Raw genomic sequence first — 235,192 nt, forward strand, 5'->3', positions numbered from 1 at the left:
TACAGAAAGGAAAATGTATTGTTACTTTTACTTGATGGTCATTCAGTTTAGGCTTTTTTTAAAGAGTAAAAGTTTTTCAAAAAAAATTGAGACCAAAATGATTACAAAGAGTACAATTCTAAGTACTTGACTTTTTTTTGTAAATAAACGATTTTCCTTTTTATTGTTTTTTTTTTTTTTTCATCTGCACTTGTGTCACCTTCTAAAAGTTACATTCTTACAGGTCATTCACAACACTCATTCTTTTAGGAATTAACACACCTTCATGAGCCTCTTGGGACTGCTTATGTTCTTTGCTGAGCATCAAATGTTTGTGAAATTGACAATGAACAAGGGCACTCCACAGCCAGGGAGTTATCTGTTAGGTGCAGACATGATTTAAACAATGTCAAATTCTGCAATTTTTTCTTTTTTTCCATCTTGGAGAGATAAAGTCTTTCATTTAATTGGTGTTGTCCTGTGTTGGCTTTTGTATGACAGCCCAGCCTCCCTGCTAATCTCATCCCTAATTTCCTCTGCTGCTAAAACACTCAGCACCATTGAAAGGACAGTGGATATTCACCTATTATCAGAACACCTTTAGAGACAAGGATACCCCTCTGCCGTGTATTACCCGTAAACAGAGCTCTAGAAGGAAGCTCAGATCAGTTGATCACGCACGCTGATCAATATATGGTCTCGAGGAAATTGGCTGGGGTAGTTGTACTACAGAAAAAGGTTCAGCTGACAGCTGTGACTGAGGGGTTCCTAATGAGGCTGAGTGTTCGTGCAAGCTGGGTGATGTTGCACACCAACCCAATTATATACTTCAGGGAAGCCTTATTGAAAAGAAAAAAAAAAAGCTGTAATAGTTTGTGCATTACCACTTTCCAGGAGTTTCTTGTGTTCTTAAAGCTCAAGTTTTGTTCAACCAATGCTTTTCGTTTTGCCTGTAGATGTAGTTCTTCTCAAAGATGCTGTGGTTATGATATGTGGAAATTTAAAGCTAAGCTATCCTCTTTTATATTTGTTCTCATGTAATGTTTTATGCTTTCTCATTGACTGAAGTAGGATAATTATTTTTCATTATTATGAATTTATCTCTTCAGTTATGAGGGTGTGATATATGTTTTATGTTTGCTGAATGAATGAATCAGCAGTCTTATTTTAATGTTCTGTGAGAAATGCAATATGCTAATTGTGGCATTCCATAGCGCTGACAAGTATTAACTGCATTGCATAGTGATTACATACCTTCACCAGCCTTTATGTACAGTTTCAATACAGCTGATGAGAGAGTGACAGTAAATTTGCACTTTCCTCTCCTATGACTGATTTCCATATTTCATCATTTTTCCTTGTAGAATCTTAATAGTGGATTTATTTCCTTGCTGTTGGAGAAAATGATCTGTATACCAGCTGTATTTACCCTGCTATTGTTTACTTCAGCGCATCAGACTCAGAAATATGAAAAGGGTCCAGCTTCAAACAATTGAGCATATTTGCTGACTCAGTTTTATGTTACTTTGCATACAAAATATGTATTCTGACATTTCATTCACCACACCTAAGGAATAACCAGCATAGAAATATGAACAGTGACTTCAGCTTTTAGTGCTTGATATTAGAATTAAGGGGAATTCTGCATTAGTGTCACATTCCATGCTACTCGTTCTAAATAGCATATAACAGAGTGTGTGATTGGCAGAGGCTTCAGCCCACTTTCATCAGATTCCATTTTACCGCATGACTGGCCCGTATCGAATCTTTGATGGGTCCAAAACAGTGACCCACTTACTATCACCTGCCTTCTGTGATCTCTCTCTTCTGTTATGTTTTCTTCATGTTAATTTAAGCGCTTCCATCCCTCCATCTTGTTTTTTTTTTCTTCTATAACTGTATACTTGATTATTTGATAGTTTCCACTAAATGTTGTAATGTTTGCGCCAAATTACACGAGTTAATTATATGTAGCATGTGAAAATGCATTGTTGTACCTACTAGGACATAAGAATTTTAAAAGTGTTGGGAGACTACACTGTTAGACCTTGCTGTAATTTCCAGGGTAAATAACTGTAAAACAGCCAGTGTTTTGCTGTAATATCGGGGAACAGTATTTTACTGTTCCAGGTCATTTACAAGCATTTTTGTTTTGAGAAATCTTAACACAGATATTCTATGCTTCAACAGTAAACAGTGACCAAATAGTGACCACAAGCTCCAAAAAGGACAAAACACCATACAATTACAAGTTATGGGCTATTTTCCAATTCTTCTAAATCCATACTAGTTTTGTGTGACAAACAAACCAATTAAATTAACATCACACCTTGCATGAGAAGCCATTAATTTGAAAATCCTGACATTTCAGAGCTGCAGTGGAGGGGAAGACTTTCAGTATAATGGTGATTACATTTTTCATTTTTTTTTTTTAGGTGAACTATTACTTTAAGGCATGGCATAGAGACATTAGCCTACCGTATGTACATTTTTTATGAAAAAGGACTTTAGTTAAGTAAGTTGAAATCGTGTTTATGGTCAGTTTCGTATTAGGAAAAGTCATGTAGCTGCCTCTCAAAAATCTCAAATAGCACGAGGACTTAAGAGTAAAAGCATGACTTTGGGCAAAAAGAGATTTTAACAATAGAGTCGTTCTCTCTCGCGCTGTTCTCCTAATGATACCATTACGCCTCTCCAGCGCTTCTTTGGGTGTGAACGCAATGACATCTCCGCCTTTCGCGAAACCCCCTCCTCTCCTGAACAGAGTATCACATTCACACAGTAACTCCATAGATCACTCCTCATACACCATCCTGCACAAAAAAAATAAAACAAAAACAATAAAGGACTTTAAAGAAAAGACCAGACAACAAGGCGAGCAATGCTATCTTCTGACAATGCCTCATCACCACCTTTGAGAGTGAAGCAGGATGAATTTCATCTTCTACACATTCTTGGCATACTTTTATTTGGGATCGCAAATATTCCTTCTCCATACCGTGCTCGTCCAGCCTGCTCATTCTCACCCGCAGCCCTGCCACATTCTAGCGCGGATAGGACACACTGTGCGCCTGGGTGCCCTCCTGCCTCCCCGTCAGTCGGTCCGGGTGCGGGCGGCTCTCCACCGCGCCCTCAACGGTCTCGCCGAAAGCGGCAACAACTTTCTTCCGTACAACTTGAGCCTGGACGTGGTGGCTCGGGAAGCCCCGAGCGGAGACCCCGAGTCGCTCTTCAGGTGTGTGTGTCAGGATATAGTGGTCCAGGGGGTCTCGGCTGTGCTCGCCTTCCCTCAGACTCAGGAGGAAATAGTACAAATGGAATTTATGTCCTCTTTTTTGGAAATTCCTTTTATAAGCATCATTGAGCACGGAGAACCCCTCAAAACTCAGGTAACGCGTTTCATTTAAGCAGCAAAACTGCTCCTCTTAATCATTTGGTGATTTTTTGACTTTATAACGCGTATAGGTCTATACTACAACTTACATTTGTGATGCACAAACCTTATACACGACTTTAATACATCTGTTGACTGATTTCAAAAATACATTAATTGGTGTGAGTTACGGTGTGTTAAAGGCTAATTAAGGCTTGAATGCCCCCAAATAATGCTTGACCCCCACCAATATATCACAGTAAAAACACCCTGTGAGGGTGTATTTTTTTATTTTTAACTTAAAATATGTATTTCAACACTTTTTCCAAACAACGTTTCATTGGTCAGAAAGTTGTCAGAATGCGCTAATTGTAGGCTCGCAAAAATAAATCGCGTTTGTGTGAGGAGGTAACCATAGCAACAGTTCACTGCTCGAGCACTTTCCATTAAGATTACTATTGGACAGTGCAGTGTCAAAAAATAAGTAGGCTACTGGCATTATAACTTTATTGAAAATGTACACCAAATAAAAATATTAGAAAAACCCGTTGGTGTTATATTTATAACGTTTTTAAAGTAGTTGTCCAATGTAGCCTAGTTGTTAACAACATACTGGACAATTTCATAAATAAAAAATTCTTCAAGGACACCCAAGTTTTTCCTCTTTTTTATCACTTTATTTTATATTTTCTTAGGTTTGTCAGTAGGGGACAATCTTAAATAGTCAAGCCTGTTACCATGATTTTGTGCAGTAAACAACAGATAATAAAAAGATTTAAATCATTATAAAAAGCACCTTTAAGTGTCATGACCTTGAACAAAAGGCCAGTAATGGCTAAATGACTTTTATAATTCATGACCTTGTTACTGTTATGTTTTTAAAGGCATAGCTTAATCTCAACATACACTACATTAAAATGTTTAAATGAGGCACAGTGTAGATTATCGACTAAGTGCAATGCAAAATAATAATAAAAAAAGTTAAAATATTAATTATAAAAATCTAGATTATATCCGTAGAGTAATTAGATAGCCAACACACAAGACACATTTCCAAATATTCCAAGGTGCTTGAAAACAGTTTATATAAGAGCAACTAATTAACCACCATGCCCTCAATTTATGTATTACCCGAAATGGCTTACACGATTCAGAGTTTGTTTTTTATCTCACTCTCTTTGATGTCAATTGGGGATTCGTTTTTGTCGAGATTTTGGCTTTACTCTGAGATGGCAGCTTGATGTGGTCTATAGCTGATCTTTCCCCTCAGGTCACAACAGATCTCTTCAGCTTGTGTGTTAGGTTTGTGTTTGGACTGTTATGATGCACCTGCTCCGTAAGAGAAAATGTTTCTCTGACAGGTGTGTTCTCTCAAGCAGAAATATATGCCACATTGCATTACACTCAGTCAGGTATGTCATACGCCGAGACGGGTTTCAGAGACATCAGTGTCAAATGAGATGTTCTGGTAAAATGCTGAAGTTAATGATATGGCCTAGAATACATTAGGTGGTTATAATGACATTGGCATGAAGCAGCTGCACTGTAGGAATAACTGTTTGCATATAATTGTATTTCTCTCCTTTGTTTATTGTCATGTTTGATTCTGAATTCTTGCCATACATAATGACATATTATGATGTTCGTTTGAGTATATTGAATATTTTGCACCTGTCAGAGGGAAGTTTCATGTGCCGGTGTATTTGGCATGCACCACTGGCTGAAAAGTGCTTACATCACAAGGTACTTTAAGAAATTAAAAGAGGAGAAAAATACTGTAAATCTTACAGGCAGCTGGGGAAACGCATACATTTGTCTTGTTTAATATCCATCCATTAAAATCACTTTGGGGGCTTCTTAACTACCCTACAAATATTTCAGTGGTCCAATGAAAATCTGCACACCAAATCTTTCCTTTCAAATAGAAAGACTTTGATCTCACCATGGCCACTGTCTGAGATTAAAGCAGTACCTCCAGATGTTGTTGCTGCGTGAACATGGTGCGGTCCACTGCTGAATGACTATTACACGCTTGAGTCATGATGCTGACATCGGACAGCCGTCACAGATAGATCAGACAATGACAGATTTCACTGTGTAGGCTGTAAACCTCCGTCTATGTCCTTCTGCAATCTGCCAATCAGTGTAAAAGCTCACAACGCTCTGCTCTAGTGTGTGACATCGCTCAGGCAAAAATAAAGGCAGAGTGATAATAGGGCTTGTGAACTGGCTGCTGCTGTAATGCTTATGGGACGCTCTAGAGCTCCGAGCCGCTTGGATCCAGCTTCGCTTGATCTGCTAATCTTGCTGGTTGAGGAGAAACGTGTGTTCTTCAGCAGGCTGGCTTTTGCCTTGTGTTTTGTTCATCAATTGTTAGAGCTCCACGCGGAGATGCTCACAGGGCCGTGATGCGGTGCAAGTTTTTTTCCTCTCATTGTTTTATTCTTCACAGTTTGCTTTGTGAAGGATGTTGCGGTTCTAGTACAACAACTTTAAAGCTTTAACTCTCGCGTTCTCGTGTTAGAGGTCCAAAAAACCCCAGGGTCTTTTTTTAATTGACCCCAAACAGAAACAATGTTACTATAGTGGATGGCAATGGCTTTCTGAGTGCATGCCTACTTTGTAATAATACAACACAGGGGGAAAGCTTCAGTAATCTCAGCCCACTGGGTTTCAATTAGATTATACAAGTACTGTATATTAAAAGAATTTGCTGGAAAAATAAGTTAATCAGTAGTAGATTCAGCATTGCATTCCAAAGGTTTACCGTAATAAATTAGCCTGACTTCGTCATACTCATATTCTAGGCAGAATGTGAGTCTGATACTGCTCCATTGCACTTTAATTATGGGGCGTGTCTTAACCGAACCAGTAAAAAAAACAACAACTCTGCATTCAATTGGATAGACCTACAACCAATCAGAGCAACGCAGTAAGTGACGTATGTTGAACTTGTACTTAAACTTTTGCCGAATCCCGTTGGAAGGACGGCAAACATATCTTTCCCATCGACAAATGCCTTGATTGCGGTTCTTTGTTCGTCTTTTAAAATTAATGCGCTGTCGATTTCTTTTATTACAGACGTGATAACGGAATCTAAACATCTTACTTCTCCAGCAGTCATCGTTGGTGAAAACCAATTCAACCCAAGCGCTCTTTGATGACGTGAGTGGTTACGTAACCGCAGATAGCCTGTCCATCATCGATTAAAGCCCGCCCTAGCAATTTGATTGGCTCAGCCTTCTGGGAGCCGAGTATAATTACTCCATAATGGATCGAGTCCAGACCGAACTTCCCGTCCAAAAAATGTTGTGGCCGTGGTTCGGGCTGGCACCCAGGCTAGTAATAAATGGCCATCCTCTAAAAATGTGGTGTGACCACCAAGTAAAAAGTACTAACATGTTTTCCTATACACCTGGCATACATTTTAGTGAATACATCTTCATTATTACTTTCAAAAATGTTTTAAAACATATTTTTCATATTATAATTTTTAACAAATGTCATTACATTTTTTTTTTTTATAAATATCATTAAATATTTGGAAAGTCACACCACATGACATTCTACAACTAGAAATAACCCTGGCTTGTCATAAAAAGGTTAAATGATCTCTTAAGAGATTGACCTTGCCACGCAATCATGAGGGTCTGAAGCTGGGCTTGCAGACGGTCAACTACAGCAACCACTAGTCAGCTCTGTCGGAAGCCATTGAGTACTCAAGCGCTCAATAACCATACAACGCACTTGTTTTTCTTAATGCAAACCAGTGACATTGGCCTGTCAAGTCAAGTCATCTTCATTTATATAGCGCTTTTCAAAATACATATTGTTTCAAAGCAGCTTCACAGTGATAATAGGAAAATTAATGGATACAGTAATCTAGCCTTGAGGTCATGAACGCATAAACTAACTGTTCTGCATTTGTCATTGAGAACATATGTCGTAGTTTAGATATATTTTTAAGATGGTAAAATGCGGTTTTACAGATGCTAGAAATGTGGCTTTCAGATGAAAGATTTGGAAAGAGCACACCCAGGTTCCTAACTGATGATGAAGACTTGACAGAACATCCATCAAGTGTTAGATAGTATTATGTGCGGAGGTTTTGGGTCCAATAATTAGAATTCCTGTTTTAGTAGTAGAAAATTACTAGTCATCCATTTTTTTTTATTTCAGCTATGCATTCCGTTAATTTTGTGAATTGGTAAGTTTTGTCAGGAAGTGAAGAAATATATAGCTGAGTATCATCAGCGAAACAATGAAAACTAATGCCATGCTTCCTAATGATATCTCCCATGGGTAGCATGTACAGAGTGAAAAGCAACGGTCCTAGTACTGAGCCTTGCAGTACTCCACACTGAACTGTCAATTAATAAACACTTGCTGACACAAACTTTTTTTTTGTATATGTATATGTATATGTATATATATAAAACGGTAACATAAACCACAAGTACTTGAGCACTTCGGGTATTGTTTTGACAAGTAACTGAGAAATAGTCGGGCAAACCCAAGGGGTCCTCACTGTTACTTGTCTTTTATCAGTCTCACCAGAACAAGAGTCATTCTCACTCAAGCACAACTTTTATTGCCCCTCCTTTTCCGACATGCCCCCTAGCAAAACCATGCCTAAAGCCCGGGATACACCAAGCCGACGGTCAGCTGTCAGGCAATGTCAGACCATTTTTGAGTATCGGGCGGCTTAGCTTTCAGTGTGCTCCACACTTTAGGCTCTAGTCGGACGCCATTTTAGGCCAAAGTATACTTCACTTTTACACGTACGCGAGGGTCAGCGTACAGTACAGTGCGCATGATGCGAATTCTGTCATCAGAATAGTACACGCATACTGAACGCACACCGCCGGATTTTTGTAACCACACGTACTTTGTACACGCAGGTTGCACATGCGCATTTAATTGTTTTTGCAGTAATTACTTTATGCACAAGGTGGCCATCATGCCCTGGGGGTGTTGATTTACAAGGTAGTTGAAGAAAAACTGCATAAACAGAACAGACTGGTACGCGTACAAGCTTCAGCAACAATGGAGGTCTACACAGATGAGAGATTGTGCCAAGAGGTTAGACGGTACCCTCATTTGTACAACTCTAGCATGAAAGAATACAAAGATGTTTATATGGGTTGTAACTAGGGATGTAACAATATATCGTAATACAAAATGCAACAATATGTATCATGGACAACGTTAATGACAATATTTATTGTGTATAGTTCACCCAAAATTGAAATTACTGTGTAAGAAAAAATTCCAGTTTACAGAGTTTTAGTTCAGTTCTACACTGAACTACTATATAATGTTTAATATAATGTATAATAATGCAATGGGGGAATATTTTTGGGTCTTGATAATGCCAATGTCTTATGTTACCAGTAAAAAGTAGCCTACATTATTTTTAATATATCTAGTCAACAACACAGTGCAAGCATATTCATATTTTTCTGTATTTTCAGCTTCAGAATCATGAATATTTTTATTCTGGTATCAACATTGTCCTGTGCATTGGGTTAGCAGCACCCAAGTCCAAGCCTATTCATTTCCTCCCCCAATTTAATACCAAATTTGGCATTTTAATCAGTTAATTTTTTGTTAAACTTTTACCATATGTCTTGAAGTATTGCAATAATATCGTATCGTGAGTTGTGATATGTATCGAATCGTGACATGAGGGTATCGTTATATCCGTAGTTTTAATTCATAGAGTTATTGCAATTTTCTGTAATACACATGCGTTGAATGCCTGTGTTATGCGTATGAGTCAAGTGAAGTATACTTTGCAAGGCTGTGCGTTTTAATGTTTTTTAATACACTAGTGCATACGAAGTATACTTTCTGCTTTTTCGCCTGATACTCAGAGATCACTCTGATTGGCTGTTCAATTTAGTGAATCAGCGCACAAAAACCGATGAAGGCAAACAAATAATGGAGTAAAAACACTCACAATTGTCATTTCATCTCATTTGAACAGTAGATTGTTTAAATAATAACCAAGGGCTGTTAATGCCAGTGACAATTTAGCAAACATAATTGAAATGTTTGTTTAGATATATTTGTGAGGACCTCCATACTGTAGACATAATGGTTTTTATACTGTACAAACTGTATATTCTATCGCCTTACACTAACCCTATCCCTAAACCTACCCATCACACAAATCTTTCTGCATTTCTACATGTTCAAAAAAAACACGTTTTGTTATGTTTATTGATCAATTTTCCTTGTGAGGACCAGCAAAAAGTTATTTATTATTATTTATTTTACAGATATTTGTTCTCTGTCCCATCTGGACTAACATCCCAGCTCTGCTTGCATGAACTCGATTAAAACAACAAATGTTCTTTCTTGTCTCTAATTTGCAGTAGAAATGTAAAAGAATTACCAGAGGGGATGCTATAAAATGAAAAAGAAACCCAGTGCGTGTCATAGGTGGCTGCTAACAATGAAGCGCATGACAAGAATAATTAATATAAACAGTCTGTAAATCAGAAAATCCACAGGAAAATGCAGGAAATACATCCACTTAACCAAGACGAGACTGGACAAAGAACTGAACAAAACTGGGAGTATACAGTATATACACACAAATGACTGGACAACAGATGAACAGAATCATTAATCAATGGAAGACACTGTGGCACACACTAGGAAACTAGGCCTGTATCTCAGTGTGCAAACTATACATCCTAAATAGTATGTGACATTAGTAATTTTCAGTACTATTTAGGATGGATAGTATGCACAGTGGGATGCAGGGTCGGTCACACAGGCAAACAGGAACAGGGAAAACAGAACCAAAACACAATGAAACTCAACCAGAACAGATCATACATGTTACTGTGCGCAGATCCAAAACTCTTTAAAGGTGCCCTTGATTCAAAAATTGAATTTACCTTGGCATAGTTAAATAACAAGAGTTCAGTACATGGAAAAGACATACAGTGAGTCTCAAACACCATTGTTTCCTCCTTCTTATATAAATCTCATTTGTTTAAATGACCTCTGAAGAACAGGCGAATCTCAACATAACACAGACTGTTACGTAACAGTCGGGGTGTACGCCCCCAATATTTGCATAATGCCAGCCCATGATGTTCCCAACATTATAAAAGGCATTAGACAAGGGCAACCAGTTAACGTCTGGAGCTGCACACAGCCGAATCATCAGACTAGGTAAGCAAGAACAACAGCGAAAAATGGCAGATGGAGCAATAATAACCGACATAATCCATGATAGCATGATATTTTTACTGATATTTGTAAATTGTCTTTCTAAATGTTTTGTTAGCATGTTGCTAATGTACTGTTAAATGAGGTTAAAGTTACCATCGTTTCTTACTGTATTCACGGAGACAAGAGAGCCGTCGCTATTTTCATTTTTTAAACACTTGCAGTCTGTATAATTCATAAACACAACTTCATTCTTTATAAATCTCTCCAACAGTGTAGCAATAGCCGTTAGCCACGGAGGACAGCCTCAAATTCACTCAGAATAAAACTTTAACATCAAAATAAATACTTTACTCACGTAATTCGAAGCATGCATGACGAACAGCTAGTAAAGATCCATTTGAGGGTTATATTAGCTGTGTAAACTTTGTAAATGCGCTGTAATCAGGCTGTAATATAGTCGACAGCTCGTGTGGCAGGAAGCTCGCGTCTTAAAGGGGCGGCGCCGAGTGTAAATCAGTGCATTGTTAATGATGCCCCAAAATAGGCAGTTAAAAAAAAATAATAAAAAAAAAAATCTATGGGGTATTTTGAGCTGAAACTTCACAGACACATTCAGGGGACACCTTAGACTTATATTACATCTTGTGAAAGAACGTTCTTGGGCACCTTTAAAAAAAGATGTAGAGTCTATATCTTTACAGCTGTAGCACTGTCATGATGTGGAAGTATTCTATAAATATTTACATGAGAGCTTCCACTGACTGCTGCAGAGCTAATAAAATTGTCGCTCTATTTTATAACAGTTTATCACAACACCATAAAATTTATCACAATCCTATAAGAGAATTGTTAAACTGGCAGTTGCTAAATGGGCAGTACTCAAGTGTGTTTGATTAGAAACTGTCTCTGCACATCAGAAAAGATTATTCAGCCAAAGCCGTCTAGAAATTTTACCCCTCAATGTGTGTATGAAAGGTCCCACGTTTAGTTTGCTTAACACAAAATGTGATATTTTAAAGGTCACCCTTGGGCAGAACTCAATACTATTACTTGCTCCATGAATTTATAGATCATAAAATCCAGGTCTCTTCTGAAACAGCACAAAATTGAACTAGAAATTGCAAGGGATTCTAAGTCATTTAATAAGAAAAAGGTATACAGTTCAAGAAGTTTTGGTTGCTGAACAGGTAAAGAAACTTAACTTGACAGAATCAGCTTCTTTTGAAGACACAAATTGCCAGTAAGCGCAAGCGTTTCGTTTTGTGTTTTGCTGATGGTTGGTTAAACCTTCAAAGTTCAGCAATTTATACAATCTAGTGGTCATTTATTATTATAAAATAGGTTTTATGTTAACACCAGAATTGCAAGGTGAACATTAAGTAAGTACATATTGTTAGCTAGTGTTGGATACAATGGTGTCTTTTCCCAGGAGCTTAAAGATGCAGGCTCCTGCTGTTCTCTCATCTTGTTGAAACAATTCACAATTGTTTGATGTGAAAGATCCATAAAAATCACTATGTCTTTTTAACTGCATTTCCTAAACTTCCCCATTCCAAGCTAACCTCCATGGATAGCATGGTAACTTGGTGGATAAAAATGAGGGCTGTTAATACAAATCAATCCCAGACAGAGGTGAATCCCATGAGCTACCTACAGTAACTACTGTAATTACTGAGATCACAATCTTTCCATTATTGTGACCTTGAACAAAGCACTTATCTTCATCCTGGTCCAGAGGGACTGACCCTGTGATCGCTGTACTCTGGAGCCTTTTAGATAAAAGTAATGTTGCTTATCATTATGTTACGATAATGGGTAATGTTTTTCTCTAATTCTAGAGGGGGAAAAAGTCCCAAGCATTTATCTGCCATTAGTTTTTAAAATAGCAACAATTGCACTTTGATATTAATCAGAGATGATCTGTAGAATGTTCATTTTTTTCTTTTTACTGTTTATTTTAACCCCACTCCCACTTAGATTAAATATGAATAATCAAATATTTTATGAAATATAAAATCACCATCAGCTCTCATTCTGTTCAGCATGTCACTGTGGTATTTTTATATTTCATTGTATTTTTATTTATATTTTTAAGCTTATATGTTATTTGACCATGATATTTCACACAAAAGTAAAAAAAAAGAAAAAAAAAAAAAAGAAATGTTTTCAATAATATTCCTTTCTACCAACACCAAAACAAAAACACAAGTGATTCAATAGAATTAATTTATATATAATTTTATTAATATCCTGTAGTCTCAGTTCATTCTGAATTATAGTTGAATGCTAGATTTGCAAATATTTATTTAACATGACAGTACACAACTACACATTATTTTAAAAACCCCAGTGAATATGCATCATAAATAAAACATTTCTGAACAGTTTCATCCAAAATAATTCCTTTCTGTTTTTTCCTCCCTTATCTCAAGACTGTTTCTTCTTATGTGTGTTATATAAAACATAATGATAATGCTTGTGAAAAAGGAAAAGGGCAATGATTTGATGTCATTTTACATGTTACTCATTCTGATTCAACACAAGTATAATTTTACTCACAAGCATTTGGATTTTCATTTAACTTTTCGGCTTTAATCTAAACTGTTTATATGCTGGCTTTAGAGATTTTTTTCATAATGTTTTCATAATGTTAAATCATCAAACCTTAACACTTCTCAGTTATAACTGAATTACCTTTTTTAATTGACTCCAATTTCAATATATGTTGCAATAGAGTCAGGAGTCATTTGTAACACAGAGATCAGCATAATGCAAAAATCGATATGAATGTAATCAAAATTCCAGGAGCCAGTTATTGGGCAGGATGATATGGTGTGTTGAAGAGAGCGTGCTCCTTTACTTGCTGTTAACGGGGAGATATACACACTCTACGACCTTAGCACTCAGTGTAAAGTGAACAAACCTTACCTGTATCTCAGCACTGCAGTCAGAGAACCAGCAGGAACTGATTCACTACCTGAATCCTTCAGAGATCATCTCCTGTCAAAGATGTTCATACACTTTCAAGTATTTTTACGTCCAGCCTCCTTCATCCACCGCTTTACTTAAACCTTGACAAGAAATTGATCAAGGAGGACTAAAATACCTGGAGAGAGCTATCCGTTACCATTCTTATTCAGGCATGGGAGTACATGACCTACATGCCATGTGACTGATCACAATGGAGCTGCAGGAAAATGGCGTGATGGCTGGATGATGGCACCATGAGAACACAGTCTAAAGTTCTTCACTAGTGGTGTATTAGAACTCTTGCTCCGGGCTAATGTGTGAGCTGTGATGTGAAAGGAAAAACAGGGAAAATCAAAGTCTATTTCATGATTTTAAAAGCCTTGAAAATTGGACACTGGTGAAACATGTAATTTAATGAATTTTTGATTTATGTGGTTTTATATCATTACAATACATGGCTGCTGATGCAGAAACATAGAACAGCAGATGAAATAGAACTTGGAATGAATTACATGAGTCATAAGGACCAGGGGTTTTCAAACTTTCAAACTTTTAAAAAATGCACTAGGGTTTCCAGTTATTGTTTGTAAACACAACAATCAAACTGGGCCCCTCCTCATGGGCAGAACACTGCCAGAAGCGTACGCCCTCTCCCCTGATATGATATCAGTTGCACATGCAGCCCAACCGACTCAAGAAACTACTTGTGGGAAGATTTTTGAAAATTTTGCAGTAGCCCCTCACTGCAGAATACACAAGATCCAGTGGGCGGAGAAGGTAGGGTAGGTTAAGGGATATGTAAAGTGGGAGGAGTTGGATCCAGATCCAGGGGGTGGAGATGGGTAGGTTTAGATCCAGGGGCAGAGACGGGTAGGTTTAGGGATATGTACAGTGGGAGGAGTTAGGTCTAGATCCATCCCTGCCCCCTTTATCTCGTGTTCTGCAATGGGGACCATCTCAAATTTTGGGCCCTATCATACACACGGCGTTTTTTGCTAGTTTCAGCCCGACATAGTCAGGCATTTTCATGTCTAGCGCCCACATTGTTTAAATAGCAAATGCACTCATGCCCATCTGTTCACCCATGGGTGTGCTGGTCTAAAAACGAGTGCATTGTTGGTGTGTTGCTATTTTGAGGCAACTGAAAACGACGGCACCATTGACCAACAAAATACGCAGTATTATTATTATTTTTTTGTTATTCAAAGGGCGCGTTAGTAATATGCACTTATAGGTGGGTGCTTAACACGCATACAATCTACTGGTTACACACACAGGGATGTAGCACACAAACATACCAAATATTAAAATTAAAGGGATTACAATGTAAAAGATTATTATTGTGTACATAAAGATAAAAATGCCTACATGTCATGTTGAACAGTCATTGCATGTATCAGAATTATCTATTTGCAGTAATGTGTCATGCGCTTAGTGCACCTGCGTCATGCGCTTCAGACCATGCGAGAGAGAAAAGAAAAAAAAAAAAAACGAACCGGAACTTGTTTTTGGGTTTTGGCCCATAAAAATACGTAATCCCTGCAGCACTATATATATATATATATATATATATATATATATATATATATATATATATATATATATATATATATATATATATATATATATATATATATATATCTGTGTGTGTAAAACCCATTTACACTATGAGAGGAAAATAAGCCTCATATTATTAGGTCAACATGTTTACAAAGTTGCCTTTTATATTGTCACTGTACTAGGACAAATCAACATATTAAATATTAAATGAATTTTTGATGTATTCATCTATTAATGTTAGATGTATAAGCTTATAGACACCATAGAAAAAAATGGTCCAATTAAAATGTACAAACACCAAAAAACCAATTGGCCGTTGGATTTAGAATTTTATGAAAAATAACTGTCATGTTCACACTGCCCCAACAGACACAAACAAACGCTGATTGAACATGTTCATTCGGGTGAAAACAAACCCTGACCAACGCCAACAGAAGCTGACAGGGGTAACACACTGATCCGACAAACGTGTTTGTTTGCGTTTGTCTGTGCGGTGTGAGTTGGCTTTTACTGTTAAACTGATGTAGACAGAATGAATTGAATAAAATAATCACATTTAATGTCATGATTTCCAAACAGTCCCTCTGAAAGAAATTTGAAGCAGTGATAATAACAAATTAATTTATTTTATGTTAACTTTGACAGCCATAATATACATTTTGTAAAATCATACTTTATCAGTCAGATCATAGTATAAACATTTCTGGATTGACCAAATTAGATGGTGCTTTCATTGTCTTTTCTTGACAGCCACTGGTCACTACACCCATTGTTGTAGTATGGACATTAAATATATGCTTTTCAATATAAGAAAAAAAAGAAAAAAAAAACATTGTTTGGAATGATGAGTAAATGGAGATAGACTTCCATTAACGACCATTCATTAATCATCATTAAATACAAGCACAGATTTAACATTAGCAAACTGAGACAGGCATCTGTAACGGTCCCAGATTTACAAGACTGGCCTTCGAATTACATCCTGTGCCCTTGACATCCCCGCACTGTTGCGGTTGTGTAATTCCCCTCTACCTGATGCTCTGTCTACTGTCTGGATCTGTGGCGACTGCTTGCTGTGTCAGAGCGAGGCAGACTTGATGAGCAGTGACTTGATAAGTAAAAAAATTGAAGGAGTCCCAGAAAAGGAGGCTGTAGAGGCATAGAGAGATAAGTTATAATAGTGCACAGGTGTGAGACAGTGATAGGCAGCACTGCCTCCTGGGTACAAGACTTCTCTGGGAGATTTTCACCCCTGACGCTTGAAAGTGACAGTGTGGCCTCTGTGGGAATGTTCTGGCCTGTACTAATGTTATACTGGCACTGTGGGAGAACCCAAAGGGCCAGTTTTACCATGATTTCCTTTAACTCCCCTAACACATGTGCAAATTAGCATGAATCTTTGTCAGAACATATGCTTGTTAAATGTTTGGCTTAACTGTCAAAAGAACCATTTCCTGTTGGCTAAACAAAAGCAGATGACTGAGAAATTCAGATTTCATTTTGCACATTTAACTGTCAACAACTCAGATTTAGGAAAAATCTTCCCTTAAAGGAATATGCTGGGTTCAATTCAAGTTAACATTGGCATAAAATGAAAATTATCTTTTGTAAATGCATGCTACTGTATGTATCCTATTGTGAACGATTCATGTATGTTTTTCTTTTTGACCTCGTAATGTTTAATCAAAACTCTATCTTCCAGTGAAACAACAGAGTTGGCATATGCTAACCAATCGTTCAGTCTGCTTAAAGTCACCCTTTTCTCTTGCAATCATTCTTGTGTGCAACATTTTGCAACACCCACATCTCAAAATCCAATCAACAGCTGTTATATCCACTAGACTTGTCTAGACTTTGTCAAATATTAAAATCAGAACCCACAATTATTGAATGCAAGATCAACCAAGCCTGCAGGAAGGAGAGAGAAGTTATCACTGGGCCAAAGACCCACAACCTCAAGAGCACACACCACACGTGCACCAACTAACAAATTTAAAAAGGTGTAGTGATTAATGAAAATAACTCTACCCATGCAGTGCAGGAAACCTCACACCACATGCAGTAAAGGAAAGACCCAGATGACCCCAGAGGAAAGTATTCCTTGAATATAGAAAAATGTGTTAAAAACTCCCATTTTCTTCATAAATATAGACCCTTAGCGGCTGGTACAAAAATGACTCAAATAGCAAAATCAGTAATAACAAAAAAAAAAAAAAAGAAATAACAAAACAAACATCTATATATGACTATCAGCTTAAAACTTATGAAAAAAAATAAAATAAATCATAAGCAAAACATCAGGGCCTAGACATCAGAGGTCCATATGCATAGAACTCCACAAAGGAAGATCTGTCAAACAGAAAAACAAAAACATAAATACAAAGGAACTTTATCAATCTTTAACAAACTAAATAAATAAACAATATAAAATCAACAAAAAATAAAAAACCTGTCACGGCGCAAATCTAACACAGAGTCGTAACCATTCAAAACACACAATCCTTTAAAGGTGCCCTAGAATTAAAAATTGAATTTACCTTGGCATAGTTAAATAACAAGAGTTCAGTACATGGAAATGACATACAGTGAGTCTCAAACACCGTTGTTTCCTTCTTATGTAAATCTCATTTGTTTTAAAGACTTCCGAAGAACAGGTGAATCTCAACATAACACCGACTGTTACGTAACAGTCGGGATCATTAATATGTATGACCCCAATATTTGCATATGCCAGCTCATGTTCAAGCATTAGACAAGGGCAGGACATCTGGATGTGCACAGCAGAATCATCAGACTAGGTAAGCAAGCAAGGACAACAGCGAAAAATCGCATGATCACATGATCCATGATCCATGATATCATGATATTTTTAGTGATATTTGTAAATTGTCTTTGTAAATGTTTCGTTAGCATGTTGCTAATGTACTGTTAAATGTGGTTAAAGTTAACATCGTTTATTACTGTATTCACAGAGACAAGACTGTCGTTATTTTCATTATTAAACACTTGCAGTCTGTATAATTCATAAACACAACTTCATTCATTACAAATCTCTCCAACAGTGTGTAATTTTAGCTTTAGCCACGGAGCACTATTAAACTCATTCAGAATCAAATGTAAACATCCAAATAAATACTATACTTGCACGATTAGACATGCTGCATGACGAACACTTTGTAAAGAACAATTTTGAGGGTTATATATTAGCTGTGTGAACTTTGTTTATGCTGTTAAAGGCAAGCGCGAGCTCTGTGGCGGGGAGCGAGCATTTAAAGGGGCCGCAGCCTAAATTGGCTCATATTTAATGATGCCCCAAAATAGGCAGTTAAAAAAAAAAAAAAAAAAAAAAAACTATGGGGTATTTTGAGCTGAAACTTCACAGACACATTCAGGGGACATCTTAGACTTATATTACATCTTTTAAAAAGATGTTCTACGGCACCTTTAAAATCACTCAATAATTACACAAATAGTATCACTATAACAAACCTAACCATCTAATACAAACACAGACCTCTGCCGTAATCCAAGAGTTGACTAGAAACGCTGCACATTAGAGTGGAATAGAAACACTGCGTGATGCAGCTCATTGCTATAGGTGAAACATGGCATCCACAACTGCATACTATTGCATACCGCCCACGCGCTCACACTCTTGCACACAGAGGTTATCTCTCTACAATATAGAATAGACCATGTAAAAAAAAAAAAAACATCCTTATACAAGCTCTTACAGCATCTAAATTTATGACACTTCAGAGTCACAACACCGGAAGGAGACGAAAAAGATCAAGCGTCAGGGAGTTAGGCAGCCTGCCAACCTTTGCGCTATTTATAGTATAAATAAATACATATGCCCCACCCCATACACCATCCTTATTATCCACTCGGTCACACATAGAAGCTTGTGAACAGTTTTGAAGTGGCTGTGTGCAAGTTTTCATTCACAAGACGAGTGAGAGTCATGCTTGCGGTGATTATTTTATTGAGTGATAGGCAGTGGGTTCAATCAGTGACATTTTTAGATTTTCTATACGGTGTTTCATGTAGAAAAGGCGAAAATTGTATTACACCGCCCAGTTTTTTCCCTAAACGATGATGTAAGTTCCTGTTGCAATTCTCGATTCAGCATTAATGGCCTATTTTTCACAATCGCGACAGAAAATCAAAATACTGCCTTAACGTCACTAGCAGAAAGACAGTGCGATATAAACAAACCAGACTAGAACTGAACATGGCGTGACGGCAGCTTCACATTCTCTATATCTACCTCCTCAATGGCATTCAAGTCTTTCAATTCAGTAGAAAAATCGTTCCTCTTCATAACATAAGGTTCACATCCAACATTTGTTGTGATTTTCTGTTTATACCTTTCTAAATCAGCACAGTAAGGACTTTTCTCCATCTCTTCCATTCTAATTTTCACTGCTTGCCCTCCACCTGCATTTCACGTGTCACCAGAAAGACGTGATTGCAAACAACCTATTGAATCTATATTTATGAATTATTTTAATTTATACAACAGTTCTTTCTGGTTCTTGAATCTGATTGGCTAAGAGCAGTGAGATAGTCTAGTGATAACAGCACTCCTACCTTTTCACTGTTTGTATCACTCCGCTTGAACAAATCCACCGTATTTTTTACAACTATTATACTATTAAACTACTAAATTGTTGTTCCATGAACTAAAAGTTGAGAATGTAGTTGATTAGACCTGAATGTAACTCATATTTAATCATAGTACCTATTTTAAACTTTGTTTAGATGTTTTAGATGCGAGCTCCAGGCCGTCAACGGCCATCCGTGCTCGTGTACCTGCAACAGCTTCATCTCAGCCAGTAACTTTAGGGATTTGCTGTTGTCTCATAAATTGGTTAAACATGAGATATAATCAATTTGGGTACATAAAATGGGCAATCTTTGATCTTATTAATCTATTACTTGTTCCTGAGCAAATCGAATTGGGCTATGTTAAATTTAATAATTAAATATTAAGGCTATATTTAAGTTACATCCTGTAGAGCACTGCTTTTGTAAATTTGACTAAATTGTAAAATTGTGTTTATTTCCTATTATCATTTATAATGGCTATTGTTGGTAATTTAAATATCATTGTTCAATAAATATTAATTTATATAAATAATATGTTGTATTTGGTATTGAGAAAGGGTCCATTAGTGCATAATATGGACTGAGTGAAATTTAAAATTTACGAGTGAATGAGTCAGTCGCCAGAGACTTTTAAATTGAAAGGGACTTTTGTAAACAAAGGACATTGATTTAGCGCTGTTATGGAAAATTCCCTTAACTGTAAAAAGGACAAATACAAAGATCATAATATATAATATTATGGACATTGACCTGAAGAATTAATGTTATATAAGACAGGTAATGCTCACTCAAGCAATCTCTCTCTTTCTTTCTCTCAATAATACTGTACAAAATACAATGAGTTTAAGTGGAGGGACTCAAAATTCTTTCATTACTAGTTCTAAGGTGACATTTTAGAATTAGTAATGGAGCCTTGGTCAAACTGTCAACTTAAGATTTGAATCTGTGGCGGAAGGAAGTAGTTCTGCACAGAACACTTCGTTGTTATTTCTTATTTATTTACTCACTCGTGCCATCGGACTGTTGTATAAATGCAATATCACACGAGTAGCCGTGTGATATGGCTGTATATTGGCACGCTGTGATGGCCTGCGGCCTCGTACCTATGGCCAAATCACAGCCGTGCTGATATGCAGCCATACTGCACGGATACTCGTGTGATATTGCTCATATATACATTAATTTATTACTGTATTTAAATGTTCCTTGAGGTTCACAAAAAATGTTTTGAAAACATTATCTATCTAAAACTATATGAAATTGTTTACTTACTTACTTACTTAGATACAACACAGCTGACAGCTTTAAAAGTTTCTTTGCAAACTCTCCATTACACTGTGCCTCGTTTAAAAAATAATCTGCAGTCAAATTCTCTGAACAAACATATATTATCCTCTAATGTGATCCATGACAGCATTAAAATGCTTGGATCCTTCTAAAATCTGTAAAGAGAGACACAAAAGAGCTGTTTAAACTGGATGTGTCAAAGTGAATGTTCTTTCACTCTTCCATTTGTCCTGTTGTCGACAGACTCAATGGCGTGGAGTATGTCAGAAACTGAAAGCGCATACACTGTACACTGTGTGATGATTTGTCAATGTCTTGCTCTGGAGGCAAATGTGTATGCAAATGTGTTTGCCCATGTGATGTGATGTCACAGATCCTGGAGCTTATTAAATTAACGTTTTGTTTATATTGAGGAGGATGTTTTAAGCTATAAAACCTGCAGAATGTTTTAATTGTACAAAGACCTCTTATATGTTAAAAGATCAAGGCAAATTTGTTTTCTTATGTCATGACCTCTTTAAGAAAAGTGGAAATGATGTTGAAGCTAAACTAATATTCCTTTAAGATCCCTTCCATTTTGTGTTGTTGTCAGAAATATGTCACCTTGTTACCTGCTCACTGCTGACTTGACATTTCTTGGGGTTCAAATTGGTTCCACTTCTAGCATCAAAGTGGTTTGTAATGACCAGGATATATCACCTATGTGCTAAATGAGAGAAAAGTAATTTGGCTGCTTACCCACTGCTGTCTACAAGCTTGATACTTAGTCTTAATAATATCCTTAAAAGACCCAAGAGCAAGAGAAGCATTTATCCACCACGATGCTTCTTTTTGCTCAGATTAAGCACTAGAATTAGTTTCAAGCGTCTTGTCACGACAGAGTAAATGTTTATCAATTACAGCTATTTTGTCTTTAATTGAAGCAGTGATTCACAATACTTGGATGGGCTAGGAGTAACTTTAGTTTTGTAATTTTTGTAACAGAGTAACAATTATAAATATAGCTGCAAGCAGCAATTACGGGGCCAAGCACAAAAACGGCACAAGAAGCCAGCCAACATGGCCGTGAGCATCAGACCAACAGCAGCAGTGAGCAATTAGAAAAAAAAGTTATTAGCATTTTTGTCAAGTTTGTTATAACTTTTGAGCACGAGGTGGCGCTGGTCCGAAACTTCTCAGGCTGCTTCAGGGCATTGTCCTGATGACCCATACCAAATTAATGAATTTTGGTCAAACCCATCAGAAGTTATAAGCAAAAATAGCCATTTTTCATATCTCCACTCCAGTAGGTGGCGCTGCGCCGAAACACTGTATGATGCCTCAGGTCATGCTTGTGATGACACATACCAAGTTTGGTCTGAATATGATAAAGCATTGCAGAGATACAGCTTCAAGAGTCATTTTTGCATCATGCCTCAAATTCGTTGCTCTGGTATACGAAAACGGTTTGACTTATCGACTACGGTTCGATTTTGGTGAAAATCGGAGCAACGGTCTAGGAGGAGTTAGAAAAAGTAGGTTTTTAAAGAAAAACAATATGGCGGACAGGAAGTTCAGCTGACTATGGAAAGTTTGATATCTATGTTCTCAGCATGACCCAAGGAATCTACTGAAAACAGTTTCATTACAATCGGTTAATATAGTCAAAAGTTATTAGCATTTTTGTAAATTTTGTTATAACTTTTGACCACAAGGTGGCGCTGGTCCTAAACTTGGTATGCTCCTTCAGGGCATTGTGCTGATGACCCATACCGAGTTTCATAACGATACGCTAATGCGTTCGTAAAATACAGCATTTTAGCACCAAATTTAAAATGGCCGACGGCCAAAATGTCCAATATGGGAAAATTGGATATCATTCGACTCGGCATGATTCCCCGAATCCAACGAGACCAAATTCATGATTTTTGGCCAAACCCATCAGAAGTTATAAGTAAAAATAGCCATTTTTCATATCTCCGCACCACTAGGTGGCGCTGCGCCGAAACGCTGCATGTTGCCTCAGGTCATGCTTGTGATGACAGTTACCAAGTTTGGTCTGAATACGATAAAGCGTTGCGGAGATACAGCCTTATGTCTATTTTCGCAAGCACTACGTACAATTCGTTTGCGTGTTTTTCGAAAACGGTTTGAGAAATCAACTTGAATTCCATAACATTTTGTCGGCATGGTCTGAAGATGATCTGGTTCAATTTTCGTGAAAATTGGAGTAACGGCCTAGGAGGAGTTCGAAAAAGTACGTTTTTCAGAAAATTCAAAATGGCGGAAAAATTTTCATGACGGAAAATGACGTCATATGGTGCAATCGATTCGTCTTGACCCAAGGAATCAGAGGAAAAAAGAATTTTGTTTCTAGCCCTTATGGTTCAAAAGTTATTAACATAAACATAAGTGCAACTTTGGACAGCTGATGGCGCTAGAGGGATTGAGTTAGAGACTCCAAATTTGCTATGGACAAAGGTCAGACTGTCCTCTAACTGTGTGCCAAATTTCACAACTTTCCCGCAAGCGGTTCTATGGGCTGCCATAGACTTCAAGAGCGGAAGAAGAAGCGGAAGAATAATAATAAGCGTACGGAACGCCAACAATAACAATAGGTGCCTAAGCACCTTCGGTGCTTGGCCCCTAATTTACATTGTTTTAATGTTTATTAATGTACATTGTCCCCTTTCAAATAAAGATATAAAAGAAAAAATGAAAATAATAAAAGCAAGTGACCCAATAAATAAATACTTATAAATACTGTATTTGTGTGAACGGTCTTGTGAAAAACTCCAATTAATGCGACTGCCCTTTTTTAGGATCAAACCTGCATACCAATCCTTTATCTGTAATGACAAGCTAACCCTGCTTTGAATTTTTTAATTCACTTGAGTTTTCTTTTTGGTCATTTTCAGTTCCATTGTTCTTTGCCTTTTCTTATCCCCCCATTCATGTACTCTTCTTCTCCTCTGTTCATCTACTCTGTTACTCAATGATTCCCTTACTTATTCATCGACTCTTCTGCTCTCTCTATGAATGAGTTCAGCTGAGTAGGCTTTGGCAGGTTGAAGCGTGAGATGGGCTCTGCATTTTTGCCCTCCTTTAAAACTAATCCTTTGTTTTTCACTCTGACTGCAAACTATCTTTTGGCAGACGACAGCCTCATTGGTTTCCAGCAGGGCAGAGAAGCCTGCCAAAGCCTTTTCTCCCAACACAGCGCTCTGATATTAGCCAACTCTTTGTCATGTTGTGCTCCTACTGTTTGGGTCGTGACCACCATTTTCTGTTCTGATGCGTCAATGTCTGGGTCGCCTGCGTGCCTTCGGCTGTTGTCTGCCAGGGGTCTTGACAGAGGCTGTGCTAAACTGGGGCAGCTCTGACCCAGTTGCTGTAATAGACTGTCGGGATAAAGGGGCTCATGACAGATGCTTGTGACGAGCATTTCAACAAGCCAATTCTCACTGACCGATGTAACAGCATGGGTGGACTTAACACCAGGCAAAGGTATGCAGCTGCCAAGGACCCCCTTAGAAATTTTAACTATAAAATTCCACTGGTGTATCAAACACTAAAATAGTGATTTAATTTTAGCACTGTTCAAGGAATATTGTGAGTTCAATACAATAATTTAGACTCGTCCCTCATTTTCTTAAAAAAAATGTTATGGTGAGACACTTAAAGGCAGGAACACACCAAGCCGACGGTTGGCTGCCTGGCAGTTTTTCTTCGTCAGCCGACTAAGTTTTCTCAGTGTGTTTCGCACCGTCGGCTGAAGTTGGTCCTCGGTGGCTTTTTTTCGTCCGATTCGAAATGTTGAATCGGTGTCGGTCCGTCAGGCCATCTGATCATTCTGATTGGCTGTTCAGCTACTGCCACCTGCTGGTACGGAAAGGCATTTCATCTCACGCAGGCGCAGAACTGATGTGCTACTTGGCCATCGGCTGTCTAGCGTTGGTTTGGTGTGTCAGGACAACTTTTGACACATACGCTGCCGACGTGAGCCAACCCCGCAGTCTGCTTTCGTCGCCACTAGTTCGTCAGCGTCGGCTTGGTGTGTTCTGGCCTTAAGGTGCGGTTCCACAAATGCCGTGTCATGCGCAAGATGTTGCAAAGGATTTGACATGTGAGTGCAATGGTTAAAGACTCCGGCTAGCGCGTTTACATTTATGTTGCTTTTGGTTAATGAAGTTTTGATGGATGAACTTGCGGTTCAATTGGTCTCTTGAAGAGACTTTTCAGTTTTATGGATGTCGTCATCTTTAATATTACGTTGGTCACTGTCGTTATGGTTACTAGTAAGAGAATACGTGCTTGACTCTCACTGCACGTTCATACAGACAGTGTTCCAGATGTGACTGTAAGTTGCTGTGTGAACTGGACATTTCAAGACTCACACCTGTAAGTAAATGCGGTTGTCAATCCCAAAAACTGACAGTGTGAACGTGGCCTTAGTCTCAGCCCCTGATGTCACACCTATGGACCGTTGGCTGAATGTCTCATGCATATTGCACACTTAAGTGGAAACACTTCAGGATTTTTGAAGTCGTCATCTGGCTAGTTCAATTCTACAGGATGTCCAGGAGACGTGTGTGTTGCGTTCTTTAACGGACCTCCTGAAAACAAATGCCATGACGCCGGATTCTGGATTTTCAAAAGTATGTAACGTTCTCCATTGTTGCAGTATACTTACACAACATTCTTAAATGAATAATTTATTAGATGCACGCCAATGTGTTATTGTACGGATATCGACTTTACATTTCACACCCCTAAACATGATGCGGAACAAAACAAACTGTGATTAGTTGTGTTACATGCCAGTCAAACATCCTCTTGGGTGGTCCTTGGCCAATGAAATTTGTGTCCAAGAGTCCAGACCTTCTGCCGTCAGTTTAGGCTGAATCCCAAATGGCACACTTCTATGCACTTTCGGTCTTGTGGACTTGCAATGGCTGCCGCGGCCATGTGTTGTGGGATATCAAAGGCAGCAAATGATACATCTATGCTGCCTTCAAAAATCCATCAGATGAAGGTATCTCAGGAGACAAGAAGCTAACAATAGATTCATATGTGCCTTGAAGCCTTTTTTACCTTGAAATGTGTCCTCCGAAGGCAGCATTTTCAGGTTTTCGGACACAGCCATCATGTTGCCCATGTCTTATTTGGACTTTTGTGATACTTCCTATTTCTGTGACATTTTTGTATTCCCTTGTAGTTGTTCATGTTGATTAGTTTCCTGAGTTTTCCCAGGTGTGTCTTGTTAGCTTGTCACCCCTTTAAATTTATACGTATATGTTCCTGATCTGTCAGTGTTTGCTGTGGTTGTCTTGCTTGTGGTTGCCCTGTGTTCCCTGGTTTCCGTTTTTTATGTTTATTGTTTTGTTGTACATTGTTGTACATCTCTGCCTGCCATCCAGCTCCCATGTGTTAGAGAAATACAATTTTTCCTCCCATCTAATTTTTTTCCCATCACAATGTCCTTTTAGGGGCTCTGTATACTTAGAAGCCAATTTTTGGATGGTTTGAGTACAGAAATGTGAATAAATTTGTATATCATTTGAGCTGTAGAGCTGTAAATAATTTTTACAGGCATGTTTGGCTTTAAGTGTTTATGATGTTCCATTGTCATGCAAACAAAGTTGTAAAATTGAATATTACTTTACACAGATTTTGTTTATTTCTTCTGGCTATGATTTTGAAGCAGCGATTACTTTAACTTGGACTTTGTTATGGATTGGTCACATTAATTTCCATTATAAGTGCTTCACTGTAACTCACAAATTTTTGCTTTCAAGAGAAATGTCAAATTTTTTTTTTTTGTTGTTGTTGTTGTTGTGGCAATCATTACATCACAAGTTCAGCTGAAGATTGGGATTGATATTGAATCTAGAATATCCCTATAATGTAAGCCCACCCCCCCAGTCTAGATAGTAATGGAATATTGCAACGTTTTTGTGACTACAAAACTGCATGGAGGCAAAGTGTTTCGATCTTAAATGGAAGTCCTAAAATTAACTTTAGTGTAAAATCATGATAGGTGAGCATTTTAATTAAGCCTAGACCTGTCACCTCAAAGAGACTCAAACTAAATTAACAGCAAAAAATATCAGTGCAAGCTGGGGAGAGAAGGCTCTGGAAAACCCCCTATTATTTTATTTTGTGCTCAGCTCAGTCATTGCAGTATGATATGGTTCAATTTAGTGTGCTATAGTGCGTAGTGTACTTTTTAATGCGATATATGACTTCTAATTTAGAACATGGAGCCATTCAGTGATGTTTATTGAGGGTTACGCTCTTTGGTGCTATAACAGTTTTTTTTTTTTTTTTTTCTGTATTGCTTTATATCAGTAAGGTTCATGTCAATGAGTCTTTTTAGCTCTTCTCACCAGACTACAGGCTTTATTAAGCATATTTATCTGGGCTCTTCTCATTGATAATTAGGTAAACACAATAAGCCAGATTCATCAACAAAGCCATTAGATATTACACAAAGCAGAAATACATTGACTAGGCTGGGTAATCAGAAAATATTTGGCGATTATTGGCATCCTCTGATAAACATGCCAGCTTGGATGATTAACAGACGACTGATTAAACTTGATTAAAGAGATTTTGTTTTCCGGTTTCAAGCCCACAGTAAAAGGGTCGGGAGACTTGAGGCTACCATAGACATTGAAGGACCACCATGGGGATGTCCATCTTGCATACACATCAGTGGTCAACAAATATGGGTTTGTCAGTGACAGATACACTGACAATAACACGTTTAGTTTTGTAATGCATTATACAGTAGTTAATGCATGACATTTCTCATTCAAAACTAATTTTGGCTCACTTTATTTTGATGGTCCCCTTAAGACTTTCAGTTGACTATTAGTAATGCTGCACCTACATCATGTCAATAAAGGCTGGCCACACACTTGAAGTTTTTAAGGGGGTTGTGGCCTAATTTGAGGCTTGTCACAACAAAAATTTGTCCAAAAAAATTGTGTGGTGTCAATTATTTTACTACTCCCGATTGCATTAGAGCCTCCACAATCCCAAATCGTAAATATCAAACACATTATATTATATGTCGATATTTATGACTCTTGATGGGGCTGACTCTGACTTATTCTGTGGTGACAAGGACAATGTGTGTTGCGTGTTTTTTTTCTTAGACAAGATCCTTTATTTAACCAGTCTTGATATTGAATATCTGATTTTCAAAACATGGGAATTTCAATCGCATTCACTTTGGCTTTGGTCTGCCATGAATGATGTTGGTTCAGCACACTACAGAAAGCAAGTGTTCCCCACAATACAGGTGCATCTCAATAAATTAGAATGTCATGGAAAAGTTCATTCATTTCAGTAATTCAACTCAAATTGTGGAACTCGTGTATTAAACAAATTCAGTGCACACAGACTGAAGTACTTTAAGTCTTTGCTTCTTTTAATTGTGATGATTTTGGCTCACATTTAACAAAAACCCACCAATTCTCAATAAATTAGAATACTTCATAAGATCAATAAAAAGAGGAGATTTTAAACAGAAATGTCAGGCTTCTGAAAAATATGATAATTTCTATGCACTCAATACTTGTTTGGGCCTCCTTTTGCATGAATTACTGCATTAATGCGGCGTGGCATGGAGGCAATCAGCCTGTGGCACTGCTCAGGTGTAATGGAAGCCCAGTTTGCTTTGATAGTGGCCTTCTGGTCATCTGCATTGTTGGGTCTGGTGTCTCTCATCTTCCTCTTGACAATACCCCATAGATTCCCTATGGGGTTCAGGTCAGGCGAGTTTGCTGGCCAATCAAGCACAGTAACACCATGGTCACTGAACCAGCTTTTGGTACCTTTGGTAATGTGTGGGCAGGTGCCAAATCCTGCATGAAATCAGCATCTCCATACAGCTTGTCAGCAGAAAGAAGCATGACGTGCGCTAAAATTTCCAGGTTGATGGCTGTGTTGACTGTGGACCAACACCAGCAGATGACATGGCAGCCCAAGTCATCACTGACTGTGGAAACTTCACACTAGACTTCAAGCAACATAGGTTCTGTGCCTCTCCACTCTTCCTCCAGACTCTGGGACCTTGATTTCCAAATGAAATGCAAAATTTACTTTCATCTGAAAAAAGGACTTTGGATCACTGAGCAACAGTCCAGTTCCTTTTCTCCTTAGCCCAGGTAAGACGCTTCTGACGTTGTTTTTGGTTCAGAAGTGGCTTGGTACGTGGAACGTGACAGTTGTAGCCCATTTCCTGAATATGTCTGTGTGTGGTGGCTCTTGATGCACTGACTCCAGCTTCAGTCCACTCCTTTTGAAGCACTCCTAAGTTCTTAAATCAGCTTTGCCTGACATCTTCTCAAGCCTGCGGTCATTCCTTTCACTTGTACACCTTTTCCTACCACACTTTTTCCTTTCAGTCAACTTTCCATGAATATGCTTTGGCACAGCACTCTGCGAACAGCTCTTTCAGCAATGACCCTCTGTGGCTTACCCTCATTGTAGAGGGTCTTGATGATCGTCTTCTGGACAACTGTCAAGTCAGCAGATTTCCCCATGACTGCTGTTGGGATTACTGACTTAAACCCAGTATTTATACCCTGAGAATGGTAATTTAATAGAACTTAAATATTCTAATAATATGAGATACAGATTTTTTTATTTTGATGAGCAGCAAGCTGTAATCATCAAAATGAACAAAAAAGTCTGGAAATATTTTACTTTATGTCTAATAAAGAATAATAGATATAGAATAATATTATATTTAAGTTTTACTTTTTGAATTAACTTACTGGAAAAAAAAAATACTTTTTCATGATATTCTAATTTATTGAGATGCACCTGTATATCGTGTACATGAATTCTGGCACTGGTAAGGACAGTAAAGGACGCTGGCTCACTACACATTGGGACACTTATGACTCTATTTCCGGCGACGTGACAACGTCCTAATTGTACAACATCAATATTGGTATTATGAACAACAGCAGAGCTGATATCTTTCTGACATTACTTGTTATGTTATTTAAAGTGCATTATGATAAATTCTTTGCTTGTTACATGCATGCATCATTTCAGCCATGAATAAATTATAAATGTTAGCTAAATTATGTTCATTACCTGTCTAGTGATGTATGTTTATGCTGAAATATAATAAAATAATGGTTTGTATTTTTAAAATGATCTAACGCATGTTGTTATGTGTAGTGAGTTGGCTCAGTTTCGCACTTCAGAACTTCTGTTAAGGGAGCATAGTGAGCATCTATGCTCCCTGGTTTTCATGGTGCATTGTGGGACTTTTTAGGGAGTGAATTTTACAGTGCCCTGGAAGGATTCTGCAATTGAGACAGCTCTTAAAATGGCTGACTCCCTGATCAGTGCCTTGACTCCTGAACTAGGGAGCTGATTGAGACACATCCTATGTTCTAATCATGTGATCCAGCCATGTGCTCCCTGTGTCATGCGTCCTGTCATGTTATTTGTTCATTGTAGTGGGCCTAGTAAGCTGTATGGGAGTCCACTGCAGGCAAGTTGATAGAACCCAAGTGCAGATTTATTTACATTAATCCAAACATGAGCAAACATAAAACAAACAAAGCCTTGGCTTAGAGAGCTTGAGAAACATGAACTTATCAACAATGGTTATACAGACAGTACTAGACCAAGACATATGGCAAACATGAGGGCTTAAATACACAGATTTCTTAGATTCCTAGACAAGTTCAGACTGATATTCAAAACATGGGAATTTCAGTCACATCCACTTATTTAGGTACAATCAACGCAAAATTTGCCTGGTCTGCCATGAATGACGTTGGTTCAGCACTACGGAAAACACGAAGTGTCCAACCTGACATCTCTGTACTCCTCCCCCACCTGCAACTGGCAGATTTTGCCAACCGGTGATAGTAGTTCATCTCGAACAAGCCTAATGTTTTCTGTTCAAAATCAGGTTGAACAGAAATTCAGTGTTCCCTTAAATTGTATTACACACACATACACCATTCAAAAGTTTAGGGTTGGTACATTTTTATGTTTGTTTGTGCAGTTGTTTGTTTTTGAAAGAAGTCTCTTACGCTCACCAAGCCTGTGTTTATTTGATCACAGAATACAGTAAAACAGTAATATAGGCTATATATTACAAAAACAGTAATATATTTCTGTTTGATAATATTTTCAAATGTAATTTATTTTTGTAAATGAAAAGCTCATAGCCGCATTTCTCCGGTCTTCAGTGACACATGATTCTTCAGAAATCTGTCTAATATAATTTGGTGCTTCAGAAACATTTCTTATTATTTCTTATATTTCTTATCAATATTGAAAACAGTATATTTTTACAGTATCATATACAGTATATGATTTTTTTTCAAGATTCTTCAATTACCACAAAGTTCAGAACAGCAGTTATGTGAAATCGATTTTTAGTTATTTTGTGTGTGAGTGTGTGTGTGTGTGTGTGTGTGTGTGTATATATGTATATATATATATATATATATATATATATATATATATATATATATATATATATATATATATATGTATATATATATATATATTCAAATTTTTATTCAATTTGTATATCATGAAAAAAAATATATAATTCACTCTAAACAGACTCATCATCATTTTCCATTGAAAAGCCCTCAGTCAACCACAATGCTACAGATCTGTTCAATAACCTATAACAGAGTCTAATTTTAGCACTCCTATTCTACAAGTCCTCTGTAAGCTCTTTGGAAAACCACTGTATCTTGGCCAAATGTGAGAGGTCGAGGGAAACACAGATACTGCCATGTTGCAGCAGCTCTGGAGCAGTCAGGGATTACTCAAAAGCCCAACAGCAATGATAATGAAAGCACATCAGAGCCTGCAGTCCTCTGGTACCACATCTATATCCTTAGGAGTCCACATAATGATGGTGAACACAGACACGTCTCATTTAGAGTTTATTATTAACACACAGCGAGACATGAAAGCTGAAGCCAAGAAAATCCAGACCTTCCTACAAATAGTTCCTAATTTGCTCTTTAGTTCTCTTTATTAGCCTAGTGCAACTGACTTCTCACTGACCCTCCTGCTGCTTACAACCTCTGAAAAAGTCATACACCCCTGCCTGACTGTTATAGACTTTCTTCTACTCATATAAAGGTGGTCTGTGCCAACAGAACAACTTCCATGAGATCAATTTGAAAGCTAATGGATAGCTTTCTCCAGATATTATAGAACTCCTCGATATAGATGCTGAAACCTTTAGCACAGATGATAAAGTGACCTCTCAAACAGTTAGTTCTGCTACGGGAAGAAAGCATTTAGCTAAGAAGAAATAAATGTGAATGACGTCAAATCCTTTTTGAACTTGCTTTAGCTATATTAAGAAAGTATTCAATGTTTTTTTTAATCTCTGGAATAATTTTTTCTTCATTAATTTATTCTGTTGCAGAATCTCTTCTCATGTCAACAGACTGAATTATCTGACAGTGGAAACTCTTCTCTGTCTGGTTTACTTTTATCTTCTGGATTTGTTTGTGATGCACAGTGATCTCTCATTTTAGACTATTATCTAACATATAAAATGAACCTACCTTAATGCATGAAAATACTTGAAATGATTGTATGGGACACTTTATTCAATCCTCTGTTGTTTTATTAAAAAATAATTATATGTTTAATGTATACGCTATTGTTCAAAAGTTTGGGGTTAGTATGATTTTTTAAATGTTTTTTTTTTTTTTTTTTTTATGCTCACCAAGGCTGCATTTATTTGATCATTTAAAGGTAATAAAGGTGATATTGTGAATTATTACTACAATTCAAAATAACGGTTGTCTATTTTAATATATTTTCAAATGTAATTTATTCCTGTGAAGGCAAACTGAATTTTCTCCAGCCGATACTTCAGTCTTCTGGTTCACATGATCCTTCAGAAATCATACTAATATGCCGATTTGGTGCTCAAAAAAACATTTCTTCTCATTATTAATATTGAAAACAGATGTGCTGTTTAATATTTTTCTTTGATGAATAGAAAGCTGAAAAGAAATGCATTTATTTGAAATACCCTTTGAAATATTTGTTGAGAACTTTTGTAACTCTTGTTCAAATCACATCAGATTTTAATTTCTTATTGATTTAAGCGAATTTTATTGGCAGATCTATACTTTTTTAACTGTCTACAATTTACACAATAACTAAAAGAACATGGCTTGTTGATCAAAACCGATGAACTGATTCTCAGTGAAATTGGCAAACTCAGTGAAATTGGCAAACAACAGCGATCACATGCAAAATGATCCACTCAATGATCAAAATCTGTCTCACACACATGTATATTCCAAAAATATCTGGCAGAATGTTTGTAATGTCTGCTAAACTGCACTGTAAAACTCAATAAGTACAGAATAATCAAAACATTTGAGGAAACTTATTACTTCAAAACATTTTTTAAAGTTAGAAGAACTTTTTTTTCACAATTTTTGTGAAAAGTGGGGCGGGGCCGAGAGCTGTGGAAGTGGAGCAAGGTCAGTGTGGTGCACCGGTGTCTCTCATTAACAATCACGTCACCGGCATCCCTTCACTCCCACAGTTCTCTGCCTCGTCCCGCCCCACTCATCATAATGTAAATTACATACAGTTCGTTTACAAACATCATATTCAGATCTTGGTTAAATGTTAGATAGCAAATAACACATGCTATTATAACTATCAAAGAGGCTGTCATTATATACTTGCATGTATATAATCAAACAACATATAGTATAGTGGTCTTAAAAGTTTTGCAGTTCATTCATTATTATTTGAGTCAAACAAACTCATTTTATTTAATTAATCTAAAACTGTTCAGTTTTATAGTGTGGTAAATGGCCTGCCATTGTAATGAAATAGGTGCCAGGTCAGACACAATCTTACCAATCAAGTTTAGAAGCATTTGGAAGGAACATCACAACAGCTACAGCAGTGAGAGCAGCAGTAATATGTTTGTATTTATACAGTGCATTTCTTTTATTGCATTTCTTTTTTTTTAGAACTCTGTTACATGTAAACTGAAAATATGAACAATATGAAGATATGTAAGAATGTGTGGTGATGTAAGGGGAAGATATAATAAACGAGCAAGCAACTGTTAATTTTCAGTTTACACGTAACACAAACATTTCTGCAAAAATAAATGTACTATATAAATACATTCATTTTCTTTTGTGTACTACAATATTGACTTTTCAGAGTATTTTTTTTTCCTACTGTTGAAATCTGCATCTAAAAAGCCCAGTGTGATACGCAAGAGCATTCAGCTATAGAAAGAACTGGCATTCTTGTATATTATAGAAAGCAGTCATTGTCAACAAAAAGCAGGGGGAAAAAAAACATGACATTTGTATATTTCCAAGGTGAAAAACCATCTAAACATTTTGACCAGTGTGGCTCACACAATGACAAAAACACTTTTTTTTTATTTTGGTGGCCAATTTTGACACAATAACTAGGTTTTGAAGCATGAATTAAATATTTAATGTGAGTTAAAAGATTAATTCACTTTGAAATGAAAATTAGCCCAAGCTTTACTCACCCTCAAGCCATTCTAGGTGTATATGACTTTCTTCTTTCTGATGAATACAATCAGAGAAATATTAATAAATATCCTGACACATCCGAGCCTTATAATTTCAGTGAACAGGTTCACAAGTATGAGCTGAAGAAAGTGCCTCCATCCACATCTATCCATCATAAACATATTCCACACAGCTCCGGAGGGTTAATAAAGTCCTTATGAAGTGAATCGATGCATTTGTGTAAAAAAAAAAAAAATCCATATTTAACAAGTTATGAAGTAAATTATCTAGCTTCCATATTCAATGTACAAAGAAAGTATAAAACACTTGCAGTTCAAAAAGCTTATGCTATGTCATACGCCTTCCCTATTCAACTTACTGAAAAAAGTGTAACTGACGCAACGCCAGTTTATACTTTCTTCATAACTGGAAGGCAGTCTGGCAGAAGCTAGATATTTTACTTCATAACTTGTTAAATATGGATTTTTTTTTTTTTTTTTTACACAAATGTAATCGCTTTGCTTCAGAATGCTTTTATTAACCTCCCAGAGCTGCGTGGAGTACACGTTTATGATGGATGGATGCACTTCCTTCAGCTCATACTGAACCCTGTTTACTGCCATTATAAGATCAGATGCATCAGGATATTTATCAATATTTCTCAGATTGTGTTCATCAGAAAGAAGAAAGTCAAATACACCTAGGATGGCTTAAGGGTGAGTAAAGCTTGGGATAATTTTCATTTGAAAGTGAAATAATCCTTTAACTACATCTTGCACACATACAATAGAGTTCTGATGTTCCACCAAATAGTTGTGACACTTGCACCAAAAATATGCCAAAGTGATTGAGAAAAATATATATCCCACATTTTGCATGATGTAACATAATGTAATAATGTAACATTATTTGGAGCCTTTCTGCAGCATAACAAAAAGTACAAGTAAATAATTACATTTTCTCAGTTTTTTTTTTTTTTTTTTTTTTTTTAGTGCTGAAAGGACTTTCAGGTCTATTTTGTACCCAGTTCATAAAGAGTGATGAAATCCAGCATGAAATCTCATTCATTCTCATTCTCGTCAGTTGTCACTTTACGTGTGTAATAAATTCTTGACACATTTTTTGTTGATTTTGTTTAGTTGTAGCTGATAACGGCCAGACATCCTATTCTTATCAACACGGAAGCAGTATTGAATGCATGTTATTTCTACGTTGTGACGCAAGTCAAGGCCATACCAGCAAACAGCAAATGTAATATATCTGATCCTCATGGATTCTGGCAGATTCCTTCACTAATCAATGAATTTTTTATTCTCCACAAGTCAGAATCATCATTCACCTCTTTGAACTGAACTTTGATTAAGACAAACTTTACATCAGGTTTTGACATGGTTCTTTCTCATTCCACTGTGATACAGGGCTTGCATCTGTCATGATTGATTCCCCTTTTGTCTAATGAAGCGCTGGGCTGCAGGGGTTGATCTTTGGTCTCATCAATCAGAGTGTCAGTACAGTGACATGGGCTGCACACACTCTTTGTGGTGACTAGAAAACAGAATCACTGCAAAGAATGTCACCAGCGTCGTAGAAATGTCAGGGTGATACAACTGTCTGGATATCATAATAAAGAAAAAAGGCCTCATTAGTTCAAAGCAAAACAAAACAAAACAAAACAGGAAATGATATTATAAAGGGCCCCTGATGGCCCTCATCAGTGTGTGTCAAAGTCATTAAAGGTGATAAAGAGGATCTTTTCGTCGACTGAGAAACCAAAGACCGTTAGTGAGTTTTTGAAATGAGCGCATGCGTAAGAACACCCCCCCCTCCTTTTGAGGGAACGCCTCCCAAAAATCATGCATGAGTATTGGAACACGAATGTTTACCACTGGCATTCGCTGTATCAGGTAACTCATAATCTGCAGTTGTTACTCCTGTCTCTGGACAAAAACATTGCATACGGCGCCTGTGGAGTGTGGAAAGTTACTGGAGCGCAGCCGCGCTCGTCTCTCACAAGGAACGTCATGGCAGTGATTGACAAGCCAGAGGGCCAATCCACACACGTCTCTCACACGGAATGTCACGGCAGTGATTGATAAGCCAGAGGGCCAATCGTTTACGTGATTGGCTGATGTTTTTAAGGCCCTACCTCGTGCACAGATGATGTATATTAATATTATTCCTTTCAGTGCACCTAATAAATAGTCTTTTATCAGTTAGTAAAGACAGTTTCAAGTAATATTGCAAAAATGTATAAAACAAAACATCCTCTTTAGCACCTTTAAGTTACATACATTTATTGCAACACGATTAATCGAAATACAACCAAAATAAAATTATATTATACTGCATTACATAATTTATTTATTTTAGTCTAAAATATTGCAATAGTAATATTTTTCATTTTGTTTAGCGTTTTTATTTAATAATATAATACTTATAATATTCCAAATCATGCATGCCTACTTAAAATATCAGATAATGTTTATGGCAAAGAAAGATTCATTTAGGTTGTAAAATGTCATGGGGTAAAATGTCATCTCTATAGGGCATAGCTGATTGGTTCCTGCTGTATCAGTCGCCAATGAGCTCGCTGCTCAACCTTCAGATACTGGTCAGCATTTGCTGTAGCAGTTGCAATGTAATTTCAGAAACCCTCCACCTTCCCCAGCTCCACCTGTATAGATCTACTAAAGGTAATTCATGTATGCTGTATTGTACAGCTGCAGAAAGTCTTACTTGCTCACAGCAGCATGTCATGTATGTATTGGTAGTAGCAAGTCCCGTACTTGCTCTGCAGCAGCAGCAGAGTTTTTATACATGTTGGTAACTGAGCAGCATACTTTTTATACATGTTGTTAACTGAGAAAAAAACCCTTTACAGATCAAATAAGCCTCACCAAAGACGTGACTTTAGCATGCTGGGATATTCAAATTGTATGTTTTCCTGTCCAAACTGTGTCATCTCCTGCAGTGTAAAACTACTCCTCTTCTAGAGCACATTAACACACTTCAATGATAACATTTTGCTAAACTTCTGCGGTCATTAACCTTCACCTTGAATTAGCAGCATCACTGACAGAGACCGTTGTAGCGTAAGATTGTTTTTTGGGAAGCTGGCTCTAGCATTCTCTTTATCTTTCCAGGTCCTTGGATCAAATATTAGTTTGTTGTTAATTGGCTCTGATTGGCCTGTAAACCGTGGCTGCTGTTTTCACTTGTTTAATCATTAATGTCTAGAAAGTGGATTAATTAAGATTACATGAGCAGGAAAAGACGTGATCGACCAGTGTTGCGGTGAACTGTATTTTAATTCTTTATATTTGGGAAAAAGATCAAGCAATTTGTTCAGTTGTTTAAGATAAAGACCCCCTGTGGTGAAAATCAAGTTTTTAATATTATTTAGATATCTATGTGGTGTTTATAATATGCTTAAAGACAAACCATGTGCAATTCATCAGCCAACACCATTGCTGCAAGTATTTTTTCTTTAAAGGTGCCCTAGAACTTTTAAAAAAAAAAGATGTAATATAAGTCTAAGGTGTCCCCTGAATGTGTCTGTGAAGTTTCAGCTCAAAATACCCAATTTTTTTCTTTTAATTCATTTTTTTAACTGCCTATTTTGGGGCATCATTATAAATAAGCCGATTCAGGGCTACTGGCCCTTTAATTCTCGTGCTCCACGCCCCAAGAGCTCGCGCTTGCCTTGAACAGTGCATAAACAAAGTTCACACAGCTAATATAACCCTCAAATGGATCTTTACAAAGTGTTCGTCATGCATGTGGCATGCATGCGTCGGATTATGTGCGTATTGTATACTTTTATATTGTTTACATTTGAATCTGAATGAATTTGAGGCTGTGCTCCGTGGCTAACGGCTAATGCTACACTGTTGGAGAGATTTATAGAGAATAAAGTTGTGTTTATGAATTACACAGACTGCAAGTGTTTAAAAATGAAAATAGCGACGGCTCTTGTCTCCGTGAATACAGTAAGAAACGATGGTAACTTTAACCGCATTTAACAGTACATTAGCAACATGCTAATGAAACATTTAGAAAGACAATTTACAAATATCACTAAAAATATCATGCTATCATGGATCATGTCAGTTATTATCGCTCCATTCGCTATTGTTCTTGCTTGCTTACCTAGTCTGTTGATTCACCTGTGCATATCCAGACGTTACTGGCTGCCCTTGTCTAATGCCTTTCATAATGTTGGGAACATGGGCTGGCATATGCAAATATTGGGGGCGTACACCCCGACTGTTACGTAACAGTCGGTGTTATGTTGAGATTCGCCTGTTCTTCGGAGGTCTTTTATACAAATGAGATTTATATAAGAAGGAGGAAACAATGGAGTTTGAGACTCACTGTATGTCATTTCCATGTACTGAACTCTTATTATTTGACTATGCCAAGATAAATTCAATTTTTCATTCGAGGGCACCTTTAAAACTGCAGTGTACCAAAGGCAGTCTCGACTCGTTTTGAATCCTCCCGTTTCCTGCCGTCACAAACGTGTAACCAATCCCATCATTGTGTGGGGTGGGGCTTTTCTCCACTGACTTTCTATTATACTCAAAGCGTTTCTTAGGATGCTGATTTTTGGAAGGCATCTGTCTGACTCTGAGATGGTGAACGGGAACATGGTTTGTGTAACATTAGCAAAACATCATTAGCTGATTGATAACGTAGTAAAGTCAAGAGCTAATCATATCAAATACTGTTATGTGTCCGACGTTGTAAAGAGCGACACATAAAATGCATTACCATTCTGATACATTGACTTGTAGGTGACCCTGTATAATTTGCTCTTCCTCTTCTTCTGAATCAGTTTATGGTTCAAACATATATGGCTGAATTAAACCAGTATTTCCACTTGCCATCATGTAGCGTTTACTACAGTTGGCCGAGTGCATCAGGTAGTTCAAGCTGGTGTGATTGAATAAAGGTGGGGACTACTTTGCATATTCATGTTTTCCACGAAGTGATATTTTAAACAATATCTCAGTGAACACAAAAACAATTTCCAAAATGCTGACAAGACTAAGTTTTATATAACATCTGTTTAACTTATAACATGAAAGTAAGGTTAATAATATAACTTAGAGAACAAAATTTTCAGTTTTACTCAAATTAGGGTGATACAAAAATGAATACTACCCACTAAAAATCTCTGGAACAAAGCTAAATTTTAAATTTTATGTCTAATTTAACAAGAATTCAACCACAGGTGAGTCTAATTATTCATTACACAGGTGTCCAGCAGACAGTTGACTATAAAAGGGTGTTAAAACCCATTCCCATTTCATGCTGTCAGCAATGGCACCACATGGAAGATAAATGTCACAAGACATGAGAAAGAAAAATTATTTCTTTACACCAGAAAGGTGAAGGCTACAAGAAGATCAGCAAAGCTTTACTTATCAGTCAGAATACTGTAGCAAAAGTGGTACAAAAATTTAAAAACACAATAAGACACAATATGGCGTACACTCAAGGGCGTAGATTTGGTTTCAACATTGGGGGGCAGGGGGGGTTGAGCGTTGGTATGCTGCCTGTAATTTTTTTTATTTTTTTATTTAATTTTTAAAAATCTGTTTTATGTGTAGCGTTATTGTATAATTTATTTCTTATCTATCTATCTATCTATCTATCTATCTATCTATCTATCTATCTATCTATCTATCTATCTATCTATCTATCTATCTATCTATCTATCTATCTATCTATCTATCTATCTATCTATCTATCTATCTATCTATCTATCTATCTATCTATCTATCTATCTATCATAACTTTATGGAATTTATGTATAACCATTCATCAAATTCTAACATAACGGAGTGATTCTAAAAAGAAATAAATTATGTTATATATTGAAACCGCCAGTAGTTGGCAGCGATTCAACGTTTTAATGAGTGAGCTACTTAAATCTTTCATTCAGCCAATTCCTTCAAAAGTCAGATTAATTAAGGAAGAAAACAAACACTGATTTGAATACTTTTGTCATTGATAAGACGCTACTGAAAAATGAAGTAACAAAATAGATGGCTGTTTTAGTAACGTTAATTGGTTACAGTTACACTGATAGTTAGATGGAGAAATTGCAATGGATTAGCTAGCTAAAATATATGTGGAGTGTACTTACCTATTACAATGTTTTCATACCTCCTTCACCAGTACATGCTTTATTCTTTTTAAAGTCCCTCTTTGTACAGAAGTTTAATATAGTCGGCTGGGCAGCGGTTCTCTTCATTTTTGGTGCCGGTTTCATTCAAACAGTAGAGCTCCACTCGCGTTGTGTTGGTGAAAGTGCGATGCGTATTGGTTGGGCGTAACCAATCGGTTGGAGGGGGGGGTATTTTTTTGACAAATTTATTATGACAAACACATCCGATTATAAACAAAATTATAGTTACAAAATATATGAATTATACATATTTTAGTATAGATCTACTGTGATTTTCATGTTGAAATTTTGGGGGGGTTGTAACTGATGGATTTGAATATTGGGGGGGTTACCCCCCACCCCCCCACAAACTACGCCCCTGCGTACACTGCAGAGGAACGGCATGCATGGGTGCCATCCACAAAAGAAGCCTTTCTAAAGCCCAGGCACAAAAAAGCCCGCCAAGTGTTTGCCAGGGCCCCTGCTGACAAAGATGCAGAGTACTGGGACTCTATACTCTTGGAGTGATGAGACTGAGATAAATGTTTTTTAAACTGATGGCTTCAAAACTGTATGGCGTCGCAAAGGTGAGGAATACAAAGAAAAATGCATGGTGCCTACAGTGAAACATGATGGTGGCAGTGTCCTTATGTGGGGCTGCTGGTGTCGGGAGCTGCATTTCATTGATGGCATCATGAATTCACAGATGTAATGTTCTATACTGAAAGAGAAGATGCTACCATCACTCCATGCCCTTGGTCATCGTGCACTTTTCCAACATGACAATGATCCTAAACACATTTCTGAAGAAGAACAGGGTGAATGTAATTCAGTGGCTAAGTTTGTCTCCTGATCTGAACCCAATCGAACACCTATGGGGAATTCTGAAGAGACAAGTTGAGCATCACTCTCCATCCAGCATCCAGTCTCTAAAAGAAGTCATTCTTGAAGAATGGAAAAAGATAGATGTTTCAAAATGTCGCCAACTTGTTCATTCCATGTCTTGGTGCTGTCATTAAAAATCATGGAGGCCATACAAAATACTAGATGTAGTAGTTTTTGTGGTGGGGTGTACTCATTTTTGCATCACCCTAATTTGAGTAAAACTGAAAAATGTGTAATCTAAGTTATATTATTAACCTTACTTTCATGTTATAAGTTAAACATATTTTATATTAAACTTAGTCTTGTCAACATGTTGGAAATTGTTTTTGTGTTCATTGAGATATTGTTTAAAATGTTACTTTTCAAAGGGGGTGTACTCATTTACACTTAGTACTGTACTAAATTAAGCAAGCACAGAGTTACATGTTATTTTAAGGCAGAAATAAATAATTTTTACAGGAAAAAAACATTTAAATATGTAATTTTGAGTAAAAAATATGTAACTCAAAGATGAGTTTTAAAGGCTAAAATTATTGATGCAGGGGGACTTAAAATTGTGGCAACTGTTTACTAAATTAAAATGAAGGCAATAATTAATACAACATAGTCATAATTTAACTAAATTTAGGGAACAAATTCTTAATTTGTGGCTACGACATATATTTTTTCTTCCACATGTCATATTTGGAACAACATGAGGGTGAGTACTTAATGACAGACATTTTGGGTAAACTAACCCTTTAACAACACATTTTAATAAGCACTGAAATACATATATAGATTTAAATATATTTATTTATTTAGATATCTATATAACTGCTTTAACGGTATTGAATTCATCTCATTTGATTGTTTTTTTACCCCAAATATCTAAGAAGACACCATAACACTGCCTTTATCATGTCTTAAAATGCTGCCTAAATATGTAACTCAGTAAGTTAGAAAACAAGGCTTTTGTTTAAATGTTGTTTAAAATGAGTATATGGAATTAATTTAGGTTTGTTTTTCAATTGTGCTCTTTTGGTCTTGGTACTTTTTGTGGTGTAACAACTAAAAATGCTTAAAAAATGTTTCCTCTTCACTTCATGTCGTCCTGACTGAGATATCCAGAGCACTTATTATAATCCATAACAACACACAAACAAACACACACACCTCATCTATAATCCAGCAAAACTCTTTATTCTTCTCTGCTGTGTTTGCGGCTTTCTGTGGATCCAGTATTTGCGTTCAGGGCTTTAAGTCTCTATTTCTTTTTCTCGCCCTTCTGTCCTTGAACCCCTGTGTTCAGCGTCTGTGGGAATATCAAAGGATTTACACTTCAGCATAGTCATTCCGATTAAAAAAAAAGAAGAGAGAGAAAAAGGTGTGGAATCCATTAAATCTCTTTTATCTCACAGAATGTCAGTGCTGGCATTGAGGGATGAGCGCACCCAATCCGAGAAAGATAAATTTTAGAAAAGAGAGAAAGAAAAAAGTCATCATCTCAATCTGTCCATATGTCCTGCTCGCTCTGCATGAAGGGAAGGTTTTTAAAGTCAGTCTCAGCTGAGGAGTTCTTAAGAAAGGAAGAAACAACCTCAAATGACTCATCTTAATTTGTGGCGCACTGCAGCCTTTGATTGTGTGATGTGGACAGATGTGTATAAGATCTCAGTGACTCTAAATAGTTGTGTTTGGTAATGAGTGCTTTAATTCATCTTAGTTCACAGCTACATAACTTAGACTATATAAAGAGAGCCACATGTTTGGTTGCTGTGTGATTGTGATGAGAGTGAATTTGAAAGTACAGAAGGAAAATGCAACAAATGATTGCTGTCAGCAATCATTGACTTATTACACACTGTATAGTAATTCACTTTGGCAGGAAAATGTAATGTATAAGGTTAAAGTTGCTCGTATGATAATTTTTCATGGTAAGATGTATTTTATTGATGTATATTATTGTGTAATATATTTTTTATAATGTTAGTAAAGGGAGTTTTTTTTTGTGGCAAAAACAAAAAAACAGCCTCCCCTTATTGAAAAAGGTGTGGAAGCCCCTATAGAGTGCCCCAGGTATGACGCGTTTTTGTAGGCAAAACCCGGAAGCGAGTTAGCATTTTAGGACTTCCGGTTCCAAAGCCGTAAAGTCTATGGGTTTTTTGAATGTTTTTTTGCTAAATCACCTGAAATAAGGTCTGTGGTTAACAAAGCCTCTAAATACTTTCATATTTTCATCTATGACATAAAACACACCAGTTATAACCCACTTGTGATTTTTTAAACTTTTACTGTGTCTTAAAATCGGCGGTTGCTAACAAATTACTAAAAGGGACTACTTCCTTTGGCAGGGACTTTAGACGTCATCATGACAAACAGGACATTTGGACAGCATTTCTCATGAAAAAGTGGATAAGTATTCATACACAGCGCAGATCATAATCAGCGAGCATGTTTTTAAATAGAGTTGTTTTCTAAATAAAGTTTGAGGAAGCTTGGTGATGACGATGTTGATCCGCGACCATGGTGTGCTGTAGTCCGTTTATGTTAGCCTTTTATATCTGATGACTTTATTTAGGCTTCAAAATCTATAAATGTTGTGTTAACTTGTAAAGATTATCTTGATAGACAAAATGTGTAAGTGTCCTAACCCTTTGTTAAACACAGAGCTTATTTTCTGCGATTTTCCAAAAGTCTGTGGGAAAAATGAATAGGCTTTCAGTCGAGGGAACCCGTGCGCCGCTAACTTCCAGGTTGGCCTACAAAAACGCGTCATACCTGGGGCACTCTATTTGGGTGGCAGCAAAAACACACTGTTTTCATGTTTGTCTCTTTAAATGCAAATTAGCTGCTGCACCCCACCCCCTTTTAGAAGAGGGCAGGGCCGTCGGCAGAACATATAGAATGGGGGGGGCATTCGGTTTCCATAGGGGGGCACACATTTTTATAATCTGATAAACAGACGTTCGCCAAAATAATAATGTCCCGTATTTATTATTAATGAAATAGACTTCTATAATGAAATAAAGTTCTATTACCACAAAAACACAAGATACTCGATCCTAATTAAACTACACCAAAAACGAAACCCCTTTGCATTATGGCAATATAATTTGCAAACACGAGACACAAAAGCTTTTCAATTCCTCGAACAGCACAATAATAAAAATGATACATACCAAAACAGCAATAAATAGGCTAGCCTACATCTATAGCATATTTAAGTGTAACTAAGACTTTTGAGTGTACTCACCATTAAAATAGTTGAAGGCGGCAGGTCTCCGAGTGATAGTCATTAATAAATACGGCCTAATTATGTTTCGAGTTCCGTTTTGTGTAATAATGCGTTAAATATGAATTTTATGCTCAGGCGGAGGGTGAACCAACTCCAGGGTAAGGAGATGCGATTTCCATTTAAAAACACATTTAAACAGATTTCCTCGAAATAGCTTTAACTTACTTGTCACAGCACAACCTACATATCCCAACATAAACACTGCTGATAAATTATTATTTGTTAATAAAGTGTTTACGTTCACAAACCACTGTTAATTTTAACAGATTACACACACGGAATTTGGCAGAGAGTGCGCAAAAGGCGCTGTCTTTATAATCAGTAAAAAATCTCGCTCATCTTAGTTCATTGCGATCTCAAGAAGTTCTGTAACAATGAATTAAACTGACTGCATAATTACATAACAATTTACATAATTTTTTTGTTAACCAAAATCTGTTGATTTCTGGAACGCAATGACAAGTCAGAGGTGTTTAAGTTAGCACTGAACAAAAACTCGTTTTGAGCGGCGAGTGGATTTTGAGTTGTAGAAGCTGGCAAATATTCCCTCATTATAATTCGTTCTAGAAATCAACAGATTTGTTCGTGATTAGCTACAGTGCTCAACACTCCAACGTTCTAAAGTATTGTCGTTCTTCAGAGCGCAAACACAGAGGCGCACTGGATCATTTGCCAAATATGTTTCGCCAATATGCTAATATTAACTGATCCTAGACCAGTAGTTATGTGCAGTTTTTCCCTCTACAAGCAATCAGAAGCAGCAGCAGGTAGGCAGTGGTTTGAGTGAGAAAATAGTCTCAAGTCCATCGCCGAACCACACACACTCCGCCTAATTTCTATTTCATATTTCTGAAGACAATGTGTTATTTAAAGTCACCGTTGTAGAGAGAGTTTTCCTATGAGCTAAATGCTGTTGAAGACATTTCGTTCTGGAATATGTAAATAGCCAGATCCACAAATAAGGTTTTTGCTCTCAATCGGAAGTTTGCTGGATGACTATTAGGGGGGCACGTTGTGTCATCTGGGGGGGCACTGCCCCCTAATGCCCCCCCTTGGCGACGGGCCTGGAAGAGGGTGGGGCCTTTACAGCTCGTGCTAGTTTGGATACTCCTGCAACAACAACCACTGGAGTGTGGAGAACTTCACAAACTTACTAGAATTCTCAAAGATGGATTAATACCAACTGTTTGTCCAACTTCATATTCAAAACATGTAAATACCACACATTATATTTTGTGAATACAGCATGCTGTATGGTTAATGTGCCTGCAGTTACCATTTTCTCTGACTGTATTCACAGAGATCAAAGCTATGTCATTTAGTTTAATTTTTAAAAGTGCACTTCTGAATTGTACAGGTGGTGAGCATTTTTGGGTTAAAAATAACAAGCTATGGTCTTTGTGAATACAGACAATGGTAGTTTTAGCTACATTAGCACATTCAGAAAGGTGATTTGCAAACACACACATGATGTGCGATACTATAGAAAATAAAAAAAAGACTTGTGATTCAAAAACTTTGTGGTTATTGTGAGCTGGAAGAGGAGTTTTTATCCCGGACGAGCCCCCAATTGTCACGATAACTATAGTTCTGGATATGAAGTTGGATCACAAAGAGTTGGTAATGATCCATCTTTGAAAATTAACCTTTGTGCAAATCCTGTGTTTTACTGACCCTCGTTTGCAAAGCAGTCCAGTGTACAATGATTCACGCAAATATATACGTATTTAGCTAATCTCTTGGGTACATTCCCTTCACCAATGAAATGAATCCACTGCATCCTCAGTGGATCAGATTCTGAGAGTTTATTATTACAGCCAAAAACAACAGTTATAATGTTTGATTAGCTGAGGCATTTTATAACTAGCTGCTCTAGCAAGGGTTTAAACATGGCAGACGGTGCGCGGCTCACTCATGGTGGGATCTATGCTAATAGGGCAGAGATCCCCTCCAATGAGTAGGGCTTTTCCATCCATTGATGTCATTGTAGGGAGAAAACTGGAACAGCGTGTTTTGATAGGTGGATTTTTACCATTATAGGGTGGTTGGTTACACACACTGTGTACACACATTAATGTTCAAACCATGTAAAAGTGAATTTCGCAAAATAGGTCCCCTTTAAACTAGAATGCTTATATTGTGTACATAAAATACGATTTAAATAATAATTACAAACTAGATAAAAATTTAATAATAGCCAATGCCACTAAAACATATTTTCCTTTTAAAAAATGATATGGACTCTTTTTCTCCTTCTCTTCTCTTACTTCTCTTCTTCTCTTACTAAACAGAAACATTTAGCTCGAACTCTATAAAGCCGGTAATGTCTGTACTATTTGTCATTTATGTTTTACCTTGATTGCTACTATAGGTGCAGTACATCACCACAGGTTATTTTTGAATGTCATTTGATCTCATAAATAATTAATTGGTCATTTTTCACAGCATGACAGCAAATTCTGTGACAAATTACCACCATTATGTGATGAAATTTAAGTCTTGGTTCATGTATATAGAGCATTTTTCCTTCATTCTGTTTTCCAGAAAATAGACTGTCAAATGTGTGTGCTTTTTAATTAAAGTCATATCAATCAAATATGTTTAGTGGTATAAGAGGTGGTATAATATAAAAAAACACTTTTATGTCGTTTTTCATTTGTCCCATTTTCAATAGTTTTGCTGTTGTTCCTTTAGGACAAGTATATGTAACTGACCTTTGCTTTGAGGGGCTATCTTTAATAAACAGGAATATTTAAAGGGGTCATATTACAAACTCTTGTTTTTTTTTGGTGTGTTGTAGTATAGATTTTCATGCTTGACTGTTCAAAAAAATGCATTATATTTCACATATTTTACATTAATGCAGCACCTCTCTTTCCAGTCTGTCTAAAACTGTTTTGATGAAACCCCTCCTTCCGAAATGCAAACTGTGCTCTGATTGGTTAGCTGGCCCAGTGTGTTGTGATTGGCGAACCGCTTAGTGCGTGTTCCAGAAATGTCACGCTCCTTACCATAACCGTGTTTATGAGTTTCACCTGCTCAGATGTAAATATTAATGATTCCGTCAATTTTGCCATACCAATTCGAGCCAGATTCAGACCATGAGAATGTTTGTGAACAAAAGGATCGTGCAGTACCTTTGCAAGCACAGATTTTACAGGATGTTTCAGAGTGCTAAGTTCTTAAAGATTGGTGAACAGTCTTACAAAAGTCAGAGCTTACAAAAGCGAAAGCCCTGTAGCTAAACACTTCATCGTCACTGTAATGTTAGCTAGCAGACCAGAGGAGCCCCAAAAAATAAAACATACTTACAGGATGTGATCCATAAACAACTGATTGGCCCAACAAAGTGGGAACTGCTCTGTCTTTCAAGAGAAGCTTTTGTGCATAGTGTTAACACAGTGAACCCCATTTTCTGGAAGCTGTCCTTCATAAAATGCGTAGCACACATAAATAAACATTGGGGTTATAATGTTTAGGAACAGTGCTAAAAATAAATTTAGTGTAAAATTTAGTCTAATTTAAAAATAAGTGTCCTTGACATGGCAACAACATGGTACTAAATCAGGTCTTCTTCGTCTTCTCTAGTGCAGCTCATCCAGGCCTCACCACCTTTTTTTTGTTTGTTTTTTTGTGCGTATTCGTATTCCATGGGCGGGGATTATTTAAATGAATGACATTATGACTTCACAAGATCTGGAAAAAGTGCGTTGTAGTCCCAACTAGCCATTTGTTGTAGTTCTTCTCTTATCTCCCCCTTTGTAACCTTGCAGATTTTGGTAACAATTTACAATAAGGTTCATTAGTTAACATGAACTGCACTTATACAGCTTTTATTAATCATTGTTAATGTTAATTTCAGCGTTTACTAATGCATTATTAAAATCTTGTTAACACTAGTTCATGCGCTGTGAACTAATATGAACAAACAATGAACAGCTGTATATTCATTAACATAACTAAGATTAGTAAATGCAGTAACAAATGTATTGATCCTGGTTAGTTCATGTTAGTTAATACATTAACTAATGTTTAACTAATGAACCTTATTGTAAAGTGTTACCCAGATCTTTTTTTTTTTTGCTCAAACAGCAACATTACACACTAACTAAATTTGAAAAGGTGAAAAAGCATAACAGGGCCCCTTTAAGTAATATTCAAGTTTGGGGTTCACTGTGAGACATTATAAAATCTTTGCTGTATTCATGACTCTGTAATATCACCTGAGCCTCATAGTTTTTGATACGTTGATACATTGGCAATGGCTATATTGATACATGTTGAAAGGGTTTCACTGGCTTTCACTAGCTTTTTATAATTATGAATAGTTTAGTAATGACCCACCGGTGGAGTCTGCAATTAATTGTTTAAGCAAGAAAAAAAGGTGTAATTTTCATTATCATTATGGAGGCTCTGTGGGCCTGTGACGAATGTTCTCTAAATGATGGTCTCTCAGAACCGTGGAACAGACACACTAATCTCAGCGTGTTTTGATTCTGCAGCTGCAGCAGTCAGAGGGCAGATAGCATTCACCACTGATCCGCTTTTCCGACTGGAAAGGCAGACGCTAATGAACTTGCCTTTGTTTGGTGGAACGGGGTCTAGAAACGGTCGACTTCACCGACAGGTTTAGTTTTGAGTTTTGGACACTTACAGCAGTGCTTCTCAAATGCATCAGGACCGAATTTTACATCGGACATCAAGTGATCACCCAAAAAGCATACTTTAATTGTTTTTCCATACAAAGATCAGAACTGGACTACGGAGCAATGGAAGAAGATGGCCTGGTCTGATTAATCGTGTTTTCTTTTACATCACGTGGATGGCCGGGTGCATGTGAGTCATCACAGCACACTTTCAGGGGTCTAGTGGAGACCATGCCTCAACAGGTCAGGCCTGATTTGGCAGCAAAAGGGGGACTAACACAGTATTAGGAAGGAGGTCATAATGTTATGCCTGATCGGTATATACAACACAGATTATAAAAAATAAATAAAATAAATAAAAAAGATGGTAGTGGTAGGTCAGTGTTGATTCATTTTCGTTCAAATAACTGTGTAAAGTCAATTATGGAATGAGTTCAATTCAGCTATAAAGCAGCTCTGGAGAATACTATGATATCATCCAGCTCAGTTCAGTTCTCATCCAATAGTGTCAGTGCAGTCAAAGCAATAATATTGCTGAATATTTAGAAGACAAATATCAATCAAACATTGAAATATATCAATATCAATATTATCACTTTAACGTTATCATATTGTATCAAGGAACTCAAGTTTTGGCTGGAGGCAAATCACCTTAAATTTAACTAGTGCTGATTGGATCTAAATCTGCTGTGTCTGTCTGGCCAATTAGATTGTGAATTGATTATGCCCTCTGCAACAATTTTGAAATATTGATGTTCTTCTTGATACCACTCTTTCATTTAATGCTCACATTGGTAAAGTGGTAAAGACAGCTTTTTTCCACCTACATAATATCGTTCATATTTGATCTTCTCTTAGTCAGCAGGATGCTGAAACTGTTATATATGCCTTTGTCGCATCTCACCTTTTCTTAAAGGCACAGTATGTAAGTTTCGCCGCTAGTTTCGCTTTTTCAAAAAAAATAACAAAGGCGTTGCTTGATGATGCCGTGAATGAGGGTGGTATCATGGGAGTTGTTGTCTTCACCTCCACATCCGATGGAAAACAATTTGATGGAGCTCAGGCAGAAATCATGTTCATGGATGAGCTAATGTATTAAAGTTTTATTAACGTTACTGTGTTATGAAGCAGGGTGGGGCTGAGAATTGCTAATTAGAGACACCTGCTCCGGAAGAAGTAATGAGCTATGTAAGAAGTAATGATGACAGTGAAGGGTGGGAGAGAAATTTTACGTTTCTGTTTTAATTATGCATGTATGCCTCATTTGGCCCCTGCCACTCTTTTTGTTTTGTTGTTTATGTTTATTACAATTAAAACTAAATCTTCTTCCCTGAACGTTTGATCACTTAAAGGTGCAATGTGTAAAATTTGGGAGGATCTATTGACAGAAATGCAATATAATATACATAACTATGTTTTCAGTGCTGTATAAAGACCTCACATAATGAACTGTAATGTTTTTATTTGGGTACAACGGGTCTAAAGCGCGCCTTTGATTTTATTTTCCTCTAAACCACTAGATGGCACAAAAACTTGCCGCAGCACTTTCCTAAATATTCGCTTTTCAAAATGCAAATTTGTCTGATCCTTGACGAGATCGCGGGCAGCAACGCAATGGTTATTCTGAGGTAGTTTGATCTAATATTTGATGTTTTTTTTTTTTTAATGTTGTTGATTAAATTAGCAAATAAGAATCCATTAAATTAATGTTTGCTTTGCAGACAAAGGTCTTCTAAATGATTTTCAGTTTTGTTCAAGGTAATTCAAGCAACAGTTTTTCAATAATGGAAGAATATGTAAAAGTATGGTATTTGGGGTAAAAAGCGCACCTGCTGTTGGGGCTGAGGCACAATAATTAACATGATAATGAATAGCTGGCTAACTTTTCCATTCCTTGACATAGATTCACATCGCAAATATCTTATATCAAATTGGTTATCTATCTTAGAGACAATACCCATATTTATAATGAAACAATCATATTTTAAAATATATTAATCATATCATAATAAAATATAATTTATTGTTACTTCTGTAAATCAATATTAAACACTAAACACTGCTTTCAATGCTTTCAGAATCTTTACTTTTTAAAATAGATTTGTTTCTGTATTTCTGTATTTTTATTTATTTTTATATATTTTATATATATATATATATATATATATATATATATATATATATATATATATATATGACATAGGCCTATTTTATTGACAGTATATTTATTGGACAAAAATTAATTATTTTATTTATCAAAATAAACAGAAAATAGTACAAACTTTGCTAAAGTGATTCATTTGAACAAGTATTAACCTAGTCATTATTAAAACCATATTATTTTAGCTAAAGTATTTGCGTAAATACTGTGTGCCTTTTACCCCATGCTGGGAGGCCTTTTACCCCTCACCACCTCATACATTTATAAGATTTTTAAACAAAATTAACCACTTTCTGACAAAATATTACAAAATATGTTGCTCCATCAATGTCCAATACAAACATATATATTTTTCCTGCAATCATATACTTTGAGAGTAGTGAAAAGCACAATTTTTCTTAAGGTGTGCCTTAGCACCGTTGTACCCTACCTTAGAATGAGCCATTTCTATCTCATACACCCCTCCATGTCAAGTCACCATTATGACCACTTTATAGAGCATGTTTAGTCACTGTTATGCTCTCAATGTTGTTCTTCTTCTAAATCGTTCATGTTTTTAGAGATAGCTTGCATTGTCACTACGTTGAATATGCACTAAGTAGTAGTAGTCATCTGGTTTATTATAGAAGCAGAGACCATTCTTTGTTAGAAGAAGAAACCTCATTGCTTCACACCGGCTACTCTCTGCTGCCTCAGACATCATTGTCTTGTGTTGGCCAGGCGGCCACCGTAGCTTCTCCGAAAGGAAGGGGTGCGAGGGGGGATCGCTGTTAGTAGCAGTTCGCAACCTCACTGTTAGATGCCACTAAAATTTACTCATTGCACCTTTAAATTCAGAATATTTTATTTCATTCTAATGAAATAGTCACAAGTGCTGAATTGCTACTCATACGGGTCACTTTATTTGATGAATTAAAATTGTGGGGTAATGCAGCACTGTTGAAATAATATATTACATAATAGTATATAATATACACAGCAAAATCTCCAGAGGTAAATCAACCCTGCTCAAAGTACATATGGCCCCTCTCTAAATAGTGTTAAAATAACACTGAAGCAGAGTTAAAGTTAATGAGATAATTAAACAATTAATTAAGTGATGATTGTGCATTAGTGATGAACACCTGCTGTTAACAAGTAGAGGGACCATATGTACTCTGAGCAGAGTTGATTTAACTCTGGGGATTTTACTGTGTACAGTATAACAATAATATATAATATATAACAATGATTAATTTTCTGTTGATGAAGGTATCCAAATAGTTCTTCACCTGTCTAATAAAACGTATGATTTTTCAAATCATCTGTTGTTTTTCCATGGATTCGATGGAAATAAAACATAAACTGGAAATCAAGGGTACCACAGATGTTTGGATATTTTAATCCCAAAATTTTGTACAATGTGCCTTTAAGGTCTTCTAGCACAGAACTGTAAATAACTTCTAAATTTAGTTTGGTCACTATAAGTGCCATGTCTTTCAGTATTGTGGCTCTCAGATTGTAGAATGCTCTACCTTAAGACATCCGTCAAGCATTCTCCCTTATTTCTTATAAAAACACTCTTTTTCTCTGAATATAACTCTTCAGCTCTTGGTCTGTGGATTGTACTTTGTTTTGGATGTTTGTTAATGATCCGTATTCACCTAACTTTGTAAAGCAACATAGACTTTGGATAGTCGTTATTAAATAAATAAAAATTATTATTATTGTTATTATTATTATTATACTAATGTTACAATAAACAGTATTTGTAAATGTCATTCTGTTTATTGTTGATATAATATGGAATGATACAGAATAAAGAACTACTAATAATAATTTATTTGTCTATTCTTATAAATGTATTTATTATTATTATTATTTTATTATTTATTATTATTGTTATTAAGTCATAATTAATTCAGAAGCACAAATGGGTCGTTAAGAAGTACCCATGTTGTGTGTTGGCATTCTTTGCTATGATATATTTCAGAGTGCATGCAGCTGTTGGGTGCTTGAGTCCATATTTTATGAAACATAGGTGTAGCGTATGCTACAGTGCCTCAGAGGTTCAAATCTGACAGGCTGAATACAGAGAACAACCTGCAAACCCTCACCAGTTTGCAACAGATCAACTGTTTTCTCTTTGCCTTTGTCTCGTTCTCTGCTGGTCTCTCAAACTCTCTTCTTGTGCTCAGTGTCTTTCTACAGTATATGCATTTCCTAACTGTGATTTGAGTTGCCAGTGCCAGTAATCCACATCCTCTGGGATTTAGGTTCCTCTAAAATCCCACTCAGCTATGTTCCATGTAAAGTCTCACCATCCACACTATGGAATGCATATCCATTGTTCCAGAGCCAATGGTAACTCTGATCCTATGAGAGAAAAGTGGTGCTGTGCTCAATATAAAACTAATGCACTGCACAATATGCTCTGTCCTCTATTTCTAACTTCATTTACATTCTCTCTTTCAATCTCAAGCGATTTCAACTAAGAAAGAATTGCTAACTGCAGCCCTGCCCTGTGTATTTTGTCACAAATACATCTACAAAGAAATAAATTAGAATAAAAAACTCAAACACTTATCAAAATATTGCAAACATATTTATTTTCTAGTTTAGTCACTTTTGAAATAAATCATGTAACAAATGACAGAACAAATGAGACTCGAATAATTTATGATACAAATGACTGACTTTTTTTAATATCTGCTTTACTTTTACATAAATAATGTCTTCCAGAAAAAGCATAAAAGAACATGGATCAGTAAATGTTTTTTATGTGCATTTGAACTCATATAATTAATGAAACTAAGTGATGTAACAGGAAGAGATGTGATGCAACAAATTAGGAATTACATCTGTAGCACATCACCAGAAGTTCATTCCTCTTGAAAAGTAGAGCAAGAGTATGCAGGGTGTCGCCTGTGGCAAGAGAATGCATGATCTCCCAGATGATAGCAGACTGAAACCATAGATTTAGGATTCAGCATGGGACGTGGAAGTAGGAAGAAACTAGTAGGATCTGAGGTCAAGGCAAAGATAATGACTCAAGTCCAACACACCTTTAAACCAGGTAGGAGAGACTGCACGGGCTTGTTCAGTCCATGCCTAAATGTCTTTCAAGTTTAGGCAAAAGTTGCCTACATACATTTAATTACATTTATGTAGTCCTCTAGATTTCTCTCCTTGATTATCAGACGAAAGTTGTTCTTCTGTGTCCAAAGTCTATTGGATTGTATAATAGGCTGCTCAAGCCAGTTGAATCCACTCACAGCTGCATTTGTCTCCTGTAATGAGCCTATTACTGCCAGCAGAATGTCTTTCCAAACCGTAAGAACTTCATTCATCTTCGGAACACAAATTAAGACATTTTTGATGAAATCCGAGAGGTTTCTGATCTCCCTATACACAGTAATGCCATTCCAAATTTCAAGGCCCAGAAAGGTAGTAAAGACATTGTTAAAAATAGTCAACATGACTACAGTGGTTCAACCGTAATGTTATGAAGTGATGAGAATACTTTTTGTGCAAAAAACAAAACAAAAATAACGACTTTATAAGGAGATCAGAAACCTCTCAGATTTCATAAAAAAATATCTTAATTTGTGTTCGACGAAGATCGACGAAGGTCTTACGGGTTTGGAACGAAATGGGGGTGATAATTAATGACAGAAATGTCATTTTTGGGTGAACTAACCCTTTAAGAGCATGTCATATAGTTGGGAAAATTATTTGTATGGCAAGGAAAGACTGTTCATGATGAGAGTGTTTTGATTATTGTGTACATTTACATATTATGTACATGATTATTATGTTGTTTGTTTTTAGTAGTGTAATGAATCTTTAGCGATATTATAAGTATTTAATCAATTCATGGGTGAAATATATGAATATAATAAATCATAAAGCCTTATGATTAATTATGATACATATATCGACCCAAGAGGGAATTAAGCACATATATTGTGAATTAATTACAACGAATTATAATCAGTTACAGATATGATTAGCTCTAGTTTAACAGTTGTTTAGAGAAACTATCCTAGTTTGTCCAGCAAACCGTTAGTTTCCTCACAGACTATAATAAAAGACTGTTATTCTCTGGCCACGAGAATAACTTCCTTTTATAGCATCAAAGCGTAAAGCAATGTTGTCAGATCAAAACGTAAAAGTGACTTGTTTTTTCTGAATGAGTAGCAGAACAATTGAGCATGAATATAATGTATTTAATATATGAAATTGATAATACAAAGGTTATACGTCTAAATATACAAAGAGGATATACATATATATACAAAAGCGAAAGTAAAGGCAAGAAAAGAGAGGTGATCAAAGATTGGCAAATTACAAACAGTTAACCTTTGAGAGCCAGCAAGGAAACTCAGTACACAAATCTTAAAGAATTTAATACTTGCATATAGGTTTGGGTGCTGTAGTTTTAGAGTTCGGTTTGGTAATTGGTCCTTCTTCAGGAGGGTGTCCTCCGGTGGGTTTTTCAAATGAGGTTTAAACTGAAGAGTAAAATAACCAGAAAAGAAAGAAGAGAGAGAGTCCGTCTCCTAGGTGATGGCGGATGACGAAGGCTTGACAAAGCTTGCAAAGCTTGTGCCAAGAAGATGGTCATCTCGAGGAAGAATAGCGCGTGATGGAAGCGTGGTCGCCTGAGACGTCCGGGAGAGACGTGCACGAGAGGGCGATGGACAATTCAGAGACAATCAAGAGACAAAGCAAAAATGTTTGTTCTTGTCTTTTATGAACAAACAAGCCAACACGCCTCCTTGGTTGAAACAGCCAATGGTAAGAAGTGCCATCCACGGCGGGCAAACTTTTCCTTTGTCTTGTCTTGCAGCTCAATTTGCATAATTTATGAAGTATTAGATCACAGTACATTTTTCTTCGAAGTTCTATTAAAAATAGAACAATGCATTTTACAGTAATGTTACATACATTGTCGAATAAGGCATAAAGAGAGCTTTACAAAGAAACCAAACTTGTCAGGTGGCAAAAACATAAAAAGGGTGATACAGTTCATACTCTGATTTTATCGTTTAGAATGACATTAACGCAACTACAGTCATAACTACGTTTAAATGCTAGGGATACATACATGCACTTGACATACATGACGGGTACACTTTGGCACAATCATATTTTGAGAATAACTGTACATACAATCTCTAAGCATGTTTGTGTGTGTTTGTGTGTGTGGCTGGTGTGTGTATTGGGTTTTGGCTGTTCTGGAATGTAGCCACATGACAGACTCTTTTGAAGTCCCCAGAGCTGGGGACTGGGGTTCTCTGGTTAGTTTCTGATAGGGCCACAAAGATGCCAAAGTGCCCGTCTCTCTTAGACAGCCGGAGCGATTCGTGATTTACATGCACAGCTCAGCAGGCTTAAAGCATTCTAAAAATTCCAAAGTTGGTTGGCGCAACGCCAACAGGTATTACAGTAGATAGCCACTTATTTTAAGCAAAACATTAAAATGGTCCAGACTTCAAAAGGAAAACCCTGAGCCCCCATATAATATCTTTTCTGTCACATGTTCCTCTATGGAGCCAGAAATATGACAAAACTATTTGAATTTGAATTGCGTACATTTGAAATATGGACATGCGTCATTTATCGAAAGTGAATATTATGTGGCTTTTTATATAGTTTTGAATTAGATTTTTTTTGGACATTTGGTATTTAACTTGAATAATATTTACCTCTGATAATCAACTCCAATGTATTTTCAAATTACGGATTTGAATTCTTAGACTGTAAATAAGTTTTTAAAAAATACAGCTTCAAGTTTTTAAGATGAAGAAATTTAGAACACCAAATTCAATATTCTAACATGCAAGATGCAGTAATTCAGATCATACAGGAAGTGGGTCAGAGGTTAAGCTTCCGGGTTCCACAAGAAATAGTCGACAGCATTTCGGCATTTCATTAGGCATTTTGGCCATAATACTCAGCACGTGACAAATTTATCTAAGGGGTCTCTGCCATTTGTTGTAGTATAAATTTAGTATGGAAGTGATTAAGAATAAGCATCACACATAACTTCATAATAATATATTTCCTCTTCATTCTGTGATCGGAATCCACATCAGATCCAAGTCGGATGTTATTTCAAACTCTCTCTGGGGTTTTGAGCTCAAGACATGAAAATCACAAACGATCATTCAGATAAGTGTAATATAAGTAATTTCTGCTTAATATCATACAAATTGTAGACTTATTGCACAGCAAAATCTCCAGAGTTAAATCAACTCTGCCCAGAGAACATATGGTCCCTCTCTACATAGAGTTAAAATAACACTGAAGCAGAGTTAAAGTAAATGAGATAACATGCTGTTTGTGGAGTTGTTTAATCAGATCTTGAGAGATTTTATGTCTTTTATCTTCAGTTGATTTCATCTAAGGCTGTGGCTGAAGTCAGTTGTAGTTCTTGTGTTTCTCTTCAGTGATTCTGCTTGTTAACAGCAGGTGTTCATCACTAATGCTCAATCATAACTTAATTAATCACTTAACTATCTCATTAACTCTGCTTCAGTGTTACTTTAACACTAAGTAGAGAGGGACCATATGTAATCTGAGCCGAGTTGATTTAACTCTGGGGATTTTGCTACGTGGAAGGCATTTAAAAGCTAATTCACAGCAAACTCCAACAAACTCCACAAACACAATTGGATGACTGGCGTGCCATGAAAGGTTTATGCCCTGCAAAAAGCATTAAAAAGCCTGAATCACTGAACCACATTTCACATATCTTAATTTACATGATCTCTTTCTCTCATTTTAAAACCTTTCAGAGGTAAGAAGATTTTGTTTTAAATTTAAAAGTGATATGCCTATTGTCATGTTCTGTTATAGTTTCAGTTTCATGGACCATGGTTACTATGGTATTTGATTAGCTACTCACACCTGTTTCTTTTAAGTTTATTATTGCCCTCAGTTCTATAAATATTCAGGGCCGTGCACAGGGGGGTGGCCCGGTGGCTAGAGCCACTGCCCCTCTGCCCTCATCCACTCCTTTCGACAGGATTCCCATAAAAACATTGTGTTATCTCTCTGCTAAAGATCCACTAATTCCGCTAATCCCGGTATCACTCAGAGTCTGTGTCCATGCTCAGGCGAGTGTGTGGAGATGACAGTTCCTAAAGTTCGTCCCATTGACAGGTAGATGCATTAATCCACATACACAGACAGTGGTTGGGCCACAGAATTAATAATTTGGTATTTTGTTTTTGTGTTTCTGTCGGTAGCCTAATGTTTTGCTCCTGTTCCTTTAATAGTGCAAACAACTTGTACAGAACATCCATGTTCTTGGAAGAGATTTTGAATTTGTGTATAATCAAATTATTTTACTCGATCTTATATAATATACATAACACCAAATTTGCTGCTGTTGGCACACATGGTAGACAAAAAACAATGTCACAAGAAAAAAAAAAAAGGACCAAGACAAGACATAGCGAAGAGAGGCTGCTAAAGGCCATTCTTCATTACAAACATTAAAAACTCCAGCACGCCAACAGCCCTTACGAAAATTAACTATGGTTGTACTGTGAGTAAAAATAAATAAATAAATAAATAAATAAATAAATAAATAAATAAATAATTGTAGTTATTCCATAGTAACCACAAATGAACTATAATTATGCTACAAATACCACAGCTTAACTATAGCATTTTGTGATTAAATAGAAATGGTAATCAATATGCCAGAAACCATGTTTTTACTATAATAAACCATGGTTAATTTTCGTAAGGGAGGTAAAACATCATATGGAATATTCAGCAGGCAGTTTGTCACACTTTAACTCCTGTAAAAAATATTCTGCATTGTAATCAATAGGTTGATACTAGTAATCTATAACAAAACATTTATAATAATATAATATTATAACATAGCCTACTAGAATGTTCTATATGAGTTTTAAAATGATTATGCAAGTGACAGTGGGATTTCAGTCAAATACAAATTCAGGTTTTAGTTTGTCAAAGAAAGTGTTTGTTTTATTACTTATATCTTTCTTCTCAGACAGATTTGATGAATAGTTCGCCAGGTCTTCTTAGGTAAATGGAAAACCAACTGCCAGCCTGTATGGAGAGTTTCTTGAGACTCCAGTAGATTTAAATGCCTGTTTGCTGCTCAACACTGCCTTTTTGCTGCCTCTTAATGCAATTAATTTGACAGAAACTTTCCTTAATAAGCCTTTATCTGAGTGAGTTCTGCTGCGCTCTGAATCGCTCACAGATCTTTTAGCAGTTCAATAATCTGTATTCAGTGTTTGCAGAATATAAGTTGTTTTCCTGAATTTTCAAGGTTCATGCTTTTCATCTTCAGAAAGATCTTTCTTCCTCTCCATATTGCACAAGAACTGTGACTTGCTTAATAATATGGAACAACTTAAGTAGGTTTTCCATTTACGCAAGAAGAAGACCTTGCAAACTATTGAACAAAGCTGTCTGAGACTGATACAGTTATCTAAAAAGATATGAGAAATAATTTTTATTTTACTGAAATCCTACTGATATGTCATTTGAATAATAATTTGGAACACAATGTATAGATTTATGCTTTATAATATTAAATTTAATCTATTATACTTCCATTTAAGATTAAACTGAGGCAGTATCAGAGAGTGAAGGAGAGCCCACTGAGCATCAGCCAAACCAGACAGTCACAGGTGGCTGAGAGAAAAGGAATATGCCAGAAATTATGGGAATGCAAGAATAATTACAACAACTTAAATTCAATTACACAACAACGTAAATTGAATTAGCACTAATCTTAATAATGGTTACAATATGTGATTGTAAAACATTTTTTATTCATTCTCTATTTTAAGATGATATTGCCTAAGAGTCAACTAAAAAGAGTCAAAGTGAAGGTGCAGTCTTCCCCACCGCCACCCCCACCATCCCTTATGTGCCCCCTTTTTTTGGTTTGGGCCACTGCCCCTTAAAATGTCTGTGCACGGCCCTGTAAATATTATTAACAATATTGATTATGTCACAGACACGCCAGGCTCCACCTCACCACAGTACCCACGCACCCAATCACCAGCATACTAATCACCGCCACCTGCATCTCATTCACTCTGCAATCACCAGCACTACAAAGCCACCACACTCACACACACTCACTGTCCGGTCTCGTTTGCTATACCTTGTGTTGATGCTTACCTTAAGGACTCCCCTTCCTCAAACTTACCTGCTCCAGCGATCTCCTTCGTCTCCTGGTTCCTTCATGTGCTTACCCTTCTGTGTGTGTGAGTGTCTCCAACGTCTCCCTTCATCTCTTCTCAGCTCCTGGATAAACAAGCCATACAAGGACAGTATTGCTCTCTATTCATCTCTCAAGTACCTGATAACAGCCATAACCTCTCTGTGTTCTCTTATTATTCAAATAAACTCACCTGGATTGCTTTTATCTCTGCCTCCGTGTCTATATCATAACAGAAGACCAGACCCTAACAACTAACGGCATGAGTACTAACGATCCATTCCAGGAACTCGTGGACGTGCTGCGTCGAGCACTCACACCACAGCCCTCAACATCGTCATCCCTCAACACGGCTGTCTCCGCACCCACCAGCACCACTCCTTCACCTGCATTCACCGCCAGTCCCATGGCCAAACCGGCGCCCTACTCTGGATCGGCGGAGGAATGCAGCGGATTCCATCTCCAATGTGAGCTGGTCCTGGAGATGCAGCCGCACCTCTACACCACAGACACGGCTAAAATAGCGTTCATTATTTCACAACTGCAAGGGAAGGCTCTGCAATGGGCAGATTTGTTATGGACCCAGAAAGGCCCAGTCGTCCAATCCTATTCGGCGTTCGTCTCCCACTTCCGGGAAGTATTCGGGAAACCTCTGGCTGATTCCTCGACTGGTGAGAAACTTTATAATCTAAAGCAAAGAAACCTATCTGTTAACGAATATGCCTTGCAGTTTCGAACGCTAGCCGCCACCAGCGGATGGAACGAGCAAGCCCTCATCACCACGTTCCGTCAGGGGCTGGAACCCTCCGTGCGGCTGCATCTCGCTGCATACGAGGACTCCATGGGATTAGAACGCTTCATCCAACTCGCCATCCGTGTGGGGTCCCGTATGCAGTCGTGCATTCAAGAACACCAGGGCCAGTCATCCACCACCAACCTCCTCCGTCGGTCCGAACCCGTCAGCTCCCCAGAACCAGCCAACGAGCCCATGCAAATAGATCATTATCGTCTCACCCCAAACGAAAGACAAAGAAGGCTGGCCCTGAATCTCTGTCTATATTGCGGAACTATGAGGCATAATCTCTCCACATGCCCAATACGTCCTCCTCGACCCGTGGTGAGTGCAATATTTCCCTCCATTCAGAAAATGAAACCACTCACTACAACTGTAACCCTTACTGCTGCTAACATCTCTGTTCCAGTGGTGGCGCTCCTTGATTCAGGGTCAGCCGGAAACTTCATCTCAGGCACCCTCTGTAGACAACTCAACCTTAAGATCTCTCCTTCACCGACGAGCTATCAAATCCACTCCATCACGGGCAAACCCCTAAGCCGCAAACACATCCGTCACTGCGTGGGTCCTCTTCAACTCAGCATCGGAATCCTGCACACCGAACACATCCATTTGCTGGTTCTGGAGGAATCCACCGCTGACGTGGTTCTAGGGCGCCCATGGTTGGAACTTCACAACCCCAACATCTCCTGGCGCACGGGCGAAGTCCTGAAGTGGGGCGATCACTGCTTCCCAGACTGCTTCCCAGCGCTTCCTGTTCCGAAATCTCCACTCTCCAAGCCTCTTCTCGTGAATGCCACATCCATCGAGAGCCCTGTTGAGAAGCGCTCCGGGGATGTTCCCCCTGACTACGCCCCCTTCAGTGACGTTTTCTGCCCGCAACGCGCCTCCAAGCTTCCTCCACACCGGCCATGGGACTGCGCCATCGATCTGCTGCCGGGTGAACCAGTGCCCAGGGGACGCATATACCCCCTGTCCATACCGGAGGAGAAGGCCATGGAGGAATACATCAAGGAGGCACTCGAACAAGGTTACATCCGCCCGTCTACTTCCCCTGCTGCTTCAAGCTTCTTCTTCGTGGCAAAGAAGGACGGAGGCTTGAGGCCCTGCATCGATTACCGTTCACTCAACAAGATAACCATAAAGTTCCGCTATCCACTTCCCCTCGTCCCAGCGGCCCTGGAACATCTCCGCGGTGCCACTGTGTTCACGAAGTTGGACCTCCGCAGCGCGCATAACCTCATCCGGATACGTGAGGGGGACGAGTGGAAGACCGCCTTTGTCACGCCCACTGGACACTACGAATATCTCGTGATGCCGTATGGCCTGGTCAACGCCCCCTCCGTATTCCAGGATTTCATCCACGAGGTGCTCCGGGAGTTTCTCCATAAGTCCGTACTGGTTTATATAGATGACATCCTCATCTACTCCCGGAGCTTGGCCGAACATCGCCACCACGTTGCGGAGGTCCTCCAGCGCTTACGGCAGTTCCATCTCTTCCTCAAGGCTGAAAAATGCTCATTCCACCTACCCTCCGTCCAGTTCCTGGGGTACGTGATTGATCACAGTGGCATCCGGATGGACGAGGGGAAGGTCTCCGCCATACAGTCCTGGCCCACTCCTACCACTATCAAAGAACTCCAAAGATTCCTAGGCTTCTCCAATTTCTATCGCCGGTTCATCAAGAATTACAGCACTATCGTCAGTCCACTCACCAACCTACTCCGTCACCAGCCCAAGTCTCTGTCCTGGTCTCCACTAGCCACCAACGCCTTTGAGACCCTGAAGAAAGCCTTCACCACCGCTCACCTCCTCATCCACCCTAACCCGGACCTCCCGTTCATAGTAGAGGTGGACGCATCTACCACCGGAGTGGGAGCGGTCCTTTCACAGCAGCAGGGGACACCAAGTAGACTCCATCCATGCGCCTTCTTCTCCCGCAAGCTCAACCCGGCGGAGGTCAACTACGACATCGGTGACCGCGAACTCCTGGCCGTCAAGCTTGCCCTTGAGGAGTGGAGGCATTGGTTGGAGGGAGCTACTCACCCGTTTCAAGTTCTCACTGATTAAAAGAACCTTGAATATCTGAAGGCCGCTAAGAGACTCAACCCTCGCCAAGCTCGCTGGGCTATGTTCTTCACTAGATTCTAGATTCAGCTCACCACCAGCTGCAGAGAGCCCTGCGCAGACGCAAGATGGCAGCCGACCTTCGTCGCTCCGAGGCTCCTGACTACCAGCCGGGGCAGAAGGTCTGGCTGTCCACCCGGGACATCAGGATGCGTCTGCCCTGCAAGAAGCTGAGTCCCCGCTTCATTGGCCCATTCACCATCCTTCGGCAGATCAACCCCGTCACCTATCGTCTCCAACTCCCGGCACAGTATAGCAGAATTCACCCTACATTTCACGTGTCCCTACTCAAACCTTACCACCCTTCTGTTGTTCCCTCCACAGAGCCTGACGTGGCAGCCGCCGAGCCCCCCCTTCCACTTCTCCTAGAAGACGGCACAGCCTACGTGGTCCACGAGATCCTGGATTCCCGGCGCTGTGGTGGTAAACTCGAATACCTCGTGGACTGGGAGGACTATGGTCCCGAGGAACGCTCATGGATTCCCAGGAACGATATCCTTGATCCTCTTCTGTTACAGAACTTCCATACCAACCATCCAGACAGACCTGCCCCACGACCCAGGGGAAGACCACCACGACGTCGGGGTCCGCGGCCCTCAGGAGCGGGCCGTGGGAGGGGGGGTACTGTCACAGACACGCCAGGCTCCACCTCACCACAGTACCCACGCACCCAATCACCAGCATACTAATCACCGCCACCTGCATCTCATTCACTCTGCAATCACCAGCACTACAAAGCCACCACACTCACACACACTCACTGTCCGGTCTCGTTTGCTATACCTTGTGTTGATGCTTACCTTAAGGACTCCCCTTCCTCAAACTTACCTGCTCCAGCGATCTCCTTCATCTCCTTCGTCTCCTGGTTCCTTCATGTGCTTACCCTTCTGTATGTGTGAGTGTCTCCAACGTCTCCCTTCATCTCTTCTCAGCTCCTGGATAAACAAGCCATACAAGGACAGTATTGCTCTCTATTCATCTCTCAAGTACCTGATAACAGCCATAACCTCTCTGTGTTCTCTTATTATTCAAATAAACTCACCTGGATTGCTTTTATCTCTGCCTCCGTGTCTATATCATAACAGATTATTATTCTTGATTCTTTTCGCTATATTTAAACTGTTTTAAACTAGATTATTCCTTTTCTTTATTGTGGACACTTGTATTTGTCATTGACTCTTCAAGTATCTCCTATGGTTTATTTTATTTTTGTCATTTTTGACAAGTCAGTGTCCTATTCACAAGTCAGTTTCTGTTATATTCTTCTGAGTTCTGAGTGAAATCACTGGTATTGCAATAAACATTATCTGACTAACTAAAAGCAAATGATTTAAAGTCTAAATAGTCATTTAGCCCCAATAACTGTGAGAACCCACTCCGAGACTTACAGTAGCATCCATAACAAAGTATGCCCTCCAACCTTAAGAGCTTGTCCTTTATGATAATCTCTTACGCAGTCATTGGTTTATGTGTCTAGTTAGATTCTTGGATGGAAAGTCAAATTGTGTCCCTGACTAAAGAGATTTTCTCCCACTAATGCATGAGGCAAATATCCATCAGTTTAGTGAAATGCATTATTCTATTTGCCCTTCAAATTCGAACTCTCCTCCTAGATCACACTGACGGGATTGTTATGCTTTGTTTTGCCAGATAAGAAATCATTAGATAAAATGAATCATCTGTAATGCATTTAGCTCCAGTTCTCATTGTTAATGCGTTTGTCAGAGTTTATTCCACTTGTCTTAGAAGTCAGAATCATCATTTTCATTAGAGATGCATTGGTAATGTATTTAGGCAGTATTAAATTATATTAATTAAATTATTATTATTATATATATTTTTAATTACTATTTTAAATTATACTATTAATTTTATTATTTTTTTTTTAGTAATGTTTGTTTAACAAAACAATGTATTGGATAAGATCTTAGAAATGATGCTGAGTAGTGCTGTTGGATGTAATGCATTACAGTAATCACATTACTGTATCTGTAATGAGGTAATATAGGGGGCTACTCTTTATTTTTCAGTAATCTTGTTGTAATTACTGTTCTGTCATTACTGGCATCACATATAGGCCATAATTTTGTTTTCATCAAATGATCGCACTACTTTCATTTGGTTGAGTGTGGAACAGAGATGAGAAAATGTGTTTAAAGTCTTTAGCTCAAATAATTATGAAACAGATATGCACCGGAAGCTCGGCAACCATTTTTGAAATACCAGCCAAAAAATCCTCCAATGACACGTCGAGAAGAACAGAGAGAAGCATTTTGCTAAATATATGCACTATATTGCATATTTATTATACATTTAATCAACCCGTTGTTTTCATTAAATAATAATTTGGATTATTAAATGAATCTGATTAATAAATTGATTATTAAATAAACTTTAGGTTTTGGTTTTAGGCTAAATGAAAATTAAATAAATTTCTCTTTCTGTGTTTCTGTAAAACATTCTGAATTATTGTAAATTCGAGTTTCCTAGTAGGAAATTGGACGTGGCCGTTTATGACTGTGCCATAAACTTAAAACAATGGCAGAGGGGAGGACAATTGCTGTTGCTGTGACCTTTATTATTTTTTTTTGTACAACACCTACATCGCCTTGTATTATTGTTAAAGTAGGGCATATTGTAAGTAGTTTGTATTGAAGTATCGTATGTTTTATACACAGCAAAAATAGCCTGTATTTGACCAAAATGCCAGAATCTAGATAGCATTGTGAATGTTTGCGGTTGTCAACAAATGGGACGCTAAATATCATTTTGGCTTTAATAAGATTTCACCAATAAATAGACAAAAAAAAAACCTGGTGTCCTCCATGATTCCTGTTCTTTCCAACCACAAAACACTTCGAAGAAACACGAATCACACATTCAGATGTGGGAAGTATAGGAAATTTCCAATGGCACATGAAGGCAGCATTACTCTACCTTGTTGTAGTCATTTATGTCACAGGTGCAACGTGATCTCATGAGAACATGTGTGTATTTTTTAGTAAAGTGTGGTTCTACCACACATACATTTACTTACGTTTTCATACACACAAAAACGTACAATATTGACATATTTATAGCACTAAAACGTTAGCCTGACTTCGTCATACTCATATTCTAGGCAGAATGTGAGTCTGATACTGCTCCATTGCACTTGAATTATTGTCTTAACCGAACCAGTAAAAAAAAAAAAAAAAACTCTGCACTCATTTGGATAGACCTACAACCAATCAGAGCAACGCAGTAAGTGACGTATGTTGAACTTGTACTTAAACTTTTGCCGAATCCCGTTGGAAGGACGGCAAACACATCTTTCCCATCAACAAATGGTTCTTTGTTCGTCTTTTAAAATTAATGCGCTGGCGATTTCTTTTATTACAGACGTGATAGCGGAATCTAAACATCTTACTTCTCCAGCTGTAGTCATCGTTGGTGAAAACCAATTCAACCCAAGCGCTCTTTGATGACGTGGGTGGTTACGTAACCGCAGATAGCCTGTCCATCATCAATTAAAGCCCGCCCTGGCAATTTGATTGGCTCGGCCTTCTGGGAGCAGAGCATAATTACTCCACAATGGATCGAGTCCAGACCGAACTTCCCGTCCAAAATATGTTGTGGGTGGGGTTCGGGCTGGCACCCAGGCTACTAAAACATAAAAATAATTACATATTAACAGCAATAAAATGTAAATCATTTTGGTATCCAAGTGTGAATGTGTATGCATTCCCATGTATTAATATTAAAATTGTGACATTAATGTTTTAAATCTGTTGTATTCAATTGTCATATCAATACAAGTTTTTAGTTGAATTTATTGAATGCAGTTTACTCATTAATATGAAATAACATTTCTGTTCGTGACTTGTGCTGCAAAATCGTTTCAGAGGATTACATAATGTTAAACAAGACTACACTTTGAAACCATAAAATGAATAACATTTCTGTAATTGTAATATTTAGTTGCTGTGCGACACAGAATGCGTTTTCTCCTATGCAGCGACTGACAATACAACCATAAGATACACCAAAGCACAACATAAATTCACAAATCACATCAATTTTATTTGTTAGCTTTACTCCAAATCTTTAGAATCCATATGTTTGTAAGGAACAGATCCAAATTCAGCTCTTTATCCATCAATCTTCATCTTCATTCTCAGCATGACCACCACGGTCAAAACCCGCGCTCATTATGATTCAAATTTGAAAGTTGTGCCCTCGAGAACCTTTACGGCATGGTTTACGGCACTGATATCAAACGCTCATTGGTTCTCACCTACTTCGTCACAGATTCAGTGGATTAACATTTGAAATGAGTGCGCGCCTTCACGGAGAGAAGCCGGTTTCATATTTTCATGGATTAATAAGTTAAATTCTGCTCTAAAAAACTAATATCGCCAGAGAGGACTGCGACTGCAACTGCAACTTCTCATCATTTAAACTACTTTTGGTTGCACTTTTGACATTTTCGCAATAAATAAATTATTGTGATTATGCTTGTTTGTCTGTTATTTTATTTATAACAGTATAGTTTTAAGAAATTTTTATGGGTAGGTGTAGGATTAGTGGCTCAAAATATCATTTAAATGTTATATTTTTACTAAATTTGTCATTTTCCTACACATTTCTGTCCATTATGTTATATTCTTTTAACATTCTGTATAAAATGGGTATGTTGAGGTTCGGGGTGGGGTTTAGGGATCTTACATTTATCTACAAAACGATAAAAGGGAAATTATACATAAAATATCTTTATGACATGAAAGATTTGTAATTTTTTTTTTTTGTGTGTGTTAGTGCTGTTAGTTTTAGTGCAATAAATATATCAATATTGTATAGATCAGCACCTTTCTAAACATACAAAAATCTATGTTTTGTGTCTTTGAAAGTTACGTATTTATACCTACATATTAACAATGAGACCCGGCTGACATGAGTGTAATGGTCTCATTCTGTTTTGGTTTTGTTTTCAATCTGTTCCCTGCGTTCCTATGTTTGCCGTCATTAGTTCCTATGGTTCTCAATTATAGTCACACCTGTTTCTGTTCTTGTTAGTTAGCTCCCCATGTGCTTATATACCCTTAGTTTCTTCAGTTCCCATTCAGTCGGTCACGTTCGACGTACGTCGGACAGACCGACGAATAGGAATCTCGCTAGAGAGGCCAATCTACTTCGAGTGTAACTAAACGAGCCAATGCACATTGGCATGCAATCATATGCATCAGCTGCTCGCCTCGCAGTGCGGGTATATAATGAGCAGCAGGTGCGTTGCATCTTCAGCTTTTCGCTTCGGAGCCGAACGGTGTTTGTTCCTGTTCTCTGCAAGCGAGTGTCTGCTAGAAGACGAGTCAAGCTTTTTGGTTGAACTTCTCTTTTTTTCCGAGTGCGGGCGAACAGCACAGCAGCGGGGTCGACGTCCTCTCTTTTTCTGTTTCGTTTGCCATTTTTGAGCAAATAGCTGTTTGACAGCGTCAGAAGGCTGTTCTCACGGCCGGTACGGTGCGCTTTTGAGCGCTGAAAAGCCGTTTTTACGGCTGGTAAGAGTGAGCGCCTTCAAAGAGAGAGAAAGCACATGACAGGCTGCACACAATCCCTGTCTGTGTTGCGGTGGCCGTTCCCCTGCGTGCTTCAGCACTTCTAAAAGAGTAAAGTCCCTGAAAGAGCTTACACAAGTAGATTCACGTCTTTTTAAAGACGACATCCTACTTGTGTTTCTGGATGCGATCGTTCCTGTCCTCACTGACGGCCACGATCACCGTTTCGCATGTCTGGGCGCGTGCTGAAATGATGTTCGTGGGTGTTCATGTTTTCATATGAGAACATGATCACGTCGACACGCCGGTCGTGACTCTTCTTTCTCCGGGAAGCTGGAGTCCCCTCTGTTGTTGGCCAGCTGCCGCTTGTGTGTAAAAGCACAGCCGCGGCTCTGCCCGACACTCTGGGAGACCGCGGAGATCAGCGAGAGCAAACCTCTCGCTCCTCTGCGTGTCGTGTGCCGTCGAGCTGCCGGGCTGCAGCGCGGGTTGTCACGGCAACCCAGCGCTCGCTCGGCGCTCTAGATGCGCGGTTCCCTTGCGTAATCTCCATTGTAGCGCCCTCTCTGGTGCACCAGAAGAGGTCTACTTTGCTGATATGGCTTGGGTGACATGAGGTTGAGGGGTTCCTTCGGGGAACCAACCCCCTAGGGCCCCTCCCTCTCTAGCGCATTGCAAGCTGTGCAGTTTCTGGATTGGATTGCTGGTCCTTTTCATAGGGGAACCTAGCATTTCATTCAGAGCTCCAGCTGAGGGACAGACGTCGATTGCAGCATCGGAGAGTGCTGTTATGCTCTGGAAATGAGGGTGACGCTGCCCACTGTAATGGTGTGTGCTTATGCTGACTCAGATTCAGAGTTTACAGCCATGCTTTCCTGGGTCTTCCAGATGTGCATGGAAAACTTGGCAGTATGGGGGTATATTGGTGCCATAAATATGGAATGCCAAAGGTGCCAATCTGCATAAGTTTTTCCTCTCTCACTACCCTCTTGGATGGGGTGGCTGTACACAGACCACACCCACCCTGCATGTGAGGCCAAGGCACTCTTTTTGCATGAGGGTAGTTCTGTGCTGGGGTTGAGCTGCGCTTGTTGACTAACCGTGATCAAAGTCACGGCGCAGGCCCTCAGCCAGACGATGTCCACCTCCGTGGTCCAGAAGTGCCCCATGGCTTACCGTGTGAGGTGTGAGAGGTTGTCAAGCTAAATGCTTTCTCAATGCTCCCATCTTACGAGGTGGCCTTTCGGTGACACTGTCGAGGACTGAGCCCAGCGGTTCTCCTCAGTTAGTAGCGGATAGGGGAGCTTCCCATGACAAACCATTGAGTTCCTCTTGGGCCGCCCCTCAGTCTGCTCGTCGCCAAGGGTGTCGTCCCCTGCAAGAAACTCCGGCCCAGCAGACTCTGCTGTATCCATTGCGGGGAGATGACGCCTCCCGTCTCTGCAGCTGTTTAACTGGTTGGTGAGAATCACCCCTGAGACGGGCGACCCAGAGATGGGTGGGGCTGCTCTTCCACCCCTGGAGGAGGGCCAGGTGGTAAATCCTTTATTGGGTTTGTTTCTGTTCCGCCACTGACCCAAGAGGCAGCAGTACCCAAATTTTAAAGAGCAGTTCCTCCATTTCCAGGTCTGAAGAGGGTTTGGAGAGCAGTGGGAGGAGAAAAACCTCACCACTCTCATCCCCCTCTTCTGTCGCCAGCGGACAGCAGCGAGCAGCGGGCAGCCAAAGCCTCGACTGCTCCCTCTGTCCATCCGTGGAGCCAGGTAAGTGAGGCCGCTTCGGGCCACCTCACAAAGAGAGCCCCTGAGCCGCGTCCCTGTGTTCCACCTCGCTGCCCTGCTGCGGGTACACCGGTGGTCCCTTTGGTCCTGCTTGTACGGTCTCTACGAGCCGGGTTAGCGCTCCCCAGTCCGTCTCGCTGGCTCCTTCGGACCATCAGGGTCGGCTTTGCGATTCAGTTCGCCCGGCTCCCCCCCCCAAGTTCAGGGACGTCCTCTTCACTACAGTGAAAGATGCCGATGCCCCTGTCCTGCGTGCGGAGATCGCGGTCCTACTGGCGAAGGACGCGATAGAGCCGGTCCCTCCAGCCGATTTGAGGTCGGGGTTCTACAGCCCCTACTTCATTGTACCCAAGAAAAGCGGCAGGTTACGACCGATCTTGGACCTGCGAGTTTTGAATCGGAGCCTCCACAAGCTACCATTCAAAATGCTCACGCAGAAACGCATTTTCGAGTGCATCCGTCCCCGAGATTGGTTTGCAGTGATTGACCTGAAGGACGTGTACTTCCATGTTTCAATTCTTCCGCGACACAGGCCATTCCTGAGATTCGCGTTCGAAGGTCGAGCATATCAGTACAGAGTCCTACCCTTCGGGCTGGCCCTGTCTCCCCGCATCTTCACGAAAGTCGTGGAGGGAGCCCTTGTTCCCATGAGAGAACAGGGTGTTCGCATTCTCAACTATCTCGACAACTGGCTCATTCTAGCACAGTCCCGGGATCAGTTGTGCAAACACAGGGATTTGGTGCTCAGACACCTCAGCCAGTTGGGGATTCAGGTCAACTGGGAAAAGAGCAAACTCGCCCCGGTGCAGAGGATCTCTTTTCTCGGTATGGAGTTGGATTCGGTCGAGCAGATAGCACGCCTCACAGAGGAACGTGCTCGGTCAGTGTTGAACTGCCTGAATACATTCAATGGCAGGACAGCGGTCCCACTGAAGTTCTTTCAGAGGCTCCTGGGGCATATGGCGGCTGCTGCGGCTGTAACACCGCTCGGTCTGCTTCATATGAGACCGCTTCAGCACTGGCTTCACGGCCGAGTCCCGAGATGGGCGTGGCAGCGTGGCACATTCCGGGTGCCAATCACTCAGGAGTGCCGCCGAACCTTCAGTCCGTGGTCGGACCCCTTGTTTCTTCGGGCAGGAGTGCCCCTAGAACAGGTGTCCCGGCATGCTGTGGTGTTCACAGATGCTTCTGCCACCGGCTGGGGTGCCACGTAATACGGGCATGCAGTCTCAGGGGTTTGGACAGGACCCCATCTGCATTGGCACATCAATTGCCTCGAGTTGCTGGCAGTACGCCTTGCTCTGAGCCGCCTCAAAGGCCTGCTTCAGGGCAAGCATGTACTGGTCCGTATGGACAACACTGCGACCATTGCGTACATCAACCGTCAAGGTGGTCTACGCTCCCGTCGCATGTCACAACTCGCCCACCATCTCCTCCTGTGGAGTCGGAAGCATCTGAGGTCGCTTCGCGCCATTCATGTCTCCGGTGTGCTCAACCGTGTGGCCGACGAGCTATCACGAGCTGCGCTGCCAGGAGAGTGGCGACTCCACCCCCAGGTGGTTCAGCTGATCTGGAGAGAATTCGGAGAGGCTCAGGTAGACCTGTTTGCCTCACCAGAAACCTCCCACTGCCAGTTGTTTTACTCTCTGACCGAGGGGGCACTCGGGACAGATGCACTGGCTCACAGCTGGCCCCAGGGCCTGCGCAAATATGCGTTTCCCCCAGTGAGCCTACTTGCACAGACCCTGTGCAAAGTCAGGGAGGACGAGGAGCAGGTCTTGTTAGTTGCGCCTTACTGGCCCAACCGAACCTGGTTCCCAGAACTCTCACTCCTCGCGACAGCCCCTCCCTGGCCCATCCCTCTGAGGAAAGACCTTCTTTCTCAGAGACGGGGCACTATTGGCACCCGCGTCCAGACCTCTGGAAACTCCATGTCTGGTCCCTTGGACGGGATGCGGAGGTTCTAGGTGACTTACCCCCTGAGGTACTTAACACCATCACTTCGGCACGTGCACTGTCTACGAGACGTGCTTACGCCTCCAAAGTGGAACCTGTTCGTCGAGTGGTGCTCTTCTCGCCGGGAAGACCCCCGAAGATGCTCGATCAGAGTCGTGCTTTCCTTCTTGCAGTAGGGTTGGAGCGTAGGCTGTCCCCCCTCCACCCTCAAAGTCCATACTGCTGCTATATCCGCTTACCACGACCACTTAGATGGCAAATCTGTTGGTCAGCACGACCTTGTCATCAGGTTCCTTAGGGGGGCGAGACGGTTAAATCCTTCTCGTCCCCTCTCCATACCCTCTTGGGACCTCACTCTGGTGCTGAGAGCACTTCAGATTGCTCCCTTTGAGCCTTTGCTGTCAGCAGACTTAAAGATTCTGTCTATGAAGACTTTGCTGCTGGTGGCATTGGTCTCCATCAAGAGGGTAGGGGACCTGCAGTCATTTTCGGTCGACGAATCGTGCCTGGAGTTCGGGCCGGGTGATAGCCACGTGGTACTAAGACCCCGGCCTGGCTATGTGCCCAAGGTTCCTACCACTCCCTTCAGGGACCAGGTGGTGAGCCTGCAAGCGCTGCCCTCGGAGGAGGCAGACCCAGCCCTGGCTTTACTCTGTCCAGTCCGCGCTTTGCGACTGTACATAGACAGAACCTAAAGCCTCAGGACCTCAGACCAGCTCTTGTCTGTTATGGAGGCCAGCAGAAGGGAAAGGCTGTCTCCAAGCAGAGGATGGCCCACTGGATAGTGGATGCCATCGCCCTGGCTTACCAAGCTCAGGGTGTGCCCTGCCCGCTCAGGTTGCATGCTCACTCCACGAGAGGTGTCGCATCCTCCTGGGCGCTGGCTCGTGGCGCCTCGCTGACAGACATTTGTAGAGCTGCGGGCTGGGCGACACCTAACACGTTCGCTAGATACTATAGCCTTCGTGTCGAGCCGGTCTCCTCCCATGTTCTCGCCACAGGTCAGAGGCACGGAGAGGCCCCGGCTTAGTGTCGGCTTGCTGCGCTACATGCGCTTCTTTTCTCCAGAGAGTCCCTACAAGGCAGACCCTGTCGAGTCCTCCGATATCCCTTCGGCAGCCGACGTGGCGGAGCGTCTGGCGCCAGGCCTATACTCTGTTGTATCCTTGAGAACCGGGTTTAGGCTGGGTTCCATATGTGTGACCCTACGGGGATCCCATATGGTTGGTTCCACGGTTGCTCCTAAACGAAGCCCGTGTCTTTCCCTCTGGGAGAACCTACCCTTCATCGGGTTGGAGTCACCCCAGCTCTTCCATATGTAGCACAGCCCTATAGGGTTAGTCCATATGTACTTCTCCACATAACTCCTTCGGGGAAGGATGTGGCTTCCGCAGCGTTCCTTTCCCAGCGAAGGGTACGCTTTCCCAGCGTTATCCAATAGTCTCACTGAATGGGTTTTGGGGAACAGCAGTGATCGACTCTCTCTGTGTTAGCCCTGTCCCACCATCCTCAGGCAAGGGGGTTCAGGTGGCTTACAACAGAGCGCTGGAAGGGGGCAGCTCCTGTGGCGCTTTGGTAGGGATTCCTATTCGTCGGTCTGTCCGACGTACGTCGAACGTGACCGACTGAATGGGAACGTCTCGGTTACAAAGGTAACCCTCGTTCCCTGAAGGAGGGAACGGAGACGTACGTCCCGTCGCCACAGTCGCTGTACCCCGCTGATGCTGCCGCCTATCCGGTTCGGCTCCTCAGCGAAAACCTGAAGATGCAACGCACCTGCTGCTCATTATATACCCGCACTGCGAGGCGAGCAGCTGATGCATATGATTGCATGCCAATGTGCATTGGCTCGTTTAGTTACACTCGAAGTAGATTGGCCTCTCTAGCGAGATTCCTATTCGTCGGTCTGTCCGACGTACGTCTCTGTTCCCTCCTTCAGGGAACGAGGGTTACCTTTGTAACCGAGACGTTCTGTGGCGTCTTTAGTCAAGTGGTTATGTTACTTTGTTCTCCTGCATGTTCTCTCATCAGATTATTGTTAAACATCTGTTAATTTTGTATTCCTCATCCTCGTTCAAATAGCTACTAAGCATGACAGTCAGTATCCAATCTTTGTTCTTGTGTCTGCTTCTGTGTGTGGCCACAACAGATGTATCTTGCCAAGATGGGCATCAATTATTGAGTCTCATGTTCTCAAGTTTCTAAGTATAAGTAAATAAGAAAATGAACGTGAGCACAACAGAGGAGTTAGCCTATATATGCCAATACTGCAGAGCTCCACCTGTAAATCTGCAAAACTGATACTTCTGAAATTCATGTCCTATTTAGTCATGATGGAGAAATGTTCTTTTTTATACTCTTTGTATTTTTAACTTTTTCAGTACATCTGTGCCAGTGGCAGGTGGTTGGTCACAAACAATCTGTCAGGGACCAAATAACACAGTGATGCTATACCGAGGGAGTTGTGGGGGACAGATCCACAGTGTCTGCAGTAGAGAATGTAGCTGAAACTCTGCAGCAGGCTGTCTCATTCTTTTCTCAGTTACTAGTGAGTTTAGATGAGCTCAGGTGGTGAATTAACTTTTTTTATCTTGTGATTTGCTTCTTTTTACTTAACATAGTAGAGAATGACAGGTAATTATTGAGAAGAAATGAGACAATGCGGCAGAAGTATATGCGACTGGGACATAAGAACAATCTGAAAGTGTGTGTTGGCACTACTGCTGGAGGAAGTTTCAGAGTGGACAGGGGACAAATATAGGTGTTTTATGATGTCACTGCATGGAGAAGGCTGTGGTCATGAATATTAATTAGCTGATGTTGCTGATGTTGAATAATGATTGAGATGACATTGATTTGGAGTTTAGTAGGTCTACAGGCTTGGATCTTTGAAGCAAAAAGGTACAATTACATGTTTTGACTAATATCAGGTGCTAAAATCATTGTAAATTATAGCCTGTATAAGAAATGCAGTTTTAATGTGAGCCAGAAGAGTTGGATATTTTAATATCAGGCAACAAACATTGGCAGAGTGCACTAAAAATTCTGGCACCCTTGGGCGGTGGCAGGGCTTCTGGGCTAGGCACGTTATAAATCTTATCAACTTGGCTCATGCATATTAATTAGGTGATGTAACACTGACCTAATCCTACCTGATTTGCTGAAAGGTAGTTAACCAATACAATTACTGCTTTCACATTACTTTAGTCCTCTACTGATGGCTATATATATATATATATATATATATATATATATATATATATATATATATATATATATATATATATATATATATATATAGATAGATAGATAGATATAGCCATCAGTATATATATATATATATATATATATATATATATATATATATATATATATATATCAGGGGCGTTTCCTCCGAGAAAGCAAGGAAGGTAGTGCCTCCTCAAAAATATTTGGATATGATTGGTTATGATTGGATATGATTGGTCTGTGTGATAAATCCCACCTCTAGTTTTCATGCGCATTCCGTGTGTCAGTCTGGCGTCAATGGAAGACTAATGAAAAAGTAAGTAAACAGCTCAGCCACTTAGATATCACTGCTTTATGTAACGTCAAAATTAAACTTGAAAAGACCTGAAAACATGATGACTACTGGGGATTTTACTGAGCAATCAGCTTGGTGAAATTATAGATACATCTTCGTGTCTGTGACAGTGTTTATCGAGCATGACTGACGATCCGAAATAAAAAAAGAACAGCTGAAAATCAATGCACAAATAAAATATATTAAATTGTTACTGCCTTTAGTTATTATTTTTGAATAAATGTAAAAATTCTTAAAACACTAACTTGTTGAGACTTACTTGGTTTTAATAAATACATTTAAATAATGTAATAATGTTTTGTTAATTATTTGTTTAAATAATTTATAGTTGCATAAAAATCTAAAATAATTTATTTGTAATTTTTATTATATATATATAAGATTGTAATATAGAATAAGATTATAAATAAATAAGATTATAAATAAATAATATAAATATAATAGAGCTAGTGTGGGTGTGGTGTGTGGGCTGTTTTTTTGTTTTATTTTTTTAGCTGCAAAGGTTCACTAAAATCCTTGAAGTTTCAGCTTTCAGAGAAGTTTGACAAGATGATATATGCAGTCTGAGTAAACTTACCTAGTGTAGAAAATATACAAAGACAGAGTTCAGACACAGAAGACAGGAGGTGATATTTTTCCTTTCTGAAACATCAGAAAACTCTAGGTCCATCTTACTTGCACTTTGATGTGGAAGCTTGCCACATGAAATAAAAGTGTGATTTATTCCATTATCTTTTTTTCACTCTCACTGTGTGTTTTTACAGCATTGCACTGCACAAAGTCAAGTTGTCAGTCATGGCCATTTAGTACTTTTTTTTTTCAAAATGAAATTACTGACTTGCACAAACAGGAACACGATCATCTCAGTCAGTAGAGAACAGAAAGAGAAGCACACACCTTGATCAATACTTCATTCCTGACTCCAGTAACACTGTCTCACAGATGCACTCAGCTGAGCCTGAACTGAGCAGAGATCAAAGGAATTCAATCAGTGCCGGTCAGGCCCGCGGGACGCTCCAGCTCCAGACTCATCGCAGCAATCATTAGAAGTCTCTGGAGATCAGGTGCCCTCTGTCACCCTGAATCCTCACTGCACACTTTAAGTATCATGACCTATGAATGAAATCCACAGGACAGGACATCTCCACTGTCCGTTAAACATGAGAGGGACTTCACTTGTGAGCTTTGGGGGCCAAAATTTGAGCTAGAGAGATTTTAATTAAAAATATATTTTTTGTTCCTCTAAGACAGTGCAACATTTAGTTGCATTTGGTGCTTGGCGAGTGTTGATTTTGGACCCTGGGCATGTATAGCATGAAAGACACTTTTTAATACACAGAGTCAACAAACTATATGTACATAGTAAAAGTATAAGCTGCTATATGAAAATTCACATGCAAAATCTAGTAATTTAAAAAGGAATTCACGTGATTAGGAGTTTTGTGTGAGGGCGAAAATGCTTCCCACTCAGATTTTGTTTGTGTTCAAGTTGGTCACGCGAATTTGCTTTAAAAGTGACTTATGTGTGAGCGTCATACATCGCTACACTATTGATGATGGACAATGAACCTTTTTTATTCACAAAATTCTGCCAGAATTGTCATTGTCATAGTAATAACTACATTCTATGTATTACAGGTTTGGCGAGGGGGGCGTGGTTCAGCGAGGTCTGCGGCGGGAGAGAGCATCGGGAGATCTTTGGTGAGTGAGCGAGTTAAATGTAAATCACGAACACCTGTTTCTCATTTCAGTAATTGGCACGGAGACAGGTTAAAACGCCACGAGAAGCAGGAGTCGGGGAGAGAGAGGGGAACTGCTGACTGAGCCGCTGGTGCACGACAAACTGGAGTGAAGCCCATTGTGGATTGTATGCCGTGACCAGGAATGAAGCCCTTTGTGGATTGTATATGCCGTGACTGGAGTGAAGCCCTTTGTGGATTATTTTGCCACATCCCCGTGCACACACCTCACCTTAACCAAGCGGCCTGCATCCAATGCCCCGGACAAAATCAGGCTTTGATGCACCAAGGTTTGGTTACATCCTGAGTCCACCAAAGCCTGATAGGTACCCCCCTTGACACTCACAGGTATTTGGTACTCGCCAGCTTGACCGGGGGCAGCCTGCGGATCGTCCGGGACCCGGATCAACGTCCCAACCTCCATCACTGGACACCTGTCCACAAAGTGCTCCGGGTCCCCGCAACGCCAACAGGCCGGCCCAGACCTGCCCGCCGCTCTTGTGGCAGGGAGCGGGTTAAATGGTTGACGCAGAGACAGGGGAGAAGCAGGAGCGGAGTCCGGCCCAGCGGCAGGGAGTCCCGCCCCCCTGGGCGGGGCTCTTGGTCCATAATATGGGCCCTGTTCAGTTCCGGGGCGGAACACGTGGCGGGCTGGGCGGACGAGACCTGGGTAGAGGGACAGGTTTAGAGAGAGAGGGGGAATTAAAAGAAGGAGAGAGAGAAGCAGATGGTAGGGGTTCGCCGACCCCTTGTCACGCCACCATGTGGTCCTCCGCCAGTTTGATGGCTGAGTCCAGCGACGTGGGGCGGTGGCACTGGACCCACTCGGCGGTTTTCTTGGGGAGCCGAGTGATAAACTGCTCCAGTACCACGCGATCGATAACCAGGTCCACGTCGCTTCCCTCAGCCAATAGTCATTTGCGGCATGAGTCCTGGAGCTGTTGGGCCAACACGAAGGGCCGGCTGGACTCGCCCAGGTCCAGGGAGTGGAAGCATTGACGATGTTGCTCTGGGGTCCGGCCGACCCGCTGGACGATGGCCAGCCGCAGATCGTCAAAGACCAGGAGGTTCTCTACTGGCAGCTGCTGCGCCGCCACCTGCGAGTCCCCCGAGAGGAGCGGGACCAACCTCATGGACCATTGGTCCCACTTGCCTCGGCTGACCGCTCGAACAAGTCGAGGAAGGCCTCGGGGTCATCACATGGCCCCATTTTGTTCAGCGGCAGGTGGGTAGGCGCAGCCGGCTGCCCGATGGTCTCCTGGCGAACCTCCCGGTCAATCCAGTTTCGGAACCTCTCGCGGTCCTCCTGCTGGGCCTGCGCGATGGCTTGGAAGCGGTGTTCTTGGTCGGTGCGCAGGTCCAGCAGGGCCTGATGTTGCTCCTGATGCAGGACCGCGAGGGAGGCGATGACTTCCGTAAATGTCGATGGGGAGGATGAAGATTACATGGCAGCGGCCACCCAGCTTCCTTCCCGGGTTTCGGCACCAGTGTAGTACGGACAGTGTTCTTTAGTGTAGGAAGGAAGGGGACAGGGTCTGCGTTTAACTGCTGACTGAGCTTTATTTCAAAATTCAGAAACGGCAAACAAAAACTGTGCAAGGCACAACAGCAAAACAAAAGAATACACAAAGGGCTTCACTCCTGGTCACGGCATATACAATCCACAATGGGCTTCACTCCAGTTTGTCGTGCACCAGCGACTCAGTCAGCAGTTCCCCTCTCTCTCCCCGACTCCTGCTTCTCGCTGCGTTTTAACCTGTCTCCGCGCCAATTACTGAAATGAGAAACAGGTGTTCGTGATTTACATTTAACTCGCTCACTCACCAAAGATCTCCCGATGCTCTCTCCCGCCACAACAGGGTAGCTATTATGCCCCTTTTACAAGATGTAATATAAGTCTCCAGAATATGTATGTGAAGTTTCAGCTCAAATCATTTATTATAGCTTGTCAAATTTGCCCCTATTTGGGTGTGAGCAAAAACACACCATTTTTGCATGTCCCTTTAAATGCAAATGAGCTGCTGCATCCTGCCCACTTTCCCGAAGAAGGCTGAGCTTTAACAGCTCATGCTTCAGTTGCTCAACAACAACAAAGCTGGAGAATCTCACGCAGCCAAAATGACGATAGTCAATAACGATGTTCAGCCTTATATTGTTCAAACCGGAGTCGGACACTGATGGAGAGATTCAGGAAGAAGTTACAACTTTTAGAATGCAACTGGACTTTTCTGAATGGTTAGTGGATAAATGTATGGAGTTGCAGTAGAGTTGATTCAACTCATCAATGTGCCGTCATGTTAATCTTTTGTGCAAATCCAGCATTGAATTGAGTCTCGTTTGTGAAGCAGTCCGGTGTAAAATGATGGCGTGGTAACATCACTCAACTACAACAACTCTTCCTCTTCTCTAAAGCAGCCCAACATGGCCTCACCCCTTTTGTTGCGTGGGGGTAGGGTTCTCGGGGGTAGGGTTTATGTACATTTTGGGGGTTTTGATGTCACTAACCCGGGAAAAACCCTACCAGCCATTTGTTGTAGCCCTTAAAAAGTGATTTCTGTAAAAAGAAAATATCTCCCTTTGCATTGAACTTTGAGCATCATAACTTTTCAGATGTTGTGCTCAAACAGCAACATTACACACTAACTAAGGTTATAAAAGTGAAATCATAATCAACGACCCCTTTAATCATTTAAAAAAAAATCAAAACATTACATTTATTTGTTATTTGTTTGCATTTTATTGGACTGCATCTCGAAGAGTTGCATGATCTAGAGGTGACAAGGGCGTGGACAAGGAGTTTTGCAGCAGGTCTTTTGATTTTCCTGATTTTGTATTCATCTGAATGACAAGGCAATCTTTATTAAGAATTTGGTTGTTAAAGATAACTCCTGCTTCCTGGCTGTCCTGGAAGGCATTATTTGTTTGTGAGGCTAACTGAATGGAGATGTTGAGCTGAATTGTTAAGATGGCTAGGAAGACAAGAGGATTTTTTGTGTTTTCTTCAATAATTAAAGGTAACATAGCACTAGCACATTCTTACTGAGCAGTTAAGCTTAAGTTTTCTACTTGTACTTCACTCAAGAATCTTGTGTTCCAGATATTGTGTTCCAAATAATGTATTTTCATGACATACTCAATTATCTCAAGACTGAAAATATTTGATCCAAGTGTATTTGCTGATTAAACTTTTCTACCTCTGGGGGTTGCGTTATGCATTTAGAAGTCTGAATTGGCAGAGAGAAACTCATTTACATTTACATTCACATTTGTGTTACTTGCAAACACTTCTTTAAAAAAAAAAATAATAATAATAACTAAGTCTTACATAGCTTTGACTGAATGGCAAAAGGTCTGTTTCACACTGCAGTGTATTCTGGCCAAGAAAACACTTAGACAGGAAAACACAATATGACTTAGACTTAAAGAGACAAACCAAGGTTAATTTTATGCATATGTATTGACTCTATGATGAGCATTTTCTGCTCCATGAAGGAAAACTTCCGCAATATATCATCCTTGTGATAATCAATATACAAAAAACATCTTGTAGATGCTTTCACCATGTTATGAATTTTAAAACAGTTTTATGGAAGTTTAGAGATAATTTATGCTTTCACTTCCTAGGGATACGGGACAAGAAATGTTCTTCTTATGCAGAGTTGGCATTACCCGTAATGCTTCATAAATGTTGATTAGATGTCGTTATGTTGCCAGTACTTTGCATTGTGATGGCAGCCTGCAGTACTAAAATATTCCTCTTTCTCTGTCCATTACCGTAATAATCTCATATTACAAAAGGAGCACGTTTTTTGAGTATGTTCACTGAATTGCAAGCAGATTTAACTTGACGCAGCTGCAATCCAGGTACACTCTAAAGAAAAATGGTTCTAAACAGTACCAAATTAGGGTTATTTAGCTTGTAACAATAGCAGAACCTTTTTTGGTGATAAATAGAACCCTTTTTAAAAGGTTTCATAAAGAACCATGCTTTGAAAGTGCTATAGGACCTTAATGGTGTTATAAATAACCATTATGTTTAATAATAGTTTATTTTCATTAATATTAGTATATTATTATCTTTATATTATTAATATTAGTGATTAATATTTTTATATATTATTTATTTTTGTTATTTGCCTTTTCTTATAATGTCTTGTAGCCTCTAATAGGGTTTACATAAAAAAAAAACAGCATGCTGTGTCAATTATGTACTTTTATTTTTACTGGCATTTGAAATTGTAGCAAAAATGTGTGACAGTGCTCTAACAACAGTTATTAGCTGAATACATTAATAAATGACAGTTGACATTGAACGTGAATAAAAGGACAAAACACAAATTAGAAACAGAAAATAGATGTATGCCTAATGAAGTTACAGTGAAATATCTTCACAATCCTCAGTGATGTCTTAAAGGGCACCTATTATGCAAAATTCACTTTTACATGGTGTTTGACCATAAATGTGTGTTGGCAGTGTGTGAGCAAAACCACCCTAGAATGAGAAAAATCCACCCAGTGTTTTTTTTTTACAATCTCAATAATTCATAAGCACTGTCTCAGAACGCCCTGTTCTAAGATTGCTCTCACTGTGACGTAGAATTGCGCTAAGCCCCACCCACGTGGTTTGATTGACAATCTGGTTTTGGCATAGACCCCGCCGTCGGTAATCTGTCAACCATCCTCCATTGTTTCAACGACAGCCGGTAATGTCTCCTAAGAAACATAAGTGTTCTGTTGTGGGATGTAATAATGAACATAGTAGTTTTCACTTACTTCCGACATCAGAGCCACTGAAAATGCAGTGGATGGATTTTATTTACGAAGGAAAGGCGCCACTCAAAATTCCAAAATAAGTTTATGTTTGCGCGAATCATTTTTTGACTGACTGTTTTGAGAACGAGGGTCAATTCAAAGCAGGTCTTGCTTCAAAGTTAATCCTCAAGTGTGGATCGTTGCCTACTGTTCGCGATCCAACGTCACCTCCAGAAGAAGTAAGTGTATTTAATGTTTTTTGAGCAAATAGTCATTTCAGTCGATGTCAGCCAATTCAATAACAAATGCGTCTAAAGTTGTTGTCGTCAACGTAGAATGTCTGTGTATATAATGTAAACCTTGTTTGTATAGTGTGTATCTAACGTACTTAGCAAACGTTATCACAGTATTTGTGTTTGTAGTTTCAAAAAATTGCACGAACGTTATCACAGTTTGTGTGTGTGTGTGTGTGTGTGTGTTGCACATCCATAATTGCAAAGGGGACGCGATTAAAACTCTATAAGTAGCCTACATAAATGTATCAAATAACCATTCAGAGACGTCCTGCTCCATTCTCAATTGTGTTTCTTCTGCCGGAGTCTCTTCATCATCTGGGTCTGATTCCGGTTCAAACATGTACGGCTGAATGCCATACAAAACAGCGAGTCTCTCATTCTCAGCCATTCTGCATTACCGACTGTTTATTGCCATAGGTATGCAAGTTACGCCCACATCCAAAGGCAGGGCGGGGATATGCAGTTCATTTATATTTAAGGTGGTACACACCAAAACAGCTCTTTTTAAAACAGGCCCCAAAAATGACATTTTCAAATGGTTATAATAAATTAACTGTGGGGTATTTTGTGCTGAAACTTCACAAATACATTCTGGGGACACCCAAGACCAATATTACATCTTGTAAAAAGGGGCATAATAGGTGCCCTTTAAGTCCATCATCTTGGTGTAATTGATGGCGGTTTCTCTCGACAGAAGAGAAATCTGTCTCGTCAGAAGTCTGTCTCTTCTATTATGTAAAATAATTATGTTTATGAAGGCAAAAATTGACAGTATGTGAGCCTTTTCAATGTTAAAAGTTAAAGTCATGGGATAGCTTTAATGCTTGTTTTTTTATTGGGTATGTTTTTATGTATAAACCTAAGTAATAAAAAAATAAAAAATAAAAAAATCTAACATTATGGATCATGAAGTCAATAACTCTGTTATTTAGTGGAGAAGAGGAGAGAAGTATCCTTATCTAAACAGAGCTGGTCACACCTACATGTTCTGTTAAACCAAAAAGAGTAAGAGAGAGAGAGAGAGAGAGAGAGAGAGAGAGAGAGAGACAACCATGATTGTTAGGAAACCACGCAGTTACAATTGTAAAGTTAAAATTTACAGGCATTTTAAGACAAAAGACATTTACCTGTTGAGAGTGTGTTGACAGTCTGTGTAGCTTGATTGTTGAGCTCCAGAAAATCAGTAATGAGGTGGCTTTGACAGATACAGATTTGAAAAACAAAAAGGTTGGAATAAAGAAAGCTAAACCCAATGCAAAGAACCATTACAGCATGGGTTCTTCAGGACCGTACAGTTCTAAATCGAACTGTTGCTATCTGTAAAGAACCTTTAAATAACCACCTTTTTTAGAGTATAGATAAAAGTCCTTTAGTTGTTTTGCTGCCCCTCTTGAGCTGAATTGCATGTGAAATAGTTGCGTAATTTGGCTCTTGAAAGTATCTGTGTGGACATTAGTGGTTTCAAAGATTTTAATGTTGAACCTTCAGGGAACAGCTCTGGCTCTGGCTGAATATATCAATTTTTATGTGAGACAGGAGAGAGAGAGCAAATGTGCAAAAAGCAGAATGAGTTTTAATAGCCTCAGATGTGTTTTTAGTGTATAATATATCAATGATTATTATTGAGTCCAGCACTATATTCATCTTAGAAAACAAATATGTCCACCCGAGCAGCTATGAATTGAAAGTAAACATCCTGTCATCTCTTGTGTTTTTTTTTTTTTTTTATTATCCATTAAAACTCTGAATATGTTCCTGGAGCAGTCTATTGTAATTTTTGTCAATGACATCACAAACATCATCTTACTATATACATTACTGCAGCAGTTAGCTAGCCACAACAATATAACAATAGATGTCTTCAGAATAATGCAGGTGTCTGACACTGGAGAAATTGAAATTGGTGGTTGGTGATGTTATATGCATTTTGGATTCCTGTCTCCTTCAAGACTAATGACTCATAAACACCTAACCGAAAAGCATTTGCTAAACATCCATCTCAAAAGTTAAGTGCTGCAAAACATTAAGGATTTTTTTTTGCATTTTGCATGGTCATGAGTTTATGAAGGAACTTGAAAGGAACTAGCAGCTTGGACATATTTAAAAATGTTTCAATATTGTTTTTCAAGTAGTTTTTAAATATATCTCCCATGGGGCAGGGCTGTATACCTAGCACTCACTCCTGACGTGATGTGTTTAAACAAACTCAAACTGTACGGTTTATAATGTAAGGCACGTGACACATTAACATGTCCCTCTTCACATGGGTCTGTGAAGCTTCTGATAAGAAGACTGTTTAAAATGATGTTGTCAAGAAACAAATTATTAAAGTAATCTAATGGATTTAACAAAATAAATCTGAATGAATAACACACACACACACACACACACACACACACACACACACACACACACACACACACACACACACACACACACACACAAATCTTTAACAGTGAAATTGTTGTTTTACTAAAGAACAAAACAATCAGAGAGGCTAACAACCATGAGACGAGTTGAAGTGTATGCCACTTCCAGATCTTTATATTTAGATAGTGAGCAAGGATTGGTTAGTTGACCTCCCTCTCTTTTGTGTTAAGGAACTTTTCAAAAGATGGCTTGCTTATTTAATTCCAGCAGCTAAGAACAGATTTTGAGATACCTTTAGGTATTTACCAGTCCATATTTTCATCAAAAAAAATTTCTCTCCTTCTTTGAACCAACCAGATGGTGGCTGGATAGATAAGCTTTTAAATATGGACCCGTCTCTTAGGGTGAATGTGTCTATATGAGAACATTCAAAGAACCGCTTCCCCATCTCTCAATCGAATAGGAGGCAATGGGAGGAGGAACTGGGAATAGAAATATGTCAGATTCAGCTAAAATTGGTGCACTCATCTTCGGTATATATTAGACACAGGCTTTTGCAATTTAAGGTGCCTCACAGGCTCCATCTGTCTAGGAGCAAGTTAGCTAAAATGTATCCAGGGTCAGACTCGACATGCCCCAGATGTAGTCTGGAACCAGAAGACCTGAGTCACATATTCTGGGGATGCCCCGGATTAACAAAATTCTGGACAAACATTTTCAGAACATTTACATTTATATGCAACAAAGATCTTGATCCCAATCCCCTGACTTCCATCTTCGGTGTAGTGCTAGAAGAAATGCAGCTAACAATTAATCAGATAGAGCTGATAGCCTTCCCTCGCCACATTATTGACTAGACGCCTGATTCTTCTCAGTTGGAAAAAAGCAATGCTACCATCTCACAAACGCTGGGTGACAGAAGTAATGTTGTATCTTAAACTGGAGCACCTTAGATATACTATCCAAGGCTCCTCTGGAAAGTTTTATGGGGTCTTAGGCCCCGTTTACACTAGTGTGTTTTTGTTTTAAAACGCATACGTTTTGTTGCGGTTACGCCTGTCGTTTACACTATACACGGGTGTTTTCGAACCTTGAAAACTGATTTTCGAAAATGCTGCAGACCCTGTTTTAGTTTGAAAATGCCAAGTTTAGGTTTCAGTATAAATGGACCAAAGAGGTCAAAATGGAGACTTTTGAAAATGATGGCATGGTATCCTTGATGACCATGTAAACAATAACATTGAGACTGAACTGCAACTTTTGCTGGCTTTGTTGTCATTTTTAGCAGCCATTGTGCAGTTAAATTCTGCATTTTTAAAATACTGCAAACTACTTACATGTGCAAGAGTCAGCTGTTTACACTTGTACATGCATGCCCAGTGTGCATGAATGGTCATGTGATGTATTTTTGGTTGTGTAGTATAAACGGAGATCATTTGTGAAACGCTATGGAAATGCCAATGTAGATGAGGATAGTTTTCATTTTAAAATGCCATTTTAAAAGTGCCCTAGATTCAAATATTGAATTTACCTGGGCATAGTTAAATAACAAGAGTTCAGTACATGGAAATGACATACAGTGAGTCTCAAACTCCATTATTTCCTCCTTCTTATATAAATCTCATTTGTTTAAAAGACCTCCAAAAAACAGGCGAATCTCAACATAACACCGAATGTTACGTAACAGTCGGGGTATACGCCCCCAATATTTGCATATGCCAGCCCATGTCCCCAACATTATGAAAGGGATTAGACAAGGGCAGCCAGTATTGATGTCTGGATCTGTGCAGAGCTGAATCAACAGACTAGGTAAGCAAGCAAGGACAATAGCAAAAAATGGCAGATGGAGCAATAATAACTGACATGATTCATGATAACATGATATTTTTAGTGATATTTGTAAATTGTCTTTCTAAATGTTTTGTTAGCATGTTGCTAATGTACTGTTAAACGTGGTTAAAGTTACCATCGTTTCTTACTGTATTCACGGAGTCAAGAGCCGTCGCTTTTTTAATTTTTAAACACTTGCAGTTTGTATAATGCATAAACACAACTTCATTCTTTATAAATCTCTCCAACAGTGTAGCATTAGCCGTTAGCCACGGAGCATACTATCAAACTCATTCAGAATCAATGTAAACATCCAAATAAACACTGTACTTACGCGATTAGACATGCTGCATGACGAACACTTTGTAAAGATCCATTTTGAGGATTATATTAGCTGTTTGAACTTTTTTATGTTGTTAAAGGCAAGCGTGAGCTCTTGGGGCACGGAGCACCAGATTTAAAGGGCCACACAGCCTGAATCGGCTCATTTCTAATTATGCCCCAAAATAGGCAGTTAAAAAAATGAATAAAAAAAAATAGATGGGGTATTTTGAGCTGAAACTTCAAAGACACATTCAGGGGACACCTTAGACTTATATTACATCTTTTAAAAAAAAGTTCTAGGGCACCTTTAAAACTAAAACGCACAGTGTAAACGGGGCCTTATTTTAAATTTTCATTGGCTAGTATAATTATACTCTCTTATTATACAAACTCTCTCTCTCTCTTCACCCTTTTCCTTTTGTTGTAGGGATGTATCTGTGTATGTAGCATAGACTGTGAAAAAAGATGTAGGCATGTGTCAAGATGTGAAATATGTATGTAGGACTGGAATTACTGTTGTATGTGTCTCTGTGTGGTTGTGATTGTTGCATAACAAGGAAAATCAATTAAAATATTTGTATAATAGGATTGGTTCATTGAGGAGTGGCGAATGATTGACAAGATGAATGACCAATGAAAAAAAAATTAGTGGAGAGTGAAAGTGGAGAAAAATACAGCAACCAAAATAAAACAAAATATACACCAACACAGTCTTTCTGCCAAAGCTGCAAAGGAAATTTTGTTGGTTATGCTAGTTAAAGGGTTAATTCACCCAAAAATAAAAATTCTGTCATTAATTACTCATACGCGCTCTGAACCACTGATTCGAAACAAAAGATTTTGAAGCTTCATGAAGCAGTGTTTTGAAATCACCTATCACTAGATGTTGAATAAAGTCATTAATTTTTTTTTTGTGGCACACAAAAAGTATTCTCGTCGCTTCATAACATTAAGGTTGAACCACTGTAGTCAAATGAACTGTTTTAAATACGTCTTTAGTAGCTTTCTGGACATTGAAAGTGTTAATTGTCTTGCTGGCAATGCAGGCCTCACTGAGCCATCAGATTTCATCTTACTTTGTGTTCCGAAGATGAACAAAGGTCTTACGGGTGTGGAATGACATGAGGGTGAGTAATTAATGACATAATTTTCATTTTTGGGTGAACTATAACCCTTTAAGATTCCTATATGGACAGCTACACACTGGTGTTAAAAACACAACATATACAATGCTTGTATTTTCCAAAGGGATCACTCAGTTCCAACAGTAGAGAATCTTTCACTGCCTCTAGCTCCATGCATGCTGTGAGGCTATAGTGTTGCATGCTTTATTCATACAGTACATGGCAGAATGTTCTTGAAACATGCTTTTTCGGATGTTCGTGACGTGGCAGCAGTGAAATGTTTTCTGATAGAATAAGACAGCTAGCTGCATGGTTCCTCCCAAGAGAGCATCCTGAAACCTAAGCTTTTTGAAACAATAATATGCTATAATTTATTTATTATATATACAGTTCTTTCCAAAAGTTTAGAAATGCCCTAGGCAAACTGGGGTTTTGGACAATACTTGCATAAATCTTTAGCATATTTTGTGATGAAAACATAAAAATAATGCATTCAGAATACAGAAAACCTTAAGCCTACTCTGGCTTGAAGGTCTTAGCTATAGTCCACTGGCAAGTTTAGCCTAGCTGGGAGACCATCTTAAATCAGTTAAAACCAGCAAACCAGACATATTAGACTGTTCTAATTTGTCTGTTGTGTAATAACATTAATTTTTAATCAATCTATAAAGCTATAAAGTAATATATTATAGCTTTCTTCATTCTGGGGAACACAAAAGAAGATATTTTGAAGAATGTTTTAGTCTATACAATGGAAATGGAGCCCAAAACAACACTAAACCCGACTTTATGTATGGTCAAAAAAGCAAACAGATTCTCATCAGTACCAGAAAGACATTAAACAACTGTATGGGGTTTCTTCTGCATGCATATATGCACACACTGCACCGGATGCCATAAGATGTGAGTGTTTCTGATGATGATAATGCTGATGACTCTCAAGCCCCTGGTGACTAAACGCAACAGCTGCAGGGACTTGGAGTGAGTTGATTTGGGTCCCATCAATTCAGCTGCATGTGCAGAGACTGCATTAGACACTACAGTGATTTATCCTCATCATCTAGAGACAGGTGCTTTGGTTTCTGTGCTTCAATCATAAAGCAATTGTATGTGTACGTTATGTGGATTAAATTGGTACATGTGAGAGTTGTGGGTAATTTCATTGAGTCAGTGTACTTTGATTATATAATTCCTTTGTGGAATTGGCATAATAAAACACTTTGCAGAAGCTTTGATCAGGGTAAAATAATTTGAAAGGTTATTTTGTAACACCAGTTTTATTTCATGATGACTCCATCTTCACTAACTGTAATAGTGGAGGCAAATCTTACTATTATTATTAGTTTAGTCACTGACGCAACTTACCCTGCCAAATCATGATTAGCCAAATAATTTCTCATTCTCTATATATGTTTTCATCATACATTTCACAATATTTCCGTTCCCAGTATACCCTCTAAACTTTTCATGGAGGTCTTTCTGACCTTGGATCTGATCTTTGGTTCAATAAACCTTGTTCAAATGCATTGCATCATCTATTGCAGTGATTTCAGAACATTTTCTGGAGTTGTATTGAAAAATTTGGAAAGAGGTTCTTCATGACCCAGAACATCCATGGATAGTCTTTCTTTGATGTCACTGCAGTCTGGACTATGGACACACATGAACTTGTCGGACAGGTCAAGGAATAAACGTTGGCCTTTTGAATCAGATTGTCGGTCCCAAGATGAGTCAATCCCGAGATGCACATCCTGAGAGTGTGCAGTGATCTGTGTTTAACGGTACATAAGTTGGTGACGAGCTATGAGCTGTTTTTTCTGTATGGCATTAAAAACTGCTGGTGTAGCACTGTCTGTCAAGACCATGCTAGAGAGAGGAAATTTATTATGGCCTTTGGTTTACAGTACAAAATCAATAGTGCAACTAGCAATATTGTGGAAGGACATGCAGAACTATGGCCAGGAATACAAGATGGCAGGAAATGTGCCGTTATTTAATGTGAGTGGCATACTGACGAGGAAGGAGGGAAGTTAAAGAAGAGTGAAGCTGAAAACTCTGATAAAGAAGGCTTCTGTCCTCAAGAAAGACTTAATTTTTCAGGGTAAATTGCCATTTAATGAATAACTTTGGACCTTGGTTACCCAGAATAAAATGTTGTTCCTCAAAGGATTCTCTTTTTAAACTCTTGTGTCTTAATGTATGTATACTATATGAGCTATAAAGTCACATTTAGGAACTATAAAGTCACAACTGAGCAATGCAAATTCACAATTACAAGACAAAAAAGTCACAATTGCAAGAAATAAAGTTGCAATTATGAGAAATAAAGATAGAAAATTCACAATTGTGAGACCTAAAGTCACAGTTACAAGAAAAAAAGTTGGAATTGTGAGAAATAAAGATAAAAAGTCACTAAATAAAAAAATCACAATTGTGAGACCTAAAGTCACAATTACAAGAAATAAAGTTGGAATTGTGAGAAATAAAGATAAAAAGTCACTAAAAGGTGCAGTTCTGAGAAATAAGGATAAAAATTCACAATTGTGACATCACGATTTATGAGAAATAGAGTTAAAATTATGAGAAATAATATTAAAAGTCACAATTGTGAGATCTAAAGTCACAATTATGAGAAACAGACTGGCAATTATGGGAAATAAAGATAAATGTCACATATGTGACAATAAAAGTCGCAACTGCAAGTAATAAAGATACAAATTTACAATTGTGAGACGTAAAGTCGCAACTATGAGAAACAAACATAAAAAGTATTGTCACAAATATGACACATAAGGCCCTATTTTAACGATCTAAATGCATGGTCTGAAGCTTATGGCACAAATGCACTTAGGGCATGTCTGAATCCACTTTTGCTAGTTTAATGACGGGAAAAATGGTCTGCGCGCCCATATTACGCAAAAGTTATTGCGTAACGTGCAATAAACCAATCAGAGTCTCATCTCCCACTCCCTTTAAAAGCCAGTTGCGCTCGTGCCATGGCGAATTCTCTCCCTGCGTTCCATTCGGAAGGGCTCATCCCTATGCCCTAATCCCTTCAAAGGATTTACCCTCTGGAGTGAGAGCTTCGAAGGGATGAAGGGTGTAGGGATCTAAACGTACTTCAGCGTCATCTTAACGAGACAATCAAGGAGGAGTAGATTGTGCAAGCTGCGTCCTTTGTTTAACGTTAGTTAATTTATTTTTGGTTTATCGCACCATATTGTATATGTATTTGAAACATTTGAATGGAATAGATAGCTGTAAAGTATTTTTGTTTAGGTACAAAGTCATTTTGACCATAATAATGTACCAAATCTAACTTGTATATATTAATATTACAGTAGTATAGAAAAATACTATACATACATTTATAGGTAAAATAAAACTCCTAACCTCCTGTACCTATTCTGTGATGTCAAAGAACTTCCCTGTGCAAAGGATCATGGGGGCCCCGAAGTGTGCATCAGATGTACCCTTCAAAATCCATCATTCCGAAGGGCCCTTTGAAGTGGCCAATTTTGAGCACTTCGGTTTGGAACGACCTTTCAATATGGCGGCCATGATTATTTTCACTCCGAAGTCCCCATTCGGAGGGTGATATATCCTGTTTGGAACGCACCGTCTATTTACATGGCAGGATTTGCAAGCAAAAGACTTTAGCTAGACGACGGATCTGCTCGTGCGCGAGGTTAAAGTGCGCAAACAGACTATCTCTGGGTCAAGCAGGATTCCACCAAAGCATTTTAATCTTTATTCACACAATAATAATATTTTACATTGTGATTCTTTTATTTTCAATATTTGGCATGCGTGTGTGCTGCTGCATCCCTGTGTGTGTGTAATAAGCAAAGTGTATGCACGCCTATAGGCACATATTACTAACGCGTTCTTTAAATAACAAAAAAAATAAATAAAAATATTGCGCCATTGACTTTAGACCAGGTTTCAGTTGGTCAATGGTGCAGTCTATTTCAGTTGCCTCAAAATAGCAACGCACCAACAATGTGCCTGAACACACCTCGTTTTCAGACCTGCACACCCATGGATGCACAAATGGCCGCAAATGCATTTGCTTTTTAAACTACGTGGCACTGGATGTGAAAGTGTTAATTGCGTCGGGCTGAAACTAGCAAAAAACACTTGCGTCGCACCTGGCGCCATATTGCGTCACATATATGATAGGGCCCTTAAAGTTGCATTTGTGAGATATAAAGTCACATTAAGGTCTAATAATTTGTCTTTCTATTGCTTGTTCTGTTTTCAGAATCGCTTCCACTTGCAGATGACAACTCATATTCCTCCATCGAAATTGGTGGAGCTGCTTCTAGATGTTCTGCAGCGCAGTGGCTGGGAAGATAGTATGGCAGTGCTTTGCCAAGGCTGGGAGGACGCTGGTCTTCTGGATCTCCTGGAACTCCAAAGCCGCTCTGGCTGGGGACCCTCACACTGGCACCTTCGATCCGCTCTGAACCTCTCCCACAGCATACCTCACATGGCTAATATTTCTTACTTCCTCTCTGAGCACTTTAATCAGGACCATCCTCCACCTGCCTCTGTCCTGCTTTTTGGGGCTGACCCAGAGTGTGCCTCTTCTGTTCTGCGCAGTGCGCATGACCTGGGGTTGACATTGCCAACTGTACATTGGATTATGGGCCAACCTCTGAGTCCAGACGCCCTTCATTCTATTGGCCTGCCATTAGGACTGCTGGCCTATGGAGAGGTTGACCGCAAACCACTGGACTTCTACATTCGTGATGCCCTGCAGTTAGTCAACCGAGCTGTTACTGCAGCAACGGTCGTACGACCCGATCTAGCCCTCATCCAAAATATGGTAAACTGTTTTGACAAACCCAACAAACACGAGCTACCCTCATCAGGACAGTACATTGCCAGGTAAATTCAAATTCTCTCAGTTTATCAGTCAGTTTGTTGTTATCTGCTAAAAAGCTGTGTTGTGTTTTGAGTGCAATTCCCCAAAATGCTTCTTAAGTAACAAAATGCTTCTTAAGTAACCCCAAAATACTACTCTGAGTACCTATAGAGTAGTATTGCATCCTTCATATCTCCATAAAGTCTTTAGATTTATCATATTTATAAAAAATATATGCGCTGTACTGAGTCTTTGCGAAAAAAGCTGAGGTGTGCCTGCCGTGGGCAGAGCTAAAGAGTCACCAGCGCGCGCAGCTTTTGTGTAGCATTCTTCTGCAAGCTGCAACATCATTATAAATAAAAAGGAACAAAAACGTTAGCGTTGTTTACATTTTATGCACTTGCATGCCGACAAAACACAGACATCTGATGCAATTTTACACACCACCCGCGATCTATAAATCCAGGGCTGAACTGGGACTTGTTTTCAAAGCATTCATCACGGAAGTTCCGGGAACAAACAAACATACGTGCACAACTCCATTGCTGCCCTTGACGCTGGGTTCTTTGGGAAGCTGAAAAGGGTAATCTTTTCCTCACAACCAAAAACACACTCCATTGGTGACAGGAGCTGCGTCTCATTTTGGAAGCTGCATCCTCCAGAAGTCGCATTTGAAGCCTGCATACATCATCAAGGATGTCTTATTTAAGAAAAGTAACCTTAATAAAATTGACTGATATTCATTGTGAGGTATAAAATACTGGAATTTATTATTTACTTTGCAATCTAATGGTTATTATTCTTAAATGAGACTGCCTCGATGATATATGCAGCCTTCAAAGGTTGCAGCCCCTGAATTGGGACAAAGCCATTGTTGAAAAATCTCTCGGTTTCTGTATCCCGATCGGAGCGTTGATGGGCATGCTCTTGCTTTTGATCGGGGTGGTGTGTGTGCACACTTATCAGGGAGAAGTGCCTATACAAGGAATTCTGCCCTTTACGTGATAAAGGGCTATACTCGAAAAAAAAATCGGCAAGACTTGTCCACCACCAGAAGTTGTATATTTGGCACAGAAATACTCCGTCATACCAAAGAATATACCCTAAAAAGAAGTGACACTCAATAGAACGTTCCATTGCAACACCGGCACCCAGCAGCAGCCCTGCGTTTCTGCCATTTTGTGGAAATGCTTCCGGATCGCCATCTAGTGGCTGTTTCCCAAAAAGTATCAGAGTGTCACTGCTTGGGTTCTATATTCTTTGCTCATACGTCCAAAACTTTGGCCATGTTTAGCATGAGAATACAACTCTTTAACAGTGTAAATAAGTCAGAATGCATAAAATAGCATTAGACCCCCCTTTTAAGTTTCAAATGTTCCAAAAATATTCAACTTACACTACAGACTGTGAACCATGCCATAGAGTGTATGAATTCATCTCAAATTATACACTTAACATTTGATGCATCTGTCATTTTTCATTTGAAGGAAATGCACCTGATATGTTGTAGTTAGTGTTAGCATGTTAAGCCCCTTGCTAAATCTTATATGTTATATTTTAACAATATTTTGTGAAATAGTATGTTTCAATTGACTGAGTAAGTTATAAACAGCATGTCAAAGCAAGTACTATTGTAAATTTTTGCAATACCTGCAAACACTGATATCACAATTGTGGGCAGGGTCCCACCACATTTGCATGGGTGGCCCAAGATTTGTGGGTGTACAGACACCTATTTATGCGCTAAATTAACTGCTTTTTTAAAAATAGATTGTAATTTCATACATAAATAATTGACAAAGTCATCAATAATTGATAGACAAGAATAAAACTGCCACATTCACTTTATTATATTTCATATTTTTTTAGAGACTAAACGGCTTTGATGTTTTATTCTCAACACTCATCAGCAGAACATCCTACCATCTGGATGAGATGTCCCAGACAGCTAGTGTCATGCTTAAGGACAGGCACATGGCCACTTTCTCTTGCTGCGGCAAATTACTGGTGTTTGCCCAGACACTCAGCAGGAATGCAGACATGCTTTAGAGCTTTAAGCTTTATTTATGACTTCCCCTCAGTTGCCTTTCCCTGAGGAGGGATCACTCTTATCAAAAGCTCTGGCACACGCCTACCATGCAGGCCCGTCATTTTGTGTGGATCATGCCAGCACTCTGCCACACACCACTATATCTCTCACAACAAACAGAAGTGAAATGTGGCTATGTGGGAAGCCTGGGCCTCTCATCACAACAGGATAAGGCTGAAAATCTGCCAACCGGACCCAAACATACTGCATAATGCCGGACGATTGCGAGGGCATAGCTGCAGGAGCATGATACAAAGCTCAGCAGCTTGTGCAAGATTTTGGCCACATTGTAATACTATAAAAAAGTGAATAACTTTCTTTTTTATCAATATTTTTGAATTTGCATGCATTTGTCTTATCTTGAGGAGTAAAGAGAGTGAGAAGATGGATATTAGTCGACAGTGGTTATTAACCCACATATGACGGTACTCATGTCCTGTGGATGACTGCTGTAATTAAAAATTCAGTTCTTTTTAAGGAGTTTTACCCTTTGAGTTGTGATCCTATATCCTATATTTTGCTAGATTATCATATTGTTCGATACCCATTATACACAATGCATTGAGGAGTGAGATTAAAACTAAAATTCATGTTCAGTGTTGAAATGTCTGATTAATTCTAGTGAATCAGCATTAACCAATTCCAGAATTATTTCATATACTTTGCTTCCAAGAAGACCTGCGCTGCATTTTAGGTCTTCTTTTTTTAGTTAAATGATGCTGTTTATTAATAGTATCAAATTATAGAGGTAAGTTCAAGTTGCAGTAATCGATTTCTGAGAAACAATGTTGATATTTGAAATCACCAAAACAAACACACCCCTACCCTAAAGGATCACACTTCTATTTTGATAGCTACACCCCCAAATTCACTAAACGCTATGCAACACAGGTGCCTAACCCTTAATGTGTGTACACACCCCTTAATGCTGATTGGCTACAGGTGTGTTTTAGTGTTCGGTCCGATCCACTTTCAACAGCATTTCTTAGAAATCGCTCACTGCACCTTTAATTGTAGTGAGCTCACGTTTGTTAGTAGCTAGCAGTGTAGCTACTTATCCAAAAGAGTAGCATGATGGTAGATTAACTATTGATTCACAAGTTCACGCTTACTTCGGATAGAGTAAAAGTGCATGCGTATTTGGCGTGCTGTTCATGCGGAGGGCTCCGAGCTTGGAATTTGGCCCAAACCCAGACTATTTCTCCCGTGTCCCTGGCTGGGATAAGAACCAGCTGAGAGTGAGTTGGGGTGGCGGGGGGATGCAGAAAACTGCTGAGGAACATAGGTGAGTCGGCTACATATATAGGCCTCCTCTCATGCTGACTGGTTAGATCATTTGAACGTGTTCCTCCCAAACTTTGTAAATAAAACATCATTTGCCAACATTTTCTAAGTATCTTCACCTACAATGCACACTTGGATTAATAGAAGTAATATTTCTCTGTCACTTTCAGACAGCATTTTGATAGGACAGTTATTTAGAATAATATTTTAAACATTTTTTCATCCTTAACCTGTACAAGCTAAACTCATTTCTATGAATTTTTTAATAATCTTTCCCCATCTCACCTTACAATAGTCCCATCCAGCCCCCCCCTCTCATCTCAATATATGAAAGATCAGAAAAGTGGGAGCAGAGTCAAAGAGAGCTTTTAAGTATATAGCAACATGTTATCTCTTAATTGAGCTGAAACACATATGCTGTAAATTAGATGTCACTTAGATACACGCATTGGTTGGCTAAGGTGGGATATTTTACTCCCTGTGGCAGGTAGAACTATGGATAAATGTTTGGAGCCAAATTACATATTAAGCTTTTCTTCTCAATTTTTCATTAACCAGCACAGCATTAGTCAAATGTCATATCTATTATTTATTACTTCAGACATTAATCTTCAAGCTCAATGTCAAAGCATTTCCTTAAGTGACCCGTGCTGTGCACCAGAGCAGCAGCCCTGCCGACTGAGCAGCTCTGAAGTGAAGAGTGGGAGGGGGTTTCACAATCAAATATATTGCTCTGTGAAAGCAACATCTGTAGTTTATGGTGTGACTGATGCCAGACCGTGTCAGTCGTCCAGCTAGGCAATCCCTCTCCCAGGCCTTCCCGCTCTGCCGCAGTAATAGTTACTGTTTGCTTTGCTGCTGGAGAGGATAAAGCCAGCTTAACCTGTGTCCGATCCTGTTACTTACTCCCACATGTCTACTTGTGAACCAGAGTCTTTGTCTGGGTTCCCCCTGAGTAATTTTGCAGGCCTGATTAGCATGGGCACATTAGCTCAGGCTGGTGTTTGCCATAGCTACTGTACATCATAAGAATTTTTTTCCACTGATGGCCATTCGAAATTACAATTCAGGCTTGAAAGTTTCTCATGGGTAAAGATGGTAGCTTTCGGGTTACATAGTTCCAGAAGGTTCTGCTCCAGCCGAGCAACTCAGCACAAATAGGAATGCTAACAAATAGTGTTCTCCAAGTAATATAGACCATATAGGCCTCTTCCAATAATTATTTGACACTTGTATTCTTTCACCCTTAGGTTCCTCTCTAATACGTCCTTTGTAGGGATGACTGGCCCTGTCAGCGTTCAACGCAACCTCTCCCGTGTACACACCTCCCAGAGGGTCCACATTTGGAGTCTGAGGCGTGATGCCGTCGGTCAGCCCACGTGGGTGACTGTAGGCAGCTGGGAAGGCGGTAGGTTGGATGTAGAGGAGCAGGGATTATGGCAGGGCTCGTCCCCTCGGCAGCGCACGGAGGGCCAGATGGGCAGGGAAGGTCGTAGATGGCGAGCTGGCTTTCCTGTGACGGGGAGTCGTGTGCGTGTGGTCACTCTGGTGGAGCACCCTTTCGTGTTCACTCGAGAGGTAGATGAGGATGGAAACTGTCCCGCGGGGCAATTCTGTCTGGATGCAGGCACAAACAGCTCGGAAAACCTGGACCACTTGTATTCCGAGCGGGCTCAAGGCAACAGCAGCTTCTTGCCACCGGATTACAGCAAGTGTTGCTATGGATACTGTATTGACCTACTGGAGAAGCTGGCAGAAGACATGAACTTCAAGTTTGACCTGTACATAGTTGGGGACGGGAAATATGGAGCACTCAAGGGTGGGAAGTGGACGGGGTTGGTGGGCGACCTGCTGAGCGGGATGGCCGATATGGCTGTTACCAGCTTCAGCATCAACTCGGCTCGCAGTAAAGTGATTGACTTCACCAGTCCATTTTTTTCCACAAGTTTGGGAATACTAGTGCGCAGTAAAGACACGGCTGCACCTATTGGAGCATTCATGTGGCCATTGCACTGGTCCATGTGGATGGGCATCTTTGTGGCACTGCATATTACAGCACTCTTCCTCACCCTCTATGAATGGAAGAGTCCCTTTGGCATGACGCCTCATGGACGTAACCGTGTGAAGGTCTTCTCCTATTCCTCAGCTCTCAACCTCTGCTACGCCATCCTCTTTGGCCGAACTGTCTCTAGTAAGACGCCCAAGTGTTGGACTGGACGTTTCCTGATGAACCTGTGGGCCATATTTTGCTTGCTGGTTTTGTCCAGTTACACAGCAAATCTGGCAGCAGTCATGGTTGGGGAAAAGACCTTTGAAGAGGTCTCTGGAATACATGATGCCAAGGTGAGATCTTTTGAGACACTTCGATTATTTGAGAATCACAATTTATTTGTTTAAAATAGAGATCATGATTCTCTGACATAGAGGTTCTGACAAAATGTTAATTGCTGCAGTTAATTTAAAAAAATAATTTTAATGATTTTATTGGTTTGGCTGAATGCTTCAATGACTTTCACATAAATATGTCACTTGTTTCATTACTGGATGAATCAGTGTTTTTAAACAAATCTCATGATTCAATAACAATTTTTAACAGTAATTTGTCATCACCTTGTGGTGTAATGATGTAATCAATACAATCTTTATTTGAAGCATCAAGTTCGCTACCGTAGACAAGACATCAGTGTTTATATCTGAACTTTTAAACTTTTATCCCAGTACTAATATGAATTATTGTAACACAGAAATGTTGATACTGTGTGGTTGAAAATACTTTTTATGAAGCTATTTCGTACCTACAAATGATAACTATTCTCTCAGTGCTGTGTCAACGCAGATTTGGATGTTCGCTGTGACCGTACTTAGACACAGCCAAAATTGTTGCCATTAAAGAATAAGGTTGATGATTGCAATCTTTTAACAATTAATCGTGCAGCTCTAGTGAACACTGTAGTTATAACCTCTAGAAAACAATGTTGCTATATATTTAAAGAGGTCATGTCATAGTTTTTTACCGTGAGGTCCCCTACCTTCAGTCCTCTACTCCAGTGTAAACATGCTGTCAATCCTGACTATCTATCCCGTCTAAGTCCTACAGGACTTCTGTCTTGAAGTACTGTCGAATGGGTGTTGACATTTATATTTATTCATTTTGCAGACGCTTTTATCCAAAGCGACTTACAAGTGAGGAATACAACAACCAATTTGTTGCGAAGAGGCCAATAGACTCAAGAAGCGCTCATAATACAAGTTTCAGACATTGCTTAGAGTTGCATAAAGCAACTCTAAGGGAGGGATTAAAAGATGTGAAAGCAATTTATATTTTGACATGTATCGCATGATGCATAAAACAGTTATATATAAATATCAAAGTTCAGAGAGCATATCTATAGCTCAAACAGTAGAGCATGGCGCTAGCAATGCTAATGTCATGGGTGCCATTCCCTGGGAATGCATGAACTGATAAAATGGATACTTTGAATGCAATATAAATCACTGTGGATAAAAATGTCTGCCAAATGAACAGGTAAATTATCAAGGTAAATTATCAAGGAAAATGGCATTTATCATGATATCACCCCTTGTAGAGTAAGCTAAAACAGACATTCATGTGTGTTGCACTATAATCTAAGACTTAGCTCTTTTTCCTTCCCCTTGGACTTAGCTTCATCACCCATCTCAGGGATTCCGATTTGGCACTGTTCGGGAAAGCAGTGCAGAGGATTACATGAAAAAGAGTTTTCCTGAGATGCACGAGTATATGCGGAATTTCAACGAGCCCACCACACCTGATGGTGTCGCCACACTCAAGTAAGAGACCAATTCACCCAACAGAATCCACTCAGCTAGCAGATGGCAGCAAGTGCTCCCGGTGTAGTTATACCGCCAAACACTATTAGCACGTAGTGAAATTTACAACACATGGGGAAAACTTTGTGCATAGTGATCAATAATTCAAACAGCAGTTGCATCCTGTTCATTACAATGCAAATGCTGAATCTCAAAAACAGTCTTTTCTATAACAAACCTCCCTAGTGACTCACTGGTTGACAATACAACAAGTGTCAATAAATCGGCCAATTTTTGAATAATGCTGTCATTAGAATGAAGTGTTTGCCTGAAGCATTTTTTCTTTCAGCATATTTGAGTCTTAGTTCTGAGATTCCCTCTCACTGCTGCTCGCCAGGCAAGCGGCTTGTTGTTTCCTGCCAGCTGTAGTGCCACAGTCTGTCAAGCACATACCAAATTTTGAAGAGTGTGTTTTTGTTTGTTTGTTTGTTTGTTTAAATATTGATTTATTTTTGGGCTATATAAAAAAAATAGAGGAGAACTGGGATAGAGAAAGGAGGAGAATTAAAAATTCCTATGTGATTTAAAAAAAAAAAAAAAATTATCTAAAGCCTAATTAATAAGTTTGAAAACAAAACGTATAACTGGAAATATATATATATATATATATATATATATATATATATATATATATATATATATATATATATATATATATATATATATATATATATATATATATATATATATATATATATATATAATATATATATATATAATATGGACTTCTTTTACTAGCCTAGTTTGCACTCACACCAGAGATGAATTTAGAAGGAACTGCAGAAATATTAACATTTTGAGAGTCAGTGCATCTCACTTCCTTACATAATTCTTTAGTAAAGGTTTGAGTCTGTATGACAGATGCAGAATTAAGCCTAAAATCATGCCATAGAAGTTGCTTCATTTAATATTTGGATGTATCATTCAGAATGTAATTGGAAGAAGAACTTAAAAGAGACAAACGTCTTCAAAAGAGTCAAAGATCCATGAAGTATTTAAATTGGCTGAAAACACTTTAATCCTTTTTTTAATTTTGAGAAGAGGATCAGAGGTATCAGTGACCATATGTATCGCAATGAAACAGCAAAGCAATTCATTTCTGAAATATTTGATTTTCAAATGTATGCCACAGTATGTCTGTTTTTGCCTTTTGATGGTGTTTATATGCAGTTTTGTTTGTACTCTAGATTTAAATATATATATATATATATATATATATATATATATATATATATATATATATATATATATATATATATATATATATTAAAAAGAAACTTCTAGTGGTAAAGGGTTAATAGCTTTCATTTGTCAATCAATAATCATTTTGATTTGCCAGATTGGAATTACACTGAAAAAATGTGTGGAAAAAGAAATGTTCTTATCAACCACAAGAACTACTAAATATGTTTAACTTCAAATTTGCTGCTGGCTGAACTTTTTTTTTTTCTTCTTTTTGGCTGGCTTTGATAAATTACATCTTTTTCTTAATCATTAAATTAAGTAAGGGTGGACTGCTGCCCTTAAGGTGTCACAATCCATTAAAAGTCCTTTTCAGGCTCTATTCAGCTTGCATCTAGTTTAGCGTAGCTGCTGATTTATGGCCTCCATTGCAGTTTATGAACATTTAGTTCAGACAAATGATGTCTGTGTTCCATTTGCACCGGAATCATACTGTGCATGTTTAATCAGAGTGTGTGCTTGCCTGTGTGTAGTTTTGTATCCCTCCCTCTTTTTATGTTGTGAAGGACAGATCCGCCTCAACTTGATGCTTTTATCATGGACAAAGCCCTGCTGGACTACGAGGTGTCCATTGATGCCGACTGCAAGTTGCTGACAGTTGGTAAACCTTTTGCTATTGAAGGTAAGCAGAATGTACAAATTTAGTTCAAACTTTTTTACTGGACAGATTGGGCAGTTTAGTGTTTAACATTAAAGAGTTGAAAATGAAAATCCTGTCTTCATTTGCTCACCCTCATGTTGTTCCAGACCTTTCTTTCTCAATGTTCTAAGGACCCTATTGACGTTCAACCATGTGGAAAGCAACAGTTAAAACATTCTTTAAAGTATCTTTTTCAAGATTAATTCAGGGCGGCCACATTCAGCAGAGTTGCAGAGAAAAGACTTAAATTTAGTTTTATCAAAATTCTTAAATATCTTAAATTGTATAAGAAAAGTTAATATATGTATTATAATTTCAAGAGGTCTTAAATTTGGGGACAGAAAAACAGGAAATGTGCAGGAAACAGGCTTAATTAAACTTTAAAAGGCTATGATTTAATTAAATAGGAACGTTGCACATTTCAAAGTAAATAGATGAAGCTGTTTCACGTTCTACAGGCTCATGGTTTCAGAGCAGTTCGCAATCATTGAATGCCAAGGATTTATGCCAAGAGGTTGCCTTTTGCTTATGATCTACTGTTGATGAATTATGACATTGTTTACCTTTTGTTTATATCATCTGCAAATTCATCACCATTCTAAATAGCGCAGTTGGTTTATTTACAGGGGCTACCAGGGTAACCGTTGTATTTCTGCTGTTCCATAAATGCCACCTACTGTCAGAAAGTGAATTTGTATTTTCATTTAGCCAGTCAGCTGTTTAAAGGTGTACTATACACGATTTCCCCCCCAAAAAATAACAAAGTATAGGATCATGCAAAAATAATCCCTCTCAGTCATTACTTATGATCCCACTAGAAGTGTGTGGTGGTGTTTGTTTCTACAGAGACCTTGGCTGCATCCAAAATCACGTACTTCCCTACTATATAAACAGTATGCATCAAAAGAATTCACAGTACTCATAAAAGAGTAAGCAAAAAGTACCCAGATGACCTTCTACTTCCAGCGAGAACTATCTCATAACTATCTCCCATGGCCTTGCAGTCCTATTTGTGAATGGCAGTAAAGCAACTGACTCTGGTAGGTCACGTGATATTGACAACATGGCAGATGTGGTCCAGATTACATTCATACTACACATGTTCGTACTATATAGAATATACTTTTTTTTAGCAGATGTGAAGTAATTACCTATTCAAAAAAAGTACCTACTTAAGAGATAATGCGATTTCAGACGCAGCCTCTGACTCTGCCTGTATTTTCTTATTTTATTCTTCTAATGTGTGCTTGGAACATTTCTGGGCTGCAGCCTTGGGCAAGTGGGTGTATCGTCTGTGCTATTCGCTAATGTTGCTATTGCCTTATTGACTGCTGTCTGTCTCTCGAAAGATTACTAGGCATGTAATTCCGTTTTAATGATGATACCTAATTATTGGTTATTAGTAAGCTAGACTGAAGATGGCTAAACAACACGCTCGCAAATTACACTCAGTCATTTAATTATTAACATAACTGTTCGTTTGACACAAAAAACGCCATTTATGCATGATAAACACATTTGCAAAACAATTCATCACTCATCTTCCCGCAGTTAGTCCACTCTCAAGTCATTGTCTCTTCTAATGCTGCTGCAGGTTGGGCTGCATGTGTTCTGGCTTGTGTGTTCATTATATATAGGCCTACAGTCAAACCAAAATTTATTCAGACACCTTGAACATTTCTTTCATTAATACAGTTTATTTACTATAGTTTTAAAAAATGGTAATAAAATATGAGAAGATCTCAGAGTTAAACTGTGTAAGAAAAAAAAAAAAAAAATTATGTCAGATAACACTTAAGCCAAACATGGTCAGGTGAAAGTGTCTACATTTTTTTTTTTATTTTTTTTTTTTTATCAATTTTATCAATTTCACTGTATGAAGAATTTTTGGGTATAATATGCCACAGTTTTCTTTATTTTGCTATCCTCACTTACATAAATGAACTATAGTGTCCTGCACCCACTAGTAAAAATAAGTTGTTTAAATTGTTTTTACAGTCATTTTATGATTTAGGATGTTATCTTAATCTGTTCATGTGAGTTCAGTGGTTCAATATTAATATAAAAAAAGTTGCCAAAAAAACAACTTATATAGTGATGGCCGATTTCAAAACACTGCTTCAGGAAGCATGGCTCACCAAAATATTTCTCGTTGCTTTATAATATTAATATTGAACTACTGAACTCACATGAACTGATTTAGATGTGTTTTTAGTACCTTTATGGATCATTGCTGGCTATGGAGGCCTCGCTGAGCCATCGGATTTTAACTAAAATATCTTAATTTATGTTCCGAAGATTAATGACAGTCTTATGGGTGTGAAACAGCATGAGGGTAAGTAATAAATGACAGAATTTACATTTTTGGGTGAACTAACCATTTAATGCAGATACCCTGATTAAGGTGAGGACCAGCCTCTTGGAGGTCACCATGTTGAGATCACATGACCAGACATTGCAATTTACTAAAATGCAAATGGGATGAGAGTTGAAACACACTTAACGTAAAATATAGATACAGTACAACACTAATATGGTATTAATAAACTGTAAAGTCTTTAATCTAATTTAGATTTTTCCTATTAGTATTTAATACTAATACCTCTTTACCTCTAATACTACTTTACCTCTTTTGAAAAATTCACTGCCATACAGAAACTTAAACAAATACTTTTCACTTTATCTTGGTGTCACCACTGTTATTGGACATTCTCTGTTGTGAAATAAATTAATCATGGGTGACAAATACACCTGCAAATAAAGCATTTCTGCCGAAAATTAAGCTTTTGCATGATGCTGCATCCGTGATGATAGATATCAGTATATAGTTCAAAACCACTATAGTTCAAAACCTAATGCATCTTTTATAAATCATAAGTTTCATGATTTTTACATGAAACTATATTTTATCAATTTATATAAAGGCCAGAAGAAGATAAACTGGAATACCGTATGATTTTTCCCTGGATATGAAGAAAATGTCATGTTATTCATTGTCCAAAATGGCTGTCATTGGAAATCTGGACAGCCATCAGGAGGTAGATACTGTGCTAGTAAAGAGAAGAAAAGAGAGACAACATGGTATGAAGTATTCAGACTTTTCATTTGCATATTTTAGAGTGTATTAACAAATCCACAACTGACAAGAACTGGGGGGAAAAAAGTAAGAAGTCAGCTTGGCACAGATCTCTCTTGCTGTCATGCATTTTAGTGGAGAAGCCAATTTAAATGCAAACCTGGGCTGTTTTCCTGAGCTGCCTACAGGAAGCACAGATCTTTCTAGAAGGCGGCACTGAAAGGTGTGCTGGAGGAAAGAGAGAACGTTGAGTAAAATAATTGTGGTCCGGTTTTTATATTTTTTCATTTTTCAGGCCTAACCCTCAACTGGGTGTCTGGGCTAATTGAGCTCATGCCCCGCTCGAGTCGTGTTAATTAGCATATGCCTGTTGTCTCAGGTCTCATGTCTGTTCATTCCCCCTCAGCACATTTAATACCTCTGTGTACGTGCTGGACAATGTTATGCATGTTTTTTTAATGGATTAATAAGCATGGTCTCATGCATGAGCTGTATTTTAACAGACAGGTCTTGTCCTTCAGCTCTGCCCTTAAATGGTCACAGTCATGAAATTGCTCAGAATTTATGATTGCAGTGAGGCACAGAATATATTTAAGCATTTTATCTTAGACACACTGTACAAAATCGTTTTCTTAATCAGTATTGTTATTTTGTTTTCTATAGTAAAAAATATAAACATACTAAAAACAAGATAAATTTATTTCATAGTCACAACTCATATTAATATTTCATATTAATACTTCTATAATAGATTAATAAATAAAATATCTTTAAAAGATTATACTTAAGTGTGAACTGAATGTAATTGTAGCAAATTAGCTCAAAATAAATATGATAAATATGAAAGTTTAGGCCGGAGCCTGGCACAAGCTTGGGGTTCCTTAGAAGCTTCTAGTACAGCATCATCTTGACATCAGCATTTTTCAGTAAAGGAAAAGACTGTGATCTTATGATCAGTGATTTTAAAGGGTGAAGATGTCACACCCTCTTGAGGTGTCTGAGCCAATAAGGAGTTGTTCTCTCGAGTCTTTGTGACTTTGGCAGGATATTAGCATAAGACACTGGATTGGATGAATAAGAGAAGAACCTTCTAGATTCTTATAATAATAATGAGTCACAGAGTTGGAAACATGTAATATTAATTAACAAATAGGAAATGGAAGTTGGAGTCCATCTATACCAAACAGGCTACCCATGTGATTTTAGTCTCTGAAACATTAATGCCAAAATAGTTCAAAAGAGAGAATTAATACATAGAATAAACCCTATAAAAGGAAAATCATGAGAGGGGAAAATTGGATACACGTTTATACATTTCTCATGTGGTCATATATTGAATATATAGGATTAAGAGGGTTTATTTGTCAGAAAGAATGACATCAGAGTCAAGCCAAGTCAAGTCACCATTATTTATATAGCGCTTTTTACAATGCAGATTGTATCAAAGCAGCTTTACATTGATTCTTCATGAATAGTGTCAATGCAGGCAGATCAAAGCACTGTTGAATAAATGTCAAGAATACTATTGAATATCAAATGTCAAGTCAAATGTCAAGTGTCCCCAACTAAGCAAGCCAAAGGCGACAGCGGCAAGGAACCCAAACTCCAACAGGTGACATCAGGTGGCAAACAAACAGCAAATAGGTGTTAAAATGGAGAAAAAAAAAAAAACCTTGGGAGAAACCAGGCTTAGTCGGGGGGCAAGTTCTCCTCTGGCGAACAGTGCTTTGTTACGAGTTCAGGTTGCTATCATAAATCTGATAGGATCGCAACATTCAAAGTATTTATTTCAGTTTCATCCAGTTGAGGATCGTATTCATCACGCCGGTATGGACGGTTTGTTGAGGAACTGTGGCACTGGCTGTCGTGTCGATGAGGCACAATGGATGATCTAGTCGACTCGATCTCTGCTGATACTTCAGGGCTGCGTTGTGGTCGTGTCCAATTGAGGATCGTATTCATCATGCCGGCATGGTCGGTTTGTTGAGGAACTGTGGCACTGGCTGTCGTGTTGATGATGTCTTCACAATGGATGATCTAGTCTACTCGATCCTCGATCTCTGCTGATACTTCAGGGCCTGCATTGTGGTCATGTCAAGGTGCAGGTCCTGGTCACAAATTCCTGAAGGTCATACAAAGTTCTTACCAGTTTTCTGTGTGTTAGCTTCATCTGGGATGCTAGTTGCAGTTTAGGGGGATGGGTTCACAGAAATTTAAGAGAGTGAGTCTCTGGATTATTCATTAAATATAATGAATAATTGTGTGTCTGATTGGTCCAGACGCTACATAATGTTTTCAGACACTTGCATGTTGAATGAAAATGTATTTCATAATTACTGTTGTCTTTAAACGTCTAATTTAGGGTCTAATGCTATTTCATGCATTCTGACACTGTTAAAGAGTTGGATTCTCTTGCTAAACATGGCCAATCATGGCCATCGAACGCACACACATCAATCAGAGCGAGAGAGCAAGAGCACACCCAATTTTATAGCTTGCGATTCTGAGAAAAAAGTCAGAAGTACAAGATATAAACTCGCAGTTGTGAGAAAAAGTAGAATTATGAGTTTTGACTTTTTTCTCAGAATTGCAAGATAAAAACTCGCAATTCAGTTTAATTTCAAATGTTAGCCTATATCTCGCAATGGTGAATGCGATTTCACCAAGTACAACATGTTCCTGGATCAACATCTTTGTTGATCCTAGAACAACATTCCAATCAACCAATCAGATTTGAGGGACAAGTTTACCATTACAAGTTTAGGCTTACAACCAGGGTTAGGTGCTTCTACATCCATGTTATGCAACTATCATTTCCCTCTGACTTTAGGTATAAGTTATGGGTAGGGTTAAGTTTAGGGGTTGGGAAAAGGTTAGGACTAAATTTTCGGATAGGAAAGTTGTCTTACTTGGCAAAATTACGGTGACCATCTTGCAATTCTGAGAAAAAAGTCAGAATTACGAGATGTAAACTCGCAATTCTACTTTTTTCTTGCAATAGCAAGTTTCTGTTTTGTAATTCTGACTTTTTTTTTCTCAGAATTGCAAGATATAAACTCAGAATTGCAAGAAAAAGGTTTGCAATTGTGAGAAAAAGTAGAATTGCGAGTTTATTGTATTGTATTGTACTGTACTATTCTGAGAAATAAAGTCACAATTCTGAGAAATAAAGTCGACTAAATTTCTCTGACTTTATATCTCACAGTTTGGACTTTATAACTCCCAGTTGTGAGTTTAGAGCCTATATTTCACAATTTGAAGAAAAAAATGCCAGAATTGCGAGATAAATTTGAGATAAACTTGCAATTACCTTTTTTATTTTTTATTCAGTAGCGGAAACAACTTCCGGACACAAGCCAACTTTATCAACGTAATTAAGCATTACTGTCGGCCACGGGGGCCCTAAATGCAACCACTTATGTGGCTTATTACTGTAGGTAGGGCTGCAGTGCTTAATTACACATGCTCTTTCAGCACCTGGTTTGTTAATGAGTGGTTAAAGACTGAAATGCAGCTACAGTAGCACAACTAGTGAATTCGCCCCTGTGTGTTTGTGTTGCAGCTTGGCAGTGATAAAATGCGTAGATGTCAGCATTTGAATATCTGTGATCTGTCAGCCACTTAGGAGCCAGTGGGGGCTGGTGAGTGACAGATTTACTGCAGAGAGCTTGAGGGAAAACAGCCCACTGACTGGTCCTAGTATATTTGCTCCTTTTTTTGATATTTCCCTATATTTTGTCCTATCTGTAATTTCTCTATTTTCAGGCCTGACCCTCCCTTGGCCATCTGTGCTAAAATAGTAATTGAGGTTCAGTGTAATCAGACCCTTCTGGGCTGTGCAGGACTTCTGACTGTGCTAATTACCATATGCCTGTCGTCCAATTTCTTATGTCAATTCATCTCCCGTGTGTGCTGATTGAATGATATTCATGCCTGTCTTCCAAGAGGAACACAAGTCTATCAATGATATATGAATGATAGGACTCTTAAGCCCCAACCACATTATAACTCACCTGTGAGATGGCCCAGAATGACACACTCCTCCTGTCACTACGTTATACATGTGTCATGATCACCTGCTGGAGTGCCCTTGTTTTTGTTTTCATGTTTTTGGTGTGGTCAGTTTTCATATGTTTTGATCCTTTGCCTGGCTGTGACAAAGATTCTGGATTTTCCTATTAAACTGCACTTGGATCTTATACTAAGTCTCAGAGCTTCCGTGGCATCATCTACATCCTTGCTCTCACATTTTTGTTCACATTCCTCTGACGCAAGCTTAAATGATTAAAATTGTAATTGTTTACCTACTATTACAGCATGTTATTCCAAACCTATCGGCTATGATTTTTGATTTTGAAACTGAGGGGTGAACTGGCTTTTATAAGAACTGTGGTTTTATTTAGTTTTCCAAAATGTCCTTTTATTCATGAAGTCTAATTTAAATGTTTCATTAGCAAATTCAAAGAAGTAATGGAAATGAGAGAAAAGTAAGTGGTGCAAATAGCAATCCTTGTTGGCAAATTATATTTATACTGTACTTTTATATGGTGTAAATAGCATCTATCGCTAAGAAATTATGCTATTTTCACTTAGTGTAAATAGCATATATCACTATTTGCACTTAATAGCCGCTGCCAAAAGTAAAATAATACCTTCCAGAATTTGAGAGGCTTTTAGAGAAAAGCTGCACCTGCATTGTAGAGTAGCATGTTGTGCTAACTGTGCTAACTCTTCTAGATTAGCATAATTCAGGTGACATTTATTGACAACTTGTCAAAACATTAAATTTGTGAACATTTTCTTGTTTTTGTTTGAATGATTGAGCCACTCAAGTTTTAAAACTGCAGTTTAAAGCTGCAGTAGTGAGTAAGACTTGCAGACCTGGCTTTTAACGCAGTCGACGCAGGTTCAAATCTGCCTTTTGCCAAGCTCACATTTATTTTTAATAAAAATGAAAATAATGTTCTAAAATTGGAAAAAAAAACTGCGAACGAGTATTTAATAATATTAAAAGTGTTTATTAAGTATGGTTAGGGTAAGGTGTAGGGAGGGATTTATTCTCCCAATAAGGCAGCATCCATTTAATAATTTCTATAAATATAATCATTTACACTCTATTATTGCACTCTATTATTGCATCCTGTTAATGTAGAAAAATACTGAGGTGCAAATGGTATCTGCCAAAATTAAGTATAGATAGCTTCTAATTACTATTTAATTACTATTTGCTATTGAATCTATCGCTATTTTCACCTAGTGTAAATAGCATTTCGCTAAGAAAATGCTGTTATTGTCACTTAGTGTCAATAAGTGAAAATAGTAAAATATTCTAGTGTAAATAGAATATATTGCTATTTTCACTTAGTGCAAATAGTGATATATGCTATTTACGCTGTTTAAATAGCAGCTGCCAAAAGTAAAATAATACCTTCCAGACTTTGAAAAGCTGCACCTGCGTTGTAGCGTAGAGTGTTGTGCTAACTCTTCTAGATTAGCATAATTCAGGTGACATTTATTGACTCAACTTCTCAAAATATTAAATTTGTGAACATTTTCTGTTTGTCATGTATTTGTTTTCCCCATCTCTTCATTATTTCAGCCCAGTGGGCACAGAACCATTGTGTTTCCTATAAAAAAAAACTGAAGTTTTAAAAGAAATTTTTAAAAAACTCGAGACAGACAGTTTAATGAACATTTGTAGCACATTCTGTTTGTTATGGTGATATTTTGATGAATGACTAAGTGACTTTGTTTCTCCTTAGGTTATGGTATCGGACTGCCCCAGAACTCGCCACTCACCTCCAACATATCTGAATTCATCAGCCGTTACAAGTCTGATGGCTACATGGATATGCTTCATGACAAGTGGTACAAGGTTGTGCCGTGCGGAAAGAGAGTCTTTGCTGTTACGGAGGTGAGCAGGATTCAGTCTAATTGAAAGTGAAAAGAAAAATGAACAATAGTGCATATTGCAACAAATCTCCAGAGGTGGCCCAAAACAGAACTGGATCATTTGATTTTATTATTACAAAATTAATAAATATTTATTTGCATAATTCCTATATCAGTTAAATCCTTTTTACCAGATTAGAAGCATGTAATGAATTCATGGTTGCCGGTGTCACTTTCCGATCTCATACATTTAAGCTGCTTGATTGTGTTTTCCAAGCCATGTAAATGTAAATGCTGTGCGCTTGTGTGTTGATTTGATTTTGCTGTTGTATGTTACATATAGATTTCACCTAGATGTTTTTAGGTGCAATTATATTGTTAGTAAATGGAGATTATGAAGTGATACAGCAAATAAATAAGGCATAATATATAAAGAAAAATGTATTGAGTAATAAAACTGCACACTATACCACACATGGCTACTTTAATAAATCTCAGATGAATAAAAGAAAAAATACATACAGAAAATAAATACAGTTCAGATGACATACTGCTCAAAAAATCTAAAATGAATTTTAATTCAGAAGTTTGGGGCAGAGCTATATTTTTGTCCATTAAATGAAGAAGGGTGTGTTCGGGGAAACCTTTAAAATCTTACAGGGGAATGGGACATAAATGGTGACATCATCATGCACTCATGCACTCAAAAAAATAACTCTTTGAACGAACATAAAAAAAAATATGGAAAGGATTTCCACATGATTAAGTTGCTTTATTTCAGCATTATGCAATTCTGTGATTCCAATTTAATGTACTCACATTGGGTCAACTTAATTTATTAAGGTTGATTCAACTTATTTACTATGGTTGGGCACAGCTTAATTTAATACTGTCAGCCCAACTAATTTGCAATGTTTTGGAAAAAAATAAAAAGCAATAAATAAATAATAAATTGTTTTCATATACATTGATTTTTACAATTAATTCTTCTTGTTTAATTTTGTGATTTATATAACTTTTGTGATGTTCTGTGTTAGAAATCTAGATGTGATACTGGATTCATCCTAAACTGCCTTAACCAACAACAATGTAAAGCCTAAATTGATCATTTCAAGTCCATTGGTGGCAATAGTCTTACAATGCTTTTGGGAAATGCCACCCAGAGCACTATCACAGTGATTATTTTCGAATTAAAGTAATTTGAAAGTTTGTTAGCAGGTCCTCAACCCAAGCACAAGTGCAACAATTCACCACAATGGTAACCCTAAAACTATGAATTAACCGAAACTTTTAAATACCAACATAATAGAACAGTAAACATTAAAAAGTCTTTCCATTTTCTCATCTTCCTAAAAACTGCTTAAAATAACACTTTATTTCAACATTTACACTCCTAGTTCAGCCCCTTTGCAAAGCATGATGGGAAGTGAAAATCCTGTTTGATTGAGTCCTGGTTGGGTTTACTTGACTGAAACATGTTATTCCAATATGAAAACATCAAGTTAAGTCAAAGAGTAATCGTTTCAAGACAATTTAACATGAATCAATCACATTTAAACCAGAAACCTGATACAATGGTGTTGAATCAAAATAAATTGTTTAAATAAACTGAACAGCATCAAAAAATCTTTTTTTTTTTTTTGAGTGTGGGTGTGTCCTAATACTTCTAGTCAAAAGAATTGTCATTCTCTAGAATAAGAATGCCCATTTCACTAATTCTACCTGCCTCTGACTAGCAAGTAGAAAATAATGTTTCACTGCCTTTGAAATGCGCAGCTTCCAGTTCCAATAAATAGATAATAAAACTGTGCTTTTAATGCCATTTCATTGGTTCCTTCTTAAAGCCCAGACATAAAATCTTTGTGCCGATCAATCAAACCTCCAAATCTCCAGACTGCCATTGTATTACCAAATTACATTTTTCTTTAATTAATTACTTGATGCTTTATCAAATCAAACAAAGCTCCTGATATCATAGCGGTGACACCATCCTGTCATTCTTTATATGAAAGAGCCAATAGAGAGCTCAAATGTTTATCATTTCCACAGAGCCCTTTTAAGTCTGGCAGGCTGATGTGAGTAAGTGATGTTTGCTTTAGCGATCAGTGGCAGAGGGGCTTCAGTTCTTACATATTGATTTGGCTCAGTACCCTCACTAACTTATCTTGTGTCATTATCTCCGGTGCTGACAGAGGTGTGCGTTAGATCTGCTCGAAACCTCAGAAGATTTCAGAGTAAATGACACTTTTGGAGCGTGCTGATCAGCTGACGACTGACATGCAGAAGAAGAAATAAAGGCCGAACTATCCCTCTTTCCTACAACACAGATTTCTCTGTGCTGTCGAATGCTTTAAGCTTTCAGCAGGGCATGTTTTTTTTCAATCTCTTAATTTCAGGGGGGAAAATTACCATTGCCTGAGCAGAAAAGATTATTCCTCATTTCCATTTCAAATCTCAGTGCTCTTGTGGCATCAGAGGCTCACAGAAGGACGAGAACATGAGGACAAAGCATTGTGAGCTGGTTAAAACCTACGCGAGATACACTCGGTTTTGAATCGATCCGACAAGTGAACATGTTTGAGAGAGAGCTAATAGGATGTCTTATTTCCCAGAATGCTGCTTGGCAGTATGCAGTGGTCTTACAAAGATTCACAGGATTTGATTCGTACTTGTGGATCAGTAAAATACAGCGAACCTGATTTCACCTGCTTTTTCATTGGTTTTGAGAACACAAGGTACCTGAAAAAGAGTTTGCTAGAGCTATGCACCAGATGAAAAGTTTCTCTCCCAAGATACAGGCCTCATGCCCTGCGGTCAAAACGCACAGATGAAAGACTTATAGTTCATTCATGTATTTTTCTTTTCTTTTCTGTAGTCTTGGTTTTAGTTGACTGTATGGTATAAGATATCCTCTGTGAGAACTGTTCAGTTCAATAAAGGTAAAGGTGTGTAATATCTTTACCAAACAAAAGTGCAATACTAGTGACAGCTATTAAAAAGGTTTCCCTTGACTGACAAACATATAGCTCCACCCCAAGCCTCAGCCATTGGCTGAGCCACTGTTGCTATGTCAAACAAACAGAGGTTGTTTTTTAGACTTAAAGGGTTAGTTCAACCAAAAATGAAAATTCTGTCATTAATTACTCACCCTCATGTCGTTCCACACCCGTAAGACCTTCATTCATCTTCGGAAAACAAATTAAGATATTTTTCATAAAATCCGATGGCTCAGTGAGGCCTGCATTGCCAGCAAGAAAATTAACACTTTCAATGCCCAGAAAGCTACTAAAGACTTATTTAAAACAGGTTATGTGACTACAGTGGTTCAACCTTAATATTATGAAGTGACAAGAATACTTTTTGTGTGCCAAAAAAACTAAATAATGACTTTATTTAACAATATCTAGTAATGGGCGATTTCAAAACACCGCTTCATGAAGCTTCGAAGCTTCAAAGCTTTGTGAATCTTTTGTTTCAAATCAGTGATTTCAGTAAACGAGGCTTCGTTATGTGATAAGTGTTTCGAAATTTCAATAGTTCACCACTGGGGGGTGTGACTTTGGCAGTTTGACATGTGCTCCGAACCACTGAATTGAAACGAAAGATTCGTAAAGCTTCGAAGCTGCATGAAGCAGTGTTTTGAAATCACCCATCACTAGATATTGTTGAATAAAGTCGTTATTTTGTTTTTTTGGCACAAAAAGTATTCTCGTCGCTTCATAACATTAAGGTTGAACCACTGCAGTCACATGAACTGTTTTAAATACGTCTTTAATCTGGGCATTTAAAGTGTTAATTGTCTTGCTGGCAACGCAATAGGCTATCAGATTTTATGAAAAATATCTTAGTTTGTGTTGTGAAGATGAAGGAAGGTCTTCCAGGTGTGGAACGACATGAGGGTAATTAATGACAGAATTTCCATTTTTTGGGTGAACTAACCCTTAAAAATATATACACATTCAGAGAAATATACCTTTAGATAATTTGCATTTAAAAGTTGCAAAAAATGGATCACATTTCCACAATATTAAGCAGCACAACTGTCTTCAACATTGATAAAATAAATAAATAAATAAATAAATGTTTCTTGATTAAATATACAGCCTTGGTGAGCATAAGAGACTTCTTTCATAAACATAAAAAAAAATCTTACCAACCCCCAACCAAAGTGTATATACTGTTCTACTGATAAATTTGGCTATTATCCAGTATATAAATTTAAAATTTAGTCTTTTTTTCCTGGAAAATTAACTAAACATTTTGATGACTTATATTTTCTCCAATTAAATGCTCACTAGAATAAGAATGTCCCGCTCCTATGGTGTCTGCAACTGACTACCCAGACAGCAACATAGTGCGGCCCAAATCCTGGTACATGTGGTTTACACGCGGACCAGATGTAGGCCGGATCTGGCCCGACACTATGTTGCTGTCAGGGTAGCAAGTTTCACTAAAAAAAGAGGGGTGAGCCTTTTAATATCTCTGACTTGACATTCAGGTTCAAAAGAAAATATGACAGGACAGAAAATGGTTTTTAACCTTAAAAAAAACCACACTTTACTGTACCTTTAAGTTTCAGCATTTCAGTTAAGTCATCTTGACTTGATTTTATATTGCAGATGGAAAACGCTTTCTGCAGTTTCAAAAACCTACAGATTTATGATTAAACACAATTATTATGTAGAGCTGTTTGACTTGATCGATTTTTGTGTCTATTAGAGTCCGTGGTTTAGCTCTAGCTATCTAGAGGTACATACAGATCAGTTCTCCACATCTAATATTGATGTGGCTCCTGCTTTGGTTTAATAAGATGATTTTAATGTCAATTAGTTCAAGTTGGTAGGTATTCTTCTCCATCAAAGGCACTCCGGGGCGGGAAGGTTTTGGGCTTCTCTCAGACTAATGAAATATCAGTCAGCAGGATTACACTGCCCTCCTGTGTTCAAGTACTGCATCACACCGCTTTGGTCATTAAAGCAGCAGTGTATCATTTCTTCTATGTTTGTTCTCTCTCTTTCCAGACACTGCAGATGGGCATTCGTCACTTCTCAGGGTTGTTTGTGTTGCTTTGTGTGGGTGTGACTGGGGCCTTACTCACTCTGGCAGGAGAACACGCCTTCTATCGCCTGGTTCTGCCACGTATCCGCCGCAGACAAAAGTTCAAATACTGGCTTCACACCAGTCAGGTGAGCCATGAGCCTAATTTAAAGGGACAGTTCACTCAAAAATATACACTCTGTCATGCTTTACTCACCCGTTCAGGTTTTTTTCTTGTGGAACACAAAAAGAGATGTTTTTCAAGTTGCTCATAACTGTAAAAAAAAAACAAAATTAAAGGTGATCACATCTGACAGATTTAGGCTAATGTTGTGGAATGTTTATGGTGCTTTTCGTCATGTTTGGAGTTTGACCATTTGCTAAATATCTTCTGTTGTGATGCATTAAAACCAACATACATGTTTTGATCAGTGTGAGGGTGAGTAAATGACCACATTTTACTAGTTGACTGAACTGTCTCTTTAATGCTCATGCTATTGACTGGGCTGGTTTTCTGCAAAATTTTAGCTGTCGCACAGTTTATTATTCCATCACAATGTTTCCTTTATTCCCTCTCCTGATAACTATAAGACTTAGAATGGCACAGTTATTCATGGGGCAAAGCTTTTACTCTGTAAATGAGCTGTGCTTGATCTCTCAGGGTCTTATAAGCTACTTTCTCTGAGGGGGTGGAGAGGGATTACTGCCAAGCCGAGTCAGTAATTGCCATCTCTGGAATATTGATTTTTAAAATCAAAAGCATGATGTTGATCTCTCTCATTCATCTCATGGTGAGACAAATCCTTTTTTCTTTTCTTTCTTTCTTTTTTTTTTTTTTGCAGAAAATCCACAGAGCACTGAACATGACTTATGAGGATGTGAAACGGCAGCGGGCAAACGCAGAGAAAAGGTTTTGACTTTGTTTTATCAATATATATATTTTTTTAATTTTAACAGCAGGATTGTGCTTATCACAGCTTATTTCATGGCTCTCCACTTTAAATGTAAAAATGCACTTGGGTTTTATTTAATTCCTTTAATGTGCTTAATTTCTTGCATTGTTTTTAAATGTCTATTTATCTTTAATTTATTTTTGTTTAATTTTAGTACTTACACTTATTTCACTTTAAGTTTTTTCATCTAATATTTATATATTACTTTTGCATAATTTCAATTAATGAAAATTATTTTAATAGTTTTCGATAACATCAGCAGTACAGTGTGTTGTTATTCTTATTACAGCAAATTGAGGATCATATAATGATGGACAGTGGTGGAGCTTTTTTAAGAGAGATAGTTCATCCAATAATGAAAATTCTGTCATTTACTCTTTGATTCATATTTTGGCTGCACTTTTCAGTACAATGAAAGTGGATGGCGACTGGAGCTAAGTTCCAAATGCACCAATAAAAAATACCATAAAAGCAGACCACGTGGCTCAAAAAGCTTCAGAAACGTTGGAATACAGCACACAATGAAGACAATTGATTACTTTTTTAATATTTTTGTCATTTTGGAGCTCCAGAGCCCCAGTCCACTTTAACATTCATTATACGGAAAAGAGTGACCTTGCAAGGTTATTCTGCAAAACTTCAAGAAATGATGACAAAATTTTCATTTCTGGGTGATCTCTTTAAAAAAAACACATATCTTGTCTCTGTCTTCCCAGTTGTAACATCCAGAAAGCCCAACCACATCCGCCACCTCCAGCTGCTCCCCTCGGATCCTTTGCCAGATGGAACAACGAAAGCACCAAGGTGACACAGGATCCCAAAGACAACAAGAGGGTCCATTTCAACCTGGAAACTCTCAACACGCGCCGGCTCCTTACCCGTGTCGTGTCGGAGGGGGGTCAGGCTAGCTCCGCCTCTGCATTGAGCTCTGGGGCTGGGAGTTTATTGGCGAGAGTGTGTGAAAACGGAGGGCCCATTCAGCAGCCCACCTCCTCAGTGAGCTCCTCAAGCCCTTCCAGAGATGGCGAGCTGGAAGAACTCCAGGCGAAAATTGAGGAAATTCGTGGGCATTTGAAAGCAGCTCTGGCTCGTAGGGCGGAGCTTCAGACTACACTGGCTAAAGAACGAGCGGCTGCCGCCCCGCTGACCACAGCAGCTCCGCCCACAGTCACAGCAACCATTTGCCCCGCCCTCACCAAAGAGCCAGCAGATTTGACAAGGTGATGCTCACAATGTCTGAAATGAACATGATGACAGTGGACATGATTTTCTATCTTTCTCCTCCAAAAAAACCTTTCATATACACCAAGACTCTTTTAAAATCATCATGCTAAGGGAACATTAATCCTTGATACCGTTTTGCTAATGATAACGCTAATAGGGCCTCATGTGGCTTATTTTCTAAAGCATCACTCTCCAACTGCAGTTAAAGTGGGCGCTGACTGGTTGGGGATCTTTTTCGAATCATTCATACGTTTGCAGGTGAAACCTGAAGAACAAATGTTATAAATGTTGAAAGCACCAAGCAAGACCATGCTTTTCACTCAGAGCTTTATTTATTCACATCCCTATCCCTCTGCCCAGCTGTGAATAAGTATCATAACAAATCTGTTTGCACCCGAGTCCTCATCATGGAGTCAAAGGTAGTACAGAACATTGACTTGGCTGCTTTGTCAATTATTTTATAGCTTGGTTGTGTCTCAAATCTCAAAACTGGTATTGACCTTTTTTTCCTCCATAAAGTCATACGGACATATGAATGGCCAGGTTGCCTGTTTGAATTAAGTTTGGTGTTAAAGAAATAAATGTTATCTTGTCATAAATTTGATAACTTACTTGAAAAATTCCAGCTCAGAGAGTTACTTGGATAATTTAAGCAAGGCTGATTTTTGTTGTTATAGTCCTCATGATGAACCACAAAACTTTTGGTGTTTGTACAGGCTCATGATACAGGAGAATGCTGCATTATAAAGCATATAGTTATACATCAGAAACAATATTTACTGTTATAGTTCAGAAACATATCCGCTTGATGCACAGTCAACATGATGTTTCTGCTTGCCAAACATTTACGATATCCACCTTCATCCTACATTGATGTTTTTGATGACCATGGATTTCCTACAAAAAAAAAAAAAAAAAATTATATATATATATATATATATATATATATACTAGGAATTTACTGTAAGATTTAACAGATTTAAAAAAAAAAACACATCTTTTGACATTTTTCTACATTAGATTTTAGCATTACATTGCAGTTGTTTGAAGAACAAGGAAGGTACTCCCCGTGAATAGGCCATACAATTGTATGTATGTAAAAAAAAAGATACGTCCTCTCACTTTCAAATGCTTTTTTTCCAGCAAACATAAACAGATTTAACAGCTAAGTCATAAACTAAACAAATTTCACAGACATTTGATGAACAGAAATGGAATAATGAGTCCCTCAACAAAGGGGGGTCATTAAGGTTTCTCATGGTTTGCCGCTGCAAGGATAAGCTGACTTTCCAGTCTCCATGTAGCACTGTCTGAGGTATCTTACATCATGGACATTGCAGTTTATTGCTCTGACCACATCTGCAATCTTATGCCCCCCTTGCAGCAGGTCTATGGCATGTTCACACAAGTGATCTGAAACCCTGGGCTTCTTTCTTCTGGAGTCAGTAAAAGGATCTCTTTAGTGTCCTAACTTATTCGAACTGTGACCTTACTTGTCTACCGCTTGTAAACTGTCAGGCTTGGAAGGTTTCCAATATATTTTTGGAGTGTTTTTGTGGGAATTTTTGCCCATTCATCCGGTAGAGCATTTGTGAGGCCAGGCAATGATGTTGGAGGAGAAGGCTCTGTTCCAGTTTATCCCAAAGGTGTTCAGTGGGATTGAGGTCAGGGCTCTCTGCAGGCCAGTCAAATTCTTCCACACCAAACTCAACCAACCATGTCTTTTCGGACCTTGATTTGTGCACAGTCATGCTGGAATAGAAAAGGGCCTTTCCTAAAGTCTTCTCACAAGGTTGGAACCCGCATTGTCCAAAATGTCTTGGTATGCTGAATTATTAACATTTCCCTTCACTGGAAGTAAGTAACCCTTAACAAAAGCCCCATACCATTATCCCTTCTCCACCCAACTTTACAGATGGCACAATGCAGTCAGGCAGGTAACATTCTCATTCTAGCCCATCAGACTGCCAAACAGAGAATTGTGATTTGTCACTCAACAGAACACGTCCACATCTCCAGAGTCCAGTGGCGGCATGCTTTACACTTCTCCATTTGACGCTTGGCATTGTACTTGGTAATGTGAGGCTTGCATGCAGCTGTTTGATCATGGAAACCTCCGGCACACAGATGTATTCTGATATTATTGCCAGTGGAAGTCTGGACTTTTATGCACCATGCGCCTCATCACTCCGCCCTGTGACTTTACATGGTCTTCCACTTCGTGGTTGAGTTGCTGCCATTCCTAAACACTTCCACTTTCCAATAATACCACCTGCAGTTCACTGTGGAATATCTAGCAGAAATGAAATTTCATGAACTGTTTTATTGCAGAGGCAATAAAATTGAATTCACTGAGCTCTTCAGAACGACCCTTTTTTTCACAAATGTTTGTAAACGCAGGTGACAAGGGGCCTCATTTATAAAATGCTGCGCAGAAACCGTCCTAAATTTGATCTTACTATCATTTCTCAGATGTGCTTACGTGCGATTCATAGAATGAACTTACACACAGAAAACGAGCATACGCTTCTTTCAGATGTGAATCTATACATTGCAACTGATCTTGAACTTGCGCACAGCTGAATGGTTTCAGTTCTCTGTGTTGTAAATTACACCTAATTAATGTCATTTACATATAAATGATCACCAGTCATTGTCCAAATCCTTTAAAGGTGCCCTAGAACTTTTTTTAAAAATATATAAGTCTAAGGTGTCCCCTGAATGTGTCTGTTAAGTTTCAGCTCAAAATACCCCATAGATTTTTTTAAATTCATTTTTTTAACTGCCTATTTTGGGGCATAATTAGAAATGAGCCGATTCAGGGTGTGTGGCCCTTTAAGTCTCGTGCTCCACGCCTCAAGAGCTCACGCTTGCCTTAAACAACAATCTTTACAAAGTGTTCAACACGCAGCATGTCTAATCGTGCAAGTAGTGTTTATTTTGACGTTTACATTGATTCTGAATGAGTTTGAGGCTATGCTCCGTGGCTAACGGCTAATGCTACACTGTTGGAGAGATTTATAAAGGATGAAGTTGTGTTTATGCATTATACAGACTGCAAGTGTTTAAAAATGAAAATAGCGACGGCTCTTGCCTCCATGAATACAGTAAGAAACGATGTACTGTTAAATGTGGTTAAAGTTACCATTAGCAACATGCTAACGAAACATTTAGAAAGACAATTTTCAAATATCACTAAAAATATCATGATATCATGGATCATGTCAGTTATTATTGCTCCATCTGCCATTTTTTGCTATTGTCCTTGCTTGCTTACCTAGTCTGTTGATTAAGCTCTGCATTTCCAGACGTTAATACTGGCTGCCCTTGTGCAATGCCTCGATCATGGGCTGGCATATGCAAATATTGGGGGTGTACACCTCGACTGTTACATAACAGTCGGTGTTATGTTGAGATTCGCCTGTTTTTTGGAGATCTTTTAAACAAATGAGATTTATATAAGGAGGAGGAAACAATGGAGTTTGAGACTCACTGTATGTCTTTTCCATGTACTGAACTCTTGTTATTTAACTATGCCCAGGTAAATTCAATTTTTGAATCTAGGGCACCTTTAATTTAGAATGGCGAGCTGCAAGTATAGCATAGAATTACCTGCAGTAATCTGTCTTTGATGTGGAAAAGTGCTTAGTGCAGTTTTTATAAATTTGAGCATTGGCGTGGATTCAAGCGTAGGCCTAAACACACTCTAAGATCAAATCTGTGCATACACACGCTTTATAAACGAGGCCCTAGGTTTGATTTTATACAACCTTGGCAATGGGTCTGATTGAAAAACCTGAATTCAGAAATTAAGAGGTGTGTCCCAATACTTTTGTCCATATAGTGTATATAGACATCACCCAAAATAGAGGTAACAGGTTTGCAAATTTAAAAGTCTAAATGTAAAATTTAGACTGAAGTCAAATGTTTGTTTGTAGTTACTGAATAAGTTCCCATAAATTGAAAATGTAGTTTTATTTGTGCTTACAATACCTTCAAAGTATATGATACAGAACTTCAATTTTGAAAAAAAAAAAAACTTTTTTCTGTGAGAGATTTTAGCATTATGTTGTAGTTTCTTGACTGAAGGAGGAAGGTACTTTCCATGAATAGGTTACTAAATTTAAAAACATAACACATTTTCACAGTTACAGTTAAGACCTCTGGCAGGTACAGACAATGTGTTTAAAACAAATAATCTGTATCCTATTCATGGAACATGCCTAAAAGACAACAAACAAAAGGCTCAAAATGGAAATTAATTTTGTCTCTTTATGCAGTTTTTTTTTAAACATTACAGTTAAATACATTTGAATGACATGGAATCGAGTTTATCACAGAACTGAGAATTTTTCTTACCAGTTTCTGTCTAGACATCCTACACAATCTAAACACTACAATCATCCGCTTCATCTGACAATGGCAAATAGGCACAGAAAAAAAAAAAATATATATATAATAAAGAGGAATTGATCATAAAACCATAAATCACTCTTTCAGACCTGGAATCCTTTATGGATCTGAGCCTCACAAAATATTGCACAATTTGAATTAAAAAAAAAAAAAAAAAAAAAAAAAAAATCCAGAGCCTGGAAGCCTGCCATATTGTTGCATAGCCTTTAAATGACCTTTCCCCCATCCACAGTCCTATGTCACAAAACACAAGAGATTCCTTTTTTTGTTCTCTTACTTTTAGTAAAGTTTTTTCACATGGTCATGAAGCTCAACAAACTTGTCCTGTCATTGGACAGCCACCAATCTTCCCAAGTCATGGAGAAACCTCTACAAAAGCAGAATATGAAAAGACAATGGACTTCCGGATCCGTGACTTTAGCTGAAGGGCCGCAATGCTGTGAATTTAACAGTCTGACATTCACTGCTTACATATGATTCTAAGTAATATCTGTTAAAAATAATGACATGTTCACTCTTGCTTCAGTTGTCATGTCTCATGACTTTTTTTTTCCTCTACTGGCTTTGAAGCCTCTGGTAAGGCTATTGACCCCAATGTACTTCCCAAAGACAGAAATACAAGGTTAATGTTCGGTTTTAGAAGCATAAGGCAATAATCTATACACCCTCTCTCTCAAAGCCAGACTTGACCTGAAAAACCAAAGACTGTGATGAGTTTGTGCGAAAGACAAAAATGTTTGCCTAAACTAACCACAAGAACACATGTCTCTTGATGAGGATTAGAAAATACAGAAATGACCCCATGACAGTTTTCAAAGAGGATCATGTGGAAGGAGGACTTATTGAGTATAAATGATTCTCGGTCGTCACCCGTCCACTTTTTTGATTGGCAGCCCAACCTATATACCAACATCAGAGCACTCTGACCATGAATAGCATCAAATTCAGTGGTCAAACTGCTCCGTACACATGATAATACCTTACCTGAACACAATGGCCATGAGCTAGATTTTAAATCAGGTAAGGAACATTTTGGTGGCTTGCTGTAGTGAATGAAAGTAGTAGGGACCAAAACATAATTCTAAGTGAATTTTAGCATTAATGTTATCATTAGAGGAATGGAAAAAGAGCCAAAACAATCCTCGCACAAGATGTGCAAAGTGCGATGTGTATTTGGATTTAAAGTAAGATTCCCGCTCACACGGCCTGCTGATACCTGTAGCTCCATAATCAGGAGCCACAAAAAGTACCTTAACTGAACGATACATCACATTTCAAACTGAATACTCCCTGTATTAAAAGTTTCCAATCAAAAAAAAAAAAAAAAAAATCACGTTAAGTCTCCAAATGATCACACCCTCACGCATGGCATCATTTCGACAATTCAACGCGTATTTACTCTTAAGAATATGACTAGATGGCGGAAGTTCTGCTTCTGCCCTCATGTTCACGTCGGAGGTTTCCAGGATGTAATTACATAAAGCTCCATCAGCTTCTCCTCTTGATGCCTTCTGGATTAATTTACAGAGAGGGGTGGCGACTGTAGAGCGTGGATTCATTTGTTCAGAATGGGGGCGACCGAGTGCGCGACTCAAGCCGGGGCGGAGTGGGAGTCCGAGCTTTCGCTTTTGTTCTTTGCCTTGTCGTCCCAGTCTGTGGCACCCTTGTGCATTTCTGCTACCCTGCAGTCTGTGTGTGAGTTCATTGGGGAGGAAGTGGGATTCGTTTCAGATTCCATCTGCCCACCTCCACCACCAGGGGGCCCCAGACCCTGAGCACATCCCCGGCCCTTCATGTCAACCGCGGGAACATTGGCTGCGCTAATGTTTCCGTCTTGGTTCTCTGCTGCAGTGCTCATACTGTGCAACTCTGTTACACCTGCGCCAGACGACACTGGCTGTTGGATCCCTCCCGGCTCCAAAAGCGAGTCGCTCAGGTGTGTAACGGACAGAACGTCCGGGCCAATGGCGATCTCAGCCATCCAGTCGAGGTCGGAATTGGATGGGTTGATGGGCAGACCGGGATTTACCAACAATCCGTTGTGGTTTTCAAGCTGAGGTTGGTCCTGAGCGGCTTGCCGTTCCTGGCCATTCACATTAGCAGCTGCGTTAGCCTGGCCGGCGGGCGCAGCATTACTAGTGTTGTTGTTAAGATTGTCCTGCAATGCAGTCTGGTTTCCTTGGCCCACCTGCTGGTTCTGAAGCAGCATCTCCTGGATCCGGATCTGTTGCAGGATGGCCGGCAGCTCATAGTGGTGGAAAAAATAGATCATTGAGTGCTGTGGAAGATGAAAAAGCTAATGAGCTACAACAATTCCATGCAAATTCACAGATTTTCCAATTACAAAAAATATCTGAAATAAGATACCTGAATGAAGAGCCAGGAAGTGACCAGAGCCAAGCTGCTGTACTGGCCATTAAAGCGGTAATGATACGCATAGAAGGCAAAGTGATACAGATAAAAAAATCTGAAAAACAGCACAAGAGATACTTCAGATGAGGTTCTAAATGTTCAGCTTAAATGTGTGATATGAATAAATAGTGCTCATAAACTTCTGTTTATGCTTGGACAGTAAAGGATTAGACCTGGAAACAATTTTCCTTGCGTCCCAACTCTAACATCAACCTTTATCCACTTTCAAGCAAAGCATTTTGTCCCAGTCTTTTTGACCAATAAATTTCTATAACTACTGGACAAGGATTTTTAAAAATAATTCTGATTCGCCAAAGAATCATATAGATCATTTTGTGGAAACAGAGAACAGAGATAATATACATCACTTCAGTTAAATTTTTAATAGGCTTATCAGAGTAGATTCAACCTACAGTCACCGTTTCCCCATTTCCCATAAATAACAAGCAACCGACCGAAAGTCATTAATTTCCAATGGTCTGGATAGAAGTACGGGAGCTATGTTGGAGATAGTGGAAAGGCAGCTTAATTTCTAAATATCTTCATTTTCTGAACTAGGGCCCCCATGTAATTCAGTCATAAAAATGGAATTTACTATATAACGTGAAATGGAATTTGACAAATTTTGGATTAATAAATCAAAAGAAGGGTTGTAAACTTAATTAAATTAACATGATTTGGACTACTGTCTGTGAATATTAAACCACAAAAAGACTTTAAATATGAAGTCTGCATCAAGAATATGATGTCTGTGTAAATGAATGGTGCACTTGTGATGCTCATGGTGTTTTCGGTGTCTGCTGTCCACTATATGTAGACACTCAACATGAACTTTATCTCCAAAGTTGCTCTGAGAGTCACTTCACGAGCATTTCACTATTTCATTTCAGAAAAACTTTCATCATATCATATATACAAAGAAACTTTAAGGTCTTTACCACATCCTATCAAAATGAAAGTTTGGTTTAAGAAATTGGCAGAAATACACTGTTCCAAATTATTATGCAAATGACATCAGTACAATAAACATTCAGTTTTTAGTTTTTCAAAGAAAGTGTTTTATTTCTTACATCTTTTTAAATAACTGCTATCAATCTCAGGTTTGTTAAATAGTTTGCCAGGTCTTCTTGGGAAACCTATGGTAAACCTACTTAAAGAGGTTATTCCAAATTATGCAAGTCACAGTTCTCATGAAATATGGGGAAGAAGAACGATCTTTCTGAGGATGAAAAGCATGAAATGTTGCAATGTCTTGCAAAAGGCATGAAAACAATTTGTGAAAAACAAAAGAGATTATCGAAAATCGATTATCAAAAGATTTGAGAGCGATTTAGTGCAGAGAAGAACTCTGTCAGATAAAGACTTATTAAGGAAAGTTTATGTCAAACAAATTAATTGTATTAAAAGGGCAGCTGTAAACAAGTCATTTGAAGCCACTGGTGCCTCTGGAGTCCCAAGAACCTCTCCATGCAGGCTGGCAGTTCAGCATAAAGTATTTCAGCTACCTCTAACAAAAAGCCACAAAAAGAAACATTTACAGTAGATGTAGAATTACATTTTTTAACAGTTTTATTGCTGTGGTGTTTTTTGAAGCATAGTGCATTGTCCTGCATGAAAATCCACAGCAGACAATGGTCAGTTATAAACTCCACATATCTTGCAGAAGTCATTTTGACACCCTTAGAGACGCTAAAGGGACCTTCCATTTCACTTCCCAATATTCCAGGACAAATCATAACCCACTAGCTCCTTGATGATGTTGCAGTCTCTTTGGAACGGGGTGGCCATTCACCAACCATCCAGAAATCCATCCATCTATACATATACATTGTAGTACGGCATTTGTCAGTGAATATATATATATATATATATAAAAAATCTCTAGTGAGGGGCGATTTCAAAACATTCATTGCCTCATGAAGCTTTACGAATCTTTTGTTTCGAATCACTGGATTGAAACAAAAGATTCGCAAAGCTTCGAAGCTTCATGAAGCAGTGTTTTGAAGTCACCCATCACTAGATATTGTCATAAAGTCTTTTTTTTTTTTTTTTTGGCGCACAAAAAATATTCTCGTCACTTCATAACATTAAGGTTGAACCACTCTAGTCACATGAACTGTTTTAAATACATCTTTAGTAGCTTTCTGGGCATTGGAAGTGTCAGTTGTCTTGCTGGCAATGCAGGCCTCACTGAGCCATTGTATTTTATGAATAATATCTTAATTTGTGTTCCGAAGATAAACAAAGGTCTTACGGGTGTAGAATGACATGAGGGTGAGTAATTAATGACAGAATTTTCATGTTTGGGTGAACTAGCCCTTTAAGGTGAAGAATTAAATGTGAAACCATCAGGAATTTATCTTCCGGAATCTGGCAGTGAGTTTTGGAACATCATTTTTATTCCATATCTGCAAGACTGACTTTTCAATATAGGAGATGGACTAAAAATGAACTCCCACACCTTACTGCCAGATTCTGCAAGATAAATTCTTCAAACAGTGGTACAAGAGGATGTGGTGCTGGTCCTTCAAGAGTCACTCTCAATCTATATGTCTATGTGCCTATAAAAAACAGTCTTCATGTATTTTTTTCAACACTTCAGCTTGTGATTCTTATTAAGAGGGAGTCATTCTTAGGATTCTTTACCTAACCTAAGTCTCTGAGATTCTGACACCTTGCACTTCTGGAGACGTCAGGTAGGTTGCAGTTCTGGAAAATGGTGGCACTGGAGACTGATGGTTCCTGATGTTTTCACACTTAATTCTTCACCTTAATTCTTTTTCAGTTAACGTGTCTTTTCTTCTCCTGTTTTTGTCTGACCCTGCTGACCCAATGAGCGCTTTTGCTGTCTATTGGTCATGCTTTAACTTTGCAATTTCTAGTGTTACATTAGTATTGCATCCTTCTCATGAGCATTTAATAATTTAAAAAGAGTTAAATCTCTTTTTTGGCTCATTTTGCCTGTAAAAGGAAACCGGTCTAATAATTATGCACACCTGCATATAAGGCATTTTTCATTTCCAGCCTTCATGAACAATTATATATCACTTATAAATGATTAAATACAAAATTAATAGTAGTTATTAAGAGTGATGTGGTTTGGAATTGGTAAAATGTGCTTGGAAAAAAATATGATCAGAAAATCAACTTGCCTAATAATTCTGCACACAGTATATTTAAAATGATTCTTCATGTATTTCTAAACCCAATGCAAACATTTATCTTTGTGGCCTTTTGGTTAGAGGTGGCTGAAATGCAAATGCCAATGCACAACCTACTAACCTGCATGGAAAGGTTCTTTCCTGTTTGCTGCCAAACAGTGACTTTAATAATAATTAAATTCATTTGTTTGACACAAACTTTCCTTATTAAGCCTTTATCTGACCGAGTTCTTCTGTGCTCTAAATCACTCACAGATCTTTTGACAGTTCGACAGTCTCTATTCAGTTCTCACAAAATATTAGTTGTTTTCATGCCTTTTGCAAGACATTGCAGCATTTCATACTTTTCATCTTCAGAAAGATCTTTCTTCCTCCTCATATTGCATGAAATCTGTGACTTGCTTAATAATGTGGAACAACCTCTAAGTAAGTTTTCCATTTACCCAAGAAGACCTGGCAAACTATTTAACTGAGATTGATACCAGTTATCTAAAAAGATATGAAAAATAAAAAACACTTTCTTTCTTTTAAAAACTAAAATCTGAATGCTTATTGTACTGAAATCCTACTGATGTGTCACTTGCATAATAATTTGGAACACAGTGTATATTGTTACTGTACAGTAGAATGTACCTGTCAAAGTAATTATAATATACACTTCTGATGACTTAAGAATAACCACACAATTTTCTTCCACGTTTTAATTTTAACAGTTATTAACAGTTAACAGTTCATTTTAACACTGTTGTGCAGCATTTTGTTTGCCAAAAAGGATGTTTTTAAAATGTGTTATGCCTTCATTTGATTATCACTGTTTATCACACATTTGTATTATATCCTAAAACCAGAAAATCAACAGAAAAAAAACCCCAGAATTTCTTAAAAAATAAATAAATAAAAATAAAAATATATATTATATACACATATACATACATACACACACATTTTTGGAGAGAGAAAAAATTGAATCCAGAAATTTTTTATAAAATTTGTATAAAAGCGTCTGCCAAATTCATAAATGTAAATGCAAAATTAATGTAAAACAGCAGAAGAGTCTGAGCCATTGGCATTTACCTGTGCTGATGAGGTAACATACCTAAGCCAGTGGCGCTTGCTTGTATTGGTGTGACAGCAGATGGCATCATATTGGTCCGCTAACCAAACAATGAGGATGATGTAGAAGGCAGTGGTTGTGTCATTGAAAAACTCAGACATGATGGCCTCCATCCCTGCAGTTAGGATCAAATAGAAACATTTGTGGTCAAACAACCTTCATAAAATATTTTAATAAAAAAATGTTCATGTGATATATGAAGTCAATAAATTAACAGATCAGGCACTAAATTAATAGGAGACACAAACAGATATGAGAACATCTCTTCAAAACCCTAGAAATGATCTCTACCTACCCACAAGAGCTAGGATGACAGTGAGAAGAGGGGCGGCAGGGAAGGCAATGGTCATATTCATCTCCAACATCTGGAGAAGATCCACTGAGAAAAAGGAAATCAGAAAGATGAAAAATGCTGTCTTTTTACTGTGTTATGAATTAGATCTTGGAACATGATCATAAAATGCTGATGCAGTGGTGAGGATCTATGAGGCTGATTGGAGCCTACCTATAAAGACAAAAATCTGGTGGTGCGAGTACCGCAGCAACATGGAAACGGACAGAGTCTTAAAAAAAAAAAAAAAAAAAAGACTTGTGATGGAATTTTACATTTGATTCAGTGTTGTATTAAAATTTTCAAGACTCTTCTCTCTATGGTCCAAGTGACTCAAAAGAATAGTTCACCCAAAAATTCAGTTGTCATCATTTACTCAGCCATATGACTTTCTTAATTTTGAAGAATCCCAAAATATCATTTTTTTTGACGAATATAATGATCACTTTTTTAATATTATAAAATTGAATCATAACCAAGGGCTATCAAGCTCCCAAAAAAAAAAAAAAAAAAAGCATTAAAAAAATGTCATGTTAAAAGTTGTCCATGTGACTTATGCAACACATGCTGAGCTTGTTTTCTGAAGTCATAATATCATGTGAGTCAAATGAAAAACAGACCAAATTTAGGTTATTTACTGTATTTTGTGAATTAATCATTCTTTTGAGTCATCTTTTGAATCACTTCATCCAGTTCACCAAACAGACAATTGATTATGTCACAACTGTTAACACCTTGCTGATGAGAAAATTTATTAGTGAATAATGACTTCAAATTCAGTCAGTTTCTCACTTAAAGCAATCATATGACAGAAGATTTGTGACCATTCATTGTACTGGTAATTGAGAGGAAAAAAATAACTTCTACATTGTTAAAGTTTTGCCTAATATTCCACTTACAAAAAGTCATGGGAATGAATACATACATTTTTGGTGGACTAATTACCTAAATGAACTAATGTGCTGACATCACACCTACAATCCAATCACTAATAAGCACTCTGTAGTGCAGAGGCAGTAGAGTAAAAGTACTCACAAAGATAACCATGATTACAAAGGCTGCCAGGTAGGAGGTACGAGCCATCCACATACTGACAAAACGGTAGTGTTCTCCAGAGACCACGTTTCTCAAGAACCCTAAAAACAAACAAATCACATTCTCATGTTGTAGTTATGCCATCATCCAAAAACTAAACAAAACTGTTTTTGAGAGAGAACTTCTAATTTACCTTTGTTTTCCTCATTCTCTGCTAAAGCCTTCACACTGGACATCAGGATATCATCATAACCCAGGCATTCGTCCAAGAGGAAGCGACTAAAACCATCTCCAAAGCACTGATCCTTCATGGGGTCTGCAGACAGACAGACAGAGATTCTGGGTACAACACAGAAGTACTAATTGACACTTTATGTGTTTGTTTTTAAATAATAATAAAAAAATAAAAAAAAACGTATGAAATACAGGGGTTGGACAATGAAACTGAAACACTGGCGAATACAGTTTTGGAGGTTTCACGACTAAATATGCTCAGCCTGGTGGCCAATCTTCACTGATTTACATTCCATCAGTAAATGCAGAGTTTGAAGGTTTAATTAGCAGAGCAATAGCACAGCTGTACATAAAATATTGCAATGCACACAACATAACACATCAGTTAAAAAGAGGACAAATTGTTGGTGCATGTCTTGCTGGCTCATCTGTGACCAGGACAGCAAGTCTTTGTGGTGTATCGAGAGCTGTGGTATCAGGGTAATGTCAGCATACCACCACGTAGGATGAACCACATCCAACAGGAGTAACTGATGATGCAAGAGGAAGCTGTCTGAAAGGGATGTCTAGATACTAAGATGCTCACCTCAGCTCTCCTGCTTCCACCAAAACTGTTCATCAGGAGCTCCACAAAGTCAATATTCATGGTCGGACCCTAAAGCCAAACCTTTGATCACTCATGCCAATGCCAAAGTCAGTTTCATTGGTGCCAACTATAGACTGTATAAAAAAATAAAAAATAAAAATAAATAATAATTTTTAAAAAACATGGACGACACACCTCCAATACCATTGTAGAAAAGTGAAGCTGCCAATGTCCCAATATGGCACTGGCATCTGCACAGTAGTGAACTCGGGACCCAATCGTTTAGTAGTTTACTGCCTTTGAAGTGTAATTTAATTGTTTAGTTAGTCGCACGTCCCATTGCATTACATGGAGAGGGCAGGGTTTATGACCTATACTGGGACCAACCACTTGGGGCGCACCGAGATGCTTTGGCTTCACTTTTCAGGACTTGTGAGGCACGCTTGGTCCCAGCAGTGCAAATCTTGGGCTGTGAACAATGTAAAACATGTATTGTTCTCTGATGAGTCCACCTTCACAGTCTTTCCCACATCGATGGGAGTTACAGTGTGGAGAAGCCCTAAAAAGGCTTAACACCTGGACTCCGCCTGCCCAGAGTGAAGCACAGGGGTGGATCAGTGATGGCTTGGCATTCCCTACAGTGCTTGATGGGGGCATCACTGCCAAGGACTACCAAACCATTCCGGAGGACCACTGTACCCTTCAAACATTGTACCCTGAAGGAGGCGCCATGTTTCAGCATGATAATGTACAATTACACACAGCAATAATTGTGACAGAATGCTTTGATGAACATGAAAGTGAAATTGAACATCTCACATGGTCTGCACAGTCAACTAGATCTAAATATTTTTGAGGTATTTTGAAGGATCAAGTCAGAAAACTTTTTTTTTGACCTGGCTACTGTTCTGGAAGAGGAATGGCTCAAAATCCCTCTAGCCACTGTGCAGGACTTATAACTATCATTCCCAAGACAAAATGAATTTGTATTGGCCACAAAAGGACAGCCTACACCATACCAATAAATTATTGTGGTCTAAAACCAGGTGTTTCAGTTTCATTGTCCAACTGCCCTATATGTTCGTCTTATTGGAAGTTTACCAAAAAAATACAATTGTAATATTACATATATATATATACACAAGTGTAATGTTTTTTTACTCTCATATCATTCAAAACCTTAATGACCTTTCCATGAAACACAAAAGGTGACTTTCTGAAGAATATTCTTCAACCCTTTTTAATATTATGAAATTGAATGAGGACTAGGGGTGTTAAAGAAATAGTCCACTGAAAAAAATTCTAATTCTTTCATCATTTACTTACCCTTATGTTGTTCCAGTCCACACAATGAAAGTCACAGGACACAGAAACTGATTGGTTACCAACATTCTTCAAAATATCTTCTTTTGCGTTTCGCAAAAGAAAATAAGTTCAAGCAGATTTGGAACAACATAAGTGTGAGTAACTGATGACAGAAACTTAATTTTTGGGTGGACTGTCCCTTTAAAATGTCATAAAAGAAGTCAATACGATTTAGATTTTGGTCTGCTTATTACACAAAGCAAAGACATACGTGAGTGAAATAGGATGAAGATCAGTAAACAATAGCTGTATTTCCACTGTCGGGCCAAAAGCGAGCGTGCTGGTGCGTGCCAGGACCAGCCATGATACCACTGTCACTTCCAGGGCTTGATCATGCCTGGCATATATGATTATAATCGTGTATTTATTTGGTTTCATGTTTCAAAAAAATTATTTGGAAAATTAATAGAACTGCTCATTGTTTCTAAAGAAATGTGACAAAATATGATATTGTACCAGTATTTTTCTAAATATGTAATCCTTTGGACTTGCAGGCATGGCTGAATAAGTATGCTTTCTCTTTTTATGTGATATAATAATATATTCAGTTTGATTCAGAATGTTTGATGTGCACTCCAGATGTAATTAGTTTTCAGTCCACTAGCTTCCCCATGCTGGTGAAATGGTGTGGTTGTGTGATATTGTTCTATGGATGGAGGCATGTTAAGGGCGGGTTTTAGGGTAGCGCTACAGGGCTACTTGTCCGACAATCTAAACGCAGCTTGATTTTGGCCTTGCTGCTCGAGGTCCGAGGCTACTGGCCCCGCCCGGCATACTGTTAGCCCGGGCTCACACTTGCCCGATAGTGGAAAAGCGGCTAATTACAACTAAAATTTTTGGGTGAACAAGGCAGGTTTTCTGTTGATGTCCTGGAGGGTGTGATGTACTCACCCAGAGTCACCACCATAACAGGGATGTTGAGTCGCTGACGTGTGGCCTGGGACAGCCGAAGGAAACCGTATTCCAGAGAATATTCGACAATATACTCTTCTTGGGGCCACACTGCACAAAAACAAACACATAAACACTGATAAATGCTGACAACGTTAAACTGAATTCAGAAGTTCTACCATTAATCTAAAAATCTGTGACTTCACACAAATGGTAGAAAATTATAAAGTTACTGTATTAAAAACAAAAAAATATCCACTCAGATTATGTTGTAATCAATCTTTTGTGGGGACACCTACTATTCAACAATATTAGATAGATAGATAGATAGATAGATAGATAGATAGATAGATAGATAGATAGATAGATAGATAGATAGATAGATAGATAGATAGATAGATAGATAGATAGATAGATAGATAGATAGATAGATAGATAGATAGATAGATAGATAGATAGATAGATAGATAGATAGATAGATAGATAGATAGATAGATAGATAAAAAAAATCAGTTATTTAGTTCTATCTTTTTCAAAACTGATGTAATACATATTTTTGAATCTTGAACAATGAGTTTAAACAAGTTTCAGTTGTTAAATAACATTTCAAAGTGTTTAAATTCATTTTTTTACTTTTTATGTCAGGCAGTACAACTAAATAGTACAGCAGCACATAGTACAATATGTATACTGTAGTTGTACCACCTGATATGGACCAACCTACACATACTTGAAATTAGTTTTTACCAGTATATGAGAGAGATCTACAAACCTTTTCACTCAGCCACAAGGATCAGTTGGGGTCCTCTGATGATGCATTATCATGTTTACTGTTATTACCTTGTCAATTCATAATAAAAGAGCCATGTTTGCAGTTGTGTCACCCTGACATTTGAGAATATACAAATTGCTGAACAAACGTTTTACAGCTTTAAAACTACTTTATATTTTATAAATATAAAGAAAAACCTAAAATTGATGCTACAGTATTTAGTTTTTCATTTTTTATTATTAAGACACCCTTTTTAAATCGTTTTCTTGGGTCTGTTCATTTGTTTCGGACAGTAGATTTAAGATAACAATACATAATATAATATGCATTATTTAAACGTACTAAAAATGAATTCAAACTAAATAGGTTTTATATAATAAAGTTATATAGGTCATGATTTTACAAATTATTTTAAAAGGAAATAATGCACTTGGACAAAAAATATACATGTCATGTCATTGAACCATAGATAAAAATGACTTGACTACAGAAAAATATTTAATGTGTAAAATACAAATGCTTGTTATGTCCTTTGAAAATATCTCCGTTTTATTTTTACTTTATTTTGGGAGTTTCAAGCTTTACATTTAAATTAACTAACTTGAATCCAGATATTCAAATGGAAACAGTGTAATCTGGATCTGGCCTGTAACAAATTACAGTATTAGGGACACTCCGATATTATATCTTGCTACAGTCCATGGTGATCATTTCTGAAGCCATGTGACTCGGCACACGTGGCCTTAGAAAAGGGTAAGGTAATAAAGGAATGTGGGAACAGAAAGGAAATCTGACCAGGGGAAGTGAGGGCTGCAGTGGATGGAGGGAGGAGAGGGAATGAATTCACACAGGAGGAAGAGGAGAAGGACCAGATGGCTACGGAGTGGGGCGTATTTGAGATGTTTACCTGCTCGAGTTAGCATCTCAATCTCGGAGACAGTCTCCCTCAGCGGCTGCATACCTTTAGAGGGGGCCTGGCTGAAGGACAGATCCTGGGATTCATTCAGGCTGGAGCCAGGAACACCGCCGCTCATCGACGGATTCAGTCGCGGCTCGATGTCCAGCTCAAACTGCACGTGTGTGTGAGGGAGAGAGAGAGACTGTCAGAAAGATCTGGAGAATGGTTTTTAAAGAATATTCATGCAATTACAACTTGTTTAAGGACCAGACTGAAATTGTATGGTTAATATTATATATAATAAATTATATTATATAGACTTTTAATGCTTGGCTCTCAATCTTTGTTTTCTTGTTACTGTGTAATAAACTCACCTGTACTGTGCTGTTGTCAAACATCTCCATGGTCATCTCTTCCTCCTCTTCAGCATCTGCCGGCACCATTGGCTGTCTGGTTTCACTTCCGTCCTCTTCTGATTCCTTCACGAGCCCCTGGATTCCCTCCGTCTCGTAGAACTGAAGAAAGATGGGTGCGCGGCTGGAGTTGCGCTGGATCTCCACACGCAGGATGCCATCGCGGGGCCATTTCTCCCGCACATGCTCTAGGCAGTTGATTGGAGAGCGTGAAAAGGCAATGTGGATGTAGGCCAGGATGAAGAGCATAAACAATGCCTGCAAATCAAATTACATAAAATTAAAATCAATAAAAAACTAAAATGTGCAAACACAAACCACAGTTTAGGCAAGAATTTAAACAGTTTAATGCAACAAAGCATTAAACCTAACACTTCTACAACAAGGATGGCATGATATATTTAAAAAAAAATTCATATTCACAAGTCAAAGTTCTGATTAGGCTGGAACTTCAGATAACCTGAAATTGAGATCATTTACTATAAAATTATCCTGTAAGTTTCAGAAAACAAAACTTCCTCATTGGCCCAAAAACAGCTTTTACTGAAACCAAGCTCAGAAAATGACTTTCAGAGGCGAAAGACCGCCTCTGCAGAAGTCACCGATCTGCACATGTCATGTAGTAGTAAATACAAGACAGACACAAACACAGGCCAAGTTGTGGAAAAACAGTCTTTGCATTGCCATCCTTGTGATCCAAACATTAAGAAAGCGTGGATGAACTTTATATTAAAGCTGCAGTCTATCACAAAAATGATATAATGAGAATATACAACATGAATCCATTTTCCAAACCATGTTTTTGTCTTATCCTGAATCATAATGGTACACTTATAATAAGTGTTTATATTCTGACTATTTCAGACCTGACTGGTAGGACCCGTCGCAAAGTATCACAGAAACTGCGTGACTCGCCATAGACTTACATGGAGAAAAGTAGCTCCAGCTAGAATGTTCCTCTGCAAGACGCATGCATTTCTGTTTATTAACCGCTAGAGGGCCAAAAATTGCAGACAGCAGCTCTAACAAAGTTTCAGTCAGATCGCGTCAGTAAGACACTGCTCATTTGTTCGTTTCATTTTACTGCAAATTCATTTTTTAACATGACACAGTTCAATGCAGGCTTTTCAGAGATACTGAAAATAAAAGATGACGCAGTGACGACTACATTGGATGCGACAGTAATGTCGCAATATAAGTGTGAGTAACAGTGTTTTTACCATGATATTTTACGATTTGATATGTACTGAGTAGAGTTGCATGATTCTGGATAAATCTCTTGAATGAATGATTTAAAGAATTTTTTTTTTTTTAACAGACACTTGTCGCCACCTGGTGGCAAAACAATGTAATCAGTACAATCATTATTTCAAGAGTCAAGTTCCTTTCAAAAGGTGTCTGCCCTATTTTGATAATAGACAGAGTGTTTATATGCGAACTGTAAACTTTTATCCCAGTACTTCTGTGATAATTTGAATAATACTTAATGTGTGGTTGACAAGACTGTTTGTGAAGCTCTTTCATACATGATAACTGCTCTCTCTCGCTCAGTGGCAGCACCAACACAGATTAGAATGTTCCGGTATGATATATGTCAATGGTTTAATAGACACAGGTGAACTGTTATAATTTAGGAAAGAGATAGTGCGGGTGTTTGAATAGAGATCTTTTTTTATGATTAATCATGCAGCTCACCATTTATGGGGTTAAAGTGTTGGATTATCAGATACAGAAGAGAGCAGTGAGCAGTAAGACATTACAACACGACATTGCAAATGACAGCGTATACGTTTTCACTTTATCGAAAAGGATGAATTATGAATAGCCTATAAGTAAGACAATGCGACAAACAATGGCACATTCATTCATAATTCTGTTACATGAAACACCGTAAGTCATCCTTTGTCATTTATAACTGTGGTAACTCCAAGTACTTAAACTAGATTTGCCACAACAAAGACATTAAAGACTTTTTACCTGATAAAAATATATTTTTCAGCATCAGAAGTTTTTAAAACAATTTCACACGTGATGGTGGGGCCGTTGAAAATTATTTTAATATGCAAAACGGTTACCCATTCATAGCAGTGGGCATTACTTTCAAGTCTTAAATGCGTCATGCCTATTAAAACGGAATGTTCGAAAGAGAGGGTGAAAAACAGGATAGAAAAAAGCTAATTTCTTCTAAATTAGAATGTTTTTACATAAAAATCTTGATAACATTATAAGTGGACCTCAGAAAACAATCAAAAAGAATGCAGTTCATGACCCCTTTAAATATTTTCATCATAGACATTTCTCATTCTAACATTATTTTAGTTTATACACTAAAAGTATAGGGCAAAATCTGCTTAATTGTGGCTGACATTTATTGTTTAATTAGAGTTTTTAATATGCCACAAATGTTTACATGTATGTCAAACACTATTGGGTTTTTGTGCCAAATAGGATTAAATAAAGAATAAAATTTATGAACATTCTTGTTGGATAACGCCAACTTTCCTTATTCGTCAGGCAAAAAAATGAATGAATAAATAAATAAAAATCCCCCACAACTTATTCTGTACAGTAATTGCTTCACAGCTTTTTTTTTTTTTTTTAAGCAAGATTATGAACCGCAAAAATATTTTTGTGGTTAGCAAAGAGACGTGGTTGCCTCACTAACTTAACAGGTAATTCTTGAAGTACATGTCAACAACATTTGAATACCATCATTCCTGTTTGGTTTCAGATTTATGATTGAGTAATGAGAGGCTATGGCAATTTACTGCTAGAGATTTTCAAGATGATTAGGTGTACACTTGAATTTTAAATATGCTGCTCTACAGTTCAGGCTTATTAATCATCCAATATCTGTCTGTTTTAAGATTATCGGCATTAGCTGATAACCATGACGCTTGACCAACTAACCTTGTTGTGACACCTTATGTCAGTTCCAAAGTCTTATGCCAGCCTTGTCAATATATATTAAATATTTTGTGAAGGTAAATGAGTAAATTTTTTACATTTATATTTTTTTATATTTGCACAAATGTTTGAAAAATTTGTAGTCAGTTTTAAAAAAAAAAAAAAAAAAAAAAAAAAAAATTCTATTCATCACAGAATACAATATATAACTGTAATATATATATTTCTGAAGATCACAAAAACTGGAATAATGGCTGCTGAAAATTCCCCCTATCCATGATAGTACATTTTTAAATATATTCAATAGAAAGAAAAGATATTTTAAATTGTAATAAAATGTCAAAGTCTAACTTTTGCAATAATATTTTACAATATTATTGTTTTACTGCATTTTCAATTAAATGTAGCCTGAGAGAGCATAAGAGACTTCCCTCAAAGTCTCTCTCTCTTTAAAAAAAAAAAATGTACCGACCACAAACTTTTGAACATTAATGTATAATACATTTATTTATTTATTTTTGGTATGCATAAAGTATACATGGAACAGAATAAATATGCCATATTATGAATGTAAAATAGGTTATTAATTTCCAAATAATACAGGACACAACAAGAACAAAACGGTATAGGTGGACAGTCTCTGTTAAGGTATTACAGAGATTATAATTATAATAATTGTATTATTATAGGAAAAATTATTTATTTACGGAAAATAAATAGTGTCCATTTTGATTTAATTCCGACTTCAACATTCATTGCATATATGATATATGTAGTTGCCAGGTATGATCTAAAGCCATGGGTTAGTTGCCAAATAAATGATGCTTATGTTCAGCATCCACCCTGTTTAGTGAGCTTGGCACTGCATCCTAACAGGTGACAACAGATAAGCATCAATCTGAGTGTTTGGGGCTTCTGGAAATTATCAACAGCTTAAACACACATATATAAAAAAAAAAAAAAAGTCAAATCTCACCTTTAACAAGACTAAGAACTCGAATATTCGTCTGAAGGATGGTGGGAAGAGTCTGGCATATGTGACTGCCATCTTAAAGAATAAGGCGTGGAAGAGTCTGTCTCTCACGTTGATCAGGGGGTTCTGATTCATCGCTGGGTTCCGGATCCGGTTCGGCCCACCGTTATTGTTGTTGTTCAGAGGAACGTTGTTGTTGTTCAGATTGCCCTGGTTGTCGGACATGGTGGTCGTTGTTCAGTAACTTGTTAAGGAGAAAGACCAAGTGAGGTCAGACAGACAGCAATGTGCGTAGATCCAGCTGAGCAGGCCAGCCACACAACATCAGCACACAATAATGATGGTCCTGGGTCACCAAAACTGGACTGACCTTCGGATATCTCCACAAAACGCCCCAACAGATTCTGATTTTTTTTAAGGATGTTGGTGGACAAGGCTGCTTCCACTCCTACCATGTCATCATAACCTCGCGATCTACCAATCTACTAAAGCTTTAGAGCCTTTGACACACCTGCTGATCATGTAGTTTATATATCGTGAGACCAGAGGAGCATGTCAGGCTGTTAAATTGTATTTTGGGCTCAATTTGTCTTGCAGTTGTGGCCCAGGCCTCCTGCATCCACTGTCACCCTAACCAAAATAACTAAACTTGCTAACTCACACCAGCTAAATTAATCATATTTACTCGGGTTTGGAAGTGAAATCTGTCCCAGACTGCCCACTCGAATGTTTAAAAGCAAAGAAAACTAGAATACCACACACAACACGTCTGCTAATAGTGGTAAGCTAACAAATTAGCCGAGCTTCCTCTGAAGAACCCGTACGTTCGGTTTACTTTTTAACAAACGCCTCCTTATATAACGCTGACACTCTTAGGTTAAATAAGGCCTCAAATACTTGATGATATCCCGCAATAACTATCCGATGGTACCGCAACCTGTCTTACAGACCATCTGTTTACTCAACCATTTTCTGGAGCGTAGCGGACTTGGGAGCAGCAGTCAAGAAGCTTTTAATGGGAGGAGCATTTCCACTCTGGTCTCGCTTCCGCGTTTAGTCACGCGACATCGAGTCACGTGATTTTTGAACGAGCAAAAATCAAAATGAACGTTATTTATTATGTACATTGAACTTTAATAATATATTTATATTTTTCTGTAATTTATAATTTTACTAAATCGCAGTAATATATTTCAGTTTGTTTCAGAACAAATGTTAAATAGTTTAACGTCTGTACATAGCCTACTATAGTTTGAAGGAAACAAGTTAAAGCGTTAGTTCACTCAAAAATGAAAATAATGTCATTTATTACTAGCCCTCATGTCGTTCTACAGCCGTAAGACCTTTATCTTCCGAACACAAATTAAGATATTGTTGATGAAATCCAATGAGAGCAAAGCCATTCAATCTCTCATGTCCATAAAGGTGCTAAAAACATATTTTAAACAGTTCATGTGAGTTCAGTGGTTCTATCTTAATATTATGAAGCGACAAGAATACTTTTTGTGCGCCAAAAACAAAATAAAGACTTCAACAAGATATTCAACAATATCTGGGCTGATTTCAAAAAGCTGCTTCGGAGCTTTACGAATCGAATCAATGAATTGAAGCGCCAAAGTCACGTGATTTCAGCATTTTAGCCGTTTGACAGGAGATCTGAATCACCAATTCGAAATAAAAGATTCATAAAGCTTAGAAGCTTAAGTGTTTAGAAATCAGCCCATATAGATATTGTTGAAAAGTCGTTATTTTATTTTATTTTTTTTTATTTTTTTTGACGCACAAAAAGTATTCTTGTCGCTTTAAAATATTAAGATAGAAGCACTGAACTCATGAACTGTTTTAAATATGTTTTTAGTACCTTTATGGACCTTGAGAGTTTGGCTTTCTGATTTCATCAACAATATCTTAATTTGTGTTCTGAAAATGAATTAAGGTCTTACGGCTGTAGAACGACATGAGGGTGAGTAATAAATTATTATCATTTTTTTGGTGAAAAAACCCTTTAATACTTTTAATTAACTGTCGCATGAAACAGAAGCTGCTATTGTCGTTTCTTCACTATTGTGAATTATAGTGAAATGTCTTATTGAACAAGAAAAATATGTAGGACAAGACATGATTTTGTCCTTTGGGAATTGATTGGATCATTAGATTAGTGTCGTTTACTACAGTTGCGATCACGTGTGAGTGACAGGTTGTCCCGCCCTCACGCCGGGAACACGTCGTCAAAGATGTCGTTGCAAGAGGGAGGGGAAGATATTTTGATTACAAGGGCACATTAATTAAAATAAAAATATTTGCACGGATAAATCATTTATAATAAATACTGCAATATTCCATAAAAAAAAAAAAAAATAAGAATTGACTTTCTAAATCAATAAAATGGCTTTCCTTATTCGAAGTGTAAACGAATCACGTTATTATTGGAGAGTGGAAACGCTAGTCAGTACAGTATTTCATTCAGTTGCAGCACCACTTGTAACATTAAACCTGTACAGTATATAGCGCCTAGTTGTGGTGGGATGACCACAGGTAAAAACACACAAAAATATGCAGATTTTACAATGGCAGAAATAAAGACACTTCGAATAATTTAAGAATGACATCGAAAAATAAATGGTAAAAAGAAAATAAATAAAATCTTAATATTAAACGAATATAAAAAGAAAGGAACAAAAGTGATTTCGTAGAGGATTTAAACAAAAAATGCAGTGCAGACAATGCACAGGCTATGTTTTACCATTATGACATTACAAAGAAAGAAAGAAAGAAAGAAAGAAAGAAAGAAAGAAAGAAAGAAAGAAAGAAAGAAAGAAAGAAAGAAAGAAAGAAAGAAAGAAAGAAAGAAAGTCTGTTTAAAAAAAAAATCTATAGTCATTCTCCAGTCCGATAGGGGGCAGCAAGTCGCAGTTGAGTCTCTAAACACGGAAATCATAGACGAAGATAGACGCTCAGTGATGTGCCGCTTTAAAATGCAGATAATATTATTATAATTAATATAGATTTCGTAATGCCAGGGCAATTATACTTAAACAAATTTCTTTCTTTTCTATCTTAAAAGCAGTAGCATGTAGTTTTATAACAGTTATTCTCTTCATTTTGCTCTGATTCTGTACAGTAGCAGGGATGCTAAGTGTTTGCTTTTAATGACACACATTGATTGTTTGCATATTTAAAGGTCTTCAGTAAAGGTATCTGTGCCGTTAACCTTCAGTTTAATTCATTATATAATGGAGATCGCGTATGTTTGCGAGTGGGAGAAGAGACCCAAGAGCAACCACTGTCCCTCAATCCCTCTGGTGTGCGCCTGGTCATGTAGAAACCTCATCGCCTTCACCACTGATCTGAAGAATGAGGAGGATGATAAAGGTCTGGACAATGACTTTATTATCAATATTACCAGACCCGTTGGTGAGTTATTAATGAATGACGAAGAAAAGCATTCACTTTTAATTGGTTCTGAATTATACATACCTAGAGCATCAATGCATTTTTATGATGAGATACTGTACTTCCAACAACAATAATGAGGGGATAATTTATATTAATTTATGAACGAATGGCTTTTTCTGCTGCAGATTTGAGTCATATGATACACATCATTGACACTGATCACCCCTGGGATGTGTATTCAATCAACTCCGGTCACAATGAGGTCATTTCCTGCCTGGAATGGGACCAGTCAGGTCAGTTAACATGATTAAAATATAAATCATAAAATGTGTGATACATCTGGAACATGTCTGGGTCATAATTATTACTATTAAAATGAAAAATAGGAAATTATATTTTGCCTAAAGACACATTAATGTTAAATGTAACACTATTATAAAAATTAAATGCAGTTTTACCACATTACCATTATATTTATTTATATATATATTTGCTGTGTTATGGTAATGTAATGATTTTATTTAAATCAGCATGAATTAGAGACAGAACAATAGATGCTACTGTAATGTATAAATTCTTTAAACATTTCACATTTAATCATTCAGCAGATTTTATCCAAAGCGACTTACAAATGGAGAACAATAGAATTTAAATAACGTTTTTTATTTAGATTATTTAATTTTTTTATCAATATAATTATTTCAAAATTTATCATCTGGGCGGGGGAAATATAAAATTATTATTATTATAATTATATTAATTGAAATAAAGCTGAAATAAAATAATCAATTTTAAAATTACATAAAAAAAAATATATATATATATATATATATATATATATATATATATATATATATATATATATATATATATATTTGAGATGCAATGAAAACTAGAAATGTTTCCTTGGCAACTTAACTAACTTAAATAAGCACTAAAATTACTAACTGGAAATAATAAACTAAAACCCCCCAAAAAATAAAAATCAAACTAAACCGAAGTAGTAAAATAAATTTAAAAACCTCATAAAATAACAAAAGTAAAATTTAAAACTGAACACATAAAAATAAAACATAATTCAAACTATATATATTATTTTTATCTTTTAAACTTAAATGAGTTCCAGGCATGTTCTTGAAATTTACCCATTGATTTAAAAATGTTCTCACCATTATCATCAATTGTTTGTGTGTGGTGTGGTACGCCAGGCTCGAGGCTGTTGTCTGCTGATGGTGATGGTCAGATTAAGTGTTGGGGCATGACAGAACACCTGGTGAACAGCTGGGAATGCACACAGAGCAGCTCAGTGGAAGGAGACCCGATTGTATCCCTCTCATGGTTACACAATGGAGTTAAACTTGCCCTGCATGTTGAAAAGGTAAGGAAATCTCCTTACCACCTACTAACTAACGTTGAAAACATAACTAACACCCTGATGTTTTTGTTTCACTTTAGTCTGGCTCTACAAACTTTGGAGAGAAGTTTTCCCGGGTTAAGTTCTCCCCCTCTCTCACGTTGTTTGGTGGGAAGCCCATGGAGGGTTGGTTAGCAGTGACAGTGAGTGGTCTGGTGACTGTGTCATTGTTAAAGCCAAACGGGACTCTGCTAACCGCCAGCGAGAGCCTGTGCAGGCTGAGGGGCCGTGTGGCCCTGGCTGATATCGCCTTCACGGGCGGTGGCAATATAGTGGTGGCGGCCACCGATGGCAGCAGTTCTTCTCCGGTGCAGTTCTATAAAGTGTGCGTGAGCGTAGTGAATGAGAAGTGCCGCATTGACACTGAGCTACTGCCCTCGCTATTCATGCGCTGCACCACTGACCCAGTCAGGAGGGACAAGTACCCCGCTGTCACACACCTTAAATTCCTGACACGTGAAAACTCTGAACAGGTACATTTTAATTTCTTTCAAAAAAAAATGTAAAAATTGGATGTTAATTTCCATGCTATATGCTGATGTTATTATATCTTAACATGTTTTTTTGTTTGTTTGTTTGTTTTTTTGTGTGATTGCTATGTTTCTGAAGGTGCTGCTCTGTGCATCCAGTCAAATGGGCAGTATTGTTGAGTGCTGGTCCTTGCGGAAGGAGGGTCTCCCAGTTAATAATATCTTCCAGCATCGATCACCTGTGGGTAAGTTACATAAATCACAATTTGGAAAAGAGTTTTGTTACAGTGTAGACCAGTGGTCTCAAACTGCCGGTCCGCGGGCCGTTTATGGCCCGCCATCCTCCTCTACCTGGCCCACAACTGATCTCAAAAATAAAATATAACCCGGCCCGTTAAATTATCATTATTATTATTCTCTAGTTGCTACCTGTCTGATATGCAAAGAAAAAGTCGCCGTTCTAAGGGGGCATTCACATATCGCGTCACATAAGTGGCCGCGCCGCATTCTCCTCCTTTCCAAAGCGCTTTCGCTCCAGTGGCGTCTGTCATTGCTATGCAACCATGAGCCGCGTTCTCAACCGCGTCGCTTCTATTATTAGCGTGCTTGCCTTAATGACAGTAAGTCACTAGCGTCGATTTAAACCACCGAAACGCGTCTGATGCAACCATTAAACGTTACAGATGCTCAAACAGCATCTTGGACAAATGTGTCTCAGCTGTGTGAGCACAAGTGCTGCAGGTGTCTGTCAAGAAACAGAAGAGTTTATTCAGTATAGTGTTGTTCAGTGCAAGATTTTAATGTTATTTAAGCTAACATAAAGTAATGGAAAATTCTTCCACTAAATGTTAAAAATCAATAATGTATGTAACAATGAGAGATTTTTATTTTTTGGCAAAATAAAGTTGATATAGCTCTTGTTTTTTGTTTATTTCTGACCCCTCCACGCCACAAGTGTTGCTGGTTTTGTTCCAAAAATGCTATTTTTTTATTCCATGCACCTTGTTGGATGAGAAGTTGCACCAGACTGTTGCAATTAATAGAATTATATTAGTAGTATTCAGGGCTTGACATTAACACCCGCCAACCCGCCAAATGCGGGTAGATTTCAGCTGTGGCGGGTAAGACAGCCACTCCCACTAGCCACTTTGGCGGGTTGAATATAATTTCAGTTTACAGCCAAATGAAAAGTAGCCAAGCTCGTCGTATCACAAAATTACAATTCAGTCACAATTCTTTATCGATTAACTTGCGGTTATGAAGGTGGGATAGGCGGAATCGCGCTAAATGACACAACAGAAGCGCTCGCGTGCACGATCAGTTCTCCTTGCGTCTGAATACACGCACACACAGATGTCAAAATGCATCGTGTGGAGTATCTCGCGTGAATACAGTCGGCTATGGCTTACGGCTAAGTGGACGTAAACAGGTGGGTAAAAACTGGATATGTGTCAGTATATGACGTCCATGCATTCAGCAGCCCCCAAATAAATACCCCTCTGTCATTAATGTTAATCAAACATCAAAAAATGTTAAATACATGTTTGCTAAATAAACATATGTATCTGATTTTTTTTTTTTTAAATTACTATTTGTAATTTGCTTCTTTGTTCTTTTTATATAGCCTAACAAAAATAACTGTATACCTCATGTATAGTCTTGATTTGGGTGGTCAATCTGCATTTGTAAGTTTGAAAGGGTTTTAAATCTTGCAAATCAAGTAAAATGACACAAAATCAAGTAATTTAAGAATGCCAGAGTCAAATTTAATCATATAAAATGTAATTTCCCAACAGCAAAATTGTGGCCAGTGAAAATGCTGAGTGGCTAGTAACTTTGGAAAACCACTAGCCACATTGGCTGGTGAGCAAAAAAGTTATTGTCAAGCCCTGGTAGTATTATATTAGTATATTAGTAGTATTATATTAGTAATAGTATTATATAATTATATTAAACTCTGTAACAATGAGAGACACTGCTGTTTACATTTAGTACGGTAAATAAAATATTTATAAAAATATTTATAAAAAATAAAAATATTTTAGTATTTTAGTAGGCCTAATTTGAAGTAAATGAGAAATAATACAAAGGAAAGTAAATTTTCTGAAATGTTGCGCTTTCTTGCACTTGAATGTTAATATGGCCCTCCTATGAGGTGTCAGTCACAGAAATGGCCCCCCGCCGGCTAGTGTTGGCTCATGAGTGATGTGTTTTAAGCCTGATAAGGGATCAGATTTTAAACTTGTAGCTGCATATGAAAGTGATCGCTATGCCAAAGTGGCATACATATAAGTTGTATCTATATAAATACAGTTGTATCTATATAAAGACACATTTTGAGAGTGACCCTCTCAAAATGTGGATTACACCTGTGATGGGAGATGACTCGAAGGCTCTTTGTAAATATACTGTAACTGAAACATCCCAAAGCACAGTTGAATGACTCGATTGAAATCGAATATATGACTACTCCTGTCCATCTTAATGTGCATACCAGGACATCTGCAACATTTAAACTGTCCAGATTGCAGTCTATACTTGTCCCTGACAGCTGCTGAAAGAGCTTTGAAACAAAAATTATTTAGTTTTGACTGTGCAGAGTTCTAAGTTATGTTCTACAATGTGTACTTCAGTAAAGATGTACTGTAGTTCTGTTTGAAGTTAAAGCGCAACACAAAGGTAAGAGCATTATTATTATTGTCATTCATTTTTTGTACACGAATTACACATTTTCTGCTTTTATGGTGTGTGTGAGGGTTAAAATCTGTTAATTTCTTGACTGCTGTTAGGAAATATTTGACATACTTTGACAGTTATTACCTGTTTGGGTAAAAACTATTTTTTTTTTTTTTTAATATTTGCTCATTTTCTTTAACTGTATTTGCCATGTTTTGAATCGTTTTCCTGTTGTATTTTTCTGCTGACAGGGAAATTGATTCATTTTTATAATTTTATTTTGTCATCATTATTTAGTTTTAAGGAGGAGGTAAATGGTCCCTATAAACCTTGGTTGTCCTGACAATAGAATTCTGTTCTTTCAGACGCACAGATCCATTATTCTGTTACACATGCGTTTTCTTTCTCAACTGTTTACATTCACTTAAAACATAACTGACTGTGTTTACGTGAATACTCACCAAGACCGGCATTTTGGCATTATTTTGTGTGTATTTGAATCTTTAAGTGCAATAAGCAGCGAAAAGAACTCAATTTAGTACTAAGAGGTGGCTTAATGTGCACGCACTTTGGGTGTGAGCACAAAATCTGCAGAAATTTGCAGAATATGTGCAGTCCCATGGCAAAATTCAAGCCCTGTAACACCAACAATATTCATCTAGAGCAAATAAATTGAGTGAGTGAAGGGAGGCGGGTTTGTGTGCAGAAAGATTCGAGAACGAGAAAACGCAGCTGGTATTGTGTATTTATTCTGTGGAAAATGAGTATTGAAAGCGTTTCAGTTTTTTGTTTTTTCTCAATTTGACCCCTGTATTGAAACTTAAGCTGCTTATGTCTTCAGAAGTCAAACCTGTTGTTTGTTTTTGTCACCATTTTTAGTAGGTGAAAAGCAGCCAATGATTCTAAAGTGGCGTATCCTCTCAGCAACCAACGATCTGGACCGTGTGTCTGCTGTCGCTCTGCCGAAACTTCCCATCTCCATCTCAAACACTGATCTCAAAGTCGCCTCAGACACCAAGTTCTTCCCAGGCCTTGGTAAGCCTTTGTATTCTGTCTCCTGCTTCAAAGAACTTGGCTTGGATGGCTCAGGTTGACTATTATTCTGTTGTCCTCAGGTCTTGCACTGGCGTTCCATGATGGCAGTATCCAGATTCTCCATCGCCTTTCCCTGCACACCATGGGAGTGTTCTACGGTTCCTCTGGTTCCTCCCAGCGTGTAGGAGAAGAGCCTGCCATTAAACGCCAGAGGGCTGGCGGCCCGACGCTGCACTTCAAAGCCCTTCAGTTCTCCTGGACATCTCTGGCACTGGTGGGCGTGGATAATCATGGCAAGGTATGACAGCATGACACCTAGCAATGTCAGAAGCACCCTCAGATCTTATATTTCCACTCCTGTGATTTCAGTTGCACATGCTCCGAGTGTCCCCATCCATGGGCCAAATGCTGGACATGAACACACTTCTGCGCCACCTGCTATTCCTCCTGGAGTACTGCATGGTGACTGGGTATGACTGGTGGGACGTGCTGCTGCATGCGCAGCCTGGCATGGTGCATAACCTTCTGGAGAAGCTTCACGAAGAGTACATGAGACAAAACCAAGCACTGCAGCAGGTAGATCAGCCTGTTATTATATAAACTTCCACTTAATGACTTATCAATTGACTTTCTTGTGGTTTCTCTCTTTATTTCTGCCGATGAAGGTTTTGTCCACCCGTATAGTGGCAGTGAAGGCGTCTCTGTGTAAGCTGTCCTCTGCCACTGCAGCAAGAGCCTGTGACTTCCACGCTAAACTGCTCCTTATCGCCATCAGCTCCACGCTGAAGTCTTTACTGAGACCTCACGTGCTCAACACCCCTGACAAGAGTCCTGGAGACAGACTCTCTGAGATCTGTGCCAAAAACACTGACACTGGTAATAACCCACCGTCAACCACCCAAAAGATGCTTCAGTGTAGGCCTGTTGGTTATTTGATCTAACCTCAATTATTTGATATAACTGAAATAATTGTGCAGTTTTAATTTCGATCACTTTTTTCCGTCCAAATATGGGAAATTTAAGTGCTTACAGAAGTGCCATCAAATGCGCCATATCGTATCTCCTTTACCGGTGTGGTAGGGAGAAGCAGGGGACTAATCTGGCAGGCAATAAAGATAAAGAAAATTAAAAAAGACTGTTGTAGTCAAATGTCTTCCTTCAAATTAAATGAAGGCTTGTGGGTTTTAATCAGACTGCATTATATTATATAGGGCTGTGAATCTTTGGGTATACAGCACATCGATTCGATTCACGATTCATGGGTGTTCAATTCGATTCAAGAACGATTTTTGCAAATTCAGAATGATTCGAATCGAGATGTTTCACATTAAAATTCGATGCAATTCGATTAATTTGATTCGATTCTCCATTTTAATAATGCATATAGGATCATTGAAATGCTTCTCCCAGTGTGTCTTAGTCAGGGTGAGAATTACACAGCGACCTTCAGGCGGTTAGCCAGTGGGAGCACAAATCAAAACAAAAAAAACTTTTGTCCATTATTAATTTTAGTTCATGTTAGTTCTTAATGATGCTACATAACTTTATTTTAAAAGCCTATAAAATTGGCATTTGTGGAAATTTACATAAGCCAAAATTTAAAAGGCTTTAAAAGTATTGTTAGGCCTAGTTCATGTTAACAATAGTGTAGGATAGTGTTAATGGCTACACAACCTTATTAATGTGTTCCAGGTACATTAAACATACTAATGCTTACATGCTACCTTAGAATATCATGCACTTTTCCAACTAATCCTAAACTAATTTTTTTATTCATAATTATTTGTATGACATTTAATTGGCATAATTCATATTCAGAATTCATCAAATCATTCAGGTCTACTTCAGAGCATCTATACTTCAATTCTCCCATCTACCCACTTTTGTTGTTATTTTTTTTTTTTTACACTAAGTTCACACTTGTTGTTCGGTTTGTTTGGTTAATTTGGTCCGGACCAAAGAAGAAAAAACATTTAGTCCTGGTCCGATTAGCATTCAGATTGGCAATTTTATCACCGAACCAAAAGATACCGAACCTTAAGGCATAGGGATACATTCACAACGTGATTGGTCAGATTTTATGACGTATTGACTATTTTGAGACAGAACTTACCGAACATCCAAAACAATGCTGTGTGCTGAGGTAAATGCGCTCGTTGTGTGTGCGTAGCGGGGTGTAGCCTGCATGTGATGGTATTTCTGCCAGCTGGGAACTCGTGAAGAGCTTATAAAATGTGTAAAGTAGTCAAAACAGCGGCGGGAATCCATCCGTCACACACACAAACAATCTGCTGCGTGGAGACATGCGTCTGATGCCTGTGATGGGCAAACTCGCAACTATGACGAGAAAAACCGACATGCGCGAGGATTCTGGTCCTGATACTTTGGTCCGTGTTGTCTTCATATATCATTCGAACCGCACCAGAGTTTGTTTGGAAGCGGACTGAGACCCATCTTTTCAGCTGTCTCAGTCCGCTTGTTTGGTAGGCACCAGGGTTCGCATGGCAGCGTCCACATATGTTCAAATGAACCGCACTAACCGAGCAATCGCACCAGGGTTCGTTTTAATCGAACCAAACATGACAAGTGTGAACGCACCCTAAAGGTGTTTTCTGATCTGTTAATGTGTTCAGACATTGATAAGGTGATGATCAACCTTAAGACGGAGGAGTTTGTTCTGGACGGACCACCCCTCCAATCCCTCCAGCAGCTCATTCAGTGGGTCGGAGACTTTGTTCTTTACCTGCTGGCCAACCTGCCCAACCAGGTGAACTCAACTGGGCGACCTTTACCAAGAGTCATGATCCTGCCAGTTTTGAGTTTTACATGATGCTTTATACCTGTTTTTCTTTTCAGGGCTCCATTGTGCGTCCAGGGTTTGGGTTCCTGCGGGATGGTGCGTCTCTGGGCATGCTCAGAGAGATGCTGGTGATGATCCGTATTTGGGGCCTACTGAAACCAGGCTGTTTGCCCATCTACACAGCCACATCTGACAACCAGGACAGCATGTTTCTCCTCTTCCGCCTGCTCACTAAACTCTGGCTCTGCTGTGAGTTAGACCCTCTGTCACTCTTTAGGCCAACATGTCAGTTCAGTGAAAAAGCTGTTAAATCTTGAAAAAAAAAAAAAAAATCTCTGTTTTGCTGTTTTCTTTTGGTTGGCAGCTCGAGATGAGAGTCACCCTCAGGACCCCGATGAGACATTGATTGATGAGTGCTGTCTGCTGCCCAGTCAGCTCCTAGTACCCAGCATGGACTGGCTGCCCATCAACGATGGTGTCATCACTAAGATTCAGAGCAAACACCCGCTCAGACTTCAGTTTGGCAAACCATACACCCTGCCCGGGGTCAACCCCAACACACAGGTGGAGGTGTTCAGGTGAGTGATTATGGGTTTCTTAAAAGGACAGTTCACCAAAAAAGATTCTATCCACATTTACTCAGCCTCATGTTGTTCTAAATCTGTATAACTTTCTTTCTTATGTGAAACACAAAAGATGCATTTTTAAAGAATATCACATCCACTTTTTCAGGATAATGAAAGGTAATAAAGACTGGACAGACAAGCTCCAAAATGGATAAAAATAAAATAAAAAAAGTTGTCCGTATGACTTGTGCGCTATAGTCCAAGTCTAATTTCTGAGGAACTGATTTGACAGATAATTGTCAAATAAAAATGTTTAATTGTTGCCAGTGGTTAGAACATTTCTGTTTTGGTGGTGTTGTTATAGAATTCCAGCATCTCAGAGGATGGACCATCTGCGATGTTTACATTTGGGCATCTCTCCAACAGAGGACAGCAAAGCTTGCACCAGGTATCACTTTAGAAGTATTCCTCAAGTGAAATTTTGACAACAAATTAGTTCATAAAGCTGTTAAAATGTATTTTTGAAAAAATGGGGATAAATTCTATACAAACATGTATGTAAAATGTAAAAATACTGTAATATTGTGAAATTTTAAGTACAGTTGTATATTTTAATATATTTTAAAATGCCATTTGTGCTCAGCAAAGTCAGTATTGATTTTGAAAATAGTTGTGCTGCTTAATATTTTTGTGAAAACTGTGATAGATTTTTTTCAGGATTCTTTGGTGAATAGAAAGTTCAAAATATGAAATCTTTAGGATTATTATAAACATTATATACTGTCACTTTTAGTCCATTTAATGTGTTCTTGCTAAATAAAAGTATTAGTTTCTTTCAAAAAAACAAAATATTACTGACCCCAAACTTTTGAACATTAGTATGTTTATATAGGGTATTTAAAGGTATACTATGTAATTTTCTTTTTTGGTTTAAAATTTTTAAAAAATGAGGGATTACATCATGAATCCATCTTCCAAACTGTGTTTTTGTTTGGAACACGCATGTAAGGTTCAGACAGGTGAAACGGAATATTTTTGTAATTTGGATTCATAAAGACTTGTTTCTGAAAGAATGATTCGGTGATACACATTTTTAACAGTAATTTGTTGCAACCTAGTGGCGTAACAATGCAGTCGATACAGTCGTTATTTAAAGTCCAGTTACTTTCAGTAGGTAATTTATTACACGAAAAACATCAGCGTTTCTATCTTAATAATAATCTTTTGTATACTTCTGTAATAATTGGAATAGGCCACTTTGTCACATAGAAATAATGATACTGTGCGTTTAAAAAGATTGTTTATGAAGCTGTATATCTAAACAGGACTCTCTTTAGATCAACGACAGTGCGAATGCAGATTTGAATGTAGCGATTTTATTTTTTGTCAAAGGTTTAATATACATGGGCGAATCGTTGTCATTTATGAATTAGATCATGTGGGTGATGAAATCGAGAACGTGATCTTTTAAAGATAAATCGTGCAGATTTTGTATACCCCTCTCTCTCTCTCTCTCCATTGAAATATGACGTATATGAGTAGTGCGAGGGCTTTTCAGTACATTCATTGCTATAATATTCATGATGTGAGATGTCTCTATTAAAGGATACCGTTTTTGGAACCGAAACTTAGAAATCTTGCACGGTTCGGTTCTTTTCAAAAAACAATACCAGTTCTGGATGAGAACCGGTTCTCAGCTCCCAACCGTACTCCACAATGAGCTCTTGTCTTTCTGGTCTGTTTAGGTGTGGCTGTGTCACCATGCTGAGATCCCCAAATAAAACCAATGCCATGAGACAGTGGGAGCAGCGCTGGATCAAGAACTGTCTGTGTGGAGGTCTCTGGAGAAGAATCCCCTCCACACTAACATAAAGATCACAACATCTAGAAATGAGGAAATGTTAAAGCTGCATGGGTCTCTCATTGCAAACCAATGTATACATCTGTACAACAAAGCAATCTTTATTTTCTTTAAAACATGTCCTACAGGACCTTCTCCCAGCCACAATGTCTGCTGGAGAGAGTGAATAATGTCCCATTTTTTGCTGTTGTAAATATGAACCTTGTATTTTGTTTTGTAATGTTATAGTTTGTAATAAACATTTTTGTAATAAAAAAAATATATATATTTGCCTTCTGATTTGTATTAATGAACATTTTAAAATACAAACCCAATTCCAAAAAAGTTGGGACACTGTACAAATTGTGAATAAAAAACAGAATGCAATGATGTGGAAGTTTCAAATTTCAATATTTTATTCATAATATAACATAGAAGACATCAAATGTTTAAACTGAGAAAATGTATCATTTTAAGGGAAAAATAAGTTGATTTTAAATTTCATGGCCATGTTTACCACTGTGTGGCATCCCCTCTTTTTATAACAGTCTGCAAACGTCTGGGGACTGAGGAGACAAGTTGCTCAAGTTTAGGAATAGGAATGTTTGTCCCATTCTTGTCTAATACAGGCTTCTAGTTGCTCAACTGTCTTAGGTCTTCTTTGTCGCGTCTTTGTGATGCGCCAAATGTTTTCTATGGGTGAAAGATCTGGACTGCAGGCTGGCCATTTCAGTACCCGGATCCTCCTTCTGCGCAGCCATGATGTTGTAATTGATGCAGAATGTGGTCTGGCATTGTCATGTTGGAAAATGCAAGGTCTTCCCTGAAAGAGACGACATCTGGATGGGAGCATATGTTGTTCTAGAACTTGGATATACCTTTCAGCATTGATGGTTCCTTTCCAGATGTGTAAGCTGCCCATGCCACACGCACTCATGCAACCCCATACCATCAGAGATGCAGGCTTCTGAACTGAGCGCTGATAACAACTTGGGTTATCCTTGTCCTCTTTAGTCCGGATGACAAGGCATCCCAGTTTTCCAAAAAGAACTTAAAATTTTGATTCGTCTGACCACAGAACAGTTTTCCACTTTGCCACAGTCCATTTTAAATGAGCCTTGGCCCAGAGAAAATGCCTGCGCTTCTGGATCATTTTTAGATATAGCTTCTTTTTTGACCTGTAGAGTTTTAGCTGGCAACGGCGAATGGCACGGTGGATTGTGTTCACCGACAATGTTTTCTGTAAGTATTCCTGAGCCCATGTTGTGATTTCCATTACAGTAGCATTCCTGTATGTGATGCAGTGCTGTCTAAGGGCCCGAAGATCACGGGCATCCAGTATGGTTTTCCGGCCTTGACCCTTACGCACAGAGATTGTTCCAGATTCTCTGAATCTTTGGATGATATTATGCACTGTAGATGATGATAACTTCAAACTCTTTGCTGCAATTTTTCTCTGAGAAACTCCTTTCTGATATTGCTCCACTATTTTTCACCGCAGCATTGGGGGAATTGGTGATCCTCTGCCCATCTTGACTTCTGAGAGACACTGACACTCTGAGAGGCTCTTTTTATACGCAATCATGTTGCCAATTGACCTAATAAGTTGCAAATTGGTCCTCCAGCTGTTCCTTATATGTACATTTAACTTTTCCGGCCTCTTATTGCTACCTGTCCCAACTTTTTTGGAATGTGTAGCTCTCATGAAATCCAATGAGAAATGTCATGAAAATGACATTTCAAAATGTCTCACTTTCAACATTTGATATGTTATCTATATTCTATTGTGAATAAAATATAAGTTTATGAGATTTGTAAATTATTGCATTTCTTTTTTATTCACAATTTTATTCACAATTTATTCACAACTTTTTTGGAATCAGGTTTGTAAAAACACTGTGCGATACTGAGCTCGTTTAAAACTGAATCATAAGTAAAAACTTACTTATGAACTGTTATGGGATTTATGTATAACAAGTAGTTCCCTGCATATTTACAGGACATTTACAGGACAAGAACTTTACTGTGCACAAACATCGGAAGTGCACTCCCAGAAAGCCGTGTGAATGAATAGAATTCTCTTTCACATCATCTTGTGCTTAAACTGACACAAAATTATGTAAAAACTCCCATCTTTGCAAGTATCCTAGTAAACATAGTTGGTAAGTTAATGTAAACAGTTGAGAAATAAAACTGATGCGTAACAGTATATTGGATCTGTGCATTATGTCTTAAAGGGACAGCAGCCTACACCTGCTGCTGTTTTTTAATGTTAATCAAACAACAATGGACAAAAAAAATCATTCATTGCTCTTGACTGAATGACATTTGTAACTTTAATAAAAATTCATTTATATTTAATTTATACAGTGAAGACAACTGTTAGACCTACCATGAAACCTGAAAAGCATTTGTATCTTTGTTCTCTTGAGCCTTGGAGAAGCTCTAAATATGCCCTGTGCTATTAAATGAAAGACGAAATATGATAGCAATAGAATGAACAGTGAAAGAAAAAAGCTTGTACAATACATTTTAACAGGCACAATTAAAGGGTTAGTTCACCCAAAAATGAAAATTCTGTCATTAATTACCCACCCTCATGTTGTTCCAAATCTGTAAGGCTTTCATCCATCTTTGGAACACAAATGAAGATCTTTTTAATGAAAACTGAGACCTTTCTGTTCCTCCATAGACAGCTACGTGACTACCACTTTGACACTTCAAAAAGTTCATAAAGTGATTGTAAAGCCATATGAGATATGAGCTGTGACCATATGAATTGAGTGGTTTAGTCCAAATTTTCTAAAGATACCCCATCGCTTTATATGATGAAAAGATTTAATTTAGGCATTTATTCACATATAAACATTGATCAGTGAACATTAAAGCTGAATCGAACCTGCTTGTAACACACAAGAATGAACTTCATTGGTTCTTGAATGTCATGCTTGAGCTTCCATTTACCACAACAGATGTGCAAGCTGATGAATGTTTATATGTGAATAAAAGCCTAAATTCAAACTGTTCATCATGTAAAGCAATCGTGTCTCTTCAGATAATTTGGACTAAATCGCTCAATTCATACAGATTATGAACTCTATGAACTTTTTGAAGCATCAAGTGTCAGTCACGTAGCTGTCTATGGAGGGACAAAAATCACTCATATTTCATCAAAAAGAACTTTATTTGTGTTCCAAAGATGAACAAAAGTTTTACTGGATTGGAACAACATGAGGGTGAGTAATTAATGACAGAATTTTTGGGTGAGCTAACCCTTTAAGCTTGAAAATAACTGAAGGAAAAACACTGCTCATAAAAATGAAAGGAACACTTTGAAAACAGTTCTCAATGGGGAAAAATTCATGTTCAAAGATGCCTGAAAATCAAAGTGAAAAAATGATGCAGCAGGCAAGTCAATTTTGCTGAAATTTCATTGCAGCAACTCAAAATCGGGGCATGCTCCTAATGAAACGACGGTGTACAGTATTTCCACCCAGATCTGGACCAGGGCATCACTGAGCTCCTGGACAGTCTGAGCTGCAACCTGGCAGCGTCGGCTGGACCGAAACATAATGTCCCAGAAGTGTTCTATTGGATTTAGGTCAGGCGAGCGTGGGAGCCATTCAATGGTATCAATTCCTTCCTCCTCCAGGAACTGCCTGCATACTTTCCACATGAGGTTGGGCATTGTCGTGCACCAGGAGGAACCCAGGACCCACTGCACCAGCATAGGGTCTGACAATGGGTCCAAGGATTTTATCCCGATACCTAATGGCAGTCAGGGTGCCATTGTCTAGCCTGTAGAGGTCTGTGCATCCCTCCATGGATGTGCCTCCCCAGACAATCACTAACCCACCACCAAACTGGTCATGCTGAACAATGTTACAGGCAGCATAAAGTTCTCCACGGCTTTTCCAGACCCTTTTCACATGTGTCACGTGCTCAGGGTGAACCTGCTCTCATCTGGGAAAAGCACAGGGCGCCAGTGGCGGGCCTGCCAATTCTGGTGTTCAATGGCAAATGCCAATCGAGCTCCACAGTGCCGGGCAGTAAACACAGTAAACTAGAGGAGGTCGGGCCCTCAGGCCACCCTCATGAAGTCATTTTCTGACAGTTTGAGACATTCACACCAGTGGCCTGATGGAGGTCATTTTGTTGTGCTCTGGCAGTGCTCATCCTGTTCCTCCTTGCACAAAGGAGCAGATACCGGTCCTGCTGATGGGTTAAGGACCTTTTATGGTCCTGTCCAGCTTAGAGTAACTGCCTGTCTCCCGGAATCTCCTCCATGCTTTTGAGACTGTGCTGGGAGCAAACCTTCTGGCAATGGCACGTACTGATGTGCCATCCTGGAGTTGGACTGCCTGTGCAACCTCTGTAGGGTCCAGGTATCACCTCATGCTACCACTAGTGACACTGACCCTAGCCAAATGCAAAACTAGTGAAAAACACTCAGAAAAGATGAGTAGGGAAAAAAAAATTCAGTGGCCTCCACCTGTAAAACAATTCCTGTTTTGGGGGTCGTCTCATTGTTTCCCATCTAGTTGCACCTGTTGTTAATTTCATTGAATTCTAGCTGAAACAACCCCCTCTGCTACTTAAATGACCAGATCAATATCCCAGGAGTTTAACTGACTTGATGCTATTCTCTGATTAAAAAGTGTTCCTTTAATTTTTTGAGCACTGTATATACTTATGTACCTAACCCTAAACAAATTAAACCAATGAATATAATTCATATTATTTTGGTTTCTCTACCTAACATATTAAAAATTACAAATGCCATGAAAATATAGGTATAGGTACAGGTGAGTTCCAAAAATGAAAGTATCGTTATCGCCCTGGTTCTGGAAAAAGTGGTATTGGTCTCCCTAACAAAAATTCTTCTTTTTAGAAATGTCATATACAATTGTTTGTCATCTGACAACCATAGGGAGGTGCTAAACCTGACAAACACAATCATGTTATATATACATGTTGCTTATTTACTGACAAATTAGCATCATGTTTTACATCAGTAGATACAAAAGATGCCCTACTGATTCTGCCCACAACAGACCATTAAAATGATCACTTACTTACATGTTGACACTGACAGCCACTTCAGTGACAGCACTATTTAACGGTAGGGACAGTATGAAGATTTGTCCACAGAAATAAATAGAAAATCAAGAAGAGGAGTGTGTCAGCCAGCTTTGGCTCTGATTCAAGAGGTCATCCCAGCACGGAGTGCTCAGCAGAGACATGGCCAGTGGGCCATTGGGCATCTCTCCAGGCCTTCAGTGGCAGTAGCTTGCTGGGGGTTCACACTTTTTCCTCAGTGCAACCATAGTTTGTCCCCATATTCAGACCATCTGGAAGCAAGCAAAGAAAATCAATCTCAAAATCAGTGGTGCCCCAAGGGTCATTTAAAAATAAAGGATATAATATTTTTATATATAATTCTAATGTTTATAATGGATATTCTTGATATACATTTTGAGGTGAGCAAGATTTTTTTAAAGAAATTATTTATTTTATTAGGAAAGCAAGGATGCATTAAATTGATCAAAATTGACAGAAAAGACATTTATGTTACAAAACATTTCTATTTCAAATAAATGCTTTTATTTTATTTCATTCATCAAAAAAAATCTTTAAAAAATTATCACAGTTTGCACAAAACTATTAAGCAGCAACTGTTTTCAATATTGATAATAATAAATGTTATCATTAAGGGATCATGAAGACTAGAGTAATGATACTGAAAATTCAGCTTTTGTTTTAAATTACATTTAAAAAAAAAGTTATTTTAAATTGAAAATTTTATTTTCACAATATTACTGTTTTAACTGTATTTTGATTAAATAAATGCATCCTTGATGAGCATAAGAGTCTTCTTTCAAAAATATATATTTTAAAAAAATCTTACCAACCCCAAAGTATCTTCTATACTTAAAGTGTATTTATAAATGTATGATAGGTGTTATTGAGGAAAGTTTGTTAATGTTATTAACTATGGATTAAAAATGAAAAATTGTTACCTAGACAATTTGGCATTTCATATTGGGGGTCTGCAGGTTTTATCACATTATTATACTGGCATAATAAGTAGGCCTATGAATCACATGTTTTATTGATTCACCTCTAATGAACTAGCATATGAAATGAATGCATGAAAATTAAAAATATAATGCAAATAAATGCATTCTAACAGATTTGTGTCTTACATTCTTTATTACATCTTCATTAAATTAAAGTAATAAAACACATGCAATCCAATTGTATTTAGCTTATTTGGTGGTCCCTAACACTGCTGGAAGGGAAGCCGTCTTGCTATTGAACATAAGTTGTCCAATAAACCAGTTCCCCTCTCCACCCCACCCTGTTATCTAAACACGTTACCTGTGCAGTAGCTATATGTTACCACTGCTGGAGGAGATCACCACAGATCTCACACTCAGAAGATGCTCAGGAATGCTGCCACACTTGATGACTGTTGATGATGGACCTATTTTCTATTAATATCAATTGATGCAGCTTCATACAGCACTGACAGATCGTTGTTATCTCTTATAGTATTCCTTCTGCTGCTGAAGCCCCTCAGATAATGGATGTCTGACTGCAGAACAGCAGCTGTGCCAGCAGCTCAAGTGAGTTGAGGAATATTGTGGTTGGCTCCAGCAGGCAGGCATATAACAGGAGTCCACGGCTGCGTGATTGCTCCGTGGAAAACGTGAGCAGAAAGAGGAATATGAACTGAAAGAGCCGCAGTATAACCTCGTGAAGAAGGAATAAGCTGGGAATTTTTCACTCAGGATATCCCCGTTCCTTCAGACAATCGTCTGTTTTCGCAGTCAAGGTGAGATTTTCCCCTCAGAATTTTACCTTCATGATGAACAGCAGCAGATCTGTCAGAATAAACAGCATGTACCCCCGACGCGACGCGACAAGAACGCTGCCATTATAATTAACCTATGTGGGAGAAAACGCGTGCTTGTCGCGTCGCGTCCAGTGGAGATGCAGTAACGTTAGCCTATTATTTCGATAAATGATCTCTGAGAGTGTCGCAGTGACTGCTATACGGCAGCAATTTTAGTTTTACATAACAAACACAATCTCAGTCTCACTTTATTGTATGAATCAAAATGATTTAGGCAGGAAAATCTGTAAACGTGAGAGTATTGATATCGACTGCAGGTCATTCATGTGCAGCGTTTTTCAGTTCAACTCACACCTGGTCAATGGACCTACACCTGATAAATTCCTGAGTGATTAAAAAAAAAAAAAAACCTCTTGGCATTTAACTCACTACTGCAATCGTGACAATCATTTAGGCTAATAGGCCTGTTATATTCCTGTCATTTTGCATACTTGCATACCTGTCATTTTGCATGTTACTCTTCCACCCTGTCTTTTGTACATTTCATTATAAATAGGCCTATATATATATATATATATATATATATATATATATATATATATATATATAGAGAGAGAGAGAGAGAGAGAGAGAGATAGATAGATAGATAGATAGATAGATAGATAGATAGATAGATAGATAGATAGATAGATAGATAGATAGATAGATAGATAGATAGATAGATAAAGTCTATGAACAATAATCAAAGTGTTGAATTTCTAAATTTCCAGAGTAATTGAAATCATCATCAGGGACTTTTCTCATGATGTGTGGACATTAGCAAGACTGATCTAGCTCATTCTTATCTGATTACAATATTGATTTTTCCTGGGTCTCTTCAAGTGTATAATGATTTTGCCTTGACTGGTTATCGTTGCTCCAAATCTTTATCGACCCATATATTGTTCTGCAGTTTCGTGGATAAATTTTGCTCGGATTCTTGCCTACAAACCAGGGTCAAAAAGTAGCAGTGTTGCACAGCCCACTCTTTAACCCCACTTTCACAGGGAACAGATTAGTGTGAGAAACCCAGTCAAGTTTAATTAACTTTCTGCAGTCAAAGTCTCTCACTGTGAGTATGTGTGAGCACAAACAGTCTTTTTGGAGAGAACTTAGCGCCTATGGATTCTTCTTTAAAAGTCACACACACACACACACACACACACACACACACACACACACACACACACACACACACACACACACACACACACACACTCAGAAATCTTTTGCCTGTGAGACATATTCGGCTCTTCGAGATAAACAGAGCTCCCTCTCTTGAAAACAGGCTCCCTGCTAATTTCAGCAGAGCCTCACTCACTCCCACTCGAGAGTTGGGAGAGTGTCTTCAGGACAAGTGCCTTGTTTAGTCACTGTTGATTTGGCAAAGAGCATGAAACACTATTCTCTCAATGCCTGCTCAAACAATAGCCCACATCAACATTTGTTCATTATGCTCTTTTGAGAATATTCTGAGAGGAGCTGTTTATTTAATATTTTTTTCCTCAGGCACACAGTCTGTTATCCATTTATTCAGGAGGGCTTCATTCTGTTTGAGATGAGAAAATAATTGAACATTTTTGTGCAGGCCTTTTCCTGTGGATATAACCAAAGCTCACACATTTATATTTCAAAATATAATTAAATATATAAATATATTATAAATATTAGTTTCTTCATAAATTTCTTGGATTTTTTCACATATTACTTTCTTAATATATTTCTATTGTGCAAAATATATGTAAAAAATAGCAATTACCCAAACTTATTTTAAGATTGAAAAAGCATTTATTTGTGCCATTTGAAGTACATTTTGAGATATATAGGCAGTTGAAGGTTAAAATTACCTTGCTGTTTATATTAGCTTAAATGATAGTCCATGTCTGTTATCTTTATATCTTTATATTAAAATTACACATTTAAAAAATACATATTTAGGAAGCTATTTCTCATGTTACATTCGTGGGCGTATCCAAATTTTTGTCCAATCAGATGCTCTCTAGAATAATATCACCTTCTGATTAGCATTAGCAAATAGCAAATCATGGTTCACGGCTGTGATGTGCAGTAAATAAACTGCATTTGTCCAGTCTTTTCATGGGGTCTTTTAAATGAACTTGTTTTGACAGAATAACTTCAGAAGACCACCACCATGATGACTGCACGTGAAAAAATCAAGAAGAAACCGCCTAAAGATAGTTTGACGCTGCTACCCTGCTTCTATTTTGTAGAGGTACGTGCCATAATTTTTTAGCAGTTTAATACTTCAATACAGCAATTAATGTCTCAGGTAATTACATTACACACTCTATACAACTGGGCTTCCTCATTTTCGTTGAAGACATAATTGAAAATGCATAATAGCATTCAGTTTGAGTTTGTTAGTGTGTATACCTTTCACCACACTGTCAGCCCTGGAGTACAGTACTCTGTGTTGACATTTAACAGCCATCTGCCACAGTCGCTCTACAGTAATTAAACTGTGCTCTGATGTTGATATGTTTGTATCAATCTTTAATATCTGTTTGTACTTGAGAAAGAGCAATTTAGTACATTTGAAAATTGAAAAAGACTCTTGCATTTATTACATTGTAATAAATTTGTAATTACCATGTAATTACACGCACTCTCCATCCCCTGAGAAAATAGCTACCCATTGTGGCGTCCTCCATGGTTTCACTGTACTTCCTGGAACTGACGGATGTGCTCCAGCCAGCGCAGGTGGGATTCCGCTGCCATGACCGTTCACTCAGCATGCCCTACGTGGACAGCGGCGATGAGCTCATCCCTCTGCTCATGCTCCTGAGTCTGGCATTTGCTGGCCCTGCTGCCTCTGTGAGATGAGAGCAATCATAACAACTTATATTTAAATATTTCTAACATTTGTGACCTAACTTGTCAGGGTTGTTAAAGTCAACATGTGCACAATGTTCCAAAGAAAAAAAATGTTCTTTACTTGTCTCTTTTTATCAAATGTATTAACTTTCTTCTCCAGAGAAAATATACAACCTTAGGTCTAAATTATATTTCTCTACTTTAATATCTGAAATCACTTTATTTTATTTTATTGTCATCAAATTATATTTACACAGGCCAAAGTTAAAACGTTTTTGATTAACAATTATATAATTCTGTTGTGTTCAGATCATGATGGGTGAAGGTCTGCTGTATTGTATGCAGTCCAAACTTAAGGTCCGTCCAGGGATTGAGGGAAGCATCAATGCTGGTGGATGTAATTTTAACTCTTTCCTGCGGAGAACTGTTCGTTTTGTTGGTACGTAACAGTCTTCATTGTAAGGCAATTTTGTATTGCAAAACCCAGAGTATTTGGTGCAAAAATATGCTGAATCTGAGGGCTGTGTGAGATAAGAGTTTTAGTGTGGATTTACAGTATAATACTGGCCTCCAATTGCCTTACACCAGGGATCTCCAAACTCGGTCCTGGAGGGCCACTGTCCTGCAGAGTTTAGCTTCAACTTGCCTCAACACACTTGCCTGGAAGTTTCTAGTAGTAAACCTTGATTAGCTGGTTCAGGTGTGTTTAATTGGGGTTGGAGCTAAACTCTGCAGGACAGTGGCCCTCCAGGACCGAGTTTGGAGACCCCTGCCTTGCACTGACATTTTTACTTTACTTTTTTACTTTTTTTTTGTTTGTTTTTTTTTTTTTTTTTTTTTGCATTTTGTGACTACACAGTGTGCAAAATGAAATCTGAACAGAAATGATGCAGTTGAACATTATGTAACATTAGTCAGGCACAGAGTGTTACATGAAGCTGATGAAATGAGTCATCAGTGCTTCATTCCTCATAATCTGTCTCTCTTTTTAGGGGTTCATGTGTTTGGGCTTTGTGCAACAGCACTAGTTACTGATGTCATCCAGCTAGCCACTGGCTACCACACACCATTCTTTCTCACAGTGTGCAAACCCAATTATACTGTCCCAGGTGTGTCCTGTGACAAGAACCCTTACATCACCAAAGACATTTGCTCTGGCCAGGATCAGCATGCTATTCTATCAGCCAGGTAATTGAGTGATTAGCCACTGGATAACATCTGATTATGTGATTAACTGTGTTTAATTTCAACCTTGTACAGTCACCATTTACTTTCTCCCTTTTGTGATTTTCTTCCTGTATAGCACTCCCTATTCACCCACCTTTTTTTTTTTAAATCTTAACATTTGACATTGACTTCTGCTGCATATCTGGTGTAGACTTACTCTAGATGTCTGCTTTCCTTTGTGACAGGAAAACCTTCCCTTCCCAGCATGCAACCCTCTCTTCCTTTGCTGCTGTTTATATTTCAGTAAGTCTTTTCAACACAGTGTTAATGTGTGTTTCCTGAATGTTTACAGCAAATACTGTTTATACATGTAAACCTAACAGGCTACTGCGGTAAATTCCTTTAGAAGAGAAATGGAGAGTATTTAGGACAGTACAAAGTGATTGTACTGTAGATAGAATTAATGCACAACTAACATAATATTGTATTATAATTTAGATGGGCTTGGAAAAGACAGAAGTAATAGATTTCAACACTGATCAAATTTTTAAGAAAGGTGTGATTTAATATGCGCATTTGCTCATGTTCGCTAGATTAGTGGAAGTATAATTATAAGTAAGCGCTTCACATGTCTAGGTACTTGGCAGGATCCACTTCAAGCGACAGACGTGGAGATAAGTTGTTACTGCTTCCCACCTTGCGCTTGTCAGACTGTCAGAAGCTGTAAGGCAGCTTGTTATTAATTTGCACATGACAGCTGGAGACCTCTGCTGCTCTCTACTCTTCTAGATGTACTTCAACTCAACAATCTCAGATAGCACCAAGCTGCTCAAACCTGTTCTGGTGTTTGCCTTTGCCATTGCGGCTGCATTGACGGGACTCACTCAGATTACCCAGTACCGCAGTCACCCCATCGATGTGTATGTTGGGTTCTGTATTGGAGCTGGTATAGCTGCCTACCTGGTGAGTGATTGGTTTTCTGATGTATATTTGCATGTTGTCATGTCATGTTGCTAATAAGCTTAATGTTTTACCCACGTAGAACATGTTCCTGCATCAAAATCCTTGTTGGTTCTGGAGCAACATTACAATCAACTATTCAGATTTTAGCATTTGGTTGGGCAAAGCCTGGGGATAGGGACTTCAACAACATTTAGCAAACTATCTGTTTCCTCAGGATTATGACAGTTTACATTTGACATTTGTTAATCCTAAAAAAAAGGATGCAACTTACTTTAAATTCAAGATATACACCAAATCCTGTATTGCCTGAGAATTGAACCCATAGCTCTGAAGTTGCTAGTGCCATACAATTTGAGCTATACAGGCAGACCTTTTGGTGGAGACATTGTTTTACAACCAACAACACTGATCCAGGAACACACTGATCCTACTTGGCTAAATCATGTTTTTAGATGTTTCCAAACCGTTCCTAGAGTCTTCCCAACACTGCACTTGTTGGATATTTCTCTTATTGTATAAACTCAGATCAAATCATAGAGTATTCCACTAATCAACTGATGAGTTAATTCGGCTAGGTTACATAAGGGTGATACCCAAAATGTGCAGTGCTGGGTAGGCTTCAAGAAAGGTTTGAAAACCCCTGCTGTAGCTTAAACAGTATCAAGGGTAGCCAATCCTGCTCCTGGAGGGTTACCATCCTACAGGGTTCAGCTCCAACCCTAATCAAATATACCTGAACCACCTAATTAAAGTGTTCACGATTACTAAAAAGTACAGGCAGGCAGGAGTGTTGAAGCAGGATTGAAACTGAAGTTTGCAGTGTTGGGGATAAACAGTTTAGGACCCTTGAAACCAGATATGTTGAATAAAGACCTGGAGTCAAAGTTTAAAAAAAATATATAATAAATCGAAGAAAAATTTAATGAAGAATAGTTTGCAGTTTCATCAGCAGAAGCCCGCTTCAAGTCTCACAAGGAGTTCGTACTCTAACAGAGTCAACTAACTACGTCATTACTTCAGGTTGAATGATTCTGATTGGCTAAGCAAAATAGACAAATTTGGTAATCTTCCACACATGGACAGATAGTCAGAAGCATATCTCCATTCGTCACGATGCTGACGACGTGACTCTGGATTTAGGTACTGGATGTCTTTTTGGGGTCATGACATGGAGTCTGCTGGTCTCAAGCAGAATGCCAGTTGTCCACCAGTACAAAGGATCTGCACAGAACACTTAGCACACATACACAGATACACACGTTTCACAGGTTGATCTGAGCTCTGCTCTGAGCAGGAAACTTTCCCAAAACATACTGATAACATGTTCTTTTCTCTCAGTGAGAGGTACAATATTCAAAATTATTTTCTAGTGTTTGAAAAGGAAAAGAAATGCTTTAACACACGTTGAAAAAGTCATTCAAATAATTTAACAGAAAGATAAATGTTGATAAATATCTTAAAAGATATATATTGAAGCGGCAGTGAATTCCAAAATCCACTCCTTCAGCACGAATGTAGCATTCAAGTAGCAGGTTTGGCAGTAGAACATGGCACTAGCAATGACAAATCTATTTTGATACCTAGGGAATGCAGAAACTGATATTATGGGGTATAAAATATGAATGCCATTGAATGCTATCTAAGTCACTTTGGATAAATGCATGAACTTAATGAGTGACTGTCATTTTGCCAGTTAGAATTATGGATAATCACCTTTTTTGGTTAACATTAACAAACATACTACTAACCCTATCCTTAATGCCATCCCAAACCTTAACCATTAACTACACCTTTAATCAATTGTTCAAGCCTCAGCCCCAGCCTTAAGCATTACTCTAACCCTAAACCAAACCCTGATTGCTTGATAGGAATGTTGTTAATTGTCGTGTCATTGAACTAAACAATGTAATTAAGCCACACTAGATTGAAAGTCTGATTCATTCCAGGCTTTCCATGCTGTTGCCAACTTCAAATCTCCTGAGGACACTGTCATCCCGCAACCCCCTCCTCTGCAGAAGGATGCTTTAAGGGCTCTGGCCCAGCGAGGTCATGACTCTGTCTATAATAAAGGCCATGCCTCTGAGAGCAATGAGGAAATCACATCACCAGCATCTCTAGACGGACTAAACCGGCCTGTACAGCGAGAGAAAAACTCATTGGGAAGCTTAAAGAGGGCCAGTGTGGACGTGGAGCTACTGGCGCCTCGCAGCCCAATGGGTAAGGAGACCATGGTAACTTTCAGCAACACATTACCCCGTGCTACAGCTCCAGAGGAGCCAACGAGACGTCTAGTGACAGTACCTGTTCCTGTACCACTGGACCCCATGCGATCACAGCAATTAGTATCTGAATGGAAGCAAAAGTCGATGGAGATGCGAGGTGGTAGTTTGCCCGATGACGACACCAGCGAGCAGGGCTCAGACGGTGGTGATGACACGACCACAGAGGAGGACAGCGTCCATTCTTCAAACTATCCATCTGTTCCACAAACTACCAAGCCAGCTAATCCACCTGTAGGTGCAAGAGTAGTAATGCCCCCTCGTCCCCCTGGACAACCCTCAGTCCCCCCACCTGTATCCCCTAAAAGCGCCAGCACTCGGGCCAAATGGCTGTCCATCACTGAGAAAAGTGGTGCTACTATTCCAGTTCTAAAGGCAGGGAATCAGCCTCGGATCATGCAGGTCATTGCCATGTCAAAGCAACAGGGACTCCTGTCTGGATCAGCAAAATCCTCTGAGACTTCGTCCTCCTCTGGTACCTCGTCCATCACGGGTACAGAATCATCACCCAATCGCTCAGAACGTGACAGCGGTTCAGGTATCATCACTGTTGATGCCCATGCCCCCCACCACCCTGTAGTTCGTATGACCTCCAATCCCAATAACCCCTGGGAGTGGAGAGGTTCTTGTGATGGAAACATGGCTGAGTCATATGAGCTCAAAAACCTCAACCGTGAGAGTTCCCGTGGTTACCGTCATGTCAGGAGCAGCTCTCCTTGTTCCTCTGTCAGTGAGGCTGACCACGGGCCACCCCAGCCCCTTCAACTTCCCCAGCCACCACTTCCCCCTCAACTCCCACCTGTGGGTCAAACCTCAGAAGGTCGCAGTCTGCGCCGCAAGACCCCCCTAGTTTCGCTGGATAGGGAGGGCAATCAGAACCACACTGAACAGGAAAACTACTACAAAAAGCTACAAAGCGGCAGGCGTTTTAAGGAGTGACAATGTGCTAACACTTTGTGGTCTTTTGGTTTTAAATACTTTATTTGATTCCATGAGGGATATCAGAATGACCGGATCCACTATGCTTTGAGTCAGTAGAGCCTTCAGGAGATGCTGCTTCTGACAACTTAAGAGCACAATGGTATTGCCCTCTGAGGGTAAACCAAACTACATTATCAAAATTCCTCTCAGCTGTATTGTATTTACATAAACTTTATATTCTCAAATTCCTACAAGTCAGATTGTAAAATAAGGTTCTCTATTTATATTGCTGCTCTTTTTGTCCATACTTGACGTACATAAATGTCCGAGATGACTGAGATGTCAAATTGAATTTATGTGTATGTGTGTTTACGCACGATTGTTTAGTGTATGTTGTAGTGATACAATGATATTAAAAAATATTGCCTTGTAACCCTCATAGTGAAAACCAAGTGTTTTGTTGGCTCTCTATGAATGATGATTGCTTTTCAAAAGGGTAACGTCCTACATTCTACATCTGACTATAATTGCTGATACTGTGTTCTGGACATTTTGCAAATCTACTGAAAACACTCTGTGAAAAAGTAGTGGTAATATGTGGAAGCACTTTGAATAAGCACTTATGAATTACATCATCTCTTTGTGTGTTAACAAATGAGGTGAATTGGTATGTCTGTGAAGTATTCCAAAGGAATATAAGACTGACCTGGACTCTATAAGGGGAGTTTTTTTGTTTGTTTTTTTAATTCATCATTTACCTTATAATGAACAATTGAACAACAAGTCCATGTGAAGAGTTTACTGAAAGTCCCACATTTTATGTGTCCTAATGAGAATTTATTTATTTATTTATTTTGGTGTAAATCACAAAAATAATTTCTACTAACTCTCTGGGATTTATCTGTAATAGTTAGCGATCTCCTTGTCATGCTGTTTCCCAGAGGTTCTCCTCTAGATGAACTTGGTGCATGTTATGTGAGTGTCGTCAAGGTGGAAGTGAAGCCTTGTCAGTAAAGAATTCCAATCTGTTATAATGTACATGTGAAGCTGTCACTGCAGGTTAATTTCTGTGTGTGTCAGCTCTCTCTTTCCGGTGCTCTGAGCTACTCCTGGATCTCTGTAGATGGTTGTCCGTAATGGATGCTTCGTGTTGATGCAGTTTCTGAAAAAAGACAACATAAATGACAACAATAAAAAAGCTGCTGTAAATTACAATGTATGTAAATTGTAATTTGTAATGCACTGCAAATCTTTTCTCCATTTATAAAGTGTAAATCTAAGCCTATAGGAGGTTTGAACCAATCAGTAGACTTTTGGCCATGATGTACATGAAAGGTAAGCAATTCTGCCATTTGGTTTATAAACATTAATTCAAATCACAGGAAGGCAGTTTACTGGGATATATTCATAACCGTGCCAAGCAAGACAATGAACATGTCTTGCTGTCTGTCTTTCACTGACCTCAAATTAACATTTCATTCAAAGAATGGTAGTGTACAGTAGCATCCTCATTGCTATACTGGAGCATTATGACAGAGAGAAAGAGACCTCAGAGTGAGCACCCCCTGTTGGTCTCACTTCTAGCAGCAATTTAATTCTCATAATAAGTCTCCCATTCAAGCACTGGCCAAGCTCTCCCCTGCTTAGTTTTAATAAACCACGTTAAAGATGCAGGGTGGCAGGTGCTCCAATGCAAACAAAAAATGCTCTCAACTGATGCTGAGCCAACTTCTTAAGTTCAGGCCCCCACAAACCCCAAGATAACCCATACAGAAACATAAAACACCAAACATGCATTTCATATTTCTGTCAGCAGGGTACAAAATAAAACATCATCTAGTGTTAAAATTTTTTATGAGAACCGATATTATAGTTCAAATAAATCCGTAACTGCTCCGAGACTCAAAGGTTGAAATGCAGTTTTATTGGAAAGGTAATCCACACTCAAGGTCCAAAACAGGCAAAGGGTCATAAATTCACAGGAAGGCAGTCCAAACAAACAATAAGGCAGAAACACACAGGCAGACAGGGAAATCCAACAACATGCAGAGATCAAGAAACCAAAATACAGGAAACACTAAACAAGACTTGGCAAAAAATGAATGAGTGATCCAAGCTTATATAGGGTGAGGTATATAGGGTGAGGTAATGAGCTAATGAGACACAGTTGTAAACAATCATGGATTATAGATCAGGCAATGGACTATGGGAAATGAAGTCCTTGATGGTGTGGCAAAAGTCCAGGGTGGAGTGCCCTCTGGTGGCGATACGGGCACTCTCACAGGTGATTGTGACAGAATCTAAACATTAAAAGTTTCACATTTCACAGTGGAATTTTGCTGGAAAAAGATAAATGTGACCACCTTATAATTTATTAATGCTCAAAAAATAAACCAACACTATACCTAAACCTATCCATCACAGGAACCTATTCCTAAATCTACCGTCACAGCAACCTAACCTAATTCTAACCATCTTTTATATATATAGGTGTAGGTGTGTGTGTGTGTGTGTATGTGTGTGTGTGTGTTTGTGTGTGTGTGTGTGTGTGTGTGTGTGTGTGTGTGTGTGTGTGTGTGTGTGTGTGTGTGTGTGTGTGTGTGTGTGTGTGTGTGTGCGTTGATGTAGAGTGTAGATCTGTGTGGCATTTGATTATGTTACACTAAGAAAGCTCCCAGGAGCACAATAGCTCTTGAGGTCTAAATGATCACTTCAATATTTACAGTAATTATCCAAAATCATTAACCAATAAAACATTCTGCAGATCTGCAAAATGCTGTGCTTTTAAGTTTGATCCAAGTATGACTGCTTGCATTTGGGACCTGATTTTTAAACCTCTTGATTTCTCATTAAACTGGATTTTTTAATCTCCCCACCAGAGATAATTTTTAGCCTAGAGCATTTTTGTAAGACTTGCTGAGGTCATACTTTAAATTCTAATTAAATGCAAATTAAACCAAAGCACTGGCAGTGCAAGCATTCCTAAATATAAAATGAGATTGAATATGAAACTTTCCGATGCAGGATGTCACAAGTCACCATTCATAACTGGCAGGAAGAGAAGAAAAATATAAGGTTTTTCAGCTACTGCAAAGTGCACCATTTGTAACAGATTTTTATTACTTAGATTAAAGGAAAATATTTTGAGTAATGATTATAGTGATTTTACCAAGAAATAAAAATGATGAAATATACAAGATGCCTAGACAGCATCCCACACCTGGGGTTTAATTATACCGTTGCCATGCAATGCTCACAGTGAATACTGCAGAGATGCACAAAGGATGGTTTTTTTCTCCGCTAGAGGCATCAACAATTAGCTTTCTGTCAGTCCAAACGAATGTCAAGCCACCTAAAAAATATTTTAAAGAGACTAATTTTTGAATAAATGTCAGTATTTCACTGCTACATTTCAAACAAACTGCAGATGTAGACTACTTAATGAATAAATGTTCCGTAAATGTAATTATAACAATTAATAGTTGAATTGGAATTACCAAAATGGATGCCAAAGTAAATAATTTCTTAGTTGATTCCAAATTATCATTATAGGCACAGACACGCTGGCTTACGTAAAAATGTTTCAAGTCTTTATGTGTGATGTTGCAACCTCTCAAAAAGCTGATGGTTCACCTGGCATCAGTATTTGCTTCTTCCATCTAGTCAGCTCTGACGCCTACATACGCTTTCCAAACACGAGCAGTGCCCACGCCATACACTGCAACTATCGTGAACTCTGCAAAAGCACAAACAGAGCTCTGGCTGTTGCTATGGTGACTGGGTTGAGCAGTGGGGGCCTCCAGTGCTGCGCAATTTTTCATTTTAATAAGAACTATGTGTGTTTCAAGGGGCAGGTCTGGGCTCACAATCACATAGACATTCAATTCATTTGATTACATTGAATGCTTTTGAAAGATGAGAGGTTGGAATGAATTTTGAGCACTGAGTTTCCTTTATTTTCAGCTGTGAGGTGTATGGCTCGGTTTATTATGTGATATCTGATGTAATCATTTTTCAAAAGACTAAAGAAAAATGAAATAGACTCTGGAATAATGTTTTGTAAAAATATTATTCATTTGAAAGCTATCACTTTGCTTCATTCATTTTCAATTCTTCATGTGATGGATGAGAGATGGGTTGGAAATGTTTCTTATCAAATGATTTACTAGTGAGTTTTGGATATTTAGTCCACAAAATATTTCTCATTTCATCAGCCTGTTCTTCATCTGTTGGCAGGAGCTAACTTGTCCTCATGAATCAAATTATGCAGGAGTCCAACAATAAAGGAAAATAAATAGAAATAGTACCTGCAAATTCAACAACCCAACTACAAACCAACATACAAGTTCGTAATTGTTTTTAGCTAATGATTTATCATATTTATGTGTACAAAATAAATAGATGAAAAATGCAATCTGTCAGACCCGAGGAGATAGTGGGTGATGACTTTCTCTCATCCCCTCCTGGTACTCAGTTTACTCACCCTGATTAAATTCACGTTAATTAAATTTTCAAGAGCTTTAATGAAGACAGTGGCCCTTTGATCTCCAGGTGCTTCGGCTGCTTGTGGTGATAAAGCTTTTATTTTGCAAAGCACTTTTACTGGGCTATCGCACCAACTCAGGAGGCCAAATGTCACACTTTTTGCAGAGCTTTGAGTTGTGGACCACTTCTCAATGCTAATGACTCAGACAGGTATAGTGGACTTTACTTGGCAAAACTGGTCATTATGAACTGTAGAGGTTCTCGACTGGTGAGCCCTCAAAATGGGTCACACCGAAAGTTTGGTAACAGTAAGAGATTTACACTTTTATTCAGCTAGGATGCATTAAAATGATCATTTAAATTAAGTGGCAGTAAAGACTTTTACAGTATCACAAAAGATTTATAATTCAAATAAAAGCTGTTCTTTTGAATTTTCAAAGAATCCTGAAAAAAGTATAATGATTTCTACAAAAATATTATGTTTTCAACAATGCTAATAATAAGATTTTTTTTTTATTTTTATTCTTGAACACCAAATAAGCATCAAAGTGTCAAATTTCACATTTTGTAATTTTTAAAGAAATGTAAACAATTAATACTGTTTTGTGGCTCTTTAAAGGGTTAGTTCACCCCAAAATGAAAATTCTATCATTAATCACTCACCATTCTAAACCCATAAGACTTTGGTTCATCTTCAGAACACAAATACAGGACTTTTTGATGACAGAATGTTGTCAGATTTCCTTCCATTGACTGCCTTTGTAACTACCACTTTGATGCTTCAAAAATTTCACAAAGAGATAGGAACAGATTTAAGCTCAAATGAGCTTCCTGAAGAGGTTTGTTCTTGTGCGTTATTCAGGTTAGGTTGAGCTTCTGCTTATGTTCATTGATCAATGTTTACATGTGAGTAAAAGCCTAAATTAAATCTGGTAATCATAACAAGTGATAAATTCTCTTCAGTGAATCTGGACTAAAGTGCTCTAATTATATGGATTCGTTTTCCGATCTCTTTATGAAGTTTTTGAAGCGTCAAAGTGGTAGTTACAAAGGCAGTCATTGGAAGAAAAGCTGACAGCATTCTGTCATCAAAAAGATCTTCATTTGTGTTCTGAAGATGAACGACATGAGGGTGAGTAGTTAATGACAGAATTTTCATTTTGGGGTGAACTAACTCTTTAATGTGTCATGACAGATCACTGTAGCGCCTCAGTTCCGTGAACCAATCATATCTTCCAACTAGTTCATTTATAGCATCAAATAAATATGAATGAACATCAGAAGGAATGTTGTTTCAACTGTGGAAAGACGTCAGTACACACCATTTTCAAGTTCAAGTCAACCGATGGTAATCTACTCCCCTGACTGCTTTGTTAGACAAAACGGCGGATTGGGCGTTATGATTGGTTAGATCGCCTGTCAATCAAATTCCCGGCAAAGGGTCAATTACTCACTTATGTCATTCCACAAGACCTTGGTTCATCTTCGGAACACAAATTAATATATTTTTAATGAAATCCGAGAGGTTTCTGATCCCCAAGAGAAAGCAATGTAATTACCACATTCAAGGTCCAGAAAAGAGATTATTAAAATAGTCCACGTTACTGCAGTGGTTCAACCTTAATGTTATGAAGCGACGAGAATACTTTTTGTGCGCAAAAACAAAACAAAAATAACGACTTCATTAGGGATGCACGATCATGATTTTTCATGGCCGATTCCGATACCGATTTTTTTACAAGCAAACTGGCCGATTCCGATACCGATTTCTGATTTTTTAAAATTATTATTCTTATCAAGCAACAAACAAGAAAGAATCAAAATATACATAAACAAGATGTTTATTTGGTATTTAACAGGCTAAACTGGGTTTTGGCTATTAAAAACAATAACTGTAACCATCTGAAATTAACAGCAGTAACTGCGCAGTAAGTAGCCTACATTCAATACATACATAGGTAGACCAACTGACAAAAGCATTTAGCTTTTGTTTTTTAAATTGGGTTGAAACCTTAAAATGAAAACATTAACTGTAACCATGTCATTTTGAAGGCAACAACTGCATAGTTCCACAATCCAAACAACACAATCAAAACACATTCAACACTCCAAACAAAGATTTTGCTTAATCCGCATTCAGCATTTGTTTTCATTTTTAAACTTGGTGTAAAGAAAAAAGGTCTTTACCAGTGAAACTAAATAAAACCAAGGCTGTTTAATTTGTGTTCCGAAGATGATTGGAAGGTCTTACAGGTGTGGAACGACATGAGGGTGATTAATTAATGACAGAAATTTCATTTTGGATAAACTAACCCTTCAAAGCATTATTGGTATTTCAACGGAAGAAAAAGAAGAAATTGAAGGTGCCGCAGATATGACGACATTGACGACTACTAACCCTGAACCCACCCCTAAACCTACACTTGTGGGGCGGCTTGTGGGTTTTAAAATAGAGAAGGTCTGGGGATCCCCTGCCGAAGATTATTATTAGCTTAACTGTTTTAAATTGGCTTTTTTGCTGACTTGTAGACAGAACATTTAAAGAAAATGACACATATACAGCAAGATAATACATAATTTCACTCACCTAGCCTATTACTTGAAGCAAACATCCATTCCTCCGTAAATGTCTGTGTTAAAAGAAGTGCTTAGTGATGCTTACTGCCTATATATCCAACTTAGGCGTGTAGTCTTCCTTAATTTTTAATTTGTAGACTGTCTGAATGATAGCTTATTGGCAATCAAATATTCAATATCGCTACTCTCCATAATTAAGATACTTGGTACATTATCAGTGCAGCGATAGCAGTTCAAACTAATATCACATTATTCATGTAATTTACGTCTCTACGATGATCGGTTGATATACCAAGGGAGGCCTCCTCTGTAATGTATCTTTTCTTAACTCTCCTAAGTGCTAAATGTAAAACATTCGATGGTGATTGGCTAATTTTTTACCAACTGAGGCACAGAGGCCGGCTCCCTCCCCTTCTCGATCCCCTTTGGGGTTGTAATGACATCGGCAGATTCGACATGTTCGTGAAAGAACAGTGGTGCTTTCGATTTCAGTAACGTGTTATGGTGTTACAGTGGTGAACAACAAAATACACATTCTGAGACATGAAATGATGCAAATAACTGGGAATTTTATTAACATTAAATTATCCTTCTCCCATTTTCTCCTCAAAATTTTGGGTAGGCTGTGCCTCCCCTGACGAGAGGTTAGGTAAGTACGCTGAAAGTACACATAAGTGCACATACTGTAAAATAAAGCACAACCCAAAAATCTTACATATAGTGCCTTTAAGCATGTCATGTTAAATTTCTCTGTGGTCATGTTTCACAGATCTATTAGAGAACAAACAATGCCTTAAATCTGACTTCAAAATAGGTTTTCTACACACTGCTCACGGTTCCTCAAGCCAAGGTTTGTCATGACAGATAGCATCATGCTGAAATTAAATCCTCTTCCGCAGTACACACATTGATGCCACAGCCATTTGAACCCCCTCTCCTCCTGACAGAAAGTTACACTCAGCAAAATCTGGAAGGCTGATCATTTGAGGAAAATCCCTTATTCCATAGCAGGAGTGACACTCAGACTGATTGTTTCGTTATTACAGAATCAGTGCACTCAAATGAAATGATTTGCCTCATGAGTGATCATTTAACCCTGACAACAGAGGCCAAGAAACCACCCAGATGGCATTACACCACCCCACCACTTCCCCTGCCACCATTTTTTCTTTTGTGTCTTCCCTGTCTTGGAGCGAGAGAGAGGGAGAGAGGGATTTACGTTGCACTCCAAGAGAGCTGGCAGCGCTCCAATCCCCTGCGACGGCAACATTTCCATTGATCAGAGCAAATGGAGACATGTCAAGTTACCACGGCAACTGGCAGGCCAGTGAGGCGGCTCTGTGTGCAGGCTGCTGAAGAGTCTGCGTGAGGACTGGCTGCAGGAGCATCAGGGTGGAGCTGTGTGGGCTGGAAATGAATCCTTCAAAAAGGCGAGATTTGCCTGAGAAAAATGTCCACGGTGTTAAACAAGCTCAATAAGTCACTGATACGTCATTTAAATGCTTTTAACAAAAGAGATTCAGTGAAGCTATGCATTCGACTAGAACATATGTGAATATTTCTGACAGCATTCGCTCTTTTTTTGAAGAAAAAGGAGGACAAAATTGTGCTCAGCTTATATATTTATTTGGTTTTATGCATCTTCAGTGATTTATTACCCATTTCAAAATTAATTCAGAGTCCTATAACAGAGTCCAATGGCCATGGTAACATTTCTATGGCAGTAAATGTACAGCAAGAACTGGTAATGTACTCCATCTACAGGCTGCCTGCCAAACACACAACGCATCTGCAGTGTTAGCTGAAAGAAGCACACCACAGATTGTCATATTGTGTCATACTGGCATAATATAATCTGAAAGTAACATAACTCATGTCTAATTATCCTCAGTGTAAACAATAACATGAATAAAATAATGACTGCAATTTTAGAAAATCAAAAATAACCATAAAAATATATTTTTTAATGATTTATTATTAAATATATATATATATATATATATATATATATATATATATATATATATATATATATATATATATATATATATATATATATATATATATATTTATTTTGTACTTAATTTAAAATGTATAAAATAGGATCATATATATTATTACATATACATATTTAGATATGTTCCCTATATTTATTTGTGCATATCAGATACAGTGCAAGGGATACATACATTAAAGGTGCAGTATGTAAGTAATCTGTCCGCTAGAGGTCGCTAGAGGCCTATTCAAAACAAAGGCGTGGCTTGATGATGTCAAGTTTGAGCACGGAATCTTGGGACATGTGGTCTTCATCTCAACGGACGGTGCAAAAGAATAGGGATGGGACTCGGGAGGAAATCATGTTCATGGATGCGATTATTAACGTTTCTGTAGTATGAAGCAGAGCAGGAATGAGTACTGTGGGTATTTTTCTATGAGGCATGGTAAAGCATGGTACTCGCAAAAAATCAAGAAAATTAAATTTAAACAATAAGACTAAACGTGTTGAGCTATAAAACAACAATTAGTTTTCTGTCTATAAATATATATCAAAACAGTTGTTCCCTTGTCTGTTAAAATGTGTAATATATTAAAGTGTCTTTGGTGTTTCCATGGTTTCTACAAAATAAAACCGGAATCCGAGGGTTAACGCTGGTATAACGCAATTGACAGGCGACTCCTCACACGTCCCGGAGCCTTGGTTAAAATTGCAATTTTCTCACGATTTACAAATAGTTGGAAACATTAAAGATATTGTAAGTACTCAAGTGAACAAAACATATAACACTGGCCTAGTGGTTTTTACTGCAAAAATATTACATATTGCACCTTTAATAATTATGAAAAGTTCTGTACATGCACTTACACAACTTTTCAACCCTTTAATTAAAGGGTTGAAAAGTTGATATGTCATGACTCATGAAGAATAATCTTCTTTTCAAATCATTTTGCAGCACAAGTGCACATTAGATTATGTTACTGTAATTGACTTTTTAATGAACAATGAAGAGGTTAAAGAGGTTACATGAACAAGAATCATGTTTTGTCTATACAAAAAATCAAGCAGCTGTGTCAAAAGAAATTATTTAAATAAAATTGTATTTATACAACATTCAGAACAGACAATGCAGTGAATAGAGAAAAATCCAAAGGCAAAAGAAATATATATTTTTATAGTGAATACATTTTTAAATGCCAAATTGTGAATTTTGGTCCAAAAATAACAAAAACTAAGACTTTATTCAGCATTGTATTCTCTTTCGGGTCTGTTGTCAATCCGGGTTCACGACTCCGCAGTGACGCTGCTGACGTGTTATCCGGTGCGCCCGAGCTTCGTTTACAGTCTGAGGGAGACGCACGCTGTATTCAAGCTATTCTACATTGTTTGTATTTTGGTATTGCTATATTGTCGCGGATGTCCTAATTGCCAAAAACAATGACGTAAAAGTGCACTACCAACGCCGACAGATGAAAGGATTCAATGGAATCAATTCAATGGAATCAATTAAATGGAAAGGATTCCGAAAGAGAATACAATACTGAATAAAGTCGTAGTTTTTGTTATTTTTGGATCAAAATGTATTTTTGATGCTTCAGAAACTTCTAACTAACCCACTGATGTCACATGAACTACTTTGATGATGTTTTTATTACCTTTCTGGACATGGACAGTCTACCATACATACATTTTCAATGGAGGGACAGAAAGCTCTCAGACTAAATCTAAAATATCTTAAACTGTGTTCCAAAGATGAACGGAGGTCTTACGGGTTTGGAACGACATGAGGGTGGGTCAATTTTCATTTTTGGGTGAACTAACCCTTAAAGCGGCCCCTAACGTAATAATTAACATTTTTTCTTTTCTTTTCTTTTCTTTTTTCTTTTCTTTTCTTTTCTTTTCTTTTTTTTTTTTTTACAACGGAAGTGATTCAATCAAAAACCAACCAAGCTCGATAAGAATTTTCCTATTGTCAATGTGAAGCTGCTTTGAAACAATATGAATTGTGAAAAGCGCTATATAGATGAAAAGACTTGACTTGACTTAAAATAAAAAAAATAAATAAATGATTTGCAACATGATGTCAACACACGTTTACATGAACTCGTAGTACCTTCTACGTCCATGAGGAGACGACAAATCTCACCATTAATTATCACACTGGGCCAAATATCCTTAAAATAAAACATCTATAGACGAGCATATATACAAATCTCAGATCTCTGATAACCCGGACACTCTCAGAAAGTTCATAAAGAGATATTACATAGGGATCCGCTTTAGAGCTCGTTGACACGTCCGTTTTTGTTTTTTTTTCCGGATCGCGGTGGACTGATCATAAGGCAGAGAGGGGCAGATTCAGGGGAGGGACGCCAGCAGCAGCAGCTCCCGGTCTCACTACTCACACACAGGGAGAAGACACAGGGCTGACACTGATGGTGCTGCGCCTCTGATAAAAAACAAACGGGAGAATAAACCTGAAATTTGAGGGAAAGAGCATTGGGACACTATGCAGTAAGTATAGCAACTATTCTTCATTCAGAATGCAGGCCAGTGTGTCGCTGGCCCTTATAATGAGTGAACGGAGCCACACCTGCAAAACATCCCAAGCTCTGCTTTTCTGTTGCAATATACAGAGATTTGCTTTCATGCGTTGCCTACCTATGGCACATTAAACGGTATATTTGAAATAAGGTTGTTGAAAATGTTAATGTTAAAAAACGCCGATCGTTTTGGGGCTATATTGTATATATTTTGCTGTGGTGTAGTGTGTAGCTACGGTCAGCGGATAACGGTATGACATCCAGCGGTGAGCAGCATCCAGCACACATGCGCTCTATATTCCCAGTGCTGACAGAAATAGGTTTCTCCTTCATGGCATTGACACTCAGTGCAGTTGTTTACATGGCTAATTTTGAAGCAGCATGTCTCTTTTTTAATCTTTGAGGTACTTAGTGACCAAAAATGCAATTCATCTACATGTGTGTTTGTGTACAGTATCGCGGTGGCTACTGTAACCACTACCGTGTTTCGGTCATTGGCACGAGGCTACTAATCTGTCATGCTTATATTCAGCACTACAGAACGATTGTGACAACAGAAGTCCTAAAACAAGTAACTGAAATACAGAAATAGGCTAATTTATTTTAATATTTCATCTCCGCCAACGAAAATAGTTTAAAGAAGCAAGGAACTGAATAAAAGTACATGTATATAATTGGAATGGATTTACAGATATCTCCCCTCTGCATAGCATCACTCCACTCTACTCCAGTCCAGATTTTTATATTTCTTCCTCCATGCACACTAGCGAAAGAAACCCCACTTTAAGCTATCCTCCTTATTTTCCAGTTGTTTGCTTGATATTGCAAATTAGTATTCGTTGTCATTTTATTTTAATTAACTCTCATAATCATAAACACTTTTTCTGCACAAATACTTTAACCATTTACAGCACATTTTCTTCTAGTTATTTACATACAGCGGCTAATGAATCGAAAGTTTTGCACATGCGCAGAAAATAGCTTTCTTCTACGTTGCAAAATAAGGTTGATACTGTGATAAGGAAAAAGTACAGATGCTCTTTTAAAAGTCTCATACACTAAAAAGTGATTTGGGTATTGCTAATGTGCATACTGTACTGTGATTGGTCTTCTTTCTTGCATTCATTTGCATACTGAATTATGATTGGTCTTTTTTCTCTGCTGCATTTCTCTGTTGATTACTCTGAACTTTAACTTCTGTTGCTGTGCTGATATTTGCTTCAAACAATATAAATCTAGTAATATTGCAACATTTCAGTACATTGTATATTAAATAGAATTTTGCAAGTTGGTGCTTGTGCAATGCACCACACTGAGAAAGACAAATGATAGCTGTGATGTAATGGAAAAGCAACAGATCATTTCTTCCAAAATAATTTGGGAATATTAACCCAAAAAAAAAAAAAAATTATATCCATCTGTTGTAGATTGGATGGAGGCAGATCTGAATACAAGCTTGCAGATGATTGTAAGAAAGGGGCGGGGTTTAAGCAGACAAAAATTTTGAAAAAGTCTGGCATACTTCACCATAGAGTGAGTCGTTAGTTGTGATATTTTGATTAAAAATCAGTTACAAATATGGATAAATTATCCTTAATGAGATCATTAAGATGCATTCAGAAAATAGATGTGGAGGAATTTCCATTTCATGCTGACTTTAAGCATGTCAAATGAAGAGATTTATTGGTACATTAACGGTACACAGAATATTTCTGCCTGACTGATTTCTTAAGAATGCAGTGAGCTGTATTGATATGTGAAACAACCTAATAATCCATGCACTGAGAATCCTGTTTCCCTCTGTGAAACTGAGAGGATACATACATCATGACCGGGGCTTTAGCTAGAAGAGCAGAGACAACTGCCGGCAGACTTAATTACTGTAATGTACTACACCAGAGGGAGAGGGAGCGAGATGAGAGGTGGGCTGACAGTTGCTCCTGGAATCTGAATGAAAGGCCCTACCCATATCGGATGACACATGCCCTTCCATTAGTGACACACATGGGTCTGTCTGAAACCCCATAAATGACCACTATGTTCAGGAGAGGATGAAATTAGGCGCTGTTTTATTGTCACAATGAAAATATCTTCCCTGAAATATGATATGAGCTGCTTTTAGCTGAAAAAAATGTGGTGGTAATTGTATGTATAATCCTATTGTGTATTTTGGGTACTGCATATTGCCTTTTTATGAGTAGTTCACCAGTTGTGGTGAAATTTGAGTATGATAAAGTTTTCGCTTTCACTTAAGGGTAAAGTCAAAATGAAGCATTATTAATCTCAGGCTTGAATGAGAAGGTTGATGGGCCCATCAGTTCCTGTTGATGTTGCTTTGAAACTCAGCATGCGTACTATTTCTCCACTGTCATCCTTTCCTCTTGCTTATGAAGTGCTGATTTCTGCCACATGTGCTTAGGAATGCTGGGAAGCTTCAAAGGATTCATCAGACTCCGTGTCTGAGCTGAGCCCTAATGAACAGGCCTGAAACTGCTTGGTCAGGGTTCCTCAAAGTCAGATGAAAACTGAGTGAGAACTAAAGCGCATTAAAAAAGCCAATAGGAAACGCTTCCCACCATGATTTAAAACTAATGTATCCTCTGTCCTTCACTTCCTGTCCATGTTGTTATTCTCTTTGCTTTGTTATTACCTATCAGTGTGAGAGGAGTTTGTGTTATCTCATTTATCTGTTATGGCCAACACCCTTTACTGACAATATGGGGCGAGGTCATATAAATTAGACAGTATTCTTTCAGCAGTTCATGAGTAAATCCATAGGGACGTGCCTGTTTCCCTGGACAGAATAGTGTTGATTTCAGTACAGCAACTTTGGATATGGATATCAGGCTGAACGAGCATGTAACTACAGAATCATTGCATCATTTCCTTTACAGGATTCTCATTCCCACCTGTGGCGTAGTCGTAGACGGGCAACCCCTACTAACTCACTCCCTTGTTTTAGTTAAAGGGTTACTTCACTGTTGGAAAAATGGGCTTTCAATTCAAATTGGATGCCTATGTTGAAGAAAGACGCAAACACTTTTTGACATCGGTGCTACCTAGAGAAAACTAAGAAAAAGGCAGTCGTCTTCCCTTTTGCCTTATAGGTAGGAAAACTTCAACTCCAATAATGCACTGGGCATGTTGCTATCCAAGGCCACTCCCACCAGTCTACTATGGTTACGCTTGACCAGAGTCAAATACTGCCTTGATTTAGTAGGAAATACTTCTTAGCAAACAAGGGAAAAAACTGAAAGAAACTGCAGTTCCGTCAGTTCTGCCCAACCCCTGGCAAAATGCCATCGCATACAAGGAAAGCTGTTGCCATAGTGTTCAATTTTTACCATAATGCTGTTTACAGTTTTTTACAGACGCTAGGACACATTTCTCAATACTTAGGTCACTTTTGCAAAACTCTTCACACAGTTCTCCTAACCAACTTTCATCTTGGCACAGCAGTTAATTTCACATTCAAAATGCACTAAATCTACCAAAACACTTCATTCATGTCTCAAATCAACTCATTCTTCCAGAACACTAGCAAAGGTTTTCACCTGACAAACACACTTTGTCAGTCATAAAACATCGACCTTAAAAACACTAACATCAGTTAGCATTATACAATGTTTTCTTTTTTTAAATTTCTTTATAAAACAAGAATGACACTCTCTACTGCTTATAATTCACCGCAGTACATGTTACATGGTCCATGTTTACATTACAGAACAAAATTATTCCTAAGTTTCCCCTTTTGAATGGATGGTAATGAAACTGAAAAACAAATGCTTGTGTAGGTGTTCAGTTTCATCTAATTCCTCTGATAGTATTTGATTTTTTATATTCAGAATATATTTCATTACAATATTACTATAGAAATGCAGCATATTTCTGCCTTATTCAGTTTTGTATGATGTTATTGTTTTGAACATAAGTTTAACAGTTTTGAAAACCGTATGTAAGCATGTGCAAATTGGCCTGTATGTACAAAGAGTTTTGGCAGTTGTTGTGTCTGAGTGAGAAAATAATTCATGACATTTGAGAGATATAGTCATTGAATGCATTTTGTGCCAAAGCAATGATAATTGATCCTCAGTTTAGCACACATAGACTTCTGTTGTGCTCACTGTGTGAAGAGTTTTGCAAAAGTGACCTAAGTATTGAGAAATGTGTCCTAGCGTCTTTAAAAAACTGTAAACTGTAGACAAAGTACGATAAAGTTTTCAGTGTTAAACTTAAAACCATGAACTAATTTGCTCCTTCGTTTTAGTTAAATCGTGGCCATGTTTTACCAATTTGTTAACAAATAATAATTCATGGGAACAAGTTTTTAGTTCATGGCCACAATATCTTGTTCTTAACAAATTCTTGATTTGTGGTCACAATATAAAGTAAGTCCTATGGAAGCTTGTTTCCGCCACTGAATAAAAAACAAAATAATTGTGACTTTATTTCACAATTTTGACTTTGTTTCTTGCAATTGCAATCTCGCAATTCTGACTTTTATAACATGCAATTGTGAGTTATAAAGTCAGAATTGTGAGATCTAAACTTGCAATTTGAGAAAAAAAAATGTAAAAGTATTTTAACAGAATTGGACTTTATAACTAGCAATTGCGAGTTTATATCTCAATTCTGAGAAAAGAAGTCAGGATTCTAAGATAAAAAGTAGCAATTATCCTAGGATCACCTAAACCAAGGTTTAAAGCATATTGGATTTTTTTTTTTTTTTTTTTGGTGTGTGTGAGTGTGTTGTTACATTGGCATATTTTGCAATAAACCATGTCACAGGTACAGTAGATTAAGGTTGCAAAATTACAGGAATTTTCAAAGCTGGAAACTTTCCATGGGAATTAACGGGAATATATGGGAATTAACAAGAATATATGGGAATTAACGGGAATTGATAGGAATAAACAGGGAATTTGCAAAATTATAGGTTAGCCTATAACAAGGTACTTAAATGTAGTTGAAAAGAACATCTTGCAGCATAATTTTAGTTAAAACAACCATATTTAATGCAATTTTAGTTGAATTTTTACCCTGACATTCACACAGCACACTGCTTACTGCAGGGCTATTGAGGCCACACCCCCTGCATGCACTGTGCATTCTCCCAGTCCATAACATGCTCATTTGATCAAAAATACAGAAAAAAGCAGTAATATTGTGAAACATAACTACAATTTAAAATAATGGCTTTCTATTTTAATATACATAAAAATGTAATTTATTCCTGTGATCAAAGCTGAATTTTCAGCATCATTTCTCCAGTCTTCAGTGTCACATGATCCTTCAGAAATCATTGTAACGTGCTAATTTGATGCTCCGTTATCAATGTTGGAAACAGTTGTGCTGCTTAATTCTTTTATAACCTGTGATACTTTTTTTAGGATTCTTTGATGAATAAAAATTTAAAGAACAGCATTCATTTAAAACAGAAATCTTTTGTAACAATATACACCACCGTTCAAAATTTGGGGTCAGTAATTTTTTTTTATTTTTTTGAAAGAAATTAACACTTTTATTCAGCAAGGATGTGTAAAATTGTTAAATAAAAGTGACATTAAAGTGATATTGTTAGAAAAGATTTCTATTTTGAATAAATTCTATTCCTTTTAACTTTTTATTAATAAGTGAATCCTGAAAATAGTATTACGGGTTCCAAAAAATATTCAGCAGCACAACTGTTTCCAACGATAATAACTGATATCAAATCAACATATTAGAATGATTTCTGAAGGATCATGTGACACTGAAATAAATAACACATAACAATTGTTGCAACAAAAATATATTTATTTTACTAAATTAGAATTAATTGAATGTGAAAAATAAATAACTGTTATTTTATGTTATGACCAAACAAAATGATTATATTTGTTTTTATATGATACTATACATTTATATAAATTTCCCAAAATTTCCAATTAACTCCCATAAATTCTCATAAATTCCCATAAATTCCTGTTAAGTTTCCAAATTGGAATATTTCCAAAATTCCCCAGGTTAAGTTCCCGGAAATTTACCGGAAACTTTCCACCCCTTTGCAACCCTACTGTAGATACACAAAGCATGTGCATTGCATTTAAGCCTTAGTTAAAGGAATACTTTACTCACCCATATTGTTCCAAACTTGTATAACTTTCTTAATTCTATGGAGCACAAAAGGTGATATTTTTAAAAATGTCTCAGAATCAGTATATTATTTGAACCCTGTTGACCTGATCTTTATTTGGGGGCAGCCATACAAATCATACATATTTGGAATGACATGAGGGTGAGTTGTAAATGATGACATATTCACCGTTCATAGAGTTCTCATAGAACAGCACCAGAGGATCTGGCCTCTCATCTCCTGCTGCTCAGCTGTGTCTGTGACCCTATAACCAGACATGATTACTCTGCTGTGACGCTTCTGTCTGTGAGGCTGCTGGATGCTTCCATCACTGGTGTTGAACCCAAAGGCATGAACAGCCCTGCACATGTGTTAAACTTACACTATAAATCAGAGTCAGTCTATAGAGTCTGTGTCCATGCTTCGGGCCAAGCATGTAATTTCCTTGGCTGAATTCTCTTTGGAAATCTTTAGAGAGTGTGGAAATAGATTGAATGATCTCAAACCATTTGTACACTCTACAGTACACTCTGTTTAACATGTTTTTTTTTTTTTTTAAATTTTTCTACTTATGAATATATTTGCAAGCTGTTTAATTCACAAAATATAATTAAAATTAAAAACTAAATTAATTAATTAAAACCATCCATATAAAAGGTTGTATATGAAGCCCCTGACACTGACAGAACCCTTTTAAGAACCTTTTCTTCTAAGACATTATAATATTATATGATAATATGTCACTGGTTATAGTCTGGAAGCCTCTGTCCATATCCTCTCCTCCACAAGCAGCAGTAGCAAAGGCTAAACCAATGATCTCTAAGCACTGAAGTACTTAGCCTTGACATTTAAGTGTGTTTTACTGAGTTATGGTTATTAGTTTTGTAGGGTCATAATAGGAGCATGGCTCATTAGGTGGATTCTTTAGACAGTTCTGCTACTGGAATGCAGACTGATTTAGACATAAAATGTCATGAGTTACAATGTGTAAAATTCCAAGAGTCATACTACTTAGTTTTCATTAAATTAAATAAAGCTGAATGAATAAATATTAGATGATAAACATAAACTAAAAAAACAAACTAACAAACAAAAAAACGACTTGAACGAAAATTAGAAATGCTGCCTTGGCAACTAACTGAAATATGTGCCCTGTTCCCCCCAAATTCCCCACTTCAAGGGCTCTGCCCTTCAAAGGGAGTAGGGCACAGGGATGCTCCCTTCCATTTGGAATTTGCCCTTAGAGGTGAGAACAAACAGGAAGTTAATCCTAGGTTCATTAATCTATTTTCCAAGTAGAACACAAATTAGTGCTTTGGTCAAAATCTGGCTTGAGTAGTTCTCTTAATGTTTCTGTTTGCGGGACACTCCCGCAGTCATGGGGTCTCAAAGCTGCTCTTTGTGTCTCATGCTTTTTTCACGGCAGGGAGATGTCTGCTCATCCACACGACCTCAAAACACCCCTGAACTCAGCTGAGAGACATGAAATGATCTGGCTTCTGAAACTGTTAGAAGAATGTAGACCGTGTTGAGATGAGGTGCTGCTTTATTGAGTGGAAAAACATCTGTTTTAGTTCTCTAGTATGTCTGATGTGATTTCTTTAGGGTAAAAGAAATGCCTTGAATTCCTTCTTCTCTCTACACTGTTTTCGAACAAGTGGTGCATGTTAAAAGCAGCTTAATTTGTGAAATATGTGATTAATCTAAGTAAATACCTGAGGACATAATAATGTCCTTTTATGGCCTAAGTTCTGTCAGAATCATCATTATTGTGTCCAAGAGAATAAAATACAGATGTGGATTTGTGGAGATGTAGGGTTTTTTTTTATTTTTTTTTATTATTTTTTTTTTTTACAATCTGAACCTGTTACCTAGTGTTTTTGGTTTGTTTTACAACAACACACATAACCAACTTGCCAATATAAATGTAAAAAGTCTCTATCAGCCAAGATTAATTTATTCTGTTCTGGATAGCAGGGTTACAGAGTATGCGGCTAGTCTTGTGATCTTGAAGATGTGAGGAAACCGTGCTTCAGGCTACTAATGTGCCTTGTGAATGTACATCATTTTTATCATAAAAAAACATTACAAATTCATGAATTTAGTGGCTAGTATTTCATTTACTTTTATTAATGAGTAAATTATTCAGTGACAGACCAAACAAATTGGAAACACCATGTTCTGCCCAAAATGGTTGTCACAATAATGTCCTGTTTAATGTTTTTTTAGCATAATGGTTTAATGATATACAGCAAAATAGAACAAGCTTTGGTGAGAACTAAGCAATGGTGGAATTACACTATTCTGATAAATAAGATACCAAATTGTAGATACCAGTGAAATTTCCAGTGGAATTCCAATCTCCAACTTATATACCACAGCAAAAACTACACAAGTACACAGTAATAAAAGGAGAACAGTGCTAAGGATTAAGTGCTTGACGTTGTTCAGTAACAGTATTTCTAACAGTAATTCAGGTACAGGTACATTTTTAAATTGAATAATGAAACGTAAAATAACACGTAAAATTAATAGATTACAGTTTTTACAGACACTATAGGACACATTTCTCAATACTTAGGTCACTTTTGCAAAACTCTTCACACAGTTCTCCTAACCAACTTTCATCTTGGCAAAGCAGTTCATTTCACATTCAAAATGTACTACAACTACCAAAACACTGTATTCAGGTCTCAAATCAACTCATTCTTTCAGAACACTAGCAAAGGTTGACAGCCAACAAACACACTTTGTCACCCACAAAACAATGACCTGAAAAACACTAACAACATGTAGCATTATACAATGTTTTCTTATGTAAAACAAGGACACATCTCTGTTTATAATTCACTGCAATATATGTTACTGGAATGAATCAGACATGATGCAGAATTTGTCAGTATTTTATGTCGTTTATTTATTTAAAAAAAATTGTATAATTCCAAAATACAAGAATTTGTATACACACCATCCACTGATACAGATACAATTCAATTGTTTATATCATTTAATTTTAAGATTTAAAATATATTTTATTAAAATATTACTGTAGGAATGTAGCAAATTGCTGTCTTATTCAGTTTTGTATTATGTTATTGTTTTGAACATAAGTTTAACAGTTTTGAAAACAGTATGTAAGCTTGTGCAAATTGGCCTGTACATACAAAGAGTTTTGGCAGTTATTGTGTCTGAGTGAGAAAAGAATTTATGAAATTTGAGAGATGTAGTCATTGAATGCATTTTGTGCCAAAGCAATGATAATTGATCCTCAGTTTAGCCCACATAGACTTCTGTTGTGCTCACTGTGTGAAGAGTTTTGCAAAAGTGACCTAAGTATTGAGAAATGTGTCCTAGCGTCTGTAAAAAACTGTAATCCTTGTTAAAGCTACAAACATTATTCAGTCAAGATCAGTGAGTGATTTTTTAATTTTTTTTAATTTTGGGGTATGACTAGGGATGGGAGAAAAAATCGATCCATCGATGCATCGCGATTCTCTCTCTAAGGATTCTGGATTCTGAAATTCAGAACTTATTAGATCTTCCGCTGTCTATGATGTAACAATCAAACGTACATTTGTTTTAATTAAATTTTTTCAGTTTGTAATTATTTTAAAAAGTAGGCCTACTTATGTACTACTTATGTAAATGTAAGGATTTTAAGTCCTTAGTTAAACTAATTAATTAATGAGAAAAAAAAGTACATCGGAAAAGTGGAATCGGATCGTGACTCCCAGAATCGGAATCGAATCGGATCGTGAGGTGACTAAAGATTCACACCCCTAATAATGACAGATGGCACAGACTGTCCTCCAAAAAAAACGACCCTATAGGTCAGGGATGGACAACTCCGGTCCTGGAGGGCCAGTGTCCTGCAGAGTTTATCTCCATCCCTGATAAAAACTCACTTGCCTATAACTTTCTACTAATCCTAAAGACCTTAATTAGCTGGTTCAGGTGTGTTTGGTTAGGGTTGGAGCTAAACTCTGCTGGACGCTGGCCCTCCAGGACCATAGTTGTCCATCCCTGCTATAGGTCATTTTTCAAGCACCTTATTACAACCTATATTTACGTTTTTAGTCATGCGCCCTCTAGCTGGCGTAAAATAATGACATGTCGTGTTACTTCTGTCGTCATGAAATGACGTATGACCGTCGTTACCAATCAAAATGCGTGTTCATTTACAGTTTTTTTCGATTGCTAAATGGCAGTGGGCACAACTGGAGTCACATGTGCAAAACTCTTAACTACAGTCTGCACAGCAGCAGTTCATGTGGACCAAACTCTAGTTCGTTTTTCATTGCTTGAACACAGTTTTCACAACTCTACACACTTATCCCATGACTTTAACCACAACCTGCACAACACTGTGGATTTACAGCACTTTGTTCAAATGCTACACTGCTGTCAAAACTGTGAACCACACAATCAAAACACAAGAGATTTCAGCCTTGTGCCTTTCAAACATTGCAATTTCAGCTGAAAGGCTAAGCAGGTGTCTTGTTTTAGACTTGTTAGTGAACACACACACACACATACATATATGTAACTCATTACTGTAATTCCATAAATTACTACAGACTATTGAAGCAAACTGCTAATTTTCATTTACCTTAAAGAATTATGTTCTAAAAATTTAAATAAATCATGTGAAAGAATGTCACTCTTTTCTTTGAAGAAAATATTACTTTGTATAAAGTCACTGAAATTGTTCAAAATGTAAAAGATGAAAAGTTTGTATTTTCTGTGTTGGTGTTTGATGCTAGTGTTTTTACTCTCAGTGTGTTCTGACTGACAGTGTGTGTTATCTCAGTGAGGGTTGTGCATAGTGTTTGGCTGCACTGAGCCTGTTTTGAGCCATGTGTTAACTGTTTAGCTCAGGTGACTGTTGGTAGTGCGGACTGTAGTTAGAGTTTTGCACATGTAGCTCCAGTTGTGCTCACTGTCGTTTAGCAATCAAAAAAAACTGTAAATGCAATGTGTGAACTTTTTACACCATTTGTCCTATTTCCATTTAGCAAAACTCATTTGTTTTTATTAACGACTACATCCACCCCATCCCTAAACCTACCCTTAGTGATTTAAAGTGCATATACACTTTATGAGCATATGCGTTCCCTGGGATCGAACCCACGATCGCATGATCACATGATTGCATATTGTTATATATTGCAATGCTGTGCCAATTGAGATACGCAAAACCCAAAATATGACGCAGATAAAAGGGAACAATGCATTAAAATGAAATGAAATGTCCTGTTGTCGGTAGGGGCACAACTTTAATAAACGCTCCTATGGGTCGTATTTCAGGGAAATCACAAATGACCTATATAGGCATATTGGTTGGAGAACATGTTAAGATGGCAACAGGTAGGCTATATTAGGCTGCTGTCACCAAAAGCAAATGGTTATACTGAATCCAGTATATTGACACCCATCCAATTTCTTTCTCAACTGTTTAAATTTGGTTTAGACATAACTGTGTTTACTATCATACCAAGAATAGCTATTTTGCCATACTTTTAGGTGTATTTGTCCGTTGAAGCGCAAGAAAAGTATTTGTGCACTCTCTGTGTGCGAGCTATGGATGAAGAGCCATGCCTCACACCAGACGTGTTGCGTCAAATTAAATTTTGGGGTGGCTCCCACCTCTCTGGCTTTACCACTGTAACTAAGAAAATATTTAATTACTACAATAGTAATTTCTTGCTAGAAATGACATCAAAAGTGAAAAAGGTTGGTCAGAATTCCACAGAATTGTGGGATATCAATGGCAGCAGAGGATACATCTATTCTGCCTTCAAAAATTGATCAGATGAATGTGTCTCAGGAGACAGGAAGTGAAGCCAACATTGGATTTGGATGTGCCTTGATGCCTTCCTTGGAAATTATTTTATTCAGCAAGGATAGATTAACTTTATAAAAAGTTAAATTAATGTTAGTTATTTCTATAACGTTCTATAATTATTTCTATAACTTTCTATTCATCAAAGGCTACTGCAAATGTATCAATTTTCCACAATTTTTTTTAACATTGATAATAATAAGAAATGTTTCTTGAGTACTAAATCAGTATATTAGAATGATTTTGTAAGGATCATGTGATATTGAAGACTGGAGTAATGGCTGCTGAAAATCAAGCTCTGCCATCACATGAATAATTACATTTTAAAAAATATTGAAACCAGTTATTTTAAATTGTAATAATATGTCACACAATATTACTATTTTTACTGTATTTTTGAACAAATAAATGCAGCTTTGGTGAGCATAAGAGACTTATTTCAAAAACATTAAAAAATTTCACCAACACCAAACTTTTTTTTTTTTTTTTTTTTTTACAGTAGTCTACACTCATTGAGGGGTACTGAAAATCACACAAGTTATTTAAAAGTAATTGAAAAAACATTAAATTAAAATCAAGTGTAGTTATGTGTGTATATATATATAATTGTAAATTTTATTAGCTACATTTGTTAGTATTTTATAGTATGACTAACTGAAAAGCAGCTTTTAGCCTCCCCATCACTGGCTCTTACATAACATTACAAGACAACTTGGACGTGCTGTTGACAGCTATTAAAGCGTTAAGCTAGTAAAGGAAATCTAATCAGCTGGCGAATGGGCCGTGCTGACCGGACTTGCTCTGAGATCCTGCTGTTGTTTTTGCTTGCTGTGGCAGATAAGCATGTGACGGGAGGAAAATTAGCCAGACACATGACCCTAATTTTACAGATGAATGAGCCTCCACTGCACAGAATCTGCAGCTGTATATAGATAAAGAAAGAGAGAAACAAAAAATCAGTGTGAGGTCCTTACCATCTTGTGAGAAGTACATTATTATGTAATTTTATGCCTGACAACACTGACCTACTAACCCTGAGTCAGCATTTCGGCAGACTTGCATTGAGCTCATTTTGTAGGAAACGGTTTCTTTGTATGAAGCTTTTTTTTCCTGTTTGTGAAGCTAACTAACCTGCTTCCCCTCTTCTAACCCAATATGTGTAGCTATATCTGTATTTGTAAACCATTTATAGACTGATTCCACTCAAATATGTAAGCATTAGTTAAGTTCGGAGTAGCATATTAGCATAGCAATTATTTTCTTTTAGTGTTATATATAGTATTCCGGATTCATCCTTTGTTTGTTGGAGCATCACACCAGCCTGACAAAATATTGGCTCAACCAATGTTGGGTTGTTCACTCCAAGACGCTGTGAACATCTGAATAAAACTAGAGGAAATGTGAAAATCTGACCGAATTTTTTTTGCCTTACATCTGTGTTGGATTGAACAGGCCTTTAGGGCTGAGACTAATTGTTTATCACAATTTTTTGCCATATATAAGAAGAGTAATGCTATTATGCTATTCCGAATTCAACCATTGTTTTTGCATTTCATATGTGCTGCAAGTGACACAGTAATTATTTGCTTCAGTATTGATGGCGAATGACACATAATTGCTGAAAGCAAACAAAAACACATTTTACTCAATGTTTAGTAAAAATTGACTAAAATGTTGGAAACATAAAATGCAATTTACACAAGAAGGAAGTAACACTTCTGTTATCTGTCAATCTGGTTCAGTGATCTCAAACCGGCCAATTCATTTGCATAACACAGTAATTTGCATAATTTGATTGTAGTGCACGTGGCTTCATCGAATATAATAGGTGTTTGTTAGTCTCGTGAGTATTACTTGTATATGGTGAGGTATTTTATGAGAGGCTATTATTTCAAGATTTTAAAATCAAAGAGGAATATTAAATATCTCTGTCCATACAGATCTGTTTAGTTGTTTAACTTGTTTTGCTTAATACTGGAGTGTGTTATGTGGCTGGAGAACTGCAGTTTTGTTCTGTGTATCAGTCTGTCTGGATATGGATGCGAATTCTGCTGAGTAATTTCTCTGATCCATACAGAAGTGAAGCAGACCTGACCAACACACACTATACCAATTTCAGATTTGTGGCATGATAAAGTGAAGACAACAAATATTTTATATAAAAATGTGAATGGATTGCCACAATTTTAGGGTGTTGTGGGTGGTTACCAGGGTGTTGGTGTTCGCTAAGGTATTCTGGATGGTTGTTAGCATGTTGCTATTGATTGGCTATGGTTTGGGGTGGTTGCTTATTGGTACAAATCAAAAGAGCTCACTCTCTCACTCTTAAGCCGGACACACCTAACAATTAGCTGAAACATTCTAAGACTGAACTGAACACATATACCGATTGTTTCCTGCGACTGAAGCAGATTTAACTTGCATGGAATTTGAACACTGACTGTAATCGCAGGCTCTGACTGGACGCGTTTAAGCGCGATCAGTCATAAGTATCAATTTACATTCATAATCGGCCTTACAATCGTTAAGTGTGTGCGCGGCTTTAGGGCTGCACGATTTGGGGAAAAACACAAAAAGTTGTGATTTTTTGGATAAATATTGCCATTAAAAAAAATCCAGGTTTGCTGTGGTTTGTAGGGCTGCACAATTTGGCCCAAATTTTGTGAATATTATGTTATTATGGAATTGCTCATGTGGAAGAATACAGTGACGTGCTTCACTCTGAAACATGCAGTGCATATATTTATGTAATTACTTTAAATAATTACACAAAGCCATATTGCAATTCCGGTTTTATTTTCGATGAAACATACACTTGTTATTCTGCTCCATAGATATGGCTCAGGACGCTCCTTCAATATAAGTCTATAGTAGTGATGTCCAGTTTGTGAATAAATCGTTCTTTGGAGCCGGTTCTTTTTAGTGAAATGAACCAGTTCACCAAATCGGACTGAACCATTTTGCAACTTGGACACATCTTCAAAGATAAACCCAGGGTTCTGGTCTTAGATCATCAGACACCCTCACCTGGGTGACCCATCCGGGGGTGATCAGTCCTCAGCTTGTGTCCAAGTAGCACACTACCATGGATCACCCCTTTAGGTCCACAGCCACCTTGAAGCTTTTTCCGCAGCTTCTATGATGTTCTTTGTGGCTCTTCTTTCTTGCAAACCTCTAATACCAAGGAGACTGAATGTCCAATGTAGAGACTGTCCTTCAAAGCCCCTGCAGCCCACCTCAATGGGCTCGCAGCTGGCTCTCCACCCATGCCTTCTACATTTCTCTGCCAGTTCGGGAGACTTGGCCTCCTTGCGCTCGTGGGCCTCCTCTATCCGGTCTTCCCAAGGGACAGTAAGTTCCAACATGACCACTTGCTTGGAACAGTCAGATGTTAAGACCAAATCTGGCCTTAGTGTAGTCCTTGCAATTTAGCTGCCCCCTGAGGTCAACCTTCAGCTGCCAATCATGAGCTGAGGCTAGCAGCCCAGTTGAGGTCCTGGACTCCACCTGGGGCCTGGGCTCCAACCAAAACTCACTTTTGGATGTGCCGGACAGTCACTCAGACTCGAGATGAACCAATGATCCTATGATGCCAGTTTTTGCCAACTCATTCAGCATCCAACAGTACTCATTAGTCCAACAGTACACTGAACTGAGAATAGTCTATTGGACATATCCGACATGCTGAGAACTGTCTGCCGAGGGTTTCATAAAGGGGGCAAAATGTAAGTTTCTAATGTCTTGTGCTTTAAAGCATAAAGTATAACAAATAAAAACATCTGTGTTTCTTTGTTTTAATAAAATAATTGTGTATACCTGACATCAATGTGTGATTACATAAATGAACTAGAGAATCATTTTTTGAACCGGTTCACTGAAACAAACTGTACAGAAGCACCAGTTCATGGAAAAGAATTGGACTTCCCATCACTAGTTTATAGGATTTTTCCACCTGTTTTAATGACTGCCAGATGAAAATTTTATTTCCGATCACATATTGATGGTTTGGATATCTGAGATTTGGATATAAATTCACTATTTTATAAAGCAAATATAGTTCAGAGAAAAAGCATATGGCAGACTCAGTTTTACACCTCATCCTTACAGTCATATTGCCTTCCAAAAGGAAGTTTGCAAAATCACCTAGCGTTGGCGTATGGTGTGCCAGGTTCAGCATCATGCACTAACTCTGCTCTTTGCTGCTGTCATCCGTTCAAGTTCCTCTGGCAGGCTGTTTGTACAGGTGTTCTGTTTTACTCTTGTGGGGGGGGATGGGAATGCGAATGTGGTGGGTCGGAGAACAACCTTCACATTCTTCTTTTCCCTGATGGCATAAGAGCCGCCGCCACAGCTGTGTCCTTCAGCAGATGGGTCCATCTTACTGTTTGGAAGACCTTTTGGGCTGGGCCCTTAGTGAATGAACAAGAAAATGCGTGTGTTGACAATAAATAGGAGAGTGAGTTGAATGAGGATGTTCCTGATCGGAAAACAGATTTTATTTGTCATTAGGTAGAACTTCACACTGCCATTTGTCTGAAGCAATCTGTCCCATATGAGGATGTGGTCAATGTTAACAGGGTTCTTTAGCCATTTTATGCTCTTCTTGGAATCAGTTGCACAAACCTTACAAGGAATTTTTGCAGTTTCACTCCAAAGATGAATATTTCCTTCTCTTGCTCAATCAAACTCAGCATGAATCAAATCTCAGAAAGCTCCAGAATCGTTTTTCAAACTTTTCCCTTCTTAAATTGTGAGAAAGAACCATTTTAACCTGCATCTTGGCAGTCATTATTATTTTTGAGACCTTTAACAGATTTTAGTTCTACTGTTCTGTAGGTTTCAGAGGTCATATTTCTGAACTTTTCCAGATTTTTTTTATCTATCTACCTTATGCACACAATTTTATGTGATATTTATGTGATTTTTAATTTTAATAATCAATATCAGTATGCTTCCATCATGATTCTTAATCAACACGTTAAAGTCAGGGACTTTAGGAAAATTCCTCAGGGGTAATTACAACATTATTGTGGTTGTGTGTTAGGTGGGTATGATCCTGTCTTATATACAATATACCTATGCGAAGGCGGCAACTACGTCATTTCAATTCTACTCAATTCAACAAAATAGCTAAGAGAGTCAAGACACCAGAACAGGAAGCAAATCTGTCCTCTGTTTGACCATTGTTGTATCTACCAGCCTAATATATTTCCTCTGTCTTTCAGGATGTCAGAATCAGTCTCACAGCAGGACCGGCTCCAGGCTATTGCAGTAAGTCAGATTCTCACACATGTTCCCCTGGCAGTCCTAATAAACCCACCTACTGAACCCATTTCACAAATTTGAAACTGGGTCAGAGATTTTTACATATGTGGCTTGAAAACAGTTTGTCTGCCTGTGCCTAAAATGCCATTAAATGATTAGTTCACTTTAGAATTAAAATTTCTTGCTAATGTAACCACCCCTATGTCATCCAAGATGTTCATGTCTTTCTTTCTTTTGAAAAGAAATCAAGATTTTTGAGGAAAACATTCCAGGATTTTTCTCCATATAGTGGACTTCAACGGGGATCAACGGTTTGAAGGTCCAAATTGCAGTTTCAATGCAATAAGGGTCTTATCTAGCGAAACAATCAGTTATAAAAAAAAAAAAAAAAAAAAATTATATATATATATATATATATATATATATATATATATATATAATTATTATTATTTATTTATTTTTTTTAATGATTCGCTAGATAAGACCCTTATTGCATTGAAACTGCAATATATATATATATTATTATTATTATTATTTTTTTTTTTTTTTAATGACTGATTGTTTCGCTAGATAAGACCCTTATTGCATTGAAACTGCAATTTGGACCTTCAAACCGTATATATATATATATATATATATATATATATATATATATATATATATATATATATATATGTGTGTGTGTGTGTGTGTGTGTATATATAAATATATATGTACTGGAACCACTAAGATTTTTAATGTTTTTAAAAGAAGTTTCGTCTGCTCACCAAGGCTACATTTATTTAATTAAATATACAGTAAAAAACAGTAATATTGTGAAATATTATTACAATTTAAAATAACTGTGTACTATTTAAATATATTTGACAAAGTAATTTATTCCTGTGATGCAAAGCTGAATTTTCAGTATCGTTACTCCAGTCTTCAGTGTCACATGATCCTTCAGAAATCATTCTAATATGCTGATTTGCTGCCCAATAAACATTTTTGATTATTTTCAATGTTGAAAACAGTTGTGTACTTTTTTTTTCAGGATTCCTTGATGAATAGAAAGTTCAAAAGAACAGCATTTATCTGAAATACAAAGCTTCTGTAGCATTATACACTACCGTTCAAAAGTTTGGGGTCAGTAAGAATTTTTATTTTTATTTTTTTGAAAAGAAATTAAAGAAATGAATACTTTTATTCAGCAAGGATGCATTAAATCAATCAAAAGTGGCAGTAAAGACATTTATAATGTTACAACAGATTAGATTAAGATAAACACTGTTCTTTTGAACTTTCTGTTCATCAAATAATCCTGAAAAAAAATATTGTACACAAATATTTTGTACAATTGTACACATTAAATGTTTCTTGAGCAGCAGATCAGCATATTAGAATGATTTCTAAAGGATCATGTGACACTGAAGACTGGAGTAATGATTCTGAAAATTCAGCTTTGCCATCACAGGAATAAATTACTTTGTCAAATATATTCAAATAGAATTTTAAATTGTAATAATATTTCACAATGTTACTGTTTTTACTGTATTTTTAATTAAATAAATGTATCATTGGTGAGCAGACGAAACTTTTAAAAATCTTAGTGGTTCCAAACTTTTGGACTGTACTGTATTCTCCTACTGTACTGTATTTCTTTTATATATATATATATATATATATATATATATATATATATATATATATATATATATATATATATACACTTTTTAACCACAAATGTTCGTCTTGCACTAGCTCTGCGATGCATATTAGGTAATCACATTGGAAATGTCACATGTGACGTAGGTGGAAGTACTGAACCAGAAGCACGGTAGGGTAGGGCGAAAAACTGTATTTCATCTGACATCGTTGTTTTACCTTTTTTGGAAAGGGCCATTTGACTTAGTCTTTGCATGTTCGCTTTGTAAACACTGGGTCAGTACTTCCATGAATACGTGAATACGTAATATGGGAAGTTTATGACGCACATCGCAGAGCTAGTGCAAGAATTTGTGGTTAAGATGTTTATACTGTTTTTTTTTTTTTTTTTAAATGATCGATCGTTTCGCAAGATAAGACCCTTATTCCTCGGCTGGGATCGTAGAGCCCTTTGAAGCTGCATTTAAACTGCAATATGGACCTTCAAACCATTGATCCCCATTGAAGTCCACTATATGGAGAAAAATCCTGGAATGTTTTCCTCAAAAACCTTAATTTCTTTTCGACTGAAGAAAGATAACATCTTGGATGACATGGGGGTGAATATATAATCAGGAAATTTTAATTCTGATGTGAACTTATCCTTTAAGTGTTGGTCCAGCACATTTGATCTCTTTTAAGCACTAAATTAATCTATAATAATTTATGAAGAAATAAGCTCAAATGTGGTTTTAGGTGGCAAGAGATATATTCATACATCTCATATAGCGTTGCACTATTTTAAAAAAAAAAGATTATAATTAAGTGTGATCATTTTGAGAATTACAATAACAATTTGAACTTCAATATGATATTGCTAGTAAAAGAACAAAAATGCAACAATGAAACCCTGAAAATAACAACACAGTTCACTTCATATTCAGACTTTGCCTGTACTTGATACTGGAATAAAATGTCTTAATTTTGTCTTGATTTATGATAGAATCACGTTTTGAAAAGCATTTAACTTAAATATTTTATTACAATAATATAAATCTTGAATTTATTTATATATTGTTTTATTTATTTATTTTTTTTTTGTATTTATTTTTTACATTTTAAATGTTTTGTTGTCTTTTCTTATCAAGAAAAAAAATAGGGCTGTAACATTTCAGTCTGTTAATCCATGCACCCATTTTTTAGTCCTCACACACGTGTGCACACTTCACACACACAATCACACATGCTCTCCTTGCTGGCTGGGATCTCACTGATTGATGAACACATTGTTCTCAGCTCATTTTCTCTCACATATGAAGATTGTAAGCACTAATTACCACACATGCTCTGGTCTGAGAGTAATGGCATAGGTTTCAATAAAATATTTAATTCCTCAGAAATCCTTTTTTTAGCCAACCTTACACACCAAAAGGAAATACTGTTATTACAGAACTGATGTTCAAACTTTCGAAGAACAGTACAATCGTTAAGTGGTACAGAAAATGCAAGAATTTTGGTTGTTTGTGTTTGTATGCGTTTTGTTTAACAGTACATCAGTGCAAAAACATGTTAGTGCTTTGGATGTGTATTAATTCAGTATTGCTGTTAGGCCTGGTTTCACAAACAGGGATTCGATTAAGCCAGGATTAGGCCTTAGTTCAATTAGGAGATTTAAGTAGCTTTTATAAACATGCCTTAGAAAAAAGAAGAAGAAGAAAAAAAAAACATTACTGGTGTGCATCTTGAGACAAAGCAATGGCATTGGCATATTTTAAGATATGCCAGTCCAAGTTGCTTTCAGTCAAAACAGCTCAAACATGCATTTTAGTCTGGGACTAGGCTTAAGCCTTGCCTGTGAAACTGGGGGATAATATCAGATTTCTTTATTTACAGGAAAGGAGAAAAAGACAGACAGAAATTGAGAATAAGAAAAGACAACTGGAGGATGACCGACGACAGCTTCAGCACCTCAAGGTAAGACACTGACATCTGAGGCTGACATAATTGTCATGACTGCAGTTTATTTATTTTATTTTTTTTATATACACTGCATAAAACTGCAATTTAAATGATAGAACATGATAAATGAAAAAAAAATTCTCAGGTTATGTAACCTGGTTTCATGAGAAAGGAATGAGATGCTGCATCATGGTGTTGACACTATGAGAATGCTTCTGCGTGACCAGTGTCTGAAGCATGTGTGAAAACACTGCAATCTTGATTGATTGACGTGAGGTCAGGTTGACAAAACGTAGCCCATCAGCAAGATCATAATAGGGCCCCTACTTCATGGAATCCTGTATGTGGCATTTGACCCTTCGCCGGGAGTTTGATTGACAAGCGATCTAACCAATCAGAACGCCGCATCCGCCATTTTGTCCGACAAAGCAGCCAGTAGTTAGAAGATTAACCTAGGTGGAGTTAAACTTGAAAAATTGTGTATATTGACATCTTTCCACGTTTGAAACAACATTCATTCTCATGTTCATTCATGTTTATTTGACGCTATAAATGAACTAGTAGGAAGAGATGATCAGTTAATGAGCCTCTTGAGCTAAGGGCGTTACAGCAATCTGTCACGACCATGGTCACGACATATTAAAGAGCCACAAAACAGTTTTTATTGTTTGAATTTCTTAAAAAACTACACAGTTTGAAAGCTGGGACTTTGTTTAATATCATAAGTAACCTGCTCTGTCTTGTCTGTCGATGTGTTGTCAGTGTCCTCTTTGCTCCGCAATGTATTTTTCACTGCATGTGGCGTGACAGCGCCATGGTTTGACGGACAAAGCAACAGTAACTAAGGGGGGTGGGTCTTTGCGAAGGGTCAATTGGTGATTGGTGTGAAATGTGAGCATGTGACTGGCAGAGAGGATTATGGGAAATGGAGCCCAGGAACTGATGGTGATTATGACACCGACGGACAGGTTTTTTTCTTTTTCTTTTTTTTCTCAGAATCAGAATCAGAAAGAGCTTTATTGCTTGCACAAACAAAGCATTTTTTCCAGTGCACATATACAAGTACAAATACAACAACAAGAAAATATAGTAATAAATTTAAGAATAAAAAAGTATAAAGATAGAGTTAGGTTTAGTCATAATAAACATATTTACAGATTATGAACATTTACAGTATTATGAATGAATAAATACCAACTAAATTGACTGACCAGTGGGGTATTGCACTTACAGGCATATGCCTTGTGAGGCATTTAACTGTTTATATTAGGGAGACGGCCTGTGGGAAGAAGCTGTTCCTGTGCCTGAATGTTCTAGTAGTGATCAGAGGCGCTGTCCAGATGGCAACAGTTCAAACAGGTTGTGGCCGGGTTGAGTGGAGTCTGTGATGATTTTACTTGCCCTCTTCCTCACTCTGTAGGAGTATCTGAACTAAACCAGATAGTTACAGATAAACACAGGACAGACTCGATGATGGCTGAGTAGAACTGTGTCAGCAGCTCCTGTGGCAGGTTGAACTTCTTCAGTACAAGCTATGCTGGGCCTTTTTCACAATGGAGTCAATGTGATTGTCCCACTTCAGGTCCTGAGAGATGGTAGTGTCCAGGAACCAAAATGACTCCACTGCTGCCACAGCTGTTCATGATGGTGAGTGGGGAGAGTGCAGGAGTTTTCCTCCTGAAGTCAACTGTCATCTCCACTATTTTGAGCGTGTTCAGCTCAAGGTTGTTATGACTGCACCATACATCCAGTTGTTCAACCTGCTGTCTGTAGGCAGACTCGTCACCGTTGTGGATGAGGCCGATGACAGTGGTGTCATCTGCAAACTTCAGGAGATTTAACAGAGGGGTCTTACCCCATATGGTTATCCATTTTGCATATCTAACTCCTCAAAGCTAGATGCATTTTTAACATTTAACTCCACGGAGTCAAATGCAGTTTGTAAATTAACCAGACAAGGTGTTACATGGTCCAGTTAGAATACACTGAATATGTGTTATTACTAAAACAACTCGGGATTCGAGAGAGAGAAAGGGGAACATCTGTCTGCTCTCGCCTCAAACTGCAAGCATAATCCATGCAGCACCTCCACAAATGCAGGATCTGAGCCACAAGTTTGCTTTCGGACTTGGTTAAGTTGTGATCCCCATGATCAAAGAACCTCGAGGCACAAATGCAGAAGAGAAGCGAGCCAGGCAGGAGCGGAGCTTCCTCATTGCGAAACGCTCACAAAGAGGACAGTCAGCTTTTTCGAGGGCTGACTGAGCATATTCCACTCCCATAAACACATAATACACAGACCCATGTCATCCTCTGTAATAAAGTGGGAGCACAGCAACACACAACTCCTAACTTAGCATTTTTGCTGGCCATACTGCCTAAAATAAAAAGTGAGACAAACAATACGACACTACATCACCTGACCTCACGTCAGCCAATCAAGATTGGCATGTCTTTACACATACTTACACATACAGACACTGGTAGCTTTCCTATATCATCAACAAAGTTACTTTCAAAAGGTAAAAAATAAATAAAAAAGGCAAGTCAAAGGCCTACTACAGTATGGAAGATGAAGTGGCAGTTTACTGCTTCAATAAACTGAATAAAAACAGTGATGGATTTAATATTTTTAATAACTGTTTCACTCATTCTAACTCAGAATTTCGATTTAAGTTGTTTAAGATGTCTCATTTATAGAAGCCAATTTCTGGCACATAAGAAAAAATATATGACCTACTAAGTCATAGTTATGGGATAAAAAAAAGACATAATTATGACATAAAAAGTCAAAATTATGAGATTATGAGAATTATGACTTTTTGACAAAATTGAATTTGTGATCTCATAATTATGAGATTATGTCTTAATTGTGCCATTGTCATAATTTCAACATTTTATGTAATAATTTCAACTTTTTATCTCAACTGTGTTAGTTATGATTGTGATTTTGCCAATATTTTTTTCTTTTTGTCATAATTATGATCTCATAATTTTGAATTTTTATCTCTTTATTATTACTTGTCATAATTATGATTTAACAAATCACATTATATATATATATATAAACATTAACAAAATGTTTATATATATATATATATATATATATATATATATATATATTAGTGGTGGAGAAATGTACTTCCATAGTCTTTGATTTCCCTTGTATCCATTATTAATTATGCCAGGAGTCTTCAACATTTTTCAGGCAAAGGGCCTGATATCACTGTTGACTGGACCACTGTGATTTGGTGCAGTCTGGGCCAAGAACACCCTGTCAGACACAGGAAGGTGAATCTGCCATGGGGGGTGATGAGACATCCTGTTTATGTGAAGAGGGAAATGCTTCACTCTGCTAAATATATGGTGTATTGTCTCTTTGGCCCTCAGGTCAGGTGTACATGATTGTGAACTGTTGGAGGTCTTTTTTCCCAGTTTTGTTATGCTGTGGTTTAGAATAGGCATTTTAATGTCTCTGAATATGTTTGGAATAGTATGATATCATACTACTTATTCTGCTCCTATAGTGTCAGGGCAGTACATTGCATGTGCTTCTTAAAAATCGGGCTGTGCGATGAATACATTTACCACAGTAGCATGTGAGTAATGTCTGTTGATGCGACCCCAAATAACATGATATTTAGACCCTGGAATGCGAATTTTACCAGGGGAACCCTACCAAAAATGCAGATTTTACCCCGGGGCATTTTTGTTGTTTACTTAAAGATTTAAAACCCAAGCATCAATATTTTACCAAAGTAGCACATTAGTTACAATATTCTAGCGCCAGATTTGTTTGTTTTTTTAATATAACTCTGATTGTGTTTGTCTGAAAGAAGAAAGACATATACACCTAGGATGGCTTGAGGGTAAGTAAATTATGGTATAATTGTAATTTTTGGGTGAATTAACCATTTGAGCTAAATTGAAGTATTTAAAAATATATATTATATTAATAATAATTATAATAATAAAAATGACAAAAGCAATGAAATTAAAATTAATTAAAATTAAATTGAAATTAAGTAAAAAATAACAATAAAAGCTATTTCAAAATATTAATATATATTAATAAATACTATAATAATATATAAAATAATGCTAAAATAGCATTATACTTTTACTGTTATGCTGTTAAGAATGTCAATTAACTCGAATATGATATAAGCCATGATTTTTGGTATTTACTTAACTAATTTTTTCACCAAAGTTGGTGCTCACGTGGGAGGTACAGGTTCGAATCCATACATTAATACCCATTACAAACATGTATCTTGTGTTAATCTCTTAATCTGAGAAGTGTTATTGTAAAGTGTTATTGTTAAATGTTATTGTAAAATGCTTTTTCGATGCATTTAATGCTTCTGCCATAATAATATCAGCTGTGGCTGAGAGACTTTGCTGTGCTGGCCAGAGATAAGATCCAAAAACTCTCCTCATTAGCAGTTTCTATGGAGCTCCCATTCAGAGTCAGCAAAATGCAAAGGGAGAGAAAGAGAGAGTGATGAATAGCCAGTGAATAGTGGGCCACAGGTCGCAAAAGTATGGAGGGGCCTCTGAGAGTCCTGAAATCACATGCTGTCTGATATATGAGCAGGCATTTGTCAATCTAAGATAGAGGCCAAAGTGTTCTCCCCGAATACAGAACAATTAGAACCAAATGAGGTATGAAGCTATGCAGTTTTAGGCCTCTGTTCAAGTCGTGCTAAAGCCTATGTGTCTGTATGAAGTATATTAAGTGCCATTCTCATTCTTTGTCAGTATTTTGGCTCCATAGCTTCCCTGTTTTGATTGGCTCATCGGTTACTCCAGACTGATTAAAGGATGTCTGACATCCCAGGGGCGATCAGTACAGGATGTTAATGATGCGGATTGGTTAGGCGTGATTTGATTAGTGGGATGGGTTAACACAGGTCACGTGATCAAGAGCAGTGAACTCTAACAAGACAACAAAAGTCTTTGTTTCAATCTGTTGCCTAAAAATTTGGATCCATTTTACTTTAGAAAACAATGGCTCAGCCACTATAAGCACATGGGAGCTTGTGCGCTTTGTCCTGTATTTTGATTGCATTGTGTCAGTGAAGACTGTGTGTGTGTGTGTGTGTGTGTGTGTGTGTGTGTGTGTGTGTGTGTGTGTGTGTGTGTGGTCAATACGCTCTCCCACAGTGGGTCTCTGGGGAGTGGGAGGTGGCCATTCAAGCAAAAATGAAAAAGGAGATGAAAGAAAGCAAAGAAACAAAATATGTAATGTACAGAATAAAAGAGAGATAACTCTCACTGATGACCTGTTACTCAAAATATAATTGAATTACTCTTTTAGTGATTTGATTATTTTAAAAAGACCAGTGCTACTTAGTATAGTATAATATATTTTTGATCATATTCAGATGTTTACTGAGACAATATTATGTTGCTGGCTAAGTGGAAGCAGTTTAAATGATCTGGTTACAAATTATCTAAATTACAATGTTTGTAATATTTGAATCATAATCTAAAGTAATATTTAACACCTTTATATTCCTTGTTATAAATATTTTTTTAAATATTAAAATATTTATAAATATGAATAATAATCTATAGCAGCTATTATGCAAATGTGTATACTATATGTATATATATTCTCGTTTTGTTGTATTTTAGTTATAATATAATTATAAAAAAAATAATTATATATATATATATATATATATATATATATATATATATATTTTTTTGTTTTTTTTTTTTTTTTTTGTAAAAACAGTGAATTAAAGGATTAGTTCTCTTTGAAATGAAAATTAGCCCAACCTTTACTCACCCACAAGCCATCCTAGGTGTATATGACTTTCTTCTTTCTGATGAACATAATTGTAGAAATATTAATAAATATCCTGAAGCATCCAAGCTTTATAATCCCAGTGAAAACTCATTGAACCCTGTTCACTGCTATTATAAAGCTCGGATGTGTCAGGATATTTAATAATATTTCTCACATTGTCTTTTTCAGAAACAAGAATGTCATATAAGCCTAGGATGGCTTGAGGGTGAGTAAAGCTTGGGCAAATTTTCATTTGAAAGGGAATTAATCCTTTAATGAACATTTAATAAATGAAAAAAAAAAAAAAAACAATTAGTGAAAAATTACGAAAATATTTAAAGTAGGTTTTTTTTTTTTTTTTTTCAAACTGAGCAATTTTATAGATTTATACTTCCAGGGCATGAACAAATCTGAACCTCTACTCTAATCTGAACCATCTAGAACTCTACTGGCCCAGCAAAGAGAAGACAGAACTGGTGTTCATTAACTGTTATGCATGAATCAAAATATATTATGTTGTATTGCCACATAAAGAATGTGACTTGACAGAAAGGAAGAAGACGGCCATCTTCAAAGGTTTGATCAGTAACAGCTGGGAGAGGCAGGAATGTCCGAGGCCTGCAGTGCATTTTGCAGTAAATGCCAAGAGCCCTTTAGGGGCTGGACAGCCGCCAAATGATACAACTCACTTCCATAATGCTCAGTCTTTAACTTTTCTATGATGTTTTATCTTTTCTTTTCTTTTCTTTTCTTTTCTTTTCTTTTCTTTTCTTTTCTTTTCTTTTCTTTTCTTTTCTTTTTTTGAGTGCCTGTCAAATATCCATATATTGCAATGAAAGATCTATTCGACATAAAGTATGCTAGGACTGCAGTATACTAAAATCAGCAAAAAGCTCAAATGTGTTCTTGGATTGGATTTTCATGAGCTACTTTAAAAGATTTGCATAGCAGAATTATTGCCCCATCCAGTATATATTCATCCATCTTGAAGATTTGAAGGAACTGTACTCAGCTGCAGACTTTTAATGGCTGCTGGTAAAGGGTAGCCTATACACATACATAACTTATGAGGTTTGTGAATGGCAAAGAAATTGCCATATAGTGTAATGCTACCAGTAAGCAACCATCAGGCTTTAAGAGTCAAGAAGAGCGGAAGATCAGTTTCAGACTGTAAATCAGAGCAGTGCCTGGTTTGGTGCCAAGGCAGCTCAGTGCCAGCTCAACGCTTAAATTTTAGTGCCAATTAGCTAAATAATTCAGGCTCTAAGAGCGAGAGCTGTGCACTATTTGGTTAGTAAAGATCTCTTCTCTCATAGGAGATCTCCAAAGGCTGGAGATCATATAATTCAAACTCTTTTGGGATATGTGTCACTATCATCATTGTTCAACTGATTCAACTGATGTTCTACAGATATCTACAAAAGAAAAGAAAAAAGTATATATATATATATATATATATATATATATATATATATATATATATATATATATATATATACACAGAGACAAACTCCGTGATTCCCTCCTCCGACCATTGGAGGGAGCCCTCTCCCGAATACTGACCCACACTTATACTGACACACAACATCTCCCATAAGCCCGTGCCTTGGACTGATTACTGTTACTGATACCCATCACCAGGACTTTAAAGGACTCACTTGCACCTCAGTACCTTACGAAGTCTTGTTTTGTCGTAGTGAACATTACTGAGCGTTATTTATCCTGTCTGACTGTCTGTTGCTGATCTTGCTGTTACCCGTTGTTGACCCATTGCTGCCTGCCTCTGACCCCCGCCTGTTTCCTTGATCTGTGATTGATATCTGCCTGTCCTGACCACCTGCCTGTTACCTGACTACGATTCTGCCTGTCCCTGTTATACCTGTTTGCTCCTGTTCGACCTTGCCTGTATGACCACGATCTTTATTAATAAAAGCATGCAAATGGATCCCTGCCAGAGTGATAAGTCGTTACAGAAGACTTCGCCAACCCAAGATCCAGCTGCTTATTCTCACCTGTGCACTTCAATGTCAGCCCAAGCCAGCCAACTCACTGCCCACCAACACCAGCTTAAGTCTCATGGAAGAACTGGTAAAAGCGCTGCAAGGTATTCAATTCAATTCAGGTATTCAATTATCAGTGCCCGTATCGTCTCCGCCACCTGCCACAGCCGCCATTACCCATGCGGCTGGCACGCTGCCGCGATGAATCCCCGCCTCTCTCTGCCTGAGATGTTCAACGGCGATCCCACAAAGTGTAAGGGCTTCATTCTCCAGTGTTCCCTCTTCATTAACCAACAACCTGCCCTGTATCGCACAGATGCTGGTAAGATCGCTCTAGTTTGTTCACTGTTTACGGGGAAGGCTCTAGAATGGATTACGGCGGTGTGGAATGGAGCTGCCGTTCCCACCTATGATTATTTCCTGCAGAAATTTAAAGAGGTTTTCGATCATCCCAGTGACGGGAGGGGAGCCGGCGATCGCTTGATGGAGCTGACACACTGATTTCACACTGAAAGCATTCAATTCCATGTCTTACCCATGTCTACCTCATCCATCATCTTAGGGTTGCCATGGTTACATACTCAAATCTTCACGTCTGCTGGAGAGAAGGACAGATTGTTCACTGGAATCAGAACTGTTTGTCAAAATGTCTGTCTCACTCACCTCCTCTGTGCATTAGAGCCATTCAAGCCTCCAAATCCACTAACCCTGCCAAATCCACTCCAGATTTTCAACTACCAGAAGAATATCGAGACCTCTCCTTAGCCTTTAGCAAGGTACATGCATCTCAGTTACCACCTCATCGCCCTTACGATTGCGCCATTGATCTGATGCCAGGGGCTGCACCTCCCAAGGGACGCATCTTTCCTCTCTCAGTCAGAGGCCATGAAGAAATACATAGAGGAGGAATTGGCCAAAGGCTTCATCCGCCCTTCCACCTCGCCAGCATCCTCAGGCTTCTTCTTCATGGGCAAGAAGGACGGGCGTCTCTGTCCCTGCATTGACTACCGGGGTTTGAACAAGATTATTGTCAAGTTTCGTTATCCCTTACCTCTGGTTCCTGCGGCTCTGGAACAACAACGCACTGCCCAATACTTCACCAAGCTCGATCTCCGCAGCGCTTACAATTTGATCCGCATCAAGGAAGAGGATGAGTGGAAGACTGCCTACTCCACAGCTACTGGGCACTATGAATACCTGGTCATGCCCTTCGGGCTAGTCAATAGTCCGTCAGTTTTCCAAGCCTTCATTAACGACATGTTCAGAGACATGCTTAACAGATTTGACATCAACGATATTCTGATTTATTACGACACCATGGAGGAACACATTCAAGAGGTCAGACAGGTGTTACAAAAACTGATCCAGTTCCAGCTTTACGCCAAAGCCGAGAAATGCGAGTTTCATAAGACGATCACCTCCTTCCTTGGTTATGTTATCAGCCCAGATGGAGTTGCCATGGATGAGAAAAATGTGTCTACCATTCTCAACTGGCCACAACCCAACACTATTAAAAAACTGCAACGTTTCCTAAGATTCTCTAAGTTCTACAGGCGTTTCATACGCAACTTCAGCACCATAGCCTGTCCGCTTACCAGCATGGTGAAGTAGGGCCAGCCTCAGCTCAAGTGGTCCCCTGCTGCCATCAACGCCTTCCAACAACTGAAGGAACGCTTCACAACTGCCCCCATCTTGCATCATCCCGACCCATCTCTAGCATTCACTGTCGAGGTTGATGCCTCCAGCACCAGACTAGGGGCAGTCCTGTCCCAACGACAAGGTAACCCACCTAAACTTTATCCATGTGCTTACCATTCCAGAAAACTCACGGCAGAAGAAAGCAATTATGATGTTGGAGACAGAGAATTGCTGGCTATGAAGGCATTGTTCGAGGAGTGGTGCCATTGCACTGCAGGGAGCAGCACATCCTTTCGTCGTCTTAACAGATCACAAGAATCCTCGAGTCCAACGCAAGGTATTCGTCCCTGTGAACTTCCGCAGCTGCATCCTCGAAATGGTACACAACTCACCCGCTTCTGGTCATCCGGGCATCGCCGCCACCATACAAATCCTGCAAAACCAGTTCTGGTGGCCATCCTTACCCAAAGACTCCACTCAATTGATCAAAGCATGCCACATTTGCAACATGAACAAACCATCTCATCAGGTTCCTGCAGGTCTGTTACAACAGACCAATGTCCTTGGTCCCACATTGCCATTGATTTCATCACCAACCTCAGATATACTACAATATAGACTGTAATAGATCGTTTCTCCAAAGCCTGCCGCTTCATTCCCTTACCCAAACTGCCTACCGCCATGCAAACAGCCGAGCACCTCTGCAATTGGGTCTTCAGAATCTACGGCTTACCAGAGGACATTGTATCCAACCATGGTCCGCAGTTCACCTCCCGCCTCTGGTCAGCTTTCTGCCAAGCACTGGGCATCAACGTTAGCCTTACCAAAATCCACAGTCAAATGGACAGATCGAGAGACTTAATCAAGAACTTACCCGCTTCCTACGATCATACTGTAACCGCAACCAGAACGATTGTTCCCGTTACCTCTTGTGGGCCGAGTACGCACAGAACTCTATTTGCAAACCAGCAACTGGGATTACCCGGTTCCAATGCATCCTGGGGTTTCAACCACCTTTGTTCCCCTGGTCCGGCGAACTCACCAATGTCCCTGCCGTCAACGACTGGATGAACCAGAGTGAAGACACCTGGGATAGGGCCCATATTCACCTGCAACACGCTGTCCGCCGTCTGAGGGAGCAAGCTGATCGCCACCGCCGTCCCGGTCCCACATACCAACCAGGTCAATGGGTATAGCTGTCCACGAGAGACCTGCGTCTCAAACTTCCCTGTAAAAAGCTGAGTCCAAGGCATCAAATTACACCAGTTTCATTTCGTCTGGCCTTACCTAACCACTTTCGCATCTCTACCACATTTCATGTATCCCTGCTCAAACCTGACGATGGTCCCGGCGAGGAGGGAGAGGTGTCAGGTGATCGGAGCCCCCCGCCTATCCTGGTGGAGGGCGAGGAGGCTTATCAAGTCCGTGATTTGCTGGACTCTAGGCGCAGAGGAAGAGTACTCCAGTAGCTGGTGGACTGGGAGGGTTATGGCCCGGAAAACATACCTGGGTCAACGCGGATGATATCCTGGACCCTAACCTTGTGGAGGAATTCCACGCTACTCATCCAGAGAGACCAGCCCCTCGGCCTCATGGAAGACCTCGGCGCCGGTTGCCTCCTCGTGCCAAGGAGATTTGGGGAAAACAATATTTTTCTCTGTCACAGAGACGAACTCCGTGATTCCATCCTCCGACCATCGGAGAGAGCCCTCTCCCGAATACTGACTCACGCTTACACTGACACACTTCATCACTTTCTAAATCTAAGTCACTATATCTTTCATTTTTTTTACTAAGTGTGATTTTTATTTCTTCTCTAAACTAGTCAAGACCTGTATTGGGGGATGCTTTCTGTTTTTGAGATCACTGATACACTACCATTCAAAGGTTTGGGCTAAGTAATATTTTGTATAGACATGTAAAGACATTTATAGTATTTCTTTTTTTCAAATAAATGCTGTTCTTTTGAATTTTCTGGATTTTTTTTTTTTTTATCATAGTTTCCATAAAAATATTAAGCAGCAAAAATGTTCTTAACATTGATAATAATAAGAACCATCATTAATAATTGAGCTCCAATAATAATTGACAATAACTGAGCACAAAATATTAGAATAAAGGGTCATGTGACACTGATAAATGGAGTAATGACTGTTGACAATTCAACTTTGAAATCACAGAAATAAATTACATTTTAAAATATTTAAAAATAGAAGTTATTTTAAGTTTTATTTTTATTTTAAGTTTTAACATTTCACAATATTATTGTTTTTACTGTTTTTTTGTGTTGAATAAATGTTGACTTGCTGAACATAGGATATTTTTTTCCATAACATTACAAATATTTTAATGTTTGACCAGTAGTGTATTCAGCTGTGTTCAGAATGGAATACAAGCATCCTGATTACTTGTATACTGTACACTACATACTATTTACAAATAAAATAAAATAAAAATGGTATAAAATGTGCAACATTATTACATACAGTAGTTGTCTTGAAATACTTGATTCTGATTGGTCAGTTGTAGCAATCAGTGCTCAAATATTTTTAAATTAAATGCCATTTTCAATAGCAACACTGTATAACTGACCACTCAGAAACAAAAAAATAAAAAATAAAAATAATTATTTCACATTTTTGACCCAATTGTGAGTAAAAGTGACATTTGGTAGAAATCTGATAAAATCAATGAATTAAAAAAATAACAATGATTGCTTTTATATCATGTCACATTGGTTCAAAGAAGGTTGAAGGAGTGCATTATGGGATACAGTGTTCCTCAGAGTATATTCTTTTATATATTGCACATTTTGACAAATGCCGTGTGTTTTCTTGTAGTCAAAGGCACTGAGGGAAAGATGGCTGCTGGACGGTGCGCCTTCTGCAGGACCGGAGGAAGACGAGACCACAAAACAGTTGCGGGAAGACGAGGCCAAAACCAGAGGTCTTGAGGAGACCATTCATAGGTAAATCAGTCACATCATTTTTTATAAAAAGGCTTGTAAATAAAAGTAGATGTCTTTCTCCTGGCTGTTTTTCAGTCCAGCTGCAGTTAGAGTCCCTAATGTGGGATCCATCAGCCTGGACTGTGTAATATGGATCTACTCAAGATTTTTCAATTTGTCTCAGTTTATTCCTAATGGTGAAAAAGTGGCATGGGTCTTTCTGCTGGCAGAGAAGTCAGTCTGGATCTCCATTCCCTGATTAAATTTCTGCTCTGGCTGCAAGGGCTCCTGGCACAGAACTGGTATGCCAACCAGTGAATCATGCCAGTAAACAGGCAATGCCAGTGAGGCCTGGTGTGGAAGACATTCATAAAGGTGTTGTGTGAAAAATCAGGATATGTGAGAATCCTTGAACTTTGTAAAAGTGTTTTGTCCAGTAACCTAAAAATGTGTGTAATATTTGTGTAAATAATAGTAAATAATGAAGAGAACAGTTTTGAATTAGTGCAGACATATAATAAAATGAAGGTTTTTTTTCATCACCTAAAGATAAACCCATTTCCATTCCAAAACCTTATTTTGCAATGCAGAAGTAAGCTATTTACTTTGAATGTGCAACACTTTTAATTCTTTAGCTGCTATAGGTAAATATATAACTCTTCTTAAAGTATGACATGATATATTTGTTTCTAGAGATTCTGGAAACTCTGTGGTCTTAGTACTTTTGGACCAAACAGCAGCTTTCGATACAGTTAATCACTCCACTCTTATTTCTTGTTTAGAGTGCTATGTAGGCCTACAGGGTAATGTTCTTAAATGGTTTAAGTCTTATTTGTCTAACAGATGTTATACAGTTAATATTGCAAACTGCACCTCGTCCATAGCCAAGCTTACGGAGTCCCACAAGGCTCTATTCTTGCTCCCATTTTATTTTATTTTTATTACCCACTAGGTAATATTTTCTATATTTTTTAACATTGTTTTTCGGACGATATCCAAATTTACTTGCCATTAAAAAAGCGATTTTGAGATATTGGCAGCCTTTTTGAAAGATCTAATGAACTGGATATCTCTAAACTTCCTGCATCTTAACAAATCGAAGACTGAGATGATTGTGTTTGGTCCAGCATCTACTTCAGCTACTTTAAAAGCCAAGTTCACAAGCTCACATCTTGAACTCAACATGAAACCATATGTTAAAAACTTGGGCTTTATTATAGAAATGGACAAGCAATTCAATTTAATTGTCAGGCCTAGTTTTTTCCATCTTCTCCAAATTTAAAAAATTAAGCCATTTCTTAATTTTAAGGATACACAAAAGGTAATTCATGCTTTCATTTCATCATGTTTAGATTACTGCAATTCGCTGCAAGGCTATTGACGCATATATGTAAGCGGGAACATATTACACCTATACTTGCTTCCCATTGCTGGTTGCCTGTATGTTATAGAATTGATTTCAAAGTACTCACTCTGGTTTATAAATCTATTCATAAGCTAGTTCCATCTATCTGACCTCATTTCAGTTTATCAGCCCCCTAGATCACTTAGGTCAAGGAATCAAATTCATCTCAAGGTGCCAAGAAACATAGGGGTAATAGAGTGTTTCAGGCAGCCAGTTCCAATCTTTAGAATAGTTTACCACTACACATCAGATCAGCACCCATCGATCTGTTTTACAGTGCTCAGCGTAATTGAGTATACCCCCTTTGAAAAGTAACATTTTAAACAATATCACAATGAACACAAAAACAATTTCCAAAATGTTGACAAGACTAAGTTTTATATAACATCTGTTTAACTTGTAACATGAAAGTAAGGTTAATAATATAACTTAGAGAACTAAATTTTCAGTTTTACTATAATTAGGGTGATGCAAAAATGAGTACACCCCACTGAAATTCTCTGGAGCAAAGCTAGATTTTAGCAAGAATTCAACCACATGTGAGTCTAATTATTCATTACACAGATGTCCAGCAGACAGTCTGAACCCAATCGAACACCTATGGGGAATTCTGAAGAGACAAGTTGAGCATCACTCTCTATCCAGCATCCAGTCTCTAAGAAGTCATTGTTGAAGGATGGAAAAAGATAGATGTAGCAAAATGTCGCCAACTTGTTCATTCCATGTCTTGGTGCTGTCATTAAAAATCATGGAGGCCATACAAAGTACTAGATGTAGTAGTTTTTGTTGTGGAGTGTACATTTTTGCATCACCCTAATTTGAGTAAAACAGAAAAATGTGTAATCTAAGTTATATTATTAACCTTATATTCATGTTACAAGTTAAACAGATGTTATATTAAACTTAGTCTTGTCAACATTTTGGAATTTTTCTTTTTTTTTGTGTGTGTTCATTGAGATATTGTTTAAAATGTTACTTTTCAAAGGGGGTGTACTCATTTACACTGAGCACTGTACCTAATGACTGTAAAGCACCTTGGACAATATACACTGTGATTATATGGTGTTCTGTGGGCCATTCTACAGAACTGGTTCAAACTGCTGTCCCACAACCACAAAACACATTTAAAAAGCATTTTAAAGTATTTAAATTTATAGATGTTTACTAAGATCCTTCTATTATATATTGAATCCCACAATAACATTTAAAATATCAGTAAGCTTAATTATATATATATATATATATATATATATATATATATATATATATATATATATATATGTGTGTATATGTATATGTATATATATATGTGTGTATATATATATGTATATATATATATATATGTATATATATATATATATATATATATGTGTGTATATATATATGTATATATATATATATATATATATATATATATATATATATAATCATCATTTATTTCAATTGGGTGTTGGCTATCCTGAACCCTAACCCCTAAATTTCAACTTGTCGAGTCTATTCTTCATTTATATAGCGCTTTGTACAGTACAGTACAGTTTTTTTAAACTGAAAACAGAAAACTTTGAATGCGTTCTTGCCGTTAATTTACGTTTATTCTATAGGTATGCGCGTTTGAATGTGTATGTGTGCAGAGACGCTTTGTCCCTCTTTACAAAGTGACATCGCCAAATCACCAGTCTGGCCCGCATAATACAGAGTTTGTAATTGTTATTGATTTATATATATATATATATATATATATATATATATATATATATATATATATATATATATATATATATATATATATATATATATTAAATCAAGAAACTTTATGTAAAAACATGTGTCCCACATTAGTCCATTGGCTGAGACTGATTTTAACCACACTTCTACATTTTTGATCAGGAAATATTCCCTCCCTCTGTCCCTCCCTCTCATAGCCTCTCTTTCATAGTAGATATGTACCATAATTTTGAGTTAAATGTGTTCAAAAGTCTGTCACTACCGAAACAGTCATTACCGAAACTTCATCGTTGTTGTGGTAGTGACAAAAGGTAACACATAATCATTATTTGGGGAAAATAAACATAATTTTTGTACAGTTATGCAAATCATTAGTATTTTAATATGTTTTATTAGTATTTTAGTATGAGTTAAAATAAAACATGGGATGTTTGATCAAAAATACAGTATATTGAATTATCAGCTAAGATGTTATTATAGTGTTTGGTTCAATGTATATTCAAACTAATGAATCCTTAACTTTGATATCAGTATGATAAACTTTATGCCTTTTACAAAGACAGACTGGATTTAAAATACAACAAATCTCATAAATTACACTTGAAATATTGTTAAAATTGTAATTGTTATTGATTTACCTGTGAAAGCGTATATATTTACAAGGTAGATGTAAACAAAACTATAATGTATATAGATGTAAACAAAACATAACTAGAAGAATAACAAAGTGAAGTTAAACAGTAAAACTATTTTGCACTACAAAGCAGTGTTTTTATAATTAATGTGATAACAAATAGCATAGTTTTAAATATAAATCAGCATAACAGCCTATTTTTGTACAGATAAAATAAATGGAATTGAATTGCACTGGAACCCTTGAATATTCAAGTTAGAAATTCCCGGGCCCTCTGTTATGTTAAAAATAAGGTGGAGAGGTAATCTAAGTGAAGTTCCTAAACGTAATTTAGGGAGGAGCGAGCCCATCTAATCTTCCAATCAACAGCCAGAGTATATAAGCAGCTGCTTACCTCTCTTCAGTCTCAGCTGTTTCAGCATCCCTCCACCTCCCCAAACTCCACATTCATTTCAGGTACCTTGCCCTATGTATTCACATCCTATATTTATTCACTGGGGGGTGTATCAGAGCTCGGGTTGAAGATGCTTCATCGAGCCCCTCCTCAGTGGACAGCAAGCCAAATTAGCTAAACTAATACCCTAAAGATTATATGGGCAAACAAACTTGTTAAAATAATATATTATTTTTCTCTGTCTCTCTCTGTCTTGACCACAGACTGGAAAGAGAGCTGGAGGAGCTAGAGACAGGTTTGTCTGCAACATCCACCAAAGAGAACCTGTCAGACGCAGAACAGGAAGTCAACACCAAGACAGTAGAAAAAATGGTGAGTTCTGACCATCAGCTTTTTCGAACCCATAAACTTCACCCCAGGGTGGGCAGCAGGGGATCCTTCTTTTGAAGCCTTTAGTGCATGACACACAATAGGGGACTGTCTCATGTCTGGCTACACAAAGGCCATCCTGATTAAGGGCAGTGTTTGAGCTCACTGCTTAAAGTGCACAAATCTGTCTCAATCAAACAGCATGCTCTAAACATTCAGGACTGACTGACTTTTTGCACTCACTGGAAGCGTTATTGTGCTGCATTCAGAGGGAATTCCATAGCAACACTAATTATTTTCTCTGATTTGACTTTTCTATAGTGGTAACTATCTATAAAGAACATCATATGTCACTGACCAGTGCCTGCTGACCTCTAGTGCTTACAGTTTATGTGTTGTGTCATCAGGACTGTTATTCAAATTATATGTATTTGAATATATTTCTAAAGAAGCGTTCAGATAAAACAGATTACAGAAAAACAGATTTCAATGTACAGTATATTAAACTATGGGTAGATGTTTAAAGGGATAGTTCACCCAAAAATTAAAATTGTGTTATCATTAAATCACCCTCAAGTTGTTCCAAATCTGTATGAATTTCTGTCTTGTGTTGAACACAAAAGAGTAAATGATGACAGAAATTTCATTTTTGGGTGAACTATCACTTTAATGTTAGTTCACTTTCAAATGAAAATTACCCCAAGCTTTACTCACCCTCAAGCCATCCTAGGTGTATATGACTTCTTTCTGATGAACAAAATTGGAGATATATTAATAAATATCCTGACTCATCCGAGATTTATAATGGCAGTGAGCGATACAAACGAGTATGAGCTGAAGAAAGTGCTTCCATCCACATCCATCCATCATAAACTTACTTCACATGGCTCCGGGGGGTTAATAAAGTCCTTCTGAATCGAAGTGATGTTTGTATAAAAAAAAAAAAGAAAACCCATAATATCTAGCTTCCGCCAAACCGCCTTTCATATTCAACTTACGAAGAAAGTGTAAACTGGCGGCACATCAGTTAAGGTTTTTCCATAAGTTGAACAAGGAAGGCATACAACCTAGTGTAAGCTTTTTGAACTGCGAGAGTTTTACACTTCGTATGTTGAATACAGAAGACCATCTGGCGGAAGCTAGATATTTTACCTCATAACTTGTTAAATATGGATTTTGTTTTTTTGTTTTTTACACAAATGCATCGCTTTACTTCAGAAGGACTTTATTAATGCTGTCACCATCTGTGAAAAGGGTCCATTGTCTGCATCTGACAGAAAATCATAAGCCATGAAACTTGAACGTGAAATTGTGTTCAAGAGAAAAGACAAGCACAGATACTAACCTGAATGTTTCTGGTTTAGACTTACTTAAAGGGTTAGTTCACCCAAAAATGAAAATAATGTCTTTTATTACTCACCCTCATGTCATTCCACACCCGCAAGACCTTTGTTCATCTTCGAAACACAAATTAAGATATTTTTGATGAAATATAAAACATTTCAGTGAGGTCTCCATTGCCAACACTGTCACTGAACTCTCAAGATCCAGAAAGCTACGAAAGACATATTTAAAACAGTTCATGTGAGTACAGTGGTTCTACCTTAATACTGTAAAGCGACGAGAATACTTTTTGTGTGGCAAAAAAACAAAATAACGACTTTTCAACAATATCTAGTGATGGCCGATTTCAAAACACTGCTTCATGAAGCTTCGAAGCTTTACTAATCTTTTGTTTCGAATCAGTGGTTCAGAGCGCCAAAGTCACGTGATTTCAGTAAGCAAGGCTTTGTTGCATCATAAGTGTTTGAAATTTCAATAGTTCACATGACTTTGGCAGTTTGATACGCGATCCGAACCACTGATTCGAAACAAAAGATTCGTAAAGCTTCGAAGCAGTGTTTTGAAATCAGTCATCACTAGATATTGTTGAAAAGTCGTTATTTTTGGCACACAAAAAGTATTCTAGTCGCTTTATAATAATAATATTGAGGTTGAACCACTGTACTTACATGAACTGTTTTAAATATGTTTTGAGTAACTTTCTGGATCCTGAGATGTTCAGTGACATTGCTGGCAATAGGATTTCATCAAAAATATCTTAATTTGTTTTCCGAAGATAAATGAAGGTCTCACAGGTATAGAAAGACATGAGGATGAGTAATAAATGAGAACATTTTCAACTAACCCTTTAACACTCATCGAAAGTACTCTTGAAGTAAACAGAAAAGATTATATTCACAATAACACAGTAATTTGACTGATGACCGTATTTAGATATTTCATATTTAATACAAACATGTATAATTGGTATCAAACTCTTTTTTTCTCTCCCTTTCTCTGTCTCCTTTTTGCAGGTTGTGACAGACTCTGTAAAAGGTAACATCATCATCTCTGACACCAGAAACACCTCTAATAATAGCTTTTTCATGAGCAACATTTGATCAAAACTCTTTCTTCACACACTTTAAAATCTCAAAAACAGCAATTTATAAGTTACACAGACAAAAGACCAGTTTTTGAAGTTATCCTTGTCATGTATCCACTGGGGTAAAGGACATTGCAGTCAGTCTTTTGTCTAGTATTCCTTCCCATCCTCCCTCTCTCCCTCCTGTTCCACACTCTTGCTTCTTATACCTTTTTATCATTCTCTGTCCTTCTCTGTCCTCATTCACAAACCTAATTAGAGGTCAAAGTTCACGTCAGCCCTCGTCTGGAGAAATCCGGAGGTGTCTCTGACATGATGAGAGCAGGTGAGTGTTGGTCCAACCCTAGCTCATGCAGAGATCACACACTCTTCCTGCTGTTTTTACCCTTTACCCCTCTAATTCTGAGATAAAGACCACATACTGATAGAAAGATACACAAAATGTGTGTTAAGTTTCTCTCTGAGCCCAATAAGTACACTTTTAAACCTATTAGCATTAATGCCATTGCAGTAGACCAGTGGTTCTCAAATCTTTCAGACCCTTAACTGTGCCTTTGCCGAAGCTGGGAAAACACTCACATATACACCCCAACAGTATATTTAGAATTTTTTTCTATCTAATTCAAATGCACTAATTTCTAATTAGAAACAGATTTAGAAATTTGGAGAAAAGTTTCATCATTAAAAATTTTCCTGTATGTTTGGAAGCACTTGAACGCCGCTTGGTTAATTTTGATATCATGTTCTAAACCGACTGATAAATGTAAAGAGAACTTATTTACAGTTTGGACTGAAATATATGACTAGACCACAAAACTCTTGTGGGTTTCAAACTCACAAATACTGTGCTATGTCAGTGTTTAAAAACGTACTAATTTTGTGCTGATTTCATCTAATCTTGTCTTCTGATTCTCTGTTCTCTCAGTTGATGTGTGTTTGCATGTGTGTGTGTCTGTGAGTCTGTCATATTCACCAGATCATCTCTTAATTATAAAGTTGAAAAGCAGAATAACATCTAATAGAATCAGTTATTTTTAATCAGTTTTAATCAGTTAGAATCAGTTATTAGTAAGTTACACTTCTAAAGGATTAGGTTGCCATGGCTTTTAGCATTTTTTTTTTTTTTTTCGTGATAGATAAATAACTATATGTATCTGTTTTTTAATATTTAAAGTATTTAAACATATGTTTTATATGTTACATAATTTAAAAAAATATACATTTTAATGTATAAAACAGGTTAGTTATTTTTTAAGTATATTTAAAGTATTTTTAACATAATTTATATATTACATTTATATATTATTATACAAATTGTCATTGAGATATTTAGAATTAACCTCAACAACAAACAATAAAAAAAACAACAAATTATTAAATAATTAATAATAATGATATATACAGTACTGGTCAAAAGTTTGGACACATTACTGTTTTCAGTTTTTAAAAGAAATCTCTTATGTTCATAAATCACATTGAGAGTAAATCAGCATATTAGAATGATTTCTGAAGAATCGTGTAACACTGAAGACTGGAGTAATGGCTGATGAAAATTCAGCTTTGCATCACAGAAATAGATTATATTAAAGTATATTAAAAAAAATTTTTTTCTGTATTTTTGATCAAACACACGGAGCTGGGTAGATTACTTATGAAATGAAATCAGTTACTGATTACCAATTACATGACAAAATTTGTAATCAGTAATATAATCTCTTAGATTACACATTTTTGGTAAAGTAATCAGACTACTTTTGGATTACATTTAGATTACTTTTGTGCTAACCCTTATTTGATGTCACATATATTGTAGGATAATCTTGTACTATTTTGACAGATACAAAAAAAATATAGTCCAAAAAATATATATTATATTCACCAACAAGAGCCTCAACAGATTATTTTGAAGTGCAACGTATAGATAGTTAATACTTCAAAATACTAACACTAATGCACCTGTTAGTGTTTGCTGATAGTAACACTGAATAAAACAAAATCACAACTTATGATTTTAAAACACATTTACTTAAAATTAAGTAAATTTGGAAAACAGCAACATTACAAAAACAAATATTGAAAAACATGAAATTCACAGCAATATCACTGCTACATCAAATATTTCATGTATATTTCATATATTATTATTATTATCATTATATTATTATTATTATTTCATATGTATTCATCTATATTTCCCCAACCGCCATAAAAACTTGAAGAATCACGAACGTATATAAGCGGCAGGTTTATTATGAAAAAAATATAAACATTAAAAAAATGAAAAATTAGGAAAATCAATGAATTGTGAACAACTTACTGCCATTGTGTAAATAATATGTAATCATGTAATCCATAAAAAAAGTAACTGTAGTCTGATTACAAGTATTTTAAAAAAGTAGTTTACTCTAATTACTAGTACTTGATTTTTGGAATCTGATTACATAATCCAGATTAATCCATTACTACCCAGCTCTGTATATATATATATATATATATATATATATATATATATATATAGTTTAAAAATATATACTAGTTATAAGGAATTTGTAAGTTCTGATTATACAAAAATGAAAAATATATATTTCTATTATAGAATATTATCTATATTCTCGAATTAAGATCATTTATCATAAATTATATTAGAACACAAACAGCACCATGTAGCGCCATCAGTCGTATTGTCTTTCAACACCTCACGCCGCATCATTGTTGTCATAGTGCGCAACAGACAGTCTCTTAAAGTTTGACTGGTTGTTTGAATATAGAAAGCAACTGGCCCCAAACAAATGTGTTTATGTGTGTGTGTGTTAAATGACTTCATGTGAGTGTGACAGCACATCATTGCAGGATGGTAATGTGTTCTTTCGTTGGCACTGCAGCGATGTACTCCGTAGAGATCACAGTTGAGAAGGACCTGGTGACTGGCGAGACCAAAGTCCTGTCCACTAACACACTGCTCCCCAAAGACCTCTCGCAGCAGGGGGTCAAGGTCTATGAGGATGAACAGAAAGGTGGCTGGCGATAGAGCAGGCGCGTGTGGCTTTGCCTACTTTACGAGAAGTGTACATGTTTACATTAAACTTATGATGGAAAAAATTGTTAGAACATCAGTTGAAGTTCTTATTTGACCATGTTTATGTCATTCAATTGCAAACAGTTAAGACAAAAAATGTCATCATTTACTCACCCTCATGTTGTTCCAAACCTGTGTATGACTTTCATTCTTCCGTAGCTCTCACTTTCACATGTTTTAGTTTGCAGTGCCGTTGTGGGTCATGTGAGAATCATTTCTATTCAGCGTTATTGACTTCAAACCCGGCATGATGCATCTCCAAGTGGTATATTTAAATTTATGCAAAGGCGTTGACATTTAAAGGTGCCATAGAACGTCTTTTTAAAATATGTAATATAAGTCTAAGGTGTCCACTGAATGTGTCTGTGAAGTTTCAGCTCAAAATAACCCATAGATTTTTTTTTTTTATAAATTTTTTTAACTGCCTATTTTGGGGCATCATTAAATATGCGCCGATTCAGCGCGCAGCCCCTTTAAATTCTCGTGCTCCCCGCCCCCCGAGCTCGCACTTGCCTTAAACAGCATAAACAAAGTTCACACAGCTAATATAACCCTCAAAATGGATCTTTACAAAGTGTTCGTCATGCAGCATGTGTAATCGCGTAAGTACAGTATTTATTTGGATGTTTACATTTGATTCTGAATGAGTTTGATAGTGTTCCGTGGCTAAAGCTAACATTACACACTGTTGGAGAGATTTATAAAGAATGAAGTTGTGTTTATGAATTATACAGACTGCAAGTGTTTAAAAAATGAAAATAACGACAGTCTTGTCTCCATGAATACAGTAAGAAATGATGGTAACTTTAACCAGATTTAACATTACATTAACAACATGCTAACGAAACATTTAGAAAGACAGTTTACAAATATCACTAAAAATATCATGATATCATGGATAATGTCAGTTATTATTGCTCCATCTGCCATTTTTCACTACTGTTCTTGCTTGCTTACGAGGTCTGATGATTCTGCTGTGCACATCCAGACGTCCTGCACTTGTGTAATGCCTTGAACATGGGCTGGCATATGCAAATATTGGGGTCATACATATTAATGATCCCGACTGTTACATAGCAGTCGGTGTTATGTTGAGATTCGCCTGTTTTTCTGAGGTCTTTTAAACAAATGAGATTTATATAAGAAGGAGGAAACAACGGTGTTTGAGACTCACTATATGTCATTTCCATGTACTGAACTCTTGTTATTTAACTATGCCAAGGTAAATTAAATTTTTAATTCTAGGGCACCTTTAAGAGCTGGGATGGCAACAAGTATCAGTGAATAAAATATACAACAAAGGCTTATTGTAAAAACGTGCCTCTATACCTACATTTTTGCAAAACTCCAAAAACGCACACATACAATTAATTAGGGTTTCCAGCTAAAATGAACACTAGTGGCAAAAAAACACAGACATTTATTCATTTTCAAATAAAGTATGATTACAGGGGCAGATTATTGATTAATAAAGACAGTTCCTTGCACAATACTATGTTAAAAAACACTAACCTCAGAGCATGCTATAAACTAATACATTTTGATGTGTGCGTCAGATAACAGCTTCGTATGTATGGTTTTGTTGATGTAGTAAATTTGCTGGGTAGCTCATCTGGTAGAGAACGGCACTTGCTATCTGAAGCACATGGGTTCAAGTCCTGTGAAACATGAGTTGTATGTATATATGAGACTTATAGCAGTAAGAGACTTATAGCAGTAAGTTAAAATGGTGTGGTTGCATCAGCGACAATAGCCTTGTGGTTAGCACACCGACATATAGCGCAGTTGCGCTTTGGGCGTCCCGAGTTCGAGTCCTGGCTCGTGGACCTTTCCTGATCACGTCCCTCTCTCTCTCTCTCTCTCTCTCTCCAACTTCGCTTCCTGTCAACTTACTGTCCTGTCATAATAAAACAAAAATGCCAAAAATAAATCTGAAAAAAAAAAAAAAAAAAAATGGTGTGGTTGTTTCAGAAAATGCATTTTATATTGATTGGTTAGGTGTAGGGTTTAGTGTAGGTGCTATGTTATTTTCAATCACAACAGAGTATTAACCTTATACAGTCACTCATCGAACATTTCAAATCTGAACTGCCGCAATATGTACAACAAGAAAGGTAGGCACATTTTTCCAATGAGCCTGGGTTGTAAATTTATATCTGCTCCTCAAACAAAGCATGTGATTTTAAAAGATGACAATAAGTCATATGAACTACTTCTATGGTACTTTTGTGTCCTTTTTGGAGCTTGATTGTCCCTGTATGCTTTTATTGTATGGAAAAGAGTAGCTTGTACATTCTGCCAAACTTCACTTTTGGGTTCCACCAAAGAAAGTGAGTCAAATGAGTCTGGAACAACATGAGGGTGAGTTAGTATCAATCAGTATCAACATATGAATCTTATATTTAGATTTGTCATCAAATGCTGGTCACTTCTCGTAAAGGAATAATCTGAGCATGGCTTTAGATGCAGGGTGACCACAAACTCCTGATTTTGGTTCTTATCATTTAGAGACAAGAGACCATGTCATTCATTAAACTCTTAATTTGGTCACCCTGCAACTTGACTGCTAGTTTTGGGCATGTTGCTGCCAAGCTTAGCCATGAGCCTCCAGCCTGACTTTACACGCTTCCCAGTTAAAATGTGGTGTTATACAATGAAACTATAAATGAATCACATATTAAATATATTCTCCAATGGTTTACTGATGATTAAAATACTTCATTCACTGATACCTGTTTGTACTGTATGCTGCTAGCTGCTAATGCTAACACCAGTAGCACTGCTTGCTTCCTGCTCTGTTTACAGCTTGCCACACTTTCCCTGTGTTTGATCCCCTCAATCAAGAGAGCACTTCTAGCAATTGAAGTGCACTTGACACAACCCTGCTAACAGCTAGCAATGCTAACAATAGTCACTAAATGGGCACAGTATGCTTTCCACGTGTTCGTCAATGGGCAGAATAAGTAGTGGTTTTCTAGCAGTATTAATTGAAGTCAGAGTATTATAAATTAAAAAAAAGGCAAATCTGCAGTTAATATGTGGCAAATGTGCCGCAATGTTGGCTAAAAGTTTGCTATAACACTTTATTAAAGATTCATATGGGGATTGCCAAGTAAGGCATGAGTGCTGTTTATTATAATCTGAAAGATGGTTTAAGTTTTTTGTTTGAATCAGTTAATTTATTTAAAAATAAATGTAAAATAATACATACATATAATATTTTGACATGTTTTTCATTTCTAAATTAAAATTAATTTTGATTATATATATATGATGATCTTGGTCTTGGACACTGTTATTTGTTGTTGACTCACAAACATTCAGGTCGATATTGCTTTTACGGGGTGTCATGTCAATCTTGAGATGAAGGGCAGTCAGTCACTGAAAAAGTGAGTCTTTCCTGACTCATTCTGTCTTATTTTTCTCTATGTAGTGGTGCATGAAGTGCGCAGTGTGGACGGCACAGTAACCAATGGTGTTCACCAGCTCAGCTCTTCAGAGGTGGATGAGCTCCTCCACAAAGCTGATGAGGTGACCATGAGTGAGAGCGGCAAGACTACACCGCGACTGGAGCGAGGGCAGGCCGAGAAAGCGGAGAAGGTTGAGAAAGACGTAGTCCCAGCTGCAGCCGGCTCTACCCCCATAATGGAGATCACGGGTGTAGAACCGAAACCCGCAACACCTCAGACAGAAGTGGGCGGGGCCAGTGCAGAGAACCCAGTTACGATGGTTTTCATGGGTTACCAGAGCGTGGAGGACGAGGATGAAACAAAGAAGGTTTTGGGGCAGGAAAGCACGACTGTGAAGGCTGAGGTGGTCGTCATAGAGGACGGAGAAGCCAAAACCACCACCACCAGTGACACCATGCAGGAGCAGGCACCCCCTAATGGCAGCCCAGCAGATCCACCTAAGGCTGAAGAAGCGGCAGGAGAGTCAGGACAGCCAGAAGGGGGCGCTGCTGAGGTCAAGAGCAAGGAGAAACAACCCTGCAAATGCTGCACCATCATGTGAGCCTAAACACACCCTCCCAAACACGGACTTTACTGATGAAATGCAACAACATACAGAGAGAACAATAGCAAGGCAAAGAATAAACATTCACTATCTTTTGATAGAAGCTGTTGTTTCTTTAATTGATTTGACCTGTTTTATATTTTCTATTTTGCTTGATCCTTACCCCTTGATACTCTCTAACCTCATTTAAATTTTATGCGTATAGTTTTTTTTTCTGGTTTTATTGTGGCTGAAATGAATCACGTCGTATGCACTCCATGAGAAAAGTCTGAAAATGAAAAACCCTTTAACTGAACTGAACCGATCAGTATCCAACAAGCCCCTTAAATCCTATTTAGTCCTACCTTTCCATATGAAGGAATGAAATATCTTCCATAATTACATAATATGTATGAAGTTTTCATTTCTTTTTGAAAGAAATATTTATTTTATTTGAGTTCCCTTTTTGCAAAGCATGACATTGTGTACACTGCAAAATATTTTTACTTTCGCAAAAAAAAAACAAAAAAAAAACATTGAAGACAAAGATTGATGTCAACATTGTGCATTGCGCTCTATTTATAACTGATGAAGCTGTGAGAAGTATATCAATTATTATTTTTTGTTCTGTTTTCTCAATTTTGACAGAGCAGGGATTGATTGAACACACCTTGCCTTTGTTTAGAAATGACAGGATTGTTGTAAACAAACAGATTGACAGAGTTTTAAATGAATGTTCCAGGTTAAATACACGTTAAGCTCTCAATTACTATAGAAAATAGTTTTCACTCATCCCTCAGTTTATGATGAAAAATATATATATATATGTTTACAAAAATGGGAAGTTTGTATTTTAGTTAAAACATTAATTTTTTCTTACAAAAATGTGTTTCTTGAGCTGTTAAGTTGTCTAAATTATTCTGGCACTACGGTTTAAAAAGCTAGACTTTATTAAAATTTATTCTTATGCCATTCGCCGTAGACTTCCATTATACTTAATATACATTATACTTCCATTATGCATAATAAATATGATTTTTATTCATTATTTACAAACATAGGGACAACTTATAACAATTTTGTGGTAAATGAAAGCATGTCCCAACCTAACCTCTATTTCTGTAAATGCATGTGTAACTGTATTTTGCACCGAGACATTTGCTTCAAATGAATATTTCAAAGTGCTTTCTTTTATCATACCTTTTCTTTTTTCTTTGCTATCCCTCACACCCACAAGGACACAAACAGTGATACAGCATAATTTTCCCCTCCTTAATCTGTATTTCTTGTCTTTGTTCTCCCGTGAGTCCAGTAGATTGCACTCTTTCATATTGAAATGTAGGACAAGTGAGCTGAGGATATCTCAGTTAGCACTTGTGTTTTGCTGTAAGGCTGTTCGGTGGCCGTTCTCAGTTAGACTGGTCCAGCAAAGGGCTTACGCATGTGTTTAATTGTTTCTTTATGTTTCTAATTAAAACACTTGTTATAATATATTAGCCCCACTTAAAGTGCTCTATTTGATGGGAATAGAGATAAAGAGTCGGGAGTAAGTTGTTCTCTCGATTACTTTCAAACTGCTGCGTAATATAAACTTGCATTGGATCATTTGTACCCTGCTAATCATTTCACCTGCATCACTCACATGCATATTGAGTATTTAAAAAGCCCTGCCCTTGTTCTGACATTAAGAGGTGTTTAAATATCAAGTGTCCAGGATGGTATTTTGATTGTATTCCAGTCTGCACTGCCATTAGCCCTCAGGAAGGGTCATTGACAGCTCATTTCCAACAAGTGACATCAGCAAACTGCTGCAGCCAATCCTATGCAAGAGCCCTCATGCGTGTAAACTAGTGTCAGAATAAGCAAAAGCTCACTCACTTAAACTGCAATCATAACAGTTCAAGAATGGAAAGACAGGAAGACCAATATCCGCCCTTCCTTAGCTGTTCCAAGGAAATGGCAGGAAGTGTGTCAAGGGGACAGGAGTTTAATAGGCTACCATGCCATGTATTGAAGGTTATTTCTTCTTTTATTTAGATACTTTTAGAAAAAAAAAAGAAAAAAAAAAAGTGTTAACATTTCTGGCAAAAAATTGTTTCTAATTACCCTTAAAGTATAGCTATGATGCCAAATGCTTCAGTAAAAACAAAAAGCATAGTTTTTGTAGCCTGTGTTTTTATGGACGAGATGGGTGATCGACTGCATTATGGTTTAATGTGGTGCTAATTTAAATTTATTTTGCTTTTTATTTCTATGTTTTCCATAACAGAAATATGCTAGTAACATTAAAGGTGCATCCGGTAGTCTGATATCACAATGGTGTTAACTATGGTCGTGGTCTAGCACAATTTGTCTCGAGTTTTAGCAATCTAATGAGTTTTAGCAAGCAGACTTCTACAGATTAATTCCATTACCTGTCCAACAAAAAGAACCAACTCCTGAATAACTATCATCGGATCTTTACACCTAGTGTATGGCGCGTTTTTTGTCCCGTCTACAGCCTTTAGACCTTTTTTCTTTCTTCCACCACTGAGGAAGTGATGGGCACTTTCAAACCACTGCTAATGAAGTTAATGAATCTTTTGTTTTGAATCAGTTTCAGAGCGTGTATGGAACTGGCTAAGTCACGTGACATGATTTCAGCAAAATAAGCGTTTGTTACATCGAATTTGAACATTGAATTTTGGTGGTTTGTTGCTAGAGGGCATTGATCTATGAACTTATGAACCAGTGTCTAAAATATTTAGTTTCTCTCAGCACTAAAGCATGTAAATTAGTGTGTCTATTGTCTAATTTTCGCTCTCTGAATCACCAAACAACACTACGCTACTAGCGTACAGCATATACATATTTAAAACTTTTTTATAAATATCTTTTATCAGTACAGTCCTCATCTCATGTGAGTGTACACCATTCAGACTAAAACAATTTATTTTTCATGTTTAAAAATTCACGCCAAGCTACTAAATGCACCTTTAATATAGATTAGGTTACATTGGAGGGTTTGTTCATGAATGTTAAATCTGTTTTGTACCTTACTTTGTAAATTACTTGCTTCATCGATTTAATTTGATGACAAATTATGAACTAATTTTAGAGGAATTGAATTAAATGACCTTGCTGTATGGTGTGCTACATGAAGTGTGTGTGCGTTTTTGCGTCTATGCAGTCGTATTCATGATTTATATCAGTTAATATGTGTCATATATCTCCCATTTTAAACACATAGTTGTAGTATCTGTTTAGCTTCCCGAATCGCTGAGATGAGCTCTGTGAAAATCAATGTGCTTGTGTGTTCAGAAGCCCAGGAGCCAAATGAGGTCAGCATGAATGCAAAAAACCCCTTTCTGTTTATCTTGTTCCATCATGTTTACACACTTGCGCATTTTCACTTATCCATGTACACAGTTTTTGGATGTAAAGCAGCATCTATGAATTTATAATTCATGGTTCAGCTGATCAAGAACCAGTCTGCTCTTCCCCCAGATGAGCAGACCTCCTTTCAAGTCTTTGCATCACTGTGAGTTTCATGGTTGCCTCACACTTTTGCCGATCACCTTACTGTCCGTCAATACTAACATTCCAGTTCCGACGTGTTCCTCACCCCCGAATGCCTTGTTGTCTGGCCACGGGCCTGGCATATCTCTTTTGTATAGTTGCATGCTTTTATAGGTACATAAATCACACATATCTACATATACATATCCATTTCAACGTTAGATAATATCCCTGTGCTTGAACCCCCTAACCCTTGATGTCAAACTGAGCTCAAAGGCATGATAGAACAGAGGACAATGTAGGAATGGTTCTAAAGAGTACTGAAGTAGATAATGGGCTTGCCAGACTGGGTACTTCTCTACCTGTTTGAACTGCCCTCTCTTATTGGTTCTCCTGATAATGAGTGTGTGTGCTATTACTGCCACTGTTGTCTGTATGTTGTGAAGATCTGCATTCTAATCAACCTGACAGAGCTGTAGAAAGATTTGGAACGATTAAAATGTGACGTGCTTTACGGAAATCACTGCCTCTGTCTTGTTTTCTCTGTAACAACAAATGTACCATGTGCTTCTTAGGATCCATGCACAAATCTGTGTGTAACAGTACTCCCTGCTCTGCATTTTGTTTTTGGCAAATGTTCAACATAACTGCAAAAGATTCATTTTGTCGATAAGAGTTTGCAGTCTGTATTGAATGCAATGCATTACAAATCACAGTGAAATAATGGCAAGAAATGTCATGTTGGAGAAAAAGGTAGTTAAATGTAAATGTAAAATCAACATATAGAACCGGTTCTTTTTAGTGATTCAAAAACATACAGCATGACCTGTGTAGTCTGATTCACAAACAAATGACTCTTATGAGCCGGATCTTTTGAATTGAAAACATACAGCATGACAAGTGTAATTTGACTCCTGAACGAATAGTTTAAAAAAAAAAAAATTGCCAGTTTGAATCAGTCTGAAGAATCATCAGAGTGGTTACTGAATCAACATCTGACACAAACTAGTAGATTTTAAAAGAACCAAGTGAAATTTTCTTGATTTATAGAATAAAAACTCATAGGCCTAGTAGTGAGACCCGAGGAACGGCACTGCTGCCGTCCAGAACTAATCTGAGAGCCACTGTGGTATTGTCACTGCCTTTGTCAATGACTAAATGACCAGGCTAGAGAGCAACTATGAGGTGCATTATTGGATAGTAGAGGGGTATTCTCAGCTTTTGTTCTAAGGTTGCTGATTATAGCAGCATTCCAGACTGGTATCCCTGCCCTCAGCACACTCACAGGCACACACACATACGCATGCATGCACTGAATCTTTGACCATGGGCCAGGTCGCCCCACATACATTTTGGGCATTTTCGCTTAAAATGATACCTCTCGTTTTGGCTGAAAACAGTAAACAACACATGCAGCCATATTGGAGGAGGGGCTTTAACAGAGCAATTGAGCCAAAACACAAGTTTGATGGGTAGTGGGTGAGAAAGTGTCAAGTGTGGCCGATGCAGTCTAAACCAGACTGAAACCTGCAGAAGTACTGATGGGGTAGGCCCGTGCCCTTCTTTGACTGTATCTTTCAGCAGTATTAAACACAATGGTCTTGCTGTATCCACGGGCCTGCAAAAGATGAGGTAAGTCATTCAGAGCGAGGAAGAATGTCTTATTCTGTGACACATATTACAAAAATATTGTATCATAAATATACTGTTGCTTTTACACTCAATCTATTTTTTATTTATTTATAATACAAAATTTTATAAAATCTGACATATACTAGAGTATTTGTACATTTGATATGGTGATTGTTGGTATTTTATGGTATATGAAAATTATTTTCCTCTTCCTTTCGCTCTCCCCTCTCTCATTAACCCAGAATCTTCCACAGACTGGACTGGATAAGGACTGAGTTGAGATAACTGCATGCTAGGGTTTTCCTGTGAAACTCTAATAAGCTAGCAGTACTGCAGCAAACACCAGCTCAGACGCACATAGAGCAGCATGTTCAAGTACACGCCTCCCTGGCAGGTGCTGTGTAACAGCCTGGATCGTGATTTTAAGGTAAGGTTACAAATACATATGTTTCAAGAAGTGCTTAGAAGTATGTTAGTGCTTTAGAAATTATTTTATTCTACAACAATAAAATGACAAACCAGCCTTACTGCAGCTTTACAAAATATATAAAGTTTTATACATATTTTCAGATGACTGAAATTCTATATAAGTGTGTATGGTACAAGTGTATTTACACACTTTATGATGCTTATATTAAATAGCTAATAAAATACTCACTGATGTACAAGTCAAGTCAAATACTTGTGCATTATACTTAAATTTTATCAAATACATTTTAATGTGGTTTGGCAAATAAGCCTTTACCTAAATGTTGGCTTCTTCTTTAGCTGTGCAAAAAAATCCAAGTAAATATTGTAATTTATTGCACACAACACATAATTAAACATATATTTTTTTTAAATTAACTTAAGGGTACGTTTACACAGCAACGCTGTACTAAAAATGTAAAAAGGTTTCTCTTTGCGCTTTTGCATATAGACAATGTTGTCAAAAAAAACCCTTTCACACAGATCCACGAAAACGATTCAAAACACTGTATTATGCATGCCAGGCCAGTAGTTGGCGATGTCACTTTGTAAAGAAATGCACTGACAGTAATGTAATAAGTTTACACATGAAACAATAACGGCATCATTTTCAAAAACCTGCATATTGAGTACATTTACAAGACAACAATGTACTAAAAACAGAAGAGTTTTTCTGTTTTTTTGTGTGCAGATGAAAATGTTGTCAAAACGATCCCCATTCATGCGGATCCATGAAAGCGATTAAAAACACTGTATTATGCATGACAGGTCAATAGTTGGTGAGGTCACTTTGTAAAGAAACACTACGAG

The 235,192-nt window shown here is 37.8% G+C and overlaps 5 protein-coding genes across 9 annotated transcripts; 4 read left to right on the top strand and 1 right to left on the bottom strand.

Moving 5' to 3' along the window:
* Positions 1-2,909: 2,909 nt before the first annotated feature.
* grin3bb (glutamate receptor, ionotropic, N-methyl-D-aspartate 3Bb) lies at positions 2,910-119,208 on the top strand. The gene is made up of 9 exons (XM_067387391.1): positions 2,910-3,368; positions 93,317-93,945; positions 98,546-99,638; positions 100,960-101,105; positions 102,893-103,008; positions 111,865-112,016; positions 117,016-117,180; positions 117,874-117,941; positions 118,701-119,208. Exons 1-9 carry the CDS (start codon positions 2,910-2,912, stop codon positions 119,206-119,208), a joined length of 3,336 nt encoding a protein of 1,111 aa, XP_067243492.1.
* Positions 119,209-123,185: 3,977 nt separating this feature from the next.
* Positions 123,186-141,717, bottom strand: tmem259 (transmembrane protein 259). Of its 3 annotated transcripts, XM_067388463.1 has the most exons (12): positions 141,084-141,717; positions 140,717-140,957; positions 136,795-137,091; positions 136,430-136,592; positions 134,751-134,861; positions 131,868-131,990; positions 131,675-131,775; positions 130,814-130,871; positions 130,604-130,687; positions 130,291-130,423; positions 125,989-126,088; positions 123,186-125,899 (listed from the first exon to the last, which is right to left on the bottom strand). In XM_067388463.1, exons 2-12 carry the CDS (start codon positions 140,936-140,938, stop codon positions 125,213-125,215), a joined length of 2,079 nt encoding a protein of 692 aa, XP_067244564.1. In that variant the 5' UTR covers positions 140,939-140,957; positions 141,084-141,717; the 3' UTR covers positions 123,186-125,212. The 3 variants fall into 3 exon arrangements, with proteins under 3 accessions (XP_067244564.1, XP_067244565.1, XP_067244563.1); XM_067388464.1 differs by having other exon boundaries at positions 136,484-136,592; positions 140,717-141,717; XM_067388462.1 differs by having other exon boundaries at positions 140,717-141,717.
* Positions 141,718-143,650: 1,933 nt separating this feature from the next.
* On the top strand, positions 143,651-155,249 carry med16 (mediator complex subunit 16). Of its 2 annotated transcripts, none has more exons than XM_067387392.1 (14): positions 143,651-144,127; positions 144,295-144,402; positions 145,318-145,487; positions 145,565-145,996; positions 146,133-146,238; positions 149,549-149,704; positions 149,785-150,002; positions 150,074-150,280; positions 150,370-150,580; positions 152,338-152,471; positions 152,561-152,753; positions 152,869-153,082; positions 153,435-153,518; positions 154,816-155,249. In XM_067387392.1, the coding sequence occupies exons 1-14, from the start codon at positions 143,947-143,949 to the stop codon at positions 154,940-154,942; spliced, it is 2,541 nt and encodes an 846-aa protein (XP_067243493.1). In that variant the 5' UTR covers positions 143,651-143,946; the 3' UTR covers positions 154,943-155,249. The 2 variants fall into 2 exon arrangements, with proteins under 2 accessions (XP_067243493.1, XP_067243494.1); XM_067387393.1 differs by having other exon boundaries at positions 143,651-144,085.
* Positions 155,250-163,960: 8,711 nt separating this feature from the next.
* Positions 163,961-169,991, top strand: plppr3b (phospholipid phosphatase related 3b). The gene is made up of 7 exons (XM_067387394.1): positions 163,961-164,041; positions 164,458-164,643; positions 164,953-165,082; positions 165,636-165,831; positions 166,056-166,113; positions 166,600-166,773; positions 168,720-169,991. Exons 1-7 carry the CDS (start codon positions 163,961-163,963, stop codon positions 169,989-169,991), a joined length of 2,097 nt encoding a protein of 698 aa, XP_067243495.1.
* Positions 169,992-181,374: 11,383 nt separating this feature from the next.
* palm1a (paralemmin 1a) lies at positions 181,375-232,787 on the top strand. Of its 2 annotated transcripts, XM_067388466.1 has the most exons (9): positions 181,375-181,545; positions 198,757-198,802; positions 202,313-202,393; positions 214,654-214,781; positions 219,182-219,290; positions 221,645-221,666; positions 221,975-222,040; positions 224,598-224,729; positions 228,225-232,787. In XM_067388466.1, the coding sequence occupies exons 1-9, from the start codon at positions 181,541-181,543 to the stop codon at positions 228,800-228,802; spliced, it is 1,167 nt and encodes a 388-aa protein (XP_067244567.1). In that variant the 5' UTR covers positions 181,375-181,540; the 3' UTR covers positions 228,803-232,787. The 2 variants fall into 2 exon arrangements, with proteins under 2 accessions (XP_067244567.1, XP_067244566.1); XM_067388465.1 differs by lacking the exons at positions 221,975-222,040; positions 224,598-224,729.
* Positions 232,788-235,192: the final 2,405 nt, after the last annotated feature.

Source organism: Chanodichthys erythropterus, chromosome 6 (assembly GCF_024489055.1).
Source record: "Chanodichthys erythropterus isolate Z2021 chromosome 6, ASM2448905v1, whole genome shotgun sequence".
NCBI lineage: Eukaryota > Metazoa > Chordata > Actinopteri > Cypriniformes > Xenocyprididae > Chanodichthys > Chanodichthys erythropterus.

Excerpts from the sequence above, each read along its gene's own strand:
- plppr3b (XM_067387394.1), top strand. The coding sequence starts at position 163,961 with ATGATGACTGCACGTGAAAAAATCAAGAAGAAACCGCCTAAAGATAGT. Across the intron at positions 165,083-165,635 it reads GAGAACTGTTCGTTTTGTTG|GGGTTCATGTGTTTGGGCTT; the intron begins GTACGTAACAGT and ends CTCTCTTTTTAG. Across the intron at positions 166,114-166,599 it reads TTGCTGCTGTTTATATTTCA|ATGTACTTCAACTCAACAAT; the intron begins GTAAGTCTTTTC and ends CTACTCTTCTAG.
- tmem259 (XM_067388463.1), bottom strand. The coding sequence starts at position 140,938 with ATGTCCGACAACCAGGGCAATCTGAACAACAACAACGTTCCTCTGAAC. Across the intron at positions 130,688-130,813 it reads CCAGATTTTTGTCTTTATAG|TGGATCTTCTCCAGATGTTG; the intron begins GTAGGCTCCAAT and ends CCTTTTTCTCAG. Across the intron at positions 126,089-130,290 it reads AGCAAGCGCCACTGGCTTAG|ATTTTTTTATCTGTATCACT; the intron begins GTATGTTACCTC and ends GCTGTTTTTCAG.
- med16 (XM_067387392.1), top strand. The coding sequence starts at position 143,947 with ATGGAGATCGCGTATGTTTGCGAGTGGGAGAAGAGACCCAAGAGCAAC. Across the intron at positions 150,581-152,337 it reads TGCCAAAAACACTGACACTG|ACATTGATAAGGTGATGATC; the intron begins GTAATAACCCAC and ends TAATGTGTTCAG. Across the intron at positions 152,472-152,560 it reads TGGCCAACCTGCCCAACCAG|GGCTCCATTGTGCGTCCAGG; the intron begins GTGAACTCAACT and ends TTTTCTTTTCAG.
- palm1a (XM_067388466.1), top strand. Across the intron at positions 198,803-202,312 it reads ACCGGCTCCAGGCTATTGCA|GAAAGGAGAAAAAGACAGAC; the intron begins GTAAGTCAGATT and ends CTTTATTTACAG. Across the intron at positions 219,291-221,644 it reads CCAAGACAGTAGAAAAAATG|GTTGTGACAGACTCTGTAAA; the intron begins GTGAGTTCTGAC and ends TCCTTTTTGCAG.
- grin3bb (XM_067387391.1), top strand. The coding sequence starts at position 2,910 with ATGAATTTCATCTTCTACACATTCTTGGCATACTTTTATTTGGGATCG. Across the intron at positions 93,946-98,545 it reads TCAGGACAGTACATTGCCAG|GTTCCTCTCTAATACGTCCT; the intron begins GTAAATTCAAAT and ends TTTCACCCTTAG. Across the intron at positions 112,017-117,015 it reads GAGTCTTTGCTGTTACGGAG|ACACTGCAGATGGGCATTCG; the intron begins GTGAGCAGGATT and ends CTCTCTTTCCAG.